At 41.6% G+C, this 288,358-nt stretch overlaps 2 protein-coding genes, 2 non-coding genes and 1 pseudogene across 7 annotated transcripts; 3 read left to right on the top strand and 2 right to left on the bottom strand.

Moving 5' to 3' along the window:
* Window positions 1-30,022: 30,022 nt before the first annotated feature.
* LOC121142508 lies at window positions 30,023-30,152 on the bottom strand. The gene has a single exon (XR_005879551.1). It is a non-coding gene; the product is annotated as a small nucleolar RNA SNORA44 (small nucleolar RNA).
* Window positions 30,153-59,438: 29,286 nt separating this feature from the next.
* Window positions 59,439-128,389, top strand: Wars2 (tryptophanyl tRNA synthetase 2, mitochondrial). 3 transcript variants are annotated; one of them, XM_005087732.4, is made up of 6 exons: window positions 59,439-59,578; window positions 103,645-103,902; window positions 115,051-115,131; window positions 117,848-117,933; window positions 125,559-125,677; window positions 127,277-128,389. In XM_005087732.4, the coding sequence occupies exons 1-6, from the start codon at window positions 59,489-59,491 to the stop codon at window positions 127,723-127,725; spliced, it is 1,083 nt and encodes a 360-aa protein (XP_005087789.1). In that variant the 5' UTR covers window positions 59,439-59,488; the 3' UTR covers window positions 127,726-128,389. The 3 variants fall into 3 exon arrangements, with proteins under 3 accessions (XP_005087789.1, XP_040608089.1, XP_040608088.1); XM_040752155.1 differs by lacking the exon at window positions 117,848-117,933 and having other exon boundaries at window positions 127,277-127,448; XM_040752154.1 differs by lacking the exon at window positions 103,645-103,902 and having other exon boundaries at window positions 59,454-59,578.
* On the bottom strand, window positions 96,205-97,336 carry LOC110339618 (annotated as a pseudogene).
* Window positions 128,390-149,688: 21,299 nt separating the features above from the next.
* Window positions 149,689-264,861, top strand: Tbx15 (T-box transcription factor 15). Of its 2 annotated transcripts, none has more exons than XM_040752153.1 (8): window positions 149,689-149,769; window positions 220,245-220,458; window positions 224,152-224,253; window positions 225,980-226,151; window positions 227,150-227,317; window positions 236,487-236,551; window positions 250,814-250,911; window positions 262,426-264,861. In XM_040752153.1, the coding sequence occupies exons 2-8, from the start codon at window positions 220,358-220,360 to the stop codon at window positions 263,208-263,210; spliced, it is 1,491 nt and encodes a 496-aa protein (XP_040608087.1). In that variant the 5' UTR covers window positions 149,689-149,769; window positions 220,245-220,357; the 3' UTR covers window positions 263,211-264,861. The 2 variants fall into 2 exon arrangements, with proteins under 2 accessions (XP_040608087.1, XP_005087790.1); XM_005087733.4 differs by lacking the exon at window positions 149,689-149,769 and adding an exon at window positions 161,638-162,398.
* A 1,806-nt stretch (window positions 264,862-266,667) lies between these two features.
* Trnak-cuu lies at window positions 266,668-266,740 on the top strand. The gene has a single exon. It is a non-coding gene; the product is annotated as a tRNA-Lys (tRNA).
* The last annotated feature ends 21,618 nt before the right edge of the window (window positions 266,741-288,358 follow it).

Here is a 288,358-nt window from a genome sequence, read left to right as displayed (position 1 = left end):
GCTTACAGAACACCAAATAGAGTGGACCACAAAAAAAGTCCCCTCGCCACACAATAATCAAGATCCCAAATATACAGAATAAAGAAAGAATATTAAGAGCAGCTAAGGAAAAAGGCCAAGTAACATATAAAGGCAAACCTATCAGAATTACACCTGACTTCTCCATGGAAACTCTGAAAGCCAGAAGGTCCTGGATGGATATTCTACCAACAATAAGAGACCATGGATGCCAGCCCAGACTAGTATACCCGGCAAAGCTCTCAATCACTATAGATGGAGAAAACAAGATATTCCATGACAAAACTAGATTCAAGCAATATGTATCCATTAACCCAGCCCTACAGAAAGCTTTGGAAGGAAAACACCAACACAAGGAAGTTAACTGCAACCAGAAAAACATAGGCATTAGAGAATCCCTCTCTACCAACAGCCAAAAGAACAAAGGGGTGAAATTCCACACTTAATTCCACCAACAACAACCATTACAAATCAAAAAAGAATGAGCAATCAATGGTCATTAATATCCCTCAACATTAATAGCCTTAACTCACCCATAAAAAGACACAGGCTAGCAGAATGCATTTGAAGACAGAACCCATCCTTCTGCTGCATACAAGAAACACACCTCACCCTCAAAGACAGACATTACCTGAGAGTTAAAGGTTAGAAAAAAGTTTTCCAATCAAATGAACCCAAGAAACAAGCCAGCGTAGCAATCCTAATATCTAACAAATTAGACTTTAAAATAAAATCAATCAAAAGAGATGAAGGAGGTCATTACATACTCATCACAGGCAAAATCCACCAAGATGAAGTGTCTATTCTGAACATCTATGCCCCAAATACAAAGGCATCCATGTTCCTAAAAGAAACATTACTAAAACTTAAATCACATATAAAGCCACACACACTTGTAGTGGGAGATTTCAACACACCACTCTCACCACTAGACAGGAATACCAGACAGAAACTCAACAAAGAAGCAAAGGGTCTAATTGAAGTACTGACCCAACTGGGATTAACAGACATCTATAGAACATTTCATCCACATAAAAAAGAATATACTTTCTTCTCACCACCACATGGAACCTTCTCAAAAATCGACCACATACTTGGCAACATATCAAACCTCAGCAGCTTCAAAAATATTGGAATAACTCCATGCATCTTATCAGAACACCATGGTTTAAAATTAGAATTCAACAACACAAATTGCAGAAAACATACAAACTCATGGAAATTGAATAATGCACAACTGCACCATTCCTGGGTCAAAGAAGAAATAAAAAAAGAAATTAAAGACTTCCTCGAATTCAATGAGAATGAAGACACAACATACCCAAACCTATGGGACACTTTGAAAGCAGTACTACTAGGGAAGTTCATACAACTAAGTGCCCACATGAAGAAACTGGAAAATAGTTATACTAGAGAATTAACAGCACAGCTAAAAGCTCTAGAACACAAAGAAGCAAACTCCCCCAGGAGGAGTAGATGCCAGGAAATAATCAAATTGAGGGCTGAAATCAATAAAGTAGAAACTAGGAAAACAACGCAAAGAATCAATGCAATGAAGAGTTGGTTCTTTGAGAAAATCAACAAGATAGACAAACCTTTGTCCAAACTTACCAAACAGCAGAGAGTGAACATGCAAATTAACAAAATCAGAAATGAAAAGGGGGACATAACATCGGACTCTGAGAAAATTCAGACAATCATCAGGTCATACTTTGAAAAACTGTACTCCACAAAATTCAAAAATTTAAAGGAAATGGACGACTTCCTGGATAGCTATCACTTGCCAAAATTGAATCAAGAACAGATAAGCAATTTAAATAGACCTATAACCCCTATGGAAAGCCCAGGTCCAGATGGCCTCAGTGCAGAATTCTATCAGAAATTCAAAGAACAGCTTATACCAATTCTTCTCAAAGTATATAGAAGCAGAAGGGTCTTTGCCAAACTCTTTCTACGAGGCTTCGTAGATACCTAAGCCACACAAACACACAACTAACAAAGAGAACTTCAGACCAATATCCCTCATGAACATTGATGCAAAAATACTCAATAAAATACTGGCAAATCGCATCCAAGAACACATCAAGACAATCATTCACCACGATCAAGTAGGTTTCATCCCATGGATGCAGGATGGTTCAACATATGAAAATCCATCAATGTAATCCACCATATAAACGAGCTGAAAAACAAAAATCACATGATCATCTCACTAGGTGCTGAAAAGCCTTTGACAAAATCCAACACCACATCATGATAAAGGTCTTGGAGAAATCTGGGATAATAGGAACATACTTAAACATAATAAAAGCTATTTTCGACAAAGAAGCTAAAAATATACAATGGAAAACAGAAAGCATCTTCAAAAAATGGTGCTGAAATAACTGGATGCTGGCATGTAGAAGAATGAAGATCGATCCATGTCTATTGCCATGCACAAAACTGAAGTCCAAATTGATCAAAGACCTCAACATAAATCCAGCCACACTGAACCTCTTAGAAGAGAAACTGGGTGTTACCCTTGAACAAATTGGTACAGGAGACAGCTTCCTGAACATAACACAGAAAGTGAGATCAACAATTAATAAATGGGACCTCCTAAAACTGAGAAGCTTCAGTAAGGCAAAGGACACAGTCAGCAAGACAAAAAGGCAGCCCCCAGAATGGGAAAAAATATTCACTAACCCCACATCTGACAGAGGGTTGATCTCCAAAATTTACAAAGAACTCAAGAAGCAAGTCTCCAAAACACCAAAGGATCCAATTAAAAAGTGGGCTGCAGAACTAAATAGAGAATTTTCAATAGAGGAGTCTAAAATGGCTGAGAGGCACTTGAGAGGCACATTAGAAAAATGCAAATCAAAACAACTCTGAGATACCATCTCCTCTCAGAATGGCTAAAATCAAAAACACCAAAGATGATTTATGCAGGAGAGGATGTGCTAAAAGGGGAACACTCCTCCATTGCTGGTGGGAGTGCCGACTTTTTTTAGCCACTTTGGAAATCAGTATGGAGATTCCTCAGAAAAATGGGAATAAACCTTCCACAAGACCCAGCAACTCCACTGTTAGGCATATATCCAAAAGATGCCCATTCATACAACAAGGATGTCTGTTCCATTATGTTCATAGCAGCATTATTTGTAATAGCCAGAACTTGGAAGCAACCTAGATGCCCCTCAACTGAAGAGTGGATAGAGAAAATGTAGTATATTTACACAATGGAGTACTATTCAGCAGAAAAAAAAAAACCAATGGAATCCTGAGATTTGCAGGCAAATTGATGACACTAGAAGAAACCATCCTGAGTGAGGTAACCCAGTCACAAAAAGAGAAACATGGCATGTACTCTCTCATATATGGAATTTAGACATAGATCTGGGGAGTGCCAGCCTACAATCCCATGCCCAGAGAGTCTGGGAAACAGAATCTTCATTCAGTGGCTGATGGAAGCAGAGGCAGACTCCCATGGTTAAGCACTGAGCTGAACTCAAGAAAGCCAGTAACAGAGAGGGAGGACTGATGACCAAAGGGATTAAGACTGAGCTGGTTTAACCCCCAGAAACAGCTGACCTGACAAGGGTTAACTCTTGAGTCCCAGGCTTATGCCTGGGAATCCAACATGGAACTGATCAAGACCCCCCCCTGAATGTGGGTGTCAGTGAGGAGGCCTAAGTAATCTATTGAGCTTTGGGCAGTAGATCAGTATTTATCAGGGGTATACAAATGGACTTTGGACTCCCATCCAACATTGTGAGATGCACTCTCACCCTGAACTCTTGGGGGAGGGTCTAGGCCCTGCCTTGGATGAAATGACAGTCTATGGACACCCCCAAGGAGGGTCTCATCCTCCCTGGGGAAATGAGGGGATATTGTGGAGGGGGTGTTTGGGGGGAGGGCATGAGAGGAGGGGAAGGAAACGGAGAGGGACCTGGAACTGACTTGTGAAGCAACCTTGTTTCTAATTTAAATTTAAAAGTAAATAATAAAAAAGAAAAAGAAAGAATCAAAGAGAAAAAATCCACCATGATTTTATTGTAATTTTATTTATTTCATATATGTTTGTGCCTATGCTATAGTTGGCATGAGGTAGTCAGAGGTCCACTTGTGGGACTGGGTTCTTTCCTTCCACCATGTATGTCCTGGGAATTGAACTTAGGGCATCAGGCTTGGCAGTAGTTGCTGTTACACACTGAGTTGTATCAGCAGACCCATCCTGATTTTAATAATTGAGCTGTATCTATTGCCCTGTTGACTAATGGGCATGCTCTTTAAATGCCTATGGACTCTAAGTGTGCTCTTTAACTTTAGTATAATATGGACTATGTTATTCTTAGTCTTGGTTTTGAAGTAGGGCCTTGTGTATCAGAATGGCCTTGCTATGTAGCCTAGGATGACCTTGGACATCTAAACCCCCTCTCTATACCTTTCCGAGTTCTGGGCTCACAGGTGGACATCACTATTCCTGGTTTATGCAGTGCTGGACATCAAGGCCGGGGCTTCAGGCACACAAAGTAATCCTTCTATTGAGTTACAGTCCCTCTAATACAGATTTTGATACCAGAAGTAGATGCTAAGGTTGGACAGTGGGAGTTCCCAGTCACCCACAATATACTTTTGCCTATTTTGTGTGTTTATGCCACTGTACTCTCGAGCTTTCTGTCACCTGTGGCCAAATCCATGATGACACAGTAGCTATGATCCTGGATCTGTCATTGACGATGGCATTGGCCTTGTTCCACATGGTAAAGTCCAGCTTCTCTCTACCGTGTGACGAAGCCCTTTAGCATATTTATACTCCTCAGAGAGTCTTCCTATGAGAACTGTGGCCCAGAGAGGAGCAATTCTTCTCTTGTCCACAACCTGCGGCATAACTGCCCATTTTCCGTCTGACCCAGAAACTGCCTGGTGTCCCGATCATTCTCTCAGATGCTGTTCTCTATCCACAGGGGTGTGGCCTCACCTGATGTGGCTGCTGAGGAATGCATTTGGGTCACATTTCAGTCTCAGTTCAGTTCAGTGCCCTCACCTGAAAAGGAGGGGAAACTCTAAAATAAACATGAACCACAAATGATTTTACAATGTACACTTATGCATTTGTTTTGGAAACTCTACCAAAGAGCTTCCCCAATTGCATTTTAGCTCCTCTTACCCATATATGCTCCTTAGTTAGCTACACAGTGACACATGACTATAAACAAAGAATACACATGCAGATTCACGGACGATTTCACATGCATGCACACAAATTTTTCTATGTATTGCCGTGTCAGCATGCACATCCTTGAGTACTCTGACACAGAAGCCCAAATATACATGATTTTAGAGCTAGAGGATAGGAAATCCAAGTTATGCAATAGGCATATTAGTTGAGGGACTCAGCAGGAAGATAACAAATAGTCACAACTATCATGGCACCTGACTGGGGCTCATAAGTCTGAGAAGATAGAGATGTTCTAGGATGGGATATCATCATTGTTTCCCTGGAGGAGCTGCTCTGGAAACACATAGGCAGAAGGATGGATGGATGGATGGATGGATGGATGGATGGATGGATGGATGGATGGATGGATGGATGGTTGGATGGATGGGTGGGTGGATGGGTGGGTGGATGGGTGGATGAACCATTATTTTCATTTGGATATATCTTGCTTTATTCATTTTCAATTTCGCTGCAATTGCTCCTCCCCATTTCTGGCATTTGAGTGTGGCAAGTACTTGCTTATACTAACCACAACCTAACCCTGCTGTCAGTTAATAATGACACAGATTCAGGGCTTTTCATCTTTTTAACAGACAAGTCTTTACAGTCTGTTTAATCATTTTGGCAGTTCTTTTAAAATAAACTACACTCCCTGTCCCCATGGATTTAAGAGCAGTTCATTGCAAGCCCTTGCTCATTGCTCATTCATTCAGCTTATGGAATAAAGGCAATAGATGTTTCTTGAGCGGGGCAGATTGCATGAGGCCACGCAAGGTGGAAAATGGGGAAAGAATTTGCCAAAAAAGGTATGGGCCACAGTGTGGAGCTGTTGTAAACACAGTTGCCAGTTGGTAGAAGTGACATCTGCACTTGTCCTGCGTTTCAAAGGTGAAAGAGCAGTTAGTAGGTTCTGCTTCCGATCCTGCAGTCCTGCTCACCCAACTTTGAAGAGGCAGCCTGTGTTCTTTATCTCTACACATCTCAGCCCAGAGGCACTTTTTGCATCTACTGGCAAATGCATATTTCTCTCTGTCTGTATCAATTGCCCCAACTTCACTTTCGTATGAACAGTGATTCATTTAGGAGATGTTTACATGCATTGTGTCCCTCCTTGCCTTTTAGTGATATATCACGGAAATCAACTTGCATCCCACTTAACTAATTTAATGTTTCTCATGGTTGTATAGTATCTGTAATGTGAATGTCCTATAATTTTATAGTTTGCAATTAATTAACATTTGGAGATGATAACAATTATTTTTATTACTGATGAAATCACCCTGAATAATTTTATATATTTCACATATGTGGGATGGGATTCCTGGTATAAGACATGGATTCATTGACAATTCAACAGAGATTGGCTGATTGTATAGACCAGTACATCCCCACAGATACACAAGAATAGCTATTCCTCTGTGTTCTCATGTCAAGATGTGCTAAAACTCTATGTCTGAGTTGGTTTTCTGTTACTGTGATAGAGCACTGACCAAAATGAATTTGGGTAAGAAAGGGCTTATTTAATCTTACACTCTTACAGACCATCTTCCAAGGAAACCAGGGCAGTAGCTCATGATGGTAACCCAGAGGCATCAATAGAAGCAGATGGATCCCATGAAGGAACACTAACTGGTTTGTTTGTTCTGGCTTGTCTAGGGATGCCCACGGTGGGCTGGGACCCATTGCACTAATTAGCATTAAGAAATTTCCCATGTATCTACACTTAAGAGCAGGCCCCCATCCCCAGCAGTAAATGCCCAAAGAAAATTAACTCAATGATATTTTTTGGAATTTTTAACCTTACAGATTTTTTGTTTACATATTATGATCTCTGATCTTGGTTTTAAGGGTTTTCTGTGTATGAGAATGTGTGTCTCAGAATCTTCATGTGTTTTATATGCTTTTGGCTGTTTTTTTCTGCTTGTTTTGTCCTATTCTGGTTTGTTTTTATTTTACTTTATCTTTTATTATTAGATGCCTATTTGTGAGAGAGAAAAAGAGAGAGTACAGAGAGGAGAGGGGAAGAGAGGAAGATAGGGAAGGTATGGATATGGGTAGGTGGGAAAGAGGGGAGGATCTGGGAAGAGCCGGTGTAGGGAAAACTGTAATCAGAATATACTGTATGAAAAAAACTATTTTCAATGAATAAAAAGGACAGAGAAAGATTCGTTAATATACCAAAAAGTTCGTAAATGAGTAACTGAGTTTCTTAATATTATGAATCTGGTCAACTTTAAAACATTTAAATTATTTTCTAGGTGGCAGATTTGCTGAAAATTTAAACATGGGAAATAAAAGTGTTTTAGATATCCCTATGAGAAGGCTGATTAGTCCTCAACTGGCAGTCAAAACACAGAAATGCTTCCCTTATTCATTGCAGTTCTACCAGAACCTTAAATAAAAATTATTTTGTAAAGGGAAAAAGAAAGAGAAGGAGAAGAGGAGGAGGAGGTGGAGGAGAAAGAGTAGGAGGAGAAGGAGGAGGAGGAGAAAGAGGAGGAAGAGGAGGAGGAGGAGGAGGAGGAGAAAGAGGAGGAGGAAGAGGAAGAGGAGGAGGAGGAGGAAGACGAGGAGGAAGACGAGGAGGAAGAGGAGGAGGAGGAAGAGGAGGAGGATGCGGCAAATGCCGACCAGATATGTCTGCAGATCATGATGGAGCTTTCCCTGAGTTGAAATTCCCTCTTGCCAGGGATGTCTAGATCTTTGTCAAGCTGACAAAAAGTAGCCAGCACACTGACAAGCTGATGGGGAGAAAAGCAAATAACTTTTGTGTAATTCAGGTATCATAAGGATGGGTCTCCTTACATTACTAGTTTTGTTTGTTTGCTTGCTTGCTTTGAGATAGAGCCTTACGATTTATCCAGATTGTCCAGGAACTCATTATGTAGCCCAGGCTTAGCCTTCGATGATACACCTCATTGGGCTTTGAAAGTACTGGGATGACAGGCATAGTTAGGCCAGGTTTGCCACTTTCAGGTTATTTTTAATTCCATATAAAAAAAGAGGTAAATCAAACCTGATGTTTTCTTCCCAAATGACCCCCAATTGTTTCAGCACCAGTTACTAAGTAGCCTATCAATTACTCGTAGCTTTAAAATAAAATCAACATGGCCTTTGTGGTCTTCTAAGATCCACAAGCTGTTTTATTGTCACACCACTCTCCTAGTAGCTTCATACACTTTTTAATATAGTGAAGTGTTTCTTACCAATGTTTTTCTTTTCCTTAAGATTTCCTAGTTTACCTAGCTGATAGTTTTTATCATATTGTCGGGTTCAAAAACTTACTTTTCTTTTTTGAAAAATCAGGCAATGTTAACTTTATAGATTAGTTTAGGGAAGGTCTGCTGGTGTTTGGGAAGGCTAGCTCCCCACTAAGAGCATAGTCCTATTCAGCTGTGCTTAAGTGCCTTTCCCAATGGCAGCTGGAAGTCTCACCTTTATAAGCCTCCTGTTTCTTGGTACTTTTGTTTTTGCTTATTATAATCTTAGGATCTTCTATAATTTCTTCTAATGAGTGTGTGTGTGTGTGCACATCTGCCAAACTGTGTGTGTGTGAGAGACAGAGACAGAGAGACAGAAAGACAGAGAGAGACAGAGACAGAGACAGAGAGAGAGAGAGAGAGAGAGAGAGAGAGAGAGAGAGAGAGAGACTATGTGTTCCACTAGTTAATTTTAGTCATCAGGCACATACTCAGATTGCTTCTGCTTTCTCTCAGGCTCTTCCATGTCATGGTATCTCAGTATAGTACTATTATCATTTGAGCTCAGGGAAGTCTATGCTGCTAGGAAACCAAGGAAGAAGCTTCACTTGTGTGTTGTAGGATGTAGGACAACATCCCTGTCCTCTATTTACAGCATTTCAGTAGAAAACATGTATATCTGGGAAGAGATGAGGTAGGGGCGGGGTTAGTGACTCCTCCCCAAAAGCTTGCAGATTTTTTACAGCATTTCCCATCTAGCTACACATTCGTCAGCAAAGTTAGCATGTTTCTAATCTAATCCCTCATAGCCTAACATCCTCTGAGTTACTTAGGGGAAACAATGTAGAACAAAGAAACACATGTGAGATTAGAGTAAAACATCTGTATTCTAACCTTAGCTTATTAGATTATTACCTAGATGTGCCAGTTGCCTGATCTCTATGAATGTTTGTGAGACAGTAATAAATATGCTGGCATCATGGGCAGAACTGGGTAACGGAGATCACACCCAAGGCAACCAGCCCAGAACCAGAACACAGGCATTTTAAACTCTTGGCAAAAATGCAAATGGTCAGAACAGAATAGCTTTTCCAAAGAACTAGATTTAAACAGTCTATTTTATTAAAATACAAGGGCTTGAGAGGTAGTTCAGCAGTTAAGAGCACTGGCCACTCTTCCAGAGGACCTGGGTTTGATTCCCAGCACCACAGGACACAGGCATCCATAATTCTAATGACTGGGGGTCTGATGCTCTCTTCTGGTCTCCACAGACACTGCATGCAGTGATGTGTGGAAACCATACAAGTGCTTTAAAACATTAAAAGAATAATATTCTGTGGTGATACACAGACAATATGTAAAATTTAGATTTTATTATCCAGAAATAATTTTTATCTGTACATAGATGTGTGCTTTTGTTTTTGCCTATGGCTGCTCTTGAGCTGTTATCAGAGTTGAGTAGTTTGTAGCAGAGGATTGACTTTCAGCCCTAAAATATTCATTGTATCTCCCTTCATTGAGGATACTTGGTAGTCTTGCTTCTATGTTATGTTAGTACTCATATTAGCTTTTAGCCTTTGTCAGGGGCTGCATCTCTAAAAAGACAACTTGAATTATCTTGTTGATAAAACAGAATGTTTATTGATTACTCCTTGTTTGTTTTTAATGAGGAGTACTAAGAGAGGGATCCAGCTTGGAAAGGCACTGATAAATTCTTAAAAAACTGAACTGACTTACCGATCTCTCAGTTGGGAGACACAAATAACTTCAGTTTTTCTTAAAATTAAAAAAATAATTTTATATGATATGTTTTGATGATATTTTCCCTCCTCTGGCTCCTCCCAGATACTCCCCAACTCCCTACTCACCCAACTTCTTGTTCTCTTTCTCACACACACAAACAAAAAAGAAAAAGGCAAAACATGAAAATTAAAACAAGCAAAAACATAATAATAAGATACCCCAAAGCCAAGAAGAAACAAAACACACACACACACACACACAAACACACACACACACACACACACACACACACAAACCCTTACAGAGTTTGTTTTGTGTAGGCCAACTACTTCTGGGCATTGGGCCTGCTCTGGACCTGGTTAATACTTGGATGGGAAAAACATTGTTTTTATACATTGTGTAGAATATAACTTAAATTCATGTTTTAGTGACCAAATTTGATATTTGACTAATGCATTTTATAAAGTTTTTTTCTTTCTGATCTCTAACATATCACAGAACAAAGTACTAGATCTAGGAAGAAAACTAAATAGATATGGGGAAGCAATATCTAATATTCAGCTGAGTGCAGAGATGGGAAAACAAACAGGTCTTTTGAATAAACTGTGACAATAGGTAAATGCATCATGACAAAATATTTTTAAGAGATATACGTGCTGTCAGGATGCTGAGCAGAAAAAAGTATCACTAGCAAAGCTGAGGAAACCTTCATGGAAAGTGTCACTTCACCTACTCTTAGAATATCATCAGATCTTCCAACCATAAAAAGATCATGAAGTCATTCATGACACTGAGAAAAATGTGTGAAGAGACCAAGAGGTGCAAAATCTTGAGGAGGTTGTAATAGGGAATTTGTTCTAAGAACCTAGAGGTCAGTAAGGTGTGAAAGGGTATAGGAGATGAGGCTGTAAAAGTATGTAGACACAGATATCAGAATTACAGGAATGGTACACTATTGAAGTTGGGCTGCTGTTTATCATTGTTGGTGGTGAGGAAACATGGAGGGCTTTATATACATTACTAAAATAAACAGACATTTACTTTAAAATACTCTCATAGCAGTATGAACAGTGTCTTTGAAGTACAAGATAAGGAATGCAAGAAAATATAAAGTTACTATCACATTAGAGTTGAATGACAATGTAGTGATTTGATTAAGAATGTTCTCTATAGGTTCATATATTTGAATACTTAGTCACTAGGGAGTGGTACAATTTGAAAGGATTAGGAGGTGTGGCCTTGATGGAGGAACTGTGTCCCTGATGAGTGGGCAAGCCCAGTGACTCTCTGTCTCTGCCTGTGGATCAGGATGTAGATCTCACCTGCTTCTGTAGTACCATGCCTGTCAAGCCTGCTGCCAGGCTGCGATGATAATGGACTAAATCTCTGTCACTGTAGGCAAGTCTCCAATTAAATGCTTTCTTTATAAGGCTTGCCTTGTTCATGTTGTCTTTTCATAGCAAAGAGCAGTGACATTTTCATGCATGTATATCATTGTGTTTTTGTTCTTTTAAAAAAATACTTATGGGCCTAACTTCTGGTGGCCTGAGCAGAAACACCGGACACCTGAGGATTTCTCACAGCGGATCCCAGCCCAATGGGATTTACCCTGCCTAGAGACTGCCAGCTTCCAAGTCCCAATCTCCACCCACATGACAGATGAGGTGAGGCAAGCCTAACTTCCTGTGACCTGAGCAGAAACACCAGAGAACTGAGGACTGTGCACAGCAGATCCGGATCCCAACCCAACAGGATTCAGCCCACCCAGAGACTGCGAGCTTCCAAGTCCCAGTCTCCACCCACAGGACAGGTGAGGCGAAGGTCCAGCCTACCCAGAGTTTGCTAAGGTCCCAATACTAGGACAGCCTCCATCCACACAGGAGGAAAGCCTGCTCCCACCCAATGGAAAGGAACCGTGGTCACACACCCACCAAAGGAGGAAGAGACTCCTTCTGCACCCACAAGAAGAAATGATGGGAAGGAGACAATACAAAAACACACCAACCAACAGAAAAATCAATATGACACCGCCAGAAACTAGAGAATCTACACCCGCAAGACCTGAACAGTCCATTGCAGAAGAAGCAGATGAGAAAGACCTTAAAAACAACTTCATGAAAATGATAGAGGCCCTTAAAGAAGATATGAGAAAATCCCTTAAAGACATGGAAGAAAAAACAAACCAAAAAATATGAGAAATGGAGGGGAAAACAATCCAAAAAATGCAAGAATTGCAAGAAATGGAAGAAAACACAAAGAAAAAAACTTCAAAAATGCAAGAAAGAGAGGAAAAGACAAAGCAAAAATTACAAGAAACAATTCAAACAGTGCAAGGGTTGAAAGCTGAATTAGAGACAATTAAAAAAAAACAGTCTGAAGGAATGCTGGAAATAGAAAATCTGGGCAAACAGTCAAGTACTACAAATACAAGCATAACCAACAGAATACAAGAGATGGAAGAGAGACTCTCAGGTGTTGAAGATACACTAGAGGAAATAGATTCATCGACCAAAGAAAATCTTAAGTCCAACAAATCCCTAACACAAAATATCCAGGAAATATGGGACATTGTGAAAAGACCAAACCTAAGAATAATAGGTATAGAAGAAGGTGAACAAAACAACCTCAAAGGGGCAGAAAACATATTCAACAAAATCATAGAAGAAAACTTTCCCAACTTAAGGAAAGACATGCCAATGAAAGTACAAGAAGCTTACAGAACACCAAATAGAGTGGACCACAAAAAGAAATACCCTCACCACATAATAGTAAAAACCTTGAACATACAGAATAAAGAAAGAATACTAAGAGCATCAAAGGAAAAAGGCAAACTTATCATAATCATACCTGACTTCTCCATGGAAACTCTGAAAGCCAGAAGGTCCTGGACAGATATTCTACCGACACTAAGAGACCACGGATGTTAGCCCAGACTGCTATACCCAGCAAAGCTTTCAATCACTATAGATGGAGAAAACAAGATATTCCATGACAAACCCAGATTTAAACAATACGTATCCACTAACCCAGCCCTACATAAAGTTTTGGAAGGAAAACCCCAACCCAAGAGAGTTAACTGCAACCAGAAAAACATAGGCAATAGATAATCCCACTTACCAACAGACAAAAGAAAAGTGGTGGAAATCATAACTCCACCACCATCAACTAATCCAAAACAAACAAGAATGAGCAATCAATGGTCATCAATATCCCTCAATATTAATGGTCTTAACTCGCCCATAAAGAGACACAGGCTAGCAGAATGGATTCAAGAAACACACCTAAGCCTCAAAGACAGACATTACCTCAGAGTTAAGGGTTGGGAAAAGATTTTCCAATCAAATGGACACAAGAAACAAGTGGGGGTAGCAATCCTAATATCAAACAAATTAGTAACAAATTAAATTTTAATAAAATCAATCAAAAGAGATGAGGGAGGACACTTCATACTCATCACAGGAGAAATCCACCAAGATGAAGTTTCAATTTTGAAAATATATGCCCCAAATATAAAGTCACACACATTCATAAAAGAAAAATTACTAAAACTCAAATCACATATAAAGCCCCACACACTTATAGTGGGAGACTTCAACACCCCCACTCTCACCTCTACACAGGACTACCAGACAGAAACTTAACAAAGAAGCAAAGGAACTAATAGAAGTTGTGACACAATTGGGATTAACAGACATCTATAGAACATTCCACCCAAATAAAAAAGAATATACCTTCTTCTCAACGCCCCATGGAACCTTCTCAAAAATCGACCACATACTTGGCAACATAACAAACCTCAACACGTACAAAAAAATTGGAATAAATCCATGCACCTTATCAGACCACCATGCATTAAAATTAGAATTCAACAACAACACAAATTGCAGAAAACCTACAAATTCAAAAAAGTTGAATAATGCATAATTGCACCATTCCTGGGTCAATGAAGAAATAAAAAAAGAAATTAAAGACTTACTAGAATTCAATGAGAATGAGGACACAACATACCAAAACTTATGGGACACTTTGAAAGCAGTACTACGAGGGAAGTTCATACAACTAAGTGCCCACATGAAGAAACTGGACAATACTTACACTAGAGAATTAACAGCACAACTGAAAGCTCTAGAACACAAAGAAGCAAATTGACCCAGGTGGAGTAGATGCCAGAAAATAATTAAATTGAGGGCTGAAATCAATAAAGTAGAAACTAGGAAAACAACGCAAAGAATCAATGCAATGAAGAGTTGGTTCTTTGAGAAAATCAACAAGATAGACAAACCTTTACCCAAACTTACCAAATGACAGAATGTGAACATGTAAATTACCAAAATCAGAAACGAAAAGGGGGACATAACAACGGACACTCAGGAAATCCAGAGAATCATCAGGTCATACTTTGAAAACCTGTATTCCACACAATTTGAAAATCTAAAGGAAATGGACAATATTTTTGAATAGATATCACTTGTCAAAATTAAATCAAGAACAGATAAGCAATTTAAATAGACTTATAACACATAAGGAAATAGATGCAGTCATCAAAAGTCTCCAAACCAAAAAAGCCCAGGGCCAGATGGCCTCAGTGCAGAATTCTACCAGAAATTCAAAGAACAGCTTATACCAATTTTTCTCAAAGTATTCCACGCAATAGGAGCAGAAGGGTCTTTGCCAAACTCTTTCTACGAGGCTTCAATAACCTTAATACCCAAGCCACACAAACACGCAACTAACAAAGAGAACTTCAGACCCATATCCCTCATGAACATTGATGCAAAAACACTCAATAAAATACTGGCAAATCGGATCCAAGAACACATCAGAAAACTCATCCACCATGATCAAGTAGGCTTCATTCCAGGGATGCAAGGATGGTTCAACATACAAAAACCTATCAATATAATCCACCATATAAAGAAGCTGAGAAACAAAAATCACATGATCATCTCACTAGATGCTGAAAAAAACCTTTGACAAAATCCAACACCCCTTCATGATAAAGGTCTTGGAAAGATCTTGGATAACAGGAACTTACCTCAACATAATAAAAGCTATATACATCAAACCAACAACCAACATCAAACTGAATGGAAAGAAACTCAAGGTAATTCCTCTAAAATCAGAAACAAGACAAGACTGTCCACTCTTTCCATACCTCTTCAATATTGTACTTGAAGTTCTAGCTAGAGCAATACGACAACAAAAGGAGATCAAGGGGATAAAAATTGGAAAAGAAGATGTCAAATTTCACTATTTGCATATGATATAATAGTTTACATAAGTGACCCAAAAAGCTCTACTAGGGAACTCCTGCAGCTGATAAATACTCTCAGCAAAGTGGCAGGATACAAGATCAACTCAAGAAAATCAGTAGCTCTCCTATATACAGAAGATAAAAGGGCTGAGAAAGAAATCAGAGAAACATCTCTCTTTACAATAGCCACAAACAACATAAAATACCTTTGAGTAATGTTAATCAAAGAAGTGAAAGATCTGCATAGCAAGAACTTTGAGTTTTTAAAGAAAGAAATTAAAGAAGACACTAGAAGGTGGAAAGATCTCCCATGCTCTTGGATAGGTAGGATCAACATAGTAAAAATGGCAATCTTACCAAAAGCAATATAAGATTTAACAAAAACCCCATTAAAATCCCAGCACAATTCTTCACAGACCTTGAAAGAACAATAATCAACTTTATATGAAAAACAAAAGACCCAGGATAGCCTAAACAACCTTATTCAACAAAGCAACATCTAGAGGTATCACCATCCGTGACTTCAAGCTCTATTGTAGAGCTGTAGTCCTGAAAACAGCTTGGTATTGATGCAAAAATAGACAGGTAGACTAATGGAATAGAATTGAATAAAGTGATATTAACCCATATATGTATGAACATCTTATTTTTGACGAAGAAGCTAAAAATATACAATGTAAAACAGAAAGCATCTTCAACAAATGGTGCTGAAATAACTGGATGCTGGCATGTAGAAGAATGAAGATCGATGATCCATGTCTATCAACATGCACAAAACTTAAGTCCAAATGGATCAAAACCTTAACATAAATCCAGCCACACTGAACGTGATAGAAGAGAAAGTGGGAGGCACCCTTGAACGAATTGGTACAGGAGACTGATTTCCTGAACATAACTCTAGTAGCACAGACACTAAGATCGATAATTAATAAATGGGACCTCCTGAAACTGAGATGCTTCTGAAAGGCAAAGGACACAGTCAGCAAGACAAAAAGGCAGCCCACATTGTGAAAAGATATTCATTAACCCCACATCTGACAGACGGTTGATCTCCAAAATTTACAAAGAACTCAAGAAGCAAGTCTCCAAAACACCAAAGGATCCAATCAAAAAGTGGGGGACTGAACTAATTAGAGAATTCTCAGTAGAGGAGTCTAAAATGGCTGAGAGGCACTTGAGAAAGTGCTCAACATCCCTAGCCATTCGGGAAATGCAAATCAAAACAACTCTGAGATAGCATCTCACTCCTGTCAGAATGGCTAAAATAAAAACTCCAACGACAGTTTATGCTGGAGAGGGTGCGGAGAAAGGGGAACACTCCTACACTGCTGGTGGGAGTGCCAACTTGTACAGCCACTTTGGAAATCAGTATGGAGATTCCTCAGAAAAATGGGAATTAGTCTACCACAAGATTCAGCAATTCCACTCTTAGGCATATATCCAAAAGATGCACATTCATACAACATGGATGTTTATTCCACCATGTTCATAGCAGCATTGTTTGTAATAGCCAGATCTGGGAAGCAACCTAGATGCCCCTCAACTGAAGAGTGGATAGAGAAAATGTGGTACATTTACACAATGGAGTACTATTCAGCAGAAAAAAACAATGGGATCTTGAAATTTGCAGGCAAATTGATGGCACTAGAAGAAACCATCCTGAGTGAGGTAACCCAATCACAAAAAGAGAAACATGTTATGTACTCATTCATTTATGGATTTTAGACATGAATCAGGGGAGTGCCAGCATACAATCCCACTGCCAGAGAGTCTAGGAAACAGAACCTTCATCCAGCAGCTGATGAAAGCAGAGGCAGATTCCCACAGACAAACACTGAACTGAACTCCTGGAATTCAGTGTCAGAAAGAGAACTAATGGGCAAAGGAGTTAAGACTGGGCTGATTTAATACACAGAAACTGGGAGCTCTTGGACCCCAAATTGATGGCTGTGTGGAAAGCATGGGACTGATCCAGACCCCCTGAATGTGGATGTCAGTGAGGAGGCCTAGGCAATCTATGGGACCATGGGTAGTACTTATCCCTGGTGTACAAATAGACTTTGAGTACCCATGCCACAATATGGGAGGCTCTCTCAGTCGAGACTCTTGGGGGAGGGCCTAGGCCCTGCCTGGATGAAAGGACAGTTACTGGAGATCCACCATGGAGGGCCTCACCCTCCCTGGGGATCAGAATGGAGATTGGGAGGGGGACTGGGGGACCTGGTAGGGAGGGCAGGGGAGGAGAAGTGGGAAAGGGAACTGGGATTGACATGTGAAACAAGATTGTTTCCAACCTAAATTTAAAAAAAAGAAAATGAAAAAATACTTACGTATTTATTTTATGTATATGAGTGTTCTATTTGCATGTATGCCTTCATGCCAGGTCGATGGTTGTGAGCCATCATGTGGTTGCTGAATATTGAATTCAGGACCTCTGGGAGAGCAGCTAGTGCTCTTAACTGCTGAGCCATCTCTCCAGCCCCAAATAGGACCATTTTGAACCTACTCTGGGGCATGCCTTCTAATCCTTTCAGATGACTGTCTTCCTGGCCTTGGGCAACTCCACTAATTAGCCGTACATGTATGCTGAGCATATGGGGGCTGATTTCTCTCAGGAGACCCTGAGATTCTCAGCACTTGCTGTCTGTGTCCTCTTTTCTCTAGGATACCACCCCGTGGTCGCTAGCAACCTCAGGTATCTGGGCCTCACCTATCTACCTGGCTTCCGTTTCTTCATTGTATGACCTGGGAACTCTCCAGGCAGTGGGCTGGATACTTCTGGGCTCCTACCATTTGTGTCTTGTCTCCCAGAGATTGATATATTTGGTCACCTAATTTTGAAAATCATTGTTTCTTACATTTTTCTGCTTTTCTAGTTATTTTAGGAAGTAAGGTAAATGAGGTCCTTCTTATTCTTCATGCCTTTCTCTAAATCCTTTGTTTCTTACATTTGAATAATACATCTGGAATTTATTTCAGTTGAGAGAAATATAGTTTTAATATTTTTATAGTGACCAGCTAGTTCCCCAACATCATTCTTTGAATTCTTCCTTCTTTAACCAGTTTGAGATGTCATCTTCATGATAAGCCAAAGCTTGATAGACATTTGAATCTGTTTCTGAACTATTATATTATGTATGTTTTCCATTTTTGTTGATTACCAAACCCTTTCACTTACTGAAGTTTCAAAATATAATCCACTATCTTATAGAAGACATTCTTTTCTATTTCTCTGTATTTTAGATTTTTTCTGAGTAGTATAACATATTTTTCTGAAAGATCTTTAATGTCATTTTCAAATCTTCTTTCAAATGTTATAGATCCTGTTGCCTTAAATGTAAGGAACTTACATAAATTTGAAAGTGGCAGGGGAAAAGAGCTGGGGAAATACAAGTTAAATGACTTGAATGTTTGTCATGAAGTAAGAGACAAAGACAGAATCTGGAAATAAGTAGAATGGAGGTAAGATAGACTAAGGGTACATGACCAGTGCGCGGGTGTATCAGCTCCCAGGTAGAGCTCACAAGAAAATGCAGACTTGACTGAGTGTCACAGGATTGAAGATGAGGGGTATTCAGTAAATATTTGCACTTCTCCTGAAAACATAAACAGACCACAAAGGAGAAGTAGTATTTATTATTGAAAGGCCATAACCCTCTGAAACAGATCACTCACTATCCAGTTTCTCAGGAGTTCACTGTTACATACACAGTGCTGAGCATGTTACCTGCCCAGAGTTGGCACTGAGTAAATACGTAAGAATGAATTGATTTCTGAATGGTTTCCTTGGACTTCTGCTTAGTGTAGCTATGGTGTGACTAGTCTTAAACTTAATAATGGCTTTACCAATTACCTGGAAATGCAGAGTCACTGGTGGATTTCTTCTGCTGTTCAAATGGTGAAGTAGCAAGCTGTTGTTTGGGAAAATACTTCATTCAGTCTTGGTCTTCCCACGCTGCTAACTAGGCTATTAGAGAACAAAGATAAAGGGATTGTTTAAGACAAAAATGATCTGATTTCTGTGGACAAGCCAGAGACATTTATCTTAGTAATGGAGATAAGAAAGGCATGCTGGCTACTTTCATGTCAACTTGACACAAGCTAGAGTTATCTGGAAGGGGAGAACCTCAACAGGGAAAATGCTTCCATAAGGTCCATCTGTACAGCATTTTCTTAATTAGTGATCAATGGGTAGGGCACAGCCCATGGTGGATGGAACCATCCCTGAGTTAAATAAGAAAACAGACTGAGCAAGCCAGGGGAAGCAAGCCAGTAAGCAGCACCCCTCCATGGCCTCTGAATCAGTTCCTGCCCACTTCCTGTCCTGTCTTCCTTAAAGGATGAACAGTAATGAGGGAGTGTAAGCCCCATAAACCCTTTCCTCCCTACATTGCTTTGGCCATGGTGTTTCATCACAGCAATAGTAACCTGATTAAGACAAAAGGGAAACAGTCCCCTTGCTGTTAGCCATCGGTGAACTGTACACTCCACCATCTCCACCATCTGAATCACTCAGGGATCTTGAATAAGTAGACCATTCTTAGTTCAGAGCAACTTTCCAACAAGCATCTCTTGAGTTACATAAACCATCCGTGGTTTAGAGCAGTCCCATGCCTTCATTCTGAAACACCTCCTTGTAGTTTCCGATGGAGAAAGTAACAGTTGTTTTTGTTCAGTGATAATGTGCTGTAAGTTGTGAAGGAAGTCTTTGTGCATAGACCACTTTTTAAAAAGAAAGGGAATCTAGAACATTTCAGAGTGCATTTACACCTCTTAGTTCTTGCACAGAGGAGAGCTTCACAGTCCATATAGATCCTCACAGAACCTTCTTCCTCCTTTAAAAACTTTATTTTATTAAGGGAAGCAAAGCTTGAAAGTTTTAGCACCCCCTTAGAGACTGTTTGGCCACTACATAGCCCATAAAAAGCAATATTTGGATGATTTAAGGGGAAATGAATCAGAACTGCAAAAGTTGCTTGTATAACACAAACCCCCATGCTTCCCAAGAAAAGAGAAGGGTCTGTTGAGTAAAACACATCTTCCATTAAACACACACACACACACACACACACACACACACTCACAAACATTAACTGTGCACATGGAGCTAGTAATACCTATTTGGGAATATTTTTAGTTAAGACACTTAGACTCCCAACCTTGTATGTATTTTTCTATGGATTAACAGGAGTTTAACAGTTTTCTTAATTCCCGCAGAAGAGATCATTTCCTTGAAGCAAACTTGGTTGAGTAAATTTTGAATTTCAGAGCAGGGTGGAAATGTAATCCCTATACCCTAGGGAATGTTTTCATGAGTTTTCAAAAGCTATTTTAGACTTCCCAGTTACCCTCCCCAAGAGTTGATAATGATGTAGTTTAGAGTGTTCTCAAAACTGGTTGACAATATTTTAAATGTCCTCCCATATATTTAACATGTATTTGTTACTATATTTAAACAAGGTTTTTCACTTAGACACTGCATTTCTTTTTCTTTCTTTCTTTCTTCTTCTTTTTTTTTTTTTGGTTTTTGGTTTTTCGCGACAGGGTTTCTCTGTGGCTTTGGAGGCTGTCCTGGAGCTAGCTCTTATAGACCAGGCTGGCCTTGAAATCACAGAAATCTGCCAGCCTCTGTCTCCCGAGTGCTGGGATTAAAGGCATGAGCCACCACCACCTGGCTGGTGTATGCATTCCTAAGGAGGCTAACACATGACTTCAACTTCCACTGGTTGCAGGAAATGGGAGTCAACAAGCCTGGCTTCTTTCCTGTGGTTATCTCCTTGACCAGCACATGTAAAATCCATCCAGGTCCCAGTGCTGTCATCTGCTGTGACTAATCCTATGACTGGTGGTGGACAGCATAGTTATGTTATAATTATTTTTAAAATAACAGAATCTATTTTTATGACAAAGCTTGCTTTATGATAAATATTAGAATATCTTAATTTAAATTACTCTGAATATTACATGCTTTAGCTTTTTTTAAAGCTAATTTCAAATACTTTTATGAAAACATGTGTAAACATGGTATTGCAGAAGAGTCCAGACTTCAGGCAAAGCTGTAGACTTATGTCTTAACTACTATTTACTTATTAGCTGTGCATAATCATGAAATTTTTTCTCCATTTCTTGAAGTTTCAATTTCTTTATCTGGAAAATGGAGATGGAGGTAATACTGTCACACATAGTTCTTGGTTACTTATGGCTAGTTTAGGCAGAATATGTTACAAATATCAAACAAGTCACAGAAACTCCCTGGGGAGCAGATTTAGAAACAACAGTGCCAGCAATAACATTAAACTGCACCACAGTCTGCTCCAGTGAAAACACCTTTGCTGCCAATGTGCGGTAACACCCCTGTCTCTGGTAGACGACGTGGCTCTAAATGATAATACTTGCCATGCATGTCAGAATCTCAGCCAGGGAGCCCTCCTGCCCATGGTCAGCTGTGGGTTGGTGCATTGCACATGGACCCCTGGGAAGCATCACCTTCAAAGCCAAGGATTCATATGAATCCATCTGGTTAGCAAAAGCTGCTTTGCTGATGTAACTAACAGCAAAGGAGCCTGGCGCAGTGAACTTGGCAGTTACAAGGTGGGAAATGCTCTGAGCTCAGAAAACATTTCCAGAAGTTATTATCCTTAAAGCCATAATTCTCATGCAAATGAGAATTTGCCAATACTTAGGCAAGCCCTTACTTAACTTCTCAAAGAAAAACAGGATAGATGAGGTTTATAAACAAAAACTTCCAGGGAAATGTAGGCAAACACGATTTACTTTTTCATTATATTTTATGAATATATATGAATACATATGATTGTAAAATATCTCGTATCATAAAAATTATGACGAACAGAAAGCTTATTGAGTAGAAATGGGTATTACTAAAAGCATCCTGGTTGACAACTACTCCACATTTCAGCTCATCAATCAGGTTGGGGGGCACGGAGAGTGCTGAGGGGAACTGCATGGGGGTTCAGAGTAAGGTGGAAGCCTCGCCCAAGGGAAGCACCCAGTTGTCTAAAGGGAGGACCCCAGTTTAGGCTCCTAGCAATAGCGGATAAGTAGCCTGAACTGGCCACCTCCTGTGACCAGCTTGGTGCCTGGCCCAATTGTCATCAGAGAGACACCATCCAGTAACTGAAGGAGGCAGATGCAGAGACGCACAGCGAAACATTAGGCAGAGTTCAGGAATCCTGAAGAAGAGGAGGAGGAAGAAGAGGAGGAGAAGGAGGGCGAGGACGAGGAGGAGGAGGAGGAGGAGGAAGAGGAGGAGGAGGAGGAGAAAGGAGTGTAGGAGCCAGATGGGTCAAGGACACCATGGGATGGCTCATAAAATCAACTAACAGGACCTCACAGAGGCTGAGCAGACAACCAGGGAGCCTGCACAGGACTTACCTAGGACTTCTGCATATGTTACAGTTGTATAGTTTGGTCCTCTTGGTCCTAAAAGAAACAGGGGCTGTCTCTGACTCTTTTGCTGGCTTTTGGCACTTTACTCCTCATACTGGGTCACCTTGCCCAGTCTTAATATAGGGGAGGTGGTTAGTCTTACTGCTACTAGATATAACATATTTTATTGATACTCATGAGAGACCTGTCCTTTCCAGAACAGAAATAGAAGAGGAGGGGGCTGGGGGCTGAGAGTAGGGGTGGAGTGGGGAGAGGGGTTGGGAGGGGAGGATGGAGGAAGGCTATGGCTGGGGTGTAAAATAAATAGATGAATTTAAAAACATTTCAGCTCATAGTTATGTAACCATCAATGAAGTTATAATATGTATTAATTTACATATGAGTACACACATAAGAACCACATATGTTTTTAGCCACTTTAAAAGTTTAAGGACCAACAAGATGACTCTGTGGATACAAGAGCTTCCATAGCAAGCTTGGCAACTGTCATTTGAGTCTGGAGCCTAAATAAAGTTGCAAGGTTAGAACCAACTTCACAAAAAGTTGCCCCCTGACCTCCACATGCATTCCTCCTGGGTCAGAAGCCTCATTTCCTGTACATTGGTACCCTAATCGCTATTTTTCCAGAATCCTTGTCCCCAAGGTAAAAAGCCACATCTCCTACCCTCTAGCACCCTCCTTCCAGTGTCTCAGCATTGTGTGGCACTTACTCCCCTGTTTAGAAGTCACAGCTACGCTTCCCTCTAGTACACTAACCCTACCATCTCAGGACCCACATAGAGCGCATTCTTGCCACCCACCCCTAAGTCAGAGGTCATGCCTCTGCTGCCCTCTGGTGCCCTAACTTCTGCAATCTCAAGACTGTTATGGTGTGTCTGCATTTTCCGCAGGTCACTCACATCATCTCAGCAGGTGCTTCGAAAGCCCACACTTCTGTTACCAGAAGCCACACATCCAACAGCCCTAGCAAGCCATCTTCTTTGCCACATCAGGAAGGGTGTCCTCTGGTGAAGTCAGAGTCCACACCTTCCACAGACAAACTGAGGCCACTCCTGTTATCTCACCTGGAAATTAATACCAAGTGGTCCCAAGACCAAAGTTCTAGCATCATTTAGCTGATCTCAAACCAGCGGAGCAAGCAAATACCAAAAATGCCCACTTGAGCAAGATGGGTCAGAAACTCATAATAATAACAATGGTCAGTGGAAGATGCACAATTCCCAGAATAAAAACACAGGCAATATGAAAAACTAATTCCAGATTTAGGCTTCATCTAGCTTCCTGTACATGGTTTGGGGTTTGAGTCCAAAGCAGGTAATTAGAAATTAAGTTTGTGTACCCCAGATGCACTCAATAGATTTTTGGTCCTATAACCTTTCTGAGATCTACTGCATATGACATTCTAAATGGTTACGCTTCCTGCAGTGAACCACGGCCATGCCTAACAGCAACCTTTGAAGTCTCCAAATGGATGATGGGCCCCCACAAGGATGATTCCACCTGAATTATGCTAATACCACTATGCTGACAAATACCACCCAAAGATCAGCTTTGAACTACAAACTGCCCAGGACAACTTCAAAGTGGCTAGCTAAGATGGTCCAGCCTTGGAGACTACTCCAGCCACGAATTCAGATAAGCCGTACACTTCCACATCACACTGAGACTAGACAACAGCTAGCTCTCCCCGTACTTGATCTGTATCTCAGTTGTTTTCAGGGTTTCCTAAAGATGCTGTCATCCCCAGACAACAGTAAGTAATTTTAAGAGCACAATGCCCACATTCCCAAGCAGTAGGGTGGTGGGTTTTGGTCACTCAGTGGACGTTTGTTATCGTTCAGGAGGTTAGTTTTAAATTGTTATTGGTCATGGTCAGGGAGGAAACCAAGGAAAGGAAATTTGATTCAGGAATCTCATTCTGAAAAAAAAATGTGGGACAAAGAAATTTTAGAATAAAGGGGGAGATTATTGAATATACTCTAAACCATAAAAGCAACTACTAGCCTCAAATATTTTACACTGGTATGTATTTTATGTTGATACAAATTTAAGGTTATTTTTATTATATGCATATATGTTTCTACTCTTGCTTATGATATTTTTGTATATGGATACAAATTTAAGGTTATTTTTGCTATACTGTATTATACATTTCTATTTCTTGTTTAAGGTATTGTACTTATGCAGCTCATTTAAAAATGTAATGTAAAGTTTTAGTTATTTAAAGCTATTTAGGATAATAAAGGAAGGCAGGTTAGTAGTTAATTGTCTATAGCAATCAAACTTATAGTCATGTTAGGTATGTTTTCAAAGTCAGAAAGACACATATTTTAAATAGGTAGATTGTCTTCAAACACTTCAGAGACCTACAGAATATGGCATTTAAAATGTTTTAATAACATAAAACTTTTCCTGACAGTAAGACATGTCTGCTCCTGGCAGCACCAATTTAACTTCAAAAAAGGATGGTAGGTATTGGAGAACCTCCATATGGAGTTTATTTTCTATGTGGCAAAAAACTGCCCCTTGCCTCAACTGCTGACAATTTGCTGCCCATATTGGACCAGCAGGACATAAAAGGAGGCCACTGCCAAACTTTACCAAGAAAAGGTAGGACAACCTTCAAAATCCCTGCTTCACAAAAGAGTCTGCAGCCCAAAGATGGGTGCACCAACGTTGCAGAGAAACCTTGGGTGACTGTCCAGGCAGCCAAATGTCTTTGTCCTTCCAATAGTTTTGGAAGTTGCTTGCTATCCTTCTTGGGTCTTTGATAGGGTTAAAGACTAGATAGATACAGTATTCCTTGCTACCAAATTCAGAAGAAGAAAGAAACCTCACAAAAGAAGTATAAAGTATATAAGGTTAAGAGATATAAAAGCTTAAGTTGTTTATCTAAGAAAAGGTTTTGAGGTCCAAAAAGATAGTTTTGGATAGGTAATATAAGTTAGGATAGAAAATAAATCAGGCGCAGAACTTTTGACTCACCAAAATAGGATAGATAATGAAATATTTTCTCTAAATTGGCCAAATACAGATAGACTGAACACTGTAAAAGTAATTCTTACCTGATAATTGTTCTTATTGTATATAGTTTTACTCAGAGTTAAACCCTTCCTCTTTTATTTAGACAGAAAGGGTAAATGGTATGGGATGTTTTGCTGTGATTCGTGTAATAAAAAGCTAAATGGCCAATAGCTATGCAGGAGAGAGGGGTGGGACTTCTGGCCAGAGAGAGAGAGAGCTGGGAAGAAGAAAGATGGGGTCGCTGGCCAGACAGGGAGGAAGCAGGTGGACAGTGTAGAGCAAAGGTAACCCAGCCATGTGAAAGAATGCAGACCAAAGGATATGGATTGCTCTAAGTTATAAAAACTAGTTAGGAACAAGCCTAAGCTAAGGCTGAGCATTCATAATTAATAATATGTCTCTCTGTGAGTTGTTACTTGGGAGTGGTGGCAAAAAAGAAAGTCTGTCTATAGACAGGGGAGCAAGAGCCCCTCAGAAATGCCCAGTTTTCCCACTGCTGGATACATATCCAAAGGAAATGAAAATATTTTATCGAAGTGATGCCTGACTTTGTTTACTGTAGCACCATCCCTATACTTGGTGCATAAAGTTGACAAAATGCACTATGTATATATGTATGCATGCATGTATATATGTATTCTATAAATAAAAAATGTGTGTACATAAATACATATGAGTATGGTATATATGGACTATTAATTCCATGCTAAAGCAGAATGGAATCCTGTCATTCGTGGTAACAGCTAGAACTGGAGGCCCTTAAGTGAAATAAGGTAAACACAGAATGGGAGATTTAACATGTTCTCTCACATATGAAAGCTAAAAAGTGAATCAGAAGACAGAGCAGTGGTTACTATAAGGTAGGAAGCAGGGAAGGCAAGAATGATGGGGGTGATTAGTTACAGAAACAGGCAATTGGTCTTTATTTGATAAATAACTAGGAATGAGGAATTGGAATGCTCCTAACAGAATCATAAATGTTTAAGGAAATAGAAGTGTTATTTGACTTGACTTGATCATTACACATGCATATGCATTGCATTTCCACACAATAAGTGCATGAATAAAACATGTAAACACACACAGTTGTTAACATGTGCCAGTTAAAGGGAACAATCAACGAAACGCATAGTTCTGTGACTGGCAATGCCAGAAAGTAGGCTTGTTTAAGGCTGGCTCCAGGCTTTGTTTATCATAATGCAGGTGACATTGTGACAAACAATATTTTTGTCACATTATGCTGAGGCAAGGGAATTCTGCCTTTATACCATACATTTCCTTAGGTTTTGTAGTTACAAACTACACCTTGATAACGAAGCTTCTCTATTGCTGAATTTTTGGGAACAAAACTCCTAGAACTTTATTCTCTTGTGGAAAAAGATGAGATTTGGGGGTTAGTAAACATGCCCTTAAGAAGATAATTACTGCGTGGCACTAGCTCTGTTGACAGTCTTGGCTTTGATCAGCAGTCTATGTGAGCAACAGCAGCGGCAGAGGTGACTCCATACTGGGAAATGGCAGGGTCTAGCTGTATATGTGGCCCCTTCACAGAAAAGGGAATTTCAAAAAAAAAAGCTGTGAGTGACCTTCTAAGGTCATAGTTCACTATGAGCAGAAGGGCAGAAGCACTTAGAGGCCATGGGAATTCTGATAGAAGCAGTCTGCTTTAAATACCCCGAGAAAGCACATGCATTCCAAAGCCAACAGCTCAGTCCAGCCAAGAACCTGCCTGCCAAGAGCTTCTTCGTGGGCTGAATATGATCCCTCAAGGTATAATTCTTCGCTTTACTTTTTTTTTTTTTGCTTTCTTCTCCTGAGAGACAAGTTGGTCATGAAGACTAATGAGCCCAAGGAATGAGGCTTGCCCTGAGTCGGTAAATTTGCTAGAAAACTTACTGCGCTATCCATTTTCCCCCAAGTCTGAAGAACAACAGTTAAATGCCTTTCCTGGCAGGCAGAGGGCACTGGAAGGAAGCAGCTGGTTTACCTGAGTATGACTAACTGAAATTCTTTCAATCTCAAGGTGCAGTTTGCCAGGGAATACTCGTTAGTGCCAATAGCAACACACCACCCCCAAAGTAGGCAAACAAGGAGAGGGGGTGCAGAAATTTAAGTCTATAAAGAGACCAAGCTGCGTGGAGCTGAGCTGGCCCTTAAGAAGGGCCAGGAGGAGGTCTCTCTCACCCAGGTAATGACTGTATGGGTCCCATAAGGAGATGGTTAAGTCAAGCTGAGATGACTGTGCTTCGGAGGGGGAAAATGTGTCAATCACACTTTGCCTTTGACACAAGGAAATTCCTTGAAACTGAGAATGGAGAGTGGAGGGGAGGGGGACTGCCTCCTCATGTGGGTGGCCAGGAAACCAGGGGCCAGAAAAGCATGAGAGAAGAGAGGGACAAAGAGACAGAGAGGTGGGGGGAAAACAGAAGATTGAATTCTAATCAAAGTGCTATGAGGCATTCACACCAGGCCTTGAGAGAATATTAACAAGATTGGGGGGGGACTTTAGCCCCAGGAATTATTAGTGAATATGGAATTATATTTGCACAAACACTACCAGATGCAAGAAGCTAAATGTCCTGCAGATGTGGAAGGGGCCAGTGTGTGCTCCAAATAGGCGGCAGCTTTATTTGTTTTACCCGTCTTCCAGAGCCCGGGCAGCACGTTTCCAAGGGGTTACATTTCTTGAATGACCACCACACCATGAACCCCAGTTTCCCAAACTCTGCCTTCATCAGCCTCTGTGGTGCCTCAGCCCAGGCCATGTGGTGTAGCCCTGAGGCAGGTCTGACTAGCTCACCAACTTACTCTCCTGTCTCCTTTATAGAGGGGGAGAGGAGGGATGGTCTGACATTCCCAGAGGGGATTCACTGAAAGATGAAAGACATCAGAGCTCAGTACATCACAACTACTCCAGAGAGGAGCTGGGAATCCAGACAGAGCCTCAGACAAAGGAGACAAGGAGGTTCCTTTCCCTATGACACATCCTACCTTCCTGTCAGTTTCATTTAGATCCATCACTGCTGGAAGGGACATACTTCATTTCTAACTTTGGACAAGATACTAGTTTCAGAGAAGACACAAGCCCGCAGATCCCTCCGGTAGTTACTTTGAGCAACAGTTATGAGGATATTGGAATATTGTGAGGTGAGATGGCCTAGTGGGTAAAGATGCTTCCCACCAAGCCTGAGTTTGGTTCTTGAGGCCTACACAATAGAAAGAGAGAGCTACAAGTTGTCTTCTGTCCTCCGCATATACACCAAGGCATATGTGTGTACTCTCACACAAACAAGCGAAACACAATAACAATTTTAAAGATGTGGCTATATGAGAAAAGTTTCAGAACACTGATAAGACATGTAGAAGCAGAAAACCGTAAAGCTAGCCTCATGAATTCTCACAGGGCCTCTATCAGTGTTGGTTATATCGCTACATGGTTAAAAGTTTTTATACAGTTCATCAGGTTAAAGTGCTTAATGTCAATTACTTTGAATTCCCCTGTCACATTTTCCCCCAGATAGGGTGGTATGCACTTGGGTTGCAGTCACGTTTAGCTTGAGCAGAGTGGAACGCATTATATGGGTCACATATTTATATGAATGGTTCTCAGAAACTCTCTAACTGGCTGCTCACCCAGTGATCTGGGCAACCAAAGTATATCATCCTGAAACATAAATGCGACCTACAATACCCAGCTCTGAAATTAGGATGATGGTGGGGAGAAACAAGACTTGAAATGCAAAGCCAGAAACTGGTATGGAAAGGTTGTCTAGATCTTGTGACTCTTGGGTGTCTCAAAATTCCAACAAAAGCATTTCAATCTAATGACCATCACACATTTGTGTGAGCGACACTGTAAGCACCAAGAGCGTGCCCTGTGGAAAGTTTCCTAAGCTATCAACAATAAAAAGCAAATTTTGATTAACCACACTGAAGAGCAGAGATAAAATGTTCCAATTCTGCTTGCTCAGTGTGTCACTATAAAACAGTTGTCATCCGTCAACTGTCAGACTCTGCAGGGTGGTTATATCTATCTGCACATGACAGACGACTACTAAAAGCTTTGGACTGTTTTGCTGGACTTGCTAATATTTGTGCTGTTTGTCAGCTTCTTTCAAATTAATGATTTGCCGCAATTCTCTCTTTTTTAATTTATTAATTAAATAAAAAATATACAAGAAAACTGAGTGGCATCTACAGGCACTGTGCTGGCCTGAGCTGTCCAAATCTCTCCAGTTACTCTGGCATGTGGTTGGAGATCCCATGGCCACAACCAGTCACAGACCTTGGAAACATGCTGAAGATTTCTCTTTCTGACTAAGTATTTACTCGACTTCCTCATATTAAAGTCTGAGTTGTGCATTGTCTATGTAAAGAAGACTCCCAGAGTTTAATGAATCTCAGACCCATATCCCCTGGGTTTGACTGGTGCCATGGGTCCACTTCCCAGCCTCTTATTTCCATCACCAGTCTTTGAGGCCAGCTCTGTTCGCACCATCTGACCTGAGACTTGCAGCCAAGTTCTACATGAATTTGAGCCAAGGTCTGCCTTAGGCTGGAGGAAGGTGCTTATCCTAACCCGCACTCGTTCCCTGCCCCACCAGAGGGTACTCAGAACCCTGAGGAGCTTTCTGTGCTTTGTTTAAGATTCAAATGACTCCACTGACAACCCCCCCACTGCACTCGTGTGCCCCTTACCTGCCTCATAGTTGATAGATTTTGTTTTGGTTGTTTGAGACAGTCTTTCTCTGTACAACAGTCCTGGCTGTCCTGGAACTCGCTTTGTAGACCAGGCCGGCCTCAAACACGCAGAGATCCTCCTGCTTCTACCTCCTGAGTGCTGGGATTAAAAACACATACCACCACTCCTGGCCAGCTGATAGTTCATAAAGTTCTCACTGCCAGAGTTCTCTTCATTTCCTCAATATGTATTCTTGTGGGTTTCTCTGGTAATGCTTCCATCTTGTAACATTTCCAGGTGTTTACAGCCCAAGGACAGAAATAGGATAGCTACTTCAAAGGGTCTGGGTTGAAGGATTTTGGGGCTACAGTGATTTAAGCATCTTTTAACTGAACTTCAAAACACACTTTCTCCAGGAAACCACTAGATTAATGGTAGGCCTCACAATGTCCATGAAATTCTCTGTAGTCCAGTTTACTGTAAACTACTCACTCCCACACAGAATGTTGGCTCATATTCTCATTCTTCCGAGAAGATAGGACCAGCAGGCAATTCCTTATAATCTTTGCTACATAAATGCACATTTTGATTTAAAACAGTGTGCAGACCCAGCAGAATTTCCAACCAGGTAGTGTCTGAAACATGGTGAGGTTTTTTGTTTGTTTGTTTTTACTTTAATACAACTCAGTATCTATCATGATGCCTTAAAAATGAAAAAAGAAATCAGTTAACTTTGTATCAAAACAAAACACCTCACTTAAGCTCTCCAGGGACCTCTTGCTCTGGCTCCCCAGATTCTTGTGTATAGCTTTGCCTCCTTAGGTGGAACAGCAGTAGATGATGTGTGGCTTCCAAGTCGCTGTAGCTGTAAAATTAGATGGTGTTATTTCTTTCCCATTGCAAAAGTCCCACGAGCCCCGAGAGTTAAATGATTAATGACTGAAAGTTCCTACGCAAACATGAATACTTAATAAAAATAATCCCTCTTTGCCCCAGTGATCATCACCAATGACCTGATGCTAAGCCTTGATCCAGTCTTAAGGCAGCTGAGATGAAACCTTCCCCTGCTGCCCACAATCTGGGCTCGTGTTCTTTGACTTCCTCCACCAACAAGTCCCCTGCTCCAGCTGAGTTTCATTCAGACTTTATCCCCAGTAACATGAAATCGGCTCTCTGTCTATGGAAGTCTCACACAAGGGGCTTCTCCAGTGTGGGCCACTGTGGATTCAGTATAGTTTTATCATCTCTTTTTCAAGGAACATGCCTGTTTGGCCTATACCACAAAACTATTAGGAAGGTTGTGTAAGATCAAAACTTTTCATCAGATGTTCATTCAGTTTAGATATTTCTGAGTAGAAGCCCTGCACAGCTGTGGAGAGTCTCCAAGGCGAGCATGTTTCTCTCCTGGCCGCTGGAATTGGGGTGTGCTTGGACAGAAATTCATAAGGAAATAGACTTGGGCAAATTTTGAGTTTACTGTTGTTTACTGACTAAAGCCCATTCTTCTCTTCGGGTAGAAAACAGTCATGGAGAATGTCTGAGCTCAAATCTGACCCTGAGCAAATTGGAAACATCCCAGGTGGTTATTAACCAACTCTGACACACATTCACCAGGCTTGTCCTACAGGACTTTCTTTCCTTCTCTTTGAGCAGATGAACAGCTAAGGGAGTCCCAGCAGGAGAAAAGCCTCGCAATACTTCCTGTGTTCCATAAAGTCTTGTTTCACAACCCTGAGCCAAGCAAGATGAGGCACATGAGACTCTTCTCTGAGAAGATCTGAAATCCCAGCAGAAACAGCTAACAGTTCTGGGATATTAAGTATCTTGCTATGTTTCCCTCTCATCAATTAAAAGGGTTCTAAAAAAGATGAAAGAAGTGTTGACCAGAAAAACATAAATGTGAGGAAGAGAACAGTCCTATACTGTTGGTAGGAAAGTAAGTTAGTTCAACTGTTATGGAAAACTACCGGCATTCATCAAAATCGAAGAATAAAATTACCATATAATCCAGCAATCCCATTTCTGTACATTTGCCAGAAAGGGTTGAGACCAAGCATGTACACTTGCCAATGAAGGGTTGATTATTTGTGCACTACAAACTACAAAATATTAAAGACTTGAATATGTCTCAAGGGTTGAAAGATTAAATAATTAATATGTCAGTCTTTCCAAAACTAAACTGTGATTCAACTGCATCTCCAGCAGTTGAATGGGCTTCTTTGGTGAAATCAATGAACTAGTCATAAAATTTGTAGGAAAAGGCAAAGGCATTAGAATACTCCATAGCACTTTGGAAAAGCAAAACAAAACTGAAGCATCCACACTGCTTGACTTCAAGACATAAAACAAAGAAGTTGTGTGGTATACTGGTGTTGGGAAAGACAAAGAGATCCATGGAACAGAAGACAGCCCAGAAAGAAAACCACACATGTGGTGAGCTGGTGGACAAAGAGGCAAGTACAATTAAGTAGAGAAAGAACAGCCTTCCCATCAATGATATGTTAACAATTTACATTCATTCAGAAGATGTACTTCAATCCATAATGCAGCATGTGCTAAAAATTTCCTCAAAATAGAATATACATCAAAATGTAAAACCTAAAGTTATAAACCGTGAAGATGTTGTTTGCTGGAACACTTGACCTGAGGTATAGGTATTGTGGTATTGCAAATCTAAATACTCTGTAAGTCCCTGAAAAATGAAATGCTCACTGTTGTTAATGATTTCACACCAATGTAGTTGAGGCCTGACAGGACAACATCACATAGTACAACCTAAACTCAAATTTTTATTTGACCTGCCAATATCCTTTTCTTGCTATTTATTTCAATACAGAAACAAGTCTAGGGATGTGCAATGAATTCAGTTTTTGTGTATTTTTATTTCTAGAACAGATACGCTCACCCAAAATTTTCACTTTATGACCTTAATGTTTTTCAAAAACCCATGCTAGTAGTACTGAAGGACTCCCAACAATAGGGATCTAACTAATTCTCATCTTTGTAGACAGGTTAAATATTTTGTGTCTACTACATAAGGGACAGTGTATATCTCCCATTGTGTCATAGCAGATATCCCTAGTGTTGGCCCCACTGGCAATGCTGTTGAAACACTTGATGGTGAGGCATCTGCTGTCCCATTGTGAGGAAGTCTCTTTCCCTCTGTGACAGCCCATCTCAGTCTGAGAGTTCTGTCATGTCCAGGCAGCTTGCCAGCGATGTACTTGATTTGAACAAGTTGTTGGGGAAGTCCTGTGTATATGTTAATAAATTACTGTTGGCCAATAGGAATCTAGATAGGAGGGACTAGGAGTCCAGGAGGACTCTGGGTAGGAGAAACACGAAGAGTCAACATGTAACGCCATGGGGGTAGGAAGCCTGGAACTATTCTCCGGTAAGAAACATACTTAGATTAACAATTATGGGGTAATTACTTAAGTCAGAGCTAGCTAGTAAGAAACAAGCAAGGCCAACAGCTTCATAATTAATACAGCGTCGTGTGTGTTTATTTGGGACTGATGCAGATCTGGAACCAGGCGGGCGGGAAGGCTCCTCTCAAGGAAAGCTTCTCTTAACACAAGTAATTTCACTGGTGTTGAAAAATGCTAAATTTGAATCTGGGCAGTGGTGACGCACACCTTGGGAGGCAGAGGCAAGTGGATCTCTGTGAGTTCGAGACCAGCCTGGTCTACAGAGGTAGTTCCAGGACAGTCTCCAAAGCCACAGAGAAACCCTGTCTCTAAAAACCAAAAGAAAAGAAAAGAAAAATGCTAAATTAGCAATTTTAACATTCACTTTACACATAACAACTGGCATTCTTCAATAAAGGAGAGATTGCCCTCTCCTGATTTCCTTTATGATATCAGTATGAGTTCACAGATCTTAAAAATAAATGTTTTATCTTAGTGAATTACTACCTGCAGCATAATTATATAATTAGAGTGTTGCATGTTATTCTTTGGGAGTCTCAGCCTGTCCCAAATGTGACTCTAAAAGGCCTTCACACAAGTCCAGACACAGAAGGCTTAAGGCGCATAGGAATTCACAGAAACTATTATGGCATATGCAAGAAAGTCACAAATTTGAGCCAAAAAATGTCCCAGCATAGAGAAGAGGAAATGGGCACAAAGTCCCACCTCTAACTAAGAAGCTATTTACAACTGATGCCTGATAGACAAGGGAAAAAAATAAGTGTTCTCCCGTGGAGTGTGGTATATCGACATGCCTTGGCTCATGCTCAGGGATAGTTGGTCAACTCCATGTTTGATTGTTTTTTATGTGTTTCTTTAATTTGTTTGTTTGATTTGGGTTTTTTTCTGTCTTTTGGGGTTTTGTTTGCTTTGTCATTTTTGAGTGGGGAGGGAGAAAGGACATGAAGTTGGGTGAGTAGGGAGGTGGGGGATCTGGGAAAGCTTGGGAAAGGGAAAAGAATATGATCAAAGTATACTGTATGAAATTTTAAAAATAATTAAAAGTGCAACAACTATATTTTTAAAGGTACCTGCAGGCCTGTGTCTGCTCACCGCGGATATGTCTTCCCAGGCTGTGAGCACCTATGTGATGTCTGCGCTGCCTTGTTCCTCTACTCCTTCAAAGCTACAACTAACTATTAGTACCTGAAACTTTTTGGTTTGAGTGAGGGACAGCATGAAACCAATGACAGGCCTAGTTTCAAACCCATGCCAGGAGAGTAAGCCCACCCTGACACTGCCTAGAACACCAGGACCCTCAGGCTGGATGACCTAGAGACCTAGGATAGACCCAAAGATGACTGGAGGAGGGAAATGTCAATGTGATGATGTCTAATGATACTCTGCTATACACATAGATTGGTGCCTAACGCAATTGTCATCAGAGAGGCTTCATCCAGCAACTGGTGGGAGTAGATGCAGACCCACAGCGCAACATTAGGCAGAGCTCAGGGAATCCTGCAGAAGAGGGGGAAACAGAATTGTAGGAGCCAGAGGGGTCAAGAACACCACAAGAAAACTCACAGCATCAACTACCCTGGGCTTATAACGGGCTCACAGAGAATGAACCAACCGGGGAGCCTGCATGGAACTGACCTAGGCATTCTGCATATAGGTTACAGTTGTGTAACTTGGTCCTCTAGTAGGACTCCTAACAGGAACAAGAGTTGTCTATGACTCTTACTGGCTTTTGGGAGTCTAGTCTTCACACTGAGTCACCTTTGGGAGTCTTAATACATTTGGCAAAAAGTGAGCCACCTCACTGGCCCTTTGTCCAGTGTTGAATCTTAAAGTTCTTATCATTCAAAAGCTCAACCTGTATCAGAAGATACGTGGAGGGATGCCACATCTCTCCAATATCATAGCTATTTGTTGCCTTCTCCCATCCTCTCGGGTAAAAATTGTCATTTCTGGTTTGAAGGCAGGTGAAAGTCCACAAATACCTGAATAAAGAGTAATTGCTATTTATTTGGGGATCACTCACACAATGATGGTAAATAACCTCCACATTCTTCTGCCCCTGGAGGCACATGCTATCTATGTTCTGTGTCATCTTACTTTTTGTTTTTGATAACGAACATCTTTTGGAAGTCACTTTCTAACAGGTCGTGGAGGCCTTTTGTGCAATTCTCATGGCTGTATGACATTCTGCTGTTAGAGTGATACACTTTAGTCTTCCAGGCTTCTGTGAGAGGACTGAGTTGTTTCTGTTTCTTTTCCCTTTTCTAAGTGAAAGGTTTTCATTGTATAGTGTTTCATTTTTGTGGAAGTGTGCTTTAGTATTTTGTATCCAGGAGTATATTCATATGCTAAGGCTGCATAACAAAAATACCCCGGAGTGCATGGCTTCAGTAACAGAAATATGTTTTTCCAGAGTTTGGAAAAGAATCAAAGGCCAAGAGCAAGGTGCCATCAAGGCAGGACTGTCTTCTTGGGTTTGCAGATGTTTATCTCTCTGTGTGCCTTTGCCTGGCCATGTAAAGTATCTGTTTCCTAAACTCCTCTTAAAAGTGGATCAGTCATATTTAATTAGAGTCAGTGCAAATGACATTATTTTACCTTAAATAAGTCTCTAAAGGTTCTGTGTCCAAACAATTACATTTCATTTTACTGAGCACAGGGCATTGATGTATGAATTTGACAATTTGACAGTTCCATCCACAACAAAGAATAAGGGCTAGGTATTGTCTGATTCCACTTTGCTAGTTTTTGAGGTTTTTTTGTAATTTTGTACTGGCTGCAGTAGGCACATGCTTACTTTTCATCTTCTTAAACGACAATTCCTTCAGCAGCCTCACTGAGCTTGTCCGCCACACTGAAGAGTATGGGGAGGCTAGTGGAGGGGCAGGAGAGGAGGGGTGGGAGAGGGAGCAGGGATTGACATGTGAAACAAGCATGTTTCTAATTTAAATAATATATATATTCGAAAAAACAAAACAAAAAAGTTGACATGTTAAAAAAATGTTGTTGGAGGTAAGTCATACAGAAAATCATGTAAGAAGGCCAATTTGGGGATATCCACAGAAAGAGTTGACCTGAGCTAGTGGGAGCTCACTGACTCTGGACTGACAGCAGGGGAACCTGCACAGGACCAAACTAGGCTCTCTGAAATTGGATGACAGTTGTGTGACTTGGGCCACTGTCAGTGGGACCAGGATTCATCCCTAGTGCTTGAACTGGCTTTTTGAATTCCAGTATCTTTGGAGGGATACCTTGCACAACCTAGATATGAGGGCTGGGGGCTTGCCCTGCCTCAAAGAGATGTACAAGACTTCACTGATACCCCATGGAGGCCTTACCCTCACTGAGGAGTAGATGGAGGTGGGGTGGGGGAAGCAGGAGGAAGGGAGGGAGTGGGAGCTGGGATTGGTATGTAAAATGAGATTATTTTAAAATAAAATACAAAAAAATAAATGCCCTGAATTTCTTGTTTTTTAATTAGCAAAACAAAGACCACTTCTTTCTGTATCCAGTTTACATGGCACAACTGTTGATATAATTTGAATCTTAACTGTTCACCATGGGCTTATGTATTGAAAGCCAGGTCCCTAGAATGTGAGCTTACACTATTTTTCCAATATATTTTTTATTTAAATTAGAAACATGCTTGCTTCACATATCAATGTCAGCTCCCTCTCTCACCCCTCCTCCATTAACCCTTCATCAGCACCCTCAACCCCCCACCCAATCCCCACGCCATTCCCCAGGGAGGGTGAGGCCTTCCCTGGGGGATATCCAGAATCTGTCATTTCATCTGGGGCAGGGTGAGAGAGCATCCCTCTATGTGGAATGAGCTCCCAAAGTTCATTCATACACCATGGTAAACATTGATCTACTACCCAAGGCCCCAGAGGTTGCCGAGGCCTCTTCACTGACACTACATTCAGGGGGTCTGGATCAGTCCATGCTGGTCTCTCAGCCATCAGTCTGGGGTCCAAGAGATCCCCCTTGTCAGATCAGCTGTCTTAGTGGCTTTCACCAGCTCAGTCTTGATCCCTTTGCTCATTGCTCTTCCCTCTGTATCACTGAGTTCCAGGAGATCAGTTCAGTGTTTAGCTGTAGGTATCTACCTCTGAATGAGGGTTCTAGGATGGCATATAAGGTAGTTGTCAATCTCATCATCAGGGAGGGGTTATTAAGGTAGTCTCTTTGCTATTTCTTAGCAGTTGGTGTTATCCTTGTAAACCTCTGGAAATCTCACTAGTGTCAGCTCTCTCCTCAAACCTATGATGACTCCCTCTATTATGGTATCTCTCATCCTGCTCTCTTCTATTCTTCCCCCGACTCAACCTTTCTACTCCCCCATGTCTTCCTCTCTCCTCCTCTTCTCCCCCTCTCTTTTTCTCCAGTTCCCTCTCCCCTCCACCCATGTTCCCAATCTGCTCAGGAGATCTTGCCTCATTTCACTTCTCTGGGGTATCATGCATATCTCTCTTGAGAACCTCCCTGTTTCCCAGACTCACTGGCATGGGATTGTAGGCTGACACTCCCCCTGATAGATGTCTAAAATCCATATATAAGTGAGTAATACAATGTTTGTCTTTCTGTGACTGGGTTACCACACTCAGGATGATTTCTTCTAGTGCCGTCCATTTGCCTGCAAATTTCAAGATTCTATTGGTTTTTTTTTTCTGCTGAGTAGTACTCCCCTGTGTAAATGTACCACATTTTCTCTATCCACTCTTCAGTTGTGGGGCATCTAGGTTGCTTACAGGATCTGGCTATTATAAATAATGCTGCTATGAACATAGTGGAACAGACATCCTTGTTGTATGAATGTGCACCTTTTGAGTTTATGCCTAAGAGTGGAATTGTGGTAGACCGAGTCCCATTTTCCTGAGGAATCTCCATACTGATTTCCAAAGTAGCTGTACAAGTTTGAACTCCCACCAACAGTGGACAAGTATTCCCCTTTCTCCACATCCTCTCTAGCATAAGCTGTCATTGGTATTTTTATTTTAGCCATCCTGAAAGGAGTGAGATGATATCTCAGAGTTGTTTTGATTTGCATTTCTCTAATGGCTAAGGATGTTAAGCACTTTCTTAAGTGCCTCTTAGCCATTGGCGACTCCTTTAATGAGAATTATCTACTTAGTTCTGTACCCCACTTTTTAATTGGATCCTTTGGTGTTTTGGAGACTTACTTCTTGAGTTCTTTGTAAATTTTGGAGATCAACCCTCTGTCAGATGTGGGTTTAGTGAATATCTTTTCCCATTCTGTGGGCTGCCTTTTATCTTGTTGGCTGTGTCCTTTGCCTTTCAGAAGCTTCTCAGTTTCAGGAGGTCCCATTTATTAGTTGTCGATCTTAGAGTCTGTGCTACTGGAGTCTCCTGTACCAATTTCTTCAAGGGTGCCTCCCAACTTCTCTTCTAACAGGATCAGTGTGGCTGGATTTATGTTGAGGTCTTTGATCCATTTGGACTTAAGTTTTATGCATGGTGATAGACATGGATCTATCTGCAGTCTTCTACATGCCAATATCCAGTTATGCCAGCACCATTTGTTGAAGATTCAATCTTTTTTTCCATAGCTTCTTTGTCAAAAATCAGGTGTTTGTAGATTTGTGGGTTAATATCAGGGTGTTCAAGTCTATTCCATTCATCTACCTGTCTATTTTTGTGCCAATACCAAGCTGTTTTCAGGACTATAATAGAGCTTAAGTCAGAGATAGTGATGCCTCCAGACATTGCTTTGTTGAGCAGGGTTGTCTTGGCTATCCTGGGTCTTTTGTTTTTCATATAAAGTTGAGAATTGTTCTTTCAAGGTCTGTGAAGAATTGTGCTGGGATTTTGCTGGGGATTGCGTTGAGTCTGTAGATTGCTTTTGGCAGGATTGCCATTTTTACTACATTGATTCTACCTATCCAAGAGCATGGGATATCTTTCCATTTTCTGATGTCTTCTTTAATTTCTTTCTTTAAAGACTCTAAGTTCTTGCAATACAGGTCTTTCACTTGTTTGGTTAGTGTTACCCCAAGGTAATTTTTGTTGTTTGTGGCTGTTGTAAAGGACGATGTTTCTCTGATTTCTTTCTCAGCCCTTTTATCATCTGTATATAGTAAGGCTACTGATTTTCTTGAGTAGATTTTGTATGTTGCCACTTTGATAAAGGTGTTTATCAGCTGTAAGAGTTCCCTAATAGAGCTTTTTGGGTCACTTATGTAAACTATTATATCATCTGCAAATAGTGAAAATTTGACCTCTTCCTTTCCAATTTATATCCCCTTGATCTCCTTCTGTTGTCTTATTCCTCCAACTAGAACTTCGAGTACAATATTGAAGAGGTATGGGGAGAGGGGACAGACTTGTCTTGTTCCTGATTTTTAAAGGAATTGCCTTGCGTTTCTCTCCATTCAGCTTGATGTTGGCTCTTGGTTTGCTGTATATAGCTATTATTATTTTTAGGTATGTTCCTGTTATCCCAGACCTCTCCAGAACCTTTATCATGAAAGGGTGTTGGATTTTGTCAAAGGTTTTTTCAGCATCTAGTGAGATGATCATGTGATTTTGGTTTTTTTACCTGGCATATATGGTGGATTACATTGATGGATTTTCATATGTTGAACCATCCCTGCATCTCTGGAATGAAGCCTACTTGTTCATGGTGGATGAGTTTTCTGATGTGTTCTTGGATCCGATTTGCCAGTATTTTATTGAGTATTTTTTCATCAGTGTTCATGAGGGATATTGGTCTGAAGTTCTCTTTGTTAGTTGTGTGTTTGTGTGACTTGGGTATCAATGTAATTGAAGACTCTTAAAAAGAGTATGTCAAAGACCCTTCTGCTTCTATTGCATGGAATACTTTGAGGAGAATTGGTATAAGCTGTTCTTTGAATTTCTGGTAGAATTCTGCACTGAGGCCATCTGACCCTGGGCTTTTTTTGGTTTGGAGACTTTTGATGACTGCTTCTATTTCCTTAGGTGTTATAGGTCTATTTAAATTGCTTATCTGATCTTGATTTAATTCTAGTAAGTGATATCTACCCATAAAATTGTCCATTTCCGTTAAATTTCAAATTTTGTGGAGTATAGTTTTTCAAAATATGACCTGATGATTCTCTGGATTTACTCACTGTCCTTTGTTATGTCTCCCTTTTCATTTCTGATTTTGTTAATTTGCATTTTCACACTCTGCGGTTTTGTAAGTTTGGATAAAGGTTTTTCTATCTTGTTGATTTTCTCAAAGAACAAACTCTTTGTTATATTGATTCTTTGTATTGTTTTCCTAGTTTCTACTTTATTGATTTCAGCCCTCAATTTAATTATTTCCTGGCGTCTGCTCCTCTGGGGTGAGTTTGCTTTTGTTCCAGAACTTTCAGTTTTGCATTAATTCTCTAGTGTGAGTATTCTCCAATTTCTTCCTGTGGGTACTTAGTGCTATGAACTTTCCTGTTAGCACTGCTTTCAAAGTTTACCATAAGTTTGGGTATGCTGTGTCCTCATTCTCATTGGATTCTAGGAAGTCTTTAATTTCTTTTTTTATTTCTTCTTTGACCCAGGAGTCGTGCAATTGCACATTATTCAATTTCCATGAGTTTGCAGGGTTTCTGCAATTTGTGTTGTTGTTGAATTCTAATTTTAGAGCATGGTGGTCTGATAAGATAAACGGAATTATTCCAACCTTTTGTACCTGTTGTGGTTTGCTATGTTGCCAAGTATGTGGTCGATTTTTGAGAAGGTTCTGTGTGGCACTGAGAAGAAGTTATATTCTTTTGTGTTTGGATGGAAGGTTCTGTAGATGTCTGTTAATCACAATTGGATTAGTTTCTTTGCTTCTTTGTTAAGTTTCTGTCTGGTAGTCCTGTCTAGTGGTGAGAGTAGGGTGTTGAAGTCTCCCACTATAAGTGTGCAGGGCTTTATATGTGATTTGAGTTTTAGGAATTTTTTTAATGAACGTGAATGCCTTTGTATTTGGGGCAGAGATGTTCAGAATTGAAACTTCATCTTGGTGGATTTCTCCTGTGATGAGTATGAAATGACCTCCTTCATCTCTTTTGATAAATTTTAGTTTAAAGTCTAATTTGTTAGACATTAGGATTGCTAACCCCACTTGTTTCTAGGGACCACTTGATTGGAAAGTCTTTTCCCAACCCTTAACTCTGAAGTAGTGTCTGTCTTTGAAGCTGAAGTGTATTTCTTGTATGCAGCAGAGAAAACAAATAACAGCAACAACAAATGCAGATGTTACTAGAAGACGACATACACAGATACAGAACCACCAGAATGTGGGGAGGGTGTAAAGATGTAATATTCTACAGGAGAAAAAAACCACTAGCTCAGTGGTTTGCAACTCTTCTAATTATGTGACCCTTTAGTATAGTTCCTCATGTTGTGGTGACCCCCAATTATAAAATTATTTCTGTTGTTACTTCATAACTATAACTTTGCTACTGTTATGCATCATAATCTAATACCTGTGTCTTCTGATGATCTTAGGTGACCCTTGTGAAAAAAATCTTTGGACCCTGAAGAGGTCACAGTCCATAGGCTAAGAACCACTGCACTAGAATATGTTGTACTCACTAGAATCTGTACAGAATACTTCTGTAAAAGGCACCACCAGAGACTAGCAGTGTTTCTCATGGAAATGGGATTCAGGTTGAGGAAAGATATTGGAGAAGAGAATCCTGAAGTCTTGTTTTGTTCTTTTCTTTAAAATTTGATTATTTTATTTATTTATCTTGTGTGGGTATGAAGAGATGTGGTGTGTGTGATGGGGTATGCATGTGCTATGGTATACATATGGCTGTCAGAGAACAACTTAGGGATTATTTCTGTTTCCACAATGTAGGTTCTGAGGATTGAACTCAGGTTGTCAGGCTTGTTGGCAAGTTCCTTCACCTACTGAACCATCAGGCTGGCCCTACTATTTGAATTTTCCTGAGAATGCATTCCTCTTAGTATAAAGAATATTTTTGATAAGAAAATTTCCACCTATCCTTATTTACTTCTTTTCTACCCCCTCTGTTCCCTCCTCTCTTCTTTCCCCCCTTCTTCTCTTCCTACATTTCTCCCTTCCCTCCCTTTTTCTCTCCCTTCTTGTTGTGGGATATTTGATCACACCATGTGAAGATGTTTCTATTTTACCTCACCTCCCAAAGGCAACTTCTGATTGGTTTAATAAAGAGCTGAATGGCCAGTTATTAGTCAGGAGAAGATAGGTAAGACTTTTGGATAGAGATAGGAAGTCAGGGGAAGAGTGTCAAGAGGCGGAGATGCCAGAATGTAGATTAATATAAATAGGTTAATTTAAGTTTTTAGAGCTAGTTGGGAACAAGCCTAAGCTAAGGCCAAGTTTTCACAATTAATAAGAAGTCTCCATGCCATTATTTGGAAGCTGGCAGTCCAAAGAAAGACTTGCTGTACCTTCCCTCCCTCTTTTCCCTGTTTCCTTTCTTTCTTCTTTCCTCATCATACTCCTTCCTTGTCTCCTTCATTCCTTCTGTCCTTCCTCTTTCCTTCCATTATTCTCTCCCTTCCTTTCCTCGTTCTCTTCCTTTTCTTCTGTGCCTTTCTTCACTCCTGCCTCCCTCTCTCCTTTCCTTCCTCCCTCTCTTCCCATCCCTCTTGAGATTCTTGGTGTGCAGAACTATTCCTCACAACGTGAAAACCAGTATGCATTGTTTAGGATGTAGCAGTTCTGAAGTAGGGCTTCATTTCATATACTTTTCTTCTGCTCAACTGAAAGGACCCACATAAACTCCCAGGCAACCTACCAGGAAATTGAAAGTTGTAGAAAGTTTACACTAGAAATGCACAGGGCATCTGACCCCCTAACTACAAACTTAGCATTATCTCTAGATACTGGGCTTATAAACAAAATCATATGTTGAAAAACATGGGTGCCTAATTGCTTTGTTATCAAGGAAGATTTGCTCAATATTTATTTGAGGACCAAGAATCTTTTAGAACTCATCATACCATCCTGAACCCCCAAATTACACAGCCACAGAAAGCAGTAAGCTAGGCTAACCCTCACAGGCTGGCCAGGGTGAAACTGCAGAGAGCCAGCAGCATCCTGAGGAAATGCAGCATGGCGCTTGGTCATGTCATCCCACAGGACAGGCGTCTTAACTAACCGGTGGCCTATGGGAGTTTTTAAAACTCAATATACGATTTAGAATATTTATTAGTCCGTCGATGATCCCAGAGAACAGGAGGCTCCTTGTTTGTTGTAAAGTACACATCAGCTCTTGCCTCCAAGGAAGCCAGCCACTGCTTACAAGAGCTAGGTATGGTACAAAACACCAACCTGCGGGGCGGCGACTTGATTGAGGTTTTTAAAGTGGCTGTCTCTCAAATAGTACAGTTATTGAAAGAAATCTTAAAATCCTCTGATCCCGAGCAAGTGAAGATAAAGCTCAGGTGCTTCTGACACCGCCCTAGCTACTCCCACTGTGTGAACACCTCCCCAACCCTGCCTAAGAACATCTGCTGTTCCTTGAAGCAGCTAACTGCTCTCCTAGGCTGCTCTACCCTACCTGAATATGAGTGCCTGCATCAGTCTCTAGCTGAACAAATGCATGACTAGTGTCTCGGGTTGGATACGTGAAATCCAATTGACATCTGTCTCTCACCTTTGACCCTGCAGAATGTGTTCTTTTCCTACATGTGCTATATCCCTTCTTCATACGCAAACATGAGCTAGCAGGTGACTGCAACAGTGTTTTTATGATACGCTTTGCCTGCATGCCTCTTCAGCAAACAAGCCTGAAAGTGTCATTGATGAATACTTAATGAAGAGTGGTGTGAATACTCTTATGTTTTATAGATATACTCAGAATTGAGAATGATTTTCTAGTTTTTCCAAATGGTAGTCAGACTTTAGCTGCTTTAAAGTGTGTCCAAACTACTACCGACATGCTTTTAACTCATTTAATTCAATCCAACAAGCATTTGCTGAATGTCTGCTCTGCACAGTTTTGGTTTTGCTCTATAAGACTAAGCAAAGCTGGTCACTTATCCAGAATACATTAAGGGAGAATACAGTGGGCCAATGGTATGACAGGGTATGAGATAGGCTGTGAAATGTAGAGAACAGGGCACTGGGGGGGGCATGTGGGGATACTATCTCCATCTTGGGAGATGGGTGTGTCTTTTGTGGCTTTACATATTCAATCTGCTGAAGAAGAGCATGCTGTTTAGGAAAGCAAATGAAAACACCCGTATTTCCCCCTTGGCTTTATCCATGTTCAATGTTTTCTTCCAAATTCCTCCTCTTATCTCATCATGGGTTTGTGACTCCTCATGAATTGCAAAGGATACTGGCTCTAAATAGATTCCTGGGAAGAGCACTGTAAAAGCCTGTGTCACACCAGGGCGTGGGAGGCAAGGGGTAATGGAGCCAAGCAGGGACACCAGGTCCCAGGAAAAGAAACCCACAGCACAGCTGGCACTGATTAGCAAAAGAACTGAGAGCATGGATAGGCAAGACAGATGAGATAGCCCCAACCTACAACAAACAGGCTACTCCATGGAATCTGAATAGCACGTCCGTGAGTGTGTACTACAAGACCTCTGCCTTATATGCAAGTCAGCCTTAGACCCTGCCTCAAATTAACTCAAAAATGTTTCCCCATTTTAAAGACTGTTTGTGTGTGTGTGTGTGTGTGTGTGTGTGTGTGTGTGTGTGTGTGTGTGTTGTTCATATATCACCTGTGTGCAGGTAGGTACCCAAGGAAGCCAGTGAAGGGCATTAGATCTTCTGGAACTGAAGTTACAGGTAATTGTTACCTGCCCAGTGTGGGTACTGGGAGCTAAACTCAGGTCCTCTGGAAGAACAGCCAGTGCCCTTAACCACCGAGCCATGTATCCAGTTCCGTTTCTCTGTTTAAAACTAATATTCATACACACACACACACACACACACACGCATGCACGCATGTTGGGGGAAGTCCTGTGCATTTGTCAATAAAGTACTGTTGAGCCTATAGGAAACCTAGATAGGAGGGACTAGGAGTCCAGGAGAACTCTGGGAAGGAGAAACACAAGGGAGTCGACATGTGACGCCATAGGGGTAAGAAGCCGGGAACTATTCTCCGGTAAGAAACATACTTAGATTAACAATTATGGGGTAATTACTTAAGGCAGAGCTAGCCAGTAAGAGACAAGCAAGGCCAACAGCTTCATAATTAATATAGCCTCCTGTGTGTTTATTTGGGACTGATGCGGATCTAGAACCAGGCTGGCGCGGCAGAGCCCAGGTGGCTGGCGGGGGATAAACCAAAGCGGCTAGCAAAAGAAAAAGCTTCACTTAACATAATGGTGATCAGGAGTGGGATCATAAATTTCCACGAAAAATAACAGAAGATTTAAAGGAATTTTAAAAACAGAAGAACAGAGAGAAGCACAGATTTTGGTAGCAGCATTTTTCTCAGGTGTGCTCTGTTTTGCTAACAACAAGCCGAGATTCACGCGGCTCATTTACTGGAGTCTTCCTGACTCGGCATAAAAAGAAAAAGAAAAAAAAAAACCAACAAGGTCCTTTTAAGAGACTCTGCTAACGATTGAAAGGTGTGTACGTACAGCTGGAAGTGGCAGCTTTTGCTGGATGTCAGCAAGGACTGAGGCGGTAAGCTGGAGTCATGCTTACGCCCGCCATCTTGACGGAAAAAAAAAAAAACTGGCAGTTTAAAACAGCCGCAGTTTTACAGATAAGACACGTGGCCAGAAAAACATAAAGATTTACAGTAAAGTCAGACTCGGATAAAGACAAACCTTTAACGGTTTACAGTGTGTTTAAACATATATGTGAGATTGAGAGAGAAAATGAAACGACAAAGTGGTAAATAAATACAAAAGCTGGCTGTGGCGCATGCCGGTAGGAATTGCTCCAGAGGCAGAGGCAGGCAGGTTTCCAAAGAGAAACCCTGTCTCAGAGAAAAAGAAATAAAAGTGAAAGAAATAAAGTAATAATAAATAAATAAGCCACACAAAGATGGAAAATACACAGAGAGTCTGGATACTGTACACTATTGTGTTTTTCAGTTTTTTGCTTGCTCAGGAAGGAACTGCTGCTAAAGTACACTTGATTATAAATGCTGCTGAATTAATCCAACTTCTATCTTTTAAAAATGCCTTGACTTCAAAATTTAAGTGTAAGGATATGTTACTCGGAAAAGGAGTTTTTATTTATGTTTCTACAGAAAATGAAAAGCTGAGAATTCCTTCCAGGCTTCTGTGGTTTCACGAACCAAGACCCCCGGAAGCAGTGGACCAGGTGTTTCAACGACTGAGACAGCTAAGATGATACAGCTCTACAAACCATAAAAATAAGGACTTATACAGGCTTCTGGGTTTTGTCATGATCCCCATGGTATAAACAGCGCCCCCTTCCAGCAGGAAGCAGTTTGGAATGAGCGACGTCCCAATTCCCATCTTGTTTATAAATCTTTGTTTTCATTTAAATGGGATTGTTTATAATTGGCTAGTGATCACAGCCAATCTTTTTTAATGGTAAAAAAGGGGAATTATGGTATGGGTATTGTTTTTCATTTATTGATACAAATTCAAGGTCAATTTTGTGATGTGTATATTTCTCCTCTTGATTAAGTATTGTGCTTATACTGATCTTTTAAAATGTAATGCATAATTAAATACAGACAATAGACAGTTACTTATAATAGTTAGAATTTATAGTTAGGTAAGTTAGGTTTTCTAGATATACAGAAATATATTTGAGATGGACAGTCTTCAAACCTCTCAAAGACCTTCAGAACATGGCATTTAAAATGGTTTAGGGTTTGTCTTGACAATGAGAAATGTCTGCTCCTGGCAGCACCAATTACGTCTGAGAGGAAGATGGGCATCGAAGAAACTCGTTATAAAGTTTGCTTTCAACATGGCAAGATTAGCCATTTGGGCAAGAACTGCTCTTGCCTGTACTTCTTGACTGTTGTTGTATAAACTGGATAAGCAGGACCCACAGGAAAGTGACTACTGAACTCAGTCTTACAGGGTTCCTGCTTCATGGAAGAGTCTAGGAGACGTTCTGCAGGACAAAGAAAAATGACTGACAGACTGCCAATGCAGATGGACAGTTTGAAATTTCCTGCTTTGCTGAGAAGTGTTCCAGACACATTGTGGCCTATGGGCTGAAGATGGATGCCCCGACAATACAGAGGAACTTCAGGTGACTGTCCAGGCAGTAAGATGTCTCTGTCAATCCTAGTGATTATATATTATCCTTCTGTGGTCTTTGATGGAGTTGAAGACAGATAGTTATAATTATAGTTTTCCTTAGTTATGATAAAAGAAAAGCTACATATAGGACTTTGTACTCACAAGGATGGGATGGATGATATTTTCTTTAAATCTTGCTAAATGTTGATAGACAAAATATTACAACTGTATTCTTACTTGATAACTGTTCTGTTATATATGATTTGACTATGTCAAAGTTAAGACCTTTCTTTTTGTTTAAACAGAAATGAGGAGATGTTGGGGGAAGTCCTGTGCATTTGTCAATAAAGTACTGTTGAGCCTATAGGAAACCTAGATAGGAGGGACTAGGAGTCCAGGAGAACTCTGGGAAGGAGAAAGACAGGAGAGTCGACATGTGACGCCATAGGGGTAAGAAGCCGGGAACTATTCTCCGGTAAGAAACATACTTAGATTAACAATTATGGGGTAATTACTTAAGGCAGAGCTAGCCAGTAAGGGACAAGCAAGGCCAACAGCTTCATAATTAATATAGCCTCCTGTGTGTTTATTTGGGACTCATGCGGATCTAGAACCAGGCTGGCGCGGCAGAGCCCAGGTGGCTGGCGGGGGATAAACCAAAGCGGCTAGCAAAAGAAAAAGCTTCACTTAACACACGCACACTTGAAACCACTAAATTAAAGAACAATACACACACTTAAATAGCAATGTTTTGGGGAAGAAATATTACATAAAGTAAGGCAAAGTTGTTCTTCATGACCTCTCTGGTGTTTCCCTCTACAACAAGTGTTCATCAACTTTGTGGACACTGATTGAGTTTATTATAAGTGAACAAATGAGTCTAGTAGAGCTGATAAAAGCCTAAGAAAAGATTATCCAAAGTCAGGCCAGCCACCTTGTATGTACCATGCTCTAATTCCAGCCACAGAGAGAATGAGACAGGAAGGGTATCACAATGTGAGGCAAGCCTGGGCTACAGAGTAAGATCCTATCTCAAGAAAATAAATAAATAAGAAAGCAAACCAACAATTACAAAAAGAAAGTCAAGCCAATCTCCACGAGACACCTAAAGGATCCAGGAACAATGGCTAACACACCGGAGGTTAGCACAACCCACAGCCTCTGCTGAACTGACCTTTCAATTCCCTTCCTTGGTTAACATGCTGCTCAGTGAGCCTTGCTTGGAAGCCCTCTACCCAGTATGTGAATGCTTAGGTGGCAGATGCAGGAACAGGAAAATACCCCAGGAAGATGGTCCACAGCTCTGCCCAGGGGCAGAAGCATCAGTTTCTAGTCAGGTGGAATCCCACCCCCTTGATTCCAGGATTTGTCATTCACTAGGGCTGCCTCAGCTAGAAAGATTTTGAGGGCAAAGACTGGGTTATTTATCTCATCTGAGCAAATACAGTATCTGGAGCAGGAAGGAAGGGCACTCGGTTGTTACTTATTGAATAATGCATTAGCAAACTGGCCCTGCCTTGTTCCCCTGCCATTCTGTTAAGGTACAACAAATAGAGTATCTAGTAAGTTAAAACAACACAGTCCAGGGGCTGGGTGTGGTGGCCCATGCCTTTAATCATGGCACTCAAGAGAAAGAAGCAGGCAAATCTCTGAGTTCAAGGTTATACTGGTCTACAGATCCAGGAAAAACAAACAAATAAACACACAAACAAAAAACAAAACAAAACCAAATCAAACAAACAAAAACAAAAAAGAACACTGTTGCATCTTCCAGAGGTCCCAGGGTTAGGGTTTGACTCCTAGCACCCATTTGGTGTCTCACGATCATTTGCAACTCCAGTTCCAAGGTATCTAACACCCTCTCTGGCCCCCGTGATCATCAAGCAGTCATGTGGCACATAGACATGCCTGCAGGCAAAACATGCATCCACAAAAAAATCAAAATACTTTTTAAAGCACAGTATACTACCCTGTGGCTTTTTCAGTAAGCAGTCCTGAAATCAAAGTGTTAGCCAGATTGTGCTCATTCTGAGGATTCCAGATGTGACTTGTTCCTTTCTTTTCTACCTGCATTAAGGAAGACTCAACGACCTTTTCTTAACTTCCAGTCTGGGTGTCATTACTACAATGATATGCCAGAGGCAGGCATATATACAATGAGTCATATATATATATATATATATATATATATATGTATGTATGTATGTATGTATGTATGTATGTATATGTATAAAGAAAACATCTTTATAAAGGAAAGAGGTTATAAACTTATAGTTCTGAAAATTCATAGGTACAGATCTGGTGAGCATCTTATGATTGGTGGCAGGGGCACCTAAAAGAGGCAGAGATCTCATGGCTAAACAGGAAGCTAGAAAGGTGGAAGTAGTTACCACCATTCCTTAGTCTAAGGGCCCCAGTGACCTAAAGAACTTTCCCAGTAGGCTTTACCACTTAACGATTCTGTCACCTTTCAATGAATGAACCTTGGGAGACAAACCATACTCAAACCACAGAAGACACAGAGGGGTGCATCTTTATCCCACCAAGAACTCTTCACGTTCAGAGAGTTTCTGGTTCGGAGTTATTTTTAATAACTGAGTGGGAGAACTGAATCACCATGCCTGAGCTCTATAATACCTCTATCTTGTTATGTTTTCATAAATTCATAAGAATTCTCCCTTGTTTTTTGGTTTTTTGTTGGTTTGTTTTTGAGACAGGGTTTCTCTATGTAACAGTTCTAACTGTCCTGGAACTCCCTCTGTAGACCAGGCTAGCCTCAGACTCACAGAGATTAGCCTACCTCTGTCTCCCAAGAGCTGGGATTAAAGGTGTGTGCACCACCTCCTATCTAACTCTCCCTTGTGATACTTACTGCTCTGAAGGGGCATTGTTTTTTGGTTTTAACGGAATATCTGCACCTTAGGCAGAAGAATGTCAATAACATGTGGCTGATAACTTTGAGAAGAATGTCTGTGAGGGAGGAATAGGCAATGAGGGCCACGGCAAGATGGTGATGCATGTGACAGCATATTAAAGACCTGTGGCTATGACAGGGCGCCTTCCCTGTTTGGCCTGGAAAATACAGTTTCCACAGTTATCCACCACCTCTAGTTCTTATGAGTTTTCCACCCCTTACAGCTTCCAATGCCTTGTGTGTGTGTGTGGTGGTGGTGGGGGGTAGATTCTTGCTAATTCTAGTAATCTTGTAATTCAATAATAAAAGAATTATTCGTGTTGCCGTGGAAACATTTATCAAAATTAGAGGGGGAGGTTGGCTAGACATCCCTGGGTGTTATTTCCAAAGCACGGGGATCACTGGGTTACAAACGCAATGCTACAGGAACATAAACTGACACAGCTAAAGACTGGAAGGAAGTGTAGGAGCCATTTTGTTTGATCACCTCCATTATTCAGAGAACAAAACAGGCTTAGGAGGAAAGGTCTCTTCCGTTGATGGCACAGCCCTGCTGGAAACAAAGCCCACTGTTTGCTTATTTATTTATTTATTTATTTTAGTGCATGCACTCTCTCCAGGAACATTATTTCTGGGTTCCCATTGCCTTAACCCTCCCAAGGGACAGTTACCCACTGTGTACGTACAACTGGTTGGGATGTATGCTTAAAATGAAATGCTGGCCAACAGAACTTCTCAGTAAGCAGGGAAATGATGCAACCTCAAGGACTGATCCAGAAATACATCACGTCTTCACGAAGTATTTACTGAAACTGGATTTTGAATAATTTCCACAGAAATTATTTTACCCACAGGAATGCAATTTCTTCCCACAGGGATTTGACCAAACAAAAAAAGAGGAACAAAATGGAAGAAGAACCGTGATTTAGATTTACATAGAAAACATTAGTTGGAACCTAAGTAATACCCCTCAAGTAATCAGAATATTTTGTATACACTGATGTAGCCAAAAGAGCAAACCACAAGAAAGTAAGCATATATCATAGAATTTTAAAGTGCTTCCAGGGTTTAGCTTACACAGGCACGCACACACACACACACACACACACACACACACACACACACTTACAACCCTTTCTGCTTTAGCTCCCTAATGTTTATCTTTAAAACATCCTACCACAGAACTGCCTCCTACCCCCTCGCACGTGCACATGTTCGTTTAATCAATCTGACCATATTTACTAATCCCCTCTTGGATGTACTGAACACTCTGCCATATAAATCTGATATGGTAAAAGTCTTATTTCCAGAAGTTTTGATGTTGCAATAAAAGTTAACCTAAAATTTAGGGTTAACCCCAGTTTTGTTATTTGGTCAACAGACAGTAGATCTGTACTGAGGGTTCCCATCCTTCTAGATCCACTACCCACCATCTCCATCCTGGTCTTTATTTCTGGGCTTGGCAGGGGCACTTTTGGAGACTAGGTAAATCTTTTTTTTTCCTGTGAGGTTAAGTAATTTGAGGAAACAAAACATCAGAAGGTGTGTGGAGCCAGTGAGAGGAAGCAGAAGCAGTGGTATTTAATTTAGAACAGGCACGCACTCGCATACAGCAACCTGGGGTTGGATGGTGACACCAGTTCCCTCTCTGGCTAGCAACTGTCATATAAATCATTGTGATTGCCAATAAGAAAATCTTGAGTACATTTCAAACAGAAAGAGAAACGAGAAAACAGCTGAGAGCTAGGGGAACTTCTTCTAGAGGAGCTAGAGAGAAAAACTAAGCCATAATATTCTATCAACCCTTTGAGGCTTGTGAAAACACCACTCCATGTTCACAGTGGCTGAGAAGATTTTTTTCCCATCTGTAAACCTGCCATGCTGGGATGACAGGCATAGCAGTTTTATGTAGTTGGGCCTGCCTGTCTGAATCAGACTTGAAAAGTTCTCAGTCATCTGTCTCCTAGTGTTGCCCATGAGCATAGAGTTAACAGATAAGAGTTCCATGTGAATTCTCGGTATAATGCCTTTCTGGATTACTTCATCTTAGAACATCAGAAGTCAGTTGTCTAGACAAACATGTTACAATATCCTCTAGCAATACATTCCGCCACCCCCACTTATCTACATTAAAATAAAGGCATTTGAAGTTTAAATGACTTGTGGAGATCAGTGACATGGCCAGCATTCAGATTTTCTCAGATTTCATACTATTCTATTTATTAAAAGGGGAAAAAATCCAAGATGGCTAATTCTAAGTGCAGGGGGTTGGGGGGAGTCCAGTGGATTCTCACTCACTGAAATGGAGCTTGACAGCCACAGAGTAAGGTTGATGCACTACTTTTAGAGAGATCAAAATCTCCTGATTTTAACTCCAGGAAGATGAAAATGCATTTTGTGGGAGTTTTGGTGGTCACAGTGAAGACTCTAAATCAGTGGTTCTCAACCTGTGGGTTATGACCCCTTTCAAGTGGAATGACCCTTTCCCAAGTGTTACCTAGGACCATCAGAAAACACAGATATTTAAATTATGATTCATAACAGTAGCAAAATTATAGCTATGAAGTAGCAACAAAAACATTTTGTGGTTAGGAGTCACCACAACATGGGGAACTGTATTAAAGTGTCACAGCATTAGGAAGGTTGAAAATCACTGCTGTAGAATGATAAGAGAGGGAAAAGATATAGTTTGATTAAGCAAAACAGAAAATATCCTGCATTAAACTCTCTGAAGAGACAATTGCTTGTTTTGTTTTTTTCTTATGACATGATTTCACTAGAGGACAGCTGGCCTCAAATTACAGCCATCTTCCTGACTCAGCCTCCCAAGGAGTAAAATTATTTGAGGTCATGAGTCACCATTCTTGGCTTCCAGGAAATATTTTTTGGGGAACCTTGTTGAAGTTTACTGTGTTGAAGCTCAATTTGGAAGTAGGAAATCCGTCCATCCCATTTATGAAGTAACAAAGAGGCAAGGATGGTTTAAAAATAGAGTATGTTGTAGAGAGCATATAGATCTTGTCTTCAGGGTCATATCATCTGGGGAAAAGATACAGCATTCAAAGACAGTTAACAAAGTAAAATACTTTTCAAAAGTTTAGTATTGCTGATTTTATTTTTATTTACTTTTTTTTTTTTTTTTTTTTTTTTGGTTTTTCGAGACAGGGTTTCTCTGTATCATTTTGGAGGCTGTCCTGGAACTCACGCAGTAGACCAGGCTGGCCTCGAACTCACAGAGATCCGCCTGCCTCTGCCTCCCAAGTGCTGGGATTAAAGGCGTGCGCCATCAACGCCCGGCTAGTATTGCTGATTTTAAATCCCATTTTCTCCTTGGAAGACGGACAGTGCGGGTGGGAAACCCTGAATTTGCCTCTTGCGATTGTCTCTTGAGCTCCACTACCTTTCTTTCAAGCCGTTCTCTTGAGCTAAAACTACAGCCTCAGAAAGGGTACAGCGAGAATATGAAAAACTAACAGCCACCCTTGGGCCTGCATCCCATATAATCCTATGTAATTATTTCTCCTCCTGTTGCTATGCACTAAAGACCCCAGGAGTCTGTATTCTGAAGATCGCTGCATCCAAATCGCCTACTTGCTGTGTTCTATCTCTTTCCCGCCTCCCCCCCCCCCCCCTCTTTCTATTAGCCCCAATCAAAATACTGTGGAGTAGTATTCAAGAGTCCTTAACGTTCTTGCTCTCCGCATTCCCTGCTTTCTCCCTTGATCTTATTGGATTGCACAGTCCAGAAGAGACAGTGATGTCTCCCTTAAAACTGCTAAGTGGCCCTCCAAAGTACGCAATGAGCCTATTAATGATTTTCACAATGAGATAGTTTCTAACCCTCCTGACCCCCCCAAAAAACAGCTAGAGAAAGGGTGTCTTCTAAATAGAGATGAAGAGACCAGCTTCACCTTTCTAAAAACTAGATAGTGCTCTAATCACAAAATATGACATGGTTGTGACTTCGTGTAAAACCCTCCTAGACTTAACCTCAGTTTTCTTACCATTTCTAGTATGGAAATGAAATTGTGTGTGTGTGTGTGTGTGTGTGTGTGTGTGTGTGTGTGCGCGCGCGTGCGTGCGTGCGTGCGTGTGTGTGTGTGTGTGTGTGTGTGTGTGTTCTTGCTCCTTTGCGTAGTGGTTTGTGACAAGTACGATCTAAGGACCAGTTTCAGAATCTATGAAATGAGTCACGGAACTAAGGAGAAGCCAAAGATGAAAAAGAGCACTCACCAAGTCATTGTTTCAGCTTCACACATCCTTTGACATGCATGGCAGTCATCTCACTCAAGAGAAGGATCCCACAAATCACGTTTATTTCTGTTTATATAATGCTTCCAGCATAAGATGGCATGGTCAGAGAGCTGTTGTTGTACTCCCACAATTATCAATTTTTCTTCTATCGTGGAATTTCCTCCTCCACATTAAAAAAAACGTACTCAATATGAAGGGTCATGGTGAGTGAGTTATGCCTAAGGTAAAATTTGAATACAATTGCTATATAATTTTTGCAGTCTGCAAAATTCTTCTTTAAGTGAATAAATGTGTAGGGCACTTCTCCATTACCTTGATCAACACCTAATACCGACGTGACACTTAGAATTAAATTAGAGAAACAAAACTGGATACCTTGAGACTTGGGGGCTGATTATAATACTGGAGCTAAGAGTGTGTTTAAACTCTTCCCTTATCCCATTTAAATCTAACTAGGTATAAACTCTCCATTACTGTGGAGTGGAGGTGTGTCTGCCGAGGTGGAGGTTCCCTTGATGTTCTTGAACAAGGAAACCCAATCCTCCTTTCTGACACACATGGTTGCAATAGAAACAGCTCCTCAACTGCCAGTCTGGTTTTAATCTGTTGTTTCTAGCAAAAGAGGATTTTCAGGGAATGTTAAGAAGAGAGCAAAATTACCAGAACTTACTATAAAATGAAAGTGTTGATGAGAAATCAAATTTTAAACAAGTGCTCAAACTCCTAAACACAAACACATGTAGACACACATGGTGCACCCTACAAATTTAAGAATACAAAAGTTTAATATTTTAACAATGTTTGAAGACTGATCAAGTAACTAATTTATATGTCATTTTAAGAGAACACTTCATCTTACTCAAATGAATCCAGAAGTAAAAAGTTGTCATAAGATGTTGTCATAAAACAGTATGTCATTTAAATACTCTTGGATAAACTTCTGTATGAAGAAGTTTAGCATTGTAACCTTTACAAAGTATTAAGTATTTTGTATGGAAACATTTTAAAAGTGCATTATAGAACTTTTTAAAGGTTCACAGTTACCAACATTAAAGATAGTTATTAAACTAAGCAAACCTATATACTGCTCCTTTTGGAAGATGGTTTAGAAGGTGGCAGCACTTTGGTTTTTCTTCCTGCAATACTAAAATGCTATTGTAAAAAGTAAAAAAATAAATAGAACTGGCTCTAACAAGTCTTGTATCTTTTTATGTCAGTTGTTGGTTGCTTCTGGTTGTTAAAAGAATTTTGAATTTTTTAAACCATACATTATATAACTTGCTAAAATAAATTTAAATTTAAAACATATAACTGTTCTGTGTAAAGTAGTTTCCTAAGCGATTGGAAAAATGTTAATATTTATGAAGTTTTTATAGTATAATAAATATTGTACAGTCCTTGTCCAGGCAACAACTAGCTATTAAGCTCTAATAAACACCTTACAGTTTACAAATAATTACCTCAAAGTACTAAAAATGCATTAGCATAAATACAATTTTTACCAAGAGTAAGCCAGATTTCTCATTGTGTTGTCCATTGCATCATGGTTTGTAGTCTGTCTGTTGTATGAGTCTGAATCTGTGCCTGCCTGAATGATGTCATGTAAATCTGTGCTGTGTCTGTGTGTCCCTGGCAAAGGGCTTTTGTTCTGTATTTATTGAACAGCAAAGAAAACAAGCATCATGTGGGGGAAGGGATGGATGCTTTATAGAAATCTTTAACACAATTTCACAAAGGATGAAATTTTACTGACTCAAACTGACCCCAGGAATAAACAGAAACTATCAAGCAGTATCAAACTGCTGCTTCTAGCATTTGTGGTGGATTTGTTTATAAGGTTGCTTTGCAACTATTCATTGCTTTCAACAAATGTCTGCATGTAGCACACAAGTAACCACGGGCATTGCTCTCTGGATCAGGGACATGGAAGAATACAACCATGCATTAGCACATGGAAAATCCAAGGCAAGCCAGGCTGATTATTACATGGTTCCCTCTCTTTTATTTTTTGAAGTTATACCATTTCCTCCTCCTCTTGCTCTCTTAAAGGCAGCTTAAACAAACAGACTAAGTACACAGTAGCATGGTAGTCTTAAGTGGCTTCAAGGTATATTATTATGCTGGATATTTGTGAGGTCCAGGAAAAGGATGTAGGGATATTTTCAAAATAATGTAAGATATATTTTTATAATAATGTGTCAGTAGAGCAAATGATTTATTCAAAAGTCTTGGTACAGAAGTAGAGTCCCGATAAACTGTCTTTACTAGGAACGTGTCCTGGAACAATTCCCCATGAAAACATTCAGTCATAGGATCCTGGGTAGAAGACTCCAAAACAGAACTGGTACAGCTGTCTCACAACTTTTTTTTTTAATTCTGCAACCTGAATGGCTAAGAATGCCAGAATTCTAATGCTAATTCCTAAAGTTATAATCTCATTATTTATATAGCTATGCAAATTATAATACTTTGCTTCCTGTGTGAAGACTAAACACCTAAGGCATTTATAAAACCTCCCATTGCCATGGATAATGTCTCTCTCTTCTCCTGATATGCTTTGTTCTGGGCTTTAGCTATACCACATGCTCTGAGTTTCTATTCATTCCTGGCTGCTTTATTTCCATTTCTTGATCACTACTTTATTCTAAATTCTATCTGGTGTTTTCAGGGTATTTTGTTTGCTTGCTTGCTTATTTTTTGCTTTTTGTTGTTGTTATTTTTTTTCTTTTTTGCTCCCATTACCATGTTTTGTAGCTCAAGTTTCTCCTCTGGTACAGACTTAGGTATGTAGTTCAAGTGCTTTGCACTTGGAAGTACATGCACCTTGAATTTAACTGATAAAACCAAAATCACATTGATATGTTCTGTTAAGGGATGAACTACGACCTTATACCTGTAATTCTTTCCCCGCTCATTTCCAATCACAACAATTGTGCTTGAACTCCAGGGTCAACTGCACACTTAGGAGATTTTATTGTATGATTAGAGTTTCACCATATCCTTATATTTCAATTCTTCAGGAGAACAGGCACCTCATATACAGCACAACCTCCCATGACTCCTTCGTAGTTTGCAGTATATGTTTCTTAGACTAATATAAGAAATACAATGGGATTGTGCCAAATCTGCTCCAGTTATATTTTTACTGATTCTGATTCTAAGAGTTTTCAGGTCCACTGACAGAAGTCTTAACACAGAACACTTTCTTCCCCCGCCAATCACTGGTTTCATTAAGCCGTTACTGAATCACCAAGAAGCATTTCCTCATCAACTCTGAACGTGGTATTCGCTTCTGCACAACATGTTTGTGCACCGTGTTATTCGTCTGCTACCCAATACCCCACACTTTCTAAAGGCAAGATACACACACATATCCTCGTACCATCAGTGTTTTTCCCAGGGCACTAGAGTAAAGTTGGGGATACTATGGCCACCACATAAGGTCTCAAAAAGCCATGTATGGTCCTTTAGGAGAAGAAGGCTTCATTGTTAAGAGACATGAATAGAAAACTGCATCTGGTCGCTAGGTCAGAAAAACAACCTATTTGGCTTTTTTCCTGTTAAGAAATAAGTCAATGGAGGAAAATAAAATAGACTCAGTTCGACCTCAAACCTGTGAGAGCGGATTTTTATTAATCTTAGAGGTCAGTACCCTTCGGTTCAGTATTCTTGAGTACAGGAGAGCAAGTCATGTCGGGTCTGGCAAGTTTTGTAGTAGAAAGGGGTGAGAGGGGCATAGCTCTGCTAGAGTCAGTGACTGCTTTTCAAAACGGCCGCGTGGAGGATTGCCAATTTTTGCCACCTTTGGTCTCCAAGGAAATCCGTGGGCCGCAGGTTCCCAGGAGTCTTGTGTCTGTTTTATGGCCCTGGTTCAGGGTGGGTGACTTCCTTTATTTCCATGTCTAAAGAGCAACAACTTATTCCAGAGGGGAGAGTCTCCCTCAAGTAGTTCAACTTATTCCAAAGGGGAGAGAGTCTTCCTCAAGTAGCTGGCACAAAGAGGAAGACACTAAAGGGAAAACACTAAAGCCTAGTTCCACCTCACTCCTGGCCGCGCCTGGTCTGCAAACACAGGAAACATCCCTAACAGCTAGATCCGCCAGTAGCCGCCTAGAGAACGGGCGCATGCGCAGTAAGCACAACTCGGGCATGCCAGCAGACGTCATTCCCGGCCAGGCGGCTCCGCCCTTCCCAAGATGGCGCTGTGCTCCGTGCGGAAGGCGCGTGAGTGCTGGAGCTTCATCCGGGCACTTCACAAAGGACCCGCTGCTACTCCTGCTCCCCAGGTAACCCGAGCCGGCCTGCCGCAGTAGGCTTCCGGTCCTGCGAGCGCCTTCCCGCTCCCCTTCCCTCCCAGTACTCATTTCTACCTCCTTGCTTCCTGTAAAGAATACTCTGCACTTTCCGAGGTCCGCTAGCCTATGAGTGCCCCCGACGTGGGGACGTCGCAAACACACGTGACAGAAAAAGGCTTTGGGGCTGGAAGGCCCGCGCCGCCCTGCCACGTGGCCACCGTTGCCAGGCAACGCAGGAAGCCATCCCTGGGACGAGCGTGAGGCTCTGAGGTCGTTCTAAACCCTCTTCTGGCGTGTTTTTATGCTCCCTTCCCTAACAGTTACTCCGGGCGCAGCGGAGAAATCTGAAAAGGTGTCTTGGAATTGGTCTGTTTAGGTTGGTGCAGTAGCTAGCAGCTTGGGACGTGAGCAAGTACCGCTGTACCATTCTGGTTTTTTCTTGATCCTTAGGTCTTGCAAGCAGCAGCAACAAAGCTGCCAAGGTGCTTCATACTGTTGCTTGCCTGACAGCACAGCGGTCACCACGACTGCTGCTGAGTGTGATAGTTTGTATTTGCATTTTACCCTCAAAGCCAAACGGTGCCCGGGGATATGCTTTCAGAAAAGCACCAAACATCCCTGAATATGGCTTTTTGATTTAGGTTATCACGGCAGTAGAATCTAAGTGAGGAAAGGAAATTTGAGTTTCTCTGTGAGTTCTGACACTCTGAGTCTTCATCGCCATTAATGCGCAGATGTCACACGAGGACGTCATGCCTGATGCATTGAAAAGCAAGCCGGCCTGGAAGTTAGGAAAACATTCTAGAAGTTCCTGGATTTTTCTGGCGTTTACTAACTGTGTTATAGATCGAGTCTCAATCCTCTGGGCTTATTTTCTTTAGCAGATGGGATAGAGGAAGAGTTGAATTGATTGGCATGTTAATGTTTTCAAGCCTGTGGGTTCATGACTATAAAGATAAAGTATAGCCAGTGGGAGCAGATGAAAACCAATATGTAAGATATGTTTCTAATCATCCCATAAGTTAATCATTCTCTGGACTTCTGTTTTCTTCATTAATGTAAACCTCACAAGATTCTGTAAGAATAAAAGACACAGTATATTGGAGACTCAGCAAACAACTATTCAAATGTTACTTTAACTTTTCAGAAACATTGTTAGGTAAGAATTGATTCCAGCTTTAATCGTCAAATGCTGTTTCCCTTGAAGTTTGGGGATTTGGATTTTTCAGAATAGAAATTTGATAGGCATATTAAATTGTATGCAACCAAGAACTTCTAGGACAGATTACTATTTAAAAACCCCTAATTTAGCTTTAAATGAAAAGAATTAAATGTTGAAGTACTGTTTCTGCAGTGTCGTATGCATATCACTTAAAAATGATGGCATGAAGGAGTAAAGGGAAGCTGGTCCTGATGGCAGAGGCCTCCCCAATATTCTGGGAGGCAGAAGTGGGATTTTGAGGATCACAAGTCCAGGATCAGGCTGGGCTACAAAGTAAGCTCAAGGTCAGTCTGGGTGCTTACCTGAGATTCTTTGCCTCAAAATGAAAAGTAAGAAGATGCCCGGGATATAGATAAGTGGCAGGGTGCTTCCCCAGTACACGTGATGGCCTGGGTGTAAAACACCAGTGAAGTCCTCCTGAAAGACTGATGGAAAAGATTAAACATTGTATTCGGAATATGATTGCAGTAGTGCTCGTACATGTGTTCACACATAGGAAGAAAGGCTGGAAGGAAACAACCTTTAACATTTTTGTTGTGTTTTTGTTCATCCTAAATAGTGATTAAAAGTAATTTAAGTATGGTTCAAGCATTTGTCTCATGTGCTTCGCATTGAAGATATGTCACTTTTATAACCAGAAAAATTTGAAAGCATAAATCTCCATACAAATCTGTAGTCACTGATGCTGTTTAGGCATTTCAGGTTTCTGAAAGAGATACCTGTCCTATATGACCATTATTAAACTGGCCTTGGAAAAGGACTCCTTAAAATTTATGACCACTTTTCCTCTGTGTGTCTTCTTTTTCTATTGAAAAGCTTCCTTTGAAGTCCAAGGGATTTTGTGAGCAGATGCAGAAATATGTGAAGGAAGAATTGGATTCTCAAACCAGATGCACCAGACATTTTTATGACATCTCATAACCTTTGTAGAAAACAAAAAATATTTTGTAAGAGCATATTATAGTATAAAATGCATATTTATCATATAGGTGGTTTTATTAAACAAGGAATGGTTAAATTACTTGTTTATTGGCTTAAACTGTGCACTTGCTCCCTGAGGTGGGAGCAGACATCAATGAGCCATAGTGTGCTTTGTTAGAAACTGTGACTGAATGTACTGTGACTCCCAAGTGCTTTTACTGTTTTTTTTTTTAAACAATATCTTGGATAAGAAATGTGCCATGTTTACTTCTCAAGACTGCATGTAAACTCAAGCAAAATAGCAGGAAAGGGGCTAGAGGTGTGACTAGTGCTTGCCTGGTATGGGAGAGGTTCTGGGTTTAGTCTCTGATATCTTAAAGAGGGTATTGGGGGAAGAAAATACGAATAAGAGCACATCATGCCATGTTCATTGTGGATGTCTACAATTTATGTGAAAATGGTTTATTTTGTCAGGTGTTGCTTGACAGAAAACTGTTGAAATCTGATGAGATGAGAGTAATCACGAAGTCAGAGAAATGAAAATCTGACGTGATGTTTAAAGGCTCTTGGTATTAGGTACATTTAAGCCTGTCATCATTGACCAAACACAGAATCTGCCCTTCTTTAAGCAGTCATTCACGATTGTGTTTTGAAAACAATGAAATATTCTTGGTTAGAAGATTTTTGCAGGACTATTTATAATCATTCAGTTCACATATAAAAAGTCCTCGCTTCGTTTTTAGCCCTCCTCATCCTCGGTTTGGCCAACACTGCCCTATTCTTTTTCCTGCTGGTGGTCAAAATGTAACCATTAGATGAAAGAAACATGTTTCAAAAAGAAGAAAGAGCCACTGTCTTAAATTTCTGGTTGCATACTGGTGGCTTAATAAAACTTTTAAATGAAGTTAAGATTTCCAAAGTTGCAAGATTTGTTCCTGTCTAGCCTGTGATAGACTTCGTACTATGCACTCACAATTATGGAAACTGAAACTTAACGTCTGTTCAGTGCCATTGCCTTAGGTATAAACCAATTTCTAATTTTGCCAGTTTTCCTAGTACACATATTGATTCATCCCGAATGGAATATAGGATCCCACATTTCATTGCTGTGTGTTCTCCAACACAGATTACTCTCTGGTTCTCACTATTGAAAGTAGTGCCTTTGTCACTGTTGAAGATTGCAAAGCAGATGTTTTGTAAGGTGGCTTAATGTGAGTTCTTCTAGGGATTTCTCGTGGTTAGATCAGAGTTATGGGCTTGGCAAAAATACACAGAAGAGATATTACTGACTAGGTAGTGAGGCAGGTGTTAGCACTGTAAGAACTAGAAAATAAGATTTGTTTAAATACTTTCCCAGTTAATTAGTGGTGGAACTGAGATGGTAAAGTTTACCATGGGCATTTCACTCCACATTTATGATTATTGCTGGTTAGGTTTCTCTGAAATGGGGGTGTTCCTGGTAACTTTTGACTCGGTTCCTTTCCAGTTCTGTCTTGTGCCGTGTGCTCCATCTGCGGTGTCACCTGAGGGTCTAGTTAGATGAGAACTGTGCCAGTTTGATCAGACTGTTTCAGTTCTGCTTTGTTAAGTAGTGAAGAGGGTGCTCTGTGGATCCACCCTACAGCTTCTGTTCATCTCAAGAACTAAATGCATTTGTTGACAATGTCCTTTAGGTTAGTTGTCTATAAAGACTGAGTTAGTGTAAATATAAACACCTCAAGTGTTTGAAAGCTATCTCTGGACAGCTAATAAAAATCACTGCAGGCTTCTGATGGAAACACAGAGGAAGAACCATAGATAATTCTTAGGGCTGCCATAAGCAAAGAGTGCTGAAGAGAGACTGCTACCACCTTCCATATTCCTTCTCAGCTCATTATTTTCATACCTGCATGTGCAGAACTGTGCATACAAAGGAACTTGTGTGTATGCACGTGTACATAGATAGATAGATACACATATTTGTATAGATATGTACATGTATATAGATATATATATTAATGTATATATGCCTACACATACATATATTTATATCTTTTAGAAGAGGAAATGGTATCTAGTCAGCACGTGCTGCATGCTAAAGCATCTGTACTACGAAAACCTCATCTTACTCCTTCCAATGATTTTTGTAACTCCTTTTTTTTATGTACTGGCTTATTTTATTTATTTTTTTGTATTTACACTAAAGTTGAACCATCTTAAGTCAAACCTTGATAATTTGGTCACTATGTATATTCTTGAGCCAACTGTATTGTAACTCTTATTCTATGCATTTTATGAAAGAAGACACCAAACTCAAGGAGAATAGTTGGCTTTCCCAAGACGCAGAGATAGTAAAGAATAGTGCTGGGATGTAAAACCGGAGTTGCCTCTGTGTTTTAACTTGATCAGAAATTACCTCTCATCAGTAAAATAGTTTAGGGAGTAGAGGGACACCCATAGCCCTTCTTGTCTGAACTTCCTCCTCTGTTCCCCAACCACACACACAACCCAGTGCCCCTGAGATACTATAATGAATTTCTTTTTTTCCATTTTTTATTAATTAATTAATTCATTCATTTTTCTCCAGCCCCAACAGTTCCCCTACCTCCTCTCCTCTCACCTCCCCCATTCCTTCCTTCTCCCTTTCTCTTCAGAAAAGTGCGGGCCTCTCATGTATGCTAGCTGGCCATAGTACATCAAGTTGCAGTAAGGCTAGCTACCTCCTCTCCTACTGAGGCTGGATGAGTAACCCAACAGGAGGAAGGGTTCCAAAAGAAGGTAACAGAGTCAGAGACAGCTCCTGCTTCCTCTGTTAGGAATCCCACAAGAAGACCAAGCTACACATATAGCAGAGTGCCTAGGTCAGTCCCATTGAAGTTCTTTGGTTGGCGGTTCAGTCTCTGTAAGCTCTCATGAACCCAGGTTAGTTGATTCTGTCAGTTTTGTTGTGCTGTCCTTGACTCCTCTGGCTCTGATTTCCTCATGTCTTCTGCAGGATTCCCAGAGCTCTGCCTAATGTTTGGCTGTGGGTCTTTGCATCTATTTCTGTCAGTTACTGGGTGAAGTTTCTCTGATGACAGTTGGGTTAGGCAATGATCTATGAGTAGAGCAGAATATCATTAGGAATCATTTCACTGACTCTTTTTTTTTTCTTTTCTGCTAGTCATGTTTGGTTCAATCCTAAGTCTCTGGGTCCTGGACCTCCAGGCAGTGTCAGGAGTGAGCTCCCTCTTATAGTCTGGGTCTCAGGCTGGACCAGTCATTGGTTGGCCACTCCCACAATTTCTGCACCATCTTCTTCCCAGCATATCTTGTAGGCAGGGCAGATTGTAGGCCAGAGGGTTTGAGTCTGGGTTGGGGTTCCAAACCCTCTATTGTAAATCTTGCAGGATTACAGGAGACAACTAGTTTAGACTGCAGCTTCCTTTAATATAAAAGGGAGTTTGTTGATCAGGACCACATGTGATAGATAGATTATTTTTAGGGAGCTGACCTAAAATTGAGCATGACTACTTTATAAGTAGAACATAGTATTTGTTCTGTTTACCTAAGTTCCATGAGTAGGGTGGTCATCAAGTCCTGTTTTCCTTCCTCGGGTCTTTCCATCTTCTTTGTTCTTTTCTTTACTAGCTTGCCTTCTCAGAATTTACTCTCCATGGTATGCTGGTCCTTACACAAAAGGCCATGCCACAGCTTCATCTTTGGTCTCGACCTGTCCTGACCTCCAGCCTCCTCACAATGAACACTTTTCCTGGTTGTGCTCTTGACATTAGTGCACCCTAGTGTCTGGGAGCTTCTCTTCTACACACTGTGGTCCAAGCCTAAGTCTTTTTCCTAGCGCTTTCTCAGGAAAGATTTACTCTTTTGGGATTGAAGCTGCTATGCCCTGGTATAGCATGGTAGGTACAGAGATGATTTATAGATAGAGACAACACACTGATTCCAGCTTGACTTAATTTAGTTGGCCTGGCATTTGTAGGTTTTCTCTGTATTATTTCTTAGCAAGACCTGTCTTTTATTGCCATTTAGGAGTTGACCAAGCAGAGCAAGGTCATATCTAGGTCATTGTACTACCCCATCACTTGATTTCTCTTGGTCCTCTTTTCATTTACTGAAACTCGTCTATAGCTCTCTTTTCTCTTGGCACAACCAATTTTGTTCTTTGTTTGTTTTCTCTTGAACTGCCCCTCCATTATCAGTTAAGTTTATTTCTGATTGACTAACAAACTGCCTTTTGACTACTCCTTGGCCTCCTGAGAAGTAGAGTCAAGTCAGTGTCATGTCTAACCATGAGAGTTCTCACTAGTTCCACTTCCATTAATATGTTGGGCCGGCAGCCAGCATTCAGGATGTACACTCCTTCTCTTTCCTGTCTCCTGTCCTGACTGACTCATTGGTGAGACAGCTTTAGTGAGAGTGCAGCCCTGAATGGTCAAATACAACCCTCTCTGATCTCATTTCTTGGGATGTTAATTGTATATTTTGTATACATTTTTCAAATAGAATCTTTTCTCTTCAATAATAATATTCTAATATAACACACTGTACTGTCCAAAATATTTCACGTATTCCCGTCTAATCTTGAATGCAAGATAGACAATTTCGTTATCTAGCTGTCCAAAATTTCTACTCCCTGATAATACTTCTATTATGCTTTCTCACCCTCTTTTTTAAAAAAAGCATTCAGTGATAATGAGCAATCTAAGTATATATCAGTGTTCTTTTATCAAGTTTTAAATTAGTGTTTTCCTAGTGCTACTAAATCAGTGTAATAATTCATCTGGGGGCTTTATTCTGATAGGACTAATGATTTCAGTTATTGCTAAAGGCAATGATAACTAACAGTGAGGGTGAGGATGTAGTGCTAGTAAACCTTAGTTGAATGCCTGCCTTGTTCCCAGGATAACTTTAAACTATCAGATACATACTAGCTTATCAATCCTCCCAATTCAGCTAGGTCCACAGATAAGAATTCCAGGAGGATTTAATAAATCACTAAAGGTCATGTAATTGGCAAGTGTAAGAAACAATGTGTGAGTCCATTCATCCTGATTTAAATGGCAGAAATATCTAAAAGAAACCATACATGTTAATTTACTGATAACCTCTTTGAAACTTGCAAGTATTCCATGGAAACTGCTTTTCTTGTCATGGTGACATACAGGGTAGACATTCTGAATCACCTATGTTATTGATGTTCTTGAGGTCTTGTTTGGCTGTATGAATTATATAAACAGAGCAAAGCTGTCTTGTAAATTTATCTCTGTCTCCATTGGCCACTGCCACTAAGATTACCTTAGATAAAATAAGGCTTTTAAAACATGAGTCCCAAGGTGCATGTAGGAAATTATATTTATGTATTGCCTATAGCTGAAAGGTCAACCTGGACAGAGCCCTGCAGGCAGAATGGAGGTAGAGAGTGCTAAATCTGTGGTGGATTGGGAATCTCTGTATAGCTTGTAGTTGTGATTTATGGCTAGAATACTTTCTTCCAGGAATAGAAGCTCGTGGTGGCAAGGCATGAGAGATGGAAGTAGTTTGTGTTGTAGGCCCTCTCTGCAGAGGATAAGGAATTCCTTTCTAAGGGAGTCTCATTTGTCAGTGGAGCTCTTAAAGAGGTCTACCATTCATTAATTATAGAGTATGAATCTGAGTGATTACCAGTCAGTGCACTTGTTAGGATGAGATAAGGCTTTAAAATTAACACCATTGAGCAGAGTTGACCATACACTAGCAAATCCCTCCTTGTTAACTTTGCCTTATATTCCCCACCAACGGAGACTGGACGTTCTATTCTTATTCATCCTCACTCAGGAGTCCCTTTGGAACACATAAAAATTCAGTGGTGAAGGGAAGTAACTATGTTTGCTTAAATCATTGATTTGGTCTTAACAGGTAGTTCAAAAGAAATACTATAAGATGGAAAAAGTCTCTTGGGCTAGGAACAAGTATACAGTAAAAAGGCGGAATTTCAAGGAAATAGTAAGGACTAGACTATTGTGCATCTGCACTCTGCTGCATAACTAGTTTTTTGGTTGAAAAGAAAAATCCTATGCAGACAACTTTGGCTTCCTATATGCAGCAATTCTCTAGCCACCACATGCCACTAACTGGAGCATGCAAGGTCAGTAACTGTGTAAAGAAAGTTTGTAAAAGATAAACATTTACATGAATGTTACTCTTGACATCAGAAAGTTAAATGAACATGCAGTTCCTTGTGTTCTATTGGGCTGTTCATTACAAGGGCGTGTGACATCGTAGAAACCAAGTGACTGTTTGCTCCCACAGGCATATCTGTGTGATACCATGTAACTTACCTGAACTCATCAAACTTGCTTTTCTCATTTGCAACAGTGTTATTAATGCTGATGTTTAGTACTCAGTAGATCTCCCATTTTGATGAGGACTGTTCCTACTTTATCAACATTAATAGTATTTTCCCCAACACCACACAGTCCTTTCTTCTCCTGACACCCAACCAGATTAATTTCCCCAAAGCAGAAGCAGACTTATAACTCTTCATAAAGTCTGTACTCCTCATGACATTTAAAATCTTCTGCAGGCCATCACTATTAAGATAGATCCTTGTCCCAGAGCTGCATAACATTTTCCTTTGCTTAGCGCCACCCTTTTACTTAATAATGTATCTTTTTTGAAAGGCCTTTCTTCCCATCTATTTCTTCGTGTATTCTATAATTCTTTTTCATTCCATGTTACTTGATTTATGACAGGATCTTACTTTGTAGCTTTCTCTAGCTCAACCTTGCAATCTTCTGCCTCTGTTTCCCAAGTGCTAGGGTTATAGGCATGCATCATGCTGCCTAGCTGTTTCAGCACTTTCAAAAACTATGTACAGCTTTTGTACATCAGTCACAGAGGAGCTTAAAACAACTGGCAGGAAAAAAAACCTAATAAAACATTTAGAAAATTTTGTTTTGAAGCTGGAGATAATCACTTCCAGTTTGAAATCATATCTCCCATTTTGAAATTGTATGTGACTTTGTCCCTGTTTATAGAAATGTGCGCACACCTCTTGTATCTAAAAACATTTGCTTGAGACAAATGGAAGTGCATGCCTTTGTTCTGTAGACTATTTTTGGACACTCCAACAGGAAGCAGTTCCATATACATTGTTTCATAGGTGATCTATAGGCTGCACTTAGCATTTAGAGTTCCCAAAGTGTTGTCTTCCTGGCCCCTACATGTCCTAATAATGAGGATGAGCCCTCCCTGTTAAGTCATAGCTATGATAGGTATATGTATGATAAATGAGGTACTACTTAAATCCTTGGTATTATGAGTCCTACTATAGAAACCCCAGTAATTCTTTATTGATTGAAGTCAGTGTAAAATGCATCAATGCAATGATACATAAGAAAATCTATGGCATTCATATCAAGCATGTTGTTGAACAGAAACCATGCATTTTGATATATCTTGTGTTTGATTGATTACATTTGATGTTCAGTGTTTATTGCAAGTGGTGAATGTCATTTCCCAATGTATCTAGGCATTAATGTAACTGGAAGGTAATGGTAAATTTTACTTCAGTGACTTTTCCAGTAGGCTATAGGTTTCTAACCTCTTGCTGTGGCTGAATTTTACTTTGCCAGCTCTAGTCTTAGTTTTCATGGTGCTGCTAATTACACTGAGATTTTTGTTATACTTAAGTTTGCTACCTCTGTATACAGGGAAGTGTGAGCATATTCACAATTAAGATGAAAAGCTTGTATTTTGAAGACAGTTTTGCTTCAGTTTTTTCTAGTTCAATAAAATATGCTGTGTTTCCTATACAATAATTATAAGTAAGCTTTTTACCTTCCATGAAAGAGATGTGATCTTATTTGTTAATTGTGGGCTTGTTTCTCATTCCATCACACATTTGAAGTCTCTTTAAGACAGCTTGTTGAACCATATCTAGCACTTTTTGCTCTGTTGATGTTAGTGTGCTCTGCATAGAAAGCAACCCTGCCTCTCACTGCAATTATGTGATATACATGGTAAACCCAGGATTAAGCTTCTAATGTAATGTACCTTGCTTTTAGTTGCACCATGGTTAAGAGTGGACTAGCAAAATGCAAGATTTTATATGACCAAGTACTGAAAATAATTTATGTGTTCTTTTCAAAGAGGCTAATGGCACTTTGACATCTGGTCAGAGAAACTTTATTGCTATACTCACATACTAATTTGTCATGTATATGTTTAATAAATCCTTAAGTAAACATAGTGTAATCACAGAATAATTATAGAATGTCATGTTTCTTGGGAGAATAGGATTGGTGTAACATTTCCGTGTCTAGGTATTTAGGCTAATACTGTAGTAACATAGATTATGTAGCTTAAACAACAGTCATGTAATTTCTTGTACTTTGGAAACTGAGAAGTCCAATATCAAGGTGCTGGTGAGTTCCATTTCTAGTGAGGGTCTCCTTTCTAGTTCATAGGGAGCTGGCATTGAACTGGTAAGAGGGACAAGATACCTCTCTAGGATCTCTCATAAGGACAGTATCTGTGTAACTTACCCCTTGTGACCTAATCACCTCACTGCTTCATTTCCCAATACCTTCACATTGGTAACTTAAGTTTAAACATAGAGTTTTGGGGTTCAAAGACATTGTCTATTTTAGTATGTGATTTCAATGACCAAACATCTTGTAAAACCAGGACTCGTTCTCAAAAATCCTTGAAATGTGTGGGATGTTCCAGTGTTTCAGTGTTGACATGACATCTAGCAGCTGTTTTTCACATTCACAAATGGAAGCAGAAATTCTTTAGCTGACCATGTGTCCTTAATTTTGATTGGGAATATATTAACATATTTATGACTTAAATAGAGACATAGCTTGCTCTCTTGGTTTTATTTTATCCTAACTAGTGGGCCTTTTGATCAGGTTTCAGTGATACTTTTCATTTTAAACGTTACATGTTCACCTTAGATCATGTGGATGCAAGATACAGGATCAGCCATTTCCATTGGCTCACATACTAGATAGAATGGAGAGAGAAGGAAGTGGCTAGCTCTTCAAGAAGTGTTTTGCAAAGAAAGGGTCACTAATGAAGTTACTATCATTTGAATAGCACTTAAATTTTGGTGTTCTACAGCAAAAAAAAAGTCATATGGGGATGGAGAGACGGCTCAGTAGGTAATGTACAAGCAGTAGGAGGAGCTAAGACAGATCCCAGAATCCATGTGAAAGGTGACATGGCTGTGGGTCTGTAATTCCAGTTCTGGGAGGCAGAGACAGGATGATCCCACGGGCTTGCTGGACAGCCAGTCTAGCCAATCAGTGAGAGACCCCTTCTCAGAAATAAGGCAGAGTGGTGGAGAAAGGTACAGGAGTACAGAGTACATGCACACGCGCAGATGCATGCATACACCACACACAGGAAAGGAAAAAAAGGAAGGAAGAAATGGAGGGAAGATGGGTGGATATAAAAAGTGGGAAAAAATTGCTAAAATCCCAGACTTATAGGCAAAAGTTGAAGAATGTAAAAGGAAAATGGGTAGAAGAGCCATTAGAGGCCAACCTAGGGACTCCCAGGGGGCTAGAACTTCAAAGGTAAACTGAAGGGTAAGGTATTAATAAAGAGTAAATAAAGACTGAAGGTTATCAAATAGCATTTGCAATTGATTTATACTCAGGGATGGTCACACCAATAGTTGTAGAATGATTATTGAGGCTGGAAATTAATCACAGACAAGAGACGAGAAAGTGAGGATTGTCTTTTAAATAGCCTGCTTGAGCACAAACTGTCTCTGAGGGTAAAGGGGGTTGGAATCGTGACATCCTAAACCAACCTTTGAGGTAGTCTTTACGGTAGAGGAAACTTGAACATGACTATAAAAGCAAGTATTAAGATGAAGAGGTTGGAGATAAAGGGAAGAATGAATAAATGCTGACCAGAGTGACTGTGAACAGCAGGAGAGAAGGCCATCTCTAAGAGATGGTGGAGATGAGGGTGGGTCTGGAGTTTTCTGGAAGGGTGAGGTCAGTGAAGGGACGCCAAAGGCATTGGGCATTTCCTCTTCCAAGGGTTTAGATTTGAGGAGGCAGTGTAGTTTAGTGGGTTCATATATGGACTCTGAAGTCAGACACTATTCTAGTCCAAGTTTTCCATTATCTATAATCAGATAATGGAAGTTGGGGTTCTGGGGCAAATACGAAACTTTAGAGCTCACTGTTGTCTTCATCTGAAAGATGAGCAAGATCAGCATGAACAACATGATCTCTACAGCCTGACTGCCAGTATTTGGGCCTCATATGTTCCATGTTTTCTCTTCTTTTATGACCTGTAAAATGAAGACAATATCTACCTGTGATGGTTGCTGTGAGAATCACATGAGTTAGTGTTTGTAGAGATCTAGGACAGCATCAGGTACACTGTATAGACTAAGTTTTTAAAAATGTTTTGTAAGCAGTGTTGAGAGCCTAGCAGAAATTAAAACTAGAAATTGGTTTTATGCATAGATTCTACAGAGTTTTGACATTTTTATTGTTACCAAGGCTATTTAGCATTTAAGTATCTAATGAGCTTACTAGCCTTAATTCATTATTGGAGTCTCATCTGGCTGTTGAGACACAGTGGCAAGGGATTCTGAGATTGCTTGTCTTGCATAGTCCAAGTGGAAGAGTTTTAACATTTATGTTGTTAAAATGGCAGAATAATAAGACCTGGGGTACAGCATGGACTAGACAGTTAAGAGTTGAAATCAAACAAATGTATCCAAAGCTAGTGTGCCAAATGGCTCAAATGCCTACTCATTGAACTCCCTTGGATAGCAGAGCTTGACGAGAACCAGATTCCCAAACGTGCAGTAAATTTAAGATAGTACCCCAATGCCATTCATCTCCCCATAATGCCATTCATTTCCCCATCCCTTCATATCTGCCCTTTTCCCTTGCAACCTCCCTCCCCAAAATAAAATTAAAATAAAAAAGACAAAAATGAAAAAGATGGAGTGATAAGATTCTGGGTATTTTAAATGGAAGTAGAGTTAACAAGATTTCCTGGCTAAATTGGGAACTCTAGTCAGTACAATGAACAGAAGGAACTCACACTTAGAGAGGTGGTAACACTGTGTGTGACAGAAACACAATTTGGGGGAAAGATCTGGAGTTCATTTAGGTGTGCTGACTTGAAATGCCTGGTGAGCACTTCCATGGAACTATCAACCAAATACCTGAGAACAAAGCTTGGGACAGAGGCATAGATGGAGATAGACTTTTAGGAATTTTTAGTGGAGTATGCTAAAGTTACCAAGCGGTTGGGTATCAATCCCAGTTTGTTTAGGAAAATTATGGGAAGAGAGAGGGGATGTCGAGGGGACACAGCAGAGAGAAAAAAAGCAATCCAGAAGCTGCCATCTGTGAATTTAACCAAACCTGATGGCCTGAGTGTGACTGGCCACCCATGGTGGAAGAGAGAAACAACTCCCAAAAGTTTCTCTGACCTTCACACATGGTGGCAGATTCTCTCTCTCTCTCTCTCTCTCTCTCTCTCTCTCTCTCTCTCTCTCTCTCTCTCTCTCTCTCTCTCTCTGTCTCTCTCTCTCTCTCTCTCTCTGTCTCTCTCTCTCTCTCTCTGTCTCTCTCTGTCTCTCTCTCTCACACACACACACACACACACGGTGGGGGGGGGTAATTTTTTTAATTAAAATAAAAGGTGTTGGGATGATGATAAAATCCAGGCAAGATAATAGTAGCCAAATAGGTAAGAGATAAAGTAGAAGGTGCTAGACATAGTGCTACAGATACACAATCCTAGCATTTGGGAGACTGCGGCAGGAAAACCTTCATTTGAAGCAGTGTCAGATGCATAGAGTTCCAGTCCAGACAGAACTTCATAGTGAGACCTTGTTATAAAGCAACAAATAAACCAACTGAAACAAAACAAAAAAGCAGAAAGAGGCATCCTGGAAGTCAAATTAGGAAAATGCTTTATAGGTTAATATGTGAATATGTTTGTCCATACCCACACATGCACACTCACATATACATACACACACACACAGTCATTCACACAATACATTTATATACCCTCACACACTCACTCACTTGTACATATACATGCGTGTACATATAAACATGCACTCACACTATTACACTAACACACAATTACACACTGTCACACATGCATACATTTACACACACATGTAGTCAAACACACACATACCTTCAATCCCCAGCATATCTACCCCCCCCTCTCTCTCTCACACACACACACACACACACACACACACACACACACACACACACATACAAATATGGGAATGAGCATATTTTCCTGACAGGAGTGAGAAAGCTTTACAGAATATTAGCAGTAACATCCATCTGAACTTAGTGGAAAGTATCATGAGAATGTGTGATTAGAATCCATCAGATATTTGGCTGTCTTTTTCAACCAAAAGATGGATTTGAACCAGATTACCACTTCTATGGCTTAGTTTTGAAGAAAGAGGGGTTGGGGGGAAGCAATTATTTGTCTCTTTGTTCAAAGGCCTTTTTGTATCGTCGATCCCTGGAAAGCTAGTGGAGGAGCCAGCCTTTCACATCCATTAAGGTCAGCCCCGAAACCGTTGAATTTGATCTCTTCCATTTACCATCTGGATACAGTAGAGAAAAAGCTATTCTGCATTGGGTTGCTGGACACCATCCAGAAAATAATATGTCAGGGCATCAAAGGCTTGAGGCTCTTGGTCCATTCTGCCTAATGATCACAGGCAGGGTCTGCACTCCAGTTTTGTAGTATGTTTCATTTTTGCAGTGACAATTTATATCCCAGTAAAATAGATCACAAGGATTACTGCCAGCTTGTCAAAGCTAAGATTCCTCTATCATAGACGTCCCCACAAAGGACTGTGTTTTAATTGGGCCAGGCTTGATTTCCAAAGCCCATTTCTCTCCATCCCAACCTGCCTCATTTCTCATAGACAGCTCTGACTTACTGTGGGAAGGATTCTAATGTATAGATGGTTTCGTTCCACACACAAGCTCCAATTTAAAATCTTCTTAAAACTGACCTCACTTAAATTGGAATTCATCATCATCTTTATAAGGGAGTCCAATATCTGGCCAGCTAATGACACTGCTGGCAGTTATCTAGAAATATGACAAGCATATCTCATTATTCACCCCAACTGGAGCCAATTGTGGCTGGTATTATATTATTATTGTTGTTGTTGTTGTTGTTGTTGTTGTTGTTGGATAGGAAGCAGTGGCATGTCCTTTGTCTTCCCTGGGATAGAGAGGAGACTATGATGTCAGAGAGCATATAACTGCATTTTAAGGTAGCTGGAGGCCATATAATGCCAGGCTTTAATACAGCAGCTTTGCTTGGATCTTTTCAGGATGTACCCAGCCATAAATTTATAGTTGTACTAGAAAAAAATAAAAATAAAAACAAAAACTGTAGAGAATTGTCATTTTGTGTCTTACAGTGAGAAGAGGTTGCAGAAAAAAATTCAAAACCCTGACAATAGGGTTGCTATCTCAAATTTTATTTGATCTCAAAAAAAAAAAAAAGGGTAAGTCCCAGATTCCTGCTCTGACCCAAGAAGGTGGAGTGTCTTTGAATTCTGGCTGCCATCAGAAAGCACATGTGGTGCTTCTGGGTTTGCATACTACTCGTGTTCCCCAGGAGTTCTATCACCTCCATCTTCTCATCATGGACGAGTTTTCTCTCAGAGTCTTCTGTGCTTCCCTTGCTTTTGATTAGTCTATGCTGGTATCTTAGTTGGAGTTTTATTGCTGTTTATAGATGCCATGACCACAGCATCTGTTATAAAGGAAAACATTTCCTTGGAGCTGAGTTATAGGTTTAGAGGTTTAGTCTATTATTGTCATGTAAGGAAGCATGGTGGTTTGAAAGAAAATGGCCCCCAAAGGGAGTGACATTAATGGGGGGGGTGTGGTCCTGTTGGAGGAAGTGTGACACTGTGGAGGCAGGCTTTGAAGGCTCAAATATGCTCAAGCCACGCCCAGGGAGACAGTTCACTTCCTGTTTCCTGCAAGATATAGAACTCTCAGCTACCCCTGTAACACCATGTCTGCCTGCATGCCACCATGTCCCATCATGATGATAATGGAATGAATCTATGAACGGATAGTGAACCACACAATTAAATGTTTTCTTTTAGAGAGTTACCATGGCCATGGTGTCTCTCCACAGCAATAGAAACCCTAAGACAGAAGCATTGTTCTGTTAAGTGTATGTACATGTGTGTGTGTGTGTGTGTGTGTGTGTGTGTGTGCTTGTGTATGTACGGGGCATACGCTGACCAGGACTTTGGTTGTCCTCCTCTGTTGTTCTTCACCTTATTTTTATTTTTAATTTTTAAATTTTTTTTAGGTTTTGGAATTGAAATTATGTCATTTCCCCTTTCCCTTTCTTCCCTCCAACCCTTCCTTTGTACCCCTATGCTACCTTAAATTCATATGTATAATTCCAATTTGACTTAAGCATTGGTGTGAAGCAGCACCCACCCCTTCTGCTGCTACAGAAACTGAGAAAAGTTTCTTCCCTTTCTGTGTTCTCAGGTAGAATAAACAGTAAGTGCACACGTCCTGAGCTCAAGCAATAGTACTCACTTGTGTCTGTCTTTAATCTTTGCAAGGAGCAGATGACTATGCCACCTCCCTGACCTTACAGCTTTTAAAATATTTTCTCCAGATCTGCAGCTTGTCTTCTCGTTATCATGATGTTCAATTTTGTAGAACTGAAGTTTATAATTTTAATTGTATCTAGCTTATCAATTATTCCCTTCATGGATTATGCCTTTGGTGCCAAGAAGTCATCACCACATCCACTGTCAGTATGGTTTTCCTGTCTTTTAGGAGTCTTATGGTTTTGCATTTCCTATTTAGACCTAGGATTCATTTTGAGTTAATTCTTGTCAAAGGCTTAGTATCTGTGTCTGTTTTGCACAAGGAGGACTAGTTGTTGAACACACTCTTTCCTTTGCTGAGTCGTCTCTTTCTACATGAGAAACATCAGTTGACACTATGCGCTCTATTCTGCCCCATTGCTCTGTTTATCTGTTCTACCCATGCACACTGTCTTGATTACTGTAACATTATACTGTGTGAAACACAGGTAGTGTTAGCCCCCCAGCTCTGTCCTTTCACCAGTCTATGCTGTCCTGACTAGTATGGGGTGCAGTAAACATGGGGAGTGCTAGTCCTCCAAAGCTGTGTTTGTTTGTTTTGTTTTTACAGTCCACTGTTTTGATTGCTGTAGTAATATAATGTCTTAAACTTGGGCAGTGTTAGCACTTCAACTTTCTTTTTGAACTGAATTGGCTATTCTGTTTCTCTATCTAAATTTTAGAGACCATTTGTAGAAATATACAAGATGATTTGCTGGAATTTGAACTAGTATTGAGTTGACTCTTCAATACTTGTTCTTTGGTATCCTTTACTAGAGTTTTGTTGTTTTCCTCTTGTAGATCAGATGAGTGTGTGAGTGTGTGTGTGTGTGTGTGTGTGTGTGTGTGTGTGTGTATTTTCTTAAAGTTATATATACCCATTTTTGGAAAGTGCTGATCTAAGCAGTAATGTATATTTTTATTTTAAAATATGATGGGGGAGGGAGAGAGAACATACACATATATGTATACGTATGTATAATTTTTTCTTAAAGTTATAGATAGGCATTTTTGAAAGTTCTAATATAAGCAATATTGTATATTTTTTAGAATATGATGGGGGAGGGAGAGAGAGCATGCACATATATGTGGGGATCAAAGGACAACTTTTGGGAGTCCATTTTCGCTTTTCTCCTTGTTGAAGTAGGTCTCTCCTGTTTCTGCTGCATTGCGTATTCCAGGCTGGCTGACCTGAGAGCTTCTGGTTACTTCTGTTTCTGCATGTAGTTATGCATGATTGTATTCTTTGTGTATAGTGAGGAGGCCTTGGCAATCTATGGGGCCTCGGGTAGTAAATCAGTATTTATCCCTGGGAGCCCATTCCACATGGAGGGATGCTCTCTCAGCCTGGACACATGGGGGGGCCTGTCCCAGATGATATGATATGATATGACAGACTTTGGAGATCCCCCATGGAGGACCTCACCCTCCCTGGGGAGTAGAGTGGGGATTGGGTGGGGGGTTGGAGGGCGGGGGAGGGAGGAGGGGAGGGAAAAGGAGCTGGGATTGACATGTGAAGCAAGCTTGTTTCTAATTTAAATAAAAAAGAGAAAAATGGTAAAATGGGGGGGAAACTCTGTATATATGTGTGTGAGTGCTCGCACGTGTGCGCACACTCGTGCGTGTGCCCTTTCCCCCTGCACTCTCACCAGCTTTTATTGTGCATTTTCTTAGTAGTAGCCATTCTAACTGGGGTTAAGATAGAATCTCAGGGGAGTATTGATTTACAGTTCCCTGGTGGGCTTTTCACTTTTTATGTATTTATTGACCATCTCTTCTTACTCCATTGAAAACTGTCTGTTCAAATTCATTGTCCATTTCCTGACAGGATTGTTTGTTCTTTTGTTACTCAAAGCTTTGAGTTTTATATTCTTGGTAGTAATCTCCTATCAGATGGCTATCTAAATGGCCATTTTTCCCTATTCTGTAAACTCTCTGTTCACTTAATGTTTCTTTTTCTGTTGGTATACAAAAGTTTTTTATTAATGTATTTAAATTAATAATAATATTTATACATATGTATGCAGGGCCATATGATGATTTTACTAGAGTTACAACGTATATTGACATCTGGATAATTAGCATTTGCATCTTCTCAGACATCCTTCCTGTGTGCTGAGAAACTTTGTTTCAAATTCTTTTGAGATATGTTCTAAAACATTGTAGGCTATCCTTGCCCTTCTGTTACAAACATCAGAACTGTTTCTCTTTTTCTTCTAATTGTATCTCATACCTGTTTTCTAACCCCTGCCAGTCCCTGCTCCTCCCTCCCTTCCCAGTGTTTAGAGGTCTCTTCAGTGATGAGGCTGCACAGAGGCTTTCTGAGCTGTGTGTCATTCTTGCTCTCACCACCCAGCTAGTTGCTGCAGTCCTGGGTGGACAGGCATTTCCAGTGCCTAGATCCTGGAGTGTTTTACCTGCCTTCTACTCCAGTGGTGCATAGTGTGACCAGAGAAAGAAAAGCTGCAGAGATCCAGGCATACTGCTGCTGGCATGATTGACATCCTTAGAGGACCAAAAACCTGACCTTTTTAATTGTGTTAATTTTATTCTCCCCTTCTTTGCCTGTTTGATTTTCTGTAGAGACTTTTGAAATAAAACTTTTTTCCCCTTAGTGATCATTTTTAAGGATCATTTTAAAGAATGAGCTTCTGGCTTTCTTAAGGTTTGACTATTTATTCATTTCCTAATTTCAATTTCATTGGCTTTTCCCTTCCTTTCTATACTGCTGGGGAGTGGATGAACACAGGTTCTCGTGGATATTAAGCTGTTCTCTACCACTAAGAGTTCCACTCATAACCTCGTAACACTGATATTTTGTCTAATTTGCATTATTTATTCTCTTCTGCTTCTCTAAGAGTTCATCATTTTGTTCATTTTGTACATTGTGATATGTATGAATGTGGTACATTATGGCAATGCATTGTGATAATAATTATCTTCATTACCCCCTTTCATTTCCCTCCCACTTCTGTTGACCCCCTCCCCCCTCCTCTCTCCAACCAGTTTCCATCCTCCTTTCACACATTTACTCGAGGCAGACTTTATGTGAGTAGCTGCTGCTACTGTGTATTCATGATTGCTACGTCCAGAAGACAGCATACCACAGGACTCCTCCCTAACTGCCAACCCAACTCTTAGTCTTTCCACCTCCTCTTCTTCATGTCCCCTGTTCTTTGGAAGGGGTCTTCTGAATGTCTTGGATGGGGCTGAAGACGCAGTAGTCACTGTCCTCCGTGCTTTGGGCCATTTGTGAGTCTGTGCATTCATCATCAGAAGCTTCTCTGACCAAAGCTGAGAGCAGCATTAGTCTGTCCAAATAAGTGTAAAGATTTAGAAGGCAGTTGAACTATATGTTCATTTTCTGCTTATTTCACTTGACTTCTTTTCTGGTTTCCTAAGGTTGAATCTTATATTATTGATTTTAAATCTTTTTTCTTATCTAATATGTGCATACACAACTAAAAATTTCCCTTTGAACCCTACTTTTGTTGCTTATTGAAAGTTTTTATAAACTATATTTTAATTTTCTCTTAATTCAATGTTCTTTTGTTACTTTGAGAAAGAATCTCACTATGTAGCCCAAGCTGGTCTAGAACTTGCTGTGTTGCTCAAGATGGCCTTGAACTTGTGAACTTCCTGTCTCCATCTCCTGAATACTGAGATTATGGGTGGCACCACCCTGCCCAACCAATTCAGAATACTATACATTTTCTCTCGAGCATTTTTCCTCTAACCACTGTTATTTAGAAGAGTGTTGTTTAATCTCCATGTACATGGCATTTTTTCAGACTCTTTCTGTTACTGATATCTAGCTTGATTCCACTGTGTTCTAAGGGCAGATGTGTGATTCTGATCTTTAAACTTGTGAAGGTGTGTTTCGTGGCTCAGAATGTTGTCTGTCTTGGTGGATTTTCCACTTGAGAAGAGAATATAACCTGCTGTTGTTGGATAAAGTGGAGAGACCGTGAAAGACAACTTCTTACAAAACAGCATAGTCTTGCCATACGTCCAGCAGTTATATCCATTTCCTTGTTATGTTCCTAATGAGATGAAAGCATTTCCACACAGAAGCCTATTGAAGGGTTCCTCTGATAACCCCCTGAGTTCTGCACTGCATTACTTCTCTGAGTGATCGCATCTGCTCCCGTTGCCTTCAATGACAGGGTCTGGGGCTGGGAAGATGGCTCAGTGGTTAAGAGCACTTGCTCTTGCAGAGCTCCAGTTCCCAGCACCCAGAGGGGAGCTCACAACTGCCTGTGACTCCAAGGGTTTCTGATGCCTTTCCTGGCACCACATATATATGGCATACACTACTACACACATATAATTAAAAATAAATTGCTGGGTACAGTGGCACATGCCTTTAGTCCCAGCACTTGGAAGACAGAGGCAAGAAGATCTCTGAGTTTGAAGACAGCCTGGCCTGATCTACAGAGCAAGTTCTAGGACAGCCAGGGCTACACAGAGAAACCCTGTCTTGAAAAAACAAATAAATAAGTAAAATTTTAAATGCCATTGTATGGCGTTGCATTCTCCATAGCTCCAGCTCTCCCTTGAGTACCACATTTGTCTGCATCAACCCAGTAAATATCCCTGAAGACTAGGGACCACCAGAGACTTTCATTCTCTGAAATGGAACATTTAAAATTATTCAGTGTTTTAGTTTCACAAAGAGCTATTTATAAAGCAGGCTTCTCCCAGCGAAAAGTGATCCAGTAGTTTGGGTCAGGTCCTCTGAGAAGCAATGGGGGAAGGGGCTCCTACAGGGAAAGAAGGGATAGAAATAAAATACAGAAATATGAAAATTAACTTTTAATGATTTTTCCTCTGTGGACTTTTTCTGTTCAATTATAGAAAATGTTCCCAGGTGCTAGTTTTAGCAAGCAGGGTTTAGGATTCATCCTTGGTGCCATCATTTTCTTCAGTCTCCATTATTCTCTTTCATCTTCCTTGCTCATTCCATCAGCAAATATCAATTCCCTTCCAAATATGGGTCCAATCTGCCCATGTATTTCTCTTCTTGAAAGCTCGCTAATCACAGCCTCTGTCATGCTTGCCTCTGCTCCTCCAGTGGCTTCTTTGCTTGCTTTGTTGATTGCCTTCCTTTTTTTTTCTTGATCTAGAGACCAGAGTAACCCTTCAAATATGCATATCTGATCAAATCCCTCCTTACTTACCGTCCTTGAGGGGGTCCCCAGTCTGGCTCCTTGCTACAGCCTACAAGACCTGGAGTCATCTGCTGTTCTCTTCTCTTCGGCCTCCCTTCCTGGTCTCCCCCATCACTGCATTTCAGAGACACTGGTCTCCATTTTGTTCTTGTGGGCTTTATTTTTGCCTTTCACTTCTTAAAATATCTTCTACCTTACTTCTCTTTTATTTTAAAATGTTTGAGGCAAGAACTCATTCTTCTGCCCCTGCTTTCTAGAATTACAGGACTGTGCCACCATGTTTTACTTCTCTCCTACTCTTTAGGCAAAAGTTCAGATGTTATTCCTCTAGTATTCTTCTCGAATGCTCTGTCTGAAGTAGATGCTCCATCACTGTGCTGCTATCTCACTCTCTTTTTCCTTCCTGCTCCTAATCACATTCTTCATTTGTAATATTTTTTCTCCTTGTTTTCAGGTCTTCTCCTGAAATTTGAGTTCCATAATATTAGTGTTTTATGATCGAGAAGGCTGTAGTAATCAGAGCTGTGTTGCTATTTAAGTTTATAGTTTTTTATGTCAGCTTTAGCTTTATTTTTTAAGTTTTTTTAAATTTCATTTTGCATTCCAACCTCAGTTCTCCCTCCCATTCCTCCTCCCACCCCCCACCTCTCCTCTCTGCCCACCCCCATCCCCCACCCCCTCCACTCCTTCCACAGGGTTAATGGCTCTCATGGGCAATCAGTGAAGCCTAGCTCATTGAGTTGAGGCAGGAACAACACCTCCCACCCCCTGAGCCTCCACCCATCAAGTTAAGGCTCAACATGGCATTCCACCCTAGGGAATGGGCTCCAACAAGTTATCTCAGGCACCAGAGATAGATACTGGTCCTATGGTCAGGGGCCCCTCAGATAACCCTAGCTACACAATTGTCTCCCATATATAGAGGGCTTAGTTCAATCCCCTGGAGGCTCCATGGCTGTCAGTCTAGACATGAGTTCCCACAAGTTTGGTTCAGCTGTCTCTGTAGATTTACCCTTCGTGATCTTGGCCTCCCTTGCTGACTGAGTTTATAATTTTAAATAATCCTGTGCCATCTGATTCTCAGAAGGAAGAGAACAGAGGCAAGGAAGTCAGCGGAAAGGCTTTTAGACAGGAGAGGGAAAGATTCCTAATAGTGACTGAAAAGACTTGCTACATTTCCATGTGCTGATCCAGAAGGATGTTGTGGCATGTTGTCAGCACAAGTAGAACTGAGTGCAAGGTCAAAAATGAGGGCAGTTTTGTTGGTGTATCCTTTTACTTCTGGATCTTAACATTGATGGCTTGAGCCGGGTCTAATATGAACAAGGAAAAGGGCATCTTTAAGCCCCTTTGTGTGTATTTGACTTGTTATTAGAAGCATGTATTGTAGCCCTATTGTAATCTAATGAAGCAAAGAGGAGAGGAGAAAAAGTGCAGACAGTCTGCCTGAAGCTCCGGGATGTTCCCTAACTACCGGTTGGCTTCCCCAGAAAGGTGCAGTGGAGATCTGTGGCAGCAGCAGTAGCACGAAGGAACCAAACACTATCCTGGTGTCAGTGAGGCCTGGCTCTGACGTCCCACTGTGTGGCTCTGATGCACTTGATCTGCCCAAAGCTCTCCACCCTATTCTTACACCAAATTCTGGAGTGTCACTTACCAGCTACTTTAGATAGAGGGTGCAAGAGACCAGGCTGAGCTGCTGATTGCAGGAAGAGGCAGAGAGCTGGCCAGGCTGAGCTGACTCCTAGGCTAAGCTCCCCTGTTAAGCACGTGGCCTGGCCACAGGTTTGGAAGAGGATCAGTTCCACACAGTGTCCTTCCATCCAAGCCCGGAGCAAAAGCAGATGAAGAGAGGGCGTTCTCTTTCCATGAACATCACCTACCAGAACAGAAAGAAGTTGGATACTGCTGTAGGGCACCTCCCCAATTACTGAGAATATGCATACTTACTGAGAATAAACAAATCAGGAACCAGCAAGAAAGTCAAACTTGAAAAAATGAAGGGTCCTAAAATATAAACCACACTGTGGAGCTTCATGGAAATGTTTTATGATTTTTTTCAATTCTTTTTGTCGATATTGTTAGTTAATATATAAAACAGTGGATTTTATCATGACATTCTTGTAGACTTTTGAAAGTGTGACAGTTGTGTCAATTGAGAGATTCCAAGAGATCTGTGAAGAAAGCAACATCAGCGCAAGGAAGACTTGGACTAGGGTGAGGGCTCACTTGTGGTTCCAGAAATACTTTAGAAGAGCCGAACATGGTGGCACACCTATAACTAACCCAGCACTCAGGAGACTGAGGCAAAGGGATTAGAGTTTGAGGACAACCTGGGTTATATAGTGAAGTCCTGCCTCAAAATTGATTTATTTAATTAAGGGTTTTAGTGATTCTGTAGGTGAGAAACCAGATTGTAGGCAAAATTAAGGTGAATGGCAGATATAGGGCTCTCATAAGAATGTTTAAATGGTGTGAGAGTGAGAAATACCTGAGGTCAAGGCATACCCCCTTATGCTTCCACACGGTAAGTAACCCTTGAAGTACCTGGTAAGCAGGCAGTCGAGCCAGAGGCAAGAGGACTGTCATGAGTTTAAGGCCAGGCTGGGTTACAAGATCAGCTTGAGCTACTTTGTAGATTCTGTCTGGAAAATGAATTGGTTAACTAAAATTACAAAGGTGGGAAAAAACTCCTTTGAGCAGTCCTAAATAAAAAGCAAGAGCAGTTAGAGCTAGCATTCTTCACCTTGCTTCTTGCAGCTCTGAACTGCCCTGCTTGGAATGCCAGATACAGGTCAGGATTGGTGGTTTCAATGGCCCCCGGGAACCTGTACCTTCTAGCCCTTGTCTCCTCATCAGAATGTCCTAGAGACCTTGAGATAACTCACAGCTCCCTATTTAGAGCTGAACAAAGGTCTCACTCAAGTGTTAGGAGGTCTATTGAAGTCTTGAGTTAGACAAGTGGACATCAGGCTCCTGATGTCACAGCATGTGCCTTTTCATCAGGGAAAGACTTTGAAGTGAAAGGATAGAGATGGGTAAGGTGCTTTTTATTTTATGCGTATTTTGTATCTTATGTGTATATGTGTATTTTGCCTACATATATATCTGTATACCATGTACATTCCTGGTTCCTGTGGAGGCCAAAAGAGGGCATTGGATTCTGTGGACCTGGACTCAAAGGCGGTTGTAAGCCACAGTGTAAGTTCTGGGAACCAAGCCTGGGTCTTCTGGAAGAGCAGCAAGTGCGTTTAACTTCTGAGCCATCTCTCCAGCCCAGAGATAGACAGTATTTGAAAAAAGAAAATAAAGATGTTTCTGGCCTCTAACTTCTCTGTTATAACAAAAGGGAAAGTGATTATCATATATTTACTAATTTATCCAGTAATTCCACAGGGAGGACTTCAGGAAGTGCTAAACATGACAAAGTTCTGGATTCCATGACCAGGTCCAGAAGCAATAATGATAAAACTCAAGGAAAATAAGCACACAGATACAAAAATGTTAATTTAAGAAACAACAGTAATTATATATTGAACAACTATAGTGTACAGAGAACATTTTTATAAGGTGAAGCTAATAAGCTGTGGCTTGTTTGCATTTTTTAATATTCTTCATAAAAATTACTACATGTCTTGCTTTTATTTGAATCAACACACTAATGCTCCAAGTTGGTTACATCCAGAAAAGAAAGTCGAAATGACTACGATGCTTCAACAAGCATTTGTCCATATAGCAGTCAGCGTTAGCTATTTGCTGTGTGAGGATGCTCAAAGGACTGAACCTCTCTCCCTGTTATCTGATTATTAGGAACCATCGCAGTAGAAGCCCTGACCCTTTGAACCACTGCAGCAGCAGATGAACAAAGGACCAACTAGATTTCAAAATATTTTGTTTTCAGATGTTACTTGTTGTGTTGAATCATCATCCAACATCTGATTCTGATTTTGAGATTCTTAATTTGTTCTTTTTAAAGATTCAGATTTTAAAAACATAAACACATTTCCACTCAGTTTTCCCATGAACTCCATCCCATAACTCAACTCAAAACATCCTGCTCTATGGCACCCTGCTGTGTGCCTCCCACTGATGGATTAGGACTGCTCCTGGGTGCCTGGAGGACACACACAGTGCTTGTCTCCAGAAGAGCAGAAGTGCCCTGTGTTGTAGACAAGACACATACTCAATCTAAATGCAGAACTCATCAAATCAGGCTGAATTCATACCCAGAGCTCCTGTATCCTCTTGAATACCTGTTTAACAGCACATTGATAAAATAAATACGAAAGTATCACATGAAATCCATTCTGAACCTTCAAGAAGGATTCCTTGCACTGTACAGAGAGTTGAGTCGTTTATAAAGGCTTATAAGAGTAGTTATTAAGTGCACATTATTCTGAGAGTATTTTACTACATTAAGACTACAGGAAGATGTTCTAGTAGTTGTTGATTTTGTTGCCTCTGTGTAGGCAGCCTGAAAGCTATTCTTTGAAAACCCCCTATGCTGATCTCAGGTTATGTCCTCTGCTCATCCTCATCTATGCTAGGACCCCTCAGTGCCTCTGGTTCTAACTGCTGCATTCTGTAAAACACATAGAGTCTCCGTTTCTGCTCCATTTACCTTATTCATTTACATATGTTGAAACTCACCCACTCTGATGGTTTAGGGACCAGAATTTGACTGCTTGGTGAGACTTGTAGGGTAGATAAGTTACAGTGTATTACCTATGAGGCAAAGAGTGAGAGCTCCATGGGTAAATTACAGTGTGGTTACATTTGAAACAGAGAATAGGGAGGGGGGAAGAGGGAGAGGAAGAGAGAGAGAGAGAGATTTAGCTAGAGCATGATAAGTAAGTGATTATGACTCAAAGATTAAAAACAACATAAAGCTGTGTGTGATGGTGCACATCTTTAATCCCAGTACTTGAGAGGCAGAGGCAGGCAGAGTTCTGTGAATTCAAGGCCAGCCTGGTCTCCAGGACAGTTACACAGAGAAATCCTGTAAGGAAAAAAAAAGGAAGAAGAACCCTGCCAAGAAAACCTCTCTCTCTCTCTCTCTCTCTCTCTCTCTCTCTCTCTCTCTCTCTCTCTCTCTCTCTCTCTCTCTCTCATAAAATAGATAGGTAAAAATAAAATCTGTGTAGAAGGTATATAGAAATAAAAGCATATGCTACAAAATCTATATGATAAATACCCATTGGTGAATAGAGGCAGCCTTCTGGAGTTGTTAGAAAAGCAAAATAAAATAGGAAAGAAGAGAGCTGTCTTGGTTTATATTCTCACACCTTGAGGACTCCGAGAATGCATTGTTAGAATGAAAGCAACAATGCTGGGCAGTGGTGGCGCACGCCTTTAATCCCAGCACTCGGGAGGCAGGGGCAGGAGGATCTCTATGAGTTCAAGGCCAGGCTGGACCCACAGCCTCCAGAACAATACAGAGAAACCCTGTCTGGTAAAAACCAAAAAAAAAAAAAAAAAAAAAAGAATGAGAGCAACAAAACCTTGGTGCTGTTGTTTTACAAGTGAGAGCTTGCTTTAGTTATATTCACTAATATGTGATGAACCAACTTAACAGAATGAAAAAATTATAAATAATCAAGAAAGAAAAGGCCTTCTTAATTAGATGATGTGTTGAATTTGGTCAGGCTCAAAGACAGCTAGGGCTGTCAAGTTATTTTCTATACGTACAAACACTCAGAGTGAGTGTAATTCATGATCAGGGTGTCACCACTGAACACAAGTAGAAAACTGACTTTGACAGCAGAGTTTCAGAGGAAGAGGTGGAAGTACTCACTCTTGCAAAACCAACGTCGATTAGTGAGTTTGAGGAACTGGAAACTGAAATGTTTTTGATACCGGTACCTCTTTGATAACGTCCTCTCTTCATCTGGATACACGTTACTAGCTTTGTTCTAAGCTTTTATAAGAGACCCAAAGATAGGACCTGCAGGAAGCAATGTGGCATGTCAAAAATATATTGGGCTATTTGTTCTCTAACATTATGGGCTGTCATTGAGAGATTCCAGAGATTATTGACATGAGCTTTTGAACATAAAGAGGGATGGTGGATTAATGATCAGCTGACATTGGTTTGCAAATTTGAATTCCCTTCCCCTCAGTTTATTAATTATATACACAGAGTTTTATGAATTCTTTCTAAAGAGCTTCAAAGGAAAATCAGACATGTATACTTGGTTTTTCAAGAGTTAAAGAAACAGTTCGCTGTTTGTTTTCTTTAAAAGAAGCGTGTATCTCAAAACTATTTGTGTTAGAGGGGTTATGCCAAAAAATCTGTTAAAAATTCAAAAGAAACAAAAGTTATTTTAGAGAACAGTAGTAGATCATGGCCATTCGAGTAGTGTGTGTCCTGATACTCCATTAGAAAGAAGGTATACAGTGAGTACTTTTTAACCAGAAAAAAATATGTTATTTGCTGAATTCACATTTACATTTTTCTGAGTGATTGCCCATAATGGAAATTCCAGTGGTGCTGTTTAAAATGGAAGCAATAAGTGGAGTTAAAGCCAAAACCATGTGCAATAATTTTAAGGAATCAATGCAACTATGCCCTAGAACTTTGAACTGATCCCAGAACAAAATAACAGCAACTTCATTTGTGATTACACCCTCTAAGTTGATCTGTGCTGTTTATTTGATGTGGTCTGTCCAATAATGCTGCTTGCAACACAGCACCACTACCTATATACAGTTGTGGTTTGGCCAATCACCATAGGCAGTGCAGTGTTTTCCTCCTGCTCTGCCTTGCCCACAGCACTGGCCCTTGCAGCCCTGGAAGGGAGGTCCAGTGACCAGGCTCACTCTAGAAGGGAGGGCAGCCATATCTCAGAAGACTGTGCATCTGTTTACTACCCTAACTGAGCTTACTTGTTTCTTAAGATTGCTGTAAAAAAAAAATGTGTTGCTCAGAGCAGCATGAGCATCTCTTATAGCTCGGGCATTAAAGGCAGAGAGAAGGAGTGTCTTCACCCCACTTTCTTTACTGTGGGGCTGTATCACTCCAACGTCTTCATCAAACATGGCTGCCTTTCCTTTTTAATCTTTGTGTCCTCTCTTATAAGGAAACTGATTAGAGCTCACTCCAATCAAGTGTAGTCTCATGCTATTTATATATGCAAAACTCATATTCCAAATGTCATATTATGTAGGTCCATACAGACATGGATTTGGTAGGGGGACATAACTAAGCAATAGGAATACTGTAAATTCAGTTTTGCCCAGAAAAAAATGTCAGCTCTTATATATAAACATTTCTTCCATTTTGGACATTAGACTACAGATCCCAAAGAAGACTGCCTATTCTTACCATGTTAGTCAAGCATAAGTGATTCTAGTGCAAGGACGCTTGATTTAAAAATGAAGTGTTCAAGGCAAATCACCAACCCAAATTTTCTCATGAGAGTTTTCATTTGCTTAATTAAGATCAATTCATGGAGACACTTGCCTCTGCCATGCTTTGGTGGCATGTACTAAAGCAAGGGATTTGTAATCTGGGAAAAGAACAATGGAGAGTCACTATTTTGAAAAGACAGTTCATCAGATGGTATGGGTCCTACAAATTCCAAAGCAAAGGAAAGATGGGGATATGGCCATGGTCCCTGTTACTTTTGTAGTTAACTAATGGTGCTAGCTAATATTACTGGCTGCTTTCTAAGCACTTTTAGTATACTCCTCTGTTTAATTCATGTAATAATCCTATGAAGTAGTAGAAAATGAGTCACAAATACTAAAGGTCACACAGGTAGTGACGAGAGGAGCCAGGGATTGAATCCATAGGACATAGTGAGGAAGAAGAGGGAATTAGGAGTGATTTTATGTCATTCTTATACTGAGCAGGTTTGGAAGGAGGTAGCTAGGTCATGGGTTCAGGATACAATGCTATGCTTAATGGGCTGTTGGCTGGAAATACAAATGAATATGCCACGTTGGTGGCTGTAAAAGGTTGGCAATAGCATTTAGTGTTAACATTCATCTGCTCTGAACATGAAAAACAGTACTGTCTTCTAAAAAGCCTAGTAATTTAAACAGGGTGAATTGTTTGCAATTGTGTATTCTGGAGTTCTTTTAAAGTTAGGTAAGCAGACACCATATTTAGAACTTTGTGGAATTTTCCAGCAAAATAGATAGAGAAGAGGAATGTGTGACACACTTGGAGCCATGTGGTCAGTAAGTGAATGTACTTCGTCACAAGCCCTCTGCTCCACACTTTCCCCTGCATCCCTCTAACCACAGGTTCTTCCACTTCAAACCTGATGGTTTGTGGGAACCGCTTTGTCAAAATCATTAAAGAAAGAAATGCCTGTGAATTCTCCTCCCGAAGCACTGCCTGTTTTCTGTGTCATTTTGGTCTCATTAATCAGCATTGCAGCAAGGCAGACACTGTGCTGTGTATTTTACTGTCCCCAGCACAGCGGCTCCTCCATCTCTGCCCCCAGGCTGACGCATTGGGGAAAAGGAGAGAGGGAAGCCATCAATCTTCCCAGTTGCTCATGTCAGCAGCGATCCTTCCCCCTTCCTGTTGGCTGTCTCTCTCACCACCTGTGTTTAGAATTAGCATCGAAGCTGCTGCCCACATGAATAAAAACCACTGTCCTTGTCACCTGCCCTGGTGTGGGCCACCACTCCTCATTGAACACAAGTACATCAAGCAGTTATCTCTAGTGGGAACGTGGGAGGAGAGAGAGTCACACGTCCCTTTTGACGATTTTAATGACATAAAATTAAAGTAGGATTTAGATCATGTATTTTAGAAGATAAAAACAATATTAGTGCCTCGAAGAGGTAAAAGCAAATAATTCTATTGAACACCGTCTCCTCAGAGTTGTTTGTAGCCAGAATTGGTACTTGGTTCACGGCCTGTCTATTACTTGTTGTCCGTTGGCTACTCAGTCAATCCTTCTGAGGCTGTTTGTTCTGTAAAAAGACTACATAGGAGCTTTTGCAAGGATCGAGACAGCATTCATAGCCCTTGTTATTCTACCCACTGAAAACTCACCAAGTGTTAGCTAGGGTTGGGACTCGTTGCTCAAATATAAAAGTAGCATCAGACACATTAAGTGATGTAATATTAGCAGGCACAAGAGGAATTTGACCCTAGCACTCTCTGATCCCCAAAACTCATGTTCTTTAGATTATGCTACACTGTTTTCGGTCTAGCTCCAGTCTACAGATATTAATATCTTAAATATGCAAGCTGTGTAAATCATTAGATATTGTAACTTTACTTCCCATGACATAAAGTGAACATGGTTGTTACTGATATTCATGTTGGCATGAGACTCTCATAGTTACATGCCAGTCACTCAAGCTATACACAGACAAACTATGTTTTTAATTTGATGGCAGGAAATGATTCTGCCCTTAGAAAACTAATATAAAATATCAAAAAGTAGGTTGTGAGTTACCCCATCCCCTCCTAGCCACTAGTACGCTATGTATGACTCTAACTTCCTTATCAACATTATCTAGCTAACCCACTTGTACAGAATGACTGTGGTCTAAGCAGTGTCCTTGGCCCCTTAAATATGAAGAAATGCTGTGATTCCCACAGCAGGTGCCCAGCAGAACTCATTTTGGACTCCCATATTCTGGCTACAGAGTTGGGATTTTCCCCTCAACCAATACATACAGTATCCATATTATTGTCTGTTCTATTATATAATCTCTTTGTATTGCACAAAATGAAACTGTAATTTCTTTAAAATGTCTCCTGCTGGTGGAATCACAGTTGCTTGGAGTTCTTTTATGCTTAAGTGATGACATTTCACTAGATATCCTGTATTTGTGGAATACTTCCATAGGACAGATGTCCTTATGTTGAGTGAGCAGTTGGATAAAAATAAACACTCATATTTCTGGTCCACATAGGTGGTTAGGTAACTTAGAAGAAAGCTTACTATGTGAACCAGGTACCACAGGTTTCCATACTAACAAACCCTCCAAAGCCTCCCAGCCCAGTGAGGTAGGTATATTGCTGTCTTCATTTGTGAATGCTCATGACTACTCAGGCAATTGAGCAGGGGTTTGAATCCAGGCAGTCTGGCACTGTTTCTCACTTCTTAATCACGAGACCTGGTTTTTTTCTGTACTCTTTGTTTCCATGTATAGAATTCACCTTATATCTCTTCTAAAGCTTCAGAACCATTGAAATAGTCATGAATCACTTGGTAGTTTGGGTTTTTGTTTGTTTGTTTGTTTGTTTGAGACAGGGTTTCTCTGTGTAGCCCTGTCTGCCCTGGAACTCACTCTGTAGACCAAGCTGGCCTCCAAGTTAGGATCTGCCAGCCTCTGCCTCCATAGTGCTAGGATTTCATACATTTTGTCTAAATTTTTGGCCTCTCAGCTTTACTTGATTAAGGCCACCTGTTACTAGTTCAGTCTTGGGTCAACCAGTGGAACTGATGATCATAAGACCCAACCCATACCCTACAGAATTAACCATCCATGGGGATCATAACTACAGTGTTTTATTTTTATAATACTTACTTAGAAATATTCATACAAGAATACAGGATATCTAGTGCTACATCATCAATTAATTACAAAAGAATTTAAGAGTTGAATCTAGACTCCGGTGAGAGATTAGGAGCCAAGGAGGATTGCCAGACAGAGACATGGACAGAACAGAGCGTCCTAGCCATAGAGAATTTTGTCTTCTGCTTACACTTGGCGTGTTTTAAAGATCTCTTTGTAAAGTCCAAGCTGTTCATCCTTTCTGAATCCCCAAGCCATATAAGATTTATAAAACTGGACATTGCCAAGTGAAACTGGCCAGCTACTGAAGATGGTGCACTTGCTTGTCAGGGAGTCTTTTCTTCCCATTATAAGATCAGAGATAGCTAGCACTGTCCTTCTCTGCTAACTTTCATGATTGCCCATGGCTGCTTCTGCTCTTCTGTTAATGGTGAATTGTTTCAGAAGTTTTACTATATTATTAATGGTGAATTGTTTCAGAAGTTTTACTATATTATTAATGGTGAATTGTTTCAGAAGTTTTACTATATTATTAATGGTGAATTGTTTCAGAAGTTTTACTATATTGTGATATAAATTTTAAGCAAATGAATTTACTCTTCACACTTTAACTGTGTGTGTGTGTGTGTGTGTGTGTGTGTGTGTGTATTTCTGATCAAGTTGACAGCGCTTTGGAGAATAATTATGTAGTAAATATCAAAGAAACTGGTTGTTCCACATTGATCTCATATTAGAATCACCTGGAGAGCTATTAAAAATTAAGATGCTAATACCAAATCTCTGATTAAATCAGAATCTACAGAACCCAGGCATCTGTGTCTTTCAAAGCTCCAAGGTAAGACTGAGAACAGGAGGCTTAAAAGGAATCATTTCCTTTTCATTCATGCATGTTTCCTTCTATACTTTCGTAAAGTTGAAACATAGGTAAAGAGTAAACCATTGGTGACTGCCTTAGTTTTCTGGTTGCTCTGATAAAATACTCTGACAGAAGCTATTTAAGAGAGAAAGGGTTTATTTTAACTCAGGTTACAGCCCTTACTGGTGGGGAGTCAGAGTGGCGGGACTGAAGCTGCTGGTCCTGTGGCTTCCATTACCTGAAACAGAGCAATGAATACATGTGTGCTGTATGTACTCAGTTTGAGGGTGATGACTCCCTACCTAGGAAATGGATCTTCCCACAATTAAGATGAGTCTTCCCACATCAATGTGGGTAATCAAGGCAATCCCTCAAAGGCATTCTTGGAGGCTGACTGTAATCTAGATAATCCCTCACAAGTATGCCCAGAGACTTCCTAGGTGTTCAGTTGAACACTAGCCATCACAGTGCTCACAAGCTTCTTTCAAACTTTAGTTTGTATTGCAGTTGCTCAGAGACATATTAAAGCCCAGACCTTGCAACCTTGTCTGTTTTCCCTTCTATAGTAAGCATGTTAGAATTCTTCATGAGAGGATCTAGGAGATTCTATTATGTATCCAAATGGTATTCCTGGTACTGGGAATACACATTAGTCTGAAAGCCTCTGGCATGATATCTTCTTCCTATCTTCTTTTCTACCAGGGATGCTCATCAGGGCAACTGCCTTAAGTAATCCATATTTAAGTTATCAGTGTTGTAAAAGTCCTGGATTCTACAGAAGGCACAATCTGTCATTCATATCCAATAATCGGCCAATCTAATTAGAAACAATTGACTATGCAAAAGCAAACTCTGCTTTATACAATACTGTTCCTCCTACTACTATAGACTTTGAGACAACACCAGATGGGTTTTGATGTCCCAATGTAGGACTTGGATTTCATTTTCCCACAAAAATAATTTCGTGGATGTTTGAGTACAGCCAAGATTATGCTATTAAAACCATCCTTGAGGAATACTGTGGGCTCAAGGACCTTTGATGAGTTATCTCCTAGGAGCTTAACCACAATTTAGAGAATTAAGTTTCAGAATTTCAGAAAAGCAACTTTTACACAAACTCTTACAACTAAACTTGTGTCACCTTGCAATGGAAACATTCGGTTCATTTCTTTATAGTTATTTTGCCAGAGAGGTAGAGAAACCATTTGTTTTGCATTTAACTAATGTTTATTAGGTACCCATAATGCACCTGGCACTGTGTTGTTTTCTAGGGATTTAAAGATGAAAAAGACAGCCCTAGGAGCTTGTATCCTAGGTAAAAAGATATTTACTAAGCAAATAAGAAAATATTTACCAAGTTTCTGATGTGGTTTGTGCAATAATGAAAACTGATGAAGGAGAGATGTGTTTTGCTTGTGGGAGGGATACTATGGCTGATAAAGGTGTGTGTGTGTGTGTGTGTGTGTGCGTGCATGTGTCTTGGTGTGGGTGTATTTAGTGGGTATACAATTGGGGAGAGTTTATTATTGGATAGTGATCAGGGAGTGTTTTCCTAGCAGAAAAGGAATAATGCATTCTACAATGATGAACAGAGTGTGCACTGAGGAGTCTGTGCCAGGACCCTCCCTGCAGAGTGGTTGGATGGTATGAACTGCCTCACCCCAGAGAAGAAATGAAAACTTTTGCTAACTCAGTGCATAGTATTTCCTCTTTTATCCCAGAATTTCTTTTTGAAGAACTTTGTACTACTGTCTAGTCGATAATTCAAAAAGTATAAATGAATGCTTAGGGAAAGCCTTGAATCAAGTGGACTCAGGTTACTTTATGAAATGATCTTTGATGTTGGTTGGGACAAGCACAATGAAAGGGCTCCTCGACTCTCCCCGTTATCAACACATACCAAGCTCTTCCTTACACTCTTCTATGTATTGTGCACATTTAAAAAAAATGTTATACAACAACAATTTTTTTTTTTAGTTTTCAGTTTAAGTTTAGATAAGAAACAAGGTTGCTTCACAAGTCAGTTCCAGGTCCCTCTCCCTTTCCCTCCCCTCCTCCCGTGCCCTCCCCCCAATCCCCCCATTATCCCCTCATTTCCCCAGGGAGGGTGAGGCCCTCCATGGGGGTGTCCATAGTCTGTCATTTCATACAGGGCAGGGCCTAGACCCTTCCCCAAGAGTTCAGAGTGAGAGTGCACCTCACATTACAACAACAATTTTTTAGAACAAAATATGTAAACCATTGCAATCTAGGGCTGATGACCTGGTTCAGTGATAGAATACTTGCTTGCCTGCCCAGCATAAGTACAATTTTGGATTTGATCTCCAGTACCATAAAAATAGGGAAAGAAAAGGAAAAAATAAAAACAAATCAGTGTCTTTAACAAAACACATAGACTAACTTATAGAGGACAAACATTTTCTCCACTAGAGGCTGGTAGTCCAGTATGTCTCTGATACCTAGAGAAGGCTCTCTCTGCTTCCGCATGGAGCCTGTTGTTCTCCCCTCCAGAGGGGCTGAGCACACACCCCTCACACGACAGAAGGGACGGAAGGACAGACGAGAGTGAGCTTTCTCTGAAGTCTCTTTTACAAGGACATCAATCCTACTGATGTTATCAAAGACCCTGCTTTTTTCTTGTATGTGTGTGGAAGAAAACACTTTAATTGCTATTAAAGGTGGGGGAGAAACAAGAACTCTGTGTGAACTTGAAATTGGTTTGCAGTAGCCGTAGTAGCAGAGGATATGTTCTACAAAGTAGAGGTGTAGAATTCTGGAAGCAATTTCATAGACCAGCCCCCATAGATAGCAAAGGACAACACTTAATAAGGTAAAGAGCCGTGTGTGTGTGTGTGTGTGTGTGTGTGTGTGAGAGAGAGAGAGAGAGAGAGAGAGAGAGAGAGAGAGAGAGAGAGAGAGAGAGAGAGAGAGAGAGAGAGAGTGAGAGAGTGAGAGAGTGAGAGTTTGGGGAGATGCTTATAGAAATGCTGTCTTGTGCATAACAAACTGAATAGCCTTCATGGGAATTGTAAAGTTTCATATAGCAAAAGGCTCTCCCTGTAAGCACTTTTGCTCCCCAGCAAGAGTGAACACAGGGAGTTCTTGCCAGATATGTGACTCCTTGATGCAACAGTGCATGCACTTCTAAATGATGAGGCTTCCTTACGCCTAGCCCTTTTGGCAGCTACAAGGGGGTGGCCATGGAAAACGCCACACTCAATGCCAATAGCTAGAGTGGCCGCCCCCATGTGTCTTTTCTCCTTTCATTTTTTAAATTATTCTACTGTTATAAAATGATTTTTAAAAATTGAACTTGTCACACCCTGGCTGTCAGGATTTAAAATTTAAGTCTTCTGGGGTAGAGATGGCACTGTAACATTTAGAACCCTGATAACAAATGAGGTGGTCAGTGGTTATACTGGCTTGAGGACTTTCCCAGCTTTCCTGATGAGATTACCATAGGAATTCTTGGGTTTGTTTCAAAGCTAACATAAATTCTGGTTCTAGAGTGATGTGAATAGTCCAATAAATTCCATATTATTTTTATTTTCCATCAGCGGACTATCCACAAGGATATAACAGTATAGCATCAATGATGGAACCTAGCTTCTGGTCAGGAATTCCACTCTCACAGTGGCATCCTTTGCCATAACATCATCTTTCATGTCCATCTGGTCCATAACTGCTAGATCAGGCTCACTCGCTGGAATTTCTAAGACTGACTGATTATCCATCTCTGGGAAATCCAAAGTATACAAGTACCCACAGTCAAGTTTCATATGTTCATATCATATGCTGTTCCATTTGAGGAAGCTGCATTAAGAGGCTCTGCTTCTTCCTGGAAATTCCCATGTGCATACCACTGGTGAGAAAGCATCGTGAAATACTTAAAAGAATTTTCAGGAAAATGGAAAGAGATGAAAAACATTACATTAAGCAAGGTAACCCAGACTTAGACATAATTACATTATGTTCTTTCATATGTGGATCCTACTTTGGTGTGTGTGTGTGTGTGTGTGTGTGTGTGTGTGTGTGTGTGGGAGTGGGTATAGGTGCTGAAGCAAAGGAACTACAAGACAAGAAAGAGTTAAGGAAGGATGTGGGGAGGGCAGTAGGGCACATGTGACAGGAAAGGGGAAAGGAGGCTGTTGGAAGGGTGGAAGGGCACAAGGGGAATCGGGGACTTTGGGAATGAAGGGGAGAGCAGAACTAACAAAAACAAATTTTGTTTGGCAATGCAGTAATGAAACCCAATACTGTATGTGTTAAGAATAAAAAGGGAAGCAGCTTTGGCTTGAGTTAAATCCACTGTAATCCCTAGAAGGCTTCAACAGGGTGACCAGTGCTTACTCAGTAAGAGGGAGACACCAAGTGTCTTCAGAATGAACCATTGCTTGGCCATAAATAGAGAGGCAGAGTTATGTTCCCAGCTGAGATGTGCCCTTGGCTTTGTTTTGAACATTATTGAAGGATACTTTCCCCCTCTGAGAAATGGAATGGGGCCGAAGGTAGTAAGAATGGAGGAGTTCAAAGGCCAGCCAGTCTTGAGTCAGGAATCCCAAGCTGAATGCAGTGCAGTTTGGGAGAAGGGGCACAGAACTGGGGGTCGGGGGTGAGAGCATACCTCCCTCCCACATGGTTCTCTAGCCCTTCACTGGGAAGTGATGCCAAAGCATTCTGTCACAAGATGAAAGTGACACAGTGCACACTGAGAAAGAGAGAAATCAGAGGTTTAAATAAGCCCGTAGGAAACTATTTGACAATCTAAGTTTATCTCTTTTACACCCTTTCCCCAGATTAGCAATGTATAAACATTCATCATAGATGTTTATAGTGAATTTACTGTCTAATGGGTCAGTCATTCCCTTTCCTTGCTCTTTTTTCCTTATGTGTTAGTTGTTGCCTGTGTATTGTTTCTTGGGGAGTGGAGGTGGCAGGGGGCAGAAGGCTTGCCCTGTTTTGTTCTAATTGGGCATTTGCTGTGTTGATGCCCAGCTCTGTGCATCTGGTTCTGTTTCTAGGCAGAACTGAACCTGCTTTCCTCGGTGCTGAGTGAGCATTTCTCAACAGACCAAGGTTCTAAAATACTTTATGGAAGCTGAAGTTGATTGTAGCAGAGCAGTGCTGGGCCACGGTCAAAGCTTTCCAAGGAGTAGCTGTCTCTTCTAGAGAGCCACCTGATAATTTTCCACACAAGATCACTTCTGTTTCAACTTTTAAGTAACTGTCAGTAGAAAGATGTTCAGGAAGAGGTAAAAGTGTGTCTCAAGAGTCTAGAGATTTCTGTGGCACATTACAAGTGACAGAATGAGAATCTAGCTGGGGGTGGGAGGCAGAACTTTAAACAGTGTTTTTAACATATATACAGCCAGAAGAGTAAACAGACTTATAGAAAGGTATTCCCATCCACATTATCTGATAATGCTATTACTTTATTGCAGTCTGTGTAAAACTCCGTTCTTGGACCAGCAAAATGGCTCCATGGGTAAAGGCACATACCACAAAATCTAAAGACCTGAATTCATCTCCCACAATCCATGTGGTAGAAGAGAACCAACTCTTGCAAGTGGTCCTCTGATGTATTCCCATGAAACCACACACTATGGTACAGGTGTGCCCCAACATATGCACACTCATGAGTGTGTACGCACGCGCGCGCACACACACACACACACGCTAAATAAATACATAATTCTGAATGCCACTTTTTTTTAAAACATGTTTTGGAGACATGGTCTTAATATGTAGCCCTGGCTGGCCTGGTGGCCCTCTACTGCCATTCTAATAACCAGTTAGGATGGAGTTTGTTCAGTTGAATTTCTGGGTCTGCCTCCTTTGACCATAGTTAAGAAGTCTGATGAATGAGCATTTGATGCTCTGGGTGGACATGACAGGACTTTGTGGGGACTGCTGAGTCTTTGTTTCCCACCGTTGTTTTCAAGTTAATGTGTTTCACGGTGCTGAAGCTGTGCCTTGGCTCATCAGCAAAGGCACTTGCTGCCAAACCTGATGATTTGAATTTGATTCCCAGGATCCACAGGGACATGCTGGAGGGAGAGATCTGAGTCCTGAAAGGTGTCCTCCAATAAATAAATAAATAAATGTTAAACACACACACACACACACACACACACACACTCTCTCTCTCTCTCTCACACACACATGGAAGAAGAAACCATCTCATGGCTAGTATGTAGACTTACCCTTCTGATGTAAACTGCTCATTTGGGATTAACCTCAGAAGTTCTCTTTAGTGATCTCAAGCACTGTCTTTTGCAGTAATTAACAGTTTGAGATTTTTCAGTTGCTTCTGAGTGCAGTCGTTAGCATTAATGAGATGTTAGGCTTGGGATATGCTCATGGCCTCATGCAAGAGGAGTCTCAGCTCTGTGAAATGGTGAGCCCATGCCACCTTTGGATCCTTCGCCCCCTTGTCTGAACTACATTATTGTCCCTTACTGGTGCTGGTCTAAAATGAGCCAGGTAATTGCCTGGAGGTGGCTTCTGTTAAGGAAATACTCCTGAAATAAAAAAAACAAGGAGGTATCAAGAAGCAGTCCCTTTGCTCTGTCACCACAGTGGATTCTACCCCTCTAGTGAGTGCATGCATGTGGGCCAGTCCTGAGATGGTTTTTTTTGGGGGGGTGTTTTTTGGTTGCTTTTGGTTTTGGGGTTTTTTGTGGGGGGGTGGTTTTTGTGGCTTGCCTGCTGTCCACTGGGAAGCCCATGCTCCTTTCATTTTCGTTCTTCTCTGACTACAGTGCTTTTGAACACAGAACCCCCATCCTCCCACCACCCAGACTCCACATTCCAACTCCGTGATCTCATGGTACCAGGCATACCTCCCCTGCTATGCCGTCAGACCGCCTGCTGGCTCTTGCTGAGGAACAGACTGCAACATAAACTCAGCCCAGAAGAGCAGGACGCTCTCTGTATATTTTTAAGACCAGAGATCCAGATCCCATTTAGAGGCTGTATTTGTTTAATAGCTCCTTGAAAGCTGAATAAAATATTTCTTGTTGTGCTTACTTCTTGGTAACATCATTCCCTGTGCGTTGATGCACAGAATCACGGAAACCAGAGAATGGAAAAGATGCCTTAGCTCATGGTTAACCCATTACCACTGCTCACGATGCCTTTTCCCACAGTCGAGTCTCTTGCGCTTTTCTCTTCTACTCTTCTCAAGAATTTATTTTCTCCAGTTCTCCTGGGGCACAGTCTCTGAATTTCACCATAGAGGAATTTATATGGAATTATTAATATTCTTTTTTTTTCAGGTTAATTTTCCTGGTCTCCATAACCCTTTCTATTACCATAAACAGACACTCTTCTTCCTGATCAAGTATTTCTGGATGGTATTTTTGTTTCCATTTACTAAGTTCAGAGTTTGTTTTTCTGCTTTACTTTTCCCTCTTCATCAATCAGCCCTGATGCCCATTAATCATTTTTCAGTGCACTGAAAAACCCTTTTCTCATTCCCATATCAGAGCTACTGGGTACTGGAGGAAGCCTCTCTATGTGTTCCTTTTCTCTCCCTCCCTCTCTCCCTCCCTCCCTCCCTCCCTCCCTCCCTCCCTCCCTCCCTCCCTCCCTCCCTCCATCCCTCCATCCCCCTCCCTCCATCCCTCCCTCCCTCCCTCTCTCCCTCCATTTTTTCCTTCTTCCCTTTCTCTCCCCTCTGTCTCTCTGACCCCATCTTTCCTTCCCTCTTTCCCCTTTGCTCTCTCCCTTTCCCTTCTTCACTTCCCTCAGTTCTCAACTGGAAAATGTTTTATAAATTATGATTTGAAGATTTCATTGAAGGGGGTACATGTGTGGGAAGGAGGAATGAGATTGTGAGTGGTTTGATTATACTTGTTCATAGTTCCTTGAGTGGCATTTTTTATATCCTCAGAGCTACACATCTCCTGACTGCTTGGACCAGATTCAATGCTGGATCATAGAGATATGATGTAACATTGTACTTTGGCACTGTCATCTTATTAGCTGAGAAAAGCAGATTGTATTTGTAAAATTTGGGAGTTCTTGGAGAAAGAGAAAAGAAAAACTTAAGTAGCCTTGACACTCACTTATTTAAAGTAGATTAGCTCTCAGGAGCTATTGTTATGTAAAAAGATACAGCTGTAGTATGATGTATGGACAGTGTAGTGTCATAGAAACGTCCATTCTGCTTCAACCAGTCACAGTTCAGGTTCTAAACAGAGTCTTCACACCCTTGTCTGACAGAAATAGCATTCCAGAGCAAGGAGAAGAAACAGCCCTTTTCCACACATAGTGCTGGAATAATCAGCTGTTCATAAAAAAGAAAATCAAATGCCTGTTTCACTCCTTATGCAAAACAAACAAACAAAAATACTCCAAATGGATGCAGGCCTAAATGTGAAAGATAAGGCATTAAAGTGAACACATGCAATTTATATGAATATGCATATATGTGTGTACGTGCATGTGGTGTCTTCAGTACTAAAGATATCTTTTTGTTTTGTTTTGTTTTGTTTTTTGTTTTTACAAGACAGGGTTTCTCTGTATTGTTTTGGAGGCTGTCGGACCAGCCCGGCCTTGAACTCACAGAGATCCGCCTGCCTCTGCCTCCCGAGTGATGGGAGTAAAGGCGTGTGCCACCACCGCCCGGCTCAAAGGATTTCTTCTATGACCCAGATGTCTGTAGCCAAGTGCGTTATATTTATCGAACTAGTAAAGAAGTTCCCTTCATCACAAGATAATGGGAAATAGTAAGCACACAGTCTGAGAATGTATTTCCTCTACCTGTAATTAACTACAGTATCTAGAACATATACAAATTCTTAAATAGTAAAAGTACTTTTAAACACAGAATTCTTAAGTTCTAAATAAAGCACAAAATAGCTTGAACAGGATAGTAATGATAAAAGTAAAACTAGACAATAATCACAAAAGATTTTCAACTTCTTTAATAATCAAGGAGATGAAGTTAAACTGTCATGAGATTTTACCTGATGTCTGTTCTATTAGCTAAAAAGATAGGACAGGCAGTACTAAGTACTGATGGGAATCTGGAGCCACAGAAACTGGTGGTAGAGAGTGCTTATTGTTATTTATTTGGAATAGTTAACCACGCTGTAGTGTGGTTGAAGATGCATGTATATACCTTATGATTTTGCAGTTCCACCCTACATATAGAGAAACTTGACTAATGGCACACAAAGATATGTGTATGATGATGGTCTTTATTCCTCTGTAAACATCTTGCAAAATTTTAAAACTATAGAAAAATGACAAAACTATTTTACCAAAAGCAGTAAGTTCTTAATCAGTGGTGATGAGCTGCTGAGCTGAATGATGTATTAGTTACTTTTCTGTTGCTTTGATAAAACAGCATGAACAAGGCAACTTAAAGTAGAGAGTTTATGTGTTTACTGTTTCAGAGGGTTAAGAGAGTCCGCCATGGTGGGAGGGCATAGCAGCAAGCAGCAGAGCAGGAAGCTGAGCGATCACATCTAACCACAGCACAAAGCAGAGAGAACAAACTATAAATGGGACAAGGCTGTGTGATCTCAAAGCCCACCACCAGGGACATATTTCCTCCAGCATGGCTGCGCCTCAGAAACCTGCCCCCAAACAGTGCCTCCAAACGGGAAGCAAGTGTTCGAATATGACCCTAGCATATATAGGACTCTTCATTCAAACCACTCAAGAGTAGAGTGACCACATCTTTGAAATCCCCTATCTGCCGTTTCCTTGCTGTGTGACCATGGACAATCTATTGATATCTGTGAGCTTTGGTTTCTCATCTGCAAAGTGGAAAGCATAACAACCCTTCTCTGTTAGGCACTCATTTAAATGTATTCCTGAACATAAAGAACTGAGCATAAATGTTAGTAGCATAGCTGTCCAGTAAATTATAGGAGCTGAGATTTTCTTGCAATGCTCACCAAAGCAACAATAACTTTGATCTTTAGCACCTTCAGTCAGTACATTTACTGATACATATTCAAAACTGTTGAGTCATCACTATATGATAATAAACCACTCAGGAAAAATCATTTTACCTTTGTTCATTTTTTCTTCTCATTTTTTATAACAGCACTAGAAAATGTAACTCAAAGGGAAGGTATGACTAAGACAAAAATATTTGTGTAATTTAGAAAATTATGCAGAATTTTAAAATTCTAATAAATTGAAACTGAATGATTATCAAAATAAGTATGAAAGTTACTTAATATTTAAAATATTAAAATGAAGTACATTTTAATTCTAATTCTAACCTAAGATCATACATATTAAATTATAATATCAACAATAAAATAATAACTAACCGTGGATTTTAACTTGATGTTGTGGCCTTCATTTTTTTTAAGTACAAAAAGTGATGTCACAGGCAAAATTATAAGGCTCATTTAATCTCTAATGAGATGGTGTCTACATGCACAGCTGTTCTTAGTGCCCACTGGAACCAAAGCCAACCTTTTCCTCTTGGGAACTGCTGTCCATTTGTACCTCATCTTTGCATAAATACAGTCTCTATCTTCAACTAGATCATTATCTTTTGGACAAGCAGACCTCTCCCTAGGCATCTTTGTATGCTTTGGAAGTAAGAAAACCCATTTTAATGTCTACTTGTCTCTACTAGCACCCAGCATAGTGATTTCCACAGAGTACACACAAAGCAATGCATGGTAAAGATCATCAGGCTGCAGTCCATAGAAATAAGACTGCATGGTAATAGGTACATAGAATTCATGGTTGCTGTCTCCAAAGGAACTATGCTTGTTTTTCTTTTCCTTGTTGCAGAAGGACAGTGTGGAGCGAGTGTTTTCTGGCATCCAGCCTACAGGAATCCCCCACCTGGGAAATTACCTTGGAGCCATAGAGAGCTGGGTGAAGTTGCAGGAAGAGTATGACACAGTGCTGTACAGCATCGTTGACTTCCATTCCATCACCATCCCCCAAGACCCCAGCGTCCTCCAGCAGAGCATACTGGACATGACCGCTGTTCTTCTTGCCTGTGGCATAAACCCAGAGAAAAGTATCCTTTTCCAGCAGTCTCAGGTCAGCTTCTCAGACCAGAGCCCAGAAGACTTGGCTTTTTTCACTGTTTGAAGCTCCTGTTCACAATCTTTTCTTAATTATTCCAGCATGACATCATCTAATGTGATGTTTCCAGTTTAATATTTACATGCATTCATATCATTAAATATCCTTGTATTTCAGTACTGTTTTTCAACTTTCTCCTGCCATACTTTATAGTCTTTCATCCACCCCAAAGTTATGTCATGTTAGTTCTTTGGACACTGGGGTCGTTTTCTGTGCTGGATACTTTCAGTTCGATGACCTCCACTGTTGACTAATGTCCCTGGGATGAGGATTGAATTTTGTGACCAATGACTTTTTATAATTCCAATGGTGGTTTATTGAATATTGAATTTGGAAAGCCTATTGGATAATTGTCATTGTTCATTCTTTGTATAATAGGTTTTGAAAGGATTTGATAGAACAAGCCAAGAAATTTGAAGACAAAGTCCCAATGTCTTGGGTACAAGCCAAGAAAGTCTTCAGAAAGCCAAAATAAATAAAGCCAAAATATTTGACTCATACCTTCACTATGGATGAGTCAGTTTATCTTTAGACAGGAAGAGATCCTGTCCAGAGACAGAGCAATTTAGACACACAATAGAAAAGAATATAAGAACTCCTCCTGGATCACACCCTTACTATGTATCTGCTTTAACCTGCAGCATAGCCTCAGTCAAAGGGGCCTCTTTCTTGATCATAGACTTCTACTGAGTATAAGTTTTAACATACGTTTTTATTAACTCAGAATTTACTTCAGTGAATCATACAAAGAACCAGCTGAAAACAAATAGGGTAGGGGCTTATCACTCTATGTAGAATGTTTATTTAGTATGTTCAAAGTCCTGAGTTGAATCCCCAGCATGGCAAAACACACAAGTACACACAGACATACATGAACACACACATATTAAGTGAAGAATATCTTTAAAGAATAAAGTCATCAATTTGAGCTTGTCACTCAAATATGTATGTGAAATGATGTCATCATTACCTAGACTTAGTTTTGATTTACAATTGATCAGGAAGCGTTTGCTTATGACTTTTCAAGTTTAAGGTTGGACAAATGTAAGGTATTTATCTATATTGGGTAAATGTGGACTTCTTGGTAATTTCCATGAATTCATTAACTTCTGTTTTTTAAAAAGCACCAATAAATGGGCTGTATCTTCTGCATACATGTTTATCAAATACTTGCACACATTTATTATGCCATCTTTATCCTCCTATAGTTTTACTTTTTAAAAGAGATTTATCTATTTTTATTTTATGTATATGGGTGTTTTGTATGCATGTATGTGTACACCATGTCATGCAGAGGCCTTGGAGGCTAGAAGACAGGACTGGATCCCCTGGAACTGGAGTGACAGATGGTTGTGAGCTGCCATGTGGGTGCTGGGAACTGAACCTTGGTCCTCAGCAAGAACAGACAGTACTCTTTAACCTCTGAGTCATCTGTCCTGCCCCAGTACTGTGTTCTTCAGGCTGCTGGTTCCCAGTCCTGCCGCCTTGTCAGTCTTCCTACCTTGGAAGCACTTCACCTTCTTTCTGAAGAACTGCTTATAGTTTAAAATTCCAGCTTATTCCAGCCCTCCCACCTGCCTCTGACCTACAGAGCTGCTCATCCTCAAGCCACCTCTTGAGTCACCTCCAAGCACATCAGCTTCATTCCCTCTAAGCTGGTTTTGATACAGGCTTTCCTTTGATCCTTATTTGATCTTATTTCTAAAAACTTCATTCTCAGCCACGAGTTCCTATTTCTGTATTTCTTAGGGGTGAATGTGTCTAATCTCCACATAATAGCTGCTTGCCAAGTTGCTTTTTGAAGTAATTTTCAAATCAATGGGTATTTTAAAGCCACATTCAACAATTGTAGTTTCGGCTCATTCCTCAAAGGATAATTTCCTTATGGTAATATTCTAATATCACATTAGCATATTGTAAATATTTCTCTCTTTTTAACAGACTTTTGACAGTGACCTCTACAGACATATAAAATGTACAATCATTGAGATAATTTCTTTAGCTTATAACACTTAAGAAAGAGTAACCCACAATGTAAGAAACTTTGCATAGTCTAAGTGAGGGATAAGAACATTCCTTAAATATTTCAGTGTACCTCTCTATAAATTAAGAAAATGTTATATATAAATACCATGTTTTTATTACACCTATTGAAGTTGATGATAAATATACATTGCCATCTAATCCCAAAATTATTTTTTAATGATCTACCCAGGTCTACACGTTGAGTGTTTTGTTGGTTTGGGTTTGTTCTGGTGTGCATGTATGTACACCTTTGCAAGTCAAATATCTCCTTCCATTGTGGGTTATATGATGGAACTCGGGCTGTCAGGCTTATGTGCTAAATGCCTTTGCTGAGCTGTCTCACCAACTCTACAGTAGGTCTCTTGGAGTTGTTCCTTACGTCTAAACTATACTTTGCAGCCTCTACCCTTTGGCTGACATCTCCCATTTCTCCCTCTACTGTTCCCTGATAACCACTGTTATACTCTCTGCTTATGAGTTCAATTTCTTTCCATTCTATAGATGATCCACCAGGCATTTGTCTTTCTGTACCTTTCTGTTATTTTGCTTAGCACATACCCATCCAGTCTATCCATATTGTTGCAATTGACAAGATTCCTTCTGTTTAAAGACAGAGTAGCATTCTATAGTAGCTGTTTATTAGTCTGCTGATGGACACCCAGGTGGGTTTGTTCATATCTTGACTTGTGGATCTGCAGCTTGTAAAAGGTGCCGTGATAAGCACGGAAGGGCAGGTGCTTCTGACATCATGATTTTGCTCTTTGGGTAGGAACTCAGTGTGGTGTAGTGTTTGATTTGATCTCCTTTAGGTAACTCCACACCCTTCTCCAAGATGCTGTTTTCCCCTGTTGTCACTTCCTTATTTTGGCAATTTTGTAGCATGTAAGCATTTGGTTGGTTAATATATAACAGAGAGAACATAAGCTTATTAAATAATTATCAAGATTTGGGAACTGAAGTAAGTTAAGATCATTTATACCTGACACCACCACACAATTATTCACAAATAGTTTTTGAAATTGTGAGTTACATAAGAATATTTTTTCTACCATATGACATGTTCACAGGTATAGCCATTGGGTTAAATGGCAATTTTCCCATGTGCCCTGGTTGTGCATTAGAAAAAGCCCTAGTAATCATTTAAAATGGGGAAAGAATTTGGCTATGTTATAATGCTGATTTTAGCAATAATTTTCATCTGCAACCCTTTGCATTCTTTCTCGGCAGCCTGACTGGAACAGTTTAGGCATATTGATGATTTTCCCCATTATTTTCTTTTTCTTCCTCTCCCACTGGCCTGTAGTCATAGCGCTTCTCCTAAATATGTTTGCCATATGTGGGGAGTTTTCAGACCTTCTCGTCTGAAAGTGTGTACATGAGTGTGTGTGTGTGCGTGTGTGTGTGTGCACATGAATATGTTCACAAGCGCATTTTGTTCGAGAGAAGGGTGGGCTAGGGGAAGAACACCTATGCGTGTATTTGGCAGAGGTTTCCATCTCAAAGCCAAAGTCACTGTCTTTTGTTTTTGGCAGACCTGAGCACAGATCCAATCTGTGTCTTACAGATGTCTGTGAGGGACAGGTCTCCACATCTCTCCCTCACTGTTCCCCACAATATAATCACCCTGCAGACGGAAGATAAAAAGCAGAAGACTCAGCCTTCAGCACTGGCTTCCAGCAGAGGTCAGGACAAAAGGGGGGCTTGGGGTATCAGATATCAAGTTACTGAGGGTCCAGAACGGTTCAGGAAAAATCAGGATGGAGTCTGAAACTTTGGAATGTAGCCTCATTTTCTAATTAGAGTTATATTTTGTTTCCCAGGAAACAAAAATCAATAATAATAATAAAGTAGAGGGTGCTATGGGGGAATCAGTTTCTGAACAAAAGCCAAAGGAACTGACTAGATGGATCTGTGCACACAAAGCTATACCTGGCTCCCTCTCTGTGTCCTGAGAAGTAAAAAGCCAGATCCTAAAATGAGGCAGTCCCCATGGGCTCTGTGTACCCTGATCTTTTGCAAATGCATTTGAGCATGCATTCATGATTGCAGAACTCTCCAGGTTGTTAGCTACCAACAAGGAGTGCATGCTTGGCTTGTAATAGAAAAGGAACAAACATCTGTGTAGACTAACAGACTTTTGGAATGTATTTACAAAATTGGCAATACCTCTAGAGTTCCTGAGGGAGATGAGGAATAAACCACAAGTTGAAAAAATGATTATATATCTAGATTCTGCATGTGATTTCTTCTCTACAAAGTTCCTACCTGGACTACAGTTACCTTTTCCTGGTCTACATTTGACTTCTGTCAGGCTTGATGAGAAGAAACAGGACAACTTGACTGGTCAACAGAACAGGCCATAGCTTGACTATGCCCACAGGAAGAGGTCTTGCTTCACACTCAAAGCAAGAGTAGAAAATTGCAGCCTTTTCATTGGCCTGAATGTCACTGTCACCTCTTCTTATTTGTGTCATAATTGACAAATAACTAATTTTTTCTGAAACTCCTTTAATGTTTACAAGAAAGTTTAAAGAAACCTCTGTGTCACAGTTGGCAAAAGCTAACTTTCTGTCACCAACCATTGTGTTGTTGCCTCCAGACTCCCTGATGTTGCAAAAGTTTTATATAAAGTGAATTAGCAGATGGCCCTCCAGCTAATGGTTGTCTTATTTTATCTCCTTTAATAAAACATTTTTGGAAACTTTTTCCTTACTTTTTCCTTTGTGAGGAATATTTTGGATATTGAAGAATATTAGATATTAAAGAACTATCTCTACCAGTCCAGAAAGTAGGAAAATGAATGGGTGCCTTTTGAAATAGTAACTTCCTTCATCTAGGTTTTGATTTTCAAAATAAAACATGGCAAATATAACAGAAACTTTTTAGCTCACTCAAATTCCATTCCGTACTTTGCCTCCCTAGAGGCAACCCCTATATCTATTGGATATTTATCATTCCCACATATGTGTTTATATTTTTATTGCATGTGATATGGCCATAAATAATCTGTATTATTTCTTTGCACATTTTCAAACTATGTAAATGGTATCCTGTTGCCTATCCTTCTGCATCTGTTATTCTGGTCTTTGTTTCATTTCTGAGATTTGTTCAGTTTTTTTATTGTTGTACAGTGTCCTGGCTCTGTCACAATTTATTTACCCATTTTCTTGGCAAGAATATTCAGACTTTCTTTTCAAACCTATTTTTATAACTGCAAACAACAGTGCTGTGGTCCTGTTTGAAATGTCCTTTGTGTACTTGAGAAAGTTTTTTTCTAATATTTGTTTATTTGTGTGGGACGGGGACGATGCACACACTGTGACCCACATGTGCAGATCAGAGGACAACTGGCGAGAGTTGGCTTGTCTGTTTAGTTGGGATAATTGAAGTGGGAAGACCACTCTAAGTGTGAGCAGTACCATTCCCTGTGCCGTGGTCCTGAACCTGCTCAAAGGAGGACCGCGGGAGTCTGCATCCTCACTGGATTCAGTGTGACCCGCTTCCTCCTGCTCCTGTGGCCGTACTTTTCCTGCCATGACACCCTAGACCCGTGAGTCAAAATAAGCCTTTCCTTAAACTGCTTTTCCTGGGTATTTTGTCCCAGAAACAAGTCAAGTAGCTAATAAAGCTATAGAAAAAAAGCCTTTGTTTTCCTGTGGTTGAGTTTTCATTATGTGTGTTTTCAGTAATGCTCATCTGGCTTAACATTGGAGAACTACTTTTTATTATCTCCAAAGTGTTTTTAAGTTTTGTTTTTCACACTTAAGACTGAAGTATGTAAAACTTTGAAATTCCTGCACATTTTATTTAAGTATTAAAGAGCCATGTTGTTAATTTCATCACAGATCAGTTCGGAGGAGCTTTAAGTATTAGAGAATGAAAGGTACATGTTTCCTAAAAGTCACATTTTCACTGGAAAGCAAAACTACTATCACTTCCACACCCTCTGGTTTTTCTTGAAGCGGGAGGGACTACCTACTGACTTGCTTAGCCACTGGAAAATAAGGAGCAAAGAGCACACGAGGCACAAACAAGAGCGGTACTTGAAGGCTGCTTTGTCAGACATAAATGAAGCCACCATGTTCTCTTGGGTTGTTGTTTGTATGGAACATGTCTCACCTTTACCTAATGTGTTTCCTCAGTCTCCCATTGACAGCATATAGTTAAATCTTGTTTTTTGACCTATTCAGCCAATGTATCTTTGTTCAGTGACTTTAATCCATTCATTCGGGTTATTGCAGACAGGGAAGAACTTAGTGCCATTTCATTGTCTATTCTGGTTGTTTTGTAACCACTTTATTCTTGCTTCCTCTCTTAACCACTTTTGTGTGGTATCAAATTTTGGTCCCTTTCTCTTTATTGCAAGGCTCATGAAGCATCTAACACTTGCCCTCACTCTCTTGTTTTTTGGTTTTTGTTTTCCTCTGATATGAGAATAGAGGGTTCCAGAGAGAGGACCTTTCAGGTTAGACTCTGAAATGAAAAGAGACAAAAGTATAAGCTATAGTTATCAGAATGTAAATAAAAAAGATACAATGTTTGTGAGGCACTCGAAACCAAGAGCAATTTGTTACTCAGTTGGTCCTTTAAAAGCTGACAAATAAAATATTTCAGATTAAGAAAAAGTATGCATAGAAGTACAGATGTACACAGTAAGCCACAGGACTTGGATGGCGGTGCATTTCGAGTTAGAAGCAGGCAGATAGAATCAGCTTATTTAACTTGGGAAATACTGGACAAGGAAAAAGTTAGTGAATTCGTGAAATGTACAGACCAGTGTTCACTGGCAAGCTTGAGTACTGACAAGAGGCAATCCAACTGAGGAGAGTGAGAGTGTATCACTGGTACAGTGTTCTTTTAATTAAAATCAGATCCCCAAGCAAGGTTCTTGTTAAAGGGATTTGTCATGGGGATGATAAGAGTCTAATAAAAATAACTCAGCATGAAATTGCACGTTTCCGAGAGGAAGCAATAAATGGGAATTTGTGAGTCCAAATAGTCTTCAAAGTGTCCTAACGAACGTTTCCAGGACCTGTTCGTGGGAAGGTAGCATTTGTGTGGGAAATAGGGACATCCTGAGGGACCCTGAGGGTGTGTTAGAGATCTGACCCAAGAATTACTGAACTGGGTAATTGACAAGGTATGTTTGATATCTTGCTATTACATATTTTGGAGTCAGCTTCCCTGTGCTTTTTTCCTAATTTCTTTTTTATTATAAAAATACAGCCAAATACAGATAATGGCATAAGGAGCATTCATGTTCTCAGCACAGAGATGAATGTTGTTAGTAGCTTCTCATATTTGCTTTCGGTTCCTTTTAGTTTTTTTTTTTTTTAAGTTATAGATGATGGGGCTGCAGAGATGGTTAAGTTGGTAGGGTCCCTGCCCTGTAAGCCTGAGGACACAGATTCCAGTCCTTATCACCCTCATAAAAGCCAGTTGCACATCTGTAACCCTGGTGCTAAACAGACAGGGACAGATGGACCTTTGCAAGGGCTCACTGACCATCCAGGCTAGCCAAATCCATGAGTTCCTGATTCAGAGAGAGACCCTGTCTCAGAAATTGAAGTGAAGAAGCAACAGAGGAAAGATACCCAGTGTCAGCCTGTCTGGTTTCTCTCTCTCTCTCTCTCTCTCTCTCTCTCTCTCTCTCTCTCTCTCTCTCTCTCTCTCTCTCTCTCTCTCTCTCTCTCTCTCTTACACACACACATACCACATAAACATTTTTTATTTTATGTGTATGTGTGCTTAGCCTGCGTATGTGTACCACTTGTGTGTCTGATGCCAGTAGTAGATGTAGAATTTCCTGCGACCAGAGTTACAGATGGATTTTTGTCACCATGTGGGTCCTGGGAATTGAACCCCGGTCCTCTGGAAGAGCAGCCTGTGCTTTATCTTTCTAGCCCGGTAAACTTTTACAACTGTAGATAAAGTTTAATTTTTTAGAAAATTCTTGTACATCCCTTTCATCTCTCTTCCTCACGTGCTTTCCTTTAATCATAGACAGCAACAATCCTGAACTTCAAATGATCAGTGTAGCTCATAATTGATACTTATTTTTCCACAAACCCATATTTTGTACTCATAATTTCATTGAGAGTATATACTGCTTTTTGGTTTCGTGGCTTACAAAAACATTTTACAAAAATTATCTTTTTTCACAGAATGGTATATATGTTTTTTAGTCTAGAGTGATTTGGGTTTGGGAAAGTTGTTTGTTTGTAGCACTGTCTGGGCTGGAATTCCCAGAGAGCCTGCTGCCTCTGCCTCCCAAGAACTGGGACTAAGAGCGTGCGTCACCACACCTGGCAGAACAGCGTGTTTCCATGATCTGTGTTTGGTCTCTTTTGTTGTGCAGGATGTCACTACCCCAGTGCATTCAGTACATTCCCTGCTGCTGTGAATTGAGGGAGCATAACAAAGCCCACTTCCTAGAGAACAAGAGCAAAGAGGGAGGGGAAGAAGAATGGCCCTCTGAGGTGACCGTGTGGAATGGGAGACAGTATTGTTTTAATATCTGTAGTAACAGTAACTGGCTTCGTGCTGGGTGCTGTTCTAAGCACTCGTAGATAGATGCTGCTGTTGACCTTACTTTATAGATAGTGAGACTGAAGCACGAAGAACTTACTTAGATACTAGAGTATCTAGTTGCCCAGAGTAACCTAGCTAAGTAACAAAACTAGGATTCAGACCCAGGTCATCTCGTTCCAAAGACAAAGATCTTGGGTGTGAGGTGATCTGGCTAGCTAGGCAAGGGTCCCCTTCCTCCCTTCTGTGAGTTCCTCCTGAAAATACACACTCAGTCCAAGAGGACAGCCTTACCGCCAGACAAGGACCGTGCTTCTGTGTCGGGTATAAAAGTACCTGTGCTCCCCCAGCAGTACCTTCAAGCTGTCTCCCAAGACAAAGCTTTAAGCTACACTGCTGTCCTTGCATGTCCGTCTTCATATCTTTTCTGGTAGCCCTACCCTTCACTTACTATAGTCCAGCTTCCATTGCAACTACTTCCTTGAAATTGCTTTTGCCTGCATCAACAAGTTGGTTTACAACTCTTTTCTTTCTGCAGCTTCTGGGGAAGTTCGTACTGTGGCCAGTGTTTTACAAGGGTGAACAAGACAGGCAAACTGCAGCGGCTGAAGAATGTTTGTGTCTTGTTCTGGGGATGGCTGCAGACTTGTTTGTGGATGGTTAATAGGCCAATTCACTGCCCTGTACCTTTGTTCGTCTATGACTAAAATAGATCATATAGTTGTTTAGTTTGTGGCTTCACAACATAGGAAAAAATATATTTAAGCATTTATCACTTTTGATTCTTTTTCCAAATAGAAATCTGTACCTCTCCGTGTGATTGTCTTGACTGTGATGATTATTTCTCATATAATTATTGAAGATAAAGGGAAAAAAGTTAATTTGCTTTTACCTATTTTCTCTACTGGAATCTATTTGAATTAATTTAATGCTAATTTGAAAACATCAAAATCTCTGAAGACTGTTAAATAACTTTCATTCCATATGGCCAAACAAAAAGCTACTCCAAGCAAAACGCTTTCTTTTATGGAGACACAGTAGTAAGCTTATTATCATGTTGCGGAGGCTCAGCATTGGAACCAACGTGGAAGGGAAATTATTTCGTGCCTCTTCCCACATGTCATCTACAGCCACTTGCTGTGTTTTCATTCCTTTCCTCCATTCAATAAAGAGGAAAAGGGATTCTCTCACTCTTCTTCATGCCTAAAACTAGTAGTGCATGTTCGCTGTGTTTCAATGGGAATGTGTTTTCTCTGGTGACTGGAAGTGACTCCAATGCTCTTGGCTACATCATTGGGTTACTGTTTGTGCAGAGAGCTGTTTGTTTACAGCAGCAGTTAGCAATTTTCTTGGACAGTGCTGTCATAGCCATTGCCTTCATCGAAACCCAAATGCCTCTTAGAAGAAAGATGACAGATTCCACCCAGCCACTTGCAAAACTTTAAAAGCAATTCCTTGTCAAACACGTGAAAAACAACTCTTCCTTCTCTATAACTTGAAGGGGGGGGGGAGAGAATATCTTACTCCAGATGTTGGTTCCTTGCTAGTGAAACAGGCCTGGGCTGGTTCATCCCATTCCTTTATGTTCCCTTTGCAAAACCCACAGAGAACACATTTGGGGCCACTTTGCAGAGTTGGCAAGAGTCTCTGCTTTTTAAGGGAATCATATGGACACAGAATGCCACAATCAATAGACTCAGAATCCCCAGGGCTCAGAAATGGGATGCTTAGGACTCACATTCTAGGTCATCAGTTAGAATATGGCCTGGACCCAAGAATCATCCCAATTGTTGCCAGGTTTTGCTTACTTGATTAAACTTGATTCAAACAAAGCTAGGTTGAAAAGAGTTTGTATTTTCTTGTTGATTCGTGGTGGGGGCCAGGAAAACAAAAGAAAGAAATGAGGGTAGAGAAGGAGTCAAAAGAGGAGGAACTTAGATCTTTGAGACTCCCGTTTGGAAGACAGGTGATGCAGCCAATCCACTTTCTCATCACTGCAGATCTGAACGGGCAAGCTGCTCATTGGAGTTAGGTGCCTTTCTTTGCCAACTACATGCAAAGTATTGTGGCTGTCTTCATGGATTTAAAGGGGGTCAGAGAGGACTTCAGATGGGGAAGGGAGGAGGTGAGAGGAGGAGAGGGGAGGAGAGAAGAGATTTATTGACAAGCCTGGCATTCCAAGGGGATGGTTACCCTAGGATGTAGCGGAATCCATATTGAAGATACTGAAACATTCCTGGTCACCTCCTTGCTAGGGATGTTGAGGACTTAAAGAATAGACTGGTATTTGTATTAGTTGGATTTTTTGGTTTGCTTTTTCTGTTTTTGTTTTGTTTTTGTGGTGGTAGTGATGTTTTGTTTTTTATAACTTCTTCTTCTTTACCTAAGGATGTATGCATCAGGAACCACAACCAAGCCATTCACCTGTTTCCTTTTAATAACCTTGACTTGGGTCATTCTCAACTGTTTCAGTCAATGCATCTTGTCTAATTAGCTCTGCTTATGTGCAAGATGACGTTGACTTCCTCTGTTACTGTTTTCCCCCCTTAGGTGTCTGAACACACTCAATTAAGTTGGATCCTCACTTGCATGGTCAGACTGCCTCGACTGCAGCATTTACACCAGTGGAAGGTAAATGCCATGGACATGATTATTAATGGAAAGGAAGGCTTCTGTTTCTTGCTGTGCCAGGTTCTAGGAGTCCTGAGTTCACTCTCCGCCCTGGTATGCCACTCACCTGTCCACGTCATTGTGTTAAGCAGATACTATAAGGGTTCACCAAGACTCCTAACCTCAGAATCCTGTTTGTTATTTATTTGTATTTGAATAGACTTGGTAATGACCTTGAACCTACCACATTATAATTAACAGACAGTCAGAATCTCTGGAATACTGGTCCCTGATGTTGCCTCCCATCTCCACTGGAACTAACAAGCATCCCAGAAAGAACATTTAATGTTTAAGCAAGTTGAGCCTAAGCAACAGTTCAAACCCACAGAAAGAAAATTAAGATTGTTGTTTTAGGAAGTTCCACCAATAAAGGTAAATTAGATAATTCATCATGTATTACTACCATTTACTTTTGCAATTAGTTAACTCGAAGTAGGTAGCCCCAACTATATCAACACTAGTTTTAGTTTCAGCTTCTTTTGAGAATATTTTCTGGGACACTGGTGTCTTCAAAAGTTGGTCTTCAGAAGCTGATCCCTAAACAGCAGAGAGAAGGGCCCCTGAAGTGCCAGTATCTGGACCACATGGTCTAGGTACATGGTGCCTCTCTCCTGAGCCTTGCTTTGAAACCCAACCCCCAGCAGCTGGGACTTAGAGATTGGAGAGGTAGTCAGATGGGAAGGGTTGGCCCCTCCTGAGTGGGTTGTTGTTTTAAAACAAGCCCCTTTTCTCTCACAAAGCAAGGACATAAGGACAAAACAGACTGATCAGTCTCGGAGGAGGGTTATAAGCAGGGGGTCTCTTTTCTAGCTCTAGTCTATGTCCTTTTTTTTTTTTTTTTTTTTTTTGGAGGGGGATTTTTCAAGACAGGGTTTCTCTGTGGCTATGGAGGCTGTCCTGGAACTAGCTCTTGAAGACCAGGCTGGTCTTGAACTCACAGAGATCCACCTGCCTCTGCCTCCCGAGTGCTGGGATTAAAAGAGTGTGCCACCACCACCCAGCTAGTCTGTCTTAAGTCTGAATTTCCTGGCATCCAAAATTAGGAAAAGTGAACTTCTGTTGTTTACAACAACAACAACAAAAAAAACAATGCCTTGTGGATGTTCAAAGAACTGGTGTTAAATAAGACATTAATGGTGATGCTACAGATTGACCACATCCCAGGAACCGGAAACAAGGTTTTTATAGGGTTCTCTAACATATTTTAATTTTAGGAAAGACTTTGCTGCTTTAGTATAACACTATGACACTAATTTCTGATTGAACATACTAATTAAGTGTAAACGGTTCTCTGAGGCAGATACGCTAACGGCAATTCTGATTGAGACAATGACCACAGAAGGAGTGGTATTAAGGGTGGGGTCAGGGTTGCTGAGGTCAGTGTTATCTGGAGGGTTGATGGGTAAAGCATGTATAGCACACTAACAGCACTCAGTAAATACTACTGTTCCCTATTTCACCTTGCTTCCTCTATAATTATAAGGACCAGTATGCTAATATAAAAAATAACAGGGCTGGAAAGAGGGCTCAGGAGTCATGAGTACTTTTTACCCTTCCAACACCTATATTAGATGGCTCATACTATTCTCTAACTCTAATTTTAGGGGATCCTACACCTTCTTTCAGACCTATGCAGGCACATGTGGCATGCATATACACAGACACACACACATACACATAAATAAAAAGTAATAGTGATAATATATCCACAAATTTGACAGCAGGATGCTCAGCACTTGCCTGTTAACCTGAATTCAATTCCTAAAACCCACAGTAGAAGGAGAGAGCTGACTCTCCAACAGTTCTCCTCTGACCTCTACATGCAAGCTTTGGCATGTGCCTTCAGTAATGCCAACATGCGTAGTTGCAAAAGCTCATGTGCAAGTACACACACACACACACACACACACACAATAAATAAATAGGTAAAATTTATCTATAAATTTAATGAAACACAGCTTTCATTTTTTTATCTTTTTCTAACATTTTTATTTATCATGTATGGGGGGGTGAGCGATGGCATATAGAGACCAGAGGACGACTTGCTGGAAAGCTTCTGTCTCCAAAATATGGGTCCTGGGGATAGAACTTGGGTCATCAGGTTTGTGGCAAGCATTTTTAACCCATTGCGCTGTTTTGCCTACCCTGGTAGCAGCTTTTCAAAAATTAAGTTATTTGGGGTTTTTTCCCCCATATTAATTACTCTTCTCTAAATTAATCTTTTATGAACTTCACCCAGTAACATCTGTGATGAGGGACAGAATTGATTCCTGTTAAGTTTGAGAAATTTAATTTTATAATGATTTCTGAACGTAGTTGATTTGGAATCTAGAAAATTCCTTTGTCCTTAGTGAAATGAATGTGGAATAGAGTTGGTGCAGGATCTCTCCTGGGACAAGGGGCCATGTGTGTAGCTCAATGGTAGAACTTGGGTGGGCTTTGCCCCAGCTCCAAAAATAAAATAACATGCAAATGGTAAAAAGTCCCTCTTGCTTCTCCTGGAGCCTGGAGCATGAACATGATAAGCAGCCAGATGACGCTAGAGCTGCTGAAAGGGACCGAAATCTCTGTTATTACAGGTGGCTCCAGTGCACACTTTGCTTTCTTTAAGTTTCTTAATTGAGCAACAAAATCAGGTTCAAGTCAGATTTCTTTCTCTTCCTCCTTGTTTCTCCAGGCTAAGGCTGCAAGGCAGAAGCATGACGGAACAGTAGGCCTGCTCACATACCCGGTCCTGCAGGCAGCAGACATTCTGTGCTACAAGTAAGGAGGGAGGCCAGCCCTGGACTTGTGCTAAGGGATTCTCACTATGTGTGTGAAGAGGTCATTTGTTTGTTCATGGCAAGGTCTCACTGTGTAGCCCAGGCTCCTTGTAAACCTGTAATCTACCCACCTCAGGCTCCTGAGTGCAGGACTTGCAGGCATGTGCCACACAATAGTGTTTTTAACTCTCCAGGCTTGTGGTGAAGGGGCTACAAAAAGGATCAGATATGCCAGTCAGCACTGCGTACTAAATCTGTGTGTGTTTCAGTGACTGTCTATTTGGAGCTAGCACAGAGTGCCTACTATGTGTTAGCGATCTTTCTAAGTGATCTCTGTGTGTGAACCCTAATAGTCTTGTAAAATTTGTCATCATCACCCCTGTTCTTCAGAAGAGGAAGCCAAGGCATAGAGTGGTCAGCAGCAAATTCAAAGTCACAGAAGCTGGTAAGGCTAGGAGCCAGGATCCGAGTCCTAGAGGTGCTCCCAGTCTAAGGGCAGGCAGACTTGTCACTTTGAGCCTATGGTGAGGTGCTAGATGGCAGTGACAAGAACTGCTCATCTTGTGGCCAGGAAGCAAAGGAGGAGAAGAGAAGGTGGGGGGGGCGGACGGACGGTAAAGGACGAAATAGGAGGAAGGGAGGATCGTGGGCAAGAATGGCATAATACCAATCTGCAATGGCAGTTATTTGAGCGTGGCTCTCCACCTGCAAATGTTTTGTTTTCTCTAGTGGTGCTTGAACTTAGGGCTTCACGCTTGCTAGACAAGACTCTACCACTGTGGTAGATCTACAGTCCCATTTTTGTGTTTTGGCTTCTGAGACAGGGTCTGTTTAAGTTGTTCAGGCTGACATTAGCGAAGCAGCTTCTTAAGATGTCAAAGTGTATTTTATGTGCTGGTATTTTTAGAGTCAAGTCCTAGGTTGCGAATGTCCTCATATCATACACAAAACTGTAAGTGGTTCAAATGTGGCAGGTAAACCTTAACATTTTCTGCTTGCTTCTCTGTCTCAGTCTGCTTCCAACATCAGCAAGATTCACTCATATAAATACTTAGTGTTTCCAAGATAGGCATTTCTTTCCAGTTCTGTAAGTGTTCCTTAACTTTTACTGATCTCCTCAATGGTTAGAATAGTGCTTCTAATAGACTTCAGAGGGTGGATGATAGAGGCAGAATTCTGTTCTCATCCATGTTTTGATATGTAGAGACAGTTTGTCCAGGCAAACAGATAAAAACTGCTTTTCTATAAAACCAGGCAATTGTCTATCTTCAAGATGGTGGTCTCCTTCCTTAGCCAAGAAGTTTCTTGTCATCTCTAATGCCATGGTTAGACTACAGATGTGGACATCCATATCCCCCCTTTTTAAGAGAAACAGCCCAGTGTTCCCTTCTGTCTAGTCTCAGACTAGGCCACATGTACAGTTGGGAGTAGTTTCTGTTTTTTGTTTTGTTTCACATTTTTCTGTGTCTGTAAAAAGTCGTGGCCAGAACATCTAGGAATATTTACATTATAAACATAGGTATGTTGATAGATTGAAGGACCAGTAAAATATCTGTGATTTCTACCCATTAGAAAATCTGTATGGCCTCTTCATGAAATGTTAGTGCAAGTCAAATATAGGTTTCATATTTGCTTTTGTCAAAGTCAGCATTAGAATGAGTGGTATAGTAAGCAGAGAACAAACGCTAGGACAGGGATAGAGAAACAGCTTCAGATAGACTTATAAAAGACATGTGTAATTGTTTCCATAGGAGTCGTTGAAGGATCCCATGGATGTAGAACTGAGATTATCTTATCCAGAGAGCATGATAAATAACGGAAATTTAAGCCAAGCCTGGAGGTGCAGGCTGTGATCCCAGCTGTTTATCAGACTGAGCAGGAAGGTTACAAGTTCAAGGCTAGCCTGAGTGACTTAGTGAGACCCTGTCCCAAAATAAAAGTAAGAAGAGGGTAGGTGATTTAGCTCAGTAGTAGAGAGCTTGCCTAGTGTGCATGAAGCCCTAGGTTCTGCCTCTAGCACCATCAAAATAATATTAATAATATTAATACAGAACCCTCAAGTAGCAAAAGTTCTTAATTTTTATTTATCCATTCCTTACTTATCTGAGTACCTAATTTTAAATAGCTAACCATCAGAGGATCAGAAGGCCTGCTGCTAGATAATGTCTTCTAGACACAACAGGGAAGCTGCACCCATGACATCTCAACAATATGATTACCTAAACAAGACCTACACAATGACAACAACAAATGGCATACCAACGTGAATGGGAAAATTCTTAGATAGGTTCTACCGCAGATGAAAAACTATAGGCAGTTAATGGCTTCTCAGGGAAGGAGAATCAGTCTTCTCCAGGGACAAGCCCCCTGATAGTTTTCAATCCCAACTGGTCAGTCCTAAACACATGTACATAAGAGAAACACTAAATGGGCTCAGTAGGGAGGATGTGTGTGTGTGTGTGTGTGTGTGTGTGTGTCTATGTGTGTAACAATTATAGAAGAAGAGGTCATGAATTTAAGAGAGAGTTGGAGTGGACATAGAGTTGTCAGGGAGAAGGAAGAGTTGAAATGATATAAATGTAATACTCATGAAATTTCAAAACAAAAGCAGCTGACCTCATATTAAGTAAATATTTTTCTTTATTTTTGTTTCTCTTCCTATATATACATATATATATTTATATATATATACACACACACAATGTATTTATATTCAACAGGTTTTCATAAAGTACATGTAATGCAGCAATTCTAGACAGCACCATCGTACATGCCCTTGAAGGGAAAAGAAGGAAGACTGACAAGTGTTGAGCAGTGTTCTCCATGGCATCCTAGTGGCTGATAGAATCATGCCATTTGAGGTTAAGAGCACTGGCTGCTTTTCCAGAGGTTCTGAGTTCAATTCCCAGCAGCCACATGGTGGCTCACAACCATCTCTAGGGAGATCTCATGCCCTCTTCTGTCATGCAGGCACACATGCAGGAGGCAGACACTGTATATATAATAAATAAAATCTTAAAAAAAAAAGAATCATGCCATTCAGATTCTCAGGGCACCTCTGTAGGCAGATGATATCCACATAAAGCAATTAGCTTTCAGGGCGAGGTAGTATGGTGTCTGAGCACTTCCCTAGTGTGGGTGAGGTATCCCCAAAACTAATAATAAATAGTAACAATAAATAATAATTTTTAAATTTCAAAAAGAGAGAAATCTCTCAGGGAAAATCTGCCAGTTCTGCATAGACAGAGTGATCACCTGACTTTAGGTTACGTGTGCTTCCCAAGAGTCTGAGTTGAGAAACAGGAGAGAAGGTGGAGACCATAGATCAGAATATAGATCAGAGTATACATGGTCCTAGGGATCGTGCCCAGAAGGGCATTGCACTCACCGCTAAGCCTGACAACCTAAGCACAAACCGAAGAATCCATGTGCAAGGAGAGCATTGATTCCCACAAGTTGTTTTCCGACTACAAGTCTGCCATAGTGCCCACGCACGCACACGCACACACTAAGTAAAAAAATGTTTTAAAAAAAATAGTCTGAAATGACTCTGGAGAATGAGGCGGTGGGCCTTTAAAGCCTGTAAGTGGAAAACCAAGCTCTGTTAGCTTTTTCTGCGGTGACAAATACCTGAGGTAAGTCAGCTTAAGTCAGTCTTGGCTTGGGGTCGGGGATTTCAGCACATGATTGGTTGGCCTCATCGCTTTGGGTCTAGAGTGAGGCAGGATGTCATAGTGGAAACATATGGCGGGACAAAGCTGCTTTATTTCATGGTGACCCAAAACAGTTCTAGGGAGGCAGACCAAGGTCGTCAAATCCCCTTCAAGGGCCACACCCCAATGACCTAACTTCTTTCTAGTAGACCCAGCTCCAAAGTGGTTCCACATCTCCCAGTAGCATCATAGACTGGGCCCAACATGGTCTCTGGGGGACTTTTAAAGTACGAAGGAAGCCCAGAAACAAAAATTGTAGACAGAAGATTAAGTGGCCTGGAATTTCAGTTTGGTGGTTTCAGCTTGCAGGAGAGTCTTCCTGTTGTCTGGGGGTGGGAGTGCTGCACTGGGAGTCAGCTTTTTTACAGCAGGTTTTAAAAATCTTAGGGTTCCTAAACTTCTCCAGTGAGCCTAGACTGTCCTGGATTCTTCCAGTGTCCTATTTCATTCTGCCATACTGCCTGTGCAGTCCGTCCTTCTTTCTTTTTTCTTTCTTTCTTACTCTTTCTTTCTTTCTTTCTTTCTCTCCTTCTTTCTTTCTTTCCTTCCTTCTTTCTTTCTTTCTCTCTGGAATAGGGCATAGTGCTCTATTACACCAAACTCCATTGGAAAGCAGTCTGAGACATGGAATCTCCTGGCCCTCAAACTGAGAGCTCCCAGAGAGGGGAGTGCACTGTGGTTGACAACAAACAAGCCAGCATGTGCTCCACACGGAGTGGGAAGCTGCCTGTATTTTAAGGACAGAGTGAATTGGGTGTCATCAGTGCTTGTTAAAGGAAACGTTACATGCAACATGGATTAAAGGAGACCAGCAGCTGGGACAGTTTCCTCAGACGCCATCGCACCAGCCTAGAGTGTGATAGTGATGGTAAAGAAATGATAGATAGAATACGACGTGTCAGAGGTAACCACACGTTCATTGTGGCGTTGCCCTGCTCGAGGTGGGCTGTCCTAAGAGAGGACTACCCAGAAGTTAGTTTCTTTCGGTATCTAATAAGTAATTGCTGTAACGGAGAATCATTGCAGCGTGTCCAGTAAGCAGTCAATGAGGGGGAACCGATCCGTTGTGACAGAAAGACACCCCCAAGCCCCTTTCCCAACCTGCTGAGTAAAGGCAGCAATTGTGGATCCTCACAGGCAGAGCCAAGCAAGTAGGGCAAAGCGAGGTCTACATAGCAAGGCTCATTCATCTGGACACTAATGCTGCCAAAGGGGCGGGACAGAGCCCAAGTAAACTTTGAGGCAATAAGGATGGACGCAGAAGAAAAACGGTTCAGTCACCAAAGAAGAAGATCAGAGGCATTATTATGTGACAGAAGTTATAACAATCAAAATTATGAAAGACTTTTGTTTTATGTTGTGTCTGAGAAAGCACAGCCGGGGCGAGAGGGAATAAAAAGGAAGGAGAGAAAGAGAGGACGTATTAATATGGATATCATTATGTCGGATATAAATTTTAAAAGCACAGCCCTAAATTATTTGAAGTGAAAGGCAGACTATGAGGAGAGAGGTTGAAAACGTGAAGAGAATAAGCCCCATAAGTGAGTGGAATCAAAGACAGGCTGAATCATGTAAAGTGTGAACTCAACAGATAGAAGCCGAGGCCGAGATAAATTACAGGAGGTGAAAGCAGCAGCGGCCGCAGAGGGAGGAGGGACCCGAAACAAACAAACCAAAGTCAGATGCAAACGCCACTGGAGCAACAGAACCAGGTGAAAAAAATTAAAATGGTTTTAATCCTCTTATAAAAAAAATTCAAAACCCCACAGAATTGTAAGAAAAGAGTCAAGGATCCGACGCGAGGCAAGACGCACACCGCGTCATTATGAAAACTAAATGTGTTTTCTGTTTAGTGGGGTGGCTTTGTGAATCTGGAACCATTTTGACATGTGGAAATATTCATTTTGATGTGCTTAAAGTGTATTGATTATGGTAATTGTTTTTTCTGTGTTAGTTGCAGTCCATTGTGATTTCCTATGGGCTACTGTAATTGCTTTTTAACCTGCTCTGTTGGCTAATTTGGGCTGGGGGAGCCAAGGTGACCTCTGCATATGGGCCTCACTATAATTGCTAGGTAAGAGTAGCAAAGACCAGTCAAAGAGAAATTGACAAAAGCAGGCCATGTGCTTATGGAGCCCAGAGAGGAGCCCTGTGCTGAGCAGAGGGTATGCAGTAACCATGCCACTTCTACCACTCACAGAGCCGCCGGCCTTCTGCTCTGGCTGGTTCAGCTCTCCCAGGCCCTCTGCAGTTTCCCTGAACTGCTTTTGCTGACCTCAGAAGAGGAGGAAGCACTTCCTGGTTCACAGACTCAGCCACACGTTCACCTTTTCACTCACTGTTCTGGTTTTCTTATGTCCCAGTTATCAGAAGACATATCAAATAGTTTATATTTGGGAATCACCTGTCAGTTTCACATATATTTTGTACCCAAGTCTGGATTGTCACCAACTCTGTGGCCATCTCTGAGGCTGAACATTGGTATTTCGGTTTTGTAAGGTGAGCTGACCATTAAAATAAAGATCATATTTGAGAAATCAGTATGCCTCCCATAAGACCATTTACATTTCTCCCTTGCCATGTGTCTTTCATCGTATCAAACATTAATGAGTTTTGTCATATCAGTTGCTTCCATGTATTGAGCTTTTACAATCAGGAGATACACTTGGTAACCCTAGAAACATCCGAAAGAGAATGGTACTATCCTTGTCTCAGTTTGCAGAGGAAATGAAGGCTCAGAAAGAGGGAGAGAGAGACTTCTTGATCGGAAGCTGTAGCTGTGCTATCAAACCTAACCCCACAGCCAAGCATCAAACATTGAAATCCCCTGTCTCCACCCACAGACATTCTTCCCAAATTCCACCCCAGGATTCCATGCTTTGAACTGCATATGTAGGAATGATATCACCATAAATAGATTCTGTACGTTCTGAGTAGGCTTTTTTTTCACATCCTCATTTCTTAATAAAATTTTTTAGATAAAATTCAAGTTGCCTTAGTCCTTTTTCTCAAATCGTTTTCTTCCTTCTCTAAAAACAGCTACAATGAGTTGGAAAAGGTGGTTTGGGTGTGTCTTTCTTTTCTTCTTCTTTCATTATCATCAGTCCTGGAGATTCAACCCAATGCTATAAACATATAAGGCAAGTGTTTAATCACTGACCCACAACTTCAGCTTTTCCCAGGTTGCTATAATTGTTACAGATCTGTGCACCTCCAAAAATATGTAGCATTTGAACATATACTTTCATGACTTACATAGATGTCAGTGTACTCTTCACATGGTCCACACTTGGCTTCCTTCATGCCATATTGTCTTTAAGACCCATCTACATTTTACTTTGAGAGTTTCATGTAAGTTCCCTGCAGCATATTAACTGTCCTCCGATTACAATTGCTTGAAAATGAAGAAGCATATTGCCAAAAGATCTTGAATCATTCCTTGTTTGATGAGGAAGAAATCTCTGGCCGGAAGAGCTGTCTGCCATCTCTAAGTTGAAGAATGGGTGGGGCATCCTTCAAGTGTGAGCCGCAGCTCTGAGGTTAAAGCATCTGGTCTAGGCTGGAGTAATCTGTGCTGACTGGGTGAGGGATGAGGAGTGGCTTTTAAACACAATTATGAGCCGCGCATGTGCTATTGAAGATGCCATGGCTTCCTCCCGGCTGGGTCCTGTCATGCTGGTGTTGATGGCTGTACTCTATTGCATTGGGAGAACAGAACCAGAGTAGACAAACATCTCTTCAGCATTTGTCTGACACACAGATAAAGACTTGGATCTGAGTGTTCCCGCCGTAGTTGGTGAACATTTGTTGAACACTGACAGCGAAGTAGGCACAGGACATACAGCTGCTTGCAATATCATTTCCGGCTAAGAAGGAGCTTTGCTGAGTCTTTTCTGTCTGTGTTTTATTAAAGGTCCACACACGTCCCTGTTGGGGAGGATCAAGTCCAGCACATGGAACTTGTTCAGGATCTAGCTCGGAGTTTCAACCAAAAGTATGGGGAGTTCTTTCCACTGCCCAAGTCCATTCTCAGTAAGTAACCAGTGGATGGTTATGAAATCTGGGCACATAGCAAAGAGTGGACTGGAGACCTGGAGCTTCATTGGGACTAAATTTGTCTTTCTCACTAGCAGGCTTCAGGATTCTTAACTGGAATCCTTATTGTTTGGGGTTATGTGGAACTAAGAGATGATATTGGATTGTAGAAAACATAAAAAGAAATTGTGAAATATGGGGAGAAAGTTTAAAAAATATACTCTTAGTTTCTAAAACGTGTCAATAGATTAGGTGTATGAAATAAGATTTTACTTGATGGAGCAAGCTACAGGCCCTATTTTACACATACACAGACTAAGGTTCAGCAAGGTTCACACTGTGGTCAAGTCATGTGTCTAGTTGGTCACAGAGCTGAGCCCTTCAGCTCTTCTGATCCCAAAGCCCATGGACTTCACCCTTTCTAACAGTCACAGTAAGACAAATGTCAGGAGAATGAGAACTGCTCAGCCATATTCCAGACAAAATGAGGGAGAACCAATGGTCCCCAAACACTGTTTTCTGAAGTGAACAGGAGAGCTGGGACAGACAGTTTAATACTGCATCTGAAATGCCAGCCTCAGCTCTGCTAGGGTATCCAATACATTGATGTCACCATTCTTTATAGCAATAAGGTTTCAATGTTCAGCCTATTGCTGTTTTACCTACTTCATTTCATCTTTAACAGCCATAAACTAAGCAGTTATCAATAACAGTGACTTATGAAGCACAGCTTAGCACGCTTCCCCTTTGTGTGTTTGTGTGTATGTGTGTGTGTGTATTTCTGTGACTGTGTGTATGTGTGTTTTCATATGTCTGTAAGTATATAATTCTGTGTACAGATGTGGAAGGATTGCCAGAGATGGTTAAGATTGCAGCATTCCTACAGCAAGATGGAAGGTGGAGATAGGAGAATTGCCAGCTAGCCTAGGGGATGCTGCATAGTTGCAGAAGGAAGAGATAACCTGCCTCAAAATAAAGTGGATGGCAAACAGATTCCCAGAAGTTGCCCTGTGGTCACGTATTCACCATGGCATTTGTGTATTTGTACACACGTCCACACACAGGAAATTTAAAAATACATACTAAGTGTTCACAGAGCCTAAGAGATGGCTTGGAGGATAAAGGCGTTCACCATGCAAGTCTGGTGACCTGGGTTCCATCCCTGGAACCCACAAGAGTGCACAGCATAAGCAATGTAACCAACATAATTCCATTTCTGTCAGTTACACACTGGATGAACCACTGGCCATATATGCTGTGGATATTGCATTAACAAGACCTGTTTCTGCTGTCTGGTCTTCCACATTTGATAAATCGCTCAAATTCTTCAAGATGAAGGTGTGCCATTTTTTTGTTTTTTGAAACAGGGTTTCTCTGTATCTTTGGAGACTGTTCTGAAACTCACTCTGTAGACCAGGCTGGCCTCCAACTCACAGAGATCCCCCTGCCTCTGCCTCCCAAGTGCTGGGATTAAAGGTGTGGGTCACCACCCCTCAGAGAAGGTGTACTATTTGTGCAATCAGATATCTCTGGTGCATTTGGCGTCTTCAAGGTCTAGACAGTAACATTTTTGATGGCTTGTCTTGTTTTCACCAGCATCTATGAAGAAAGTGAAATCCCTCCGTGACCCATCTGCCAAAATGTCAAAATCGGACCCTGACAAACTGGCCACTGTCGGAATAACAGACAGCCCAGAGGAGATCGTGCAGAAATTCCGCAAGGCTGTGACAGACTTCACATCCGAGGTCACCTATGAGCCAGAGAGCAGAGCTGGCGTCTCCAACATGGTGGCAATCCACGCTGCGGTGTCAGGCCTCTCAGTGGAGGAGGTGGTACGCAGTAGTGCAGGCATGGACACTGCGCGCTACAAGCTGCTGGTTGCTGATGCTGTGATTGAAAAGTTTGCTCCAATCAGGAGTGAAATTGAGAAACTGAAAATGGATAAGGACCATTTAAAGAAGGTTTTACATGTTGGGTCTGCAAAAGCCAAAGAATTAGCCTATCCTGTGTTCGAGCAGGTGAAGAAATTAGTGGGGATTCTGTAGGAAATCAGCCAGTCACTACACTTGGTCCAGGCAACTTCCCTCTGGCAGATTTTAGTCTGTACATATTTGGTTTGATGGTTAGCTTCATTTGATGAATGCTTCCAATTGATGTTCCAATCCCATCAGCAAATGCTCTAATGAGGAGAGATGAAGTAAATGTAGCTCTCTTTCCCCAGTGAATTCAAGTGCGTTTTGGGGTCTGAAGTATTCCTATACATTTGACAGCTGAACAATAACTGAGCTGATGTGTGCTTGTTTGTACAGTCTTTACTGTAATGGGTGCACGTTATCTGTCTCTGAACCCCTTTTACAGCTGTGTATGGAGATCCCATGCTGTACGTCTGAATACAGTTTGTAATTTGAGTTCATAAAGATAGGTTGATTCTTACAGCTCATGTGTCACTGAGATGATGTTTGTCCTCATGTATTTGAGCGACTTAACTTGGGCTAGCAAGGTGGTGCAGGCTCAAGGCACCCGCTGCCAATCCGGACAGTGTGAGTTCAGTCACCAAGATCAGAGTGGTGGAAAGAGAAAATTGACAAGTTGTCCTCTGACCTGCATTTGTGCACCATGGTGTAAGTACACACAACAACAACAATAGATGACTGATTGATTGATAGATAGATAATAAATGAATTAATAAATAAATGGAATATGATCATCTTCTTAGCTTCTACTTGTTTTCTAAGAAGCCATGCTGGCGTATTAATGCCTGTTCTTACACTCAGAGATTCAGGAGGTCTTCGTTTGAGAACCTTGTATTGCCTCACTTTCATTTATTTAATATACAGGACCCAACTTCTGGGGGAGGGGGGTTGTTTTGGTTTGTTTTGGTTTAGTTTCAGTTTTCCGAGGCAGGGTTTCTTTGTGTAGCTCTGGCTATCCAGGAACTTGATCTGTAGGCCAGGCTGGCCTTGAACTCATAGAGATCCACCTGCCTCTTCCTCACAAGGGCTGGGATTAAAGGTATGTGCCAAGCTGGGCGTTGATGGCGCACGCCTTTAATCCCAGCACTTGGGAGGCAGAGGCAGGTGGATCTCTGTGAGTTCGAGGCCAGCCTGGTCTACAGAGTGAGTTCCAGGACAACCTCCAAAACAATACAGAGAAACCCTGTCTCAAAAACCAAACACACACACACACACACACACACACACACACACACACACACACACAAAAGGTGTGTGCCACCTCAGACACCACCACCCAGCTGGACCATGTTGTTAATATGCACTTTGGTTCTTACACTCACCTCAGTTTAGTCTCAGCAACCCCTCCCTCTGGAACACATTGGATTGGAGAGGAGTTACTTTTTACACATAGTGGAACAAGAATTAACTCACACAGTATCACTAAATAAGAGGCAAATCCAAGAGCCTTTTCTCCCTACTTCCATGACTAATGCTTTTTAAGAACTCTCCCCAAAGCCCCAACCTCCAAACATTCCAGTTTTGAAGGTGGGTACTGGAAAGACAAAGCCTAAAATACTGATTTTTGTTTGTATCAACTCAGCTAATAGCTGTGTGTTTAAAATCCAAATCCAGCTCCCTTTGGTCGTATTCACCCCTGAACCCTCAAAACCCCAAAAGTGATGCTGCTGTCAGGCATGGAGCTTATTTGTCCTTGGAATAGATCAAGAACATGGTATGGGACTCTTCCTGGAGGTGTCTTCCTGAAGACAATATAGTTTATCCATATAGTCTTTTCTGAGCTTTTGGATACTTATTAGTCTTCTTCCACAGTCTTCATTGATACCACTGAAGTCAGAAGTGCATGACCTCTGTCTAGTTATAATATGTCTGAACTCCTGTGTCCTTCCCACAATTCTATAGTAACTATTCCCATGTGTCTCACCTACTGTCAGCCCTATGGTTATTTCTGTGCTAGCCACTATCATGACTTTTATGTCACACCTGACATAGTCTACAACTGGATATTCATCAATCATCTGTTGCTCCACACCTATCTATTAAGGAAAGAGTTCTCAATGCACTGTGATATGCTGGACACATCAAGGTCAACAGAAAGGATTTTATTGCTTGATCCATATGAACACCAAATTAACAACCTCAGTATTGATTACTATTAAGCACAATTTCTTCCTTGTCTTCTTTTATAAAGAATGCAGACAATCACATGGGAAGCCTTATTGTATTTACTGCTCAGGTTTTCCTTACTTTATTCATAGATTTGCCATAGTTTTTGAGTAACTGCTAGCTCTCTTCCAGCATTCACCCTCCCCTTCTTCCTTGTTAGTGATGGAGTCATCTCTTTGAATTTCAGCAGAGCTCTCAGCCCCAGGTAGGTCTTTTGTTTTCCAACTTGCAGTAAGGTAAGTTTGATGGCTGTTCTTGGTTTTCACCTTGATTGCATCTGGAATGAACTAAAATTCAAAAATAGAGGGGCCCAACTGTGAGGGATTTGTACTCAATTTGAAGTGAGAAGATCTGTTTTTAACCCAGATCTTTGAGATGGGAAGACAAGCCTTTAATCCAGAATTTCTGAGGTGGAAAGACCCATCTCTAATCTGGGCCACACCTTCTGCTGGAAATCATAGAAAGTCGTGGAAGAAGGAAGGCTTTGCTGCCTATTGCCTACAGAGTTGTTCAGCCTGCTTATAGAATCCAGGACCTCCAGCTCAAGGATGAAACCACCCACAATTGGCTGGGATCCTCCCCCATCAGTCACTAATTAAGAAAATACCCTACAGGCTTGCCTAGAGCCTGATCTTATGGAGGCATTTTTAAAAATTCTTCTCTCATACAAACACATCTGACTGCAATTTCCCCTCCCTCCACTCCTTTCAGCCTCTCCTTCTCCCTTCTCTCCTCTCCTTCACATACATTCCTCCATTTCTCTTCAGAAAAGAGCAGGCCTCCCAGGGATATCAACCCAGTACAGCATAAGTAGGCAAAAACCCTCATATCAGGGTTGGGTGAGGCAACCCAGTAGGAGGAAAATGGTTTCAAGATCAGGCAAAAGAATCAGAAACACCCCCACACCACTGTAAGGAGTCCCACAAAAACACCAAACTAAACAACCATAACATATGCAGAGGACCTAGCACAGACCCATGCAGGCTCTGTGATTACCACTTCAGCCTCTGTGAGCCCTGCTTAGTTGATTCTGTGGGCCTTATTTTCTGATGTCCTCTGTCTCTCTGGCTTTTGCAATTCTTCCTCCCCTTCTTCTGCAGGATTTCTCAGGCTCCAAGGTGAGGAACCCAATGGAGATCTTTAATTTGGGCTATCTCTCTGCCTAATGTTTGACTGTGGGTCTCTGTTGGGAGATATTTGTATACCGTGTGAAGAGGTATTTGCTGTGATTGGTGTAAAAAAGGGCTGAATGTCCAATAGCTAGACAGGAAGAGGTCAGTTGGGACTTCTGATGACAGAGGGGACTCTGGGAAGAAAAAAGACAGAGATACCAGGAGATACAGAAGAAGCAGGATGGGTGGTACATGAAAACAGAGGTTACTAGAAATGGGTTAATTTAAATTATAGAAGCTAGTTAAAAACAAGCCTAAGCTAAGGGCAAGCTTTCATAATTAATAATAAGTCTCCATGTCATTATTTGGGGGCTGGCTGGTAGGATAGAAAAAGACTCATTACAGGATTCTACATCTGCTCCAGTCAGCTTCTAGTGGAAACCTCTCTGATGATGACTGGGCAAGGCACCAACCTGTGAGTATAGCAGAATAGCACTAAGAATAGCATATTATCGATTCTTTTTCTGTCCTAGATCTCTGGACTATTCAGGTTCCAGTTCCTGGTCATCCAGGCAGTGAGTGTCAGGCATGGGCTCCCTTTTGTAGCAGTAGGCCTCAAATTAGACCCATCATTGGTTGGCTACTCCTACAAGTTCTGATGGACACATTTTCTTAATTGAGGTTCCCTCCTCTCAGATGACTTCAGCTCGTGTCAAGTTGACATAAAGCTATCCAACACAATGAATTTGTTCTAGCCGGTAGCCAAGAAAATTAAAGATGACAAGCAACTTCTGAGTCTAAGCCTTTTTAAAGGAAACTGCTTTTCTTTGCCTCACTTCCTAGAGCAGCACAGTTGAGTCACTGAGAGAAAACAGAAAGGAAAGATGGAAAGACTCAATGCTGCAACCTAGGGGCAGGCTCAGTAAGTCCTGCTGCCTATCTGCCTGTCTTACCCACCACACTTGCCTTACTATATGATTAATAACCTTTGTCACATTTAAGCAGCTTCTTCTTGAGCTCTCTGTGTTACATTTCACTAGGCACTAACAATACTAGTTCCTTGCCTAATGGCCCCTCTACAGCTTGTTTTTAACCTTGTGCGGGTAGCATTCTATGTGCTAAGGTAGACTTCCAGTAACTATGATCACCAATGTAGCACGAGTTCTAATTGTTCTTACTAATAAAAACTCAGAGACAGATATTGGGGTTAAAGCTGAAGATCAGAGAAGAGACTTTTCACCCCTAGCAATGCATAGGCCAAAGCGGTGATCCTGTCCTCAGACTGCATCCCCAGACTGCAAAGTTCCTCAGACTGCCTCAGACTGCACTGAGCTCTTGTCTCCTCCCACCTTATACTCCTCTCTAGTGCTGAGATGAAAAAAACATGAGGTCCCAAGTACTGAGATAACCTTTGTGTGAGTTCTGTTTCTCTTTTAGACTGGATCAGGTTCATGTAGCTCAGGGTAGCCTTGAACTAACAGAGATCTGTCTGTCTCTGTATAGTATAGGGATTAAAGGTATGTACCACCACTGCCTGGCCTCTATGGCTAACTAGTGGGACTGCTAGAATTAAAGGTGTGTGCCACCACCACCTGGCCTCTATGGCTGTGGCTAGTGTTGCTCTCTGATCTTCAGGTAAGCTTTATTTGTTAGATCATAAACAAAATATCACCACACCCAAGACCAGATGTGCATGTGCTTGTTAGCTATGCAAACCCAGTCTCCACTTAATAGCTACTGAATGAGAAACTGGCAGTGAAGCTTAGCTATGAGTTTTTAACTGGAGGTGACATTTAAGAACCACTATATTGAGAATGAAGACCCCCAAAAAATTAATAAAAGCCAGGCTTTGTCTTCAACATGTTTACATTGGTGAGAGTTAATCAGTCATAAAAACACTTATTATCTTGACTCTCTGCTATTTCCTGTCATTTCCTCTTTTAAAAAATCAGATTCACTCAGAACAATTTATTTTAGATTGTTTTTGTTTATAGATGTGATTACAGAAATTTTAAAACCTAAGGTCATTTAAGTGTATGCAAATCATAAAAGAGAAAATAATTGGTTACAGTTGTAGATAGAATAAACAGACCCTTGATCCCCAAAACTGGAATTAATGAAGAGTGTCTAAAGCCAAGAGAGACAAATAAGACGAGGTAGTTATTTACACAGTGGATAGTAAAATTACAGTACTTAGTAGCCTGTAAAGGGTTATATGGCCTAGAAATAAAAACAGTTGAGCATGGATTAAATTTATGAGTGAGAAAGCCATAAAATTGTATTAAGCAAAAGTTAGGAATGTTCACATTATTTCTGAAAGTGACTGACATGAACATCACAGAAGGAAGCTTTCGGCGCTCAGAATCCTGGACCAGACTAGATTAATGTGGTGTAGGTGATGGCCTGGAAGGTAGACTATATAAGAGTGAAGACTCTTGTGCTTAGCATATTTCATGCAAAATCTCTTCACATTTTAGATATTATGGATGATTTAATGGAAGGGATACAGTAGATGCAATTCATAAAAGAATGGTGTTTTGAGAATAAAGCTAGTATATCATTATTCTCTTTAGCAGAGACAACTAGATAAGTGAAATCCTTAGATAACTCTGCTTTGGTTTGGATAACTGTCCCCAAAATGTGACAATTGTATCAGAGGTAGAGCTTGTGAGAGTCTTCTAGTCATCAGGAGCATGTTCTTGAAAGGAATGTCATGACTCCAGGCCCTTCCTCTTTCTCTGCTTTTGTGTCACAACCATGAGGTGAACCGTTTTTCTCCATATTTCTACCATGATGAGTTGACTTTCTATAGACCAACTCCAATGGGCCCAACTGACCATGGGCTGAAATTTGTAAACCTGAGAGCCAAAATAAACCTTCCCTCCTTACCCATTGATTACATCAAATATTTTCTTACAGTAACAGAAAACTAGCAAAGTCAACACCTAATAAAATGCTGTTATTAGGGGCTAGGGAGATGGCTCAGTGGTTAAAAGCACCAGCTGCTCTTCCAGAGGTCCTGAGTTCAATTCCCAGGGCTCACAACCATCTAGAATAGGATCTGATGCCCTCTTTGGCATGCAGGTATACATGCAGAACACCCATACATAAAATATATATAAAATTTAAAAATTTTTAAGTGCTGTTATTAACCCGGCAGTGGTGGTGCATGCCTTTGATTCCAGCACTTGAGGGGGCAGAGGCAGGAGAATCTCTGTGAGTTGAAGGCCAGTCTTGTCTACAAAGCAAGTTCCAAGACAGCTAGGTCTGTTGCACAGAGAAACCCTGTCTGGAAAAAAACTCAAAAAAAAGTGCTGTTACTAGTATACAAAGCAAAATTATTTTCTGTCTTCAGCCCTGGGGCTTTACACTATGGATAGAGTAACACAGAGAAGTGTTCAATGAAGAGAGGCTGGAAAGATGGCTCAGTACATAAGAAATGTTCTGTGCATCAAAAAGTAGCCAAGCATGGGACATTCCTTGGACCTAGACCATGATAATGATAATGTGGTAGATAACATTGCCCAGCTTCCTTACTAACTACATGTATGTTAAATTCTCCTACCCACTATTAGGAACTCAAAACTTACTTTGCATGTCTACCATTTGCTGCTATAAAATCATTTTACCCCTGACTTTATTTTTTTTAATCTTGCAGTGTCATTAACCTACTATCCATTCTTGTAAAATAGTACTGTTTTGTCTCCTTCCTCTACTTCTGTTTTCTTTTCAAGAACTTCATCTAAGTTCCTTCCAAAAATATTGTTAATTACAATCTCTATTCCAATAATTTGGAGTAAAAAGTATTCCACAGTCTGGAGGCAAGTACGATTTTATTGCATTTTTATGGAGAGTAAATAGAAGTTGGTGGACACACTAGAGGCTCCTCAATAAGGCTCTACAAGAACTCATATTTCAAGAATTACATCTCTGATCTGCTTCCATTTGGACCATCATGCCCTGGGCACAACCAGAGTGGTACCTCCTTTCTGAGCCTCAAGCCATCCACAGAAGGCCTCTTGTGGTTCCCAGAGTTCTCTGTCTTTCTTCTCATAACTTTCAAATATCTCCTGATATTTGATTTTTGCTTTTATTCAGTAAGTTAGAATCATTATCCTCTTCTTATAATCGTTCCCTGATTACTGTGTTGCCAACTAGCCTGTTTTTTTTACAGTTTAAATTTGCACTACATGTTACTATTCTTTTTACCTCTTTTGTATATACTTATTTTTAACTACCTTTGAGCATAAATTATTGCAAATAAAGTTGATTTCTTTACATTGTTGCTTTTGGTAGTTAGATCATTCTAGTTTAAAGCACACTACTGCACATAGGATAGATGCAAAAATGAGGCTTATTGACTGAAAATAGTCCTGACTGGAGAGAGGTTAGAGGTTGCCAACTCAAATGGTTTCAGGGACAAAGAAGCGTGCAAAAATATTACATCATTTTACAAATGTTTATTCAGTGCCTGCTGTGTATGCTGGCCACTATACTAGGCACTGGCTATACAGTAATGAGAAAAAAAGAGACAAAAATCCTACCCTTTTCTGAGACTATTTGGGGGTGATTGACCCTCTAAAGAGATAATTACATTCAAAATGAGTTTGCTGTGTTAGGGCTGGAGAGATGGGTCAATGATTAAGACTGTTGCTCTAATGGGGAATTGATTCCCAGAACCCACATGGCCACTAACAATGTCATTTATAACTCCAGTTCCAGGGGATCCAACACTGTCTTCTGACCTCCAAGGGCACCAGACCCATACCTGGTGTACAGATATAAATGAACACAAAATACCCATACACACAAAATTTTATATATATAATTTTTATTATATATATTAAACAATATACATATATTATTTTAAAAGCCTAAAACCTGAGTCTGTTAGAGTGTACTGCACCCCATCCAACTGATACCTTTCTGATGGGGGTATTCTTCTGTATATATGTGTATATTATTGGTTGATGAATAAAACACTGATTGGTCAATAGAGACAGGAAGATAGATGGGGCTAGGAGACGAGGAGAATGCCAGAAAGAGAGGAGAGGGAGGCCTTGAAGAGACTCCACTTAGAGACTGGGAAGTTAGGATGCACCAGGCGTTCTCTGGTAAGATAAGGCCATGTAGAAATACATAGATTAGTAGTTATGGGTTAATAATTGAGACAGAGATAGTCAATAAGAAGTTCTAGCCATCAGCCAGCAATTTTATAATTAAAACAGCTGTAGGACCAGCCGGGACAGAAACCTCAATCTTCCCCTTTCTTCAAAATAAGAGTAAAGTAGGATGTTCAGAGAGTCACCAGGAGTGTGCACATGGAAAAGGAGAACATGGGAACACAGGCAGAAGTCATCCTCAGAAAAAGTCAGGCCTCCCTCTGCCTTCACCTCAGATTTCTAGCCTCCACAAGTGTGAAACAATGCCAGTCAAACCTCCCAGCCTACAATATTTTGCTATAGCAGCCCTGGCAAACTAATACAGAGTGCTTTAAAAAAAAACTGGAGTTGCAAATAAAGTGACTCCAACTAAATTCTGCTATACCCATAGATCAGTGTCTTCTTCGGCCATCATCAGCTTCCTGCTGCAGTAGGTGGGAACCAACACAGAGACCCACAACTGGGCAATGTGCAGAGACTGACAGACGTTGGAACACTCAGTCTTTTTTTTTTCATTATTTTTTATTACAAGTCAACCCCAGATCCCTCTCCCTCCTCTCCTCCCATGCCCCCCCAGCCTCCCACCCTATCCCCACTCCCTTCCACATAGGGGATATCCAGAGTCTGTCATTTCATTCCTGGCTGGGTCCAGGCCCTCCCCCAAGCGTCCAGGCTGAGACAGCATCCCTCTTTGGAACATTCCGTCTTAAATGGGATGTCTCCATCAGATTCCTCCCTTCAGGGCTTAGGAAACTCTGAAGAAGAGGAAGGAGAAAGATTGTAAGGGTCAGAGGGGATGGGAGATACCAATGGAATAAGGCCTTCTAGACACAACAGGACTGGCGTGCCTATGTCCTCACAGAGACGGTGGCAGCATGCACAGAGCTGGCATGGATCCAAGCAAGATGGGGTTCCAGCACTGAGAGGGGAAATGGACACAAACTCCCATCCCCAACCTGGAAGCTATTTCCAACTGATAAACACTAGCAAAGAAAAACAGTGTAGATGGGTTTTCCTTTGGGCCACCAGCTCACAAAAAATGACACGGAGACATATTATTAATTATGAAAGCATGGCCTATAGGTTAGGCGTGTTCCTCTAGCTCTTTTAACTTAAATTAACCCATTTATTTTAATCTAGATTTGCCTTGCAACTTTTTACTTCTTTTTATCTTTCACTTCCTGTTTCCTCTCCTTGTCCTATGGCCTTGATTCATCTCCTCTTCTCTATCTTTGCCCAGAAGTCCCACCTAACCTCTTCTTGCCTACCTATTGGCCATTCAGCTCTTTATTAAACCAATCAGAAGGTATCTTGGCAAGGACACATCTTCACAGTGAACAAAAAGATTATTCCACATCAACTTATTTTTCTCCTACAGAATCTCCTAGATATATAAAACATGCCTAGTAGGAAATGGCCATCTCAAAATGAACTCAGTGGTGTTTTTCGAGGTTGTTTTGCTTTGTTATGTTTTTTACCTTGCAGATCTTTTGCTGGTGTATTATGCTTTTCTATTTTGTGTTTTTAATAGGATTCCTATGTTTGCAAATGTGTATTTCTTGTGTGTTTTCTTTGACTCTTTTTTTCTGTTTGTTCTTATTTCTAGATGGCTATTTGTTTCCTAATGAGAGAAAGAAAAAGAAAGGATATGGATTTGGGTGGCTGGAGAGGTGGGAAGGATCTAGGAGGAGTCGGGAGATGGAAAACTATAGTTAGAATGCATTGTACAGGAAAAATCTATTTTTCATTTTTTAAAAGGGAAAGAAGATAAAATAGATGTGCAAACATTGTTTTTAAATGCATGCAGAAGACTAAGTGGGGTGAGGAAGGTAGTGTTGTAATATCTGGGAGAAAACCCAACCAGCCAGAGGAATAGCAAATACAAAGACCTTGAAGCAGAAGCACATTTGACTCATTTAAAGAGAAGGAAGGTAGCTTCTGTGGTTAGAAGAGGGCAAAAGAGGAAGAGTGTGTTGGGAGATGAGGTCAGAGGAGAAAAATAGTGAGGCTAATGCTTTTTAAGCTATTGAAAGGATGTCTGACTTTATTGTATAACATATGAAATTGAGAGGCTGTAGCATGCTAAAGTTATATAAAGTTCATGCCAGTCATTGTGTTGGGAAATAGATAGAAGCAGGTAGACCCGATATACTATTTTAATTTTAATCATCAGTGCAAGAATGAAGTGGTCAAAGGATATAGTCAGATTTGCAAAATTATTTTTAAGGTAGAACAGAAAGGATTTGCCGGTGGTTTGGTTGTGTGTGTGTCTGTGGGTGTGTGAGAGAGAGAGAGAGAGAGAGAGAGAGAGAGAGAGAGAGAGAGAGAGAGAGAGAGAGAGAGAGAGAGAGAGAGAGAGAGAATTCATGTATTTGTTTTTGTTTTATTTTTGTTATTCAAGACAGGATTTCTCTGTGTAGCTTTGGAGCCTGTCCTGGAACTCAATTTGTAGACCAGACTGGTCTCAAACTCACAGAGATTTGCCTGCCTCTGCCTCCAGAATGCTGGGACTAAAGACATGTGCTGCCATAGCCCAGCCAGAACTCATGATAATTTAAAGGGTTTTGGCTTGAGATTAGATGGAACTTCCAATTATTGAGGTAGGAGGAGATTACAAGAGAGATATACCTAGAAAGATTGAGAGTTCGAGTTGAGCTATTTGGAGATGTTGAGTGAACAACTGAGTGTTTGTAGCCAGAAATCAGGAAGTGATCCGGACTAGAGACAGTAATTTGTAAGTCATTGATAGCATTTAAACCTGGGAATGTTAATGAAATCTCTAAGCAGATATGTGGACAAAGAAAAAATGAAGTCAAAGGACTAGTGTACTTAGAAGTGTAAGAAATTAAAAAGAATAAGGGCTGGAGAGATGGCTCAGAGGTTAAGAGCACTGAATGATCCTCCAGAGGCCCTGAGTTCAATTCCCAGCAGCCACATGGTAGCTCACAACCATCTACAATTAAATCTGGTGCCCTCTTCTGGTATGTAGGCAGAACACTGTATATGTAATAAATAAATAAATAAACACTGTATATGTAATAAATAAATAAATGAAATTAGGAAGAATACAAAAATGCACAATGAAAATAAAGCTACTGTGACCAAAGGAGAGTAGGGGAGACTGCCACCCCAAAAGTCAAGTGGAAAATCTGTTTTCAGATAGAAAACTAGTCTGTGTCCAGCACATATGAAGGACCAGTGGATTCAGTGATGTGGGAGGGGGGTCACTGTCAGAACAATCTGGGTAAATGGTGAGACCAAATTTCTACCAACTGGGGATCAAGTATTCAAACACATGAGCCTATGGGGCCATTTGTTCAAACCACCACAATGAGTGATGTTACTCAGAGCCTGAAATCAAGATTTTAGGCAAATACGATTGGTCATGACAAAGTTTGGTTGTGGCTAAAAAATAATCGTTGATATAACAAAGAAACACTATTTCTAGAGAAAAGAGGGCCAAAGGCTAATGGATTATTTGCTTCAATGTGAAGTCACACAAAGTATGCCAGGAGCATCTCTGAAGGCCCTGAGTGTGAGCCAGGAATAGGTCTTCAGCAGGTAAGGGAAAGTGGTCTTGGCAGATCATAGGCTCATAGTGCATGTCCCCAATTCATGGGATTTTAGGAAAAAACAGGGTGATAATGGAAAGAAGACTCAATGATAACAAAGGAGACACTTCTATATAAGCAGCTACTAATGACTGGGATAGACTACAGCATAAGATGGGCCTGGGCTAGCTCATGAGCATGGAGTCTTTCCTTAGTCTGTACTTTGAAAGATTGTGATAAGGGCACTCATGAATCTCTAATTGCCTATAGATGTTAATTCATGAGCAACCTTTGGTAAACTTACTGTATGTCTCTACTAGCCTGATTCCTATTTTAGTATATTTGTCTTGGTTTTCTTTTTATTGTTATTTATTTTTATTTGTGGGAGGAAATTGGAAAGAGGAAGTGACTTTGGGAAACCTCCAAATATGGATGATATCCTCCAACAACCTCCTTCTCAGATAAAGAGAGTCAGAACGTATGAGGATCTGGGGTCAGATGCATATCTAGGAATCTGCTAGGGATGTCTCAGGAGCTTCATTACTGAGACCTGGAGCCCTGCAAGTGGCTGGTCCCAGCACAGTTTTTCTAGTTCGCTGAATTGCTTGCATCTCATCCCACGACAAAGACATCATTTCTCCCTGGACAAAGATGCTAATCTCCAGATGACTCTCCTGGTTCTAGAGCTCATTCCTAAGCAGAAGCAACACTGGTTTTCAGGAGTATACTCACACCAGTAGGGAAAAGGGGAAAAACTATTGAAGTAAGTGAGAATTGAGATTCTCTTCCATAGATGGAAAACAGTCCATGCAGTAATTTCCTCCAAAGGAGGCTTTCCAGAGACATCCTTAACCGTTGTCACCAGAATAAGGTTCAGAATCCAAGGGCAATGCCTTTGAGCGGTAATTCTCATATGAATATGAGAATGTATGTATATGCACATGTGCCCCACCACTTTCCAGTTAGATTTCAACCCTTAAAATTTCTTCCCTGAGTCCAGTTGAAGAGAGGGTAGAGGGACTGTATGAGCAAATGGGGAGGGAGGTCAAGACCATGATAGGGAAACCCTTGGAGACAGCTCACCTGTTCATAGGCTCTGAACAGCTAGAGAGTGGCATGGGACCGACCTAGGCCCTTTACATCTGGATGACAGCTGTGTAGCTTGGTATTTTGTGGGGCCCCTAGAAGTGGGATCAGGACCTGTTCCTGATGCATGAACTGGCTCTTTGGAACCTGTTTCCTATGGTAGGAGACCTTGTCCAGCCTTGATGCAGTAGGGAGGAGCTTGGTCCTGCCTTACCCTGATGTGCCATGCTTTGATGATTCCCATGGGAGGCCTTAACCCATCTAAGTGAAGACTGAGGAGGAGGGAGGGGATAGAGGGAAGGGGGAGGGAGCGGAAGAAGAGGAGAGGAGGAAATTTCTTCCCTTCAGGCCCTTGATGGCTTTGCAGTTGAGAGCTTTTGCTGCTGCTGCAGAAGTTGAAGGTTCTGTTTCTAGCACCACTTGGTGGTTAACTCCAGTTCTAGGGGGCTTAATGCCCTCTTCTGGTTCCAGAAGACGCACATGCTATTCAGTATGTGTGAAGGCAAAACACCTATATACGTGAAATTTTTTAAAAAAAATTATAATCATTAATATTTTCCCCAACTCGTCAAAGGAAATAATACTGTCTTACTGGGAGCTGCCCCCCACCATTATGTATAATCAAGTGTGTGACTGAGACAGAGAAGTCTGGTTTGGTTTTAGTATTAAACCCAGCATTCTCTGCTTTCCAATTTAGCCAACTACTTGGGCTTGCATTTACATGCTAAATCAGATGAGATGAATGAGATATTCATCACAAAGAAAGCTGGCAGCTTAAATGTTTGCATATTGTACTTTATTTGCATCTATGTGTGAGGTGCTAACGATGTGGCAATCCTAGAAAGCAGAAGTCTTTCTGTTTGGAAAGTCACGGTTAGATCTGAAGTGTCTGTTTACTATGGGGGAAGAATTCAACGAACAATAAAAGGGGGTAGAAAACTCTCCGAAAGTACAGTCTGTTATATTTATTTCAGCCTGTCACAGGCTTATGAACCTAAGCGATGTCGTGGCTCCTAAGAGGAAATCCTCTGATTGGCATACCTCTGTCAAGACACCTTATGTGAGTACACGAGTTCTCCAGATTTCTCTTGCCAAAGAGCATTCAAAGTCCAAACAAATTAATATTCAAGTGATAGAACCTTGGTTGTGATCTGATCGATAGCCCACTCAACCTCCCTAAGCCAACCAGCCATTACTGTGTACAGTGTAGCTGTTCAAAAGACAACATGAAAGTCATGTCGCCTCAACTCATCTTCTCTATGATTTTATACACTAATGTAGGAAGATGGGGAGAAAAGCATAACTCTGAAGATAATTTGGGGAGCAAAAGCTGTAATTACATTGAAGGAGGCTGAAGTGATATTTTCTTTTGCCCTGGGCCACGATTACACATCTCCTAGTATACCCAACATCCCAAAAAGATGCCTGCATGTTAAATTTCACTTGATATGCTCCATTTTAAAGTGAGTCTTTACCATTCTCCAACAAGACCAATTGCCCAATAATACATAATATGTTGTTTATAATGGAAGTATTAACAGTGAGTCTCTGATCTCTATATTGCCATTTAGTGGGGAAGACAAAAACTTTAACTCATCAAATAAGTAATCTTGCTTTGGGAAATATATTAGCTCAAGAAATGTATCATAGAAGGATTTTTAAAAATTGAATTGAATTAAATATCCAGTTCTTTGGGACCTCCTTTGCTTTTCTCTTCCCTCACATTCCACAGGCAAATCCTTACCAAGTGTTACCTGTGATGAATAGAACACGGACATTGTATCTGTCGTGGGGAAACCCACAATAAACATGATGAGGTACCCAGGGTATTAAAACTGATCAGTAACCTTCACACCTCAGACTCTCTTTGGGGAGGGGGATATCCCTAATATGTTTCTGAGTGGAACATCCCAAACAAAAGCATTTTTTAAAATTGTCTATCAACTTCCCTTTCCCTCTCATGATGTATCTTTTCAATTTTTTATAAAAGTTCTGAATGTACCCAGGTGGGGCGAAGTACCAAAGTTTGTAGTGCCCTGGGAGCATGAGGACTCTCCAAGCTCTGGGCTTCCTGTGCCTCGGAAGCCCTCAGCTGGTCTTCAGCAGCAACGATGACATAAAGGAAAATGAATTCAGTCCCTTCATCTTCGTCTTCTTTCTACGGCATGAAGCTAGGGGCCCATAGGGGATCTAATATCAAAAGGAAGAGGGCAATACCACTACATGGAGAGAGAAAAAAAATAATTACCAAATTTCCTGAATAGTAAACAGGTTTTTTAAAACGCAGAAGAAAAGGCTCGGGCCTTTGATAACTTGGCCCCCGGTCTGCTTGTGAATGCCTTCAGGATTATATCATCCGACCGACTCCAGAAGCCCGCGCTATTGTTTCAAAAAGGAGGAAACGAGGAAGAAGAAGGGGGAGAAAGAGGATGCGTCCGGGACTGCTGCCTCACTGGCAGGAGCTGAATTTTGAAAGTGCGGTTAAAAAGGCCAACGGTAGTAAAGGTGAAAGACAAACTGAACAAATTATCTGCGTCTTCGGGCAGCGGGTTTCTCGGAGCCATTCTTCCTTTATTGTGGAATTAACGAAAACAAGTGGATTCAGTAATTGTGCTGCCACAGATGACATTAGCTACAAAGATAAAGCAACCCCAAGTAGCCCGGGGTGTCATTCTGGAAACAGTCACTTGGGGGCAGTCTTGTGACTGCTAAGTTTCCTGTGTTACTAAGGTAGATTTTACTACTCTTTCTCCTCCTTGTAATCGGTTTATCTGTGGTTGACAGGTGGGGGCCGGGGGGGGGGAGCAAGGGGAAAGGCGGCTTAGGAAGTAAGCTTTACATGCTATTACATCAGCCAGGTAGACACGAGAATGCTCGATTTTTACAGTTTTACTTTGGGTCTTGGAAACCAAAATTTTCCAAAGCTGAGGAGGCCGGCAGAGTGGGGACCACAGAGCACGGACACCGCCGTGGGTAAGGGGTCGGGTTGTACCTATATTACTGTGCACACGTGCCAGGGACTCCCCGCCTGGCAACGCAGGACCAAGTCTGTGGCTCTCATGACCTAACAGAACCTGGCTAGCGATGGGAAGAGCAATGTTTGTACTCCTGGAGGCTGCTCATTAACTCGCTGAAATCTAGCAGCGGCCACGGAGGTGGTTTCCCAGCTTAAATCTGAGCGCCCTGGCCTCCCAGGCATTCCTGACCTGTCACAGGCTGAACAGCATGCCCCAAGGCCTGGCTTGCCACCTTGCAGGACCAGGCAGCCAGTGGTGGGTGGTGTGAGCAGCTCTGTGACAAAACGGGCTTCAGCTCTTAGACCACACAGCTCAAACAGTCCAAAGCACAGTATCTGTACCTTTCGTTCCGATTTTGTTTCACATTCAAAGGAGTTCGTGTATATTAGATATTTGTGTACCCGGAGATTAAAATCCATCGAAAAGAAGCAATATGTGGCCTATGTGATCTCTCCCTTACCTCTGAGATGGGAGTGCTGGCCCAGAACCCCAAGACCAGAGAGAATTTGCCTGTTTGTGTATTTGGGTGTTGGGGCATCTCAGAATACCTAAGAGCCTAAGAGCGCAAAGTAAAACCGGAGAGCTGGAAGAGCAAATAGCCCTTCCCAAATCGGTGATGTAGTCTGTATCCCAACGCTGATGTGCGATCGAAGAATCAAATGCCTGGCGTCTTCTCCCACAGACCTATCATGCAAAATAGGGTAAACCCTCAAAAGTCAGGAAAGGACAGAGTGGGAACTCAGTCTGGCCTCTGCCTTCAGCACATATGTGTCACCAAGGCCACCACCAGTCTACCGCCCTGCAAGGTCCATGCAGCGACAACTGCATCAGAGCTCTGAAGTCCAAGAAAGTCGATTAAGCTCACCTAAGCTCCGGTTGTTGTACTGTAAAGTTAGGTCCTTCTAGAAAGGAAAAGGTGAATGTCTAGGGGAAATGTAATAAAAAGGAATAATTAACGTTCAGTGTGATATTTTCCCTCTCCAGAAAACTGAGAAGAATGCAATACCCGAGTAAAATAGACCAAGAGACCCAGCTTTCCTTCTGTCTGTAAACAGCTAAACAAGACGATGGCTCGGCGCTAGTGCTCACAGTTCGGTCTCTTGGGGAAGAAGCACGGCAAGATTAGAGGCAAGCACATCCGCGCTGCGGAACCGGTTCCGGACTCCGGCCCCTGCCGGCCTTGAAGCCTGGGACCGAAGGAGCTTGGGGACTCAGCCTCATGCAAAAGCTTGGATGGGGCTTAGGCAGGGCCTAGCTAGAAACTCAGCCCTGCAACATTTTTTCCCTCCCCTCCTCTCACTCCCCTCCGGAGCTCGAGCATCTGCAGCCCGCCTGAAACAAAGGCAGTTATTAGTTCCTTTCTGTCTGCGTCTGAATCTCCAGGACTCTGGAGTTGAGCGCTCTCCGTTCTAGGCTTCCTTGGGTGTAAACCGAAGCCTATGCTCTTCTGCAAAACCAGCAGTGAGAGCAGAGCTACCAGCTGTGCAGAAGGCATCCTGGATTTTCCTTTGGTGGCTTCGGAGCATTCTTGATTCCTACCTCGAGGCGGTGGAGTCTAGACTCCACTCCCCACCTAGGTTCAATGCTCCGAAAACTCACTACCGGTCTCCCACACTGGCCAGCATCTCTTGGCCATGCTGTTGAAGTCAGGTCAAGAAAGAAAGCTCGCAGTTAGGGTTCTCCCTAAGCGGTAGATGCCTGGCTAAGTAACTTTAATGACCATCCACCGTAGAGGGTATGAGCTCGTCCCACCTCTGCGGGTAGAAACGATCCTTAAGTGGGAAAGTAGGAGCTGTACTCCGCAAAGGCAAATCTGTTGGATTCACCAATGTAACATGAAAGAGAAGGCTTTCAGCCTGGGTGGTTTACTGCAGAATGTATTTTCCGAAACACACACCTTGGTTGAATGAAACATGCGGGTCATGTATGATTAAGCAGATATGTCGAATCTGCGGAAGGAAAGTCTCCCGTTAGCAAGGCTCACTGCTTTTGCCTTGGGAGAACTGTATCTAGCAAGGTGCTGGCTCTCGCTGTGCTTGAACCAAACAGACCTCCGGACAAAATCCGGGGGTAGTCAACCTCCACCATCTCCTTTGCCTACCCAGCCTCTACCCACATCCTACTCTTCCAGTGGCAATGTTTTCCACTGTAGTTGTGGCTGGCTAGTAGAACTGGTGAGTAGAATTTAAAGTCACAATCTAAGAATATGTTTGAACTAGCAGATGCTTACACCAAATGCTTTGAGGCTTATCCTCTAGCGGGACTAAGCAGTCTAAGTAAGCATGCCTTAAAACAACTGGCTCCTTTGCTTTTCCAGGTTGGTGTCTGCTGCTCTGGTTATACAGTGATTTAATAAGGCATATGAAAAATAGCTTTTGTTTGCTTTTTGTTTTGACCACAGACATGGTATTCCAGAATTCTGGAATTTGAGGCAAGAGGATGAAGAGTTCAAGTCCAGCCTGAGCTATGTAGTTAGATCCTGACTCAAAAATAAGTAAAATATAAAATGAAGGAAGGAGGGAGGGAGGGAAGAAGGGAGGAAGACCTGCAAGAAGGGGAAATAAAATCATAAAATCTAGTCAGGTGATACAAAATTTTAATTAGAAGATGTAAGTTTAGGAAATTTCTAAAGCTGTAGTTTTAGTCCTGAAAATTGTTAGGAAATTTTCACCACAAAATAAGTATATAAGGCAAAGATACATAAACCAAGCCATTTTGTGACACAAAAGTATTTCGTATTATGTACATAAAACCCAGAATTTTTCCTATAACTTTTTGGAAATTGAGTGGCATTTTATGTGTATTTGTGGAGTCTCTGGATTCAGGAAACCCTTGTTCAGTCCCTTTTCTAGGTTGTGTGAGTGTATTTGAAGAGTTGCATGGATATTAGTTTGTCCATGTTTCTGTATGCATGCATGCTGATGAGGTGTGCGATTGTGGAAATAGCCCTAACTCAATCTTTCCATCTCTGTGTTGTATGTATTGAAAAATGGATTGATTGCTGGGTTAATTACTCCCAGGTTCCTTAGCACACCCCTAGAAGATCAGCCTTTAGGGAGGGAAGGCTTCCATGTAAAGGGATTTGTTTAAAGGGTTGTTCAGCGGGACCCTCAAAGGTGGGACCTGAAGCTGGAGCCCAGGGCTGTCCCTTTTCTATTTGCACAAAGCAGGATGAAAAGTGTGAAGTCCCAGGGTGATAACAGTTGTCTTACTGTGTTTCACGGTGACCCACAGTGTGAATACCCTCAAATCCGAGCCCCATAACTCTGAGTTTGGAGCTGTGCTTCTTAAAAACCTGCAAGAGGCCCGCTTGCAATTTGCTTGCTCAATCTGCTCCACACATAAAAATGTGTGTGGGGGAGTAGTGTCCTAGTGGTAGGAATTCAATAATCTTGAACAGAGAGGTTATATGCATATCTATTCCAGCTTTAAAAAACTTTTAAGTAACTAAGCCTCTGATGTTGGGGGGGGGACAATATGCACAAGACATGGACTGGTTGGGTTGGGGTTTTTTTATGATTTTTCTCTTCATTCTTCTATGTCTCAGCAAGGAGCTTGGGTCTCTGCAACCAGTTTGGAGCCATTAGACCCCCTACCAAAGCCTGTCAACTGGTCAGAAAAACCAGATGACTTACTTAGGCCATATTCCCATGGCCCTCCCAGATCTGACTATGTTTCTGCAAGGTGCTGGGATGATTTCATCCTGCGTGCACACACCAGCACGCTGATGCACACAGCTCTGTAGGCAGCACACTGCGTGGACCCCACAAAGCTGGCAGGTGGGCAGCTTGCCTCTGTTTGCAGTTGAACTCCTGTCTCAGGCAGCGTTTTCCCAATGGTTTACGTTCGCCAGAAAGTCCTCAGCCTGGCCCGCTGGCACCTCGGTGGCATACAGATCAGCTCTTCCCATTCCTCCAAGGCTTTTCTGGAAGGTGCAACAGAAAGGAAGAAGGAAGCAAATGTCTGTTCTTTGGAGAAGAATGCATCTACTGAAGCCAGGAAGACCCAGGAAGACAGTGGCACCGGCCTTCCCTTTCTCCTCTGTTCTCCTTCCCCCAGTCTCCCACTTTCCTAGTGTTTGGAAACACAAAGACTCATTGAGGGAACTTTCCTTCTCTAAATGGTTTGCCTCCAGATCATCTGCCTGCTTAAACAGCAGGGTGCTGGGAAGGGCGGGGCGGGGGTGTTATTAAAACTCCACTTAGGTCCAGTAATGCCAAGCAAAATGTTGTATCCAGTGTAGACTGCTTCAGACTCGGTGACCCTTGCGCTTAGGAAAGACTCTTTCCCTTCATCAAGTCAGATGGGATAGTGGTCAGGACCCAGGTGGGCGGAGGGGGGATAGAAGGGTGGGGCAGCCACTCACTGCCCAACCCCAAGGTTTACCAGAAAGCTGGGCTGTGATAAGCACTGGGGAGGAGGTCCTTAAGTGGACCACCTCACTTCCATTTCGTTTACTGCCTTAACCCCCAGGACAATGTGTTCCAGAACCCACTATGGAAAGGGTCTCGATGCAGAGAAGCTCTACTAATGAGTCCAGGAGAAAGGAAGCTTCCTCAAACACCAGCCCACTCATATCTGAGGCTAAGGCCCTGAAGAACATCACGACCTGCTCCTGCTTTGCTGTTTATAATGAAGGAGAGTGGTGACAACCCCAAAACCCTAACGCAGGAGCAGAAGCCTCTGCGGGCTGCAGCCTGCTGCCTTCTTGAAGTATTCCAGGGACTACTTTTCAGAATGTCCCTTTTAAAAAAGAAAGAAACCAAATCCCAACTCAACAGTGTTGAACCAGCTGCTCACTCTACCTGGCCCGCCCGATGTGATCTACAGCCCCGATGGCTAACGGTTACCTGGGGACAAATTAAGAAATTGAAAATGCTGAGCTTGAGAAGTCAATTCCTTACACTATCTGAGGCCATTAATCACCTAACAGAAACAGCAAGCAGGAAAAGGAGTTGTGTAGATCTGTGTCTGCTCTGCTCGGCGTGAGGGAGCAGGACTCAAAGGCAGATAGGTACACAGGTCAATACAGGCTCAGAAGGACACTCAGGCCTTTAGGAACCGAGGGACAGCCCTGCCCATCCTGTTCATAAATGAGGAATGCACTCTCAGTCATCAAGAAACTTGGGTAAAGTCAGCTCTGACTGGGTTGCCACAGAGAATCGGATCTGCACTCCCATGAGCCCCAGGGGAGGGTGGCCCATTTCTCACCCCCAGGTGGTGAGAAGAATAAAGTTTCAGATTCAGTGAGTCCTGAAGCACATCTAAGAGAGGATTGGGGGGCTATGGGTAGTACACACTGTGGGAAGTCCTGCCTGCCCTAAGAAAAGTGACACAGGAAAGATTCTCCCCCCCCCTCTCTCTCTCTGTGTGTGTGTGTGTGTGTGTGTGTGTGTGTGTGTGTGTGTGTGTTGTGCGTGTTAAGCAGACCAGGAAGTGATCTAGGGTAGTGGTAGTGATGTTTGGGAACTAGTATCGTGACAATTGAAACTTAGCTGGGAAACCTGGGCTTGGGATCAGTTGCCTAGCCAGGGTCTTCCTTGGCTGACAGGTAAGCCTCAGACTCCCCTTTTGGTCCCCAGAGTCAAGACATCCACCTCCGTCCTCCAAAGTCCTCAGGAACCAACTCTCTGACCTGCAATCAGTAGGTGGTGAGATTGTGCTTCTGCCTCAATCTGTACACGGGGACAGCAGAAGGCTTCCAGTCACAAGCCTCACAAGCCTCTACCGAGCAAAAGGCTTTCCTTGGTCATCTCCTCTCAGCAGCCCTTTAGCTAGCTGAGGGACAATTTGTTTAGTGATGCTCCACAGACAATGGAAAGTTCCCGAGATTTCCTGGACGTGGTGTTCAGGAGGCGGGGCTGCGACCCGCTGACGGCGGTTTCTCCGGCCCCGTCCCCCCTCCCCTGCCCCTCAGCCACCGGGCAGCAGAAGGAGGCAGGCACCCAGCCTACTCCTGCCCCTCGGCCGGCCGGAGGACCTGTGGCTGCCTGGCCACCACCCGTGCACCTGCCTGGCTGAGGTGAGATGCCCGGCATGGTGAGGGTGGTGCTCACCCGCCAGCGCCCAGCTGCTGGGCTGCCAGGGGTCGATGACCTCAAGTGATGGGCGGGAGAAGGGACTATGGCTGCGGCGGCGGGTGGATGCAACACTAGAGTGGGAAAAGCAAGAATATTTAGGTTACCCGGATGAGAGTCCTAACTTGACAGCTCAGAAACTCAGGAGCAATCAACGCAGTTGTAGAGACTTGGTTTTCCTTATTGAGAAACGAGAATAACATGTCGTCCCCTCCCTCCCAGAGGGATGACAAGTCTCTCTGGTCTGAAGAAAGATCTAGTGGGCTATTGAGGAGTTGTGAGATCCCGAACTCGGACGATAAAGAGCGCTTTCGGTTGTTTTAATCTACCCTATTTTAGTGGCAGGAGGAAAACCCCAGCTCTGAAATTTAAAATTTCAGAAACCGCCGCCCAGGAGCCATTCAGATCAAGCGCTCTGCGTCCGAGATCGTGCCTCCGGTCTTTCTTGGAAAGAACATAGTCGTGGCGCTTTAGGTGAAACACACTCTATCCCCGCATCTCCCTTGCGGGTGGGTCCCCAAAGTTGCCAGGACTTTGGTGGAGACGCAGCGGTCCTAGAGCACTGGATCCGCTGGGAGGCAGGTCTGCCGAAATTGCGCGATACAGAGCCCTCCTCTGTGCCATTTGTCTCGGTCCCCGGATAATTTCCCTAGTGAAATCGGGCGGTGACCAGCTTCTCTCAGGTCCGCAGCACGGTTTACTTACTCGGTTGCCCAAACTTCCTAATCCTGCGAAGTGCCTGAGCTCCCCGCGCGGCCTCCAGCGCGGGCGACCCCGCCGTCCGCCCTGCCCTGCGCATTGCCTGCGGGTTGAGGATGGAAGATTGTGCCCCGGGGTCCCTGGGAAGTCTGGCCTCGCGCCTCAGTCCTGCGTAGTCAGACCGACCAAACACTAGTGGGAGTCCTGTTACCCTGAGCAGGGAACTGACCCGGGTGGTCCGAACAGCGTGAATCCCCACCTATTTCTCCCCAGTCCCTCGGGCTGGCGGAGCAACTGGCCGAGTTTGGGAAGCAGACGGCAATCCCTGACGTCTAGATCGTCCTGGGCTGGGCGACCCGGGGGCTTTTCGACTATCTATTGGAGTATTTGATTAACTGGACCTTCTGGAATCAGCCAGCCCTCTTCCTATCCCTCACCACGCCCCTTGCGCCCTCCGTGTCTCTGGACGTGCCTGAGCCTCCCGGCTCTGAGCACCCAGGCGAAAGCGCAGTGAGTTAGGGCTACTTTTCTTCGAGTGCCCAGAACCAGCGCGGAGAATGGTTTCTCTGCTGAGTAGCCCACGAAGTTAGAAGGGAAGGGATTTTAAATAATACGGCCCAAACTCGCTGAACAAAACACTTTGAAGTTGGGCAACCATGACCGCCGGCCCCCTCCCCCCCCCCCCGCTATGCACCAGAAACAGACACTTTGATCCCTCAAAGCAACAATTTATATATTTTTTTCTGTTAAAAATGATTGGCCTGGGGGATATAATGTAATTCCGCGGATTCAGAGCCGAGAAGAGAGCTTCCAGGCCCAGATCGGGTAGTGAGGGTCCAGGGCAATCTGTGCACCCGGGTTTGCCTGCCGCTTCTTCCTCCTTGTCAATGGTTTTTGGTCGTCCTCTTGAGGAGGCCCCTCGACATGATCCACCCCCAGGCAGGAAGCTAAGTTTTATTTGTCTTTGACCATGACATTGGGAGAGAAGGTATGGAGGGGCAGGGTGAGGAGCTTGAGGAATGGCTGCTGCTCCAGTTTCCGGGGTGAATTGGAAGAGAACTGGGGGACAGTCAGAGATAAAAGCACCTCTTTTCTTGGAACGGGGGATTAGGGCATGGGTTTCCGAGGGCCATTATCAGGGAGCGCTCATCCAAGAACTTGCTGAAAATTAGACCAACGTGAGATCTTTTTTCTAAACGTTCTTTAATAACCCCAAATTGGACTAAAGATTGGGAAGGACGGACAAACATATAAAACAACAGACACCACGGGCTTCCTCCAACACTTCTCACCACCCACCACCCGCTTCAAGCGAAGCTCAAGGGCTTACCATTTTCTGCTAGGCCAAACTGGCAAAACCAGGCTTCATGGCTACCATTCCCCAGGGTCCCAGGGACCCTCAGCCCCCCAGCCCTTTCTCTGCTTCTCACCTCCCCACCGTAGCTGTCTTTCTTTCGGATGCAGCACATCAACGCTTGAAGAAGGCAAGCAAGAGGTCTGCCCCATCAGTCCTTCAATGGGCTCGCAGGTGCAGGCTAGGCTGCTGCGGGAGTTTTACAGTGCTTAGAACCCTAGGTGGAGCACTTCAGGCTTCCTTCGGGCCGTCCCTGCTTTGCTACAGCTGACATTCTGACATTTGTCGCTTTTCACAAAGACTCTTGCAGGACGCCTAGTCCCTTGGGACCAATAGAGTCACCCTAAATTTTTATTGTGCCCAGCTTCTTGTGGGGGAGAGTAGGTGGAGGTTGAAAATAAGTATTTTATGCTGGGCTGGGGTCATAACCCAAACTCATTTATCTTTCTTTGTTTTACTTTGTTACTTTCCCTTTCTTCTATTTCTTTTTTGTGTTTTCTTCTGTCCCTTTAATGCTATTCTAGTTTTTATTTTCCCAAGCTGTCCTTAGTCCTAAAAGACACAGCTTACCTTCTTCAGGTTACCTTTAAGGAGGCTGCTAATGACCATGCTTAATCATGCAGTGTGCTGAACTCATGGGGGGGCACTGTGGAAGGCCAGGAAAGCAAAGTTGGGGGTTTGAGTGTCCTCTGGAGCCCAGGAGAGGCTCTCCAAGGACACACTTTTTCTTGTCTCAGGAGGTATGTGGGAACTGAGCATATCATGATACATGACACATTCAAATGCAAGCACGTTTGATTAAAAGAGGCAAACAGATGTTCCAGGCAGTAAGACATCAGGCACAAAGGTTGGTGAAACACCTCATCTGCAGAGGTGAGGAGATCTCCCTCAGGAGCAGACAAGGATGCCACACAGTCAAGGGTCAGCACCTAGCTCACCCCTGGGGCAGCATTGGTTTGCCTTGACAAGAGGTGATGTTTTAATCACTTTAAACAAAACTGGTCTTCCAGTGAAACAGGATTTGCAACCAAGAAGAAACACACACACACACACACACACACACACACACACACACCAAGTGATGATGCCAACATTCTATAGAGAAGGGTAGTGGATTGGATTTCTCTTCTTGCATTCTGCTCTCTTCTCTCTCCTCTGGACAGCACAGGCAGAAGCTGGCTGCCAGAGTTCAGGCTGTTCCAGGAACTGGCTTCGTTTCACTCACAGTTTTCCCCACCCTTGCTGGGGGTAGAGATGGAGGGAGAACTAAATTGTGGAAGGGATAGAGGCCACAACCACTTGAATGCTGCAACATGGCCAAATAATCAACTAGGGAAGTACCACAATCCAAAGACTAGGGAGAAAGTGCAGCACCATTGAAGATGCTGTTGCTCAAATGGGTTATCCAGGCTGATCTGGCTTTACAAGGTCCCCTTTTGGCAATTAGACCAGCAGACTTCTGCCTTTCTTCTGCTTCTTGCTAAACCACCCCTCCCCTCACAAATAAAGTTTTTTTTTTCTTTTTTTCTTGGGACCAACAATAGAGGATTTTTCTCTGTGTGTATTCCCTTCCTACCAAGTCTATTTCCTGAGGCTTTAGATACTCAAATATCAATAATTGGTACTCACAAGAGCAACCAGACTTGCTCTTCATTTGCTTTTTAAGTTGATTTAGGTTATAGACAAGATACACCATGCTTTTGCAGTTCAATCCTATGTGTATGTATCAAGGCCAGGGTCAGGGAGGAAGTGGGGAACTCTGGTAGTACTGAAGGCTCCCCCAAAGGAGGAAGCACCTCTCTGGTGACCATGGCATTTCAAAGGTACCCCCCAAGCTTCATGAGTACATCTGTCTTCAAGAAGTAGCCCCCTCTGGCAATATAGATTGTCTGCTGGGTGTTGGGTCCAGCCCTCCACTTTTCTGAGATAGACAGATTCTGTGGTAGATCCCTAGAAGAGATCTTGTTGCTTTCAAATCACACTTCTCAGCTGCAAGTGCAGGTGGGATCCCCAAAGTTGTGGAGTAGGGTGGGTGTGGGGCAGGGAATAGATGTTTCTGAGATTGGGTCACAAAAGGTTACTGCTATGGAAACAAGACTTTGCTCAAGCCCAGGCTCTCATTACTGAGTTGCCTGGGGCCTAAGAAACCAAAAGTGAGCTTTTCAGCATGATCTTACTTGATTGAGCCCAGCCTGAGAGGACTACCTTGGGTTACCTTTCTCCAAGAAGCCATGGATACTTGCACAATGATATCCACTAAGCCCAGCACCTTGATGCACCTCCCACTGGGAAAAGATGTGAAGTGAGTGCCTGCCTCTTTGCCCCATGTTAAAATAGATGCCCTGCAGAAACTGGGAAGGGCTCCAATGTGTATTTATAACTGGGCAGACATTCTTCATCCTGGTATAAGACAATTCCATTGGTGCCTCCCAATTTCCAGAAACTTTTCTTGAGTCTCTTACAGTCAGAGAGAACCTAGGTGTGCAAGTTGCTTAAGTACACATGCAAGAAGAGAGGCTAGGGGCATGTGGGGCTAAGAACTCTGGCTTGGGAGTGACGTTACCTGCACTAAAAGCTGTGAGATCCTTGCCAAGTTACATAACTCCTTTTCACCTCACAGTTCCTCTGTGTGTAAAATGTGGCTGGTAATACCGGTTCTTGGCTCATAGAAGTCAAAGTGGGTGGGGGTGAGTTCATCCATGCTAAGCACTTAGCACAGGATGCAAAAGGCTAAAGCACTGGTTCTTTATAAGTGATGCAGACCAGAAGGAAGATGGAGATGGAGTGGGTGGTGAAAGTGGAAGGCTGTGGAGACTGGCACTCCTTATCCATGCTTTTGGTGACTTTCCTGGAAATGGTGGCCTACGTATAACATTGTCTTTCCTTGTTTTCTGGGTTGTGTCAGAACTTTCCAATAGTGAAGAAGCCAGGAGTACCAATGACAGACAGCAGTATGGCTCTGGCCCACAGCAGTGATACTAAGCTTTGTTTCAAAGAGTCATCAGTCTCCCTTATCACTTGGTAAGGCAGACACCATTGAGAATTACAAACATGAATTTATTCATGTTCCATTTGGAGAAGGTTTTCATCTGTCTGGATCAGATGGGAGGAAATGTGAATTAAATGAAAAGTACCTAGTTAAAGATAGACTATCTTCCTCACTTCTGATGTCATAGGTATTTGGCTGTGGGTCAGAGAGCAAAGCCTTATGGGGTGTCCTCAGTGATGGAATGATTTACCCTTTCCCCAGGAGCAGGCCCACAGTGGCAATGATGCCTCTCCATAGATACCCGCATATGTGTCTCTACTTTGAAAGGCTGGCCAGGTTATAAAAGAAAATCTGAAGCATTCTGAAGACTCATTTTTTTCTGGGTGGACATTCAGACTTCTGATACTAGTAATCTAGCTTCTTTCTGCATTATCAGGGAGCTATGCCTCTCAAACAAGGATGCTGGGTTGCTTCCCATCTTCTTTGATTTGGTCTTGAGGACTCAAAGTAGCCCATAGATTTGAGACGAAATCACAGCTCCCCATGACTTAGTTTATACCCCAAGTAGCTCCACCTGATTCCAAAAGCAATATAAGCTAAAGTCTGGTAGTGCTGGTCTCATTGACCCCGACGGGGCAAGACAATCTAACCCCTGCCCCTCTTCAGCAGCTGTACAATTGTCCACTATGGAGAATTCTTGTCCACTCCTGAATGATAGCTGGTTCTTCACTGGCAGGGGAAAGGAAAGATTGCTCAAAGACATCAAAAATCTACCAACCAGCCTCTGTAGGTGATGATCTCTGGGGAGCAGACTCCTGCAGCTCCACCGAAGACATTTTGCTCCTAGGTGGCCATTTTATTGATGACAAAAGAAACCTAACTACTTTTGGCAGGGGGTGGGGTAGTCATCAACATGTTAATACCTCAAATGTTTGGTGCACTTAGCTGCTGATCTGTGAGCTCCAACAGGTTCAATACTAGATGTAGCTGTCCCTCTGGCCTGCTTCATTTCTGACAGTCTCAGCTTTACCCAAGGAACCTGGGGCACCATCTTTACGTCTCAAATTTGCTATGGAGTTAGGCTGCAGAGCCTGGTATTTCTTTACCTCTTCATTCAATAAGCTTTTAGATGGTTCACTCTCTTCACATAAGCAAACAAGAAAACAACAAGAAACCCCAAAGGGAACTGTTTGACGAAGCACCTGCAAAACTAGCTGGAAGGAGGTGAAGTCACATTTAGGAGGTAAATCTAGAAGAGCTTGGAGTCCTGGGACCAGAAAACCCCCCAAAGAACTTTCTGTCGCAGTGTGTGGCTCCTGGATTTGACTTTTCTGGCTTCGGGCCTGCTGGCTCAAGCCAGAATCCCACAGCGAGTGATTGAAAGCAAGCAACGCATTGCTGCTCTCAACTGCAACTCTGGCTTCTCCTACTCTGCTTCCCAATCTTTGGTGGGGTTCTTGGAACTTTACCAAAAGCTAAAGTCTTCCCTAGGCTACTCCCACAAGGAGAGAGCCCCCGGAGGTAGGATGCTGGGTTCATTTCTTCCTTTTGTCTGCTGGCTCTGACCTTTGAAGGTATCCCACATAGGTGAAGGAGAAGGGGTTAAAAGACAATGCGTGGATTGAGCTTCAGATCGGAGAGAGTTTGGGTAAGAGATGTCAAAGGCAGACTGGCCTCGGTAGACTCAGGGAGCAGAGGAGCATGAAGTCAGGAGGCTTCCCAGTACATCTACGCTAATGTTAAGCACTCTTGCAAAGTGCCATCTGTGCCTACGTTTACATATAGAAAGGCACATGGGTGGACGGGGATGGATAGGGTGTAAACAAGGGTTGTGTGGCGAGACAGTCACCAGCTTCACACACCATCATATGGCAGTTCCTGGTGTGTACACATTTGATTTGGGGCACACTGTCCACTGTCCCAAATTTGGGACCTCATTTCTCCCCTCCATTTTGACTTTGGCTGTGTTCTCCTGTAGACAAGCAACCCTACCTAGCCTGCTTGGGAATCCTCAGGCAGGTTCCTCCCTCTCAGTCTAGAGCTTTGCACAAGATGGAAGTTCCGCTTCCTGCGAAGTCCAAGGAAGGCGCAAACCCGGCTGCGGGGTAGCTCAAACCGAGGAGGGAACGAGGAGCTGAGCCTAAGGGAACAGGATTTCCTCGCCTCTTGGGCGCGGCCGCAGCGGGCAGGGCCACACAAGGCCCCCTTTGTGGAGGGGCCGAGCTCCTGAGCAGACCCAAATCGGAGGAACAATAGTGCAATGTTACGCCTGCCTGCCCGGCTTGCCTGGCCACACTGCTGCGGCGGCCGAAGGCGAGGAAACCGGGTGGCGCTTTTTTATAGTCACAAATATAAAATCCGGGGCTTTCCCCCCTTTCGCTCGCCTCTTGCCCCAACGCCGATAGAAAGCAGATAAATTTATGAAGGGCGAGCTAAGAGAATAATTACGGGGTGAAGGCCGTTAAATTTTATTTCAAGTCCCAAAGGCAAAACCTGCGATTTTATTGCAAACATCTGGAAGGACCGAGAGGTGGGCACGCTGCTGGGTTAAAATAAAAATAGACGATTTTTATTTCGCGCAAACAAAAAAACATCATTAAAAGACCCTTTGCCCCCATGGACTTTTATTTTTAAAAACTTTGTGTGTTGTGGGGGGCGGAGGGGGGTTCTCAGGATAGCCAAGAACTCAAGGCAGTGTCTTAGCTGTGGACCAAAGCCAGCCCAGGCGACTGGAGGTGCGCTAAAGGAGAAAGCCCATGCAGCCTTCTGCAGGACTTCTCAAAATGTACTCTTCTCTCCCTCCTGCACCTTAGGACTCCATGCCACTTACTGTGTCCCATTCTGCACTCTTCTATTGCTTTGGGGTGCCAGTTTGAAAGCAGAAGTGAAAAGAGGTGAACATTGGCTCCAGATTCCCAGAAGATTTGATCTCAGCTGGAATAAAACCTTAGGTTTGTCGACTTTCTGCCCCCTATGAATAGCTCGCTTATTCTTAGTTGCAAATCATTTCTGTCTCTGGAGAAGGGAAACTGAGGTCCTAGCCGGTTAATCGACTTGCCTAAGGTCACACAGTTTGGGGTTGAAGTAGGCCTGATCACCATGCAGATCTCACCTTAGAGTCTCCATGATTTTTTCCCACCCCATAGTCGCCTCATAATATTTTACACCTCCCTGATGGCCAAGTTCATTACAATCCCCCTGCCCGCACAGAATGTCCTTCCCACGTGTTTAGGGGAAGCCTAACTTGTCCTGCTGGCCAGTTGTTCTTAACTTTGTTTTCAATTACTCACTCGAAATTCCCTGAAATCAAAGCCGGCTGGTGGGTCACCTCAGCACCGAAGCATTAGTAGAAGGCGATTTAAGGGGGGGGGTGTTTAGGGTACTATAACCGGAGGAAGAGAAATGTGCTCGGGCATTGTGGATGCGGGCTCCATTTCTCAGAATGCCTGCTTTTCTTTGTGATTCTTGTCCTGTTGCCGCTGAACTCTGTTTTTACCTTTGAAACTTTGGTGACCTGGCTGGGCCAGTTTGAAGAGGGCAGTATGTGTTGTGCTGCCCTTTCTTTGCTGGTGTCTGTCCTCTGTCAAGGCTAGGCCTAGACTTCATTTCCACGCATGTCCCTTCTGGTATTCAGTGACTCCTGGGGAATGTCCTCTGGGTTTTCAGGGGTTAACACCCTTTCTTCTTTCTTGCTCAAGCAGGAGCTGGGCCAGTCCCTCTAGCTTGCTTTTGGGTCTGAAATAGACCTGAGGTGGAATTATAACCTGTAGAGTCTGCTCAGTCACAAGGTGGAGCCTGGGGCTGGGATGCCTGGAGAATGCCTAGATGCCAGTCACAAAACTGGGGACCCCACTCCTTCCCCTAAAAGTTAAAAAAGAAAACAAAGTAACAGAAGATGGTTTTTGAAGCCCTTTGAGCAATCAATACAAGGAAAACAGCACCCCATGTCCAAATTAGTTAACTCCCACAACACCCTCTCCACCCCAGTTAACTGTTCAGTACCTACCCGACTCAAACATATTAAACCACCTTGTTTCACTCCCCCCACACTTCCCCCATCAACATAGATTTTTACACTAAGGAGTGCACCTCCTTAGGTGGGTGGATTAGATTAACTCCAATGGGAGCACAGAACGTTATAGCCCCTCCCAGTTATTTTGTGGAAACTTCAATTTTCTTGTTGGTTCCAAATCTGCTTGCCTTGACTTTCATAGGATTAGTTTTTGTGGCTTTATTTGTGACTAGAATGAATATGAGCGAATATGGGATAGGGTTGTTGCAGCTTGAAGAGGAGGCACAGTAACTCATAGAGGACCCTGCTGAACATCAGCTGTGGACTGAGATGCAGAGGAATGCCTTGAAGGCACTGTTACTACTTCTTTGCTTTTGGGATATTTTGTCTGTGGCCTGCCATATGGGTGGGCTCATGCTTCACTATTTTTTATGTGGACTTTGTATGAATGCGCGCACTCGCACACACGTACTCATACATGCACATGCTATGGTGCACATGTGGAGGTCAGAGGACAACTTAGCAGACTTTGGCACTCTCCCTTCACAGTGTGGGTCCCAGGGATCAAACACAGATTGCTGGGGCTGATGGTGGCAAGCAGCAGCTTCCTAATGACTGAGCCAACTCACAGGTCCAAGGCTCAAGGCAGTGGGAGGGGGCCAGGACAGAACTAATGGGGGTTCACAGGAGGTATCTGCCCTACATGACACATCCATTTCTCTGTCCAAACCAGGCCTTTCAAAGAATAGAAAGAGGCTTTCAAAGAGAGATGGGTGACAATGGAGTGGAGGAAAAGAACTGGGAAGGTCTAGAGGGTGACACACCCCTTTCTCACTAAGCCTGGCTCCTAGCCATAGGGTTGGGGGAGGCCCCGAGGGGTTCTGAGAGGCCCTATGAGACCAGAAGCCCCAGAGTAAGACATAAGCTGCCGGGGGAGGGATTTGCAGGGTTCCTGGTTTGCCTTGTCTGTGGTCACTTTCAGCCACAGTGCCTGCTAGAAATGCTGGTTGGTAAGGGCACCCTTGACACTTGCTTCTCTGCACAGAATCTGCAGGACCAATCACAGGAGTGCAGGGCTTTCCAGACCAGGCAAATTCTTCTCCTTGCTGCCTGGGGACTTCCAAGCCAGACAAGAAGACTCCAGGAAGGTCCTGGGGTCCAGGACCAATGGAAACACACCCATCAGGGCTTTCTCAATTTGCCCTGCCACCAGCTTGCTCTTGTCCAGGCTGGAGCACAACCGAAGAGAAATTTTAGAAATGAACTGTAAACTTAACCACCCAAAAGGCCAATTCTCATTCACCTCATGGTTGTTGTTTCCAGCAGCAGAGGCTCTCAACTGGCAGGAACTACATTTCCTTGGTCCTAGGGGCAGGCAGGGGAGTGTGGCCTTTCAGAGGTGGCCCAGCCTTCCTTCACTTCTTATGTCTGATAACTGGTTCTCTGGAGCTACTCAAATGCCCTGCACCCTTTCATCTAAGCCTAATTTTTCATACTTTGCTCAGTGCCTGGCTAGATTCTTTGCTGGGCCTCCTACTTGGTGCTAAGCTTTCAGCCTTTTCCAGCTTCATAGCCCCAGGATAGAATTATTTTGACCAGGACTTTCCAACGGGGAAATGAGGCTTTTAGGCCTCTGCCCCCGAAATATGAGACTGCTATTTATTTATTTATTTATTTGGCTGGCGGACTTGGTGCTTGCTCGATATAAGTCTGTGCTCGAGGCCTTAAGCGGGTAAATAACCTGTGAACCAGTGAACAGTAGGGATGGTGGGGAATTTGGATTTTAATTTCTTGGGTATCCGTGGTGAATGAGCTGTCTTGAAAGATTTGGGGTGGGGTTGCGCGAAGGGAAGACACTAAGAGATGAGAGCAAGTTCTGGAGGTGAGGGGATTTGAAAGAAATTGGAAGACTTCTCAGCCATCACAATTCTTAGCTGCACCCGCATTGGGTTCTCTAGAATAAGAGCCCGGAATAGGCGAAGCGCAGCTCAGAGTGTGCTCGCGCAACGAACGTTCCTATTTGTGTAGTGCGGACCGGTCCAGCGGGGTAAGCTTGCAGAACCCGCGGTAAACTCAGCGCCCCAAGCTAGTCTCTCAGGTCTCAGTGGCCCTTCTTTTCCCTTCATCAGGTAGGGCAGGAGGAGGGTAAAGCCTTGAAAGGTTCACTTATAAGCCTTAGGATGGCAATAGAACTTTTTTTTTTTTTGATTGTTTCGTTTTGCCTTAACCAGACCCGCTTAGAAAACATTAATTTGGAACAGAACAGGAACCTGTGTGGAGAAATTTGCGCATTTCTCAAAACCCCTGGGGGACAAGAGTGGCATGATCAGAAAGCTACTCTGCCTTTGTGTTGGGGATGGGGGGGTTAGTATGTTGTCACAGCACCAACTTTCCGGATTTGCATCTAAATTGACTATGAGTAGCCAGGTCAGTCAGACATTGAGAATTTGGAAGGTAGTCATAATCTAGATTTGTAGTTTGGTCTAATTTATAAAGACAAAGATCAGGGTTTGACTTTCAGCTGTTCCGACTGCCCTCCTCCCCCCCCCCCGAGAAACCAGTAGGGCACCGGGAAGCCAGGGGTTAAAGTTGGCAGAGAAGCAACCCGGGGATGGTCAGCGTTCAGCCTTGGCCCGAGCCTCAGTCTCTCCTTTCTCCTCATTGGCCAGGGCTCTCGAGGTTTCTCCTGTTCCCCTCTTGCCATTGGTTGGGGGCTGGCTTTCCCTCCCCTCTGTCTTTTTTCTTCCTCCCCCTCCCTTCTCCCTCACCCCTCGGACAGGAGCTCACTGCCTACCCCCTGTTCCTCGGGAAGGGAGGAATTAAGGGGGGAAAAGTTTCCCAGAAGTTTGGATCGGGGAAGGACGGGAAGACCGAGAGGGGAAGGGGGGAGAGGGAGGAGAAAAAAAGGAAGAGGGAGGAGAGAGGGCGAGAGAATTTTTTTTATAAAAAAAAAGAAAGATAAGAGAGAAAGAAAGAAGAAGGAAAAAGAAAGATGAAGTCCTGTCTGCAAGGCTTGTGAGCGCCTGCCCGGGTGGGTGGGAAACTGGACTCAGCGCTCATGCAGCGAGCGGGCGGCGTTCCGGGCGCTTGTTCCTAGAGGCTGGGGCAGCTGGGGGCACCAGTCTGATCCGGCGGTCCAGGGCGGGGGAGGACACGGAGGGAGGGCTCAGGTCACCCGCGGAGCCGCCGCCCCTGCTTCGGCCCCGGCGCCGCCGCCTCTCCAGGGCCGGGCCCGGCAGGCGCTCCGAGCGTGCGGCCGCGGGGCTGCCAGCTCAGTAGCGCGGGCGAGAGGGGACCCGGGTGCGGGCGGCTAAAATGAGTGAAAGGAGAAGATCTGCAGTCGCCCTGAGCTCCCGAGCACATGCCTTCTCCGTTGAAGCCTTGATCGGCTCAAATAAAAAGCGGAAGCTGCGAGACTGGGAGGAGAAGGGGCTGGACCTGTCCATGGAGGCGCTGAGTCCCGCAGGCCCACTCGGAGACACAGACGACCCGGCGACACACGGCCTGGAGCCCCACCCGGGTGAGTGTGTGGGATCGGACAACGGGAGGCGGGTGGAGAATGAACCAAATGGTAACCCCGCGTGTGGAGGGAGACCCTGCCCGATGACTCCCGGCCTCGCTCCGACGCTCCGACGTGGGTTTCTTTTTCTTGGCATAAATGCCTTGAGCCTCCCTAAATTCGCCGGAACCAATTTGGGGGGCTGGCCCGAGCCTTGCATTCTAATCGCCAATTTCAAGCAGGCCTATTTGCGTTCATCCCCTTCTCTCGTAGCAGAGAGCAAGCAGCAGTTTGAGGCACCCACTCTGAAGGGCTGTGGGTCCCTGGGCTTGGAAGAGCCCAGTCAAAGACACTGGAGAAAGAGCCCAGGGGATCTGAGACTTGCTTATGAGAGCTCCCGAGCGTTGGCGGGTGAAGCCTATTCTGCAGTTACGGAAATGCCCCGTTTTTCTCATTTAGTTTTCCTCCAACCCAGTTTTAGATGGTGGAATATAACTTTCTTTCTGCCTCGCTGGAGACATATTGGACACTGTATCCTGAGACTTCAGTCTTTATACAGTGCCTACATCTCTGTATTTGGGTGGGTGGATGTTTCAATTAATTTGTCTTGGGTCTATCCACACTATACATGTGTAATATGCACATAACAATGCGGGTGTCAATGTGTGTATTTTAACAGAACCCTAGGAGAGGGAAAACAGCCTCGCATTTTGCATTAAGTGCCAAGATTTCAACAGTGCAAAAACAGCCCGGGGGAACAGCTGTTGTCAAAATCCCGTAGGCACGCACGCAAACACAACACTCACAACTTGGTTTAGCGGCTTTAGAGTAGTTTCAGCAAATTGTATTTTCAATCTAGACTTCTAAAACCATACAGAAGACGGCCCAGCGTAACAGCAAGGATCCAGGAGTAGACCCCAGGTCCTGAGACTTGGGGGAGGAGGTAGATTCGGGCAGCCGCCCACACAGGGATGGGCACAGCCAGTAATAGGCTCTAGAGCCTGGGGATCCTGGCCTAAAAGCTGGCCAAGGCCCGAAGAGGGACAGCTGTCGCTTACATTTTCTCCTTCGGCACTGACAGTTCAGTTTCCACGCTCCCGAGGCTAATAATAACGCGATTAGCCAGAGACCCGAGGAGACAGAGTTTTATGAATTCTCCGTGTTCTTGCGGCCCGTTACGGAATTTCGGTTTAGTGCTGGGGAATTATTTTTATTAGTCGATGAAAAGAAAATTAAAAGGAGATTTATTTCGTCCATCCACGACTTTCTCTCTTTGGGAGAGAGGGCAGGTCCACTCGGACTGCTGCGTGGGCAATATAGGATGGGACCCATGACTAGTGTGCGCCCCCCCCCCAGCGCGTTTCCTCTCTGAATTGATCTGTCTTGAGAATTTTGCTAAGGCATCCGTACAGTTAGTCGAATGTCTTGCAGACCTTTTGACAACTTTCGATTTGGGAGTCACTGTTATATCATTTCCCTCACAGGGGAGAAGGGAGAAATTGGACTTAGCAAGACTGATGTCAAGGGAGCTTTTCTCTGGGGAGAATCTAGGTTTCTGGCAGTGTGTCTGGGGTCTTATGTTCAAAAGGGCCAACATGTGGGGTCAAAAACGTGGACATAGTTCACAGCTTTCCTCTTCTGCCTTCTTTCTCAGCTGGACACGAGGGGAGCAAAGGGAGGGGGTCAGAAAGGAGAATATTCCAGACACAGACACATGAACATGGAGGGCCAGTCTTCAGAATTTTGTTTAGTAGTCCCTGCTTGACAAAGATGTGATGGAAGATGTGATATAGAGCTAACCTCTGCAACACAGTTGAGTTTGTCCCTCTCATTATTTTATCACTTGTTTTAAAAAGGCAAAACGTTACATTGGGGTTAGAAAACAATGAAATGTATCTATAGGCAAGGTTCCAGGAGCAGGGATCTAAAACTAAGAGCACTGGGTAACCCAGCATGGCCTTGGGCAGACAGGACCCTCAGCTCGGAGCTCTGGGAACGGGTTAAAGGCTTTCTTCTGCCCTGAACTTGGAATAAGAAATCAGCCTTCTGGAAAAGGGGCCCTAGGAGACATGCTGAGCCCAGGTGTCATAGCTGCCCACTCTGAATCCAATTGTAGAAACTCTGGGCAGAAATCAGGAGCCTTCAAGCCCCTGATTTTCCTTCTCTAGTATAGTTTCCTGACCCCCCACAAAGGTCATGTTTAGAGACACATATAGAAAAATTGTACAGAGAGGTGTTTTTCTCCTACTGGGTTTCACAATTTGTCTTTTCTCTATTAGGGTGGGAGAGGTAGTGTGTTGGTCGCTAGTCTTAGGCAAAGGGAAAAAATACAAAATAAAACCAAAATTGCCTCCGGCCTGGACCGTGTTTAAATGCTCATCAGGCCAAAGTAGCTGTGTCCGTGCCTCTCACCATCTTCCCTTTGACAAATTCAACTATTTTCCGTCAACCCTGCCCTATCCTGAAATCAACAGGACCCCCAGACAACTCAGGGATCAAGCTGAACTGGTAAAGTTGAACTGTAAAGCAAACTTTAATTCAGAGACTCGCCGACCGTTTGCTTTTTCCCGACCCGATTTTCTTTCCGGGTCTGGACAAAGTTGGCTTTAGTTGGCGCCTGAGCACCCGAAACTTGGGGCACCAACCTGTAGCTGTGGTGGAACAGCCAGCTAAGGCCTTTCTCTGCAGGGAACTGACTGGTCAGACAGAGGACACAATATTTAATTCAAAAACTTCCACCGAAGCCTTGTAGTCTCTCAAATCCCTAGGCCTGCGGGGCTTCGGTGCAGACTCCTGTCTTAGTCTCCTGTTGGCACTCGCTCAGGCACTCCCTGTCTTTTGGAGACGCAGTTAAGGCTTAGAGGCCACCAACAGGAGGGAGGCTCAAGGCCCTGGCCTCGGGCTGAGCTCAACCGAAGAAACTTTACCCAGGGTCGTTTGAACAGTTGCTATGGCTGCGGCCTTGGAAATGTATTTCGGGCGCGCGGCGGCGCCCTCTGCGCTCGGACACGTCCGCAGCTCCACTGGCCTTACTTAGTCCCTACGTCTGGCTTGGACATTTCCCGCCCGAATCTTCAACGGAGTGCGGCCAAGGCCCGGTCTCCTGTGGAGCGAAATAATTTAAACCTTCTGGGAAGGAATTTCTCCCTTTTCAGCCTGCCGGCCCAAGGCCTTGCGACCAGCCCGGGTTCTACCGGCCTAGAAAGGTGGCATCCCTCGCGGGTGGGTAGATAAAAGCAGGCCCACTCAAGCACATTGGGCCGGATAGACACTCCGCGCACACGTGGATGGATAAGTAGAATTTCTTAACATTTTCGTTTGCTTCCACGCACACAAACCAGACAGGGGACAAGTCCAAGCGGAAACCTTCTTTGCCCTAGAGTACTTTGTTCCTTGTTACCTCCGAGCTACCACTCACACCAACTGGTCATATTAATTAATCTCCCGGTGTATTATTTGTCTGCTCAGAGCAAAACTGAGATTTCAGTTCTGACGTTACCCACCCTATTTCCCTGTGGGGTGAAAGGAGGGAGTGACTCTCCGCTGACGTTTAAGAAACGGTTACAGAGGGATGAGTTGGATGTCAGCGGAGAGAAAATTAATGTCAAGAACCAGCCAAGCCCCAAGCCGGGTTTAGATGGTGTGCAGAGCCCCAAGCCGCTGCTGAGGGTCTGTCTGGGGTAGAGGCCTGCGTATGGGACTGTAACTCCTCGGTGCTGAGCTGCTTTCGCTGCCCGGACTCATAAGCGGGCATCCAGGGTGCCGCCAGCACGATACAAGTGGGCCTTGGGAAGTTTGCTGTCCAAATGGCCTTCCTCAGAGGCTACCCCTTTGGTAAGTGATCTTTTGTGAAGAAGCAAAGGAGGAGGTAAGGACCGAATTTAATTGGTTGGAGAGGATGGTTGTTCACTGGAGAATGAGGGCCAAGAGTGTTTTTTCCAACGCGGGTCAGACAGTGGCTAAGACCAGCGTCTCTGGACGCGCGGAGTTGGGAGAGCACGCCCGATTATTCGCTCCTCTGCAACAGGAATTGGTTATGGGGATGCTCTGTAAAATCCTAAATAACAATAGCTAACTGCTAGGCAGCTGCGAGGCCAGGGAATGGGGAAACTTAGATGGTCAGAGCTTCCTGTCACGGGCAGCCAAGTAGACCTTGAGGTGGTTAATGCCTTAGTAGTTACCCCTTCCATTCTCAAGCTTCCGAAACCAGTCCACTAGGCTCAGGGCTGACCAGCTGGTTTGCACACAATATATTCACTAGGCTTCCATGGGGTTCAGAGGAGGCACACAAACATCTCTCACTCTCAGTCCGCCGGTCATCTCTGACCCCACCCCTCCCCCGCCCAGATCAAACCTGAGGACGGACAAAGGCTTCCTTCCCTATGCAAATCCGCGCGTACAACCTAGGGGCCTTGAAATTCTGAATTCAGTTTCCCCTGGATTCCCCATCGCCAGATTTCTTACATTTCTCGTTGAACAATGCTTTGGAGTTAACAGCTAGCCACTTTGGGTTTACTGATTTTGTAGATGAAATTCCCAGAAAGAATAGTCAATAGGGTGATGTTTACGCAAGGAGGGGGAATTAAATTTCTGGGAGTGGAATTCAGGCAGAAATTAAACGGACATAGACCCCACGATGTTTTTCTTACACCTCATGCGTCCTTATATCAATGACCTCCAAAGCTGTAAAATTTTAAATATGAAAGAAAATTATTGATGTAAAATATCTTTAATAAATACAGCCTGTATGGAGCGAGTGAAGAATACTCTGAGGTGCCCAGTCTGAGGGTCAATCCAACAAAACTCAGAATATTAGAGACGTGTGTTCCCCGTTCCTCTGGACAGTTTCTTTGCATGTGGCCACAAACCTAACGTGCACCCCTCATCTTTAATCGCACCCATCAAACTAGACAAATGCAGAAAGACAAAATAAATGCAGTCCAGTTCAGCCCAAACTGCTGTTTGTTCAAGCCTACCCTATGGCATTCATTGTTTTCATGAAAATGCCAACTATTTCAGACCCATAAAAAAAGCCATATTAATATGAGAGACAAATTCTTTGCTGATTTTAATCACGGACCCCAGCAGAACTCTGTTCTTGTATGTAGAACAAATGGAGTTACTTTAAAAATGTGTGTCTAAGTATGTTACTTTCCTTTCTCCATCTTTACAGAGAGTAGCCTGGAAGTATAGCTGGTTCTTTCTTACTTTCACAAGCCAAACCAGTTCCATGGATATTATTGGATCACCCACCCATCTAAGGCTTAAATTTTGACTTTTTGCAAAAGAAGGGCGAAACAGGCAACTGTTGACCATGGAATCTCATTGCCCTCTCTCACACACAGGCTTTATTTTGATTCTGTCTTTTCTGGTTCCTGGTAAGCCTGGAATTTTATATGCGCAGGATTGACATACTCCCTGGGTCTGCACTGGGAACAGCAATTAGCAAATTTATAAATCAGGTCTGTTTACACTTCTTTGGGGAAAGATAATCATTAGTTAATTTAAGTGAGGCCCTTGCTCCAAGCATCCGGGTGGAAAATGAGTCTTAGTGGGGAGGACCGGCTGCGAAATGGGAGAGGTGGGGAATTTAAGCAACTGGAGGGGACTAATCAATGTTTTGTTCAGCACCATTAATGGCCTTTCTTAGAGACTGTGTGTTTTGTTGAGTACAAACTGCTAAGGTGCTTTTGATATCAGAAGTGAAAACAGGCAGCCTCTACATGGATTCTGCATTTAAAACAAATAAACAAACTACTATACAGCTCTGCCTTCATAAAGGTGTTATAAAAAAGCACAAGTTTATGCATGTGAACACCACAGCAAACCTCAGAATAACCCCTGATTGATGGGATATAGATAATGTCAGTGAGAGATGCTTCTCCTCCCACCCTGTGTGTGTGTGTGTGTGTGTGTGTACTTGTGTGTGTGTGTGTGTCTGTGTCTCTCTGTGTGTGTGTGGGTGTGTGGGGGGACTATAGACAGTTGAACAGACTGGGAAAGAAAAGGTCTATCAATTTTATCTATACTTTAAGTTCTAGAGAATTTGAGATTTGAAATTTCTAGATACTATTTTCATTTATTTCTTAGACTCCATCCAATGATTTTGAACAAGTTCCAAGAGAAATATCAGAAAATCAAATTGTATAAATGTGATTAAAAACAACACCAGGCACAGGCAGCAAGTTTTCTCTCCCACTCATTTAATTTTGTAATGCCATTTTTAGTTTGAATGGACAGAATGTTACTTTCAATTCTAAAGAGTAATTCCACTCCCCTACCCAAGTAGGAAATAAGTGGAATAGGAGAAGTCTGAATAATAATTATTCTTTATAGAGTTGAGATAAGCATTGCAAATTGGGGAAATTACTTTAGGAACATATGAAACACATGTAGAAATGAATCCCCTAATTGTCTTCTATTTCTTTTTTTCTTTCTCTTCTCTCTTTCTCTCTCCTTCCTCCTCTTTCTTCTTTTCTTTCTTTTTATTCCCACATAGTTGTCAAGGCTTAGATGAGATGGCTGCAGAAAACTGCAATATACTTTGTAGGATGAGACCTTAAGAAAACAAGCAAACCAACAAACTCCTGGATGTGTCAGTACCGGGATGTTAGCCTTTCAGTAATCAGCAGGCAGAGGCAGTCGGACCTATGTGAGTTCCTGGCCAACCAGGGCTGTCTAATGAGACATTGTCTCAACAAAACAAAACAAAGAAACAAAAATCTGAAAATAAACTCCTCCCCAAAGGTCCTTATCCTTAGAGGTCCTTATACTAGTGGGAACCTGGGAGCGTCTGTGTACTTCTGACCAGATGAACAAATTTCCTGAATCGCTTAGCTGCAGTTTTCTCTGCTGTTACTTGTTCCTCTAGCATAAGGAAAAGGCCTCTCCTAGAGGATCGGGGACAGCTAATCTTGATCTCTGCTTCTGGGTTCCTCGCATCGCCACCCCAGCCTCCCCATCACAGGGGAAATCGCAGTTTTTCCAGCCTCTCAAGAAATTTCAGCTGGCATTTCACCAGGGAAGGAACTGGACTGAATCCTTCCCTATGAACCCATATCTAAGGCAGTTCGGGTGATCTTCACAAGTGCAATGGCCACGTAGGTCATACTGGACTAGTCAATCATCATGCGGAGAGGTGGAGATCGCAGCCCTGTCCCCTGTGTAGCTCTAGGCTGGGTGCACTCTGTTGTGGTGAATCCACCTCAGCTGAGCTCCAATCCTGGCCTGCGGGCTGGGGCTGCAGGCGCCGGGGGTGGGGTGTGGAGGGTTGGGTAAGGGGGAGCAGCTCTGAATTCCTGAAACTGTGGAGTCCAGAAACCCGAGTGATGGGCCATGGGTGTTGTCTCTCTGACTACCCACGGGAGAAATGAAAGGACTCTGGGGGAACCCGGCAAGGATTGGGAGAAGCCATCCCTCAAAACAATCAGACTGCCCCCAAACAACGAAAGAAAAACAACGGAACCCAAAGATCTTACACCTCACGCCCTGAGGGGAGTTTGAGTTTTGCTTTCATCAAGCTGAACAAATTTCCGAGGAATCAAACTGACTTCAAACATTAGCAATTAGAAACCAAGAGTCCCTCGGCCTGAAGAACTTTTAATCTTAACCATTTCCAAATGGGTGATTCTAGGGTCAGTAAATATTGTAGCCAGTCTGTTAAAAAGGAAGAAAATCATGCTGTTGGTTGTATTGCCTACGGTAGAGTTCTTTCAGAACCGTTGCATCGCCCCCTGCGGACAGAGAGGCCGAAAATGACTGTCCTCCAGCTGTTCCCAGCTAAGACCATGCCCACATAAGTAGTGACTTTCGTAAAAGGGAACCTACTCAGCTTTACAAAGCAGGCTGGGAAGGGACCACTAGAAATCAAATCAGCAGGGAGGCTCTCTGGTGAGCTCAGCCTTAGTGGGTAAAGGGAAGTCAGTCCTAGGCAAACCTGGGCACCAGACCGGCCAGACCCGCATGGCATGGCCTGGACCTAAGCCTGCAGTTAGGTAGCTTGGGTGTGTCCTAAAAACATAACTGGTCTTCTCAGCGGGAAGGGGCAAAGCATTTTGGGCTGATGACTATACACAGCAACACTCTCCCCGAATTCAACATTTTTCAATTCAGAAGCTTCATCAGTCGTTTGATTGGTTGTTTTTGCTGTTAGTAATAGTACAGCCCAGAAGGACTGTAGCTACAGAACATTTAGAGAGAAAACAAAACAAAACAAAACCCAAAAACGTTTAGTTTGAAATTTAGGGGTATAGAGAAAATGTCAGAGTAATATGGCTTCAAGACAAAAGGGCCAGAGGGTTCAGAAACCAAAATAAGAAGTGGTCTGTGATTCTTCTCAAAGGCGGTACACATGTCTCCATATTCCATTCTACGTATGCCCCGGGATTCTGGTGGGAAGAGGGAGGGGCTCACTTAAAGCAGGAGGCTTAAATTTCAGTTCTGGCTTTAGTATTAATGTTGAAATAGGGATATAAAAGCAGACATATTAATGTTGAAAGAAAGTTTTAAAATTGTTTCATAGTGGCTAGTGAGGCCTCGATTTCTGACTTGTGAGACCAGAGAGCCAGTTTCAAACGAAACATGAAGCCCATTTAGCTACAAGATTCCATTGCTGCCCCCAGCTTTTGTTTTGAAAATATTAACACTTCCTAATGTACCTTGGGCAATACTTGACCCACCCTTTACACCATCAGAATGAGGGAAATTTTACTGCACTTGTGGAACATTGCAATAGTACCAACCTAAGGTCAAAAAAAAATTAGAGCTAAAATTAGGTGCTTTCATGGAGCTCTTGAAATTATATTATATTAATATCACATGTTCGGAAATCAGAGATCGGTGATTTCCAGTTGGATATGTTTGATGCCTAAATGAAAAAGGCCAACAAAGGCTGTAGGGCACTTGTGAATTGAAAGGAAATGCAAACTATTCATACTTTGTGTTCCAGGCACTTCCCAGAAATAATCAGAAAAACTAAGTATCTGAAAAATAAAGATTGGGAAAAGGAATGTATCACTGGTGAACTGAATTGGGATGAAAACTGCCTGCCCTCTGTCCCTGCTTGAGCCTGATGGAAAGCGCTAGGAACTGTTTTCCGTGTCTAGCCCGCTAAGCTGAGATCTTGATCTGGCAGGGATATGAGAATGCTAAAAGGATGACTTAGTAACAGGCAAAAGGCTTGTCAACAAGATAGATCAGAAGACAGCTTAGCATTCAAAACCTCTATTCATAGCCGCTGAACTCGAGGGCAGGGTCAGAGGCAAGAACTGGGCCCAGCACACACCTAGCAGTGTCTCTGTCTTGTGAGGTCCTGCTTCTTTACAGATGTTTGCACCTCAGGCTGCCTTCCCACCCCCATCTATGACCTCATTTTGAACAGACCCTATTCGAACTCTTAAAATCCTGGGAAATGTACATTTTATTACTTTTCCTTGACCCATTACTACTGTAGAAATTGCTGAAGGAATTTATTGCCTTTGTTTCCTGGGAGCTTAGCACTGAATAAATAAAAAGAAATTAAAGGATAATCATAGCCCAATGCAAATGACAACAAATAGCAATATGTATTGGAAGTGTAACTGTGTCAGTCATGCTGATGTTTAAAGTTTACATATATATGCACATTTGCGGAACATTTTCTAATTATTTAATGCAGAAAGTACATATATGAAAACCGAGAGTTACTCTTATTGTGTTATTATTTTTTTCTGTATTTACTTATGTAAATAAGTACTCTGTCTGCTTGTATATTTGCATGCCAGAGAGGGCATCAGGTCTCATTACAGACAGTTGTGAGCCACCATGTGCTTGCTGGGAGTTGAACTAAGGACCTCTGAAAGAGCAGCCAGTGCTCTTAGCCACTGAGCCATCTCTCCAGCCCTGTGTTATTATTTCTGTTTGGTGCAATGAATACATCAGTTACACAGGATCCTGGTTCTAAGCTCAGATTCTTGGGGTCACATTGCATGCTTTAGAGCTCTGGTCCTAACACTTCCCAATTATATGACTTTGGACACCTTAATGTCCTTTAGCACAAGTGTTTGCATCTGTGGAATAACATCAATAAATGTGTTCACCCAATGGTTGTTGCTAGGATCAGCTGAGGTAGTACACACACAGGAAGAAAAGATGTAGCTCAATGTCTGCCATTCTTTCCACATGAGTCCACATGACTGGACCTTAGTGATTAGCATGAGTTAGCAATGGCTGAAAGTTGTAATCTGTAAGCAGGCACTGTACATTTCCCCATTTTTCTGTAAGAATTGGTTCCCCACCCCATTTATTGTCTATGATTAGAAGCAGTACAGAGTCTGAGTACTTACGGTAAATAAACTTAAGTAGAATCGAGCTACTCAGTATTCCACTGAGACAAAAAGCCAGAACCTGACGAGTTAGTTCAAAGGGAGCCGGAGGAGGTATTCAAGGATGGAGATCCATCCATGGCTGCCATGCAGTAGGAGGGGGAATGGTGAGAAGGTGGAAGTTATGGCTGGGCCACTCAAATTCATCAACTCCCCTAAGAACTCAGCTCCAGGGGACAGAGCAGGGTGTCTAGAGGTGAGGAGTAGAGCAACACCAGAGTTCTCTGGGTAGTGTCTATCTGTAGCCCAGAGTCTTGGGACAGTTAGCTCTTGCCTGATAGGAAATAGGAAGACTGACTTTTCTTGTAAAAACAGATTCTGATGGACGCCCAGGGTTGCAATAATTAGTTGAGAGCACAGTAATTTCGGATTACTGTGCTATTTGATCAAGTTAAGAAATTAAAGCTAGAATAACTGGGGGTGGGGGGGGAGAAGAGAAGAGAGAGAAGAGACAGGGAGATGGATAGAAAGAAAGGTAGACAGATAGATAGATAGAGAAAAAAGAGAGAGTACAGTGGGGTGGTGGTGGTGCACATAAGCCCTTGATCCCAGTACTCAGGCAGAGGCAGGTGGATCTCTATCAGTTCAAGACCAGCCTGCTATACAGAGCAAGTTCCAGGACAGTCAATGCTATTACTAAACCTTTTCTTGAAAATCTGAGAGACAGAGACAGAGAGAGAGAGAGAGAGAGAGAGAGAGAGAGAGAGAGAGAGAGAGAGAGAGAGCACAGAGAGGAGGGGGTGAGGCAGAAGAGGGAAGAGGTGGTGGGGATAATTTAAGGGATGACTTACAGATTCATTTAATTGTAATGTATGTCTATGTGTATTTTGCATGCCTGCTTGTCTGGGCACCATGTGTGCAATGTCAGTGGAGGCCAGAAGAGGTCACTGGATCACCTGGAACCAGACATACAGACAGTTGCGAACCACTTAGTGGGCACTGAGATTCAAACCCTAGGCCTCTGGGAGGGCAGCCAGTGCTTTAAAATGCTGAGCTACCTCTCCAGCACCAAGAGATTAGCTTAAAGGAAAACCTGCAGGTCAGGGGAAAAGAGTTAGGGAATCTTTTATAAGAGATTCAGTGGGAGTCCAGACTGGACTTGAACCCACATCTGACTGCTCTATTTGCCCATTCTTCTTGTGTCCAGATGTTAGAAGCCAATCATTTGCTCTTTTTGTTTTTAATGGTGGTGATTCTAAACCTTCTTCCTGTCTTTCCCCAGCAGTGGTGGGAGAAGGTAGCTCCTCTGAGGAAGAGGGACAGAGATGTGAGGTCTTTCTGAGTCTTTTCCAGGCAGTTCAGGACCATTCATGACAAGCTCTCAGGCCCTCTTCCTGTAGCAGGTCAGTCTTTGAAAGCCTTTTCAAGTCAGGTAGTCTTTTTCATTTTCTCCTCCCCTACCCACTGCCTCTTTAGATTTTAAAAAATTATGTGGGATGTGTGTGTGTGTGTGTGTGTGTGTGTGTGTGTGTGTGTGCAGGTGCCCTCAGAGGCCAGAAGACAGTATCAGATTCCCTGGACCTGGAGTTACAAGGGGTTGGGAGTGGTCCCACAAGTGTGCTGTGAATGAAACTCAGGTCCTCTGCCAGAGCATCAAGTGCTCCTAACCACTCAACAACCCATCCGTGCCTTAATCACTCTGCAATTGCACTTACCAGCCAGTCCTCAGAGAAAAAGAATTGTTTCTCCATTGTGGAGACAAGGATATCAACCATACAACTCCAGTTTACTGTAACCTGTCTGGCTAGATTCTGAACCTAGCTGTGCCTGCTGCCAGCATCCTTTCTCAATACTCTGGAGATGGTTCTTAACTGCCTTAGGGAGAGCACCCTGAGCTTGCTGCCTGCAATGCTGCAAACACATCATTAATCAGAGTAAGAGCTTTTTTACATTTTTAGGTCTCTGCCCTTTTGTTGTCGTTGTTTTAGTCCTTCCTGTCTTCAGGTGGCCATAATCTTGCCCACTGGAGAGGGCTCCCACTGACAACACTGTCAGTGGAATTTCTAAGCCATATCTTTGGAGGTCAGCCTTCCCACTGTGTCCTTCTCTCTCTCTCTCTCTCTCTCTCTCTCTCTCTCTCTCTCTCTCTCTCTCTGACTGTAAGGAACTTGGATCTCAAGTCTGAATGGTAGTGGCTACTTATTGAATCTGACCTAAAGCCTCTTGGTCCTAAATCCCCTCCTGCAGTGAGATTCAGGGACAACTAACTGCTCTGTTTTACCCATTCCCCTTCTCCACTCACAACAGGGTGGATGGAGTCTTATTGGTAATTGATTCAAAATGGAACAGCTTAGGGAGGTATCAGTTGCAGCGACAGGCAATTCCCGCGATCCTAAGTACTGTTGATTTTCTCAAACTCAGCAATCACAGCTGAAATCCCTTTGCCATGGATTGAATTTACAAAGGAAGAGATTCTGATTTCCACAGTGGCTTCTTTTTAAAGCCTGAGGATTAGGAGACTGCCTTGAGGACCCACTGCAAGCACACCCACTCTCCCAGGCATGGCTTTAGCTCTAACCTCTCAGTGGCTGCTCGGATTCATTTGTTTGTAACAGCTCTATTTGGAGCAGCCTTGTTTGCTCTGAGGTCTGTTACTTGAAGTGATCTGTCATCTTGATAAACACTTACATTCACACTCTGTCTCTCCTTTCCTGCTGTAACTGGATGGGATGCCAGCAAAGGACTCATCGGGGAGTTTCTTTCCTTTCTTCCTTTTTTTTTTTTTTTGGTCCACCTGTTCACTGTCTCTCCATCACTCTCCCTCCCACTCTATGCAACCTTCCTCTCTTAAAGAGTCAGATGTCTCCAACAGGGATTTGGAGAAAATCTACACCCACTTATCTCCCTGATTTCCATGTGTAGATTTTTACCATTAATGCATTTCTTGGATATTTAATTGTACAGTCTGTTAAGTTCTTGCCTGCTGTGCCTGAGGATGGAAAAGTAGCGGTTTCAAGCTGAAATGGGTACTATGTGAAGTCCGTCTTTGTTTTACAGCTCTGCTTTCTGCCACTGCCAGCCCTACTCCATGCAGGCAACTAACTGATGGGATTTGATGTGTGTGTTCAGCATATGAAGTTCTGGGTCGATTTTCTTTCCCAAGGAATGCATACATTCTCGAGGTTCGAATGATGAGGTGAATACTGCAATCTTGCTGATTTTCCGGATCTCATTCTTGAAATTTGTGTAAGCAGAAATAGAGATTCTGCAAGGTGTGTTGCTAGACTGACCTTGGCCATTTCAACTTTTCTTCTCCAGCATACAGAGCATTAGCTGTAGAACTGGTTTAAATCCAGGAACAGTAGATACCATCTGGTACATCTATCCATTACCCAGATTAGACTGTGACATCACTGAGATTTAAGGTTCTGTGATATTCTGACTGGGTGGTAGGTACTGCTGAAGGGGTTTCTTGTGTATACAAGGCCAATCTGAGAAGATAGTACATGAAGCTTTGGTCCGTGTGTGAGTGTGTATGTGTGTGTGTGTGTGTGTGTGTGTGTGTGTGTGTGTGTGTGTGTGTGTGCAGGGCTGGAGTGATGAGGGGTATTACGGAGATCTGGGTGTAATGCTCCTTAGCCTGTGTGGATGAATTGGTTCCGGATGTTAACATTTTTTTTCCTTGGGGCTTGACTACATTCTTCCTTTTCTTTGCCTGTTTGTTTTCCTGCCCACATTGTTGAGCCTCTACAGCTGTGTTTGCTAGTGAATATTAAGATTTCTTTTCGTGGCACTGGGTGAGGCCCAAACCCATGGCCTTGTGCTTGCTTAGGTAGGCACTCTACCATTGAGCTAAATCTCCAACCCTGCTAGTGAGTATTGAGAATGAAAGTTATACTTTATTGCAAAGATAAGTTTGGGGGACAGGCATAGTTACAGAAGTTTGAGTTTTCATCTGGATTCCTTTCTTGATTTTGAGGAATTTTTTTGTATATCCTATTAACTCTTTAGTACTTTGGAGCCTCATCTGGAAGATGGGTATGTAATATTCTGGAAAGCAAATAAGATTTCACACTTTACAAGCAGAAGACATTGGTGTGCAAAACTAATACATAACTTGAAGTCTATTATAGGTTGGGTTGAGAGGCCATGTGGTAAAGGCTTGAGTGCTAGCCTATGCTACTTGAGAGATAGAACACAGTAGGTGAGACATAACTGGAGGAAGTTGGGCCCTTGGATACATGGTCTTAGAGGGCCTTGATTCGATCCTGTCTCCCTGCTTCCTGGTCGTCATGAGGTAAGCATCTTTTGCGTATCATATCCTGCCCTCCCTTGGGTGATGTTCTTTTTCATCATGGGCTCAGAAACAATGACATAGCACTGAAACTTCTGAAGCTATAAGTCAAAATGACTTTTTGTCCTTCAAGTTAGTTTTCTCAGGCCTTTTGTCATAGTGACAGAAAGCTGACCACACAGAGGGTAAGCAGATAACACCGCACAGCTTAGAAATGGGGGTTTGAGGGTGACAAGGTTCTCACTTGAACCCACCTCTGTCTCTGTGGCCTTGAGCAGGTGACTTGTTACTCTGTGTCTCAGTTACATGCATGTAAAATGAGAACAGTAATACCTGCTGTAAGTCTAGTTTGATAATTAAATGAGATAGGTTCTAAGAGCTTGGTATATTGCTTGGTACATGGGAAGTGTTAAAAAATCATCTCTTTCTACAAATTTTACTTTTGGTGAAGGAGAAAACAACTTGGAAAGTCTTCAGGTTTTTTTTGAGAAAGTGTTTAGAGAGTGTTGGGCACCAGGGGATCCAAACTCTCCTTCCCATCCCTTTTGCACCCTCCACAGGCCTTTCTCCCTTACAAGCTGTTTCTCTCTCTTCATGGTAATGCTCCTGCTGTTGTTTCTGTCTGGAGTGCATTTCTCTCCTAAGTTCTTTCAGAAGGAAGTTCATCCTACTCTCAAGGCTCAACTTAAACTCCCAATATGCAGGGATATCTCAAGTTGGAAAAGGGAAACTGCTGATAGATGTTAGTGGACATGATGTTCATCTAACTCAGACCTGTGATAGATTCAAAAAGTTACATACACCAGTGCAGAACTCACACTTGTGGGAGGAGTACCTGGATGGGTGACACCAGTTCATCTTTATTGGGTGTCTGCTGTAGAGAGCATCTCTTTTAGGGACATTTTCATGGTTTCCTCTCGGCCTGATGCCAGTCTGTGACTTAGTTGTGAAAAGAGACCCCAGCAAAATTATCTGTAGCTCTCCCAGGGGTATCTAAGACCATATGAAGGTGGGTGCCCGCTATCCCCGTTAGAAAGCTACTCTTCTTGGGAGATCTTCATCCAGTCATCTGAGGAAACCATTCTTGAGCAAGCTCCTACCTTACATTTGTCTCACAGATTATTTCAAGCTGCATACTGCCAACTACACACACACACACACACACACACACACAACACACACACACACACACACACACACACACACACGAGTATTGGTATTAACCTAAGGTCCTTGGGCAATTGATGCATGTACCCAAGGAGATGGTTTTTGTAGTCTCTCTGCCCTATGGACATTTTTGAGCACATATAAACACATATGCAGACCAGATATAGTACTTTTCCTTGATCTTGAACTCACAATGTGGAACTGGTCATATAGGAGAACAAGTAAAGTAGGAGACTGAAGCAGGAGGATTGAGCTCAAAGTCAGTCTGGGATAGAGAGTGACCTTTTCCCCACAAAACAAAAATCAATGAATTAATCAAATAAGCAAAAACTGCCCCCAAAATATTAAAATTAGTATTTTGCAAACCCACTTAAGAACACTGTCTTATTCAATTTTGGATTCTTATGAACAAAATTTCCAAAATAGGATTGGCACTTGTCCCTCTTTGGTGATGTGTTTTGTAACTAATACAGCCATTGCAAGCATGGCATGGCTTCAACATGGCATAGCATGAGGTATCTGACAGTCACTTCTAGGTTTGACTTTAGACAAGTCAACGAATCTTTCTGTACTCGGAGTCTCCATCTCTAATGGGGATAAGAACACTGGGCTTGAGTAAGGAGAAAAAAAAACATTTAATTGTCAACAAGGCATTTCTGTAGCCCCAAACTGCTGTGTGCCTGCTGCCTGGAGAAATTTGCTATGGACTTTGTTTTACCTGAAGAGATACTAATACTTAGAGGCATGATTAGTTTGATGGAGTCTCTTTGACCTACTGTTCTTCATAGGTTTCAGGCTTTGTGTCCACAGCAATCTGTTTCTGTCCACCAGAGGAGATAAAGAAATGGAATAAAAGGAAACAAAAATCCTCAGCATTTAAAAGAAGTGCAAAATCATGTCTGCCAATGAAAGACAGATGACATATGCTTGAGAAAATGGGAATGGATTGAGCTCAAGCAGAGAAATAGGAATTTTCCTGGTTTTTCCTTCCCTTGAATTGTGAGGAGCATGCAAGCGAACTGACAGGAGGTCCCAGCCTCATGATGGGGGAGAAGGCAGGTAGTTAGCAGAGGACAGGGGAACTGTCCAGAAACACAAATCTCTGAGCAAGCTGGAGACTTGAGCAATAGAAGGCATCGGTTTCACAACACAGTTCAGTCATCTGTCATAAACAGTCAGGGATGGAGATACACACATGCCAGGTGATTTTTGGTTTATATATGCATACACACACACACACACACACACACACACACACACACACACACACACACACACACACACACACACCCCTTAGGACTAATCTGGGCCTGACTTAGATAACAAGGAGGCAAACAGCATCCTTTTGCTTCTTCTTTTGTCCGGTGTGTCTTCTGACCTTCCTTCCTATTGCTTATCACTGGGGCTCACTGTAGGATAAAAAGACTTCCACATGTGTTGTTTGGACTCTGCTACTATGCCCACATGGATGGTGCACTGCTACGGCTCAGCCACTACCACTGCAGATTCTGTGCAAATGGTGACTTTTGGCCATTGCCATATATTTGAAACAGTGAAGAGTGGAAATAGCAGGTAGGAGCCTGACTGTGAAACTTGTAAGGCCCCCTACAGAGCTGGGGGCAGCTCTTGTTGTCAGCTCAGGAGTTCTATGCAGGTTCCTACAAAAAGCAGGATGGCCAAGTCCTTGCTCTAGTCTTTTCTTTTTCTTTTGAGTCTTTCTCTAGATGAGTATCTTTAATCCTGAATCATGATGATGCTTCTTCAAGATGCATTTGTGGGTCACTCATGATTAATGCCCTGCAGACACCATGGATACTAATATGTCTTAGTAGCTTGGGGGAGCATACAACTTGAACAGTGCTTTTATTACCCTCTTTAGAGAGTGACCGTGGCATTAGGAGGGAGGCACATGATAGCTCTCTAAGATCTAGTTCTTTATTTTTTTAAATTTTAAATAGCTTGTTTTACATGTCAATCCCAGTTCCCTCTCCCTCCCCTCCTCCCGCACTCCCCTTCCACCCTCCCTCCCACCCTATTGCCAAATCCTTCCACATAGGGGATGTCTAGAGTCTATCATTTTACTCTTGGTAGGGTCAAGGCACTCCCCTAAGAGTCCAGGCTGAGAGAGCATCTCTCTTTGTGCTATAGGCACATGAAGACAGATTGTATACCAGGGATAGACACTGATCCACAGCTCAGAGCCCCATAGGTTGTCCAGGCCTTCTCACTGACACTCACATTTGGGGGGGTCCAGATCAGTCCCATTCTGGCCTCCCCCCCTGTCGGTCTTGGGTCCAAGAGCACTCCCCTGTTCAGATCAGCTGTCTCTGCTGGTTTTGCCAGCCCATTCTTTGCCAATTTGCTCATCATTCCTCTCTCTCTGTCACTGGGTTCCTTGGGTTCAGTTCAGTGCTTAGTTGTGTGTTTGCCTCTGCTTCCATCAGTCCCAGGATGAAGGCTCCCGGATAGTTATAGACATCAAGTTCATTATCAGGAATGGGCATTCGAGGTGGTCCTTCCACTATTGCTTAGCTTGCCAATTGATGTTATACCTTTAGATCACTCGAGGTCACTCTGGTGCCTGATCTGTCTTCGATCCTATGATTCCCTCTTCCCCCTATTCTACCCCCACCCCCTCAACTTCCTGTTAAATCATCAAAAATTCCGTTTGCGAGTGTCTAGATAGTGAAGCCCTGCATGTGTCGAGACTGATTGTGAGGAGTACACATTATTCATAAAAATTTGGAAGTTTCCACTCATTGTTTAGCAGTTTGATTTACAGTTAAATCACAGGCTTTCCTTCAGGTATTCAGAGGCCAGAATGTGAGAATAAATATCCACAGAGTGTAACTCCAGAAGCCCCATGTTTTGAAGTCAGCACACAGACCGCACCTTCTGTTGGGTAAGGAAGATGGGACAACTTGCATCCATAGGACGTAGGGAAAAACTCATTCCTTAGGTTGCATGAACTATAGGAAATGAGTAATTTGTCCAGGTTGCTAAGGACCTTGTGATACATATTCAGGAGACATTCTCTGGCTGCTATGTCAGTTGCCTTTTATAGCTTTCAGGGGGCATCTCTTTAACCTATGCTAGCTGTCATGTACTGACAATACATCATAACCATTCTGTCCTAGGAAACCTGAAGACTGACTTCTTAGTCCCAGTAGCTTTTATGATTTTCAACCATAGCCTAATGTGCTTGATGACCAAAGTAGAGTTTGATGTCTCAAAGGAGTCTGGGTAAAGGTACAAACTTCCTCTGCTTGGACCTGGGGTTGTGGCCAGTATGCGCTAGAATCCTACATCCATACTGTGTGCACACGGCACTAAAAACGGGTTTTGAAGACCCAAATCAGACCTCAAACTAGTTCCCGTGTAGAGAGCTCCTGAGTCTGTCCTTCATTCAGCAATTCAGCTTTTTAAAATTACAAGTGCAAAACGTATTTACACCATTCTTCAGATATTCTGAGCAGTCTCCATGAATATAACTGTATTTTATTTTCAGTGATAGGATTTATAGTTACATAGTGTCAGAGCTCAGTTTTGGAAGTATGTGACTTTTTATTAAATATGTATTAATTTTTTGGGGTGATGGACTAATTTTCTTTGTAAAAGGAACATTTGTTACTTTTAGGTGTGGTGTTCTAGAGAGACATGATGACAGATAGACATTTTCAATGATGAAAGGAGTACAAATACGTACCTGGATTCTCATATGTCAAATTTATTACAAGTTGCATCTTCCTACACAGTGAGTTCTGTGTTTTAGTTCAGGCTGGAAAGCCACATACACTTGATTTAATTTTTACCCCCCCTTTTGCTTAGCCCTCAGATTCTGTGTATTTCTTCATGAAATTTAAAAGTACCTCATCTCAGGAGACTTCCTTCCTTCCCTCCATCCCTCCTTCCTTCTTTCCTTCCTTCCTTCCTTTCTTTTTTTGAGACAGGGTTTCTCTGTGTATTCTTGGCTGTCCTGGAAGTTGCTCAGTAGATCAGGCTGGTCTTGAACTCATAGCACCACCTGCCTCTGCCTCCTGAGTGGTTGGATTAAAGGCAGACACCACCACTGTCAGCTTCAGGAAATTTTTCTGTCTCTTTCCTCTTTTTCTCTTTTTCTTTTCTGTTCAAGACAAGGTTTCTCTGTGTATCCCTGGCTGTCCTGGAACTTGCTCTGTAGATAAGACTGGCCTTGGACTCAGAGTTCCATCTGCCTCTGCCTCCCAAGTTCTGAGATTAAAGTCAGGAGATTTCTTTAAAAAATTAAAATAGTTTATTGAAGTCATATTCTACAGCAGTTCATAAATCATGACTAAGGAAAAATTCCAACTCTGTTTTCAGAGAATATTAAAGGGACTTCATGAAGAAAAGTATTAGATATCTACTGGGAACCGAAAGCTGCCAATGTAGATGAATCACTTCCTTTATCTGAGTCATCATTTGTCCCTGTTAATGGAGAGAATGCAGCAAGACGATGAGCTATTTTTCAGAGGAGTAGAAAATAATTGACTTGGCTGTGCAGTGATGTCACATGCCTTTAATCCTATCACTTAGGGTTGTAGGGTAGCATAGATTTAGGTGGATCTCTGAATTCAAGGCCGTCCTGTATTACATAGTGAGTTCCAGGACAGCCAGTACTCCACAGGGAAACTCTGTCTTGAAAAACCAGAACCAAACAAACAAAAAGCCAAAACATACAAAACAACAGAACAAATGGTCTTACGTGACATCAATAGGCTGTAGTTTTTAGTGCCATCTTTCAGATAGTTAAAAAAAGGTGTTATGAAGCTCTAACCATGCAGTTACCACAGACTCTTGAGAACTCATCATTTTCCTTCAATGCCACTTATACTTATTGTCTTCCTTTACTCAGGTAGTCCTTTAAAAAGTAGTTTTCTGACCAAAACACAATGCCATCGTCACATATGGTCAATTTATACTAATTTCTTGATATCATTTTATTTAGTTCATAGTCAGATATCCCTGATTTATTCAGAAACTTCAAAGCTCTCACTGACCCCAACAGTTCTCCTCTGATCAGTCTACACAGATTTTTTAAAGCACGTAATTATACTCAACAAGGATCTGAAGGGTGTCTGAAGGGTGTGCTACTCCACCCACCAATACTCTTTTCAGGGTGTTCAAATGGAGCACAATGGCTGCAGCCTGCATTTTGGACAGTCCTTAGGTAATTTGTTGGGAAGCTCAGTTTGCTGGAAGCTGACCTTGAACGCCACTAACTAGTTCTTAGGAATTAGAAAACAGGCTGGGAAGTGCACGCCTGGCCAGAGTACTCTGGAATCCAAAATTCTAGGACTATGGCAGAAGTTTTCCCAGCAACTCAAACAAATGTCATAGCTGAGAACAGGCATTCTTGTGGCAAGGTCAGAAAATTACTTTTTGTTTTAATAGGAATGATTTGTGGTTATCGAACTAACACAGGATAGTCCATACTATCTGATCCCTTGGCAAATGAAGCACACAATGCTTTTCTGCAAATGCATCTGGTTATTTTATAGCGGTCACAGAAAAGGAAACTCCTTCAGGGTTTTAACATCGATAACAGAATACCATGCTGGAAGTGAAATTAAATTAGAATTAAATTCAATTTTATGCAGGTTAACTTGGGGAGCTCTGCCTAGTATCTATAACTCTCGGGCTGTTTAGGTCTGAACGAGGCACCAAGTGGAACACACCGTAAAAGAGCAACATTCGATTCATCTCTTCTTGTGTCTCCATGACAGTCTCTGTTGTGACATGGATTTGACTGATGGGTTTGATTCACTGAGTGTATAGACCAGCTAATTGTTTTGATGGACTGGAGTTCCGTTGACTAGGCACACAGATAACAGAATCTTAGGTGGGTGATGGGGAACACATTTTTTAAAAAGTCATCTCCACAGAAATATCTAATAATGTTGGTACTTGTAAATCACATCTATATTTTTTACAGTGTTCCTACCACTGTGAAATCTGAAATAACCACCAATTAATCGAGCTATTTTAGTCTTCCAGTTTTGCAATTATCCAATTAGATGCTTGACTAACTCAAAACAATGCCAACAAACATGTTGATTAGTATCCAGTTATAAAAATTAGTACTAATAGCTTGCAGATTCCTCAACAATTTCGTGTGCAACATGGTGAGTGCTTGCACCTTGATATTTGGTGTGTTAGGATGTGAAGTTAGAACTGCAAGCATCGTAGGGTCAACTCTCCTGTTGTGACTCTTTGTCTATACTGCTAATAGAATACCACAATGACAGTATTAGACCATGAAGATTTATGTCTAGACCATTTGCTGAGCCTTGTCTTTCCTACACATCAGTAGTCTGTTTTTTTCCCTCTGTGTATTTCTAGTCTTCATATCGCACTTGGCGATATGTGAGGTAATAAATGAATCCATCATATTTTGAGGTTTGTTTGTGCTGGGCTATCACAGCAACTACTATGATTGATCCAAATGCCTGGAAGATTAAGACAAATTATTGGTTTTCTACCAAAGGGATCACTTGTGTAATACTGCTAATATTTCGTGTTTGTGTAGCAGTTTGTTTTCTCAAAGTACTATCTGTCCCAGAATGGAAAAATCATATTAAAATTACATTTAAAACCATAAAAAATGAAGTCATCTTATCTTAGATGTGTGAAAACAAATGAGGACAATTTGTTCAAGGACACCATCAGGTAGATGGGCTGACACATACATGCTGCTTTCCTGCTAAGGCTGTCAGACTTCTTTTCTTATCCTAGACACTGGGGGGAGAGGTTAATGGATGTGCCCCAGCAGATAGAATGCTGTTTTCTACTCTGAGGCCATCTGACTGTGCAGTGGGTTTCTCTCAGTTGTATGACCTCTGATTCAAGGCCAGGACTGCCTTGTGGGGTCCTGTTGTAGGGGAGCACCTTCACCCCGAGTCTTTTCAAGGAGCCTGGGGTTTTTACCTGTGTGTTTTTCTTGCTGCTACCAATAGTTGGAGGAGCAACTGTTCTGCATTTTACCTTTTACCAAATCCTTGAGAAGTGACAATGGTTGTTAGATATCTCCTGTGGATGGGCCTCTGCTGACCACCACATCTGTTGAACCAATTTCTTTCTTTCTTTCTTTCTTTCTTTCTTTTTTTTTGGTTTTTTGAGACAGGGTTTCTCTGTGGCTTTAGCGGCTGTCCTGGAACTAGCTCTTGTAGACCAGGCTGGACTCGAACTCACAAAGATCCTCCTGCCTCTGCCTCCTGAGTGCTGGGATTAAAGGCATGTGCCACCAACACCTGGCTTGTTGAACCAATTTCTGAGTAGCAAAGTACTCACAGAATGTCCCTCGAATCACACGACGACCTATCTCTCTTTCATTTCTCTGAATGATCTACTGCTGTCTCTGTGTCTTAGATAATCAAGATGGCCTCTAAGTTTCTGCTTTCTACCAGGTTGTGATGTTAATAATTCCTGCTTATCTCTGCTTTAATTAGAAACTTAACAATTCAAATCATTTGTACATATATTAAAAACTATGTTTGAGGAGATAGGTAAGTTGGCAAAGTGCTTCATGCATATGTGAAGACCGAGATGAGATACTCACAGCCCACATAGACCAGAACAGAGTAACACATAGCTGTAATCCCAAGTGCTCCTGGGGCAGGAGAGTGGAGATGGGAATACCTGCAAGCTCAAGGGCCAGCTGTGGGGCATGCACAATGATGAGCAATGAAACAAGGTGGACAGTGAGGCTTGACATCCACACACACACACACACACACACACACACACACACACACACCCAATAGACCCAATTCCCATCCCCAAAGTCCCAGTTTATTGTCTCAGAATAACTACTACCAGTTTCATTTTCTTCATTTCAGAAGTATTTACATGTCACCACATGAATGACTCATGTGAGTGACCATGTACATACCTATGTATTCACAAGCCCCACAAAACAAGATTGTGGTATGAGACACTTGGTGCTGGTTTGGGTTTCATGGGTCTACTTTTGAGCTCTTGTATTGAAGATTATTAAGAGCCACACCTGCAGGTCCCCTCTTGCCTGTAATTTAAATCACAAAGGCATTATGCCCTGTGGATCTACCGTATCTCATCTCAAACTTATTTTTAATGAACCTTTAGGGCATTTTAAATAAAGCTCCATGATTACCTTTGGGCTCTTTTGTGTTGGCATTCATAGAATAAATTCTAGAAGATGAATAGTGTGGTTGAAGTCATGACATTTAACGTTGATGGATATTCCAGATCACTCTCCAAATGGCATGTCAATTGACACTTCTGCTCATTGTGTATGGCCATCTATCTTCCTGCTCTGCCGACATTGTATTAAAAATGTCACATATTTGCTAGGTAAAGTTCTTGCCTTTCAAAAGTGCTTGCAAATGAACTTTTTTTTGGTAACAAACCTTCAATTCTTCCACCAGTTTCCCATGTTTTTCTAGATATGGAGCTTAAGTTTATAGATGACCAGGGCAATTCCTCCTTCCCTTTAAACTGTTTAATGTTTCTCAGGCTTCCCTGCTCCTCTATTTATTACCGATCATGACTTTAACATATCCTTTTAGGATCCTGGGGTTCAAGTCTTCATTGCCAGAGGCTATCAAGGTGTTGAGTAAATAAGAAATGGCACCAACCATTTCTTATTAGCAACGGAGAGAATAAAAGGCATGTCACTCAGAGTTTCTGAGTGAGTGCAACTTTGGTTCAATTATCTTCAGATGTTTAAAATCAAGGCTGTTTCCAGACCATTTCAAAGAACGGCAGGGCGACCTGCTGAGAACTGTGTGAAATGAACACCCTGTTACAACTAATTAGTGTTACTGTTTTCCTTGCAGTTGGGGGTGAGAGGAAATACATGAAGGGTGTTTATCCCTTCCTGTAGTAGAAAAGAATTGGAACTGCTGGAAAGCCTAGAGGGGGACCCAGACAATGGCTACAACTGACTCTGGCCACCCTACTCTGAAGAATGGCTGTGAGAAGTTATGAGCCATGCTGTGTTTGACTCAGTGCTTAAGCTTCCTTTGACCCATGCACACATGCATCCACTCATTTTATAAGAGGCCTGAGACAAGCAGTCCATTCAGTTAAAGTCAAAAGCGTTTTCTGGACATTTACTGCATGTAACTAAATAAGCAGTGCTCTCCTTTAAAGACTGAAAAGTTTGGATGTCAAGTTAACTCAGTAGTTGTTTGGAGCTACTAAAAGTTTCTCATGATAGTGCTAAGAACATAGTGTGGACTGGAACTGAAACTTTCCTTTACAAGTTCTCAAAACCTGGGCAGGCTTCTTACTTCTCCTAAATTCAATGTCCTTATTATTCTAACAATTATAGGAAGTCCCTATGTGTGGTGACACACACCTTTTTTATTTTTTATTTTTCGAGACAGCGTTTCTCTGTGGCTTTGGAGGCTGTCCTGGAACTAGCACTGTAGACTAGACTGGTCTCGAACTCAAAGAGACCTGCCTGCCTCTGCCTCCTGAGTGCTGGGATTAAAGGTGTGCACCACCACTGCCCAGTGACATACACCTTTTAATCCCAGCACCTGGGAGGCAGATGCAGGAAGATGCCGATTGCTGTGTGTCGGAGGCCAGATTGGTCTACACAATGAGTCCCAAGACAGCCAGGGCTATGTAGAGAGACCTTGTCTCACAAAAAAAAAAAAAAAAAGAAGAATTTCATTAAGTCAGCACAGCCAGTGATCTAAAACTCACTGGTACCATGAAGTCATGTTCCTTAAGGAAACTTCATACAACACTAGTGAGTAAAATGCCAAAGCATGGAACGAGGTTGGGGACAGATGGGGAGGTCACAGTTAGGCCTCTTAGCACTGACAAAATATGGCTCCTTATTTCATTGTTCTAGTTACCAGTTCTAGGGCTTACTGACTCAAAACATCCAGCAGCTAAAAACATCCATTCTCTCTGTTCATGATTCTGTGGGCCAGGCTTCCAAGATGTAGCAGGATGCTTTCCCTGTGTTCCAAGCTCTCACAAAGCTTCCTCTGGGTGCCTGCAAAGGATGACTGAGACACAATAACAGCAGATATGTGACTTTCATCTTAATGTTGGGTGATGTCCACTGTTTTCCATGTGGTTTCTCTGTGCTGCTAGCTCAGACTTTCCTAACTGTGTGCTAACTAGGCTCATCTTACTCTTATCTCTTTTCTGGAAAGTTTTCATCCTAATGGAACCAAAGGGCTGATGAAAACTAGCTCTGCTTCTGAGGACTTTCCTCCTAACTGTAATAACCATTCCTAAATCTACAAAGATAACACATACATGTTTATGGCTCCTTGCAGATCATCCCTGACACCAATCTTACAGATTTGCTTTGATGTAGCAATAGGTACTGTACCTCCCCCATGCAGAGACACAGAGGGAAGGGCCTTACAAGCTCAGAAGGTATATTTTATGGGACTATGAAGACTGTAGTTTAGCACTCCCCATTGTTCTTTATGGGAGTCCCTTGGTATGATACACCTGTATTTCATACCTGACATAGAATCTCATGAGTTCTGCCTGTATAGACTTCAAGGCCCTTGGAACCCATTTCTGTTTGAATACATAGGAAGACTGGTGCTTGCTTCTGGCCACTTTGACTAGACATACATCAAGGGGAGGGATGGAGCTTTCCCTGCACTTTTATGCTTCCTCTTAGAGCTCAGCCCTCAGAAGAGCTAAGAGCCTGGTTTTTAAAGACAGAATGGGGTTTATTCTGATACCTTGCCTTTCCCCATTCACTTTTGCCCTGAAGAAGACAGATATCTTATCCTAACTAATGAGTGCTGTGTAGACAAGGAGACTGATCTGTAGCCCTGGCATGTCTTTCAGTTTCAGTAGAGAAAGCAAACCATACTTTCATCATAGCGGTGTTTCCGTTGCTCATTCAATAGCTAGAGTACTACATGCTGGGAGGAATAAGGTTGAGAAAAAGTGCAGTCACTGTCTTGAGGACGTAACATAATCTGATTAGTGAAATATAGGCTGATGAATATTCTGGCAGGTTGTGGACAGAAGCTAAAATGGCCTGGTTAAGGAAAGGCCAGAAAGAAAGTGTTTTATCATCTCCCAATTCCTACTTGGTTCCCTACAGTGTGGCTTGTGATGAAGGGGGACCCAGGAGGTCACCACTCTCCTACTGTCCCTTCATCCCAGAGGAATGGTCATCCCCACTTTTCTTCTCTCCAATCACTTCTGCTACTACTGCTTGCAGACCTCTGGCTGTGGCCTCTCAGCACTGATGACAGCAGAAGTAACAGATTGCTCCTCTCTCACACCAACAGGATGGGTTGGGTGAAGTCCAGGATGATTAAATTGCACTTCGAGTCATTGCTATGTTGACCAGACCTCAGATTCTGCCCTCCCTTCTCCCTTCAAAGCAGCAAGTAACATTTGGGATGATTGAGCCAGTGACCCCTTGTCCTTGTTCCCTCACACCCTCTCATCTTCAGAGTGTGCAGCTCCTTCAGTAGCCTTCTCGGGAGGCTGTGCCATCTCCTATAAATTACAGCCTGTGCTCTATGCTTGGCAGCCTTCTCAGGAGCCTTCCCCTTCTTTATCCACGGTGGCCCCCTGCTCACCCTAGCACGGTGAAAACTTTGAAACTTTTTGGGATTAGTTTCCCTTTCTAGCGTCCTAGGAATCTGGCAGTGGTGGACATTAAAGCCTGAAGAAAGTGGGTCACCAAGTCTGGCCACCCAAATCAGTCACTTCAAAAGAAAGGAGATGGGGAGTTTGGGGAGATGGCTCAGTGAGTGAATTGTTTTCCCTGAAAACTTAATGACCTGTCTACATACCCTGAGCACCCCAGAAGCAGCTCTTGTGATCTGAGCATCTGTAATTCCACAGCTGGGATGTGGGGAGAGGAGGCTCCCTGGGGGTTGCTGGCCAGTCAGTCTGAGCATTCAGTGTGAGAACATGGGGAGAGGAACAGGAGGAGACAACCAATACTGACCCGTGGCCTGTACCGTTGTGCATGCACAGATGCATCCCACCACTCCATATGCCCACACGCATAGCACACACGCACACACACACACACACATACACGCGCACACACACACACGCACACACACACACTGAAACTGGTGTCAAGGATGAAGTACTGCAGGTGTTCTTTACATGTGCTTTGCATCCAGTTGTTCCCATTCAGCTGCAAAAATGCACAGAGCTCTTGAAATCAGAGCTTGATGGGTGTGAATCGGATGAAACTTGAACTCAGTGGAAGGTGGCAAGTTGTTTTTTCTCAGCGCAAGCCTTGTGGGTGTACTTGGGCAGAAAGTCACGTCGGGGCCATAAACGCAGAAAGATGGAGAGGCTGCCAAATGCAGACGCAGAAATAGCTGGGGGTCCCCTATCCTGTCTCTCTCAGATCACTGCTCCTGCCAGACACTCTCCCTTGTTTGGCCTTCCCTCTCTCTCTCTGTTTCTTTCACTCCAGGGACTCCAGCCACCATACAGGGATTGTCCTACCAATCTTCAAGCTGCTGGGCCTTTTCTGGGAGTACAGGAGAGAGTGAGAGAAGCTGGCCTCCACTGACGGCTACTCTGGGGAAGTTATAGGAAACATGCCTCTTTTTTGCACTCTGAGGCAACATCTTTCAGGTGTCTGTACAAGCAGGAGAAACAGGCTCCTGTCTCCACTGAGAGTATTTTTAGATGTGCTGACTCTATTGCAGATATTTGTGCTTCTTCTGACCTTTCCTTCAGATTCCATCAATTTCTTATTTAGTCTATATGTAGCTCTCACTGTGCTGAATGCTGAATCCATTCACTATTGGATAATGATGAATTATGGGGCTGGAGTGGAACTGACATTCTTCTGGAAAACAAAGCTCTGTGCTTTGTTGGTATTCTCAGTGCTAAGGTGATTTTAGGAGATGGGTGAGGGCAATTGTAATGAAACAGGTGCTGTTCATGAATAACTCCAGGGAGGGCTCAGCCTGGATTGGCAAGGATGGAGTGTTTTTTCCATATCCAAGGGCTGGAGCCCCAACAGTGTTGACAGAGGGCAGGGACTAGAAACATCAAGGAACATCATCTCTCCAGCACCAGCCCTAGACAGCTTGTACATTTCATATTTAGCTGCAGAAGCTCTGGACACCTGCAGAATCGGCTTTCTGCCTTCTGAGGGAGAGAGCATGGTCTCCTGCAGATGCCGAAATACAGACCTTATTTGTCTGAAAGCTTTCTGGCATATGAGCAGACATCCTGCACAGCCCAGCTCCTGGAGTGAGATGATATGGTAGCATAGGAAGCAGCTAGCACAGATCCTGACATAGAGGAGTCCCTAGCTCCTTACCGTCCTTTCTCTTACGAAATACTTCTCTCCCTCTCCTACAAGGAAATTGACCAGAAGATGTAATTAATTTCTCTATTACCTACCTACCTACTACCTACCTATATTTATCTAATGGAAGTTGTTAGACCATTTGATAAATGCACAGGTATCGACTGTTGAAATTATAGTTCCTACGAATATTTATAACATTGGTACACTAAAAATGGTGTTCCACTAAGGCTTTGACAATCTTTCCTTTTGATTACTATTCCAACTGCCATGGTTACTTTTCCCAGGATGGGAAAGCCAGGTAGAGTTGTTAGGGAGTGAGTTAGCACCTCAACAAGACCTAACAAGTCAAAACATTAGTAAATCATGGGCCATTGGCTTGGTGGGATTAATGCCCTTATACAAAAATACATTGGAGAGGATGTGTTCTCTCTTTACACTATGTGAATACACAGCAAGAAAATGAACATGTAAAGCCAGAGCATTCTCATTAGACACCAACCCTACCACACACTGACCTGGGATTTAGCACCCCAAATTGAGAACAAAAATTCCTCTTGTTTAAACCATTAAAGTGTAATCATGGAGATTTCCTCTCTTCCTGATATTTAAATATATACCTTCTTCCTATGTCCTCCTTGGGTAAGAAGAGAGAACACAAGATCTCTGGTATCTGTCTATGTAAGGGCACTAATTCAATCAGACTAGGGATCCATCCTTGTAATTTCATCTAACCCTGCTCATTGGTATTGAGTCTTTGGGGCGGGAGAGAAAACTATCTTAATATTTTTATCTTATTTGATACTTTGATAACTTTGTTTATAAATTTTTATTAATTTTGACTCTTTTGGAATGTTGCATTGAAATATCATTTATCTCAACTATTGAATGATACGTTCTACTCAGGATCTACCACATGCTAGACTTCCTTCTAGGGAAGAACTAAGCTTGGGTTGTGGCAGCTAAGACACTACTCTGAGTTGGAGGCACACGGTCTGCCCACTTATTGGATTGGACCAACACTGATCATATATTTCACTTTTTTCTTCGTTGATTATCCTTGAGTACACGATTTTGTTTTCAACACACTTTTTTTTCTGTAAGTTGTTTGAGTTTTACTTAACACTGGCATCATTAGTTAAAAATGGCATGAAGGGGATGATTTAGGAACCTGAGAACCCACTCTAAATCTTCAGCTTTGTTAGGTGAATTTTTGGTGTGAGTTCTGAAATTTTGGGCTGTCAGCATATTTAGAGAGTACAAATGCCCCTGAGTTCTCTGACATAGTTATTTTTTCCAGTGATTATTTTGATGTGATTTCAAATTTACAGAAGTTTGGAAGCTATCTCTGAACTCGCTCCTCCTGCACTTTGCTCAGTCAATTGCAGCCTCCTCCATTTGTTACTCTGTGTAAGTGTGTGTGCACATAGTCACCTGCAGATTGCTATAAAATACAGATCTCATGCATTGCCACAGCTTACCTCATCACACTCTATAAATTTACTCTTGGTCCAAACATTCCTTACTGGTATTATTTTTCCTCATCCAAACCCTAATCCAGGACCACTGTCTTATTTACTTCAGTGTCCAACTAAAATGTTGCCAAGAGAGTGTCTCACGGACAGAGATGTCTTTCTTATGGTTCTGAAGGCTGGGAAGTCTAGTATCAAGGCAGCAATAGACTCAGGATCAGACGTGGGCCTACTCTCTCATTGTCATTTAGATTCTAGCAGGGTCCTGTGGTGGAAAGTTCCTTTAGTCTGTCACTCTTACTCAGGTTTCTTTACTGACCTTGTTAACTTATGAAGTGCATGGATGAGCTACTTTTGAGACTGCTCATTGGCTAGGGCTTGTGTGATAGGAACATCACAAGGGTGAAGTGCTCTCAGTGTCCACTATAAAAAGCTGGTGATGATGGTTTATTCCAGTTTTGGTGATGATAACTCTGATTGATCACTTGACTAACTGGTATCAGCCGGGTTTCTCCTCTGTGCAAAAGTAGTTTGCTACACTGGGAAACTGGTAAGCATATCTGGGGAGACATTTTAATTGTTACTAATCACATTTTCACTTACCTCTTTTAGTATTCATTGGTCATTTTTGTCTCCACTTCAAATTTAACTAGTGTTATAAGGAACAATTTTCCTTTATTTACTTACTGTGGAATGGATGCTACCTAACTCATTTCTTTTTTTTTTTTTTTTTGGTTTTAGGAGACAGGGTTTCTCTGTATTGTTTTGGAGGCTGTCGGTCCAGCCTGGCTTCGAACTCACAGAGATCCGCCTGCCTCTGCCTCCCGAGTGCTGGGATTAAAGGTGTGCGCCACCAACGCCCGGCTACCTAACTCATTTCATTCCCCCCTCTTCACACACACACACACACACACACACACACACACTCACAGACAAATACATACATACATACATACATACATACATACATACATACATACAGTCATACATTGTCTTGATTTGGTCTAGGGGAATCCTTCCAAAGTTGCTACTGTGTTATCATTTGTGACACCATCCATTCTTTGACCAGTTTTGTCTCTTGTGGTGTATCAGGCTTTTCCAAGAGATGTAGGATTTTATTTTGATTTATTAGTTGCTTTCTTTGGATTCTAATTGTAGATGGAGCTTGAATTCCATGTGGGAAACTGATAGTTTTAAGGTCACTTGGCTGCTCACAGCACCATGCACATTTGCTATGAGACGGTATCCATATTTGCTCTAGAAAGCCCTTTTTGGATCTTCTGTTTTGCATAGCAAGTCTAGATGGGATTTGCCCAACTGTGCTAGGTTGTCATTTCGACTTAATTGGTGTATTTGGGTATGTTTGATAAGAATTGAAGTAGACCTTCCTGTTCACTCAACATACTTCTATTTGTCTATCTGTTTGTTGGTGATCTTTGATGTTTTAATGGAAATCTTGCACATTTACCTTGCCTGGAAAGATAGACTATTTTACAAATGATGTTTTTATGTCTCTACTGTGGATCTCTACATGACATACTTAGTGAAGGATGGGTTGCTATGAATAAGAATTGGGTCTACTAAATAGCCACAAAATTTCCTTAGAGACTAGGGTGGGGTCATACACACACTTAAGTCAGAAAAGACTAAGCCTACATAATTCTCTATTTTTTTCCTGATGACAGAACAGGGGCTCTTACTCTTCTCTGACAGCAGAAGATACATCAGATTTTTTTCTTGGCCTAATAGTCTTTTATTTTCACACTGTCTATACTATATTGTAGTTGCCTTGGGGACAAAGACCTGAATTATATTTATTTGCATATATTTTATATATTCAGTAATTATTCATTGGTTACTTCTCTGAAGCAGCTTCAATTGCTTTGGAATGGATGAGATTTGTTGACTCCTGGAAATAGTCTTTGTTGTGTTAGCTTACACAATTTGGGTTTAGTCTGAACTTTCCTTTGAGAGTCAAACATCACTAAAGCAATACCAAAGTTCACTTTTCATCAACACCTCTCTCTCGCTTTAAAAACAGCATTCTATTTAAAAAGCAGAAACTCCCTCTAGCAGGAAGAGTATTTGTATAGTAAGAAGTTCAAGTCAGGTGATGATGGCACACATCTTTAATCCCAGCACTTGATAGACTTATCTCTGAGGATGAGGCCAGCCTGGTTTACTGAATTCCATGACAGCCAGGTCTACAGAGAGAAACCTTTTCTCAAAAAACAAAATAAAATAAAGCAAATAAAAACAAGGCAAAACAACAACAACAAACATTTGTATTAGTTGCAAATAAACTGTGGTATGGATGATCTATATTGGTGAACTGCTGGGCAAAGCAGGGAAGGAAGCTCTTCCTCATAATCCTGAAAGACAATGCACAAGTGACTTCAGTGGTGTCCACATCTTGTGAAAATGCACTCTTGAAAGATGCCTTACATGCCCTGTTTCTTTTATTGGTTCCTACTCTTAGGCCCGATAAAGTCTATAGCACAAAATCTTGAGATGCTGAGACCTTCCCTCACTGTGGTGTGCAAAGAGCTATCAAATGATGCAGAAATACCCAGCTGAAGTCCCCCTGTCACTCAACTGTGGAAACCAACAGTTGGATGAGGGCACTCCCCCAAGGTGAAATGAATATCAGCTTGAGTTATTAATTCTAGAATGTTTTCTGTCTTTGAGATTTACTGATAGGCATGCTTGCCTTAAGTGAAATGGTTAGACTTCTTTAAGCACATGAGCTCCTTTGCTATTTTAGGTAATCACTGTCTCTACATATGTGTAATCAAGAACTAGGGCATAGCGAATTCCATTGATGTTGTCCTGCCTGCATTAGAGTGTATTGCTAGGCCAAGTGAATGCTCTTAAAGAGTTTGTTCTCTTCTGTGATCATACTCTGGGACTTTAGAATAACACTGCTGTAAGTACTGTACCCCTATGTGACCATGTTAACAGGCATTCTTCCAAATGAGGATACAATGTGGTTCATGGTGCATGATAACTCCACCCCTGGGATCTCCCAGGGACAAGCTGGTGCTTTTAGAACTGCCTTGTGCCTTGGTCTTAATTTAATCTGTTGTATTCAATATCATTGGAAGCCAGGAAAAGGCCAAATATCTGACCTCTGTTCCAGGACTGTGATATTGCACCCACTTCAAGCTTTCTTTGATCCTTGTTTTGGCAAGCCAAGTAGGAGAACTCTTAGTGTTTCTTGGTTTCCGGAGTTAGTCTGACTTTGCTATTTTGTGATATTTAGTCTTCTCACTACCATTTGACTTAATAATCAGGTTTGGCCTTAAGAAAACCCTCTGCAAGATGTCTGATCAGTCTGAAGTTTTTCCAGGTGTCCATATGTATAGTAGTGACCTCAGTCACCACCTGGTCAGTGACAATTTGTGAGAGTTAGGATCTAGACCTTGTCTGGTCTTTCAGATTATAAGAACTTTAAAGTGGGGGCAAAGCCTTCTGTAGATAACTGCCAGTGCTCGTGTCTATAATGTCACTCAACCTACAACAATTTAGAAACAAATCATGTGTATAAAATGTGAGCTCTAGGTTAGGAAGAGATGGGTTTTAGATAATTCCCCTCTGTGTGACATTACACTTATTATTTGAAAATGGCCTTAATTAAAAAAAAGATTTGTTTATTTATTTAGGGGCTGGAGAGATGGATCAATGATCAAGTGCAATGTTTGTTCTTCCAGAGAACCTAGTTTCAATACACAGCACCAACATGGTGGCTCACAACCATCTGTGACTCCAGTCCCAGGGGATCTGATGCCCTCTACTGACCTCTTTGGGCAATGCATACATGTGATGCACAGATAAACGCATTGGTGAAACACTCATACACATGATTATTTTATGTGATTAAAACTATACTAATTAGAAATTTGAACTTCCCATCTTTGCCTTTCTTTCTAGACGAGGTGATGAGTGGGGGCTTCAGGAAGAAGTGAGAAGAGGGAAGACTTCGTGTTTCAGTCAGAGTTGTGTGATAGCTAGCATTTAATCAAGCTCTGTTTTGTGTGTCTCTTCTGTTTTGTTAGTTTATCTGTGGTCTGGTGGACAGAGCAGGGCCTCTCACATACTAGGCAAGCACTCTTACTATTAAGGATGCAGCCCGGTTCTTTATCTCCTTGCGTCTATACTCTGTCCCACATTTATTTAGAACTCACATTTTCTATTTGGCTGGGTGACTGAACCAGGGGCCTAAGACAAAGGGGGAACATTTAGAACGAGTTAGACCAGCAAGGCTAACATTTGCTGATCTGGAAAAGATATCAGTGCCCCAGATGACCTTAGTGATGGAATCCGATTTCAATGGAAAAGCCCCTTAGCTACAGCCATCGGGTTTTCCCTAGAAACCAATCCCTGGCACCACGAAAAATGCCAGTACTGAGTTATTTATTAAAAACAAAGAATGAAATGGCCCTCTTTCTTCCAGCTCATGTTCGTGCTGCTTTTCCTATTTATATACTTCCGTAAGAGTCCTGAGCTGAAGGAGGATCTAAATAGGGAAACACAGGCTTTTCAAGCCCTGGAGGCCTCTTGTTCACCACAGCTTTTTCTTGTGGTTTTATGTCCCTCCTCTCAGAGGATAGAATTTCAAGTAAAACAGCAACTACAACAACCAACCACCTGATTTCTATCTTTTGTGGGTCCTAGCACCAGGAAACAGTTTCTCGCTTCCATTCTGAGCAAAAGAGAGGTGCTGTTGAGCTCCGATGTGCTGAAATTCCTATAGCTAAGCCTGCCTTGGGAAAGTCAGCCATGCTGCATGAGGGTGTGGTGTCTGTGTTCTCAGGAGTTAGGTGGGGGGAGGGGAAGATAAGGCTCAGGAGGAAGAGGGCAGAGGCACCTGCTGCTAAGGAATGTAAAAGGCCCTATAAAAAGAATAGGCGGGGCTGCGCACACGCATTCCCAGCACTCAGGAGGCAGAGGCAGGTGGATCTCTGCGAGTTCAAGACCAGCCTGGTCTACAGAGTGAGTTCCAAAGCTACACAGGGAAAGTCTGTCTGGAAAAACCAAAAAAGAAAAAAAAAAGAAAAGAAAAAAAAAAAAGAAAAGGAGTAGGTCGAGACTGTTGCTCTTGGTAAGATGAAAACTTGCACCCCAAATATTTGAGAATTGATTCTTGATTCAGCTTAAAGACATGGTTGGTTTGAAGCACAGAAAATTAGTTTTTTTTTTATTGTAGCCTCGTAGTATAGTTATATCACTTCCCACTGAAGTCCTTCACTCAGATATGTAAGACTGGTAGGGACGCTGGGCCCTCTCATGCTTGCAATGCAGTGTGGAAGGATGAAGTAAGAGTCATAACCTAGTCAAACCCATGGGCATGGAGGAAGAGTGAGGCCCTTCTAGGGATGAAGGCACTGACCTACAGAGTGGGCAACCTTGCTCACTGAACAGTGTGGTTTATCAAGGGTGAGAACACAGTTTCAGCCCAGGGTCATGATAACCTTTGTGTGTTTACCTACATGTCCTTAGGAACCATAGTATGACACAAACCAGGCCATGAGGCAAGGCAGAAAATAGCACCTGCGGCTGGGCTGGAGCAGGTGAACTTTAATGGCTGCCAAAGGGAGTATGGAGACTGTGCCAGCGGGAGGGGGAGGGTGAAGGCCCAGGATTCCACAGATCTACCCTGGGCAGGGAGCCAACAGCTGTTATTACTGTTACCCAAATGCCTCAGTGGCCTTCTCTCCAGCTGGGAGAAAGTTGGATATACAAGTCACTCTTACTCCTCAGCAGAGGATTGTCCCTGCTTCCTGTTGAGGGGACCCATGAATAGTTGGTCCTTGCATGGAACTCTACAGAAATGAATGTAGGACTAGTTTTAGAATTTAGCCAACTGGAGGAGGAATCTCACATTGTTGGAGAGATAAATGTCTTTCCTAACATTTTGCTATCCTGACAGTTAGGGTCAAATTTCAAATTACTGGGTCATAAAACTATTTATAATTTTTTCCCTGCTGAGAAAATTTATTTCAAACCAGGTGTCTTATGGCATTACAGATGTAATCAGTTTGTAATTTCTGGTTATTTGTTTTCGGGAGTATGCTATTGTCATTGCTTGCAAACACTTGGCCCCTGAATTAAGTAAGTCATGTTTCTATCTGTTGTAACAAGTTTAAATTTATTGCAGTATAAAAGTTGCCACATGTTGTGTTGGGGGTGGGTAACTGGTGCCAGTGCTTTTCAGGGTGCCATCATGATCTGCTGGGATTTTCTATTCTCACTGTCTCATTGGCAAGGAACCAAGATCACACATTGACTGACCCAGCTGCTCTTCTTGTGAGAAATAGGAAACATATTGAGGTATGGTGCTGGGGTACCAGCAAGTTTGGAGAAAATAAAGCTCTCTCTCTCTCTCTCTCTCTCTCTCTCTCTTCTCTCTCTCCCTCCCTCCCTCCTCTCTCTCTCTCTCTCTCTCTCTCTCTCTCTCTCTCTCTCTCTCTTTCTCACTTCTTTCATTTCTTCATTCTTGAAATACTGTGGTTCAAACTCAGGGTCTTATGCATGCTAAGCAAGTGCTGTGTTACTGAGCTATATATACCCCAGCCTTGTATTTTTTCCTCTTTTGAGACTCTCTCATGTGTCTAAGGTTGTCCCCTGACTCTGCAGCTGAGGATGACCTTGCACTTCCTATCCTCCTGTCTCTACTTCTGCAGTGTGAGAACTATAGGGGTGCATTGCCATTTACAGTTTATGTGGTGCTGGGCATTGAGCCCAGGGCTTTGTGCATGGTAAGCTGGTGTGTCACTAAGTGTCACTCTATACAACTGAGGTGCATCTCCAACTTCTTCCTCTTTTTTTTTTTTGAGACAGAGTCTCATGATATAGTCCAGGCTGGCCTAGAACTTACTTAGTCTTTTTGTCCCAGCCTCCTGAATTAGGGTTATAAGCACCACCCTGCTTGGCTCTTGTTTTTCTTCAGAAGTCCTTGAATTGTATCTGGTGTTTTGAGGAATGAAGACAGGTCCATTCTTATGAAGAAATAGATTTGAGATACTCATTTAAAACAACTACAATGACAACAACAGCAGCAACAACAACCACAAAATGACCTTCACATATACTTCTGTGGGAAAGCTGCCCCTTGGGCTTACATCTATAGCTTGCTCTGTGACAAGGGTCTTATAAATCATTGATGCTCTTGACAAATGCTTCAATGGTCCAACATATCTCTTGTCCTCAATTAACTTCTTTGAAGACCACAATTGAAGACCATAATTGCTAGAACTGCTTTCTTGCTGCCTGAAGAATGTGTCATCTTCATACCTTTGAGACTTGGATATGCATTAGCTGGTGTCATCTTGAGTCCTTCCTCCCAATCTTTACTCTGCCCCTTCCCAGTAGAAAGCTTTCACTAATAAAGTCATAGGTCTCAAGTCATTGGAAGAATCTCCCTTTCGCAAACCATTACACCTAGACTGTATCTGTTGTCCTCAAAACAGCAACCCAGTGCTAACTGTGCTGGGATTGTAGTACTTTCTGTTCATCCCTCCCAACCCACTCCTCTAAGTACCAGCACTTAGAATTTTATTAAGTAAACAAACAAAGTATTTCTTGTGCACTCATTATAAGGACTGGTATTTCAAGCCAGTTGTTAGCAGATACTTGGAGTGAAGATGTATCCTGAACACAGATAAATAGATATCAAAATGTTCTTGGGGAATCTGGGAGGGATGATAGATGATAGGCTGTGTGTCAAATGAAAGAAATATAAGACCATTCTTGCCTCAGTGGAATTTTGAGACTTTGAAGCTCATGGAGGGACTGCATTATGGATCACAAGTTCAGAACATCTGTTTTCTCTACATTTCCTCCTACTTTTTAACCCCAGCATTCTGTATCACTTTGAACTACCAATCAGGCACTGACAGAGGGGCAGAAAACATAGCAGTTGCTTCTGTTAGCCTCACACTTGAAGGCCTGGACTAAGGGACTCACAGTCAGTTGGCTGCCAAGGCCTTTGGCTTTCTTGAATGACTTGAACACAAACTGATGTTTCAAGGCTGGGTGCTCCCCAGCTGGAGCTCTGAGACTGCTTGCGTGGCATCCTGAGAGAAGGAAACTCACTTGAAAGAAGCTCCCACAAAGTAAATCATCAGGACCGGATGGTTTTCATCCAAGAGTTGGGGAGGAAATGAAGTGTGAAATAACATAGATACTGATGAAGACATTTGTTCTCCATTAAAACCACAACTGTGTCAGAGTAGAAGTTTGTTAACATGATGACCTTATCACCAGAGGAGAAAGATTAGTGGCTTCTCTGAGGTCCCTGGGAAACCTGGACCACTTGGAAAGAGCAATATGGACAGTGACATCATATGCTTTATTGTTTAAGATCAGGTAAAGGGGTCATTGTGACAACTTAGGCAGGCCTTCAGTAGAACCTTAGGGAGACTGCCATAGTGAACACCTGTTCTGTTCTGTCCTCTTCTGTTCGTGACAGACATCACTAGTCAATCTGGTACTCTCACCTCTGATCCTAAATTTGGCTTTCTGGCTTTCAATTCTGAGCCCTCAACTTCCACAATCAATGATCAGATGGCTTGTACTTAGAGGAGATACCAGGTTGTTCCCATTGAGTAATGGGTAACTTTTCTTATCAGTAAATGGCTGCTTTACATGTGGATGAATAAAAAGTCAGATTAAAGCCAAATGCACTCAGGGTATAGACTACAGCCTTTTCACACCGTGGTTTCTTCAGTGGGTCACCACTGGGGAGATGGTTCGGAGGGCAACAAAACACATGTGACTAGGTCTATTGCTCCACAGACCTGTCCTCTTGTCTCCAGTCTACCCCCAAGGTAACCCATGATGGGTTTACACCTTAAGAAATCACAGGCTGTGGAATAAGACACTGGGGAGATCACTTTGTCTAGATATTTGCCTCACAGAAGCAAATGGTTGTCATTCCCATCACAAATACCCTGGCAATAGTTACCTAGCAACAGGAAATGAAGCACCTCACGTGAGGGAGGTGTGAAGAGGGGAGGGAGAATGAGTGGCATGAGGATGAGTGAGGGGACAGGATCCAGAGAATTGGCTTCTGTCTAAACCACATTGCTTCTAAGTCTCAGTTTTTGTCATGTCTAATGGGCATAGCACTTGGATTTAGCAGTGCTTGAAGTACATCAAGAGACTGCTGTGCGTGAAAAGATTAGCTGCCATGTTGATGATGTCTATTTGTAACTCCTTTGTAGTCTATGAAGTGCCTTCGTGTGTATTATTGTACTCTCCTGGTGACTTCTTTGTCACAGAAGACAAGTGGTAGGATTCCTTGTCTACATCTCCCTGCTGGGTCAGCAGAGCACTAGCAAGGGCAAGTGGCTTCTTTCAGGTGATATCTTTCTGAAGAGAAAGAATAAAGGTTCACATTTTTGCTTTCAGATTAAAAATCCAAGGTCCCTTTTCAAATTCGGAGTTGACTATTTGTCATTCACTTTGATGACAGCAAAGTGTCTTCAGTGTCACTGGGTGGTAAAAATAGACCTTGAGCCTCTGGGGCAAGGAGGTTCTGGGCAGCAAACAACTGAGCTCACCACAGTGTTCTTTCCTCTGGCAGACTCAGCCTCCACGGCCTTTAGGAAAGCCTTGGCATGAGCAGCCTCAACACCCGCTGTGCCCAGCTTTTCCCAGGGAACTGCGACTCCTTAGTACACACACGAACACACACACACACACACACACACACACACACACACACACACCATCAGGGAGTATGGGGTAGAGGCTTCTTTTAAGGACTTAAGGCAAAGGACAGAGAACATATCCTTTTGCCAGGGAACTGGACTGCTCAGCTCACAACAGCAAAATTAATTTTGTGGTTTGGGGAAATGAGAACAACAACAACAAGTTTAGTGACCCTGGGCCTCCTGTGTCACTAATGTTTTTCTGAGATATGGGGAAAGAGAGAAAGAAAGTGTGAGTAGTTGCATTGTCTGGAGGAAAAAGCCCCCCATACACAGAGGACATCTTGCTGTCTCCCCTGAAGGACCTGACTTGTATGCAACATGCATGTGTGGTTATCATGAAGATGGAGGGGAAAGGGAGATGCAGGCAGAGAAGCTACCTGTGTTTCTTTGGGAGACTGAGCCAGGAAGATAAGGAATTCAAGGTCAGCCTGGGCTACATGAGATACTATCTCACAGATATAGTTGGATATCTGACCTCTGTGAAATAACCTTACCTATGACATTTGGATTTTAAATAGGTGCTCATTGTACATTTATTTATAGTCCTTGTTTTACTCCTTTATTGCTCTTATAAACATGTTCTACATTATATTGCATTTGTACTTGATAACACTTGTATAATACTTCCTATAATAAGGAAAACCCACCTTTATTGTTAAGTCAACTTAGATTATACATAGAATATGGTACATACAATAAAATTTTAATATACACAACTGCTCATATGCCATCAATAAGATCTCATCCTCCAGACTTGTGAATTCTTGAGGAAAATTATTTCCACGTGTTTCTAAAACATCTTAAAATTTTTGAGTGGTTGGTGGTCCATTGGTTCTAAATAGCTGACCTGTCAAAATGCCATCTTTAAACTCCAGTGATGCATAGAGGCTTGGAATTAGCCAGGGTTGAATTTATTATAGAACAAAGGGAGGTGATGACTAACACCCATCTGAACGGTACTGGGGGGGATAATCCTCTAATGGATTAGATGCCAGGATCCTAAAACCACATTCTCTGAGTGTTGGTTCCTTGCCCAGAAATAGGGGAAAGGCCAAACACTATTGCCTTTTAAATGACAGGGTATCTCTAAGGGACTCTGGTCAGAGACAGTGGGTGGAGAGTTGGGGGTCAATCTTCTCTTCTTTTGTGATCTGTCAGCAGTGAGAGTCTAGAGTCACTCTGTGCAGCAATCTCCCAAACTGACAGCCCACCCAGTTAGAAGTATGAGTAATCAGCCTGCTTCTTTGGGTAGATGCTGTATTAAAGTATATGTTGTAAGACTCTACATTAAACTGTAAGTGTGTAAGACTAAGTATAAGTGTGTAAGACTGCATTAAAGTGTAAGTGTGTAAGACTCTACATTAAAGTGTAAGATATACAAGATACTACATTAAAGCACAGTGTGTAAGACACATATTAAAGTATAAGTGTGTAAGATTACATGTAACCATGTAAGACTTTACATTAAAGTGTAAATAAGTAAGGTACTACATTAAAGTATAAGTGTGTAAGACTTCCCTTATCAGTAAAGGAATTTTCTTGTAATTATTATGAGACTCTACTAGGGTACTTTTAGAAAGTCTTAGAAGCTGCTAAAAAGATGAACTGAGCTATTACCACTGCCCCACGAAGTTCAAACACAGCTAGTGTCCTTATCTGGATCCTGAGCATTCTAGTTTCAGGGAATTTATCTTTGTATTAGTTGTTCATGACTACAGAACTAAACTTGTTTTTTGAATGATTTTCTCACTATTCTCTCTTTCTTTTGATATCTATTACAAACTTTAGAATGTACAGGTTTTCAAAACAGTACTATATAACAACATCACAGAAAGTAACTCTGAGACAAGACTCCAACAGAGGGTTCCCTTCCTGAGGAGAAAACAGATCATCAGCAGAAAGTCATTTTGACCCCCACTCCCTTGGAGGAGGGGCGCTTAAATCACAAGCCCAGGTGCTCAGGAAATCTCTTGTCATTCTGAGATGGGTTGGAACATGGTGCCATGTCTGAAGCTTCTAAATACAGTTTAGACTGGGTCATCATGACAGTTGCTGGATTGGCACCATTACGGGAATTGAAGTGGGAACTCTGACAGTGCTTAAATGCCATGGCCTCTGGGCTCCAAATCTTCCTAGGCCAGGAGGCGAGAGGCAGTGTGGAGCCTTATGGGGAGAAGGGAAGGAGTGACTTTGGCATGGAAATCCTGCAGCAGCTGGGGACAGTGCCACTCCTTCAGAGAGCAACAGACAGCCACAAACACACCAGCTATTTTAGAAGCTGTCATCTCCTGAATTGCTGACATACTTGGAGGACACTGTCTCTTCAAAGGTCATTCTGACCCTTCAAAGTAGGTAGGTCTGGGGAAAGACTGAGGGTGTGCAGCCAAGATGTTGGTGGAGGAGCAGGTGGAGTCAAGTGACCTTGTACAGATCACTCAAGGAATCAGGGATAGGGTTAGGAACAACACATTGACTCTGAGATTCCCAAATCAGTCTTTTACTCAGAGGAAAGGCCAGAAATCTAACTCCCTTCACCTGCTGCTTCTTGGCCATCACCTAGAGTCCACCCTGGAGTTAGGGATCATTGATGATGCATTCTCTCTTGAGAAGAGGGAATAGAAAGATAAGGAAGACTCAAGGGGCCGAGCTTGCCCTGGAGGCTCAGGAGCATAAAGTCTGAGGGTAGAATTCAAGATTTGCAAGTGTCTTAAGTTCAGCCAAAGGCAAATTGTGCATGAATCCAGGGCATTTCTCTTGCCTCCAGAGTTTGCCTTGTGTCCAAAAAGGGAACTTTTTTTCTGATATCAAAACATTTGATCTTAGTTCCCTCTCTTTCTCCCCTCTTTTTTCTTCTCTCCCTCTCCTTTAATTCCTTATCCCCTCTTCCTCTTTCCCTCACTCGTTTTTCTTCTCATTCCTCCCTCTATTTTCTTTGTCTGTCTGTCTGTCTGTCTATCTGTGTGTCTGTCTGTCTGTCTGTCTGTCTGTCTTTCTGTGGGTCTGTCTGTATTTTGCTATGCATCCCATCTCAGGTTTGTCTAGAACTTGTGACCTCCTGCCTTAACTCCTCAGTGTTGGAGTTACAGGTACATATGACTACTATGTCTGGCTGGCTTCCTGGTGTTTACGCACGGGATGGTAGATGAGTTAATATTTTTATTAAGAACCTTGTAGGCTCTTTTCTCTTTAATACTTCTGAGTTGGGGGCCCAGGCATGTTACTTTGTCCATCTTTCAAAGATCTAGAATGTCCACTCTTAGCCTCTCCACTCTTCCAACAGGAATCTCTCTTTCACACTGATCTTCCTTTCCCCCATAGTGTGTGTATTCCTCATCTTGGATCAGGGGATGAGTGTGCGTACTCTTGCCATGGCTGTCAAGCTGTAGTCAGGGCTTCCTTTAGTCTCCTACATCTTTTTTATTTCTCTCCACATTTTTTCAGATGAAACCTTCTTATCTGCCTTTTCAGCAAAGGTAACTTTCTCTGCTGCTCAAGGCTAGAGTTTGTCTTCCTGGCACCTTCTTTATGAACAGCCAGTGGGAGTTGGTTCTCAGCAGTCTTCCTTCTTCTCTCTTCTTTCAGATCCAGATGTGGCTGGAGAAGTAGTGCTTAAGTCGATCCTACTGAAGTTATCTTTTCAGTCAACAGTTGCATTGCATCTTCACCTCTGCTCCTGCCTGTTTACCATGTATCCTAACACCATCTTTTTTTATGTTGGCCCTGAAATATTTCCTTCACCAGTGACCCTGTTCTGATCTGTATTTTATACATTTTGTTGGCATATGCTTTTCTCCATTTGTAAGAACACAGACTTCCTTTCCCACAGAGATGGATAGGGAAATGACGCAAAAAGCTCACAGAACTTTCCAACTGATGGAAAGAATAAGACGTGGTCCTCCTCTGTGCCAGAGGCTGTACTGAGAGTCACTGCTCTAGATTATCTCCACTTAAAGAAATGTTGCTCAGAAAAGGCATGCCTCTTGTACAGTCATATATTTGAATCTGTGTGACTCTAATCATGGCTGATGCTCCTTTCTTTACCTCACAGCACTGTTACAAACCCATCTTGATGTAGGCAGCAGGCATAATCCTGCACAGCAGACCCAGGGCCTCAGCTGCTGTCTGTGTAGGAGCCATTCCTTCCCCGAAGGAGGGTGATATCTCTGCCTTTGAACATTTCACTGTCAGCCCCACTATGTCTAATATTTGTAGGACTTGATTCTCCATCCATTTTATCTGCATGACTGAAGGGATGTTTTCTTGTCAGGTTCTTGGGGAAGAAAATCAGTATCTGAGTATTCTCTAGGAGTGTGACAACAGTTGCTACTTCACAGAAGCAGCTGGACTCACTGCCTTTATTTGAAGACCCTGAAATGTTTCAAGTCAGACCTTGCCAATCTATTTAACACAGCTCACAGGCAAAGTTTAGGCTGTAAAGTTGGGAGGCAGGCAACCTTAGGATTTAATGGAGCTTTTCCTGGAAGTATACAATTAAGGTACCTCACCACTAGGGATATATTTGTCTTCTGGAAGAAGATCAGAAGAGTAACATTAAGACTTTTAATTTGATCCCGGACCACTTTTGACCCTTCTACCTATGTGTCTTATCTTGCTCTGTTAAAATATAGCATTTCATCCATCCATCCATCCATCCATCCATCCATCCATCCATCCATCCAGTCCATCCATCCAGTAACAAGTAATATTTCACTGAGAATATAACAGGTGTCAGACAAAGTTCCAGGGACTAACACAGGTGTGATCTGGATTACACAGGCTGTTGTTCTTCATACATTTCTGGTGGGTTTACTTTTAAATCCTGTACTCTGGAAGATATTTCTTCTCTTTTGTCACTATGTCTTTGCTTAGAAAATGTCTTGGATTAAGAGATTGCTCTTGCCTCTAAATTCCCATGGAATTTTGGTGCTTTTTTTCAGTTGAGAGCATGTTAAAAGTAGTATTTTATATCCAGATCTTTAAAAATATTGATAATGTAATTATGGAAATGCACATGTACACACGTATTGCTAGCAGTTGATAAAAGTTTTACAAAGTAGTCATTAATGACATAGCATTCTATAGATGGTGAAAATAATTGAGATGAAGTCCTTCCTTAAGGAAGACAGTTGGAAGGAGATGAGATGAATTCTTTTTTAAATTTATTTATTTATTATTATTATTTTTATTTTTAAGTTTAAATTTAGATTAGAAACATGGTTGGTTCACAAGTCAGTTCCAGGTCCCTCTTCCTTTCCCTCCCCTCCTTCCGTGCCCTCCCCTCCCCATCTCCCCCATTATCCCCTCATTTCCCCAGTGAGGGTGAGGCCCTCCATGGGGGTGTCCATAGACTGTCATTTCATCCAGGGCAGGGCCTAGACCCTCCCCCCAAGAGTTCAGGGTGAGAGTTCATCTCACATTGTTGGGTGGGAGTCCAAAGTCCATGTGTATACTCGGGATGAATACTGATCTACTGCCCAAGGCTCAATGTTGTCCTTTGGATCCTAATAATTGCCATGCTGGGGTTGGGATAAAAAAATCTCATTTTTTAGATTATCCATGGATCTACCTTCCCTCTCCAAATAGCTGTGTAAAAATCCAACTCAGTGTCTTCCACATATCATCAGCACAGACCATATAATCAATAATTATTTGCTAGACAAATACCTGAATGGATGGATTCAGAGTACTGAAGAGGTTATATATGTTTAGTGTGAGGTCTCCTGAGTGTCACTTGAGGGGCTCTGGGTATTCCTGGGTGTGCTCAAATGTCCATCCTCTTGATGTGTTGGAAATTAGCACCACTAAGGACACTGTCCTCAGAAGTCACAGTTAGGTTACACTTACCGTTTGGAATTTGAGTGTTAAGTTCTTCCCCCTTTAGCACACTAGTATGTTTGCATGTTGAGTCGTGCCTAGTGGGAACATTTTAAGAGTTGTAAGGCAGGTGCTTCTGGGGCCTTTTGAAGAAAGCCTGTCTTTTCAGTTTACAGGAAGAAAAGCATCACGATGGCTGATGCAAGTGATGCAATAGCAATGACTGCCGTTGGCAGTGTTGGTGAATAGATGGAAGTCATGGTTGCAAAAAGCAGAGATGCACTGGCTTTGGTATGAACTGATGCATCACTTTAGCCAGGGCAAATGCCAAGAGCCCCAGGAAGAGGCCCTTGTTGACAGCAGCTACCCTAAAATTCACGGGTAAGTTGTGAAGATGACCCAGTTTGTTAGAATCAACTTGTGAAGGATTTTGGTGCAAGTTATTTAGCAAAGGTGTTGTTATGTGCCTTGTGGTCCATTTTTGATTATTTCATTTGTGCATTATACTTCATGAATATTATCTGGACTAAAAACCAATCTCCCAAAACTTATTTTTGTAGGAAGAGTAAAACAAATCTAAAATTAAGATTGTTTTAGAAAATTCAAGACCCAGATGGGCTTGGTGGACCACGCCTTTAATACCAGCACTCAAGAAGCAGAGGCAGGTGGATGGATGTCTGTGGGTTTGAGGCTAGCCTGCTCTACAGAGAGAAGCCATGTCTTGAAAAACAAACAAACAAATAATCCAAGACCCATGTGCATCACTTATCTTCTCTCAGTTTTCCTGGCATTAGCGAACTCTTGCATACTCCTTTTTTAAAAAATTAATTAATTAATTTAAATTTTTAAAATTTAATTCAAGTTAGAAACAAGTTTGCTTCACATGTCAAACCCAGCTCCCTCTCCCTCCCCTCCTCTCCCTTGCATACTCTCTTGAAACATCTTTTTATGAAGTACTTTCACAGTTATTATCACTACCTAAATTCTCTTTAAACACAGTTATCTATTTAGGACTCTGGAAAACTTCTAGGTCTTGAAATGTGACCTGAATTAAATCTAAATAACCCTGAATTTTCATGAATAAGAACTGTTTCCACTTCCTTGCCATGTCTTTCAATGTTGTCATTGACGCTTTCCCCCACATCCGAACACCTTCCAACCACCATGACTTCTGTTACTTTGCTTATCAGCACAAGGACATTTGATACTGACAGTGACCTTCTCTGTCTGTCTTATTTTGATCTTTCAATCTGTAGGGCTGGAGATAGGAACTACAACAAGAGGCTGTTTACACTTATGCTTCCTGATAAAATAATATTTAAATAGATGGAAAGATGTCAAATATTGTTGACTATGGCTATGTTGGTGGTAGAGGAGGAAAATTCCCATGTGCCTTTGGTTGACTTTTCTCCTCTCCTGGAAGAATTGGCCAACATTTTTGTTTCTGGGAAACTGTCTTGTGACTGAACAGCTTGGAAAGTTCCAGATCTTCACACTAGCAACAGTGTGGGGTGGAAGGAACAAACTAACTAACCCATGTCCCATTCTAACACCAGTCATGCTAACGACCTTCATTCACAAACAAGCGTCAATCTCTGCTTGTAAAACATCTTAGCAAAAAAACAAAACAAAACAAAAACCAAAACCCCACTTCATAGAGTTTCTGTGAAAATTAATGAAACAACATAGGTTTACATCTAGTATGGTGTTGGATGCATTTCCCCCTTTGAAGCACCCAGAGGGTTGAAATGCTGAACCTCCCATGTCATTGAATCTTTGCCTGCTCAACAAGAAATAGATCAAAAATAGCTCCTTCACAAGTCTTGCACCCTAGGGGTAGCTGTGCCTTAATGTGGTTCTATGTGTCACAGGGAGAGCTGCTGCTTATTAGGTGGAGATTGCTTTGGGCAGCTAAAGAGATAAGAGCTCTTAGTCTCCTTAATTGGCTTATTGGCACAGGAATTACAGGCTTCAGGTTACCTTCCACTTTCTCCCAAATAGAACTTAGAGGGCATCAAGAGCTCTGGGACTCCATTCCATTACCGAAGCCATCTAACAGGCTCATTTGAGTATTTGCTATCATCATGATGCTAGTCTAATCCAACCTGGGTTGCAGGTCAGTCTCCTGAAGCTCAGGATGGAGTATCAAATTTGGGCTCAGTCCGTACTCAGGTTAGTGCCAAAGACTGTGCTTTTTCCATATTTAGAATTACTCTATGTAAAGTTTCATCACCAGCTTTCTCTTTAAGCTCCATTGAAATTTGCCAGCCCAGGACCAGCCTCCACTCCCAAGGGACTCTGGGACAGTTTTCTTGTGTCTGATGTAGAGGGCACCACCTGGGTTATAAGATTCTGGTATCTGTTCTGGTAGGAATGAGACTTCTGAGACAGAAAAGGGTTCTTGATTTTGGAAGGTTTGGAACTTAGGAAAAAGAACAAGGAAAAAGGTCAGTAAGTGCTTATTAATGTCTGGGTTGCATCTTTCTCTCGTAGTCATTTCAAACTGGTTTCCTTTAGGGGAAGTATGACAACTGATCTGTAGTCCAATGGAAGTGACATTTTACACCTAATCTCTGAAAATTCTACTTCTGTGGCTGTCTTCTGTCACCAGTCTTCCATGCTGAAGCTAGATTACCATATACCCTTCATTCACACAGGACAAAGAATTCAACTTGGCTTTTAGCCTGGAAGTGAAAGAACACCTTCATGCTCACGCAAAATCAAGTCTCAGTTTGTAGCAAAGGAAGGCTGTGGTCTACATTCTGATATCCATGGTCTTTACAAGTTATAAGGTCCACATGGCCACGTGTTTTGCTTATCTCATCCTAAGAGCTTAGAAGCATGGCCAGCACATAGTAAATGCCCAGTAAACATCTGTTTAGTCTAGTTTAACTTGATTTTCCACCTCCATCTTACGTTCTTCACCCTCTAGCCTTACGTACTCTAAAGTCTGGCCGTTGTATGTATTCTGAAAATACCCAAATCCTTATTTTTAAAAGCATCATTTGTTTGATGGCATTGAACCTGTGTTTTAAGTTTGTCCTAGTCAAGTGTCATTTCCTGAAGTTTTTTGATATTCTTTTGCTTTATTTTTGGTTCAATGCTCATAAAACTTTCTCCCTATGTTTGTTGGAGCACCTAGAACAGTCACTCTTTAATTCTTTGTATGTCTGTCCTACCAGATTCTTAGTGGTTTAAGATTAGAATTGGGGTTTATTTGTCTTTGTGCATCAACATATGATCTGGCCTATATGAAGCAGAGTATTTGGAAAAATAAAATTAAATTAAATGAAGTCTCATGTACCTGAAATCCTTGGCAAGAGAATTCACATGTGAACTTAGAATTAATTGTATATAATATGGAGACGGTTGCACTTATTTTTTTGGTATCAAAATGCTTGGCATCTAGTGACAGGCCTATTGATGTTAACCCTGAATGCTTTGGGACAGTTCTCATGACCCCATGTTCACCTCAGTGCCCCAAATTAAAGACTGAGTTGCTATCAACACAATCAATTTATTGTTTTATCATCAGGACATAAATATGATTTTAAATGTAGTACCATGTTTTAAAACCTTAGCTCCTAATTATAAAGCTAAGGTAACTAAGACTTAGTTAACCAAAAGAGACTTCTGAAGGTCCCACAGCTGGGGAATTGGGGAGCCACAGGAGTAAATATGCTTCGTTCACTGTACAATGAGTGAGTCAAGAAAATTACTGGCTAATGTTGGATGCAGTGGCTCATGTCTATAATCTCAGTACTTTGGAGGGTAAGGCAGGAGGACTGCTGTGAGTTCCAGGTCAAATGAAGCTGTTTACTGAGTCCCAGGCTGGTATGGGCTATAGAATGTGTTCTTGCCTCAAAACGTGTATTTTGTGTTTGTGTGTGTGTGTGTGTGTGTGTGTGTGATCTGTTTTTTTGCAAGTTTAGAGTAGAAGAAAATTAACTCATTATAAAATATTTCAGTAATGTTTAATTTTGATATTTAGTGCCATTAAAGCCTAACTGTATGCAGTCAAGGCATTTTGTATCTACTGTAACCAATTCAATTTATTGTGGAATTTTTCTGTCCTTAGTCTTGGTGTTCTCTTAGATGCACTCCAAATCCGTCCATTAGACATTGGTGTTAGAAAAGGACTTCATAGCCCCTCTAATGAATGTGCATGTGCTGTGCTATGGAGATTAAGGAAACTGAGCACCAGAGTGGCTATGTGTCTTAGCCAACATCAACTGGTTGATGTCATTTCAGTCATGCATAGTTAAGATAGTTAAGAAACATTACACAGATGTCAGCTGCTTTGGTCAGGGACAAACTTAGTATGATCTTGGGAGAGCAGGTCACTGAATCAGGAGGCAGAAGATATGTGTTCTGCTTTGTTGGATTTAAATTTATGTTGGTTTTAATTTGCTAATCCACAAAATGGAGAATATATATGTGTTCTACCACACACACACAAACATACACACACATGCTCACACACACTGTATATATACTAGAAGCATAAACTACGTGTTTATTGTTATGATTCATAAACTAAAGTGAATTTCCTGTGGGAATTTAGTGTCATGATATTCATGTTAACAAAGCAACATTGGTTAGATGTAGAAAGTGAATGACACTATGAGGTGTAGCTAGGAGCCCTTTGTGAAGTAGCCATTTTGGATAGGAACAGTTATTTACATATGTATATTGGTTTTGCCCTATGACCATATGATGTGGGCTTCCCAACTCTTCTTCTTTACTATGCCTGAGTATAAACTTATCATTTGTGTTCCTGGTTTACTGAAATATCATTTGTTGAAATATTATTCACAAGAAGAAAATTTTCTGGATCATTTAAATTAAATTTTAATATTTTTTATTTGAAGAAAGAGAGCCAAAAGCTGCCAAAATAAAATAACGAGAAATATTGTTAATGCTTAAGGGATTAATCATTAAATTTTTTCCCTTATTTTTATTTATGTGTTTGAGTGCTTTGCCTCCATGTATCTGTGCACCACATGTATGCCTGGTGCTTGAGGAGGCCAGAAGAGAGTACTGGATTCCCCGGGACTGGAGGTACAGAGGGTTGTTCTGCTTTTGAATGGGGGATCCGATTTGATTAATGTGTTTCTTAAGTGCATCATTTAAGTAACTAGACTATATATTCTGATTGTTAGAGAAAGTTATTGATTCAAATAATTTAAATTTAAATGTTCTTTAGAATGCATGCATTTATCAGGTAGTGGGAGGGTATGTGTGCCATGGTGTTCAAGTAGAGGTCAGAGGACAGCTTTGTGAAGTTGGTTCTTTCCTTTCACCTTTACATGGCTTCTAGGCATTGGACTCAGGTTGCCAGGCTTGGAAGCACACCCACTTACTGCTGAGCCATCTTGCTGGGCCCCTAAATGTTTTATGTACTTATGGTTTAGAAACACATGTGTTGTTTTTAAACTTATTTTACATACCAATCACAGTTTTCTCTCCCTTTTCTCTTCCATTCCCTCCCCCCACCTTCCTTCTATCCTCCCAACAACCCCTCCTCTGTCTCCATTCAAAAGGGATAAGGCTTCCCATGGGAGTCAACAGAACATGACATATAAAGTTGTGGCAGGACAAAGCACTTCCCATTGTGAGTCAATCCATCCTAGGGAGTAGGTTCCAAACAGCCAGCTCATATATCAGGGACAGGTCCTGGTCCCACTGCTAGGTGTCCCACTGCTAGGGGCCCCACAAACAGACCAAGCTATACAGTTGTCACCCAGATGCAGAGGGCCTTGGAGAGTCCAATTGAAGAGAGGAAGAAGGGATTATAAGAGCAAGGGATGTCAAGATCACGACAGGGAAACCCACAGAAACAGCTGACCTGAGTTTGTGGGAGCTCATGGACTCGGCCAACAGCTTGGGAGCTGGCATGAGATTGACCTAGGCCCTCTGCATCTGGAAATATATTTTTACAAAGGGGTTAAACTTTACTTTTCTGCAGACTGTTGATCTTGATCTTGACTTTGAGATTAGTATCGTAAGGTTCTTGTATGGTAGCTGGCTTTTATTCCTCAATAATTTTTTTAAACTGTTGAACATACTGGGTCAGTTTTATTTTCAAATTATGATAGCTACAAAACAATTGAGAATTGAACATTAAAGAGTGCATACAAATAATTTCACACATAGGCTGAAGCCTACAATCTGTAAAAAGCTCATAGGCTCTTTTTGGTGTAAACATGGGACTCTGGGAGTTTAGAATATTTCTAGTAATACAAATAGCTGTTTCTGAAAATTCTTTTCATAGGTAAACACTGGTTATCCTACCATAAACTTGACCATTTTTTTCTTTAGTAGCAATGGATTCTCACATTCTCTCCCAATCTTCTGGAACCTCTATGTCTCCTAGAGTTTCACAAGACATATGAGACTCTAGGTAATGGGATGGGAAACAGTGTTGTAGTTACCTATGTTGGTCTCTGAATATTTCTGAATTCTTCCAATGTCTAACTGCTTTGTAAAACATTGGCGAGAGTCTTTCTTTCTCCATGGTACTTTCCAAAATCTAGCACAGTGTTAGGCACTCAACAACCACTCCATGAATCCACAGTACATCAACACTAACTGGAAAACTGTCGTGATCTGTATTCTGTTTCTAATTATCTATGTGGTGTATAATCTGGAGCCATATGCTCATAGGTACTAATTGATTAGCCTGGTTGAAACTATCGCTAATCACTGAATCCCCAGCCAATCTTTTAATTTCTGTAATGAAAATCTGGGCCTTCATTATTTTCTTCAAGTAACTGATGTGTTCAAGTCACTTTTATACTTGCTTCTAATTGAGTCTTCTTGGGTTTCTGTGGCATTAGAGAGGACTCTTACATTCTCAATGTCATCAGAGTTGGAAGAGATTCTGAAAGTTTCCAGTTTTGCCCTTTCTGGTCACACGATGGGAAAACAGAACCTTTGTGGTCAAGTGACTTGGGTACTGGTATGTGTTAATCCATTTAGTATCACATTTTTAGAGTCCTTGTCTTGTTCCTGACAGTGTGTTAAGGGGAGAGTCTCTTATTTACTAGTTCCCAGTCATGGTTCCCATTTTAACCCATTACTTTGGACTATTGTTGCTTCTTCCCCTCCCCTGCTCCCCTTACTGAACATGTAGTGATGAAATCACATATCTAAAATTTCTGCTGGACCCCACTTTCATTGTCTACTACAAATTTTATTTTATAATTATATCATTAAGTGGTGAAGACATTTTAATACTTTGATCATACATAAGTTAAAGCTACTTGAAAAATCTTGCTTTGAGAAGTTTTTGAACATGTTACATTATTCATGATAAGTAAGGAGCTTTTGGCATCACAGAGACAAATGGGTTTTGGAAACACACCTCTGTCTGTGGCTGAGTGTGTGGCATTACAATGGCTCTGTTTCTGAATGACATCTCAATCAGGCCAGAGTGGTCATTTGTCACTCAGCAGCTGCTCTCATCTTGAACCTGGGCTGGAAGGAGATAAAAAAACAGCTGTGATTAGCCCAAGGCACAACACTATATTTAGACATGTGAAGTCTATATACACCTTTTAAATGATTTTTCATGAAGATAGTTACTGGACTAAAGATTACGGGTAAACCAACAGTTTTGGTCAGAAAACAACTTTTATGTCAGAAGTAGGTTGACCCTGCAACATTTGATCCCGTTCAGAAGTGATGGATGAGGACTTGGGGATCTTGGATAGATTTGATTCTTGTGGGCACCTTTTCCCCTATAGATGATGATAAAGCTATGGCTGTTGCTAGAGATGATGTCTGGATCTGTAAGAGGACAAATCTGAGGTGGAGAGAATAGGATGTGTTGTTCACATGCCTAGAAATCAGTATAGGCAACTGTGGATGGATGGCAACAAGATGGTCTGGCTTTCTGTCTCATTCTTTTCCCATTTTACTAGTGCCAAGATCAGATCCATGGCAGCACTGAAAAGCAATTTGTCAATAGATGTAAACAGACATCCTCAAAAGAGGCAAAAGTAACCAAAAGTATGTGAAAAAGGCTCAACATCGCTAGTAATCAGAGATCAAAACTGTAGTGACATATCTATTTTAGCAAGAATGACTATTCTGAAAAAAACAAGAGATAAAAGTGCTAGTCATGACATAGAGAAAAGGAAACTTTTGCATACATTTAGTGAGAATGTAAATTAGTATAGGTCTGAAGAATGGTATGGAAGCCCTTAAAATTTTACAGGGGAATTGCTATATGATCTAGTAATCTATTAGGTATAGATCCAGAAACATTAAGTCAGCACATCAAACAACATCTACACTTAGTCACAATAGCCAAGAAATGGAAACAACCTAACTGCCCATCAACTGACAAATGAGTACAGAGAATGTGGTACATTTACACAATGAAATACTATATCACCATGTGATGAATGAAATACTGCCATTTGCAGCAATACAAGTAGATCTGGAGATCATTAGTTTCACTAAAAGAATCCAGATACAGAAAGACAAACACTGCATAATCCCACTTATATGTGGAATCTAAAGAAAATAGGTGTCTTAGAAGCTGAATGTAGAATGGTGGTTATCTTAAGCTCCTAAGAGTAGAGGTAAGGAGGGATGGGAAATTACATCAATGGTTACTACACTCAGATAGGAACAATAAGTTCTGGTGTTATAGATTTTAAAAACATTCTTATTATTTGTGTGTGTGTATGTGTTTGTGTGAATGTGTGCTATGTGTGTGCAATTTCCTCAAAGGGCAGAAGAGGTTAATGGATTCCTTGGAGCTGGAGTTACAGGTGATTGTTAACTGTCTAACATGGATGCTGGGATTGAACTCAGGTCCTCTGAAAGAGCAGAAAGCACTCTTAACCTCTGAGTCATTTCTTCAGCCCCAGTTCTGGTGTTCTAATGTATAGCATGGTGACTTGAGTTAAAATGTAACATGCACACACACATACACATCCATGTGTGCACGAGCTCACCCCTCACACTTCCACAAGGTATACAGAGCAATTTGAAAATTTTCACCATAAAGAAATGACAGATGCCCAAGGATATTTTTAACCTGATTTAAACACTATGCAATTTGTAACCATATCAAAACATTATGCTATGCTCGTGTATTAACAAGAGTTAATACTGTGAAAATTGCTATATTACCAAAGAAAATCTACAGATTTACTGTAACCCATGTAGGAATACCAATGACATTCTTCACAGAAATAAAAAAATCTTAAAATTATATGGGAGCATAGAAGACTCTGTACAGTCAAAATTTTCATGAGCCGAAAGAACAGTGCAGGATATGTCATAACACTGTGTTAAAATTGAACTACAGAGCCATAGCAACAAAAACAGAATGGCACTGCCACAGAATGTCCACACAAGTCAATAGACTAGAGGTCTAAGAATTAACCCACACTGCTAGCATGACTTGATTTTTGACAAAGATGCCAAAAACATATGTCGGTGTAAAGGCAGTCTCCCTAAAAAATGGTGCTGAGAAAGTGGATATATACATGTAGAACAATTAAACTACATCGATATCTTTTAATTTGTACAAAACCAATTTAAACTGTATCAAATACACAAAAGTCTGAAACTATTAGAGGCAAAGAGTCCTGTCCCTAGATGAAGAGCTATGGGTAATTAACAACTGTAGAGGGAGAGATAACTAGCTAGTCTTCCCTGGGGATAAGTCCCCTAAGTGTTATTGAACACCAAGTAGTCAGTCCTAAAACACATATGCATATATATATGCAACACTAAACGTACTCCAAAGGCAGTATTTATATATTTATTTGCATATATCTAACAATATGTATCAACAATAGAAAAAAAGGTCATGAATTTGAGAGGGAGTTGGAAGCATGGGATGCAGGGGGAAAATAGAAGGGGGAGAAATGATGTAATTACATTTTAATTATGAAAAGAAAAAATGAGAACACATTCTGAAAAGGATGTGGGAGAAAAACAGCATTTATATACTGCTGGTGGGAATGAGAATTAGCCCATTTACTATGGAAAGCATTATGGAGGTTCTTCCAAAAATCCAAAAATGGAATATCAAATGACTTAGCTGTATCCCTTCTGGACATATACCCAAAGGGTTGGAAGCAAAAACACCACACAGATACCTGCAAGTCCATGCTATTGCAGCACCATTTATCAAAAAATGAATAAAAAAGAATTTGTGACATATATATATATATTCAGTCACAATGAAGAGTGAAATAATCTTGTCTGTTGGAAAATGGATGTAATTGAAGATAATCATCATATTAAGTAAAATAAACCAGACTCAGAAAGCCAAGCCTTGTGTATTCCTCTCATTTGTGGATCTTATATATGGATTTATATGTATATGCATACACATACACACATATAGACACACACACATAAACATATATGATGATGGAGAAGGAAGAGGACAAGAAAGGGAGAGACAGAGAAAAGAGAAGATATGAGGGAATTCATATGGTCAAAATACATGATCTACAGCCGGAAAGTGGTGGTGCACACCTTAAGTCCCAGCACTCCGAAGGCAGAAGCAGATGGATCTCTGTGAGTTCAAGGCCAGTCGGGTCTACAGTATGAGTTCCAGGACAGCTAAGGTTGTTATATAGAGAAGCCCTGTGTCGAAAGACCTAAATAAATAAGTGGTCTTCTTGGAAGAAAAGTAAAAATGCCATTTATTCAAACATTGTTTTGTTGCTATAACCTCTACTTATTTTCGAGGGAAAATAATCAGAACCTTTGGAATTAAGGGTGGGTTGGATAAACTGGTCCCTGAGTCTTGATTTCATTTGACCTAAGAAGAGTATATTAAGATGACTTGAATGTGAACAAACACAGTATTTAGAAGCTTTGATATCAGGCTTCTGAAAGAAAAGCTTAAATATCTCAGAAAATCTGATTTCAGCCTTCCCCTGACTCTTAGTGCCTCCTGGTCCTTTTGCCCACCTCCTTTTCCTGAGGACAGAAGTCACAAGACAACCCTATGTGGCCCAGGACACTAGATTCAGCTTTTATTTGGTTGCTCTGAATCCCACCTTCTTGTTTGGCTTTCTCCTCCCCATACTTCAGAAACAAATCAAGGTGCCTCTTGACCACATTTAGTCTCTTTGTTTCAACTGTTTTCTCTAGTAACTTTTTCCATATGGTTATATCTTTGTCTCACAAAAGAGTTTTTTGTGGTTGTTGTTGTTTTTCGTCTATCAAAAATGGTCTGATTCAGGTCTTAGGAAAACCTGTTTATTCAAATGTGTGACATACTGCTTCTAAAGAAGTCAAGCCACTTCTTTTCATTATGTCGGTGATCAGGGAATAGAGGGGGTGGAGGAAATACTTCTGAGTTTAAAACTAACTGAGTGATGGGCATTGTTAGGAAGTGAGAAGACACGATGCCAGGATTGATAAGCGAAAAGTGCAGTCGAGACCTAGAGATGGATTCTGTGCTTGTGATTTTCATTTAATGTGGCATTTTTTAACTCTAGTTTGGCCTCTTTCCCTTCAACATGGTGACACTGGTACTCTTTATTTTGCCCGTTGCAGACCAATTTTCTTCAGCTGTTTCTAAAACTTAGTAAAATGCCAGATGGCATGTTGGAAACCTGAAACCTGAAAGAAGGTCGTACATCACAAAAACAAACCATAAAATAAATAATAAAATTCCCTGAGTGCTGTGCTCTGGAGCTTCCCAGCTTCAAGTCTCCTTTTGTTCAATTCTCTCCCAAACCCAACATGTCTCCCAACTCCCTTCTTTTACAGCCAGGCATGTCGGCGACTAGGCCGCTTCTCACCTCTGCCTTGACTGTTCATTTTTCAGATTCTGAGCAGAGCACTGGGTCGGACTCCGAAGTGATCACTGAGCGGACCTCCTGCTCCTTCAGTACTCACACTGACCTGGCTTCTGGTGCTGCAGGCCCAGTGCCTGCTGCCATGTCTACCATGGAGGAGATTCAGGTGGAGTTACAATGTGCTGATCTCTGGAAGAGGTTCCATGATATTGGAACGGAGATGATCATCACCAAAGCAGGCAGGTAAGGATGTTCCACTGAGTGACCAAACTCAAAAGCACTGCAGAAGTGAGGCCTGTTACTCCCATCCCCATGTAACTGTGGCTGTGGCAGAATCAGTGAAGCTCAAACATCTTGCACTTTCTTTTCTGCACTTGTATTTGCTAATGTGGTCTTACTGTGTCTGCTATTATTTTGTTTTTTTCCTTTAAGCCTTCAAATCTAGCATCACCTCTACTCTCACAAACAACATTTCCCATCTTCAAACATACTTCTTCATCTAATTTTGGTATATAATAGAGAAAAAGTTAGGTCCCCAGTAAGTAATTACTCTCCCATGCAATATTTTAAAGAAATCTTTCCTAAAAACAGTTTGCATCTTTGAAGACTAAAGTAACCATATGCCTTTGTAAGAATGAGGCTTGGTATACCTGTTGAGCCAAGCATATTGATTCATAGGGTTTTGTTGTTGGCTTGAAAGTATTGCATAAACTTCATGATGATTAGGAGAGTCTCTTGTGAAACTAGCTACCCAAGATAATAAGTTTGGCAAACCACTGTTTCTCTTTTAAAAAGTCACCTTTAGTTAATCCATGACTTTACTAGTATCCTGCCGTTTTTCATAGCTATGTATCTATTTTGTGCTGGACAATGAACAAATAGATAACACTTGAACTTCACAAGAATTCTACAAAGGAAGATATGACTGTTCCATGTGGACACAAAGGAAGGAAAACTGAAAAGGCTAGTCAGCTGGATGAAGGCAAGGGCTATTGAGTGGTAGCTCCTAAATTCATGCATCTGAGTGGCTCTAAAATAATAATCATAATTATTTATTAATCATTCCCATTAATAGTTGTAGTTTTTGCCTGACTCAAAATGAAAATGATTTAGATAAAACTGAATTTGAATTAAGCCTTTAAGTATATAGGAATAGCTACTGAAATTAATCATGACTATACTATTTTGTTTTCTCAAAGCATATCTATATGTATATGTTATATGGATATATGCATCATGACAATGAAAAGTCTCCACCCACCTCATTGTTTACACACTATTTTCATGGAAATACTCATTATGTTTGGTTCATCTCAATGGATGTAGAGAAACCAAAAATTCATTATAAAAATTGAAAACCATGAATTAAAGGAACCTTAATTCCGCTTGTTTTGTTTCCCTCCTGGTACTCTTATTGCACTGTAACTTTCAGTAGTGATGAAAGGATTATAGTGTAGATCAACTTTGAAGGAGGATTATCTTCAGTCTAACCTCATTACTTGGATATTAGTGGTCTCTTCTACTTTTTATGGTGTTGAAAAATTGGAGGAAAACAAGCAAATGTTCTTTTTATAGAGAGGTTGAACATAAAGAGGCAAAATCTTATGACTACCTTTTGCCTATAATGCTTACTTGGTTTGGGTTTGCATATTTGTTGTTGTTTTGTCTATGTTTGTCATACAGTCTTATTTCTGATGCCACCCCTCACTCTACACACTTTGGAGCTCAGTTCATTGGTGAACCTCCAACATTTCAGTGTTTAATTTCAGGCCTTCTGCACATAGGTTTTCACATAGTCCTCTTGATTCTTGACAATATCAACATACTCCCTTAGCATTTTCTTCCTTAATCATATTGACGTTCTGTTTTTCTTAGATAGGTAGGTAGGATTATAGGTCTTATTATGACTAGGGAACTATTACTCTCCATTCATATCTTCATACAGAACAAACTGTCCACCTGGTGCTTTGTAATGATTTCTTGTATAGAACCCTCAATTTGGGGAACACCAACCAATCCCTGTAATCAGCACCATGGACAGAGATGCTAGTTGGGATTAATAGATTTAGAAGACAGAGAATTTCCTACATTTAACCATAACATTAATACCAAACACAACTCACTTTATGAGATATGAAAGATAATTTCTTTTTCCATTAGGTTATGACTGATCTTTGTATAAAGTATTAAAATACTAACAGAGAGAGCAGGTAGTATCTGCAGAACTCAGAAAGTTCATGCCGAATTTTAAAGCAGACAGGCATTCCAGTGCTAATCTACTGTTTTTGCTTTGTCTTATAGACAGATGATAGCCATAAGATAATTTACCTAAAGCAATTTTAGAATTTGAGTACTTAGGATTATATAACTGTCACAAAGAAAATGTCAAATTAAAAATGTCTAGTGCTCTTCCTTTGAAGTTAATAAGGCAAAAATAAATCTATTTCTTTCGGTGTAGCACAGCCTTTGTAGGTGGCCAAGAGGAGGCACATCTTCTAGCCTCTATTAGTAAGTTTTCTTTCTATCTCTCACCAGATGCCTTCTAGTAATTAAAACATAGAGGAGAATAGTAATTCTTGCTGTTAAGAAGGCAATCACCGGTCTGTGTTTAAAAGTATAGACCAAGGTGCTCAGGTGTTTGAAAGAGCTAGTATAGATCAAAGTGTGTAACTCACAGTGAATGTTATTGAGTATAGTCAGTCACTCATCACATTTTATTGGTAAGACTAAAATTCAAGGCCTCCCCATTAAAGTTGTGAGGATGGGAAGAACAAAAATATAAAATGACTGGAGGATAAACAGGTGTGAAGGAGGAATGACTATGCATTTGGTGCAAGTATTTCAGAATTCACCACCATCCTTACCAAAGATCTCATCCCTCTCAAATGTGATTCGCATGGAACAGACTCGCTGCCAGAAAGACATTTGCTTTATAGGTTAGTTTTCCTGGATGAGGATTGAATGTGAGACTTGTATATAAAGCCTTGCACTTATTTGCAAGATGGCTGTCTAAGGTCAGGGCATGGTCTATGGCCGTGAAATGGAGCAAAGCCAATTAGGCCATATGTGGATCAAGCTTGTGACCTTGACCTCATTAGCACTGTGGTCGGCTCAGCTCGATTAACTAGCCCCAGATGGCTAAGCTTAATGTAGTATTTTGTGTACAAGTACCCTAGAGCACACTCAGGACAATCTAAATATTTCAGCTGAGCACTTTTTAATATCTGGTTTGATGCAAGTTAGCTTGGTGTCCTTTCTTTCTTCTTGGAGTTTTTGAGGAGAATGGCAAACTTTGTTCTAGACTTGTTGACACCCAATACGTCTTTTGAGCTGTGCTCTCTACTCCCTTCAGTTATGAGAGAAGCTGTAAAGTGCCATATCCCGACCTCACTTGTTTTGGCAAGTTTAACAAGCCATTGTGGTGGAAGCAAGGTATTGCCCAGAGGCCACTAGACTTCATTTGGTATTTGCTCTTTGTTCCACAGGGTCTTTGCTTTGACACACACGTTGACAACCTGAGAAATTGCAGAAATTTTTGTTCAGTTTTATTCACTGAAAAAAAAACTTTAGTGGCCTTTTGTTTGGAGACTAGCAGCAATTCATTTTGTTTTGTTATTTTCTTGGGAAATTAATGTTCAAAAAACATCCATAAAATATTTTATATATACTACTAAAAGGTTAATTAAAATATAAGGCAGAGTCAGGTATGAATGTTTGAGTATAAGAATCATGAGGTAGTTTATTTTAAGAGAAGTGCAATTTCAGAAATATTAGTCTTGTAGTAATCATTTACAGTGAAATAATATTAGGCAATCAGGGAATTAGTGGATATTGGACTTTGATGTGCTTAAAATACTCATTGAAAAGACACTCTAAGCTTGTACTCCAGTTTATCTCCCTCCTTTCCTGAGCTTACAACCTTGTTCGTCTTCACAGGAGGATGTTTCCTGCCATGAGAGTGAAAATCACTGGCCTGGATCCACACCAGCAATACTACATAGCAATGGACATTGTGCCAGTAGACAATAAAAGATACAGGTAAGGATTCTGGTAGAATCAGAAATTATAGACATCATCAGTATCCCAAGGCAGTTCTTTAAACTTGGTAGGTGAATAAGGGCAGAGGATATGCCAGCAGTCTGAGTGGTGGCGGAGTGCCAGGTAGGAAACAATAACTAAAGTCAGGAAACCAGGGCTTACTAAGTGTGTTTTCAAATACTCACCATGTCTCTGGACAGAATAGGATTTTACAGCATCCCCTACAGGAGCAAATATTAAGAAACTCCTTCTTGAATCTGAAATTACCTGAGGTAATGTTAAAATGATGAACACGTTGAATGATCTGTCTTGTGAGAATGCTAAATGAGTTGGGATTTAAGATTTCTTTTTTTTTTTGAGAAGGAAGTAGGCAAGTGCCATATATTCAGTTGTTCAAATAACCTGCAACACTTGAAAGTATGGAGAAGAACAAAGTGAAGAATTGAAAATAATGTAAGAAAAGAGAGTCTTATTAGGGGAACAACTGTCCTTAATATGAATGTGAGTTTGTTTGATAAATAACTTTATCTCAGATTTATATCAATGTATTCTCCAAATCTCTTTGATGACATATATATTGTTATTATAAAGTAAATTATGGCTTCCTTAGTGTTTTGAGATCACAGTAAAATCAGTGGTGCATTTTTAAAATGTTCAATATATGAGAACTTGGTCCTAAGCCTCTGAACTTGGAGGTGAGATATGGATGAGGAAGCCAGGACCATAATAACATAAAGAGAGAGATGGTTAAGAGAGGCATAGTCTTTATTACAGGGGTTAGGAGAGAAAATGCTTCCAGTAAGTTAAAGAGAATCTTGGAAGCTATAATTTGGGTAGAGTGCTTCTATTTGCTGGAGTTCTGAGCCCACATATTACTTTAGAACCAAAACATAAGGAGGTGCCATATACATGGGACAGGTTTTGAGGACCACAGGAAAATTGGTGAGCTCAGGAAAATAGACTTTCTTTCCTACAGTCAATACCTCAGGCACAGAGACATTATGAAAAATGATATGAACAATAAAAATTTTCCAAACCAAGTTCATGAAAGCAAACACTAGGAATATTTGCTGGTGATTCTGGGAGTGGTTAAACTAATGAAAGAAACCACTCATTCTTGCAGAAATGCCTTGCAGAATTCAGAGGGTTAGCAAGGAAATGGTTAATAAGCAGAAGCTTGGAGGGTCTCTGCACATGCTGCTTTTTATACGACAATATGGAAGATGTTTTTAATAAGGAACAAAATCCTGAACAAGTGGCTAAAGATTATATGGTTTGCATTTGAAAGGTGAAAGGTTGCAGTAAAATACCTTCTCTTTAGCTAGACACATGGATTCAGGATGTCTGTGTGCACACAGGGGTGCATGGCTCAGAGAGGGAGGAGAAAGAAAAGGGACTCTGAGAATGTTTTCCTCCTGAAAGCCGTGGCTTTGATCATTAACCACAAAAGTTCTTTGTAATCCCCTATCCCATCCTATTGTCCATTGCCATCTCAATCTCATTTTTTACTGATTATCCACATTTCTGTTTTTCTCATTAATGAAAATCCCATTGATAGTCACAAATGAATATCATGTCATCTCATTTATGAATATCATGCCATTCTCATTATTTTTCCATTCTTGTCATCTCTTCATCTTTTCTCGTTCTTTTCTTTATTTGTTTCTTGGGCCTCCATTCTTCCCTGCATCTGTCTCTAAATTCTCCCTCTCCTTCTGTATCTCAGATATGTGTATCATAGCTCCAAGTGGATGGTGGCTGGCAATGCTGACTCCCCTGTACCTCCAAGGGTTTATATACACCCGGATTCCCTAGCATCTGGAGACACCTGGATGAGACAGGTGGTTAGTTTCGACAAACTCAAGCTGACCAACAATGAACTGGATGATCAAGGACACGTAAGTTAAAGGGCTCCATCTACTCCCTCCTCCCTCTTTCCCCTTTTCCTTTAGAGCTGATTAGCCCCAGCCCTTTGAAGGAGGTAAAATAAGAATTTTGTGTCATTTTAAGTAACCAACATAAACTTCCTTCCTTCCTTTCTTTTTTCAAATGTAACATTTAGCAAACACCTGCTGTGTATCAGCTTGTATGTATCAGACAAAGTCCTTTTTGCTCCAGGGACTCACAATCTAGTCAAGGAGGCAAGACAGGAACACAGGGCAGATTAAACTCTGGCAAAAGAAGCCATAATGTTCAATAGAATAACTAACAAGACAATAAGTATCTAAGAGAAACAAATGAATGACCACTTTGGCTGATTAGTAAATAAAGTTATAAATTTACAAAAGAATTCTTTAAGCTTTGCTGATATAATCAGAACAACTGATGTTATTAATTTATCTCTGGCAATAAAAGATGTACTTAATTTTCAGTCAGTGCCACTATCTATCCTGATTGTTATGGCTATTTTCTTCAAGGAAATAGCAATTTTCTGAGGTGGTAATGTCACAGATATGCCATTTACACTTCTGTGACATCAAGTAAAGCCCACAAATTCAATGAGCATAAATGAGTCTGTGTAGAATTTAAAGGCAACAGGGACACCTGCTGAGAAACTGAAGGCTAAGGGAAAACTATCAGAAACAGCAGAGGCTGAGAAATGTTAGTGGAGTGTTGTCTTAACATGAGGATGGATGGCCATAATTTTTCCAGTTAAACAAATGAACCATATCTACCATCCATGAAGAGTAGACCTATCAAACGTTTCCAGGTAATGCTACCCAGTGGCTTAGTTCTCAGTATGAGTGAATATACTGATTTCTAGGCCCATGGGCAACCCATAATCTGTCCTTCTCTCACAATGCTTCCATCTTGCGACTTATTTTGCATGTGAGTTTGAAAAGATGCAGAAACCCCAAAGTCACATCTAGCATAAAGTTTCCTTTTCCTGTTTCAGATCATTCTGCACTCGATGCATAAATACCAGCCTCGAGTCCATGTGATCCGCAAAGACTTCAGCAGTGATCTTTCACCCACCAAACCTGTGCCCATAGGGGATGGGGTGAAAACATTCAACTTTCCTGAGACAGTGTTCACCACAGTCACAGCCTATCAGAATCAACAGGTAAGAGGCCACTGTGGAGAGCCTGCTGCCTCTCAGCTTTCAAAGAAACTTTGTTTTGCTATTGGTGAGGAATGCTTAGTTCTTCTCAATGACACAGGAAAGTCCGAACAAGAGACACCAGTCTTGCAACATACATGAAACACTGATGATGCCAGTGTGGTGATGCCCAGCAATCTTTGGCATGGTCTACATGTAGATCAGACACAGATCCTTTATCAAGAGCACCAACTTCCTATGATGTCTTCATGTCTTCCCATGTTCAGGGTCTCTTCCACATCCTGGCAGTTCTCACTGTGCAGGATTGAGTCTCTGAAGATTTCTGTGTGTATCTCTTTTTCATGTGACCTCAAAGCCACCAGGCCTCTAAACTACAAGACTCACTGCTTCATTCCCAGACTCTGTGCACTTCCATGTGATCAACAACAACACCCTAGATCTGTAGCATTTTGTTTCTGGTTTACACGTTCATTTATTAAGTGACTGCTGAGAAGTTGCTAGGTTCTAGTCTTTGTAGAGAAATAGAGACTGTTAGTGGAGTAATTAGGATGACTGTTCTCCTTATTGAGAGCTTTAGTTAAGTGAAAAACATAAATGCATAGTGATAATACAGTGAAGTAATTCAACAACAAACACAGAGATAGAGAATTTCTTGATTTGCTGAATAAGGACGGTTTCCTGGAAGTGCTGATTCATTTTCTGAGATAGTCACATGCATTAAAACCAGCCAGACTCAACATAGAAGATATGTGGACAGGAGAAGGGCAGTGACAGTGCACTATTGTCATAGTCCTAAACAGTACTGTTTTTTTTGGAAGAGGGTAGCTAGATGGATTTATAAGTAATCTAACTTTATGAAGTTCCCTAAAATATGCAATCAAACTCATTTTATATTCTATCTTCTATTTGTCAAATTCTCTAATTAGTAGAATACTTGCAGTGAACGAATCCTTTACCAAAACAAGGAGATTTCAATTCATTAAGCCCATACATTAGCACCCTTTCATTTGGATCAACTGGAAGCAAAATGAACCTATTATTACAATGGGTGCCTTTGGATCAGATGCTCTATTGTGTGCCCAAAGCAATTGAGGGAAGCATTTGATACTCATCAAGCACGTTCTCTGTACTAACTAGGTGATGGTGGTGTGTTTTGATAATCTATATTTCACATAGAAAGAGTATTTTTCTCTCTCTCTTGGTCTATCTGGATAACATTCCTTAGAAGTTCTATATTCCCCAAGGAGATTAAGCATATGATTGTCAGACTTTTTCCAGAATGTATAAAGTGCTCCTAATTTCAGATTTTCTTTATGGATGCCACATTTTATCTAAGGTAGAAGAAAGCATGACTATGTTTTGGGTGCTGTTTAAGTTACTAAGTCCTCCCAAGCTTCTTCATAGGAAGGTTGCCGAAGTCTGAGGGGGGCAGTACAGAAATTTTCAATAAGGTTTTCAGATTTTGATACAAGATATAGCATCAATATACACATGACTTCTGAATAACTGGAACCTGAGGTTCACTGTTTAAGAAGATAGGGATTAGGAGGCTAGCTATTGTTTTAATTAGTAGTTTTTTTTAAGTCAGTGCTATGGTAATAATCATTGAACTTCAAGACATGCCTGGTAGAAAAACACAAAATGAACATAGTACTATCTCATCCAGGTTGATTTTACAGGCTACAAGAGCCATTATTGTAACCCACCTGGCAGCCAGAGCTTCAGTTTACTTTGACAATGAAGGGGGATTCAACACAGGTACCTGATATCTCTTTCATTACTTCATTTTCTCTCATAGAAGCATCCACTGTCAGAGAACACTTCATTCAGACATATATTTTGTCTGTAGGTGGGTTGTGGTGGGACGAGTGCCATGGTGAAGAGTGTGAGATTCCATAGCAAGTTTGAGTCTGACTGAAACATTGACAAATTGTGTGACCTTGAATAGGTTTCTTTCTTTTTGTTTTGAATAGGTTTCTTAACTCCTTTCAATTTGTGCCTTCTGTATCCACAAATATTCCTACCTCCTGGAATTATGTGGGGTAGACAAAGGGTGTATATGAATCAGCCAACACAGCCATATGTCTGGGATAGAAAGACATGGAGGAAAGCAGGGGATAGAGGCAAATTTAAAGAATAAATTGTTCATTAGGGAAAAGTAGATGGTTGGAAATTGGACAAGGTACATTGGCTCATGGAGGGATTATGGTGACTAGGTTACTACTTTGATCTCTGTCTTCATGAAAAGTTGATGAATTCATGATGTGATGATGTTCAAAATAGATGAGTGATACTCGGTTCTGCTTGTTTTGAGATCGAGACAACAGCTTTTGCCTATTTAACAAGTCCCCAGTCACTGCATAAATCAACTAACATGAATGTTTAATACTCCCTTTGGTTGTGTAGATGTGATTTAATATAATACAGTGCCTTCTAATAAAACGCAGCAACCTTAGGTCTTTCCCATTGGGCATCATGAAGTTTGTATCCTACAGACCAGGGCTTGATACATAGCAGTGATTTTCAGACTTTTCCTGAAGATTCTGGGGAGTAGAAATTGCTTTTTGTAAGGTATATTTTCTCCTTGCTGTGCTCTTATTAGCCTCTATGTTCCAGGATGAGTACAATCAATATTTTCTGATGAAGCTGTCTATTGTTTCTCTTTTAAAGGAAATGGTTAGGATGCCTGTGGAGGGTGAGACAGTGGTAGGTCTACAGTGTGCTTAGGAAGATGTCTGGAGGAACACAGTAAAGGAAGCCCAGCAGGAGTGGAACTCAGCTTAAGTATTAGCAGGTCTTTCAAATGAAGAGCTCTGTCCTGCCACATAGACAGCAACAGACCAGATATTTGGTGGGCTGTGTCAGTGTCCTACATCTCCATGAGTATCTATGTCACTCCAAGAAAGTAGCTTTCTCTCTTTGGACTTCAGTTTCTTCTAGAAAATAGGTTGCCTTATGCTTTCCAAAGATGGTTCATAGATGGGTAATTATAATTTTTCCCTCCCCCCAACCCCAATGAGTATTGACAGCAATGTCCTATCATCAATCTAAGGCAGCCTAACATTCCCATGTTTATAACGTTTAAAAAGATTCTACATCATGTTTTTAGCAGGTCCACTCTTGAGAAGTAGGAACTTTGCGCTTTGCTTTTGACCAAAGACAAAACAAAACTCCATGTTCTTCAGCTTACTAAAGTCCTTTGTGACTTGTTTTTAGTCTCTCAAGCTCAACATCAGCATCTTGTCACAAATACTCCTTTTTGCTGTTTCTTCTGTTGATATATTTTCTTCTTTCTAATCTTACTACTTTGTCTTTGTCTGCCCTGCCCTCCTTGCACTTTGGCTCTGAAAGTTAGTTTGTTCTATTTTTTTAGATCTCAATCCAGATGTCTCCTCAATTGTCTCACATCATCTCTAGAAGGATCTTGAGAAAGCACATTTATATGTTCACCATTTATCTGTCATAAATTGTCAATGATGCCTTAGGGCCTGAGCAACAAAGTCCAGGATCTCAAGTCTCTTCATTAAAACCCTTTATGTCTAATCACTGGCTTTGTTTCCAGGCTCATTTCCTTTTATTCCCATGACATACTTGCAACAGTTCAGGGATCTAGCTGAAGATTTATTGTTGAACTTGTACTGCCTTTCTATTACAGGTTGTTTCCCAATATCGTCCCTCTCCGTCCACCTTTTCTGTCTGTGTTTCTTCTACCTTTCAAGTTAGGTGAAAATACTAACCTCTCCTATAGCCTTCCTTCCTGGTTGCAAATGAGCTCATCCTTCATAGTCTTACTGGGACACTGCACCTCTTTCATGGCATTCATCATATTAGAACCATAGTCTAACTATCTAACCTTTCTCCAACTTGTGGGTGCTTTATTTTGAGAACAATTAAATATTGCCCTGTGATGTGGTAGAAAATGCCTATTGGAAATTCAGAGGAATGAGTTCTGGACTCTGCCACTGGTGGACCGCACTGCTTTGGTAAATCACTGTTCTGCAGTGATCTACTTTGCAAATTGATAGCTGAGTCTAAATCAGTGTCAGTGCTTGTGGAGAAGCATTTTGTAGTTCCCTGAGAAATACAACTCAAACACCTACATTCCTTAATTTTGCCTGTCTACTTTTTGATGCAAAATGTTATTTATTCTATGAAATAATGATACCTGTAGACTAGATAGGTGCTATTTTTCCAGTTGATAGAATAAAAATTGGGACATAAATCTTGATTCCTCAAATGTTAGGGAAGAGATTAGATCAGCTTATGAAATTTAAAAGTCTAGAAGCCATGAGTTAATATGAAGCATGCTTCCATAATTTAAAAATATTTACATCTGTTGGTGGCATGGCATTGGGCATGTGTTTTACAAGTGACCACATCCCTGAGATAATTATCCATAATGATTTTGATGTTGGTTTCCTTATAGACCCATAGCCTTGCTTCTTTGGCTGTGAAATGTGATTTGAACATTTTTATTTTCATGGAATATTTTATGCATTTCTTCTCCCTTTCCATTCCTTCCTCACACTTGTCTTCACAACCTATATACTCTCAGAGTTCCTAACACACTGAAGTTATTGCTAATGTTTCCTCTCAGAATGCCAACTTGACAGATCTGTGAAAGAGATTTGCACACTATGTCCAGCATCTCATTATGGAGAGTAGGCTGGTAGACTGGGAATAAAGGTGATGCAATATCCTATCCATTTTCTTGAAAGATACTGATGTCAGCATGTCCTCATGGAATTAGCAAGAAATTTTCACTGTGGTCTTTGTCTTCTCTGAGGAAAAAGACTGCTGGACTTTAATCTTTTTCCCAAGCAGGAAGCTAGATTCCAAAAAGACATGACCATGCTCTCTCCAGGTAACAGTCTTACTCTTGGTGAGAATTGGCTACATAAAACAGAGAGGATGTCAGAAACCACTGCCAGGTTTGTGGGAGCAAACCCAGCAGGATTCTGAGCTACTTCTTACGTCCTACACTGCCCAGCCAGTTTTCCTCTGCTTTGCAATTTGACTAATTCTGGTTCTTTTTTTTTAAAATTTGAACACAACTTCATGGGAAGCTACTAATAGACCTTATTCTAGCTGGAAAGAGACTTATGATCTTTCTCTGTGATGCAGAAGTGAACACAGAACTGGGAGTTGAGGGAGGGCTTAGTGAAGAATCAGTCAATTTTGACCTTGCTTTGGGTTGGATGAACCACCCCCCTTAACCACCCATGCATCCATCCATCATTAACAAAAATCCATTGGGTGCCAAATGCATGTCATTCTAGGCTCTACTTAATAAGACAGTACTTAAAATAGGCATGGGCCTTATTTGTCACACAGGGGACGAGACAGTAAATATGTAAATAAACAACAAACATATGGTTAATCTAAACAGTTGGATTAAGAAGAAAGACGTGTTGAAGACAGTAGAGTTGAAGAGACCAGCAGAGGTGGTCAGCGGAGTTATCTCCTGAGCCCAGAGTGTTAGACTTAAATCTAGCATAAACTCAGCTCTGTGTAAGATAAAGGAGTAGAGCATTGTGTAAGGCCTCTTGGGGAAAGGGCTTGGATCATTGCAGCGTGGACTGCATTTCAGTTTGGCTGGAGCCAGTAGACAAGGGTAGAGGAATGTGCTAGCGTTGGAGCATGGGCTGGAGCCAGAGCCTGCTGGCTCTACAAGGCTGGTCAAGGAGGGTGAATTCTGTACAGGGGTAGTCATTGGAAAAAAACAGCACCCTGTAGGAATGTGCAAATGCAGACCAGTCAGACTGCTGCTTAGACTGGATAGGAAGGAGGTAGAAGGAAGGAGGTCAGTCTAAGACCATTTACAGTAGTTTAGTTAAGAATATAGCTGGCCTGTGGCAGGGGGTGAGAAGACATATATGAATCTCACTGGTAAAACATAATATGACACATAATTAGAAATCATTGACATATTCTCTCATTCCTCTCTGTATCACACACACACACACACACACACACACACACACACACACAATTTTGTGTAGCTGTTTTCCCTAAAAGGCCCTCACCTGTAATGGAATAGGGCAGAGGAATGCATACTTTTGCATTTCTAATTTCTATTTTAAGATTATATCTCTTAGTATAACTTGATTTGATTTGGGTGCCCAGGTTAGTTTCTTCTTCCTGCAGTAGATATCTGGCCTCTGGTTGCATGGTGCACATACGGGGTAAGAGTGAGAGGTTTGCGTGTCCTCAGGACAGCTTGTGGGCTCCTGTATTGTCTCTGGGCTTACTGTAGTGCTGTGAAGCAGCTGCTGGGTTCCTGGGTCTGTTGCTGGGTCCCTGGCTGATACGTTATGAGAAAAATGCTGAAGTGAGACACTACTTTCTTGCCTCTTGGTCTCCTTCTTGTCCAGCTTTCCAGCAGGACTCATCCGAGTCCTTTCTTTAGCTCCTGTGTCTATAGCATGTCTGTGTCATTGTTAGCCACCTCCACATATGTACATATAGTGTCACCTCGTCAGCCTCTCCGAGTCTCCCCATCATACTTTCCAGGTTTCAATCTGAATGGGAAAACAGACACAGACAATCCAGCTGTTTACTTACCCTTTGTCCCCGCTGGGGAAGGAGAAAGGATTCTCAACTTCTGCTTGAGGAGCATTCCCCTTCTATTCATCCTTGTCTTCCAGAGGACGGCAAGCTTCATGACCTATTTTAAAAATGAAATTGTACATGTTATTCAAGGCCTGGCTCTTCTGCTACCTCTAAGGTGAAAACTTGGAGTCTTTCAACTTGCTGATTCCTCAGAATTTTCAGGCTAATTTGCTTTTGTCGTGGGTCTAATTCTGATCTGTTTCATGTTGTTACTACTGTGTATGTCTGCCCTTTGTTCTTCTGGATTATAAGCTTCTCAAGAGCACAGAGGCAACACAGCCCACATGCTGACTACTCACCAAACTGTCACCAGTGTCATCTGTCACCTTTTGCACACAAAAAATATTTGATAAATAACGACCATCAAAACCACACTCTTCATAAATCTCTCTAAAGTGCTCATTAAACTTGCTGGAGCAAGTACAGGAGTGCTATTTTCCCCAACATTTTTGGCCCCTTTCTATTAAATTTCCATACGTATCCCTTGGCCTGGGCTACACTCAGCTGTGGGAATCCGATTTTCAACTACTTCTCCCAGGCCATGAACTAGAATGTCGTTATATTTACAGGGATCTGTAGAGGTACTCCAAACATGGCAGTGCTATTGTATATCAGAAACCACTATCATAAATGAGTTGGACAGGATAAGCCAACTTGAAAGAGAAAATAAAATATTATAACCCCAACTTGAAAAGAAAATATGGCGTGTGGTTTATTGAGGTGGGTTATGGTGGAAAAAAAAGAACCGATTTTAAGTCAAACACAGAGAAGCAGTGGCACTCTTTAAATTCAATACAGTATTCACATGGCAGACACTGGACTTCAGAAAGCCAAACCTTTAGGCTCCTGCTCTGGTCTATAAAATAGATGTAAAATTGCCTTTGCTACATTATTAGTGCGCCATTTTAGAGGCAAGGGATATGTAGGGAGCAAAATAACCTTGAAGCCAGCATGGCGCTTTCAAGTCAGAGTCTGTTTGTGAGGATCTTGCATTGCATTTTAAAGTCTGTGGTTTTGGGAAATTCTGCTCTGATGAGGTGAGAAGGAAGAGGAGCTGGGAAAGAGTAGCAGCAGAGGAGCCAACTTTTATTGTCTTAGTGAGAATACGGTTTGCAGTATTCTCAGTCTGCCCTTAAGTAGCCTGATTTCCATATTTCTATATTGACTTTTCAGAGTCCCTTTCGTTCTTTTGAGCCCCTCAGCCTTCAACCTGTGTAATAAAAAATTTAAAAGGTGTGCCTTTTGTGGAAGGGCACTTGGGGAATCTTGACTAAATGACCCATTTCTCTTTCTATGAATCAACATGCTTGCAGAGTGTGGGGTCAGAGATGGGACTGAGCACTCTCTGGGAGTCAGGAGCCAAGGAGCTCCAATGAGATATGGGAAAAAGTAATCTCATATAGCATTTTCAGTCAGTCTGAAATTTCAAAATTTCTAATTAGCCTGAAAACTTGGAGGAATCAGCCAGTTGAAAGGCTCTGTGCCTTTGCCTTAGAGATAGGAGGAGAGTCAGATCTTGAAGGCTGTGTATTTCATTTTTTAAAATGGGCCATAAGTCCTTCTGGCTTCTGGAAGCCTGAGCGTCTGTGTCTTGCATACAGCCTGTCATTAACATCTGGTTCAGACACAAAGGTATCAAAATGCCTCCCATGACCAAGCCTGGAAGCAGAAACACCAGCGCTCATATGGAATATGTCGTTCAGGCTTTTTCTAGTCTAGAAGCATTAGGGTGATCTATCCCACTGTGTCAGGGTTTACCAGGACTAAGACAGGAGGAAGTGGGGGAGGTCTGATTGCTGAGGGGATGTAAAAAGCGCATGGCCTCTGAGGGCCGGGCCATGAGTGTGTGCTGGCTTTGCCCAGGCTGCACAGCCTCCATTTGCTCCTTCTCATTTGCTGATGAGTCTGGGAGACTGAATGAGATGCATTTCACGTGGCCATAGTCGGTTTCATATTTGAGGAACCTTCCCACTTTGGGTAAAAACCCAGCTGCTTTTTGTTTCTACAAACATTTCAGGTCGTTAAATGAATGATTTCTAGTGGTAGGAAAGGCATATATCATGTTACATGGGAAATGCAGCCAATTATTTTCTTCCCTCAGGCTGAAGCTGATTGTCTATTGGTAGTTTACTGGACGGAATCAATGAATGTAACCATCTATCCATCACTCATTCACTCAAACAGTGTTCATTCAACAAGCAGTCCTACAGTGCCTCCTCTACGTTACGAACAATGGACCTCACCGTCACTCAGTTATTTTTTTTCAGTGTTCATCTCATCTACACACCAACTTGATCATTAGTTTGGGTCAAGGACAGGGAGGTGAAGGAGAGCACAGACACGCACAGGGCAAACTTTGGTCATCAGAAAAAAGTGAGTCACACATCTGGGTGCCAGGCCCAAGCCCTATGTCAAGCTGAAATTTAAATCTCCAACTAAAAGGAAACGAAATAAAAACAACAGATGTTATCAATAGAGTGAGTTTTTGTTAATTTTCTAGGAGTAACACAAAAGGAAATTGGCTAATATGAAAACAAATGATTTATTTGTTTATTTCCAGATCACCAGATTGAAAATTGATCGAAACCCATTTGCTAAAGGATTCAGAGATTCTGGAAGAAACAGGTAAGGACCCTGGGACAAGAGACTCACTGGCTTCTTTCTTTTGAAAATTACTTTCCCCATATCTCATTGGTGGCTCTTAGCTTCTGATTTCTAGAGAATGTTTGTATACTCGGCAACCGCATAGACTCAAGGAAAGAGAAATTGACTTATCCAAGAATCCCCAAGTCTCCTCCCACAAAAGGCAATCTTCCAAATTCTTTCTTACACAACTTAAATCACCATAACAAATCCTTCATGATGTCTTACCCCCTATATTATGCTGTGTGATTCAGTCCACATAAAGCAAGACACATGGTCACTTATTGTTATTGATGGGTTGGTGTATTTTTCTGGTATCTGAAGGTGTCTGTATTGGCTGCAGTGGTGTCTTATATACTTTAAATTTCTGAAAAATGAGATTTCATAAAATTACTACCTCTATGAGTTGAACTTTATAAAAATAAAAGTAACATTCTATTCATAGGAAATAGTCCCCCAATACATACACTCTTGACTTTATGAAAGGGGCTGTTTCTAGAATGTCACCTTTCTTTTTTTCCTTTTGTAAAAATAAATTTTCTGGTTTTTGAGATTATAATATACTTACATCATTTTGTCCGCATTCTTTTCCATCCTCCAAACCCTCCCATGTACTCTCCCTTTGGCTCTCTTTACAGTTCATGGCCCCCTTTCTTTAATTGTTGTTGAGCATGTGCATGTGTGCTTGTATGTGTGAGTTGTATTCCTAACCATACAAATATAACCTTCTCAGTCTGTGTAATGTTATGTGTATGGATGCTTTCATGACTGACCATGTGGTATGGATAACCAATTGGTGTGCTCGTCTCTGCAGGCAGATTATCTCTCCCGCTCTCAGCACTCCTTAGCGGCTGTGGTTTTTCCTTTTTCCACATTAGCGGGCCTACTTGCATTATTCTTGTTCATGTTTAGGGAGCTATGTTGGTGAGGCTTCATGTGTGTAACTTCTCTGATATCTCTAGGAGACTCAATCTTACAGCAAATTGACTGTTCTTCTAGCTCTTAGAATCATTCCAACCCCTTTTGCAAACTGATCCCTGAGCCTTGGGTGTGGGAGGTGGGTTATAGATGTACAGCTGGGACTTTGCATCACAACTCAGGCTTTTGGTTAGTTGTGGTTTTCTGCAATACTCTCCATCTGTTCAGCAAAGGGAAGTTTCAGTGGTGAAGGGGAACCCCACCTTTCTTTATGACCTGTACCATCAATTCCAGGTGTTACAGATGTTCACAGAATCATTTTGTCCTGTTGTCAAAAGCCTTAGAGACTGTACTGGTTTTCAGACTGATAATGTTTCCTTCTCCCTAAATGATTTCCTACATAAAATGAAAATCTGTTATCCATGGAAAGTTAGGAGACACCTGAGATGGCTAGGAACCAGACATATCCACAGTCTCCAATTAGGCAAATTCATCAGATACAGACACTATAGGCTAAGCGAGTGCGATGCATCTGTCTGGTGTAGCACAGGCATTGCAATGTGATTGACTTCTTTAATAATCTGCAAGGATGATTTTACATCTGGACAGCAGATTGCCAGGAATTATCTTTGGTATTCTTTCTGCAACAGTTTTTGGATAAACCAACAATTTATATTTAGAACTATTCCATGAAATATGTGATGCATTATCTAATCAAGCTTCACAGACCAATGTTTCAGCATGAACAGATCCCATGTGTGATGGCGTCTACCTTACGGTAAAGGTGTGTAGTGGGCCTATCTCTAGATGTGTAGGGACATTCTGTAATGTGTACACAATGAATAAACTGCACGATGACATTCCTTAGACTGTGCCTTCACCAAGCAATACCTCACTATGCCATAGACATATGTTTCAAACCACCTATGGTAATAATTTCTTTTGCAAAATGTTTTATAAAAGCACTTAAAAAACTAAACTCTTGCTTTATGTTAAACATACATTTATGTTCCTAAATTTGTTTGTCTCAAAATCCATAAGGTTATATCAATTGAGTCATAGAAAATTTGGTCAATCTTCCAGTTTTTGGATAGCACCATTAAGTAATGTGTTGTAGGTGACTGTTAATGGGAAAGCACTCTAGAACTCAATTAGTGAGTGACTCCTGGACAAATGATTTCATATTCCACAAAAGCCTTCGTCTTTAAAGCTTACCAAATAAAGAAAAAAAGAAACACACCCATTCTATCTCAGATGTCCCCTACCACTAACTCATAGTCCAGGTCACAAAAGTGCTTTTCTTCATTTTTAAGACTCTGCACTCTGAGCTTCTTGAAGACCTAGTTAGTGATAAGGCATTAAAAACTCATGTGACACTCACGATAGGTAGGCCATGTATGGTAAGGGTATTCAAAACCTATAGCTTGGAGTCAATGGATAACTTTTCAGGGTTCTGTGGGCTCCTATATGTAAGTGTGACCATATACATGAGCAGCTGTACATTTTTTTTAAAAATAAGCCTGTAGTATCCTTTATATTTTTAGAAAGGTCTTATCTCCCAAAGTAAGAATTTTCTTCTATACCCATATATATGTCTCCTGGGCCAAACATGTCCATATTATTTATTCAGCTATACTTCCTTTTTCGGGGGCTGGTCTCTAGTAGTAGTTAGTATTTGTTTATTTTCTTATGGATACTTAGTGTAATGCTCTTCTTTTCTTTTTCTTGCCTTCCACTGGAACCCTTGCAATCTGTAGTATTTGGTTAAATTACTTTTCTAAAGTTTATTTTAATTCCTTAGCTAGTACTTCCTGTCCATAGGCACCATACTCTTGGAAGCTACAGTAGAAGTTATACATCCATGGAAATGACCATATAGAATGTCCACAGCCATTGTGCATAGAAAGCAAGAAAAAGTATGTTAATTTTTTTGCAAGAAAATCCAATCAGGAGGTCCAGTGGGAGTCGAAACTGTTTCTATAGGGTGACTCAGGTTAGTGTTGATGACAAATGTTAAGAATCAGGTGTGTGTATGGGGAAGATTGCAGAAAGCAGATGTAAAGACAAATATGTGTTTATTATGTTTGAATATCGAGGAGGCCCCTGTGGCTACAGAGTGAGGCTCTGTTAGCCACTGTGTCTCTGCAGCACGGCATGGAAGGTACCTAGGTATGATGGAATAACTGTGTTGACCAACATTGACCCTATGCTCCAGGAACCGAAGCTCACTTTCTCCTTGTCACAGGAGTGTCTAGTGTTGAAGGATTTTCCACTGGCCAGAATGCTTTGACTACCTCTTGGCTGAGGTCCTGAGGGGAGATCCTCCAGGAGGCAAGCGAATGTTGTGCTGCTTAGGGAATATGCTTATTTTCTGTCCTGCTTGGTGGGTTCCTTATCTCTGTAAGACTCCTTGAAAGTGGAACTATGGGTAAGTAGGACAGATGGCTAGCACAACAGTGCAGTGCTGCTCCAAAGTCAGGCATTAGCTCACTTCAGTGCTTCATTTATTTCTTAGAGTGGGAAAATTCTTTCTTTTTTAATGACATACAAAGCCTGCAAGGCAAATTTAAAAAAAAAACAATGGAGTTCTGACATTTGTCAATCAACAAGACCGAAGGACAGTAAGTGAAACAAACCACGACAAGGAGCCAAGTGGCACATGACATATGCAGAACTTAAATAGTTGATTTTTGGAGAACTGAGAAGTAGAACAGTTGCTATTGGAAGTTAGAGGGAGAGACTAAGGAGGGACAGAAGAAAGCAGAATGGCTAATATCAAAATGTAATAAGGCAAGAGGGTAAGTTCTAATATGCCACAGCAATTTAGGACAACTGAAGCTCACAGTTTATCATGTATTTTATAAAGATCTAGAAGAGTTCAAAACTTCCTGATCCAATGAAATGAAGTGTTTAAGGAAAAGGAAATGTTGCTCTGGTTTGACTGTTGCATATTGCACGCACATGCTGAATTACCATACTGCAACACATAAATAGCTATATACTTTGGGTCAATTAAAAATTTATCTGTTCCCCACAAAGGTTACTTTAAGGCTCCTTTGTAACTGTCTCAGTTAACTGCAAATGAATGCTTACCATTTTGGGGGCTTATCCTTCATTTTTCTCTAATTTGAAAAACCCTGCATCTTAAATAAATTTGAGGCGTGCTGGAGTTAAGTGGCTTTCCCACCATCCCAGAGTGAAGCTGAAGTGCTGGTATATAATTGTGTCTGCCTAACTCCAGAGCTGAGCATCCCATGCTGCCACGCTAGCACCATATCCTCGGTGTGACCCACCTTCAACAGTATCCTCCCTCTGAAAACACTATCCAACCACCCACAACTGTTTTGGTCTCAAAGAAAGCCTCCTGTGTGCTCAGTCTGTGTTTGTAGACTACTGATCATAGCTTCACCATCTACTTTCTACCCCCTAAACAAGGATCTCCTATCTGGGGACAGAAAATTGAGCTGAACCGTTCTAGTAGGTGAAGTATGGATGCCCTCTCGATGTTTTACAATGGTATAAGAATGTATGGCTTCTTCCTCCAGCACTCTGGGAAACTACATTACAGTGGACTTGTTTAAAGCAATTATAAAAGTTTAGAACATTTTTCCTCTTTCAAAAATTCAAAATTACCTAGTTATATTAGCAGCAGCCTAGTGATTCAATTCTCACTAGCTGGTTGCAGGATCTGATGTAGGCAAGGACTTTTAATGTCATGTAAATGGGAAAGATGGATGGGTAAGAATATGGAGAATCATTTGCAAATCTGGGACCTAGCAGTTCTGAGCTAACATCAGGACCAGTGTACTGTCTTCTGTCCAGCATCCCACTATGGCCTTTCTCATGCTAACACAGTTCCTCTCAACCCCTGTCCCTCCCCATGCATTTTAGACATCAAATGACTCATGCGGAGGAGCATGGCTTGACGAGTTGCATATAAATGTTACTAAAACATACGGATTACATTTCCTTTGAAAACACATGGGCTTAAAAATTAGAGGGGAAAGTGCTTGGCCAATGTTTTTTGGTTTCGCAGAACACAAAACATTTGTGGAATACTTTGGAGTTGCATAGTTTGCCAAACCTCAAACCAAAACACGTTCAGGTTTGTCGATCTCAATCCATCCCAGCATAGTCCAGAGGCTGGAGAAGGGAGCAGAGGAAAGATGGGGAGGATGCAACCACCCACTCAACTCCCCACTGACAGGGTCTGTCAGTCTGTGAGGTTTTTACACTGAGTCCCATCAGAGTGTGGCCCAGGTGACAGGCTTCTTCTGAAACATACAGACAAGTACAGATCAATGGATGAACACTCTAGTTGCTGTTCTTTGCCCTAAAATAATAAGAGATCTCTAGTAAGAAGAGCTTTTTGCTCCTTGAATCGTCTTTCTTCTGCTTGTCATGGGAATCAGTGCCTGGTCTAATGTCCGGGTCTGGAAGGAGGACCCCTACCCCCAGGACCTATTTGCACACATAGTGCATATCTCAGGCTTCCTGTTGGTTAGTAAACCTTGCAGGGGAGGCCTGCAGAGTTGGGAGTTAGCACCTTCCAGGGAAGTCCTGAGCCCCTCAGTCAGCCCTACACTTGTGTAGTGACCAGACAGCTTTATCAGTAATGAAATTGGTATTTTGGTTTCCACTGTGTTAGATTCCTATGTCTTTCTCTTAATTGAGTCAAGAACTATACTTTTTCAAGCTTATTCTCTTAAGTATCCCTTCCCTCCAAATGGACAGAATGAAATGGAAATTGTTCACTAGTTACAAAGCAGTATTGACGAGTGAGAGGTAAGTTAAAAGGGGGAGCTTAAGAAGGCTGCATTCCAACTTGTGGCAAATTAAGGAAACCAGAAGCTGTGGGCTAGGTTCTGATTCACAAGGAGTGGGAGTAGTATGTGACTAGTTAAAAAAAACTAAGAGCAATTGAAATGCATATGAATCTGTTTATTTCTGTTAGACTCTGATTTGACTGAATTGTTGCTTAGATACAGACATCCTGAGACCATATGATCTGCCTCAGAACTCAGGCATGCCCGTGTTTCCTAGATCCCCAGACAAGGGCACCACAAAATTTCAGTGTCTGTATTAGGCAAGGAGGAGTTCCCAGAGGTAGAGTTAAGGCAGAATGAAGTTTGGTCGAACAAGGCCACCTAGTAGTGAACTGAGAAGTGGAATTATGCCTTGGGGAGTGACGACACTATTGGGAAGCATGAACCAAAGGCAAGGAAAGGGTAGTGAAGTTGAAGAGAAGAGGAAGCTTGGTAGAGTCTCACTATCCAAAGTAGTCTTGGGAGACACATCTGCCCTCAAGAGCCCTCATTGCTCAGCTAGAGGGAAAGGCAACTGTACAGATGCTGCCTGTTAGGAGGAGCCAAGGAAACGGAGGAAAAGAGAACTTTATGGGTTTCCCGAGCCCCATCTGATGTGGAAACCCTTGTCCCTTAGAGGTGGCTGCCAAGACTTTGCAAAAGAAAAAAGTCTGCTTGAGCAATTCTATGGAATTCCCAGAGATAAACACATTCATAAAAAGAGAGGATTAAAAGTAGGATCTGCCTGGGGAGTGAGAGGTTCTTCCATGAAGTTTTCTTAGAAGTACTACAAAGTGAATGACTGGGTTCTCCTCATGGAACCCTTCATTCTGCCTTTGAGGCTGGATTTGATCTTTACTACCAGGTCCATTTTATTTATAGCTACTGCAAACCCCATGATTTCTTCCATCCATGTCTAGCTGACAAGCACTTTAGAAGCCACTGCTGATGATACCATGTCAGGTCTATTTGAGGAGGGTATGTTCTTTCTGTGGAGTCCACCATTGGAAGCTTGAGTGAGGGCACATTAACTCCAAACTTAGGAGTAGTGGGAGAGGGATCATGTGCCTTGGAGGTTGATTTACACATGAAAGCAGTTTCTTTAGCAGATTGTCCCTTATATGACCTGCCGAGAGACATGAGGTACAAGAGGAATTCTGGATCTGTGTCTGCTCTCTGAATGTTCTGAGACAGCAATATGTTTGCTGTGAGTGTGGCTGGTGGAAGTATTTTGTAATTTTGTTCCTATATAGATATTTCAGTGGATGATAGGCATTGCAACTTGCATGTTGAAAAGGATGTTCAGTGACGTCATTACTTTACCTAAGAAATTATTCTTGAGTGTTGGTAGAGAAAATATTCAAGAGTAAAGATTTTTTTAAAACCCACTCTCAGCAGCTGCTGTCCCAAGGAGTGAAGAATGACTTTCCCTGGTTTCCCACAGGACCCCTCCCCTATTACAGGTCCATAATGCTCAGTAGAAAGAGGAGTATGAAGTGAGGAATTCCCTATTTAACTGAATGGAGAGACAAAGAGAAGTCAGCTATACATTAACCCCCAGCCTGGATCATCTTTCCTGATCTAAAATGACTTTCCCTGGAGAGTTAGGAGGAAGGGACACACTCCAGCTGACATCTGGTAATAGAGTGCTCTGTCAGAGACAACTAACAAATCCTACCTGCACCTTTATTCATCTATTTAGCTGAACAGAAGAAGTGACTGTTTATAGGTTAAAAGGCAAACTAATAGTGACTTTGTATAATTTCATTTTATAGTTATTTCTAGGTAATAATAGTCTCAAATAATAGTAATGATTATTTTATATATTAACTGAGACCTACGTTGTCCATTTTTACCTCAGAGCTGAGGTACCTACACTGTGCTTCCCTTTACACTGATGGCGAACTGAATTTTGAGCTACTGGCTTCAGAATTTGCAGATCCAGCCTGTCACAGTATCCAGAGAATGATTTCACTGTCCTCTGCAGGCACAGCTGGCCGGGCAGCAAAAACCATGCCTCCAACCACTTCTGGCTCCCCGTTGTTCCCGAGTCTCAAGTAGCAAACTTAGCGCCAATGAGCTGACCACTTGCCTTTTCTCAACTGTCAGTATATCCCAAGTGTCTCCCTCATGCTCAATTGCTATGTTTTCATTTGTCCCCTCAAGGGCCATTGGCTGCAGTTTCCCAGCCAACCTCATCCTGCTCTTTCCTGGCAGGCTTACAAGCCCCTGTAGATTTCTGCATACTTTCTTGTTATCCCTGGCATGGGTGACTTCTGCCATTCAGCAGGTCTATGCAAGCAATCAGTGTTGGACTTCTCAGGAACTGTTGTATTTGTCATTCAAGGTAGCTGGCCCTGTACTACATTTTGGCCACAGCATCCTCCTATTGGCACTTGTATTCCTCCTATTCACCCCAGCCTTAGCTGTTTGTCATGTACCATGGCATAGCCTATTAGCCTGGACTTAATACTTTTCTCTGCCTTATTATTTGTTCCTCTTCCCTTGTCATGAACTGTTTCTACCATTGTACTCTTGGCCATATGGATTTTCCAGGGAATGTTGGCAATTGTTTTATTATCTATGGCTCCTGCTCAAGGATGGTGCCATTGAATACAGTGACGTCTTTTTAATGGCTAGTATATTAGAGTCTGAAATATCTGCAAGATAATGAGGCCTACAGGGGCTTGAGGGTCATGCTTTTGGTTTTCTGATGAGAAAATGAGAATTGGAATTAGGTAATGTGAAGCTCCTTCTACATCTTTTCTGGAGCCAGAGAACTGACAGAGCTGTGATTTCCAGGAAAGTAGGACTGTATCTGCTAGAACAAGCTTCAACTTGAGCAGAATAACTGATTTCCTTTTGCTTGAACTAGAGCACTTGCCTTGATAATCTTTGTTTTCAATCAAGTCACAATTGTTTATTAAGTCACAATATAATAAAACAGATTTGTCTATTTTAAAACTAGAGAGACTTAAGCATGAAGAAGTTACATACTTTGGCAATTAGAAGCTTGGCAATCTATATTTAGAGTCTATGCTCTTGACTAAAATGTTCAACTGTTCCTTAGGTGTCATTCATAATACCAGAGCTAGACAAGTCCAGTCAAATGCAAAGGTACTTAATGTTTTAGTTAGCCTGTTTAATATTGTTACAAATTTTTATTACTCTTGAGACACTTAAAATGCCCAGGAATCACAATTACAACTTATCTAAACTCTAAGAAGGATAGTGGGAAAGGAACACTTGGGGACCACAAGGTGATGAGCAATTTTAATTCAATTCCAAACACATTTACATTGATTACTCATTCTTCTAAAACCTGTGAAGGAGGCTTATTGATGATAGATTCTTCATTTTGTAGATATAATTGTTTTACCCTGAGAAGCTAAGTTTCACATGATGAGTTTTCCATTAAACAAATTGTAGGATTATGATTTGAGGTCCTTTAGAGTATCTAAACAGAAAATGTATTAAATAACCTATTGCATATGCTCTCTTTGTTCACAATACTCTCAGCACACAGTATAGAAAAAGTTAAACTTAAGTAAAAAAAGTTAGAGATACAGAGAAAATAAACAGACGATGATGAAGATGCAGTTTCCTATCTCAAGACAAGGATAGTGTGAAAACTGCATAGTGATACCTAAATAGAATCACAGATGTTATAATAATTGTTATTACAATTGTCTGGTATTTGTTGAACTTCAAAAGAATTCTCTCTCTCTCTCTCTCTCTCTCTCTCTCTCTCTCTCTCTCTCTCTACTCTCTCTCTTCTGTTCCTCTCTCTCCCCCACCAAATGCGTTTGAGAAGGGTTCCAGATCAGGTGATCTCGAAGCATCATTAGTTTATGAAGGAGCTCTTTGGCTAGCTTGGTCTCATTCCTCTTCTTCCCTCTCAGCATAGTTTTGGCTTGGCCAAGTCAAAAGAGAATCAGCTTGGAAACTAGAGAGGAAGTTATAGCCAAAAGACTGAACAAAGGGGGCTTAGAAGTGGCTTCTGTTGTCACTGGACTAAGGAGGAAGAGCCAGCAAGAGGGAACAATTGCCAATTTGATTGTTTCTGATTGGGAGCTCCAGAGATGACGCCAGGTCTCTACTGTGCCACAGCCCACAGAAGCTGTGTTAACTAGATACTCCTCAAAGCAGCCTTTTCACATTTGTGAAATAATGAGTCCATTTTGTAAATCTTGATGATAAAAGTTCATAAAATTAGGACAAGATAACAACAAACAAATAAAACAATAGCACAAGATACACCCTGAGTAACCATCTGGTTGCTGAAGACCTTAGTGGGTAGTTGACAAACATTCTTATAGAAAACAAAGGGTAGAAGTGCCTGAACTCTGCTAGGGCACTCAGATTCTTTGGAAGGTCAAACATTCTAAGTCTAGGACAAAAGAAGCCAGAGGGAAATGGAAACCTTCCTGAGACCTAGTTCAAAACAGACACAGCCCAGTCAGACACAGAGTAAAAGGCCCCGGTCTCTGGCACTAGAAGACTTTTTCTCCTCAGAGATTATTTTTATGCCAAGTTCGTTTTTAAAAAATTGAAGCTTACCTGTCAGAATGGCTAAAATCAAAAACACCAATGACAATTTATGCTGGAGAGGATGTGGTGAAAGGGGAACACTCCTCCATTGCTGGTGGGAGTGCCAACTGGTTCAGCCACTTTGGAAATCAGTATGGAGATTCCTCAGAAAAATGGGAATAAACCTACCACAAGACCCAGCAACTCCACTCTTAGGCATATATCCAAAAGATGCCCATTCATACAACAAGGATGTCTATTCCACTATGTTCATAGCAGCATTATTTGTAATAGCCAGAACTTGGAAGCAACCTAGATGCCCCTCAACCGAAGAGTGGATAGAGAAAATGTGGTACATTTACACAATGGAGTACTATTCAGTAGAAAAAAACAATGGAATCCTGAGATTTGCAGGCAAATGGATGACACTAGAAGAAACCATCCTGAGTGAGGTAACACAGTCACAAAAAGAGAAACGTGACATGTACTCTCTCATATATGGATTTTAGACATAGATATGGGGAGTGCCAGCCTACAATCCCATGGCCAGAGAGTCTGGGAAACAGAAACTTCATTCAGTGGCTGATGGAAGCAGAGGCAGACTCCCACAGCTAAGTACTGAGCTGAACTCAAGAAAGTCAGTAACAGAGAGGGAGGACTGATGACCAAAAGAGTTAAGACTGGGCTGGTTTAACCCAAGAAACAGCTGACCTGACAAGGGTTAACTCTTGAATCCCAGGCTGATGCCTGGGAATCCAACATGGGACTGATCAAGACCCCCTGAATGGGGGTGTCAGTGAGGAGGCCTAGATAATCTATTGAGCCTTGGGCAGTAGATCAGTATTCATCCCAAGTATACACATGGACTTTGGACTCCCATCCAACAATGTGAGATGAACTCTTGGGGGGAGGATCTAGGCCCTGTCCTGGGTGAAATGAAAGTCTATGGACACCCCCATAGAGAGCCTCACCCTCCCTGGGGAAATGAGGGGATAATGGGGGAGTTGGGGGGAGGGCACAGGAGGAGGGGAGGGAAAGGGAGAGGGACCTGGAACTGACTTGTGAACCATGTTTCTAATAAATTTAAACTTAAAAATAAAAAATTAATAAAAATTGAAGCTTAAATAATGAATATGTGTCAATTGAGAAAATGGTCTTGTTAAATTTGTGAAATAATGATACCTGTTTACTAATTTGAAGCATATAAATTGAGACATACTGTATAGCAAGCCTTATGCTGGGCACTTGAGCAAAGAAAAACATTGGATCTGAATCCCTTGAAGTACACACTAGCTAGCTGTAGAGAGAGGTGGATTACTAAATTGTACCATGGTCCCATACTAAATTCTGAGACACATTACTAGGAATTTCTAATACATAGATCTAGTCAGTGAAGCTTGATAGAGTTTGAGACAAATAGAATATAAGTTATATAGCAAATAAATAGGATGATTTTTTTCTCTAAAAAGTGAAACATTCAGAACCCCCAGACTAAGTAACATAAATGCATGTAGAAGAATGCATATTAAAGGATAATTTGCATTTTTCCTCAAAGTAAAAAAATCCATGGAAGATATAGTTCAATAGTAAGGTGTGACTAATAACTATATCTTTTGTCACTAATTTGGGAGAGCTACAAATGCTGTCTCTACTTCCTTGCTATCTGAATTACTGGATGGCAGCGAGTGCATCTATGTATGGCTGAGGGTGTGTATGGCATGCTGTATTCTTAGGCTAAGGAAGGTCCCCTTGAGTAGGATGTGGAAGACAGAAGCTTGTTGGCGATGTAGGGAGACTCTCATCACTTCACCAGAGGATGAAATTTACATCGGAGATGTCAGCCAAATGTCAGAAGCAGCATAATAACAGATCTAACAAAATCTCAAAGTGTCTTCCCAAGGAAATGCATCAACAGAGGCTGGACAACCACTGAAGAAAATGCCAGAAGAGACAGAATACACAACATCTATGAATCTTCCTATGTTTTAAATCTTTCACTCCATCACTGTTTTTAAGTTAAATTTTATTGCTGACACATAGTCTTTATATAATAGCACAAAATTGACTGCTTGACTAAAATAATTCATTCCATGCCATAGTGTTTTGAACAGTATTATGAAAAAGAAACCAAGTCCATTTCTACTTACGAAAAGATACAATATTGGCATTATACTGTGGTACCATTGAAATTTCAGTTTCCTAGCTCTTTATTACTTAACCAGAAGGGGTTGTTCTTTGTGTCCTTGTGCTAGCTTTTGTCCTCATGCTGTACATTTGTCCCTGAAAAAGATGGACTGGAGGGTGGAATAATAAACCCTTGCCATCTGCAGTGAGCCTCCTGTGCCATTAAAGGGAATCCTAGGCTGTTCTGGTGGGCTGCCAACATTCCAGGCCAAAGCAGTCAGATCTAAGCTGGGCCTATCTATTTCTTCTATCCACCCAGGCTCAACATGGCTTTATCTGCCTATCCCCTTATTATTCTGAACTCCCTTAATTGCCGGAGCTCTTTCTATCCACAAATAGTTCCATGAACTGTATTCAGTACCAATGTAGACTGATGGTAGAGATCTCATCTATTCCTGCTTCTCACAGATTAACAGCTAATAAACACCATGCACTGCTCTCTCCTGTGAACCTCTTCTTAAAATACAGAGTTTGGTTTGCCAACATTAGTATATTTAAAGGCTCCAAGATCCAGGGAAGCCTTTAGAAAGAGAAATGTACAAGTAAAGCCTATTCAGAAAGCAAATTTTCCAACACAGAGACCATCAGTGTATCAGTGGCTCATCTGAGAAAAATGCCAGGGGCATTAGCATCAGTTAAAGTGAGAAGGCATTTGTTCTCCCTTAAAACAAAACCTCTCACTTTATTCTTAGCTTAGAACAAGTGGATTGCTTAGGTAGAAGGTCAGATAGCATGCTTTCTTCAGTAGGGAGGAGCTGTTTGCTGAGAGACACACCATGCCCTTTGTGATGACTTCACAAGGGAGGGACGTATGCCATTATGATTCCCCATTCTTCTACTTTCTCCCTACAGCCTGAGCCTCCACTTCCTGACACAAAGAAAACAGTTTTATAGCAGTAACTATCCAGAAGCTCCACTCAAAGCTTTCAGCAGTGCTCCAAACAACGTTGTTTTGAGGATGCTGCATATCATTAGCAACATGCCCGAAGTCCCCTGAGTGGCTATTTCAGTACTTCATATAGGGATGTAGCTGTATGTTAAAGAGATACTGTGCGTACAGTCCAACTTACAGATTGTACAGTGGGAGTAAACCAGAAGCTGTAAACAAATGTAATTTAAAAACATTAGATGTTTTCTAAAATCTGACAGTTTATGGTTCTCAGTGGCCATTTACTTCTTATTAGGTTACAGATGAAGATAAACATTTGGAGACATGGACTGTTTCTTTTGCCTGTTGTGTATTTTCTCTTTTCCTCTGGGTGGATATTTCTCACTACAATAAAAACTAGAGTGTGCTTGTTTACTCTCCTCCTATTTCTGTTGCCCCACTCTTCTGTGTTGACTTAGGAGACCTTTGAAGTCACATCAGCTTGACAGCTTCATTGAGCCTTCACACACACTGGATGTGGAGTTGGCTCTGGGGCAGGATGTGTCAGCCATGATGAGGTAATGGTGGCGGCATGAGAAACAGTCGGTACTACTCTTTGCTAAACTGTACTCGTGATAGCCATGACCTCAAATCCACTTTATTATCATGCCCATTGAGCCTCTTTGGAAGGAAAATTGGAGCTAAATTTCATTGTGGTTAAGGACTTTCTTGTGAATGACCTGAATTAGTTTCCTTTGTTCTTCCTCCAGCAATGTAGCGGCAATCTGGCCTTGTGCTTTCCCGGACTGGGTTAGCCTAGCGGTGTGTCTCTCGGTGCCCACAGTATGCCTCTTGCCAGACAACTCACTTTGCATCTCCAAATGTCAGCGCATGTTTGGGATTACTTACAAGTTGGTTTTCTGTCTATTCTCGTTCCAGAACTGGACTTGAAGCCATCATGGAGACGTATGCATTCTGGAGACCTCCTGTACGCACACTGACTTTTGAGGACTTCACTACCATGCAAAAGCAGCAAGGTAAAGCTTCAGGGTGGGGCCTCTGCTCTGCAGATGACAGGGTATGGGGGAGCTGAACTGAGCATGGCCCAGCTGGCCCTAAGCCAACACAGGGGTTACGTGGACTGTCTGGAAATAAAGAAAACTTATAGCTTGTGAACAACAAAAGCATCGCCGGTCCTGCAAATGAGGGGAATAGAGTCAGTATATCATTTGTTTCAGGAAGAACAGAGTTTGTTTGGCTTGTGATTCCAGTAGCTGGAGTCCATAATAGCAGAGAAGGCCTGGCATGTGGGTGAGATCAAGAAGTGAGAGATCAGGTCCCAACCACACACAGGAAGCAGAGGTACAGGGCAGGCAGAGAGACAAGGCTATAAACCTCAAAGCCTGTTTCCAGTGATGTATGTCTTCTACCAAGGCTGTACCTCTTGAAGGTTCCACAATCTCTCTAGTGAATATCACAAATTGACGAGCTTCTGTTCAAACACACGAGGCTATGGGAAATATTTCTCATTTAAAACACCACATGTCCTTTCTTCCTTCCTTCCTTCCTTCCTTCCTTCCTTCCTTCCTTCCTTCTTCTTTCCTTCATTCCTTCAATCCTTCCTCCCTAACTCCTTCCTCTTCCCTCCATTCCTTCCTTCTCTGTGTTACAAGAAATTTAACCCAGGGTCTCGTGCATGCTAAGCAAGTGCTCTGCTGTAAATACATCTGCTGCCCAATGGTTATTTATGATAGCGATTGCAACTGAATCACTGCGACTACCACCAAGCATTCACACAGGCCCTGTCATTTGAAGAAACCCTCACAATGTCTCTATTTACTCCACATGGAAACCTTATCAGTTTCCTTATCCTAGTTTTTTTTCATGACAAAAGCTTTGGTTCTCAATGGAATGAAATGAGGTCTCACATAGGAAGGGGCTGTTCAGAACCCATCCTAACTTTGCTATGTGCAAGCTATCCTTTTTGTCTGAAACAATAGCCCTGTCGCATTGGTGGGGGTATTTGGACTTTGGCCGACTTTTTTTGTGATTTAAAAAAAATTCCTAATCTCCCTTCTCTTGTAGCTGGGGTTGGAAAACTTTGGTAAGGTATATAGAAGGCTCAGGGGATTTTAACTCCTTCTGTCAGTCCAGTTATGTTGAGGCCCATCCACCGGGGTTCTTAAGTCAAAATCTCCCAGAGCATAGGATGGGTTATGTTTCTTTCTCTAGTCTTTCCCTTCCACTGTCCATAATGTCAGTATGGAGTTCATTCTGTTCCAGGAAACTCTTACCACTGACAGAAGTCTAATTTTTGAATTTCTAGGCCACTCCAGGACTCTATTACATCTGATACCACGTAGCCTTCTTGGGCTAGCAGCTAATACTTTGCACACTGGTATTGGTTTGTGACCAACTTTGCTGAAATATTTTGAGTTTTAAAGATGAATATAATTAAAGCATAGACTCATACAGGTTGCCTTCTGGTACATCTGCTTGCAAGGCTGGGGCAGGAGGATCACAAACATAAAACCTGTCTGGGTTACTGAGCAAGTTCAAGGTCAGCTTGTACAACTTAGTGAGACCCTTTTGTTGCTGTGATAAAACACCAACTAAAAAGACCAAGGGGAAGGGAAGGGCATATTTGCTGACAAGTTATAGTCCATCAGGGAGTTAAGTCACAGCAGAAGGTAACTCAAGGCATGAACCTGGAGGCAGGAACTAGGTAGAGACTATCACCATGACTTACTGGTTCACACAGAAGCTCATGCTTAGTTCTCCATCTTATATAACTCAGGACCATCTGCCCAGGGCTGGCACTGCCCACGTCAACCATTAATCAAGAAAACGCCTCACAAGATGCCCACAGGCTAATCTGATGGAGGCAATTCCTCAGTTGATGTTCCCTCTTCCCAACTGACTTGAGTTTGTGTCAAGTTAGCAAAAATTAATCATCACCACCCCCATACACACAAGTAAAAAGAGGACTGGGGACTCAGTTAAGTTGTGGAACATTAGTATAGGGAATTTGAGAACTCAGCTTCAATCCCTAATCCTGCCTAACAACAAACATGACTCAAGTTAAACAATAAAGAACATAATATATTCTTGCAAATATCAAATGAGACAATGTATTTAAAATCCTAGTAAACTCTAAGTACACGGTAAATAGTTGTCATGATGCCTGCATGGTCAGCATTGTCATCCTTATTTCTCACTCCCTTCATACAAGAGTGTCTGACGTGACATGGGTGGAAACTTGTATTTCAGATGATTAAGTATTTGAAGCATGATTAGCCAATAATTTGACAGGGCTCTGTTAGAGCAAGCAAACTAGCATTTCCTTTTCATTCTTCCATGGTTCTACCATGTCCTACTAGTCCTGTCAGATTTTGAATTCATCCACAGATTAAATAACTGACTTGGCCAAGAGCAGCATGACTTAATTGTTCCTGAAAACAACCTCACAGATCCCGGAACTGTGTACCACTGGGTGTGTTTCAGTCTAGTCCATCACACTTGGAGAAGTTGACCAAGGCAATATAGACAGAAAACTAAGAATCTAGGTTTGTTATGGCCAAATATAATGTGACCCTGTCATTCTCTGATGGATATTTTAAATATGAATTGTGCCTTGGTTTCTCCATATATGCAGTAGAGATATTTGTATGATTAAAACAACTTTTATGAGTGGTGGTCCAAATGGTTTGACAATTGTTGTGCTGAAAGTAACGATTCTGGTTGCACCACAGTTAGTTCCTTATCTCCCTCTGTGGAAACCTAGCATTTCAGAAGCCTCCCTTCTGTTCAAGGGCAAGCAGACATCACTGTAGATTTCAACACCACTGAATGTTTAGGTGTTGGTCAGATAATTAAAGCACTAGAATTATGGAGGTTTCCTGTTGGCAATTGGATTTTCATTTATTTGTTTGGAAGTAGTTAGAAGCTGGCTAGTGGAAGAGATTATATAATTGACAAATCATATCAGTTAAATATTGAGGGGCTGGAGAGAAGGTTGATCAGATAAGAACATGTACTGCTCTTGCAGAGGTCCCGAATTTGGTTCCAAACATCACGTTATGTTACCCACAACTGTCTATAGCTCCAGCTCCATGGGATCTGCCTCTTATTCCAAGAGCACTTGCCCTCACATGAGCATGTCCTACCCTACATATACATAGTTAAAGATAAAATATGAAAAATATTGAGAAAGTATTTCAGTGGACATCAATTTTTGAATTGTGAAGTCATTGCAATGATGCAAAGATGGCTAATTTATATAGATCCCTCTGAGCAGAAGAATAATGCAGATACTTTTGCACAAAATTATTAAAAATACTGTATACATTTACTTTTAGGTTATGTGCATATATATATGGATTTCATGTTTTGAGGTTAGGGTTTTATTCCTGGAATGTCTCAGAGGTATATATAAATATTCTGAAAATTTGAAAAAATCTTCAAATTCAGAATCCTTCTGGTCTCAAGAATTTCAGATCAAATATTCTCAACCTGTAATTGATAAAACATTGTACTTTTACTCTCTAAAGCAGTGGTTCTCAACCTTTCTAATGTTGCAACCCTTTAGTACCGTTCCTCATGTTGTGGTGAACCCCAACAATAAAGTTATTTTCATTGTTACTTCATAAGTGTAATTTTGCTACTGTTATGAATCATAATGTAAATATCTGATAGCAACCCCTGTGAATGTGTCATTTGGCCCCCAAAGGGGTTGCAATCCGCAGGCTGAGAACCACTGCCCTAAACTCACTTGAGTTTAATGTGTTCAAAACTGGCCTAAGACCCTCTCTTGAGAGAAGGATCCTGCATTGACTTGTAATCAAGGGTGTTTCTCCCTGCCCCATCCTCATAGCCTATTGTTAATGTTCTTGAATCTGTTCACATCTCTAATCTCCCTTGCCACTACCTGCCTTTGATGTATCATCATCTTTTACCTGGCTGAATATGATGTCATCTATAATCTTCTCCAAGACATTCTGCATATTATGGCTGGTCAGTGTTTCAAAACAGACATCTGCTCATAGCAACTCTGTACCCTAACTTGCTTAAAATTCTTCAGCAGTCACAATTTATTTTTGTTTCCTGAACATAGATCACTAGACCTCTAAAATAGAGATAGTAACCATGAGTGTTAGACAGATTGGTACCTTAAGACAAACTATTTGCAAAAGCACCCAGGCTTTGCTAAGCACTCAAGGGTGTTCCCTATATCTTTCAGCCTATCCCACCTCCCCTCTACTCCTGAGTCATTGTCTCTGCTTTCATTTTTCAGACCTGCTGTGCCCTTTCCTGTCACATGCTGTTTCCCTGCGTAGAAGGCTCATTTTTACTCACTTGCTGTCTTAGTGCTATCCCTGTTTGAAATCTTAGCTCAAGTAGCTTTTCCTTGGGGAATTTTCTCTGCCATTTGCAGTAGGCTAAAGCTTTACAGGGTCACCCCCTACTCGTTTCATTCTTTGTTTAATATCTTTCACTGATGTTTTTCTCAGTACTTTCTCCCTTATGATTAAATTCCTGGGACCAGGCATGATATCCAATTCACATTTGAAACTCACATAGGGCTAGAATGAGTTCACAAACTCTCTTAGGTGCTATAGTAGGGGGAGATTGTGAGTGTGCTTGCCAAGGACTCAACAACTTTATGTTTAGATTTGAAGGGAAGGGACATTAGTGAAAACCAGAAATAACAAGTTAACAATTAGTTCGTGTAGGGAGACTGCAGATGATGTTAATGTACTATTATTACTAAACAATAAACAGGATTATTAATTTAAAAAATTAGTTCTTATTTTAAAAATTTATATATTTAATCAAATCCTTTCTCCTCCCCCAATCCTTCCAAACTCTTCTCTCTCTCTTCTCTCAAAACAAAACAAAACAAAACACCAATCTCCCCTATAGCCTCAAAAGACAAAGGAAAATCAAAACAAACAAATAAAACCAACAAGACAAAAACCCCTACCAAAACAAAATGAATGTTTGAGGAAATATATGTCTTAATATTTAAAAATTATATAATATAGACATGTATCATAACCTAATGTTCATATTGGTGAACACAAAGAATAGAAAAGTGAGGGAATCTGGGAAACAGAACCTTCATTCAGTGGCTGATGGAAGCAGAGGCAGACTCCCATGAGTAAGCACTGAGCTGAACTCAAGAAAGTCAGTAACAGAGAGGGAGGACTGATGACCAAAGGCATTAAGATTGGGCTGGTTTAACCCCCAGAAACAGCTGACCTGACAAGGGTTAGCTCTTGAATCCCAGACTGATGGCTGGGAATCCAGCACGGGACTGATTAAGACCCCCTGAATGTGGGTGTCAGTGGGGAGGGCCTAGGTAATCTATTGGGCCTTGGGTAGTAGATCAGTATTTATCCCCGGTATACAAATGGGCTTTGGACTCCCATCCAACAATGAGAGATGCACTCTCACTCTGGACTTTACTGTTGTAATAGTTTTATTGATGCATTTACATATATCTTTCCCATGGACTTAGATTTAAAAAATTCCTTTGTTATGTTTACCTAGTGAGTGTGTGCAAATGCCACATCACGCACATAAAGGTCAGAAGACAAGTTTTGGAGTTGTCCTCTCTTTTCGTCGTTTGAGCCCTGATAAACCAACTCAGGTCAAGGTCATCAGGCTAAGTAGCAAGTCCCTTCACCTGCAGAACCATCTTGCCAACTCAGACATTTTTATTTAAACAGTGACTGTTTTTCTATTTTCTACATTGCATTCCTTATTTGATATATGTGTACATATATGAAAAGTCATCTTTTTGAAAACCACCTGTTTTCCAGTTGTTTAATTTGATCTTGCTAAGGAGAGTCAGGGAAGAGCAGAAACTCCTCTGATTTCTGTCACCATTTAAGAGACTGTGTGTTTTGAAACTAAGGCAGATAGCTTAACATACCTTCTTTTAGCAGAACCAGGTATCTGTCAGACACTCAAACAGTTCAAATCCCTTGTTACTGCTGTTCAAGGGTTCCATCCACAGTTTCCACCTGACAAAGGGTCCACTCCCATTTCCCTGTCCTTCTTATCCATATTTATCCTAATATTCTCAGACTCTCAGATTCATAGTAAAAAAACTCATAGAATCAGAGACATATATCAACTAGGACTTTTATGTAAATAGAAAAAATAAAATAGCAAATTAAAAAAGCTACCACTGGCTTGTAAAACAGGAAAGGTTCAAGTTGCTTCTTTGGGCAAAGCCTAAGTTAGGGACCTAAGAAAGATCACTCTGGCTATAATGTAGCCATTTCTTTACATTCTACTTTCCTTCATGGTGACTTTATTCTTAGTTGTCCCTTGTGATAGCTTAGAAAGTATCCTCAACCCTAGGTGTTTCTGTTTTATCTCTAAGAGGAAAGGACATGTGTCTCTGATCAAGGACTTTTAGCAAAATCTCACCAAATCTCATTGATTCTAATTGGGTCCCCTCAGAATCAATTACTGTAGTGGTGTGAGAAATATGATTCTTTGCTTTCCAGGTCAGGTACATAAGCCTTTCTTGGAGATAAAATGTGATAGTGGAAGAAAGATGGGTCCCAAGACAGAAATAAGAAAGAAAGGAAGGAAGGAAGGAAGGGAGGGAGGAAGGAAGCATTGTTCCCCTAAGACAAGGGGATTAAATGACAATGACAACAGATGCATGTGACAATAAGGAAGACCTAGTAAGGAAAGCAAGTGAGGAAGGCTAAGAAATAGGGTGGTATGCCTAGAGAAGGTGGCAAAATAGGGTCAGGTACAGAGTAGAGTGATTGGATGAGGATGTTTGAATGAGAATAAATTCGGAGCTGTGCAGGGCTTCACGTTTGACGGTAAAGGATGAAGGAAGTTTCTATCTTTCTATGAAACCAGACAATTCCCATTAGGGCCACAATGCTCACATTTGTATCATGAGAAAAATTCTTGTTTCAGCTGAGGATAATTTCTCAGTTGCCCATGCTCACTAAACTTTATGGCCTATGGGTTTTTTCACTGGGATTAGGTCATGGGCTGCTGATGTTTTACCTCATACATGTCTGAATACATTGGGAACCAGTACTCTGCAGGGACAGACACTATCAAGGTGTAAGGAGGGAAGAGTCTAGCTGATAGAACAAGTAGTTACATGGAAATTTATTCTTTATTCATCCAGATGGGGTTTTATCTTATTGGTGTGTGTGTGTGTGTGTGTGTGTGTAGCACAACAAAATAAATTCCAAAGAAAGCTGAATGTGAAAACCCCCATGTTACAATCTGGAAGTGATCAATTTAAAGATGCAAAAGTCAGCAGGTTTGGTATTCAGGATTTTCACGGACACATTTAACTTGTCTTCATGGTACAAAAGTGTATTCTAGGTTATTGTCCTCATATGGGCTCACCACTAAATATGCATTCTTGGTTGCCTTGGCTCTTAGCCTTGAATACTGGCACAAGTTAATGTTGGATATGCATTTTAATGTGTGCCTCCTCACTTTGGTCCCTGAGTAAAATAGGAGGTAGGGAGCTGGAATGGTGGAGATTAATTTTGGATTACCTAAGAATATTTTGTTATTAATGTTTTAATCCCATCTCATAAGTGGGCTAGGATCTCTGAGGACAATGGGGAAAGATACCCATATACTTCCTTGTATCCAATCAGTTCTGCTTTGATTGATCTGAGAAGAAATAGAGCTAGGGAACAGCTCCTTTCCTTCATGGGCTCATGGGCTCATGAAAGGACAGATCATTCAAATAGGAACTAGAGTACCTTTGGGAATATGACTCAGGTGGGCCCAGAGCTGTCAATTAGCTTTGTCTTCCATCATCCACACCACAGAGGTGCTTTTAGCCTGAAATAATATGGAACATACATCTTGTGACATCATGCTCATTAGTGGGTATAGAGACCAAGATGCCCTGGACAGAGGCCAACTCTTGTGAGCCATCTCTATTGGAGTGAACATTCTTCAAGATTTCTTTTCACATCCTTTATTCCTTCTCCTGTGAAAGAGCACGTTTAATGTCTATATGCCAAAATATGGTCGCTTTGTAATTTCTCAAAACATCCCCAGAAACGTAGTTATTAAAAACCCACTTATATTACTATGGAGCCCAAAGCTCCGAGAGGTTGATTAACCAAGGCCCCATTGTAAGATAGCAGGGATTGGAATCAGCTCCACTCACATCCACAGTCTGCATTTGTCCATTAAGCAAAGTTATATCAAGATGCTCAGAGAACCCATGACCTTGCAAGGACAAAGGAGAGATGGGGTGAACAAAGGGAACACTACAGTGGTCAGAGAGACAATCATTACTCTGAGAGACAGCCCTGATCAGCCCAGCCCTGGCTTCCCACATGGCCCTGGCTCTTTTGTGATGAGAGGTCTCTGCTTAGCCAAGTGTTGAAATGCACCAGGAGGATAGGCTACCTCTTTAAACTTATTTAGCACTTGGCTGGCACTCCCAATCTTGTTTAACATTTGACAAGCCATTAGATCATATGAGAATGAATACTTCTCAGTATCTCACTTTGCTTTCCTCCAAAATGAATACCACAGTTCCCCTCTCTCTATGTGGACTTTAAGAACTAGTTATTATCTGTTTTGAGTACTTTAAGTGCATAACAATGTTTCTTCAAAGTGGATGGAAGCAACGTGACCCTCCTTTGGACAGGCATAGTCTTCCCTTCAAACACTAGCTCATATGGAGGTTGCCACCCCCTGAAGCTCAGCAGGCCACCAAGTCTCATTTCCAGTGAATGTCATTTAAAAGCCAAAGCAAGCTGACTACAAACTTTTTAACATGTGCCTCTCATCTGTTCAGCAGAAACCCCTGTAACTTGTTAATAGTTCCCTTCTTCTCTTTTTTGTAGTGAAACCAATTGAGGCCTTAAATCAGTACCATTCGTTCCATCTTGGGCCATCTGAGAAAGCCATTTAGAGTTGTTGAACGTCATCTATTCCATCGTGCACTTCCGGCTACAGGGCTGAGGCCAGGGCCTGATGGAGCTCACCTACAACAGGATAGGACAGTGTGCTGAACAGGTGGTCTCCTCGGGGGCCACGTAAACACCAGAACACAGAGAACAGGACTAGTTTTCAAAGACAGGAGACTATATTCATATCTCGTAAAACACAAATCTCTTTACAGATGGAGTCAAGTTTCTCCATTTGTGCCACAGCACTTACTGCAGTAAAGTTCATGGCATTTAGGGTGGAGAAGCAGAAAATACATATAGGATGCCTCAAAGAGGAATAAATAAACCTCTGAGCTCTCCAGCTACTCAGCAGCAGGAAGCATGAGACGGTCTGCTTCTGCTTCCAGAATCTTTCCCTTCCAGGACTCCCTCATTATATTAAAGTGGTTCCTTGGAAAGCACTTGGAGTTGACTGTCCATACTTCCTTTAATCCTTAGATTCAGCTACAGTATGACAAGGAGGTAAAGTGAGGCTCATTGGCTCAATCCCTTTGTTCCACAGCTGTGGAGAGCTCAAGACTTCATAGTGTGTGGCTGTAAACTGAAGAGAAGCTCCTCCCACCAGGACCGGCTACTTGTAGTTTTTGACAATGCCAGCCTTATCACAGACTGCCAAACAAGAATCATTTTAGTTCTTTTTATAGGAATTTGTTATAAATAGAGATTTTTCTGATATGACTCTAAAATTAGAGCTGATTAGGTTGTCTTCAAATTCCAACTGGATCTGAAAGTTCACTGAGGGAAATTCCTTTGACCATGGAAGAGATGATGTTAACTGAGCTATAAAAATTTTACTCTGAACAAAATACTAACAAAGCCAAATCTTTACTTCTATTACCAATACTCCCTCTTTGCCCTAGAATCTAGGCTGAGTCTTTTGTTCCCTCTATCCACTTTTCCCCTTCCTAGAATACTATAGATATTTTTACAACACATCTGGAATGCTCATGGTTTTCTTCATTGATTGAAATAAAACAAAACTCTTCCTTTTCACCTGAAAATCCTTACCTTCTAATGATATTTAGTTTCTTGGAGCCTCAACAAGAATTGTTGGTAACTTAAAACATGCTGCCCCTTGAAGGACCATGGCTTTCAACAAGTAGGTAGAAGTACCACGTTAGTGCATGGAAGGTAATTCATTAAGGAGGATTCTAGAGAGAACAAAGCAGCTGAATATTCTAAGATCCAGTGAAGATTCAGTTACCCCAAGCACTTACTGCCTTTGGAGTCCATTGAAAGAGGTAGAGAGTAGATGCTTCCTGCCCCTGATCAAGGTGGGTCTTGCACAGGTCTTCTTTGGCATTCTTATTTGGAGAATATCTTTGATGAAGGTTGACTTGAACTGGTTCTTAGTCCGTTGGAGCCTCAACCATTCATACAGCCGGCCATCTACATGGCTGATGATCAACTCTTTGCAAGACAGATTCAGGGTCATTTGGAAATGGGATTTTAGAGGTCTTCCATAGCAACCTGCAGCCTCTGGACCTAAAATGTACCTCCCCAAGCTCTGCCCCATATACCCAAATCCAGAAGCCAAGTGGAGTCAGCAACTTGTTTTCATCGGCCCTCCAGCTGACTCACTTGTGCATTGAAGTTTCAGAATCACTGATCTGCATATTGTAAAGTAGGAACTTACATCATCAGCTTTCAACCCTGGCTACACATTAGAGGAGCTTTGAAATAATGCTGACATGGAATTCTCATGCCCAGAAACTCTCCATTAGTTGGTTTGAGATCGAATCCTGGCATAGCAGCATTTTCAAATGGCAGGGCTTTTCAGCTCCAGAACCACTGATCTTACTGGATTCCTTATCGCTGATGAAGGATATGAAAGCTATGGAGGTAATGGGGCAGTAGGGTTAGTAGTGTGCAGAGCTAAGAGCAGAATCTATTCAGCAGACATTCAGATTAGTTTATAGCTAGTTTAGCTTAATACACATCCACACTAAAGAATTCCACATAGAACTCTTCTTCCATTCTTTCAGGCTTGGCAGACTCCTGTCAAATAAAACCAGTAGATCCTCAGGACCGTGATTATGTTTCAAGTTAGTCCTGATTCACTTTAGCCTACATCTTATATGATTATCATGCGTGTTTGATATAATGTTCCAGGTTCTACCACTCAGACCCCTTTGCTATGGCTTCTCAGGTCTAAGTCCCCCTTGGCATCTTGCTCCATCCCCGTGAGCAAGATAGAGTCCCCTTTTGGTATTCTACTGAGGATTGCAAGATAGGAAAGAGTTGCTGGATAAAGTGCACGCCTTACGTATTTTTCCTGAGCATGGGAGGAGCTGAACTACTGAAAGTCTTATTAGGAAGTGACTTCAATGGTGAGAACATAAAAAAATCAACACCGGAGACTTGTTCGAAATTTTTAAAGTATGACTAAGACCATTACAGGAAGAAACGCAGAGACTAGTAGTCTTGTGTCATCCTTTGTCTTCTGCTTTGTAATGTGTGCTCAAACATGTGACATCATCTTTTGATGTATAAGGAAGCAATTGATCTGTAAAAATGTGGGATTTTTGGCCTACACAGACTAATCTTAATCAATGGAATTTATGTTTTGTTTTTCAGGGGGCAGTACAGGTACTTCCCCAACCACCTCCAGCACCGGGACACCGTCCCCTTCGGCTTCTTCTCATCTCTTATCTCCATCCTGTTCTCCTCCAACTTTTCATTTGGCCCCCAATACTTTCAACGTGGGCTGTCGAGAAAGCCAGCTGTGTAATCTAAACCTCTCTGATTATCCACCATGTGCCCGAAGCAACATGGCTGCCTTACAGAGCTATCCAGGGCTGAGTGACAGTGGCTACAACAGGCTCCAGAGTGGCACGGCTTCAGCCACTCAGCCCTCTGAAACCTTCATGCCTCAGAGGACTCCATCTCTGATCTCAGGAATACCAACGCCTCCCTCGTTGCCTAGCAACAGCAAGATGGAAGCCTATGGTGGCCAGTTGGGGTCCTTCCCCACTTCCCAATTTCAGTATGTCATGCAGGCAGGCAATGCAGCCTCCAGCTCCTCATCACCGCACATGTTTGGTGGCAGCCACATGCAGCAGAGCTCCTACAATGCTTTCTCCCTTCACAATCCCTACAATCTGTATGGATACAATTTCCCCACCTCCCCCAGGCTAGCTGCAAGCCCAGAAAAACTGAGCGCATCTCAAAGCACTTTACTCTGTTCTTCTCCCTCCAATGGGGCCTTTGGAGAGAGGCAGTACCTGCCCACAGGGATGGAGCATGGCATGCCCATGATCAGCCCTTCAGCTAATAATCAGCAGCCTACCAACCCCTGTGATGGCCGGCAGTATGGGGCGGTCCCAGGCTCCTCCTCCCAGATGTCAGTACACATGGTTTAAAGAGCAATCCAAATTCCATGGAGGTGATGGCAGTCAAGACTCCAGAATCTCTGTGGGTGGGTCCTCCTCTTTGGGAACCCTGTGCCTTGGGAAAATAGGAATTGTGCGTTTGTTTTTGTTTTTGATTTTTCTGGATAAGGAAAACAGAGAACAGCAATAAATACCACTGAAGGATCCTTGGAGTGCATCATCCATAACTCAGTGGTCATTCTTCTGCCTTCCAATCTCTTAGTTCTGTAAAAGCATTGTGTATGACAGAGTGGCCTTGAAGAGACAGAACAATCGTTTTATAATAATGTTGAAGGAGATGCTAGCATGTAGCAGCCAAGAAAAATTACACATAGGTACATACATACATACATACATACATACATACATACATACAGACACACACACACATGCATATATTCATGCACACACATCACAATGCATACACAAAGTAATACAAATACAAACATTCTATACACTGACTCTGAACTGGGTGAACGCTATGAAGGGAAGACCAGAGTGGGTGCTTTCACCAAAAATCTGTCTGTATACAACCCTAGATGGATTGGGTCATCATTAGCCATTAGCCTTTGTCCTTTGCAGCTTACCATGTTTCTGGAATGAACCGCTCTAGTGTACCCTACAACCTTTCCACATCACTGAGGTGGAAAGACATCAGTGGTACAACTGGACTTGGCTTCCTGAGAAAGATTGCTTTTAAACTTTTGCCTCTCTTCATTCAGTGTGCTGACACTGATGTTCTAATGGTGCCTTTGGAAGGACAGGGTGAGAAAAGCTGGGAGAGAGACAGAGAATCGAGATCAGGAGAGAATGGACAGCAAAACGGAGAAGATGTCAACACATGAGGAGAATTAATCCACCAAGGAGAATTGTTTGAGTTTGTTTAGCCCCTAAAGTTATAGAAAGAATGATGGTGTTATTGGAGAGTAAGCCTCTTTGGGACCCAGCTTATAGTCAAGGGTACCACTGAAAAGGGCTAGGATAAGAAATGCTTGATTCCACAGCACTGACGGTACCGACCCAGAAGAGAGGAGTGCTGTTCCATGGCATGCAGCATGGCAGGATGAGGGAAACGGATCTGGAGAATGAAGAATGGTTTTATCTCCCACGTGATACCAAAAACAGTCATGGAAGACAGGCTTGGCCTCAAATCCAAAGCACTGACCTGGACAATCTGCCCCTGGTCCTATGCAAGAGGACCCCTAACACACCGGAGAGAATTGCGGATGGGTCTTCTTACCCCTTTCTACCTGCCTGTAGCTCTCCATTTTGATCAAATAGTTCATTGCATTCTGAAGTTTGGGGATTGTTTTTTCTTTCCTTTTCCTTTCAAATCCTTTAATGATAAGAAAACAAGTGAAGCTTGCTGCAAGATAAAATTTTTAAATGATGTGGAATCGCAAATGATATCAAGTAAGATAATACAGATATTATTAAGATTTTTTTTGGTTTTGAGGTGTTGTAGATAAATGTATTTATATGCCTAGTGGGGTATTCAACATTATGAATATTAAAAAGGGGGCAATAAAAGGGTATGTAAAATATGTATGAAGAAAAGGTGTATAAAAGTTTGCCCTTAAGCACGGAACTGTTTCTGAGTGCCAAGCACAGAAAGCCGCTAAATAAAATCTTTGCAATTGTTTTCCGTGTGCTTTTCATATAGAAAAATTAAATAACAGCCATATGCATTTGTGTTCTGTCTTACAATCAGTCCAACACTTTCACGTGTTATCTGTTAGTTTTATGTAGACATCATAAAGTCAGTATTATCCTTATTTTATGGTTAGTAGCTGAGCTACTCAAAAGTTGGGTGTAATATCCAGGATCACACAAGCCATCAGAGAGGGAGCTACGACCTGGAACTGGATTTTCACATTTAACGGGGTGTTTGCTTGCATATTAGCTGCACAAATATGGTTTCACAGAAACCTTTGGGATTGCTGAGTGCCAGGTACCCTACTATTTTTATAATGACTCATCCTCCAACATTTCTGTGAGATGGGTGTGATTTTAATAATCATATCTGTAGATTTTAAAGCAGTTTTATAGATGGTCGAATACCTGGCCAAGGTCCTCAGCCAGCAAGTGATAGACCTACCAGGCTAATCTAGTGTCTGTGTGATTAGCACTATGTCACTATGCCAGAGCACCGTGCCATTTGGAGAATCAGAAACAAAGGTATATTCTTAGAGACTGAGGCAAGAATGCCTCCGAGGCTGGATTTTGCTTCATGTGTTTGATAATAAATTTATACTCCCTTTTGAATGCATCACCGAAGCATGGGAGGAGTGGTTTTGATCTGTCATGCATAAATGAAACTTATAAAAACCAGTGGAGTGTTGAGGGCCATGCCACTTCCAAGCACTTTCACAAACTGTATTAGGCAGGTCCCACAATATCCATAAAGGGTGAACAGGGGAGAGAACGTCTTTTTTGTAAATGAGAAATGGGACTATGAATCTCATGACCTGCCTGCTTATGTGATTAGAAAACAGCATAACAGGAATATAAAAATCTACTCTTATCTCCACACTGTACTAATGTTCTATTGGACAGTCTGCACTCATTCACTGGAATTGAAGCTGGGTTCCAGGAAACAAAATCTTAATCATTGCTTTGATCATACAAATAACTCAGAAACTGGCATGTCACTTAATCCCATTAGCTGTCAAATTGTTGCCAAAACTAGTTGAAACAATGGCCAACTTAAGAACTCCACAAATTTTAGGCTGTTTGGGCATTATCTGTCTCAAAACACAAAAGACACTCTTATTAGGAAACCTTCAGTTACTTCTCTGCAGAATCGTGGAACAAAACTAGCTACATGTGAAGCACTTGGTTATTTCTTTCTAAGGTATTAGTAGACTAAGCACTGTTCCCTCTGAACTTTAGTGCCCTCTGAAGTTCTAGATAATAACCACAATACAGCATGCACCAAGCTTGGCACAGACATTTCCATGCTTTTACCTGGAAAGAATAAAGTGAGCAATCATTTCTACTCTAAACTTTCGAGTACTACATAAGAAATATTTTTATAACTTTGGCTCTATTAGGAAAATCTATACCACTTGTGCCCACACTATGGCACGGGTTCCATGTGCACACGAGGATGTAACAGAAAGGACAACACATACTTGGTAGAGAATTTTTTAAGATGGGGCTGGAGAGGTGGCTCAGCAGGTAACAACACTTGCTGCTCTCACAGAGGGTCCCTATGTGTTACCTTTCTGAGATATATTGTTAAGAGTTCACCATTTATTTTACAATGACATATCTTTTTCATGAAGATAGTTCATGAAATTCTGTTTTTCATATCTCATGGCATATTCTTTCCCTCAGAATTTTCTGAAGGATACAACTAAGAGAAGAATTCTTACGTTTTTGATTCAGAGTCTGTGTGTTATCTCTGGTGGTCTACTGGCTAGAATGTGATGCTTTCACCGCCATGGCCCTACTAGCTCAGTCGGTAGAGCATGAGACTCTTAATCTCAGGGTCGTGGGTTCATGACCCGCGTTGTGTGCAATGAAGGCGGGGTAATGGAAGTCCAGGAACACCGGAATAAAGAGTGACAGATATTTATTTAGGGAGCACTTACACAATGATTGTAAATAAACTGCCATGGTCTTCTGCCCCTGGAGGCACAGGGTCTGCAATCTAGGATGCTGAGACCATAACCCAAGACAGAGCCTAAGTGTCTTCCTCATAAAGGGTCATGTCTGAACACTAAAGTCAGACCCTATAGCCATTACCTCAAGTCTATTGGTGGAACAAGATGCCACTACAGGCCCAGGTTTGATTCAAAGTACCCACATGTTATACCACAACCATCTGGAAACTCTAGTTGAAGGGGATCTGATACCCTCTTCTGACGTCTGTCAGCACAATACATAAATGTGATACACATACTTAAACATTGGCAAAGCATACATAAAATGAATAAGAATAAAATTAAAAAGAATTTGTCAAGATTATTTTCTAATGCCAAACTAGTTAGAGAAAAATCCATGAGGCCTCAACCCTTCACAAAGAGCTATAGGCAAATGAAGAAAACTGGGAGCTGGAGAGGTGGTCTTCTCCAGGGAAGAGCGTGCCAACTGGTTGTCCAGTACCAAATGGTCAAATCTGAAAACATACAAATTTCATTAGACAAGCTGAACAGGCTATACTTAGGACTATATATGTATGTATGTATACACATACATGTAATAACAGTGACAAATGAGGCAATGAATTTGAAGGAGAGAAGGGATGGGAAATGGAAGGATCTGGAGGGAGGAAAGGGAAGGGATAAATGTTATAGCAAAATTATCTTGAAAATAAAAAGAATATATATTAATAAAATCATAACACATTATTATATATTATACTCTGGTTATATACAAAAGGGTATTTCTTTTTTTTCAAAAGGGTATTTCTTAAAAGGATTATTCTTTTACAGGTTGAGATGGTTCACTGTCAGCTACTTTTCCAAAGAGAAAGCCCATTTTGTTTGTAAATTCTCAATCTGTAGGACAGATCCTGGTCTATCATAGATTCTTAGTACATAAACATTTTCAAGCAAATTTGTCTCTTCAGGGATAGTGCAGAATGATTGCATGACTGAATTCATAATAGGGGGAGTTAAACTAGTAAAGAGATGCTGTTCTTTCATAGAGTATTCTGTTGTAGATAACTATACCAACTAGCAACATTGTATAAAATGAAGAATAAAAACCAAACATGTGCCATGATCTATTTAGTGTGTATGTGTATGTGCGCATCTGTTTATAGATGTAGACACGATGTGTATGTATCCCTGGATACCAGAGGATGGAATTGCATGTCTTGCTATCACTTTCTGTCATATTCTTTTTTTTAAATTTTATTTTCTAGTTTAAATTTAGATAAGAAACGAGGTTGCTTCACAAGTCAGTTCCAGGTCCCTCTCCCATTCCCTCCCCTCCTCCCGTGCCCTCCCCTCAACCCCCCCCCCGTTATCCCCTCATTTCCCCAGGGAGGGTGAGGCCCTCCATGGGGGTGTGCATAGTCTGTCATTTCATATAGGGCAGGGCCTAGACCCTTCCCCAAGAGTTCAGGATGAGAGTGCACCTCACATTGTTCCAAGGGAGTCCAAAGTCCATGTGTATACTCGGGATGGGTACTGATCTGCTGCCCAAGGCTCAATAGATTCCCTAGGCCTCCTCACTGACACCCAGATTTAGGGGGTCTTGATCAGTCACATGCTGGATTCCCAGGCTGATGCCTGGAATTCAAGAGTTAACCTTTGTCTGGTCAGCTGTTTCTGGGGGTTAAACCAGCCTAGTCTTTTTTTTTTTAAAGAAGAAACAAGGCAAAAAATGCAAGAAATGGTAGAAAAAACAAAGCAAAAAATGAAAAAAATGGAAGAAGAAACAAACCAAAAAAGGCAGGAAATGGAAGAAGAAACAAAGCACAAAATGCAAGAAATGGAACAAAAAGCAAACCAAAAAATGCAAGAAATGGAAGAAAGAACAAACCAAAAAAAATTCATAAAAGGCAACAAACGGACGAACAGATAAACAGAAAATTGCAAGAAGCAAAGCAAACACTGCAAGGGTTGAAAACTGAAATAGAGACATTAAAAAAAACACAAACTGAAGAAAGGCAGAAAATAGAAAAGCTGGACAAACAGTCAGGCACTACCAATACAAGCATTACCAACAGAATAGAGGAGATGGAAGAGAGAATCTCAAGTGTTGAAGATACACTAGGAGAAATGGATTTATCAACCAAAAAAACCTTAAATCCAACAAATCCTTAACACAAAACATCCAGGAAATATGGGACACCATGAAAAGACCAAACCTAAGAATAATAGGTATAGAGGAAGGAGAAGAAATCCACCTCAAAGGGGCAGAAGGCATATTCAACAAAATCATAGAAGAAAACATTCCCAACCTTAAGAAAGACATGCCAATGAAGGTACAAGAAGCCTACAGAACACCAAATAGAGTGGACTACAAAATAAAATCCCCTCCCCACATAATAATCAAGACCCCAAACATACAGAATAAAGAAAGAATATTAAGAGCAGCTAAGGAAAAAGGTCAAGTAACATATAAAGGCAGACCTATCAGAATTACACCTGATTTCTCCATGGAAACGCTGAAAGCCAGAAGGTCCTGGATAGATATTCTACCTACACTAAGAGACCATGGATGCCAGCCCAGACTACTATACCCGGCAAAGCTCTCAATCACTATAGACGGAGAAAACAAGATATTCCATGACAAAACTAGATTCAAGCAATATGTGTCCACTAACCCATCCCTACAGAAAATTTTGGAAGGAAAAATCCAACCCAAGGAAGCTAACTACAACCAGAAAAACATAAGCATTAGAGAATCCCTCTCTACCAACAGCCAAAAGAACAAAGGGGTGAAGTTCCACACATAATTCCACCACCAACAACCATCGCAAATCGAAGAAGGATGAGCAATCAATGGTCATTAATATCCCTCAATATTAATGGCCTTAACTCACCCATAAAAGACACAGACTAGCAGAATGGATTCGAAGACAGAACCCTTCCTTCTGCTGCATACAAGAAACACACCTCACCCTCAAAGACAGACATTACCTGAGAGTTAAAGGTTGGGAAAAAATTTTTCAATCAAATGGACCCAAGAAACAAGCAGGGGTAGCAATCCTAATATCTAACAAACTAGACTTTAAAATAAAATCAATCAAAAGAGATGAAGGAGGTCATTACATACTCATCACAGGTGAAACCCACCAAGATGAAGTGTCTATCCTGAACATCTATGCCCCAAATACAAAGGCATCCACATTCGTTAAAGAAACATTATTAGAACTTAAATCTCATCTAAAGTCCCACACAGTTATAGTGGGAGATTTCAACACACCACTCTCACCACTAGACAGAAATACCAGACAGAAACTCAACAAAGAAGCAAAAGGTCTAATAGAAGTAATGACCCAACTGGGATTAACAGATATCTATAGAACATTTCATCCACATAAAAAAGAATATACCTTCTTCTCACCACCACATGGAACCTTCTCAAAAATCGACCACATACTTGACAACATATCAAACCTCAGCAGCTACAAAAAAATTGGAATAACTCCATGCATCTTATCAGACCACCATGCTTTAAAATTAGAATTCAACAACAACACAAATTGCAGAAAACCTACAAACTCATGGAAATTGAATAATGCTCAACTGCACCATCCCTGGGTCAAAGAGGAAATAAAAAAATAAATCAAAGACTTCCTCGAATTCAATGAGAATGAAGACACAACATAACATACCCAAACCTATGGGACACTTTGAAAGCAGTGCTACGGGGGAAGTTCATAGCACTAAGTGCTCACATGAAGAAACAGGAGAACAGTTATACCAGAGAATTAACATCACAGCTGAAAGCTCTAGAACACAAAGAAGCAAACTCCCCCAGGAGGAGTAGACGCCAGGAAATAATCAAATTGAGGGCTGAAATCAATAAAGTAGAAACCAGGAAAACAATACAAAGAATCGACGCAACGAAGAGTTGGTTCTTTGAGAAAATCAACAAGATAGACAAACCTTTGTCTAAACTTACCAAACAGTATAGAGTGAACACGCAAATTAACAAAACCAGAAATGAAAAGGGGGACATAACAACAGACTCTGAGGAAATCCAGAGAATCATTAGGTCATACTTTGAAAACCTGTACTCCACAAAATTCGAAAATTTAAAAGAAATGGATGACTTCCTGGACAGCTATCATTTGCCAAAACTAAATCAAGAACAGATAAGCAATTTAAATAGACCTATAACCCCTATGGAAATAGAAGCTGTCATCAAAAGTCTCCCAACCAAAAAAAGTCCAGGTCCAGATGGCCTCAGTGCAGAATTCTACCAGAAATTCAAAGAACAGCTTATACCAATTCTTCTCAAAGTGTTCCACACAATAGAAGCAGAAGGGTCTTTGCCAAACTCTTTCTATGAGGCTTCAATAACCTTGATCCCCAAGCCACACAAAGATACAACTAAGAAAGAGAACTTCAGACCAATATCCCTCATGAACATTGATGCAAAAATACTCAATAAAATACTAGCAAATCGGATCCAAGAACACATCAAAACAATCATTCACCACGATCAAGTAGGTTTCATCCCAGGGATGCAGGGATGGTTCAACATACGAAAATCCATCAACGTAATCCACCATATAAACAAGCTGAAAAACAAAAATCACATGATCATCTCACTAGATGCTGAAAAAGCCTTTGACAAAATCCAACACCCCTTCATGATAAAGGTCTTGGAGAGATCTGGGATAACAGGGACATACTTAAACATAATAAAAGCTATATACAGTAAACCAACAGCCAACATCAAACTAAATGGACAGAAACTCAACGCAATTCCTCTAAAATCAGGAACAAAACAAGGCTGTCCACTCTCTCCATACCTTTTCAACATGGTACTTGAAGTTCTAGCTATTGCCATATGACAACAAAGGGGATCAAGGGGATACAAATTGGGAAGGAAGAGGTCAAACTTTCACTGTTTGCAGACGATATGATAGTTTACATCAATGACCCAAAGAACTCTACCAGGGAACTCTTACAGCTGATTAACACCTTCAGCAAAGTGGCAGGCTACAAGATCAACTCAAGAAAATCAGTAGCCCTACTATATACAGATGATAAAAGGGCTGAAAGAGAAATCAGAAAAACACCACCCTTTACAATTGCCACAAACAACATAAAATACCTTGGGGTAACGCTAACCAAACAAGTGAAAGACCTGTATCGTAAGAACTTTGAATCTTTAAAGAAAGAAATTAAAGAAGCCCTCAGAAAATGGAAAGATCTCCCATGCTCTTGGATAGGTAGGATCAATGTAGTAAAAATGGCAATCCTGCCAAAAGCAATCTACAGATTCAATGCAATCCCCATTAAAATCCCAGCACAATTCTTCACAGACCTTGAAAGAACAATAATCAATTTTGTATGGAAAAACAAAAGACCCAGGATAGCCAAAACAACCCTGTTCAACAAGGCAACGTCCGGAGGCATCACCATCCCTGACCTCAAGCTCTATTATAGAGCTATAGTCCTGAAAACAGCTTGGTATTGGCACAAAAATAGACAGGTAGACCAATGGAATCGAATTGAAAATCCGGGTATTAACCCACACACGTACGAACATCTGATCTTTGACAAAGAAGCTAAAAATATACAATGGAATAAAGAAAGCATCTTCAACAAATGGTGCTGGCATAATTGGAGACTGGCATGTAGAAGAATGCAGATCGATCCATGTTTATCGCCATGCACAAAACTTAAGTCCAAATGGATCAAAGACCTCAACATAAATCCAGCCACACTGAACCTCTTAGAAGAGAAAGTGGGTGGTACCCTTGAACGAATTGGTACAGGAGACAGCTTCCTGAACATAACACCAGTAGCACAGACAGTGAGATCAACAATTAATAAATGGGACCTACTGAAACTGAGAAGCTTCTGTAAGGCAAAGGACACAGTCAGCAAGACAAAAAGGCAGCCCACAGAATGGGAAAAAATATTCACTAATCCCACATCTGACAGAGGGTTGATCTCCAAAATTTACAAAGAACTCAAGAAGCAAGTCTCCAAAACACCAAAGGACCCTGTTAAAAAGTGGGCTGCAGAACTAAATAGAGAGTTTTCAATAGAGGAGTCTAAAATGGCTGAGAGGCACTTGAGAAAGTGCTCAACATCCTTAGCCATCCGGGAAACGCAAATCAAAACAACTCTGAGATACCATCTCACTCCTGTCAGAATGGCTAAAATCAAAAACACCAATGACAATTTATGCTGGAGAGGATGTGGTGAAAGGGGGACACTCCTCCATTGCTGTTGGGAGTGCCAACTGGTTCAGCCACTATGGAAATCAGTATGGAGATTCCTCAGAAAAATGGGAATAAACCTACCACAAGACCCAGCAACTCCACTCTTAGGCATATATCCAAAAGATGCCCATTCATACAACAAAGATGTCTGTTCCACTATGTTCATAGCAGCTTTATTTGTAATTGCCAGAACTTGGAAGCAACCTAGATGTCCCTCACCTGAAGAGTGGATAGAGAAAATGTGGTACATCTACACAATGGAGTACTATTCAGCAGAAAAAAATAATGGAATCATGAGATTCGCAGGCAAATGGATGACACTAGAAGAAACCATCCTGAGTGAGGTAACCCAGTCACAAAAAGAGAAACATCGCATGTACTCTCTCATATATGGATTTTAGACATAGATCTGGGGAGTGCCAGCCTTCAATCCTATGGCCAGAGAGTCTGGGAAACAGAAACTTTATTTAGTGGCTGATCGAATAAGAGGCAGACTCCCATGGTTAAGTACTGAGCTGAACTCAAGAAAGCCAGTAACAGAGAGGGAGGACTGATGATCAAAGGGATTAAGACTGGGCTGGTTTAACCCCCAGAAGCAGCTGACCAGACAAAGGTTAACTCTTGAATCCCAGGCATCAGCCTGGGAAGCCAGCATGGGACTGATCAAGACCCCCTGAATCTGGGTGTCAGTGAGGAGGCCTAGGGAATCTATTGAGCCTTGGGCAGCAGATCAGTTCCCATCCCAAGTATACACACGGACTTTGGACTCCCATAGAACAATGTGAGGTGCACTCTCACCCCGAACTCTTGGGGAAGGGTCTAGGCCCTGCCCTATATGAAATGACAGACTATGCACACCCCCATGGAGGGCCTCACCCTCCCTGGGGAAATGAGGTGATAACGGGTTGGGGGGGGGGAGGGCTCGGGAGGAAGGGAGGGAATGGGAGAGGGACCTGGAACTGACTTGTGAAGCAACCTTGTTTCTTATCCAAATTTAAACTGGAAAATAAAATTAAAAAAAAAGAATGAAATATCAGCTTTAAGAGGCAAGAAAACACCACTTGAATCACAAATATAGCATTTTAACTAAACGTGAGCAATTTAATCAAGGCAGAAATATTCAGAAACGTCTTTTTACTTTTCCTTCCCTTCATTCCCCTCCCCTCCTTTCCCTTTCTCCTCACCCCCCTTTCTGTTTGTAGAGGATCAAATGCAAAGCCTCATTCATTCCTGGCAAACAATCTGAGGCCCAGCCTCAGGCCAGCAGAAGGTTCCTGGATACTAGAGATCAGTATTGTCCTCTATGGACAGTTTTCTCATTAGTAGGAGTGTAGGGGACTGACAAGCAAGAGCACAGCTAAACTGATGCCAGTGTTTGATTCGTTTCTCAGTTCTAGCTCTGATGATTCCAGAGATGCTCCATTGTACTGAATTGCCTTCATTAAGCTTCAGGTGATGGTCTCTTTAAGGAAGCCCAGCCACAGGTACCTTTCCCTAAAACCTCTTTTGCCTATGGTCATTAATTATTGGAGATTTGATCTCCACACAGATGTCCAGATCAACTCATTCATTTGAATCGACTCAGGAAAGTTTTATTCCATTACTATTCTTTCAAATGCTGCTTTAGGCAGTACAATGTGGTAGTGAACCACCAGTTACCTTCTTGTCTTAAAGGAACCCAGGACCTGAAGTGAGACAGACATTGACAACACCAGTGCCTGATTGAATAGTATGATTTTAGATTCAGATAATGACTCTGAGGGAGATAAAGGTTCCAGGATGTCAGGGAGTGACGGAAGAATGAGGATGATGCTTGTGGATGCAGAACTTGGCAGAAGGACTCTCACAGTAGCACACATGTAGGTATCATGCATATGCTTGCTTGTATTTCTGCTGGGGGCAGTGACATCTTCACTAGAAGATGTGCTCAGTAGAGGCCAGACGCTTTTGTTCCTGTACTTCATTTCTAGTATTCTTACTTGAGAAAGTCTTCAGGATTTTTCAAATCTGGATCTATAACCTGCAAGGCCTCAATTAAAGCTGTATTCGTATGACTTCAATGGTAGAGAATGACAGTCATTTTTTTTCTGTTTGTTCAGATTAGTAAAAACAGTTATAGTAAGATGGTTTGATAGTCAACAATGCTCAGAACTAACTATTCAATGTAATCTTCAGATGCTGAAAACTTCTACCTTAGAAGATTTCAGTTTGTCTGAGGAGTTAAGGCATCATATGAAAGAGCAAACAAGACTTGTGTTAGACTGGTGGTAAAGAGCATATACGCTGCTGATTTCCAGGAGGAAACTAATTTTTATTGAGTGTTTATTACATGTTATACCTTATGCAAGGTGATATCCTATAACCCTTGTAACCACGCTATAGGACTTGTATCGCAGTCTCTATTTTATAGTTGTGGAAACTGAAACTCACACAAAAGGACAGAACTGGCAAGTAACAAAGACAGGATTCCAACCCAGGCCCAAACCAAGAGTTATATAAAATAAAATAAAGAGAGATAGGTTTATGGGGCAGCTACCTTGCATTTTACTTTGAAAAATTTTATGGGAATTTTAAAATTGAAGAGAAAAGAGATTTTTCTGGTGATAGGCAACATAGAGAAAACACATACTTCTGAGATGGATGAGCTCTGAGTGAGGGAGAAGAAGATGTCCATCATCACTGGTCAAATTTCATCATGCCCTCCCTTCTGCCTCACGACTTTGAATTCCCTTTCCCTACAGGAGGTATGTTGGCTGTGAAACTTGGGAAGTTCAGGATTTCATCCCATGTCTGAGTGGAAACCTCAACCTCAAAAAGACTTGTGGTGTCTGGGAGGTGATGGAGGAGTCAAGCTATGTCTCTAACACCTCCACCCATGCCCCTTGCCAGGGCTCCAGGGAGAGGTCAGCCTCCACATTCCCTGAGTCAGGCTCTCCACAGGGCCTCTTGTTCTCTCTAGCCACATGGGATGGTAAAAGGGGACCTTGCTTCTTCAAGCCAAGAAAACATTCATCATGTTTTCCTTCTGAGCTCACTTTACTGCCCACAGCACTCATCTTTTATGGGGGAGCCTAGCGGCATTTCCCACTTCAGATGGTTCCTTCTCACACATTTGCTTTTATTAGACTCTCCTGAAAGCCCCGCCCAGGCACAGAAAACCAAAGACGGCTGAATCCTTTTTGTATTATTTTCACCCTGTGAAATCAGAGTGGAAATGGGACTGGAAAAGGATTGCCATGGCAACCTTAAATGGTCCTCATTCTAGGGGGAGTGTGGTACTCCATGACAAAGATAAATGGAGTTCTACCCTCTTCCACACTGCATCCTTCCACAACTGTCTTGAATTGGCTGAAATGGATAAACCTTCAAATTTTACTCTCTCAGTGCTGATTTCTCATTCTGTCACTCCATCGTGGTTCCTGGATAGAAGATTGATCCTGGGAACCAGGCACCTTGCACCATAGAGTTCTGCTATCTTCCATACAATGGCAACTCTCCATTTCATCTAACAGATGGAGAATTAATTAAAACTAGTGCCTGGGCTACATTTATAAGCCATATCTAGAATTGGGTAGATGATCTGTTCTCTCTTCCAATGGTTGGGACTCTAATGACCACTCTTAACTGAAAGAGAAGTAAGAAATATAACTTTGATGAGTGTCTAGACAAAAAGAAACATATCTGTTAGACACTGAGGAGGCTTTAAGAGACCCTCAGTCAGTATTACCTGAGTTTGAGTGTAACAGTCAGTGTTACCTGAGTTTGAGTGTAACAGGAATCACCTCTCATTCAACCTCATTCAGAAAGAGCCTAATCATGAAATTCATGTGGATGTCAACTCTAGAGTTCAAGATCACCCTCTACACGGGGTGCCATTTTGGCAGGTCTTTAGATGACACTTGATATCCCAAAGCAATAGTGTGGAAAGATGGCCATGCAGTGTACTCCCCATTGCCCAAAAATCCAATCTGTTTGGCAGTCACATCCCTAAATAATTTCTGAAATGAGTTGCTGGAATTGGGTTTTCTCAAATCCTGTGATATTGTTCTAACTTTTGGCCTCAGGTGTCCCTCAGAGAGAAAACACAGTAAAAAACCTAACTGTAAACTATTGTTTCAGATCATCTCACCAATTAGTCAATTAGTCTTCCAGGGGAAAAATGCATCATTTTTTCCTTCAGAACTGACCTCAGAAGCAGGCAAGTAAACTAATCCACAGTCCATTTTCCATACCCATAGAGAGCTCTCTGAGGAGAGTTTCATTTCTCATAAGTTGTTCCCTTTCTTAAATGCTGGTTTTTCATCTTGATGACGTTGCCTTTTATACATCTTCTCATGAAAGTTCACCTGACCTCATCAGTGAAGGGCTTGTTCTCCTTAATCATGTTGTGAGAAGGGCTTCCTTCACCATTTGGTACTGCCGTAGACTAGGGCTCTGGTAAAATAATCATGGGAAAGGACAGAGGGTCTAGTTTCTGAAACCATAAGGATTCAGTATTCTCCTGGGACCCTTCTCAGGGACATTTGGGTTGTGTGACTGACTGAACAGAGCTGTCACCTATCATGTGCCAATTCAAGTCTAGCAAAGATTATGTCCAGGGCTCTGTCTACATCTAAGACAGGCTAATTCTTGGAGGTCAGGGAGTCTCTTAGTTACGGTTCTGTTGCCACATCATATACCATGACCAAAGCAACTTACCAAAATAAAAGTGTTTAATATGGCGCTCACACTTCCTACCAAGGAGTTAGAGTTTATGACCATCATGGTAGGAAGCAGACAGGCATGATGCTGGAGTAATAGCTGAGAATGCAATCTGCTCCATATGCCCAAGTTGGAGAGAGAACTAACAGAGAATGCTGCGAGCTTTTGAAAACTCAAAGTCCATCCCTGGTGATACACCTTCTCCAAAAAGCTCACACTTCCTAATCCTTCCCCAAAAGTCCCACAAACTGGAAACCAAGCACTCAAAATGGCTGAACTAAGGCAGTCAATCTTACTCAAACAACCACGGGAAGTGTGACTGAAAATTTGGGGTGCAGTGTTGAGCAGTCCATGTCTCAAACCAAGAAGCTGGTTTATTATAATGTCCATGAAGCCCAGAACAGTCATCTGTGTGGATCTAAGGAAGATGTTCTGGAGCATATAGAGCTACAGACCAAACTAAAGGTCAATCTAGTGGATGCTAATTTCTTACTTACAACAAGGTAAACACATGTGTGTTTGTATCAGTTTCTGTTTCCCCATGAAATGCTTTAGAAAGCTGTCCTTTGAGGAACAAATTAATCAGCCTCCTTACAGTGACAATTCTATGCGGGAGTATGTCCTATCTAAGTGTCAGCACTACCCATACTTACTATTTCATGACAAGGAATATTGACAGCTGAGAGTTTCTGCAAAAGAATTAATTCACAGGTCTGGAAATAGTTTTTTTTAATTTTTATTTTTAAACTTAAGTTTAAATTAGAAGCAAGGTTGCTTCACATGTCAATTCCAGGTCCCTCTCCCTTTCTTTCCCACCCTCCCACGCCCTCCCACCAACCCCTCCAATATCCCCTCATTTCCCCAGGGAGGGTGAGGCCCTCCACGGGGGTTTCCATAGTCTGTCATTTCATCCAGGGCAGGGCCTAGACCCTTCCCCAAGAGTTCAGGGTGAGACTGCATCTCTCATTGTTGGATGGGCACCCAAAGTCCATTTGTATACCTAGGATAAATACTGATCTACTACCCAAGGCTCAATAGATTACCTAGGCCTCCTCACTGACACCCACATTCAGAGGGTCTTGATCAGTCCCATGCTGGATTCCCAGGCATCAGTTTGGGGTTCAAGAGCTACCCCTTGTTCAGTTCAGTTGTTCTGGGGATTAAACCAGCCCAGTCTTAACCCCTTTGGTCATTAGTCCTCCCTCTATGTTACTGGCTTTCTTGAGTTCAACTCAGTGCTTAGCTGTGGGAGTCTGCCTCTGCTTCCATCAGCCATTGAATGAAGGTTTTGTTTCCCAGACTCTCTGGCCATGGGATTGTAGGCTGGCACTCCCCAGATCTATGTCTAAATCCATATATGAGAGAGTACATGCCATGTTTCTCTTTTTGTGACTGGGTTGCCACACTCAGGATGCTTTTTTCTAGTGCCATCCATTTGCCTGCAAACTTCATGATTCCATTATTTTTTTCTGCTGAATAGTACTCCATTATGTAAATGCACCACATTTTCTCTATCCACTCTTCAGTTGAGAGGCATCTAGGTTGCTTCCAAATTCTGGTTATTACAAATAATGCTGCTGACAGCAGGAAATAAATAAACATCAAAATCACATCTCTAAGTGTTCTTGCATACGATTTCTGTCAGATGTGGGGTTAGTGAATATCTTTTCCCATTCTGTGGGCTGCCTTTTTGTCTTGCTGACTGTGTCCTTTGCCTTACAGAAGCTTCTCAGTTTCAGGAGGTCCCATTTATTAATTGTCGATCTCACTGTCTGTGCTACTGGTGTTATGTTCAGGAAGCTGTCTCCTGTACCAATTCGTTCAAGGGTACCACCCACTTTCTCTTCTAAGAGGTTCAGTGTGGCTGGATTTATGTTGAGGTCTTTGATCCATTTGGACTTAAGTTTTGTGCATGGCTATAGACATGGATCGATCTTCATTCTTCTACATGCCAGCATCCAGTTATGCCAGCACCATTTGTTGAAGATGCTTTCTTTTTTCTATTGTATATTTTTAGCTTCTTTGTCAAAGATCAGATGTTTATACATGTTTGGGTTAATATCAGGGTGTTTAATTCGATTCCATTGGTCTACATGTCTGTTTTTGTGCCAATACCAAGCTGTTTTCAGGACTACAGCTTGAAGTCAGGGATGGTGATGCCTCCAGATGTTGCATTGTTGAGTAAAGTTGTTTTGGCTATCCTGGGTCTTTTGTTTTTCCATAAAAATTGAGTATTGTTCTTGGAAATAGTTTTTACTTTTACTGGTTCACCTAAACGTTCAACAATAGTACATCAACATGTACTGAAAAATCTATTTTACACAGGACATAATTGCTGAATGATGGTAATACAGATATAAGTGGGAATTAGTCCATAACAGTCTGAAGTTCACATAGTGTAGACACAGGAAGCATCTACTATCATGGTGAACAATGATGCCATAGAAATAAATGTGAACAATATGGATGCAAGTGGGTCAATTCAGAGTTCAGGTAAGGCTACCTGGAAATGACACTGAGTAATTGAAACAAGACTGTTTCATATTGACACAGAATAAACTGGAAGTCAATGCCTATATGTAGGGTAATCTGCAGTCATGCTCTAAAGACTCATTGCAGTTCACCGCTGCACCATGCTGCATGTGTCTCAGAACTGAAGAGTTTCATGTCTATGAAAGTAGCTCCTAAAATTTAGGGAATGACAATGGTCTAAGGTTAGTAGTCTGAGCAACTAGACACTGTAAGATCAATGCAGGTTTAGCTCAATAAACATTGGTGTGCAGCTCGAAAGGCTGCAAGAAGTACCATCAGCTTCTGGCTGTATTCTCAGAGCCGTAATTATATCCGGCTCCGGAGGAGAAATTGGATCTTTCTTTTTTATCTGAAGACCAATTTCATGTATGACCGGGTCATCTTCACACAGGGAGCCTGATAATGTGAATGCAAATGAACACTTAACCTTCGATACAACAATCCAAGCAGAGTGCAAAGGTCACTTGTGTGAAGGTGTGAGATCCACAGGGTAAGGCAAATCACAGAAGAGCTAGCTACCCCAGTGAGGGCTAAGTCAAGCAAGATTCAATAGGGGCTGTCAGGCGTTTCACAGGCCTGCTCTTGAGGCTGTTAGTGGGACCCAGCCATCCAAAATTATGAGTTATTTAACTTGGCTTTCGGTATGACTAGCTCTTTTGTGACTTGGCTGTTCTTGGGGATGTCACACCTTGATTCTATTAGCTTGGGTGTTGAATATTTTTAAGGTGAATTTTATGCTTCCAATGACATAATCTTTTCTGTTTGGAGTAATAACTAAAGAAGACCCGATATTAGGGAACGAATGCATCAAAGCTGTTATCTCTTGGACAATATTGCTGATACAAGTTATACAATAGGTGTGCAGTTTGAAAAGGACTTCCTAATACAACACTATACCTTTTCTTTCACCACACAAAAACTCTGTTCTGAAGTAGGTGATACTAAGAAGGAGATGGGGGTTAGGTCTGGTGATGAAATTCCTATCATCCCAGCTACTACAGACGCCGAGGCAGGAGATCCACACGTTCAAAGCCTATCTGAGTTACAGAGGGAGGCCAAAGCCAGCTTGGGCAACTTAACAGATCATGCCTTCCTCTATCCCTCGAAAGAGGTTTGTGGATGCAGCATGGTTGTAGTGGACTACTGTAGCATGCTCAAGAGCCGGAGTTAATTCCAACTATGCCGAAATTTAAAAATTAAAAGAAATAGTTAATTAAAAATTAAGAGGGACTTAGCAGAATAACCCCTAGGCTTAAATGAACATCTATTTTAATAATGGTTTAGTTATTATTTTAAAAATTATATGTATGTACGCATCTGTACACATCAGTATAGGTGCCTTTTGAGGACAGAGGCATCACATCCTCTGGAGAGAGATTTACAATGGGTTGTGGATGCTGTGAGTCCCCAGGAAGAGTAGTGTATTTTCTTAACCCTTCAGGCATTTCTCCAGCCAGAAATCAACATCTATTATTTGCTTCAGCAATCCTAAATACCCTCTACAAGAAATCCAAAGCACAAAGCTTGCAGAATTTTTAAGCCTGATGTTTTCCATTTACTCCAAAAGAGCAGTGCTGTTTCCACAGCCTGTCCAAACATGGGGTGGAGTGCTGCTGTAACTAGAAGCAAGGAAGCAGGCCCAACGGCCAGATTTCAGGAGACTTGGAACAATGAGAAATGAACAGACTCCTGTAAGGCCCCGGGCAGTGACACTCAAGGAGTTTAGTAGTCTCAGTTTTACAGATCACCAGATGACAGAATGAAATGCACTCTTATTTGATTTCCATCAACTTCTCCCTGGAAGCCGAGGTTTTATTAACATGTTTTCTTTCAAAAGAAGCTACAGTCTTTGGACAAAATCCAATGCTTTTTCTGACACATCAGGGGAAGCAGAACAAAGGGAAAATGCCCTGCAACTATTTTTAAAAGGTCTGAGTTTGAGTGTTTGGTTTAATCCTGTATCAACAATAAAATGGGAGGATTATAATCTGCCTCCCAAATTGTTAAGGGTAATGTTCACAAGCCACAAAAGTCCTCACCTCTGCTAGGTGACACAAGAGAAACTTGGTAGGTGGGGTTTCTAACCTGTGTTTGTCCATCTTTCTTCCATCCTTTGTCTATCTTCAGGTTACAGATAACAGCATGACCGCAGGCAATGATTCAAAAGAGGCATGGAGGTTAGGGAGAGTGATCAGCAGGTGAAGCGATTGCCACACAAGTGTGGAGGACCTGATAGCATACATCTATAATAGTTTAATTTTTTTCCACCCATTCTTTATTTAAAAAGAAATATTGTGTCTATGATTCTATTCATTTATTTGTTGTTTGTTTTTCAAGATAGAGTTTCTCTGTGTCTCTGGCTTTCCTGGAACTCTGTAAACCATACTGGTTTCAAATTCAGAGATCCACCAGCTTCTGCCTCCCTGAGTGCTGGGATTAAAGGCAAGCGCCACTACCACGGAAATGCATATTATTCTATGAGTAGCCTTTAAAATTAGTTTATTTATTCATAGGTAATTGCATATTACTTATAATAAAGATATACCGTAATCTTGGGGGAATCTTTTGAGACAGGGTCTTATTCTACAGCCGAGGCCAACCTCAAAATCATGGTGACTCTCCTTCAGGTGTCAGCCACCATACTTGACTGATCTATCACAATTTTATATCTTTCTTTGAAGAAAAATATTTAATTTGTTTTTATTTGCTTAATTCAAGCTTTCCAATATAAAATTATTTAAAAAAGATTTATTTACTTCTATGTTCTGTGTGTGAGCGTTTTGCCTGTACGTATGCATGCATGCACACCATATGTGTGTGCCTGGTACCCTCAGAGGCCAGAATAAGGTGTCAGGCTACCAAAATCTAGAGTTAGAGATGGCTGTGATCCAGCATCTGCATCCTGAAAACCAAACCTGAGACCTATGTAAGAGCAGCAAGTGCCTCTAACCTCTGAGAAATTTCTCCAGCCCCATAAAAATTATGGTTTTAGAGTATCTCACTATATTAACCAGGCTTGCTTAAAACTTACTATATAACACAAGGTAGCCTTGAACTTATGATCACCCCGCCTCTACCTTTGAAGTGCTGGGATAATAGGCATGTGCCACATTTCCCAAGCTAAAACTTTTAAATATATATATATATATTTAACTACTTTGTAGACATTACATTGCTTTAGCTCTGGCTCTTTATAGATGAAAGCTGCTGGAAAAGTATTTGGATTCCATAGATAGGCATCGCTCTTAGCAACTTATCAAGGCTTCTCCAGTCCTCTCATAATCTTAAAATTACCAAAGGCTTACCCAACAGCTGCTACCAGCTCCACCTTCCCCAAAGGGGTAATCATGTAAACTTCAGCAGACTTGACCATGAACAGATTGGATGGATGTTGCCACCAATAACCTCCCTTTATCTTCTGCAGACACACAGGGCGGGAGAAGGCTTCCCCACTTCTCTTACCACACATAGACAATTTTAGCAACGGCTTTCCTGCCATCTGTTCCGTTGAGTTCTTAATCTCAGAACCATTAGTAATTGACACCGTGGCTAAGAACACCGGTGAGTGGCTGGAATCTTGGGATGGGCCAGGAATTTGACCTGTAGATTCTGGGGAATCTGACAAGAGTAGTCTTGTGGTAAATCAATATCTGAGGCAAAAAGTGGTGACCATAGCACATATCTGAGTAGACACACAGTTTTCCCAGCCTAGAGTTGCTCTATAAACAAGATAAAGTTTCCTGACCTATCTCAGGTTATCTGTAGCCTTGACCACTCCATGCTTAGGGTGAAGTCTGTCCTATGACTGGAGAGCAGAGCTTCAGCCTTCAGGCTTCTAGCCAGAAGGAGGAGACTGATGGTGCAATATTAGCAGACATATACGATAGGATACGCTTGAAAACAACTGGTCAAAAACAGAGAATTTCTTTTCCCCAAAGAGTCTGAATTTCTAGTGTCTCTTGTAGCAAAAGCAGATTTGGCATGGTCACTTTATAAGAAGCTGAGTGGGTCTTCTCTCCTTAGGAAGGCTGTAGGCTTTCCATTTGGAGAGTCATCATCTGGTCTGCGTAACTGATGTGTGAGTTTATAACTTCTGGTTTAGATGTGCTAACACTGACAACTTGGAAACTCCGTCTCTGCTTGTTGCTGAGCAGGAGTCAACTACAAACCGAGTGTGCATTTTGTGGAAATCTTCAGGGTTCTCAGCCCTCATGCATTTCTTCTTCATTTAGTAAACAACAAAAAATCCAATACCAGCTTTTTTCCTAGCAGAGTTGGAGTTGTCACCATACAGATTAATAAAGTCAGGTTCCGAGAGGCAAACCTTAGCAAACTACTGTAGTTTCTTAAGGCTTTAGTGGTAAAGTCAGTATTTAGCTATACATGCTCTTTCCTCAAAAGTTGTGTCTGGAATCACCGACTCTCACAATATTAGACTGGAGGGAGGAAAGAGAAGGAGAAATGTTGTCATTAAATTATAATTTCAAAAAGTGAAAGTATCACGTATTAAAAACAAACTCAGAGAACAAAGTGGACAGAAGAAAGATGCCCTTCAGATCAAGTACAGGGTGTGGTCCTGAGCATCCAATTAGAGCTGAGGCCCACAGCATGACCAGTGGAGTTGTAGGCTAAATAGTGCGGATGTGGGTGAAGTTTCAGTGAAGACACAGGAGACCTTGTGGCTAATGAGAAGTGAGAAAGCTTTTGCTGGAACATCCTGACTCTCTTGGGGAATATTCATGAAGTCTGACAGCCATGGAGGTGGAATAAGCACCTCAGTGTTTGACTCATTCGCTTTCTTCACCAAGGAGTTATGTTAATACTGAAAATTGTAGCACAGGAATAATTAAAAAAATCAAAATCCAGGAGGGGTGACCTTGTGTGGTAGGTGTGAATCATCAAGAAGAAGCAACATTTTAAAGTCAGGAAGACCTGCTTGATATTTGCCTCCTCCTGATTATCTGTGTGAGTCTGACCAATTCTGTTTTCTGCATCTTATTTTTATAAGAATTTGATTACAATTAAATGGTTTATCTGCTATTAAGTGTTTGGACATAGCAGGCTTTTAGTTCATAGCTAGGTTGGCATTTGAGCTTCATGATCTATTATTAAAATTATTGGTAGTCATGGTTATGATTGTTGGTAGCCGCAGGTGGTGCCTGTGCTAAGTGGAAGGTGCTTCAGATTTCATTCAATTCAAATATTTTATTTTAACTTTTAATTATGTGTCTAACATGTGTGTTTGGGTGGAAGTTTGTGTGTGTGTGTGTGTGTGTGTGTGTGTGTGTGTGTGTGTGTGTGTGTGGATGCAGATATCCATAGAGATTAGAATACATTGTCTGACACTCTGAAAGTGGATTTACAGGTCATGAAGCACCCAGTTTGGATGCTAGGAACCAATCTTAGACCCTTTGTAAGAGAAGTAGGTGCTCTTAATCTCTGAGTCATCTCTCAAGACTCTAAATTAAACAAAAGTTGATTCCTTATTTGAATAAATTTGAGGAAATAATTTGTAGCAGTAAGAAAAAAGAGATGTCCCAGAATAATCAGGGTGAATAGATGTGATTGTGTCAAAATAGAAATTGGGAGAAAGAATGCAGACTTGTCAAGTCCCAGGAATGTTCTTGAATACATTAATAAGCAAGTTTTAATTGTGATTTTAAGAATACAGAGATAATTACCAAAGAGTTAATCAAGGATTGTTCAGAATAAGTTGCTTTAAGAAACTACCATTGTTTTTTTTAATTAAAGACTATTATAGATGTACAGATGCAGTGCCACATGTCTGTAATGCTAGCATTTGAGAGCTGAAGGCAGAGTAATTGAAAGTTGGAGACCAGCCTTGGTTACACATCAAGGTCGGAGCCATTTAGGGCAAAATATAAAAATCTATCTTAAAGTATTACTAAATTATAATTAAATAGAATTCTGTGACTTGACTAATTACACAATGCAACACCTCAAATAATTTTTTTGGAAAAGTTAATGAGACATGCTGTTTGTTCTATAGTAATCTCCAAATTGAACATTTCCTCCCTACAGGGCTCAGGGAAACTTATAAGCTAATGAAGTATGCAAGGATCAGGAACCTGAGAAAGTTATAGGATTCTTAAGTTCCCTCCATAAAATTAGAAAAAACAGTATACACCACTGAGAAATGAAGCTTTCTGATTGGCCAAAAGATACCTCCAGTTTCTACAGAGAACTTCAAAGAAGTAGATTTTGTAAATCATCAGCCACGCTGAGGTAGACCCTGCAAATACCCCTCCCCAACACTGCTGTAAGTAACTCAATAAACTCACTGTTTTCCTAACTTAGACTTGGTTGGGATAATTTTTTTGGTCTTTCATTGGTACTTTTATCTATGGTAATGAAAGATTATTCATATTTCTTCAGGACAAGTCATATAACACACATGGTTGAATGACAATACATTTAAAGCCTATAAAATCCAAATACTGGCTCCTTAGCACAATCTAAATCACCAAGGGACAATACACTGAAGGCCATATATGATACACCTATAGTCAATATACTTAATGTTAAGTATTGAAAGTTTTTGTCTAAAATCCAGAACAAGAGAATTGGATGCTCACTTTCGCCACTGTTATTGGTCTTAGCCCTGGTACTCCTAGTCACAGATATTAGGCAAGGAATAAAATAGAAAGAACTTCCAAATTGGAAGGGAAAATGTAAAACTGTATTTGTTTGCAAATGGAATGATCTTATATACAGAAAACTATAGATAACCCACAAAATCCAATGTAACAAATATTGAAATTTAATAAAATAGTAGAATAGAAAACTCAGCAAATTTTCTATACGTAAATAGTGAGTGAGCCATGGGAAAAGAAATCAATAGAACAATCTCATATGCAATAGTTATAAAAAGTTAATATTCATAAGAACAGTATCAACAAGGGAAGTAGAAGATCTTTACAACAAAAACTAGAGAACTTTGATGAAATAGTAAAGATGGTGAAAAGCAGGCTCTTGTCTTGGATAGAAAGACTTATTATTTACATAGATTAGAAGAAATCTTGATCCATCAAAATACTCACATTGTTCTTCCCCAAATTAGAAGAAATAATTTGTGAGAAATATTTTGAAAACTTCCTATGTGAGCACTGTGTTTACCCGTTATGTGTCCTTTAACCCCTCTGTGCCCATCCTTCACCCCCTCTGTGCCCATCCTTCACCCCATACCACTGAGTCCATCTAGCATTGCTTCTATGTACATGCGCCTATGCTGACCCCTTGGAATTGGACAACCTGTGAGGGAATTCATCCTTAGAGGAGGCTGGCCCTTCTCTCATCAGCTATTGATCAGTACTTCATCTAGAGGTGAAACTTTGTGGAATTTACTCCATTCACTCTGGTGTGTTAATGGTGTTGTTGTTATGGTCTCTTTTATTCAGGCAATATATTGTTGAGATTTCATGGATACATTTTCCTGCCAAGTCTCGGGCAATTATCAAGAAGTAGGTAACCTGTTTCTATGGCTCTTACAAATTCTCTGCTCCTTCTGTGATTTCCCTGAAGCCTTAAGTGTACAATTTGCATTGCAGATGTATCAAATGGGGTTGGGCACCCAACAATCCCTTAGTCTCTGCCTTTTGATCAGTTGTGGGTATCTATAATAGTCTGCAACTATTACAAAATGAAACTTCTCTGATGAGGGCCAGGGCTACACTTTCCTGTAGGTCTAAGAGCGAATTGTAAGGGAAAATGCAAGCATGACCTGGAGGCCAGTCCACCTGGCACACTGTGCTCCTAAATAAGAAGCATAGCACACCATGCTCCTGAGTATCCCAGAAGTCAGAACACTGAGCAGCCAGGAGTTGGTTTGCTGATGAGTCGGCACTCTCTACATCTCCTTTTATGTGCTTCTCCTAAGAGACACTGATGGTGTGAGTGTTCACCGTCCAGTCCCACGTAACCAAGCACAGATCATAGGCTTCCAATCTGTAAGTATTTGTTCACTTGCAGTAAAGCAGATGCTGCTCCCTGAAATGGCTGCCAGAGTTGTTTATCAGAG

The sequence above is a fragment of the Mesocricetus auratus genome, unplaced genomic scaffold (genome assembly GCF_017639785.1).
Source record: "Mesocricetus auratus isolate SY011 unplaced genomic scaffold, BCM_Maur_2.0 Super-Scaffold_100009, whole genome shotgun sequence".
NCBI classification, from domain to species: Eukaryota; Metazoa; Chordata; class Mammalia; order Rodentia; family Cricetidae; genus Mesocricetus; species Mesocricetus auratus.
Note: the sequence above shows the minus strand (reverse complement) of the source record. Positions and strands in the feature narration are given on the sequence as shown.

Excerpts from the sequence above, each read along its gene's own strand:
- Wars2 (XM_005087732.4), top strand. The coding sequence starts at position 59,489 with ATGGCGCTGTGCTCCGTGCGGAAGGCGCGTGAGTGCTGGAGCTTCATC. Across the intron at positions 115,132-117,847 it reads AGCATTTACACCAGTGGAAG|GCTAAGGCTGCAAGGCAGAA; the intron begins GTAAATGCCATG and ends TTGTTTCTCCAG. Across the intron at positions 117,934-125,558 it reads GCAGACATTCTGTGCTACAA|GTCCACACACGTCCCTGTTG; the intron begins GTAAGGAGGGAG and ends GTTTTATTAAAG.
- Tbx15 (XM_005087733.4), top strand. The coding sequence starts at position 162,194 with ATGAGTGAAAGGAGAAGATCTGCAGTCGCCCTGAGCTCCCGAGCACAT. Across the intron at positions 162,399-220,244 it reads CGGCCTGGAGCCCCACCCGG|ATTCTGAGCAGAGCACTGGG; the intron begins GTGAGTGTGTGG and ends TTCATTTTTCAG. Across the intron at positions 236,552-250,813 it reads AGAGATTCTGGAAGAAACAG|AACTGGACTTGAAGCCATCA; the intron begins GTAAGGACCCTG and ends TTCTCGTTCCAG.